Source organism: Platalea leucorodia, assembly GCF_965183815.1.
Source record: "Platalea leucorodia genome assembly, chromosome: 4".
Classification (NCBI taxonomy): domain Eukaryota; kingdom Metazoa; phylum Chordata; class Aves; order Pelecaniformes; family Threskiornithidae; genus Platalea; species Platalea leucorodia.
In genome coordinates, this window is record NC_138826.1 from 46,095,674 (window position 1) to 46,299,415 (window position 203,742).

Sequence of the window (203,742 nt, forward strand, 5' to 3'; positions counted from 1 at the left end):
TTTGAGTACCCTAGGTATGTGGCATTGTTTTCCTTCTGCTTTCTTGCTCCATCTACTGGAACCAGTTCTGCATGGCGTTTGAATGAACAAACCATATGATGAGTATATTTATTTATTCTTGTTAAAAACAAAAAAACCAACAACTCTTAATCCAGTATTTACAGTTGATTTATTTTAGTTTTATAATGAAGTACACATTTTGTAAACTCAATCTCCCTCTTTTTCAGGCGCTTAATCAGAGTCCTGACAGTAAGAATACTATTCTAGACCTAAATGTCCTCATAGGTTTGCGTTCTTACTGACCTTCAGTGTTCCCAAAGTCTTAGGAAAATATGTTGCTGTTTCTCAAAAGATTAGATGTAGCAAAACAACAAGTAAAAACCCTCTCCCAGCATCAACAGAAGGATGTTTCATGGAATTAGCTGAGATTTGAATTGTACCAGTCATATGTAACTGTCTTTTAAAAAGTAATAATAATAATAAAAAGCTTCAGAACAGGTGGAAAAGGAGCTAAAACACTAGATGCCAGAGGAAAGTTTAAACCACACCTGTAAGATTCAGGATAATTTTATTGTAATGTTTGTTTGTCCCTTATTTAAAGAAGTGGCTACTGGAAAATTTTTTGGAAAATAATTCTGTTAAGAACTGGCTTGTTAGGATAGGGCTAAATTTCTGTTTAAGTGCTGGGTAGGAAATGTTAGAAGTTCTCTCTGTATTTGTGCAGTTAAAACCTCCACAGTTTTTGTCTTGAATTTCTGCTGTCTTTTGTGCATAAAATTCAGCAGAGTAGTCAGGAATCAGTCAAGAAACAGACTTTACCTTGTGGGTCAGATTTAGGTAGGGCTGTGATTTCTTCCTGTTATTTCCCTTTAAGCAGAGAACAGTTTGTTCCCCTGTCTATGAATTTCAAGTGAAACTGTTAAGACTGGTGAAATATCAGTATTTTTGTCAAGGCTCATCTGGCTTTAGCATTAGTAGTCAATGAAAGAATAGCGATTTATACTGAATGAACTAAGACATTTTATGCAGTCAAATTTAGAAACAACGGCACTAGTGAATCTTTTCCTCTGATCCTGTTATGGTAGTTGGAGCTCCAGTAAAGGATGAGGCTATGGACTGGAATATGATATTGGTAAATTCTGAAAAGTGTGTGTCTACCAACAGACAGTGTGCAGAGACCTTTGTTCAAACAAGAATAGTGTTATTCTCACAGCTTTATGGTCCTATTCTCCTGCTCCCCTGATTCCACCTCCCTGGCTAGCTTCTTTCTAGCTTAAAAGGCACAACTTTCATTCTAAGAACAGTCTTTCCCAAAAATGCATAGTTCAGCTACAGGACTGCAATAGCCTTTCTAAGTTGATGGATCACATTGCTTCCCTGTTTATTCTCTTCCTGAACTTGGTGAAATCAAACACTATAGCATGGGATAACAGACAACCCATCCCCAGAAGCTGTCTATCTTACATAACCTACATAGATTTAACTAGACTATGGATCAGTATTCTTAAATTCTTACCTATCTTATATTATTTATAACAGTATCGTGTACTACCACCTTTTTCATCAGAATAACATCGATAAAATAATTATTCTTTTAATTCCTTATATATTTAAATTCAAGGATCATTGTTTTAAAAAGTCAATCATAGTTGTGTCTGCCTTAAATCCATGCCACTTGGAAGCACAGAGTGATAACTGTTCTGAAAATCAAGTTTACTAAAGCCAGCCCTAACAAGACATCAGTGTGAACATAGACAAAATTGCTAGTCAGTTTTGAAGAGTGATCCAACCTCAGGAAAAAGTAGGGTCAAATCCCAAACTGCTGACTGCCCATATTTTCCATAGCATAGACATAGTGGGACTCATTGAAGACCATAGCAATGGAAGGGTTTGCTGTGGATGTACATTTTATCACTGCTGTCGCATTTCTCTGTCTAACTTTCCTACACTTGACTGAAAGCTGCATGCAGAGTTGCATAGAAGAAACACTCTCTGTCCAAGGGCATACTGAAGCCAAAAGAAAGACTTCCAGTGATTCCAGTGAGGTTTGAATCCGGGGATCTTGTCTCAGGTGGCCACATTAGAGGCAGACATAATATAATCCCATGATAGTAATCATTTTGCTCATTAAAACTGTATCTGTAGGAGTAGGACATCAATGGGAATAGCTTAGAAAATGCTGTATGTGTGAAGAGAAGAGTCGTTGTTACTGACTTTTTTAAGAACCAGGAAAAGTAAAGCTGCAGCATTGTGCTGACAAGCAGACTGAAAATACACATAAAAATATTTCATTAGATTATTATGTATGAATAAAGTGTGTTATCGGTCTGTCTCTGGAGTTGTTAGGGAATCTGATTAATTTTAACAATTCCATTGGCGGTGTGAAAGAGGCAGTAAGGCAGCTGTTAATTAATGCAATGATTAATAATTTAATAATTAATTAATAATTGAGTACATTTGCAGATGATGGGTAAAGGATGGGAACTGCAGGGAATATTCAGAGTTTTGGTAGTACTGAGGGATTTAGGAAGGGTTGAAACACATTTAGAAAATAACCAAAGCAGAACCTTCCTCAAAAAGATTTCACATAGGGCATACAGAATCTATACTTATTTTCATGCTAGAAATATACCTCAACCTCCATTGCCTGTGGGCCTTTCAGATGAACCACGTACCAATGTCCTTTGCAAGATAACTGGGAGTTCAGGTGTACATCCTCCTCCTCTCTCCATACCTCTAAGTGCAATAAAGGCACTTTCTACTGGTATATCTGAAAATCTTGTGTTACTGGGCACGTGAGATGTCTTAACCAGTATATAGCGTGGAGGAATTTACCTACAAGAATAGGTCACAAACAAAACTGGTTTATACTTTCTTCTCAAAAACAAAAGACCAGACAGGGAATAGGAAGACCATCTGTGCCTAATTAAAGGGTGAGACTGCATAACAGCAACAGATGTTATATTACTGTAGTCAGAAGAGTTTATTGCTAACAGTGGTAAATATTGTGCATGTTGAGTTAGATATTTCCAAGCAATAATTTAACAGACAAACTTCCACATAGGCTACCCTTTTCTTCCTGGACTACATTTCATTAGTTTTTTGTGTCATGAAAGCTCAAATTGCAGCAGAGGTCTAGATAGCAATATTTTCTACATAATGCTGAGGACTGAAAAGCCAATGATACCCATCACAAAAAGGCATCTAGTGCTGATGATTAAACAAAACAGGCAAGTTGGCATGAAGAAGACATGACAGAAAGGGCTAACATTCCTGCAGCTTCACTCAGTTCCCAAAAGTCCTCTTTAAAACTAGAGATAACCACAGTGAGAGGGTTCATCTGCCTTCATGGATCGGATGGATTCTGTAACTGAAAGGCATTTAAGTTCATAGCATGACTTGGGAGCAGGGGCCCCCTTCAATCTGGGTCAATTTCTTCTCCTGAATAACTTCTGCAAGCTGTTTGAAACTACCCTGCACCAATAGTCCAAAGGACAAGTTGTGGTACATGGAGCAGCAAACTCTTTCAGTCGCCATGAGCTTCTGCTGGCCACAGAGGTGGACACACCTTAACGTTGCGTGATAATTACAAGGTTGCATCCATTATATCTGTGTTAAGGCTTTATACAAGCCTCATTCCTCCATTTTGTTACTTCCTATTCTCACTGTTCTGATTTGATGTGCAATTACGTACATTCCTATTAATGCGACTCCACATGAAGCCTAGAGTGTGGATTTGGTGTTTTGTGACTATGTGTCATACTTCAGTGTGGTATTAGCTGCTCACATACAAAGGAATGTGGGGTTTTGTTTGTTTGGGCTTTTTACTTCAGAGTTGGAGTAATCTGAAGGGCTATGAAATTCTGAACTAAATCTGCAGGAACATCTATGCAAATTTTTTTCTGTGCTTATTTTTTTCCTTTCTTTTGCAGAGATTTTAGCTCATTTTCATTGCTAAAGCAAGGAATGACAATAGCTCACAGGTTTTATTACCGCTTTGTGTTTCTTCTTGCATCTCTGTTCTCTTCTTCCCTAGAGAGAGCTTTCCATGCATGTCTCTTGAAACAGTCATTCTCTGCTTCTGAGACATAAGTTATGGTAAGGGGTTGCTTTGTGGGTAGACTTACAAGTATCATGCTGATAAAAAGGGATCAGATAAAGTTTTGCTTTGTCCGAAAGAGATAAATTAGAAACTGGGAATGAATGAATGCCCAATCAGTGATCTACAATTACAGGAGCTGACGGGAAGCGGTGTCAGGAGAATCCAGAGGTTGCCATAGAAATGTAACAATGGGTGCAATCCTCAGGGACTGCACCTGACTCAAGTACCAAACGTGCAGGAATTCTCAGTGAATGAAACTCTCAAGTTTAAGAGAAAAACAGAAACCATATCACAGATAAAGATAATTGAGCTGTCTGTCCTGTTTGTGATATCATGGTAGATCCCATCTGGATGTTAGCCATGATTGCTACTATGCCGCTTTCCCAGCCTTGTTTGGGTGAAATTTATAAACCTCAGGAGAACTTTCAGAGCATCAGTGTACGCCTGCTGGCTTCTCTAGTTCCTTTTGCTAAGAAATCCAGAAACACATTATCATTTTTTTGACCATAGCAAACATTCCAGTTGCTTGTTATGGGAATTCTGTGTAACAACAGCCTAATGCATTCATCTTTGGGATAGCATTTTTCTGACCATTTTTGAGTGACTCACAGTTTTAAAAAGACAAGAGGGTATTTTCTGGGTAGAGGGAAGGTCTACAAAAATGGTTCTATTTTAAGAAGAGGCTTACCTCTGAATATCCTTCATCCAACAAGCTACTGGAAGAGAGGGTGCCATGCAACCTGTAAGCCTCTTTCTAAATCCATTTCTGCATGTAGTCCCACATACCTGAAAAAAGAAATATGATAATTATGATAATCTAAAGGTCTGGCAAGATAGGTATTTCTACTGTTTGGAAACATAATGTTTCTCCCCATTAGAGGCATATTGAAGTGAAGAAAATTAACTGCATCTCAATCAACTCGAGTTGTAAACAACAAACGTAGACAGTTCCAAAACCCCAAATCCACCACCAGAATACCCTCTAGTCTAAATGAGGGAATAAATGTCATTAATATTGATTGCCTTGATATATTAGCCCTTGGAATCCCTGACAGGCCTTGTTGGTCTTTTGAAAGTAAAATGAGACAATTTGTTTTTGACAAGATACAGTGCCCTCATTTAAATGTTAATCTTAGAGGAGGGGAAACAAAGGCTTATGTCTTAGCCTTGTCACAGATTTCCAGCAGGGGGCCAAATTCTTACAAAAGAGATTCATTCAAGCACCTAGCAAAATTAAAACAGAACAAAACAAGCATAATCAACTGGGAATCTAGGAGTGACTAATTCTTTCAGTGATCTAAACATCTTAACCACTCTGACTCGGGAGGTTAGGTGCTGGACTTCGGCAACCTAAAGCCCAAGCGCACAATCTAAGACAGACATCGGGGCTCCTGCTGCAGTGCAGGGAAGGAAACGGGCATCCTCTGAGCTGATTCATCTGCCCATCTCAGACAGCAGTGTCGAGATGGCATGACTAGCTGGCTGGTGGTGCCTTTCTCTCCCTGGTGACTGCAGAGGGAACTTTTACTTACCTAAATTTTAATAGCTATGTTTTGGTCATACAAATCCCATCCTCTCAGCCTCCCCAAATGCAATAACATGACTTTTGGGCCTGACAAGGATGTTGTTCACATGACCACAGGTGACTATGATGTATTTATACCAAGAAAAAGCTTAAATTGTATTTAAGGAGAAGACTATTTTCCTATAATTTTCCCAGCTATATCTCAATCAATTAGAAACACCATATATATAGTTTATACCCAGTACTTTGTGTCAGGAGCTCTTCAAATAGCTTGTTTTAGATAATGTATATATTAAAAAAGGAGAAACCTCTTAAACACATTTTTGCACATTTACAAACTGTATTTGTAGTCTTGAGTGTATATAGTCAAATTGAGATCTGGGCAATATCCATAGCAAATTGTTATTAATTAAAAAATACAAGTTTCAGAAGGGGGCAGAACTCTCCCTGAATTAACTTAAAATTCAGCAAATAAGTTTTGACAGGGGAAAAAGAAGAAAGCATTTGGAGAGGTCAGACTTTTGGTTCAACAAAGTTAAACATTTGCAATTTTATTCAAGTTGACGTTATAATTTCAAAATTGATCTACTATATAGAAGGGATAAATAGCCTTAAATGAAACTTTAAAAATGAAACTCCAGAATGAAACTTGTCATTTCAGCCCACCCTGAAACAGTTCTCCCGTTTTCATTTTCTTAAGTTTAGGCACTGAATTAAAAAAAAACAAAACACAATTATTTTCAAATCTCTCAATAAATTACAAAAATTCTTATAGAAAAAGATCTTTCTATCTAAGGGAACAATTAAATTCTTAGGCTTTAGAAATATATAAAATATCATTATAATGTTAAAGAGCAATCATATTGTATACAACGCCTGAAATGGAAGTACTTCTTTTGGTTTGTGTTTTTAATGGTTTTGAAAGCATTGTTGAAAAGACAAAATGAGAAGAAAATCTTTTATACAGACTCCAAATTTCAAGTTGGATAAGAGACAGAATCTACAGTAAAAGAAATGGATTTTTTAAGAAAGTTTTATTTTCATTCATAACAGAATAAAGTTATTAATTAAATGCTTGTAGATGAAAGCTTGGTTAGTGAACATGTTTATCTTCCAACAAAATGCAGTTCTGCAAGACATTTTACTTTACAGTAAATGTACAACAGCAGCAACTTTTGTTACTTTACACGCAATGTACATGAAGATGCCACATGATTTACAGGGCTTGATTCCATTTTCCCTTGTCAGCTTCCCACTGGTGTTGGTTTAGTGGTGCAATTCCTCTTGATACTGGCTGAATTCCCAGTCTAAGTGAGAGGAGAATCAAACATGCAGGGTTTTGGTTTTTTTTTTTTTTGTTCAGGACAATGAATAACAATGAGCTTCCCTAGTTCTAGCACTTTACTTCATTCTGATGCATATGTTGTGGCCTCTCTGCTCATTAGCACGTACATTCAGGCTCCTGCTAAGCAAAACACGATATATCTGTAGATGAAAATGCCCAGTGATTTTCATTCCTTCTGCTCCCACAGCTCTGTGCCCTTAACAACAGCCCTGCATGCTCTACAAAGACAGCACCAAGTGGCAGTGTATGTTAGGAAGGCACAATGACTCCTTGAGACTCCACATGTTTATAAGCTATCTGCTGGCAGCTACAAGCTGTGAGACCATGCGTTGTGTGCCCTTTTCTGTGGTCGGTCAGATCTGCCAAAAGATAGATACTACAGCAGGAGTGTCCCTTCTACTCCCCGTGCCTCACAGGGCATCTGCAGAAAGAGGGACAGTTGGAGTCCTACCACTTAGACTGCACGAGCAAGGAGAATTCCTGCATGCCTACCCGACTCACATGCATCACCACAAGGACGAGCTACAGCCACAATATAACCCTTATCTCACACTGATAAAGTCTGAAAATGCTGCAGCCCAGATAAGGTATAAAATGTAATGTACACCTTTGCATATGGAGTTTCTAAGGAAGCAAAAGAAGCCTCCTTTTTGCTCTCTGTCTCTTCCTTGACTGTCTCTCCCTCCCTTGCTCCAGGTTCAGAATCATGTCACACAGTAAGCAGGTATTGCAGAGGTAAGCATAGTATGTTAACCTTCCTTAAGGAGTCACACTTCTGTGTGCTGTGAGCTAAAGGAGGCAAAGCTGCCTTTCTGACTTCGGTTAAACTGGCAGAAGCTGGCAGCCCGGATCCTTTCGCCTTTGGTCCCACTTTTGTGTTTCTGCTTGTCAGGTGCAATAAAGCTTTCAATGAGCTTCAGTTTTTCATGCTCTTCCTTCAGGAAGAAGTCAACAAGCACGCTCTTCTCCTTTTTAATCTGTTCACTGATGTCCTTGGGGATGTCAGGAATCATCCAGTCAACCAGAACACTGAGGAACATCACCAAGTTCTGCAAACACAACAACAGACATGAAGCAATTACGAAAAATCTAAAATACTCGCACTAGAGCAAAACCAAACCTTTGCTATAGCTATGAGGCAGGTGTCAAACACATTTTGCTGATGACATGTAGTATTAAGCAGTTGAGTAAGGCCTTAGATCAAGAAACAGCTCACTTTTGTGCACAACTTCCCCTCAGTGGAGCGGCTGAATTAAACACAGTTAGGTTTGAAATGGGAAAGGACTTCATCAAATGATTCATGGCCTAAGCAGCTAAAAGAGGATTATTCTTCACAGGCGTTCAAAGGTGCTCAGTTCTCAACATCAAATTCATTGAGACTGAGTTCAGAATCCATTACTGTAAGGGCAACATCAGTGAAAGCATCCTCCAACACAATCACACCCATGTGTTTCCAATATGGCCTGAGCAGACAGCAGACAACTTTCATGGTCGTTCTGTCCTCAAATCCTTCTGTCTGCTGACAAGCAGGATTTTTTTACACTACTGCAGCATGCAAGCCACAACCCTGAACCTCAAGTGTCAAGGTCATTACAGGTGATGCTCCTAACACAGAGGCAGGAAGCAGACTGGGCAAAAAGTTTTTCTTGTTTGTGAAATGTATAGATAAATTATGCTTTGGGGCTTATATTATCATGATAATGCTTTGAAAACTGCTATGTTGTGTAATACCTCAAAATGTGTGAGAATGTTTGCTGACAAGGCTACTAAGATGAACCCTCCATCCCCATCTGAGACAATGGAGCTAATTAACCAGGGAATGTACTCTGGCAGAACAACAGGCAGGCTATTTGAAGCCCAGCATAACCAGTTGGTTTTAAATGTTTTGCAGCCAGTGGTGGAAAATTACTGAAGACAGAGCAAAGAAGCAGAAGGCGGCAATATAAGCCAGGCAGGACTCACAGTCATGCTTAGGAATATTTGGCAGGTGAGGAGAAAAGACAGGCAGATTTCAATATGGTGGGCCCAGTTTCACTGTGGAGGGATCCCAGGTCACGGAGGAGAGCAGAAGGCCATTCGGAAGGCAAGCCATGATAGCAAATCCCTTGCCAATGAAATCTCCACGCTGGGGACAATTTACTCCATTTACTTGTAGAAAGTAGCAAAAGACCTTGGAGGATTTATTACCTCTGTTTATTTCTTGCTTTGGGTAAAGAACAGCATTTCACAAGCCTACATAGCATTTATGTGTTTTTTTCAAGTGGTGCCCCTGAGAGTATAAAAGCTGACAAGAGTCCACTTAACTGAAACGTTCAAGAGCCTGGAGTATTTTGGGGATCACTGCTAGTGCCAGGGGCTAATGTGGGCTGTGGGGCTTCCCTTTCATGAAGGGAGAGGAAATTTCCACTGCGGTGTGCCACAGTACTCCGAAGGGAGAACCTGAGCTGCAGCCCACTGACACCTCAGCAGGCTGGGTGCAAACACAGCAGGCTGGGTATTTGCAAACAGAAAAGCTCTATTGGACATGGGCTTCTTTGACACATGGATTTCAATCCATTTATTATAATATTTCTGTGAATGAAATTGCAGCAACTCAACAGACTTACCTGGAATAGAATAACAAAAGCCAAGCGAGCGGATAAGATCGCCCAGTACTGTTTAGAAAACTCATACTGATTTTGGGACCAAGGTGGTTCTCTGTAGTCTTTGAACCTGTCAATGGAGACAGCTCAGTTATCACACAGTTCCAGCAACTCCTCCTGCACCAATTGCTTTGATTAACATGATTTTCCAATAGCAAAACCTAAAGAGTCAAATCCTCCAGATGTTCCTACTTCAACCCTTATTACGAAATACAACTCCAGAATTAGAGCTGGACTATCTCCACTGAATTTGGCAAGCTTAGTCTGGTTTTTACAGTTGTAACCAAAATCAGAACATTGTTCTAACGTTGGAAATTTCCAGATTTTCCAGGATTTACAAATGCCTCCCTTTTTTTGTTAATGTTAAATTGATCTCAGCGTACAGGGAATAAAGTGTTGAAATTAAAGCACAGAGATAGTCCAAGGCATTTTCAGACTAAAGGAGACAGGCCTACATTCATCTCACCTAAACCTTGATTAATTTAGGGAATAATTCAGCCCACATAAAATCTGACTCACACTTTGGTGGTTCCTGTCTTTGCATTAACGACAGGGGGAGCCATGGGAAGGGCACTTCCTAAATTAACTGTCTAGCCTTAGACAGGATAAAACAGAGCCTTAGTGGTTTGGTGTAAAGACTAATGCTTTTAGTATTATCATCAATCATTTGGAAGTAAACAACAGGCTAATAAAAGTCACAGATGCTCCTAAATTGGAAAGTTTTGCAAATAGCAGGAAACACAGAAAGCAATAAGAAATACAGACAGGAAACACAATGAGAATAATCTGGGGAAATGGAAAATAATTAAAAATAAAACAATTGAAGGATCTTTAAAGGATAGAGTTTGAAAGAAAATGCAATGAAAATAGCCTGGAGCTTACAGTGGCCAGCAAGTTAGCACAAGTTTGAAATATGGCAGCAGGACAGTATGACTTGCGGATGTATAAACAAAAGGCATGATGGTGCGGGGGGGTATTAGCCCTTCTCCACCTTCCAGGTAAAGCCACACCTGGAATGCTGCATTCAGCCATTCAGCTGTGGGAATTTCAGAGGAAAAAAAGGAGAAAAAAAAAAGATAGCAACAAATTGAAGGCAGTTCAACAAAACAATCCAGGGGCTGAGGAGACTGACTCACCAGAAAAGATTAAAGAAGAGCACATGTATTGCTCCACTTCGGTAAGTAACAGCCACAATTGGACATGATAACCATGCACAAATTGTGCCCTTAGGACCGAAAAGGATAATTTAGTGCTGTTCACAGTGTTTGACTAGGAGTAATGGGATGAAATTAAGAAATGGAAAATCTGTTTTGAATACCACAAAACCCTTCCTGACAGTAAGATTCATTAGGCTGTGGAAAAGCCTCCATCGGGGGATAATGGAGAAGGTTCATATATAAAATCTGTCAGCTTCAGTTTGCAGGTGCGCTTACCAAAATTACCTTCGGGTTCTGTCCACATGGTTTTGCATGTTAAATTATACATTTACAACCCACACACCCCCTACATCCCATCCCGCCTCCCCCTCCTCCCCCCTGCAAGAAATTCAGTCTGAAATGCTGGATGTAATTCTATGCTGCACCTTCTGGAGACAAAAGACACAAGGTACAACCCATGATGGAGAGAGGGAGGAGGGAGAGGAGGAGAAAACAACTTTAAATTAGGGGCTGTATTAATTTATGGAAGCACTACCTGGGCTTATTAGACCCTGCATTATTTGTTTTTTTCAGCGGTGCATACACAGCAGCCGAGCTCTCCGTCCTGTCTTACATGGGATTCCTGTTTGGTCCTATGCTGTGCCTGCACTGTGAGATTCCCCCTCTAGTACCTTTCTGCACAATGTGGACTCCTATGTGTTTCTCAAATCTGTGTACGAGGGCTGCAGCAAGGGCCAGAATCAGTTCCCTTGAGTTTAATCTGCTTGAACATCAAAGCCAAGGAAAACCACTGAATGTGTTGTGGATTTTGCCTAGCACTATAAATCAATCCCAGTCTTGAAACGGAGCCCAGGTTCACCTGCAAGGGTCACCAACTGTGGTGGGTTTTCCATTTAATGTACTCTGAGCTTCACAAACTATGTAAGTGCTCCAGGACATCAGACCCCATGGAAATTTCTCCTGGCGCAGCTGGAAATCACACTGCTTATGATGCCTGAATCTACATTCAACGGAACACTAGAAAATGATTTATGGTGAAGGAAGATCCTGTCAGAGCTACAGACAAGGTAGCTGGGCCTCCTCCCCACCTCCCTTTTTAATTATTCTGTGGCCCATGGGATTTCAAGGTGCAATAACCCAGGCCTTTTCTAACCACTATATTCTACAGGTAGTCTCTTTTAAAAAAAGTCCATCTTTCCCCTCGCCTCTTCAATTCTTCATTCTTAAAAATTTGTTTCAGCAGGTATGCTAGGAAGAGCAAACAAATGTGGTCCTAAGACTATTGTGTTTAAAAAACAGTAAACACCTCTAATTCCACTGAAAAGGGACAAGAATATGAAGTAGTCAATGTGGTTTAAGAATACAGTGCAGAAAATTCTGAGGGGAAGAAAGAAAAATGCACACTGAGAGTAAAGATATGTTGGGGAAGTGAGGATGGATGGAGAGGACCAGGCCAGACTTAGCCAAAACTGAACTGCAGGCAGAGCTAAGAGAAATATGCAAGTATATTTAAAAAGTATATTGTGTGGTGAAAAAGAAAGACTGCTAGAAAAAAATCAAAATGTGTATGTAGGTGGAATTGTGAATCAGTCTCAATAAGCTGATCTGTTTAATTTCCTTTTCCAGCTGGTCTTTGACAAGAAACTGAAGAAAACATGACCAAATCACAAGAACTTTTCAGGGAAAAGCATTAGAATCCACCACTGATCATTGGGAATAGAGGAGAGGAATCCCAGGGCATTAAGAAAATTAATTCATTCAAAGGCACTTTATAAAGTTGCTGAATATTGGAGCAGACTTGTGTTAAGGGAAAAGTCCTTTTAATGACTCCCTATCTGCTGCTTTCTTCTTTTCAGTGTGATCAGCATGCTTTCATGTACTCCATTATCATACTAGATTATAAAGATTAAAAGGGCTAACCAAATAAAAATGTCACATAACTTAGCAAGGTTTGCTTTAATTTTCCTTCAGCAACACAAATGTCCTTTTGCTCTGAAAAAAATCATTACAACTAATGCTATGCATCAGAATGGCGTTACAGCAATGTTTATTTGGAAGCAGTGTCAAAGAGTTCACAACATTGCAGCAAATGCTGCTCAAAATATTTGAAGAATGTATCTGGATGTTTGGTGGGAGAGTTGTTTCTGGCTTGTTATGGTTATTTTTAAGATACCTTAATCTCTGGCAATGCCCGTAAGGAGCAAAATGCAGGCTTATTGTAACCACATTTATCTCCAGAGGTCAGAGAAATCTAAGAATAAGAGAGGTCAGCTTGTTCCCAACATATTTGCCAGAAACAGAAAAGCAGATTTTAGTTCCAGCTTAAGGGACAGTGTTTGTTGCTTGTCTCTTGGGACACAAGCTAGATACCCCATATTTTATCACAGTGATAGTTCTGTCCAAAGCTGTGATTTTGATAAGATTCAAATGAGGCGGGTGATAATGAGAAACAGTGAATGTGGATGCTGACATCTTTTCCTAATTGTTTCCTCATAACGGAACAGAAATGCTCTCGTAGTTTTTTCTCATTCAGACTAGTACATGGTCAAACATTTAGTATATGCTTCTTGTTTGCAATCAATTTTTTCTTTTTTTTTCTCAGTGGCACAGACTTGATATTATCAGGCAGGGACCACTTTTATACCTAGTGTGGATTGTTCGCTTCTCCCTGCATTTTGGTTCTGTTGAATCTATGCTCATCTGAGGAGTGCGTTTCATCACCGTTGTTAATGCACACGTTTCCAAATACACTGGCAGTCATAGACCATAAATAGAGGCCAGTGACTGAGACCAGGTAAAGAGTAACAACAAAGTGAAAATAGCAAAGTCACAGTGAAGCAGAAGATCCATATGGATCGAGATGGTTGTTGAAGGAAAACACAGGCTAATTTTAGGGTACAAATTAAAAAGTGCTAGGAACTGAGAGCAGGAAAGCATTTCACACACTTACAAGTCTATCAGAAAGTACGGAGATGCTGCGTACTCTCACACATAACATTATACTAAGAAATAACTCCTAGCAACATACTGAAACGGGGAATAGCAGAGCTCACATGGAACAACATTTTGAGAAAAGGAAGAGGACAGGCCCCACGACTGAGGTGCTGTACCCTGTCTGCCACAAACAAAGTAGCAGGTAGAGCACAGGATGCAGCTTTAAGCACTGAAGAGCTATTTTTTCCTTTCTCTCTAACCTCAACTCTCATCTGACTGCCTCCCAAGAGGCAGCAGAGATTCCTTTAACAAAGTTCCTGACACTGGGACATGGCTGTGCTGAGTTATATTCTCTCTCTTTACCTGCTTAAAAGTTAGGAGTCCTATCTGTGCACTCATCTAGCCTCTGTTGTAGTCAAGGTAAGAAGGTAGGTACATCCCAAAGGCAATCCCAAGAGCAGTGCCTGAGTTAGAGGGCCTGATTTCTCTCTGCATTTACTCTGCTTCCAGTGAAGGAACTGAGATGTATAATTTTTGTGGGTTATAGTTGGGTGAGATAAATACTCTGCTTAAAATCAGTGGGATCCTAAGTATGATTAAAGTTTGCTTGGACAGCAGCAGGAGATAAACATGCACAAACTACTTTGAATAATGCTAACTTTAAGACTTCTTTCTTGAAAATGATTACATTATGATATTTAATATATTCTCTAAGATAAGTATTTATTTTGTAGGCCTCATTGAAGAACTTCCATCTACCCCTTCTCAAGCTATTTGAGCAAAACGTCTTATTCCCTAATAAAATTAGAATGGAAAAAAAAAACCTGATTTCGTGGGAGATAGATAGGTATGTAGTCTACATTTAGAAATGTGCAGTCATTTAGAAGCAAGGGGAGGTTTTTGGCTACTTAAGGAACCTGAAGTGAAAAGAAGTGAATTGTTCTGAAGGGCAATATACAGCACCTGTTAGAAGCATAATTACAAAGTTAATTTCTGTCTTTGCTTTTAAGTGGCTGCTTGTTTCTAAATTAATTTGTTTTAGAGGGGTAAAATCAGGAAATATTTAAAATTAATTGAATTTTGTGGGTTTTTTTTTAAATCAAAATGTTTGATTTATTTGAAATATTTTCTCTCCTCAACTTTAATGTGAAGACAAAGATTTTGGTAGCACAAAAATGTGCATCCTAACTAGCTTTAGTTACAAGCCTTCTATGTCACACTGAGAGCTGCTCTTGCAGATGTATAGAAGAGACTAATGGTCATAACTTAAGGGTAACCCTATAAAAAATTTCCAGTTGCCTTAGCTATCTCTATCTACTCTGTAAATACAATTTCTTTAAGAAACTCTGAATGTCAGATATGCAGTAATGTAGGGATCATTGCAACTAATAATGAAGAAATCTATCTGTATTTTGAATAGAGATTTATCACGGACAACAAGAAGAAAGAATTCTGAAGGTCTAACCAAAAAACACTACATGATATTTACAATATCTGCAATACTAGCAGTATTTTCTGCCAGTAAAAGTACTAAATAAACCAGTATTGCAAGAAAAGGCCAATCTGATGCTAGATGGTATGTGAATGTCACCTATAAGATTTGTCTCATCATTCTGCTCTGCTTGATAACTGATTTTGTTCCCTTGCTTTGACACTGATGCTGAGAGAATATGGTGATATATTTCAAGAATCTCACCTTTGACACCTTAGCCAAAATTTGATCTCAGTGTAAAACCACACAACAAAAGCATGAGAGCGAAGACCTGAGTTTCTCCTGGAGAAATTGAGGCGTTATGGCCTAGACAAGTGGTCTGTGCAGTGGGTGAGGAATTGGCTGGCGGGCCGTACCCAAAGGGTGGTGGTGAATAGCTCTTTTTCAAACTGGCAACCCGTAACAAGTGGGGTCCCCCAGCGATCGATATTGGGCCCAACACTATTCAATATCTTCATAAGTGATCTCAGTAACGGGATCAAGTGTAGCCTGATGAAGTTTGCAGATGACACCAAACTGAGTGGGGAAGTAGACGCTCTGGAAGGGAGAGCCACCCTGCAGGAAGATCTGGGTCGGCTGAAAGAGTGGGCTAACATGAACCTTATGAAGTTTAACAAGGACAAGTGTAAGGTCTTGCACCTGGGAAAACATAATCCAGGAGTGCAGCTCAGACTGAGATCCACCTGGCTGGAGAGCAGCTCCGTGGAAAGGGGCCTGGGCGTCCTGGTGGACAGGAAGCTCAATATGAGCTAACAATGTGCTGCTGCGGCCAAGAAGGCCAATAGGATGCTGGGTTGCATCAAAAAGGGCATCACCAGCAGAGATAAAGAAGTCATTTTCCCTCTCTACTCTGCGCTCGTCAGGCCACACCTGGAATACTGTGCACAGTTCTCGTTCCCGTTATACAAAAAAGATGTGGACAGGCTGGAGGTGGTCCAGAGAAGGGCCACCAAGATGATCAAGGGTCTGGGAAGCCTGACAGATGAGGGTAGGCTGAGAGAGCTGGGTTTGTTCAGCCTTGAGAAAAGGAGGCTTAGAGGTGATCTCATCACCATGTACCAGTACTTAAAGGGGAGCTACAAAGAAGATGGAGACTCCCTTTTTACAAGGAGTCACATGGTGAGGACAAGGGTACAAGTTACTCCCAGGGAGATTCTGATTGGGCACGAGAGGTAAATTTTTCACAATGAGAACAGTCAATCATTGGAATAATCTCCCCAGGGAAGTGGTTGACTCCACTATGCTGAACATGTTTAAGACTCAGCTGGACATGGTGCTGGGCCATTCTTGCCTAAATTGTGCTAGAAAGGTTGGACCAGATGATCTTTGAGGTCCCTTCCAACCTGGTATTCTATGATTCTATGATTTTGTGATTCTATGAGTTTGAGAAAGGAGACTGAGAAAGACAGAGGTGAAACTAGTTTTAGAACCAGGACAGGTTCAGAAGGCAACTATCAGGAGTACTAGATTCAAAAACCTTGCCACGCATCAGAAAAAGACAGTGAACTTATGCAAATATATTATGCATCAAAACAAGACAGACCTGTGTGTAGTAAAAAACATATAGATGAAGGCTCTCCTTCCAAAGAAAATGGAAGAGCAAGTTTTGTGATGATTTCTTGCCGTTGCAGAGGCTAAGCACAGTGTGATTTCAAGGGAGTCCAAAAGGAAGTTGAGGCAGACTGTTGAATATAGCGCTGACCCGAGTAGCTCAGTTTTGAACAGCCTTGGGTGGTACTGCCTTAAAACAGCTCTTTGAATTTCTGCATATTTTTATAAAAAAGCAAGGTTACTTTGAGAGCCCTGGAACCATGTTAGTGATTTCTCAAGTAAACTGGAACTACTTTATAGGTATCTGCACTACAGAGCAGTGGACTAGACATTCTGGACATATTTTAAAGGAAGTTGAGCCTTGTTTCCCCAGTCTGAAAAGATGGATCTGAAATATAAGACATGTAGATGGGGAACAGTGCAGGTTTTAAAAATGGGCAGAATGTACTGAAAACTCAGATCTCATCAAGTAAACACTGAACTTAATAAAGGAAAAGAAAGCCTGGTTCTAATTAGTGAGTATCCATTTAAAAAACTCACAGTTTTTAATGAAAGTTGTGTTTTTCAATAAAGAAAGAATTTTTTTTTATTTGAGTAAGTCTGCCTAAATTGTTTATTTTGCCTTTTAATGCACTGGAAAAAACCCTTCTAAGAACCTTCTAACATAGTGAGAATACTGTAAAAGCTGTACTCTTAAAACCACCTTTTTAAAGGCACAAATATTATCAGTTCCCACTTGGAAAAATTTTGCCTGACAAAAGACCCAAAGAAATTACTTTGACTATGCAAACTGACATTAGAAGTATTTTACCTGCAGAATAAAACATCCTGTGCAAATGGGGAGTTTTCTGGCTGTGTTCCAGCCTTGAGATGACTGACATTGAAGTATGAGAGCGTGTGATTGATGAAGCCATGCATGGTTCCATTTTGACTGTATGCATATTGATACATAAGGCGTGGAATGAAATCAGATGTGACAGCAATTACAAAAGCCTGAGAGACAAAACAAAACCAACCAAACAGCAGCATCGTGAATCTATGTCTAACATGTTTCGAGTTAAGTTAATTCAGGTGATAATTTTCACATTCAAGTAAGTTTAGAGTGGTGATGAAGTGAGAGTTAAATGGCCAGACCTGGTACGGAACATATACCTATATAAATGCACAGCAACCTACTCTGTCTCTAGGGGAAGATTGTAGTTAGGGAAGTGGAGTATTTCTTAGAGCATAGAGTAGCAAAAGCAATTAACATACTGTACATTTCTCCAACTCTTTCCATCCATGGAGCCATTAGGAGATTTATCACTAGTTTTAAAAAACTACAACAAGATACAATAGGTAGCTGGTGTAATCTGGAGTATAATTTGGTGTAGTTACACAGTGTTATCTGAGATAAACCAGTTGAGTGTAAGGTAGTCATCGTCCATTTTCCCCTCTGCATCAGGATTTACACATCTGACACTGGTGGATCTCATGCTGGTATAAAACAGATATAATTGTGAAGTGAATCAGACACAGAAGTATCTAGATCATGTCAATAAGAATTCATTAGATTCATTTAAAACTACATTTTGCTAAATAGTTCTTCTGCATCAGTGTTATACAGATGGAGAAGTAGAACTGGACATTCAGGATTTTTTAAAATTGGGTATGCACATATTTCCATTTCTGTCAACAAAACGTAGCTAACATATTTTAATGGAATCCCCAGGAAATAAAAATGTTCAGAGTTTGCTTGACACAGAAAATAACCCAGCATCATAAATCTGCAAAGTGTATTCAGATAAAACTGAGAGGCTGCAGAGTTTTGCTCATCCAGCACAGATCGCTGCTGGAAATCTGAAATCTATGACAAACAGCAAAATTATAGGTATGTGCAGGGCTGCACAGATTTCGTACCTTAAATCCTGGAAACTGCCGAGCCATAAGTGAGCAGTGCTCCACCCAAGTCAAACAACACTGCTTCTCTGGAGGCATTATAGTTCTCCCAGTTGTAATGAGAGCTTACATACTACTACAGAGTGCTGTTGTGCTGGAAGCTATTGTACTAGATAAATTGCGTAACACCTCTGCACACGTTTCCCCTTCAGTATCGACAATCATCTGCCTTTCTATAGTGCTTTGATACGTTTGATGTTTTACGGTTGGACTCGATGATCTTAGAGGTCTTTGCCAATCTAAATGATTCTATGATTCTATGATCTGTGGGTCAAAACCCCACTAGATAGTATTATGATTAAACTCCTAGGGCATGAGTCTTTTATCTTAAAGCATATACAGGAAAATTTTACTTAAGGAATACATGTAGAACAATAAACATAATATATCTGTATACCAGACACACATTATGTTCATGCAGTCATTCTTGCTCATGAAAGAATGTATTTTTCCATTAGGATTTTGTAGCTTGGGTAGTGTGCAACCCAACTCTTTCTTTGGGAGAAATTATGTTTAGGGATATAAGTGTATAACCATAAGTGTATATATCAGAATAAATGCTAATGCTATCTAACTAAGGACGTTCTGCTCCTAGAATCTAGGATGTTATATTCACATCCTTTTCATTCATACCAACAGTTATACTAGCAGAGTAACAGAAAAAGGCATGGGTATGAATGAGAAGTAGATCTTTGTCAATTATTTGGGGTGTTGCCTGCTTACATCCCCTTCATTGTTTGTTCTTATACGAATTAGTCTTCCTGTCCTACATGACACAAAGACAGAGAGAATGAGACGAGTGAATAGTTATCTCATTTGTAATTAAATCATGTTCTACACTTCCGCAAGAATGAACTGGATAATTTAGATTTTATTGTATTTTATAACAATTGAGAAAATTAGACTTCACTTTTAAATTGTGTTGGAGGGACAATATAAGCTTCCAAGATCATGGTTAGAAACTGGTGTAACCAAATACTTACATTAATGATAACTGAAAGCTTTCCAATACCACTCAAAATGTTATACCAAATTCCTGTAAGTGAAAAACAGAATTTATTAATGAATTTACTATCATTTTTCTTCTTCTTTATTGAATTTTTGGTTATCTTCACTGTAATGTTTTTTCATTACTTACCTATGTCTTTTGCTCTTACTGTGTCTGGCCTCCTCAGTTCAGTAACAAACTTTTTTGCATCAAGCCGGACTTCTATAATGTTGTTCAGAAGAGCAAAGAGAGGTGCCAGAGGGAAGGAGGCAACAAAGAGAGTGACAAAGCCAAACTGGATAACTGGAAGAGAAATATGTAATGTTTTTTGATATCTTCTGAAGGGAGCTGGTAAATGCAGCTGACAGCAAATCGTTGATGAGCTTTGTGGGTTACAAAACCCATAAAACTCTGCTTCAAAATTTGGTCCCAGTAATAAATATCACTAAGCAAGGCTATGAAAGAGAGAAAGGTTTGTGAATGCTTTATGAATGTTTCTAATAATGCTTCTAGTCTCTAGCACAAGCACAAGCCAAAGTAAATAATAAATTTAATAAAGGACAAAGGGTTTGGGGTGTGTTCTTCTGCATTTATACATAATTAACTGATTAAGACCATGCTGTTCTTCCCTGTCCTTTTGCCTGAAAGAAAAATGATACACAAGCAAGCAAGAGGAGAAAATCTACAAGGTGTCACTGTTTCTTCCAAGCTTCCTTTGGAAAACTCAGTGGAAATCTGTCAAGAGCAGGAACAGAATAAGTATCTTTATGGATGCACGAGCCTGTGGTGTTTTATAGCATTTTCATCCCTCCTTATGTCATTGATACCCTCCAAAGTTAGAAATCCTTCTCTTCAAGTCCCAGCAAAGGAGAATGCTATTGTCAATTTTTTTTACTGGATTTGCAATTTGGGTAGTTTGGCAGAAAGAAAGCACAAGTCCACTGGTCCTAAAGAACAAGTAGTATTGCAATGAAGCACAGGCCTCCTGAGTTCTCCATGCTTGCTAGAACAGATACATGACTAATAAGCCTGGCTTTTCCCACAGGGAAAAAAAAAACAACCAACCAACCAACCAACCAAAGAAAGCCCTCTCACTTTGAAGTGGACAGCACATTTTGTATCACCTTTTTCCCAGTACTAGACTACTAGCACTGCAGAGTTCAGCTCAGCACCCATAGTATAATGATATAAACAAAAAGACCACATTGTTTTCTGAGTGAATTATGCCTCTTTTCTAGGGCATAGAATGACCTGTCTTCATGCAAACAAATTATCTTCTAAGCAGCTAAGGAACCAATGTCACCCTGCAAAAGCACAATGCTGACACAACTGTGTTCTTCTGACAACTCTCAGTGCTCTATAGATGCTTGGAATAATGTAGTAGAAAACCAGGTCTCTCCAAGCAGGTTTCTTCATTTTTTGGGTGGACAGAGTATTCTTAATTCCTGGTTCTTTCAGTGGCACTTCAGAATCTACGTCATCTGGGTAAATCTCATTTGGGTACAATTAGAGTCTGAAAAGGGCTGACTTTTTTGTTTTTTTTTTTTTTTTTTTTTTCTCCAAGGTGCTGAGGAATTAACAAATTGCCTAAAAGGCTGTGTCTTCCATGGAAAGCAGGAGGCATCAGTGGTGAATGTTACTTGTGAGACTGGTTCATTTCCTTCTAAAAATGCTACATTATTTTAAAGTAATACTTCAGGGAAGTGAGAGAGGTTTATTACCCCAGAAAACTAATGAGGAGTAGAAGAAGAGGAAAGAGACCAAAAAGCATGCTGCCCAAATGCAAAGGCAGTAATCCCAATAAGATTAAACTAATAAATCTAACTTTGACTTACACTTCAGAATTAAATAAATAGTAGTATAGAAAAAGGGTTGGTGTGTATGAGGCCCTATTTATTGTGGCTTCTTTTTTGGCAAATCCCTGTATAAGTTCTCTCTCCACTATGGGAGGAATCTGTTGCACTTTTTGTGAAAATCAGGGGTCTATATAGCACAACTGTTTACTTTAAAATCATTTCCTTAAGCACGGTTGTCACAGCTTACAACTAACTGATAAAACAGCTTTCTCCAGGATCTTCTCTTGCATGCATCTTTTTTTATGTGCAGATTGAAAGTCTGCTGACTGATATTCCTGCTTTTCTCTTCTCAGTGGCAATATATTTGCACACTAAAGCATTAGCTCTGCATTATATAAAAGGCCTTTTGATTTTCTTTCTCATTGTTTTGCTTTGAGATAAAGAGTATATCCTAACATGCACTAAGATGGAGCTTTCTCAAAGCATACACACATCCTATCCTTGAAATCATACTTTCCTGAATATTTTACATTCAGAGTCAGGAAAAGGAATTAACAAGGAAATAAAAACAGATGTTAGAGTGATGTCCCAAAAAACTGTGAAATGCTTGGAAAAATACATAGCGCAAAAATATGCCTTATTTGGTTTTAAGTTAATTTAGCAGGAATAGAGCTGGGAGGATTCTGTTAAAAAAAAAAAAATATATATATATATTTGCAATGCTTTAAGTATAAACCACACATGCATTTGCTTTGATGTTGTTTGCAGTTCCTTTTATTCATTGCCTGGCAAAATGCAGTTTAATTTTTTTTCAAGTTCATGAAAGAATGTTCAAGATATGCAAAGGACTTCTGAACAATTGTGTAAATATGTCTTCATAGAAAACTCTACGCCAGAAATGTTTGTGTGGCCATCTTGAAATCTCTTCAGTCTTCTAGCCTCTTTTTTATGAAAGCGTGAATGATGCAAAACGCAGGCAAAAAAAACCAAAACCAAGCACACCATAATTTAGATGGTCTTGTGTAGTAAACTAGCAAACAATCATTCAAAACAAGCAGTCTGTGAACAAACTCAGCAATTTAAAGGTACTTGTTTAGTTCAGTCAGTGTTTGTAGAAACATCTATGTCAGCATGTACTAAAAAGAGAAGAATCTCCGCAGTACAGTTCATGTCCCAGAAGCAATCTAGTCGCAGGATTCTGGCGTTCTGTGGATGCCTGTCCAGTCACAGTGGAAACATTAACGATACTTTTAGAGCACTCGCAAAGACTGTTCCATCAAGGACAGCTGATGCTGAGACATCCTATTTTTGGCTGGAGGACTTGATGGCAACCCTGGAATACCCTTTTTACATTCACACTTAGCCACAAGGTCTCCATATAAAGCTCTTCTAGCGTTCACGTACGACTCTATGATCCCACATAGGAGCCCTACCTGACTTGGGTGATTATTCTCCTGTGCTTTGAGGCAAAAGGCTAGAGACCTGTGCCAGGAGTTGGACCTCTGAACATCCAGCTTCTTTCATAGCTTTCCTACTTGCCTGGTAGGCCAGCCTGGAGACAACAGAGATGAACATCACCCAGCCTCATGGCACAAGCTAGTGAATAAAATGATTGAAGGTTGTGTATGAGGGAAAGTCAAGGACATGGGAAATAATGCCTTCTCCTGGGGCATCAAAGCAGGAGACTAGATGTGCTGTCAGTGACAGAAACTCTATTTCTGACAAGCGAAAAGACCCAAACCATATATGATTGGTGCCCAGGACAAGTCATCTTTACTGTCTGACTTACGCAGGAAAGAGGCAAAGGCCTCAGAGCCAGCCCATGAGGTTCTCAACACCTGATGCCACACCTGCAACATCTCATCCTGGTTTAGGCTGGCTGGGTCCTGACACAAAAACTATAAGAGACAAACAGCATCAAAAGAAGTCTCTCAGGCCACAGCACTTCTCAGAAGACAACTTTTCACAGAAGCAGTTCCTCTGTGCACAGGGCCTGAGCAGAACCCAACCCCAACAAAGAAAGACTGAGCACATGCTGTCCCTCTAACTCAGGCCTTCAAATTACGATTAAGAGCACAAATGAAGGCTTTTAAATTACGGATCTGGAGAGTGCTGGCTAGTATTCTTGTGTAAGTGATACAGAATCAGTCCACAGCATAAAACCTTCCACAGTGAATATCACTCAGGTTCTACCAGATTTACACATTAACTAGTGTGAGTAACCCTAGTATCTTTTACATCAAAATCTAACCTAAGAGAAGGTAATTGTTTATGATTCCATTGCTTTTTTTCTTACTTCTGTATCAATAATATCTGTCATAGGATCATGTGTTACTGGAAGTAAACAATGGAAGAGTCACTCCTGTGCTAAGCAACTTTCCAAGTCCTCTAAGAAGAAACTTTTCAATATACAGCCAAACCTGGCTGAGAAACAAGGGAAAAGGTATAACTTACTACTCTTTGGTAATAAATGTATGCAACAAGCCTACACAGAACAGGCTGAGTTGGTATTTTCAAATCTATCCTCATTATAGGGATTATAGAAAAATGCAGGTTTCTCTTCAATGATTCCTTTTTTTTTTTTCTTTTGTTGCCTCACACATTGCCTTTTTGATGGCTTTTCCTGCTTTAGGGGAAATTCTTCCAGACCTCTAAGATCAATCCTTACGGTAGTCGGTAGCTACAGACGTTGGATCTGATCATTTTCTTCTTTAAATTCAAAAGGGACTTTTGCCATTGATTTTTAACAGAAGTTGGATGATGAAACTCTTTATTATTATTTCTCTTTGAGAAAAAATGTTTTCAATTAATTGCCACATGAACTTTGGACTCTTAGAGGAACTAGACTGGAGAAGGGAAGACCGAATGAAATAAGAACCTGAAAGTCATTGCTGATGTCAGTTTCTTCTCAAGAAAACAGTAGTGGTATAAATTTCACACATTCACACACATCATTTAGCTGGTTTTGGAGCCGATTTCATGAAGTTTGTTTCATTAGCAATGTTTATTGCTACTTTAAATATCTATTTCTTGCCAACTCCTATCACTGCAGACTAGTTACACATGTTGCAAACTTGCTACCAGCTGGATGAGGAAATTGCTATACATGCTACCTACTATGGGATATGGGAATGGATGTGGTCTGGTATATTGGGCTGGGTCAAAAGTCATTGCACAGTTTTAGAAACAGAAAGTACAAATGACAAATTTGACACATGTTAACAATGACAATTTATATTTCAGGATTCCTTGAGCAACATTTTCTGACCACTCAGAAACATTAAGAGTGTGTCTGCTTAAGAGTGTCTGCTAAGAAATACAAATATATATCAGTTAATAAATACCAAAACAAAGAGTTATCAGAAATTTCACTGCTGCAAATCAAAACTATGTGCGGACATGCTATTGACTGACAAGGCCTGTTCAAGAAAGAAGTTTAGCACAGTCTGTTGACTGAAATCAGATTCAGTTCAGCTCACTGAAGAAGTAACCCACAAAAGCTTTCCCTGAAGGAAAACTTAGAGTTTATTTGCCATGGTGAAGTGTTGGCCTCCCCCTCCCACACTACTGGTATCTGTAAAATGCCACTGAAGTCAATGGAAGTCTGTCTGACTTGGGTTTTACCCTCTTATGTTTTCTTTTTTTTTTTTTTTTTTTTGATTTATACATGGCTTTTGCCTTAAGACTAAATGCCTTGGTCTTGATGCTTGCTCTATGTTACATCAAAGTCATGAACTAAATGCTTGCTCTATGTTACATCAAAGTCATGTACTTGATTTTGCTGGAGCTGCTCCTAGTTAGATGTTTCACTTTCATAACTAATAATGGTTGAAATACAACCTTGTGCAAGAGTCAGAATCCATGAAACCATCATTCCTACCACTGGCTGCCCTGAATTTGCTCCAGTGTCTTGCTTCCATGCTGCAGCTGCCAACTCTCTGTCAATCATTCAGAACTACTGTAGCACAATTATTCAAGAAATCTTGCATGACAGTTTATGAATAGGAGATTTTATCTAATAAAATTTTGCCTCATATTTCCCAGCTCTGTCCTAGCTACTTATTTCATTATCTTTTTAAAGCCTTGGTTGAGAAAATCCTTGAGTGTTTATTTAGGGCCAGGAAACATCCTAGTGTCACACATTGTTAGCTCAAAGCCTCAATGTATCATCTTCCCCATCTAAAAAGGCAAAACGGCAAGTACTTCTCTAGGTATGTCTTCCCGGGGCAGAGAGAGCTTTCAGCAAATTCATGGGTTTGTGAGTGGGCAGGAGGGATGTGAGGCCAACAGGCCAGCAGAGTGTATCATTTCCCCTTCCTGTGACATCTAGTCCAAATGTTGAGAAAGCTTCCTACAGCCTCTCATTTACAAGGCTTCAGGCTTCCTGGTATAATAAATCAGAATAAAAGGAAATCCCAGCAGCTTTAAAATGGGCATTCCAAAATCGAAGTGGGATAGTTATCACCAAAAACTCCTATATCTGTGGCATATCATACTGCAAAACGCATCCTTACATCACTCCGAACACTATCCCTCAGATAAGTGGTGCCTCACCAGGGCTAATCTGCTTCAGAAGGGAATGCAAAGAGAATATATGATTTGCCACAGGAGGAATGGGCCAGACTCCAGGTTTCCTTCAGGAAAGGCACATGCCAACCCTTTTGATAGAAATTAGTAGAAGAAACTCTATATGGGTAAAAAAGGCAAGGACAGCCTGTGATTAGGGTACAGCCTAGCAAATGGCAGACCTGGAGTTGAGAGTCTCAGCTTGGTCAGAGGCTTTCTGTGTAGTCTTAAAGGTGTCATCCACTCGTAAAAGTAGGAGCATCCTGGCAGAACAAACCTGAATGTAGTGAATATTCACACATGGGTACATAATCTCTCCATGCCTGTCTCTGCATGAAACCCCATCATCATCTGGATGGGAGAACCCAAAGGCTACAGTAAACCCAGTCTACAGTTTTTTATTCAGATGCTTCATTCCTGGTTGAGCCAATAGCCACTGATACCAGTGGGATCTTGCCTGAGTAAATCAGTGTGAAAATTAAGAACTAAGTTCTGAAACAGCGGTCAGATTTCTCTCTTCTCCTTAATATCATATCTCTTCTTACATCCCAGTCATTCTGCCTTTTTAAGAAATTCAGGAAAAAAAAATGCTTCCTCTGCACTTGTTGCATTGTTTCCCTTCCCTCCCCCTTTCAAATCAAATTTAGAAAAACAGGTAAATAAGCTGTGTCACTGCCTCTTGCCTCACCATTCCAGCTTGATGCCCTTCACAAAAATCCCAGCTGACAGGTTCAGTACTGAGCTGCACAAAGTGCTTCCTCTCGGTGTGGGTGGTCTGAGTCACTCTGCAGTGAATCTGACAGCTGAGTGCAGTGATATGGACCCGGGGCAACAAGCAGGCTGGGGAAGGGCAGCTTGGGTTTCACGTGCTGTGCATTTGTCTTGAATCCTACAGGCAGGGCATAGCTCGCTGTGGCACACTACAAGGCTCAGTGAACTATTTTCTTCACTTGAGAAACTAATTCTTCTGTTGTAAACAAATGTTTAGATTAGTAATTCATCCATTCATTTGCAGGGCATCTATCTAATTATCCCTGAATGACTGCAGGATGAGGCACTCGGCATTGTTTATCATCTAGGCACAAGGGACTAATCTAAAATATAGGCTTAGTGTCCAGTGATTTATAATATCAGTAGCTTAGACCCTGATACTACAAGTTATTCCAACAAGTCAGACCTTTGCATCTAAGTGGTAGCCTCACCAATGAATCAAGGGTGATCTCCTACACAGAAGTCTTGAATCAGGGTGATGGCATCATCACAGATGCTATGGGAGTTTGCCACAGGTAACAGAGAGTGGAAAGAGCTTCCTCCCACACCTGCATGCTTTGCATTAGGTCCAACTACAGTTAGGAGAAAGCACCAGCATATAATATTTGGAAAGTGGTAGATTCTAGTTTATAACACACTCATTATAACTGGAAAGAAGTCTGGCTCCTCCTTACCCTGCCAGTGGCTTTTACTGTAATTAGCCATGAATGCTGCAACTGATCGTGTGCTTTAGCCCCCAGAATGAATAAGATCAACTACCACAGATGTGCAAGGGAAAGAAATTAAATATTTATAAACAGTTGTATTTATTCTGTTTGTTTATTACCAATAACTAAAGGTCCTTGTCCTCAGAGAGAACTAGCTAACAAGGAAATTTTGGATGTTGAAGTGCAGACATTTCTGAGTTATGCCTGAGCATAAAAACATACAAAAATGTTTACAAGGGGAAATGTCTATATTTTTTCACCATTGTTTAACTCAAAAATTGCAAAGAAGTTTGCTTACAATTTCCAGGAGGAAAAACCATCTTGGGCTGAAGTAATGCATGGAAAAAATCAATCCTAAAGGAGAATTTTTCAATGAAGTATCATCATATGCAGAAGGGGATTAGGTAGTAGAGGCTGCAACACACAGCCAGATCCTAAGGTGAGTTGAAACAATTGGGAGGGAGATGATGGCAGGTGAGGGCTTCTTTTTACCAACTTAATGGCACTATAGAGGGCAAGGTTCAGATCCACAAACATATCCATAAAAGAGAACCCCAAATCTGCCATTATATAAAGTACCTCATCTACACTTACATATTTAAATATTTACATAAATCCACCACTATATAAAATCCCATATATGCATTTACAAATATATATTATAACTCAATATAGCTATTTATACATATTTATAGATAAACCATACACGGTATTGACTTTTTTATCACAAAATGCATTCTCTTTCAGATGTTTTGAGAATAGTGGCTTGTTAAAACAGGAGTTGTCACATACAGTATTTAACAGATGTCTGGTTTTAGATAACATGCCCATTGACAAGCTGTGGTTCTCACCTGAATACTTTTATGCCCTAGAGCTTGGGTTTACTTACATTATTTCTCTTCTTCCTCCTCCCTCACCCATACCATTCCCCCTTTCTCCTCCCCTGCCTCTCCTGGTCTACTCATGAGGCAGTTACAGGGCTGAGGGGTACGCTGCAATTTTGGTTTGCATCTGGTGTGAAGAGCCTGGCGTCTTACTTACTCCCTAGCATCCCTGTGTACTGCTTCCTCTCAGGTTCGTTTCCCTGAGGACAGCTGAACTTGGACTGTGTCCCAAGGCTGCAAGACTGAGTTATTTGGCAATTATTTGCACCTCTGTCCTCCTGGGTTCTGTTGAGTCATAGATACTCCTCAAAGTAACAAACACCCTTTAGAATGAAAAAGAAGGCATGTATGTATTTCGGTTTGGAATTCTCTGTCAGGTGCTTGATATTTGTCCTCGGCTAATTAATCTGTAGTGTACTCCTTTATCCCAGTGTTTGACCTGCTCCTGCTGGAGCAGTGGATGAGTGCTAGTGGATGCAGGGAGATGAATGTGATCAAATGATCTCAGTGAAAGCTGATAGGAGGCGACAGAGGATTCCTTACAAAGCAGAATCATACAAAAAATGACTAGTTGTTGGGTTTGCTCTCTATCCATTTATACACGCCAGATACTGTACTCAGAATTTCAAACATCATTTCATAAATACCAGTGCAACTTTGGACAATGGAGTTACATTTTCTCTTGCGTGAAATACAATCAAGATACTGAAGGGACCAGACTTCTGAATTATGACTACTGAGGACAATGGCACAGTGCCAATTGTTAAAATGAAAATAAATTATTAATGATATTTTATTTGAACAAACTCAGTGCTTTACAGTTTCTTTCTTGACTCGACTTCCAGATAGCAGAAAACTAATGCTATGTCTCAAATGACTTACAGTGGACCCATTGACCTCAGATCCTAAATCAGAGAGTCTTTTAATGATATGCAAATGATGGATCAAGTCACTAAGATGTCAGCAATCCACACTTGCAGTTAATAAAAAGTGCATACAGTTTCACTCTGATAGACATTGCATCTTGAGAGAGGTATTTCTGTGAAGCAGCAGATCCAGCTCCTTGGTCCCACCTCATGGAAATCAGGAACTGCTGTCTCCCTGACAGTGTAGTTACCAAATATATAACTGGTGGCATCTTGTCACTACAAGAAAGAATTGCTCCCAGTTCCATCTGGGTTTCCACCAACATACTTATCTCCTCTAATGTGGAAAAGCAAACTGTGGAGCAATCTTGAAAAAGTACTGATCTCTGCCATAGTTTAGCAGCAATTGTGAAAAACAGCAGGCACATATGTAACATAGATGATATACACAGGGCAGGTACCAGCTTTACAAAATTATAATACTATTGACTTTAATAGAGTTGCTCCTACTTTACATGGGTTTGAAAGACGACCAAATGTCCGGCAGTGCATACCACTAGTGACGTCAGTCACTAGTCACTAGTGACGTCAGCAGGGTGATGCATGCAGAGGAAGTATTCACATGCTATTTAAGAAACTAGAGAATGTGCTGGTTAAAGAACTGGTATTAAAGGTGGGAGACTGAGAAATAGTTCCCAAGTGCGCCCTAGATTTCCTTGGAAGTGTGGCTAACTCAATACCTGCATGCCGCAGCTCTCCATAAGTAAAATGGGAATAACAATTCTCCATTCCACTGTCTCTTTCAGCTGACTGAGAAGCTCTTATAGGCTGAGGGTTCTCTCCTGTTGTATATGTGTGTGGATTTTAATTTAAGCATAGCTGAGAATGCTGTGTACATGATTCACATCATGTAACATTCAGTCATGAACTAAGTCATCTAAAAAGATATTCCTACAGTCTTCTGTTGTAAAGGGTAATTTACTTCTACGAGAAAATACACATTTCTATTTTGGAATCTACATATTTTTACAACATTTGAAACATTAATGAGCAATTTCAGTTTTGGGAGGATTTACACCAGATGTTTGTGCTGCCATTGAGAAGGACCTCAAGAAGCTGGAGAAAGGGTACAAGAGGAATCTCACAAAGTTCAGCAAAGGAAAACACAAAGTCTTGCACCTGGGGCAGAATAACCCCAAGCACCAGTAGATGCTAGGAACCGACTAGCTGGGAAGCAGCTTTGCAAAAAAGGGCCTAGGCATGTTGATAGCGTGTTGAACATGGTGGATAGCATGTTGAACACGAACCAGAAATCTGCCATAGCTACAAAGAAGGCCAATAGCCTTCCAGGGCGCATTAGGAAGAGCGATGCCAGCAGGTCAAGAGAGGGGATCCTCCTACTCTACTCAGCACTACTGTGGCCACACATGGAGTGCTCTTTGCAGTTCTATGCTCCCCAGTACAAGAAAGACATACACATACTGCAGTGAATCCAGTGAAGAGCCACTAAGCTGATTAAGGGATTGGAGGACTTGACATACAAGGAGAAGCTGAGAGAGCTGGGATAGTTTTACCACAGGAAGAGAAGGCTCAGGGGGATCTTATCAATGTGTTCAAATACCTCTTGGGTGGATTAAAGAAGACAGAGCTAGACTCTTCTCAAGGGTGCCCAGTGAAAGGACAAGAGGCAATGGGCACAAATTGAAATAGAGGAAATGCAATTTAAACATAAGAAAAAACTTTTTTACAGTAGGGGGGATCAAATATCGGAACAGGTTGCACAGAGATGTTGTAGACTCTCCATCCCTGGAAATATTCAAAACCCAACTGGACAACCGGACAAGTCCCTGAGCAACCTGCTCTGGCTGACCCTGTTTTGAGCAGGGGGTTGGACTAGATGATCTCCAGAGGTCCCTTCCAACCTTAGCTATTTTGTGATTCTGTGGCTGTGTGGTTTCTATGCACTGTTCTCAGCTGGGAACACTGGACTCTCACAGTGTAAGTATTAACAGATACTAGGACTCATCATTGTTGCTATGCTGGTAATGTGGTAGTCTCATAGCCCTGCTGTCTTGTATGTAATTTCTGCAAAGCTACAAGTGTTTTGGTTTTTTTTCCCCCTTTATCATGCCAAGTTATGACATACAGTCATACGATATACAGTGATTGGTGCTATGTAAAACTATGGCTATTGCAGAAAGGGAAAGGGAATTCAGAAAACTTACTCATTTCCATGTATTCTGGAGTCAGCCCAGTGAAAGGTTCCAAGATGTAGTCAAGATCCCATTGCCGAGGGTCCTTTGATTGGTTGATGTCCACTTCCTTTGGCTCAGTTCTTTCATCCTTCAGCTTCCTGAAGAGCTTCTTTAGCTTCCTGAGGAACAAAAGTTTGGATTGAACTTTTTTTTTTCCCCTACAAGATTTGCACCAAGACCTTGTGCAGCAACACAAAATGTATATCACATTGCTTTGGTGCCCCATAGGCTTAGTTTATACCATCCTCTGAAGTTCTGGTGCTGTTTTTTGCCAAGTGACAGGCTGCTGGGGGCAGCAGTTCCTGCGTTCCTGTGTCAAGAGGAAAGTTACAACAGCATAACGCTGTTAAAATGGAGTTGAACCCAGTACTTTTTAATAATTGTTTCTCTCTAGATACATGTTGAATGGGCATCTTCCTAAAGCTCAAGCATCTTGGACCTAGATAATATTAGTAATAAGTAATATTCTCAAAAACAACACACTGGGCACCACTCCTGAAAGAAAGAAACAAAATATGAGAAGGTTATGTGATGCCTTCATACCACATATCTATCACAGGTACACTTTTCTCTCACCATGAAACTTGTGAACTTCTAATATAGTATACTTTTAAGGTCAAAATGACCATACATATTGCCAACCAAAGAGCAAGCAAGAATGTACTGATTCCTAAACCTGGTGGAGTTATGAACATTTTAGCAGAAAAACTGCCTGTTGTTCAAAGCAAAAGGAAATGAGCTCCTGTGTTAATAAATCTGCAGCACCACAAAAAGAAGTGTCTCCAAGATACTCATAGGTCCAAAGCCATTTAGGACTCTAAAAATTAATATTATTGACTTAAAGCCAGCCCTGTGACCACCAGAAAACACCTGCAGCTCTTCAGGTTCTCTTGTCAAAAGCACATATACCTGAGTTTATCTAAATAGACAAAAAAAGATGCTGCTTGTGGAACCTTAAAGGGGAAGCACTCTTCTTTAACCAGAATGATGCTACAACTAATAAAAATAGCAAAATATTTACCTATGAAATGTTAAGTATAAGCAATGTCTTAATTTTACTAATGGCCTTTCATCCTGGAGAAACGCAATTCCCTTGCTTCTACCTAACATGCAAACAGAGTTCAAACTAATGGAGAGAATCAGATTCATGAGAGAGTTTCAGCAAGGGTACTAGAATTTGGCCTCAGAGGCGTGTATCATTCCTGTCATGCACAAACAGAAATCCTACCTTAGTCACTTCAGATTCAGTAACAAATTATTGCTAGAAAACTGTCACTTGGGATATATGCAGTAACAGCCTCTTCAGCACTCCACAATGCCACCCATACTGGAACTCACTGGGGAAGAACTGGAACTCACTGGAACTTATCTGCAAGTTTATTCCTAAACCACTGGAAACTACAGAATTCTATAACTACTAACATAAAAATTAAAACATTTATTGAATGCTTATGTGAAAAATACATATTTCTGAAATATTTTTTTTTCCTGAGAGTTTACTGATCGTGTATAAGGCAAAGTATGAAAATCTATGTAGACCCTGAAAAACTTACTTCACCAGGAGTTAGATGCTCTATGTACTTGCACAACTGTATAATCTTCCTTCTGAGATTTCTCATAAGAGGTTTAGAGGTTCTGAATTTTCCTTCAGATATGCTGCAGTGCGTATAAAGGTGGACCGCTGAGCTAGCGCACAACCACTGTTGTGGTGCACTTGAAAATTCCCCATGTCAGTCAGGAAATATTACTGCTACCTGCAAGACCAACTATGCTGGTGAGTTTTCACTGCCTCTGAAGCGGGAAACCAAAACCGTTTCCTACCATTTCTTAAGTAAATACAGATCAGTTATGTCTCCCAGCTCCCGTAGATCAGAAGTGGTTGTATCAGAGGTTCTCATTTTGACCACGTTTTGCAATAACATTGTCCATTTTGGCCAGACTATAAATAACTCACATGGGCGGGCAATTATTTGTGTAAGTATTTCTTTGGAATAGTAGTATCAATCACTGTCCCACTGAGATGGGGATACAAATTTCATGACACTGACAAATGCATCAATTTCATAAGTAGTATAATCCCAGAGTAAGATGAATCCACCTCTAAAAGAAGAGTGAAGTATGCCCAGTGCCCCCACAGATGACATTTTAAATGCATAAGCATCAATAACTTCATGCTATTTTACACATTGAAAAATTCCCATGGAAAAATGCAACAGAATGAGATATTTCTTCAAAATCAAGGAAGTGAAATAATATGTTGAATTAACATAAAACATCAACATTTATACTTATGGTATACCTTCATTCTGCAGATGAAATTTGTCTTTCACAAATATGCACAATATTATTTTATAGCTCTTCACATATATGCCATCTAAGTGAAAATCCAGACTAATTCCAGTGATGTTTTGCCAGTATTGTAAGCAGGGCTCTCACACAAACTTTTCCCCCACAGCTTGCTATAAATCCTTTGAACTAGAGATGTGTGGCCTGGAGACAGGAATGTATGGGGAAATGGTAAGGGGTTTCATTTGTACCTCCAGTTAAGCAGAACCTCTTTCTCAGACCCTAACTTAAGTAGCAGGGCAAGGCTAGCTGGCAAACACACTAAAGACTTTGCTGGGCAGGTTTATTGCTTTGTTCCTGCACATACACTGAACCACAGAGTAACACCGTGTCACCACACAGTGCACCACACTCTATAGCAGCCTGGAAATGACCACAGTGACTGCAGAATTTCTACACCGACCAGTGTTTACAGAACCCATTCCATTTCATCACCAGTATGGAGGAAATGGGGATTGGCAGACACTCTTAAAACAGATCTAGATTGCATCAGGGCCTGTCAGTCCCAGGATCACAAAGCTGCAAAAATCAACAGATCAGCTCCAGCTTTTGTTCCAGGTGCAGCTAAGACGTAGCTCATAAGTCTGATGGCAACATCCTCAGTACTTTGGCAACAGCCAGATATATTGGGGCTAAGCAAATACTTTCAGTACCCAGAACATTCAGTTTACACAGTTTTAATAAAATGGTGGGGAGATTTAAAATACTTCACAAGAAAGAATTAGATGGATCCTTACAAAGACATTTACCTCCTACATCATGCACAGTCAGCCATTTCAAGACACTAACATTTCCTTTCCCCCCCCTTCTGCTTTTATGGCAATCAAGGGAACTTGTCTATGATAGAGGTGATGTAGTATTCAGAGGGTAGGAGACTGGGGGCAGGATTTAAAACAATCAAAGAATTCCCAGGATGCTCTTCCCGCATATCCCAATTAATTTCCTAATGTGAGGGACTCTCAGAGGACAGTGAACAATAAGTTCAAGACAGTGCTGATTTCTGTTCCAATAAAATGATATGAGCTATAAATGTCCCTCACATTTCCTTGGGCAGATGCGATTGAAGAGCATCTCACTGTCACTGTGCAGCAGATGAGATAAAATTTGGGTGTGTTTAGATGTGAAGTCTGTACATGTGTGATCTAATCCTCTGGTTATAGCACCACGGAGTCGAGTTATGGAGTTTAATGCATACACATAACTCCTCTGAGAACCCAGTAACTAAAACAATAGTTGTTGTTTTTAATGTTTATTTGGGAATACACTAAATCCAGGGCTCAGTTACTCAGAATAATTTTTAATTTTTCATCTGACTATCTATAAGCCAGGCATGTGGAGTGGCACCTTTAACCATTTTGAGTTAAGCTTTGAAGAGTTTTCTTATGTTTATTTTTGTGTATTTTTTTTTTAAGGATCAACTAACTGAAAGCAAGCCAAACTAATTCTTTCAAATTTTTCACCAAAATTGTACCTTTGTATCATATCCAAGCATGTGAAGTTTCAGACCAAACAGAAATGTGTCAGAAAGTTAAAGAAACAGAGAACAGGGATTTGCACAGTGTTATTCTCCAGCTATACAGCAGTAGGGCAATGAAAATGAGTTTTGCAGAACTCTGTAGCTGCACATATGATTGTGTTATTAAAACTGAGTAAGCTTTTCAAATGCACTTGTGTGAAACCTGTTTTTTAATTACTCAGATCAACATTTTTTAAAAAAGTTGACAGACAATGATAATCAAGAGCTATTTTAGCTTCTGATTTCTGCATGCCAGGCAGCCCTACCAGTGAGAAAGAGGTAGGTTTGCCCATTCAGGATGAATCTCCGAGAAGTTTTGTGCTGAAAAGGCACATGTAGCAAAGTTTCATGACCCCACTGGTAGCCATTTGAATCTGGACAAACAGAGAAAACTGTAGAACTGTAGAACAGCCATTATTTCTGGTCCTATTGCCAATGAATATAAAAAAGCGGAATCCATTCTTGAGAAGACTGAATATCATGAAAGAAAAATGAATGTAGGATCAGGGAGAAAGAAAATGAAGAACAGATTTTTGTGAGAAGGCTATGTTTAGAGCAGTTAAAAATGATGCTGCAGCTTCTTACAAGGGATTGGCACCAAACTCTTGTGTTAGATAAGAGTGAGAACAAGGTTTAACTATGCTATTTGTAATTCCTAATATAACCAATAAGCATCCCATCATGCAAGGTAACCAGCATCTGAAGAGAGCATAAAATCACTACAGGAAAATGCCCCACCCCTGAAGAACCCACAAGATTTTGAGAGAAGAGATGACGAAAAGAAGAGAGAAATCAAAATCAGGTAATCCTGGCTGGGCTGCAAGCACATGGTGCACTTACACGAAGCCTCCTTTTAAAGAAACAGACAGGTGATTCAATAGTTGCTCTATTTATACAGTAAAAAGTGGTAGCAGGGTTTGGGGGTTCTAGGAGAAGACATGAAGATGACTTGGGAAAAATAAGAAATTTGTGGAGTGAGACAGAGTAGAACATATAGAGGCTGGAGAGGCAGGGCAGCTGGGAGGCAGGTTGAAATAGGACAGATGCAGGAAAATTATTTTGTTGGTGCAAGTCTTCGTCTTCAGTGGCTGTGCAGTCCTCATGATGTATGTCCACCAGAGCTTGCAAGAAAGATTGGAACTGAGGATCAATTTACCAGTTTCTCAAGACTCCCAGTTAACAAATCCCTTGGGTACTGCAAAGGCAGATCACCTGTGACAGTTACCAAGAACTGAATTCTTGCTAGATACTTGCTAGATACAGAGCTGCAAATGGATACTCTACATGGAAAGACAGAAAAGCCCTAGGATCCAGCTCCCAGGGTGGTTTTTAAGGTTATCTTTCCAGTTGATGCTTTTTCCTTTGTAGCACGATGGAAAAGGGTACAGGTAGAAAGCACAGAAATACTATTAGGTTGAGTAGCCAGAGCACCTGTGTCTAGAGAAAAGGAAGTGCAGTGACTCAGATTCTTGTGTCCTTGCCTGTAATTTTGTTTGCTGCTTTGGGGAAGGAGCACTGAAGGTTCAGGCTTTTCTTCAGTCATATTCTTACAGTCTATTCATATAAGAACACAACTTCTCATATTCACAGGTAAGGGGTACAGGAAGGAGGCAGGGGGAGAATGAAAGGACTTTAACCTCTCATCCTGTTCCACAAACAACAACCAATCAAAAACAGGAAAGAAAAAAACAAGCAAAAAAATACCCCATTAATTAAGAATAATCTATTAAAGTGAAAAGCAACATAAAAGATAATAGTTATGAAAGGGTGTCTTTAAATTTATTTCATTATCTATTCGTATCCTCATCCAGCATAGTTAAGTACATTTTGAAGTAAGTAATGGAAACCGATGTCGGATAAAAAGGCCAAAATCATGGCCCCGCTAAAGTCAATGGGAGTTTTGCCATTGACTTCAATAGGGCCAGGATTTCACCCTAAGGGTTTATCACCAAGGTCAAAGGCAGAGGGTAATAAAATAACCGCATGGATTTTTTTCAATAAGTTCAGAAAAACAGAACTGAAGAAAAGTAGTCTTAAGGAACTCTAGGTTAAGGGTATCCAGCCCTGCAGCCTTTTAGGGTCAATTCTGTGGCAACAGTAAAAGAATTATGGTATGTTAGACATCTGAGTGAACTGTGGCATATTCACATCTGTTAAACTTGTGAATTCCAGCACCACAGAACACATATTTCAATTCAAGAAGGTTTAGTTTTCCATAATTCAACTGTTGTTGCATTTACCTAGCTGTTTTGATATTCTTGGGTGCAGAAATTGAAAAAGAAATCACAGAAAGGTTTAGAAGACCAGCAAGTCACATCTGTGGTAGCTGTGCAGCAGTTTCTCCAGAAACGTTGAAGGAAAAAGCAAGCATGTGTCCCAATGACCCCAAACAATGCAGGGCTGCCATCTGAAGTTTAACTCCATAACTCTTCAGCCAGCACTGACCATGGATAAGCCTGAAAAAAGACATTGAGTAATGGTTCCCAGTTGTGGCAACATTTGAGGTGATAGAGACATAATGGATAGCTGTTGCTTATAAACTCAGCCTGTCATCTACTTAGTAGTATTTTTTGAAGGAAAGAGACAGCATATGGGAGTAAGGCTTTGTGATCTTCCGCAAAGCAATAAAGATGCCTTGGGTTTTTATGGTGAATTAAATCAAAAGGTTTTCTGAAAATAATCCTGAAATCCTCAGATTTCAATAAGGAAGAAAACTTTTGATCTGGGACATCATATAACTTAGCAGAGAGGTATTTCCATGTTACAGACATATAGAGGACAGTTCCAGATTCTGAAGGACAAATCACCATTTTTGATAATCCTTTCTGCCTCTCCATATGGGTAAGGTTGATTGCAGCACTTGTACTCTGCCCTCAGTGAAAATACAGGGAGCCAATGGAATAATCTGTTATTCACCGACCCTCATTCCCTCCAAAGAGGCACAAAGCAAGGGGGAAAAAAAATGCAGCTGCTGAAAGTGGAGATAGAAAAGATTGATCTATCTTTCTGCCACAGGAGGACTGTTCATCACAGTGCGTAGCTGGTGCAAAAGTAGACACCGGAAAATAGAACAAGGGCCTGATGAAGACAGAGATATCCTGGGAAGGAAAATAAAAAACTTATTGGTAGAAAAGGGATGATCTAACAGAGGAGATGAGCTGACTGTGAGAGATTACCAAGGAAAACAGGTAGCAGAACAGACAGAATAGGATACAGCAGGAAGCCAGATGAGAAGGCTGGAGGGCAGAGAGCGAGGATATGTTTATCCATACCTTTGTCACATCTCCTAACAACAGCATGTATAGACATAATAGATTACATGTGAGACACAGATATGCCGAAACTACTACTTCTGCAATACATGCATGTTTGGAGTCCCTCTTGGTCTGGATTTATATGTGTCCAGCAGACCTATGCACAGCTCTCTGAAAATCTGATTGATCAATACTCAAAGTGTGTCTGTGTGCCTGTGTATGTGGGGCAGATGAGGTAGAACAGAGTACCATTACGGATCTAGTCCCAACCAATAGAGCAGTCCATGCAGAAACAGAAGGCTAACTCTGATTAAGTGTTCAGTAAAGCACCATGTTTCTCCTGGTGCAAACAGGCCCAGTGAGAAGGGCCAAGCCCTACAGATATACATGTGATTTTCTTGAGAATGCAGACAAGCAAAGGAAAACCAGATGTGCTTACTTCAGAATGATAAGATAGAATTGTGACTGAAATGAGGTATTTATCTGTGAAGGAGATGATGAAAGTATGGGGTTTCTTTAAACAGTTATTCTGTTTTAAAAATTGAGGCCACCAGAGGTTGTTGGCAGAAGGGTGGGGGAGCAGAAATGAGGGAGAAAAATGGGATGGAATTGTCACATTCCTGCACTAAGTGTTGTAGCGAGGGAATTGAGAAATAATTTGACAGGAATTTTCTGTTTGGACTGGATAAGCCTCTGCTCTTATGAGTCAAAAATAATAAATACAGTATTTCTAACGTCATAAAATCCCCATTAAAGAAGTCCAGTAGCAGTAAGTTTTTGGAAGACAGGAAAAAAATCACACTAGTTTTACACTGAGAAAGCTTTAAGCCTTCAACATGTCAGATATTTTGGGAATGATTTACCACCGTTTTCTCAAAATAAACTGTAAACTCAGTGAGATGTAGACAGAAAACAGTCCTCCCTATTGAACTTTGACAAAAGAGCAATGAAACCATCCATAACCCACATTTGATTTGTTTGGGAATTTTTTCTTCCTCTCTATTTAAATTACTTCCAAAAAAAAGGTCTTGCTAGAAAAAGGGATGAAAAGGGCTCATTTTAAAAATATTTCATAATCTTTTAATCATCACTCATCTTGGTTTCTAGTTAGCATCTTCAAGGCCTTCCTTAGGGATGTGATCCAGAAGCTACTGACACCAGAGCTGAAAGATTCTGACTAACTTCAGTGAAGTTGAGGCTTGTGTCTAAGCCTGACTCTTCATCTAATACAACATTTCATAGACCACTGCCACCAAGAATGATTCAGTTAACAGAAACAGGAGCAAACCTCCCAAGAGGCAGGAGCAGGACTCAGTGGATTCTCAATGCCTGAAGATCCCCTTGACACTGGAGACAGACCAAGAGAGATTTCTTGCTGTATTTGGAGCAGAGAACACTGTGTACTAAGCATCCTGTGGCAAACAGCCACTGAGCAGTGTCAGCATCTCTCCCACATTGTAGCTCCTGCATCATACTGACATACAAATGCCTTAGAAATATGTGGACTTCATCTGTAAACCCGTAAAATAGTCATAGATCAAGTGATACATTTTAACATCTTTTATGAGCTATTGCTTTTCTCCACACCATCTCTCCTCCACTTTATACTAATCTGTATTCAATACTGCTGCCCTGAAAGCTTCTCTAAAACTTCCCAAGAGATCTATCATACCTTGCCTGTTTTCTCAGGTTTCTAAGATTAATTTAGATCAATTATTTAATATATTCAATCACTTTCTTTAAGCCATTTACTGCAGATATAGCTAATTATTCAACATAAAATACAGCCAGATCATTTCATCACAACCAAAAATGTGATTTATCATCACATTCAATTAGAACCCACTGAAGGCAGTGGCAAAAGTCCCATTCAGCTGAATAAGGATCAAGCCTTTAATTTACTGTGTCATAGGAATAACACATGGTAATGGAGAAGGCTGAGATACATACGGGATTCCAATTTCAAACAGATTGTTTTGAATCAGTTGTTTTCCAAGCATAATGATGCTCAGCTGAATACAGAGTTCCATCAAACAGCCTCCTGGAGCACACTGTAATTAAACAAAACCATAGAGTGTGAAGGGAGTAAAAGAATTAATTTAAAAGTACCCACCTGGGAGAGCTACCGATGTCTATATGTGCCCATCACCCCTGCCACCAATTTACGCAGGAGCACGGAGCTCGTTGATCATTGCAATTCTATGCTTAACAAGGTATTTCATCTCCACTCATAAAACTGCATTATGGAAAATATGCAGAGCTCTGAAATAACTTACTGTGCCCTGGGGCTACTATATTTCCTTTTAAAATATTTACTACATAATCAATGTAATAAACATAATGCAGTATCACCAATTCTCTTCCAACCTGATGTTTCCCAAGGGGGAAGAAAGTCTTCAATCCTGCAAAGACTTATGCAAAGCTTTATTGTAAAACCTTGAGTACATCTATCAATTTTCAAGGGAATACCCACAGCAGTTAAAAGGAATTTTGAAAAAAAAAAATGTTTACAGGTTTAGCACAAAATGGCTATAGCTTTTTAGGCTATTAAAATTGCTAGACTTCTAGTGATCTACAGAATGACAAGCAAGATTCAAGTTCTGGTTCTGCCATAGTTTTCCCAAGGGTCTCAGTCAAATCATGTAATATTTGCGCCTTAGTGCCCAGTTGTAAAACAGAAATGGTGAAGCTTCACCAAAGAAAGACCATGAAGTACTCAAAACTGCAGAAAGAAAGAACGTAGAGGTGCCTCAGATGGAAAATTTGGAGTTTGTCCATTTATTTTAACATGTTTTCTATTTTTCCCTTATTGTCTAGACTCCACTGAAATACACTGTACACATATCTCTTTTTGTTAAGGATGTGTTTGTTTAAATTTCTTATGTACTTACCTCTTCCATTCGATAACCACCAAACACATATACATAATGACCAGGGCGGCCAACAAATCTGAAAGCAATAACAATATATGAAATAATATAAAAATAGGAAAAAAGTTAATTTTAACAACATAACTGTTCATTCATATTAGCTACAATATTTCAGAACTAGCTACTTCAACATGACTTGTAAAAGACTCGACACCTCTTCAACTTCGATTATTTAAAATTATTTCAAAGTAGTAGGCCTCTACAAATGTTTTTCTACTACATCTTGATGAAATAATTTTAATAAAATATTTTTCTGTGTTAAAAAAAAAAAAAAATCTTCCTCTCTTGATTAGAGATCACAAACCAAACTGGGAACACATATCCTAACTCACATTCTCTTGCATCTTAGTAATGCCCTGAATGGAGTTATTTACACAGCTATACGCAGTCAAGGTTCTTCTGACTACACAGGGAGAAACAGTGAAATTGACTTTATTATAACCATACAACACAAAAAAAATGGTTAAAAAAGAAAGAAATTGGTGATACTTTTCATTAATGTCTTACAATATTTAGAACTGCTGGTAAAATGCATCATTAATTCTTAAACCAATGATGCTGAATAGGATTAGTGAAGAGTATAGATTAACAAACTTTACAGCCCCCAAAAGGAACAGAAAAATGGTATGAAACAGAATCCAGAGGATGTTTTAAACATTTTTGCCAAAGTTTGAGCAAACAATCATTTTAAGTTTCCCATTGAAAAGTATGTGTTATACCGTGGATAACTGGGTCCCAAAAGACAATGATCCTGAGCCCATAGGAAGTCACACTTATTTAGCAGGACAGCTGAATTAGCTTTTTGGTCAATCAGTTCATTTGCCAAAACATGCAACTTTCAGTTGACTATAACTATTTCTTAATTTAACTTGATCTGGGCGAATAGTGCAAAACATTGAGAAAGTAATAGAGAAAGTAGTTCCACAATTTTAAATTAAACAAAAAAATCTTTCTTTGCTAAATGATACTTCAAGAAAAATTTGCCAAAATGTGGAAAGTGAAGACCTGTAAGCACTACCATTCACTCAGAAATGCAACACCCTTTTTTAACGGAAAGGAATTATTTTCTGAGGTGTGGATTATTCTTATTTTAGAAAGAAAACTAAAATGTTTGCATTTCAGAACAATGCTCTACTTAGAAGAGAGACAGGACAGTACTCAACATCATGCCCTGCCATTCAAAAACAAGATTTAGACAACCTTGTTTATGATACTTTTTCATAGCTGGTGAAGGCGGCCAGTCCCAGACTTAGTTAGGTAGCCCTTTGCACCCATTTTTAAACACAGAACCACTAATATAGACATATATATACACACACATAAATACTTATATCCATAAATATCTGTATGTACAGGACATTTATCCCACCTTCCTTTAAAAAAGGCAACATAAAAAATTGGTGCATAAGAATTCACAAACTTCAGTAGGAATGCCTTCAAAATCAGTCTCTCCTCAAAGGTTTTCTCTGTTTTTGGTACCTCTGAGGGGTGGGGGGAGGGAAGCAAACCAGAGAAATCAATTAGTAAATATGCAAACATCCCTGATATCCCCAAATACAAAACCAAACTGCAAACTTTCAGCTCATACTGTTTTTCTTTGTACTTTTAATTTGTACCAATGCACACTAGCTCTGTCACTGACTCCTGATTTCCAGAGAGTCTTTCTAAATTTCCAGATGGAAATTGAAGATTCTTTGATAGAAACATTAACAATGACAACATAATGAACTTGATTCTCTGATAGGCCTCTGACAGCTTATCCCAAGTTGCTCTTGGCTGTCTATCCAATATACTGGTGGCAAAAAACCCAACAGATCCTGACACCTGGCCTGGACCTGACAATACCTCACTTTTCCAGTCTCTTTCATTGCCTTGCTGAGAGACCTGGGCAGACTATATCACCTTCCTCTGCTTCAGGCAACATTTGTGAAATCTTAGCATGGACCTCCTGTCATTTACTCTGACATCTATTATTAAATATATACTATAATTAAATATACTTTATTAACATAATGTATATATAATAAAAATAACAGATAGAAATAACTATTATATATTTACATGGTTCTTCAACTAGCTATCTGGAGCTTGAAGAAAAAAAATAATTGGATCTTGATATTCAAATGCATAGAGCTAAAGCAGTATAAGCGGCTTTAATGTACATAAACATATGTATATTAACATACGTAAGTATATTGGTTACACAACTGAAATAACAAAGCATTAATATTCTCAATTCATGAATGATGAAAGCAAAGTACAAAGACTTTCATCCAGAAAAAACACCTTAAGAGCCTTCTCAATTTTGTGTTCACAAGCCTTTTTCTCTATAATGAGATTGCTAATGTGCTTAACGCTAAACACAAAACTAAGTACCTTTCTGATTAAGAGATTAAGTGAATTGTTAATTGCTGTGCAAAACAAATGCACTTTTTTGCTAATGCTTCTCCATCCACTATATATATTCTACATTTCTAGACTTCTTTAGATAACTTGTAAAAATGTGCCTTAAACATTTTCAGTATTGATTAGTCTGTTCCCCGATTTATTTCCAGTTTCCATGGAAATTTTCTAGCAAGAGAACACATAGGTATAAGACAGAGGCTTTTCAAATTGACAGTAGGATCCTCTTTTAAAGATTCTATATGGGTTAAATTCTTGTATTACCATGCTCATCCTGAGCTGTTAACGATTGTGAGAGCAGATAATTTTATTGTGGTATGGTCTTGACTGAATTTCTGTAGCACAATGGAAGTGTGAAATAATACAGTAGATCTTAAAGCTCTGGCTTTAAGGTCTTCATTAAAAATACTACTGTACTTTTACAATTTTGTTTTGGGGCACAGTTTGGGTGTTTTGGTTGCTTTAGGGTTTTTTCTTAGAAAAGAAGCATGGTGTTTATTTCAGCACTAAAGGAATAGCAAAACTAATGACTCCCAACTGCCCAGATTTATTTGTGAAACTTTCAACCATATTTTCATAAAAGGTCAACACACAATGTGATGAGCCCTAAGCCATCATTCGCCTATATGTATAGAAAAGCTTAATTAAACCTTCAAAGGATTTGAACAATTTGTAGATGACCCCATATGCTGGATAGAGCCTCAGGACAACAGCTCAGGGCAACAAGAATATCAAATAACAGCGGTGCAGCTTTTAATTTGAGGGAGAAAAATCCTAGCCTTTGCCTTATGGAGAACGCCCACAAAGATGAGCTTGGCCTCTGGATGAAAACTTGCACACCATATATGGTTCCAGAGGCTCACTCAGCACTTCACTCCCTCCCCACACGCAGATAACTGTACCATACCAATAGAGGCATGCATAGAATTTGTCCTCTAGCTAGTGGAGTCTGCTACACAAGAAATGCATCCAGCCAGAAGAGATGCATTAGTAAGAGAGAAAACTGTCCCCCCAAAAAAGGATACACTCATAATATATGGTTGGTCGTGCAGCATGTTACACCAAAATTGGGCAGCTGAAACTTTCCAGGTAGAGAATGAGCTGAGATATCTGTGGCATGGGCCTTAGCTCACTGAAGGAGTTGCTGCCTTTATAAGGCACAAACACAAGTAGTTTTGATTTTGTCCCCATTTGACTGGTTCTTCCTTGACCTGAGTGAAGTTACAAGTGAGTAAAGGAGCTGTAAGACAAGTCTGACACCACCTGATTACTGAAGATGACCTATTAAACCTGAGACTACCAGGATATAATCCGTACTTTTGCTGGTCTGATCTGTAATAAGATGTCCCACTTTGCTGGGTACACAAGAGGTGCGTGGAATCCTAGTGCATCCTGTATGATCTCTCTATTGATTACAACAAAACTACCTTTTTCCCCCCAAGCAGGTATTCAGCAGGTATTGAGACAGATCCATTACTTTGATCTTATGATGAATGCAATTGCTATCAGTGGTACTATTCTTGTGCTTACAGATGTAATTTTTCACTTGAACGAAGATTCAAGTACTTGGGGCTAGAATAGAAACCTATGCTGTCAAGAGCTGTTCCTCCAGCCCAACAAGTCTGTTCCTCAGCTTGTCGATTAACTGAAAAGAGAATTGAGTATGTTTTGCTCTGCTCAGCAAAATGAAACTTCACAAGATAAGGAGCATTTATCAGCATGAATGAATTGTAATTTTTTTTAACATTTTGATTATATTTGGCATCTGAGCCTAGCACTGGAGAAAGCTGCCTGAATTAACTCATGTAATTTGTAGCACTAGAGATTACTCAGACTGGATCCTTTTTAAACAAAACATCTGATGGTTAATTAGGAATGCTGCCTAAATAAAGATAGCAGAATTAGAATTAAATGCAAAGTGACAGGTGGACAATAATCTGCAAGTAAGAAATTCTTGTTTCTTTCACAATTCAGAGTGGTGCACATTTCAAAGGGAGAGATTGTCCTTCTGTGCTTCCCCCAGAGAGGCAATGGCAGTGGCTTGCACTTCCCAACTTTTGCCTAGAAACTGTCAGAGAGAGGAAGCCTCACCTTCATCTCTTCCCACTCTTTCCACACAGCAGTGTCGTGCCTTAACAGTTGTGCCCTTTCTTACCTGGGCAGGTGCAGTGGACAGAATTGATCAGGTCACACACAGTTAGCAGCTTGTCAGTTATATGAAAGCTGAAAATCTGGGTACAATTTTGGCCTGGACAGTAAGCCTGAGCTTTCTTGTGCCACTAGAACAGAGTTCATTTGTGTAACCCTGCTACATTCTGCCCAAAGCCTGATGCAAAACAGAAATAAACAAACAAATTAACCCCATATGGTGGCATTTTGTGAAAATGAATTGTTTTGTCTTCATTTCTTTCAAATACTTTACAAATTAATCTAAACTATCAGGCTATCCTTACTGGTAAAACCACAGGACCATATTTCAAAAATTCAGGATTGGACTTCTATTATGACAGCTACAAAACTTTAGTTTATGATGTTCTTCAAAAAAAAAGGACTAAAGGAGATGTTTTCACTTGTGACTTTGAAAGTGTCTTCAGAAAGTGAGAATAAGAAACACAAGTCTTTAGAGTTCCTAAGGTTTTAATCTGAAGTCTGTTAGTTCCAGCCAGCTTCATGTCACTGTACGTTTTACAGGGAGGGATCTGCAATTTCAAATGACTGAGTCAGGCTCCGATTGTCAAGAAGTTTCTAATTTGGATGCCTATGTTTAGATGCCCAAAATTGACAGGTAGAGAACTTGCTACAGTTAAAGACATCTGTGGTTGTTGATTGATTTTCAGTGTTTTGAATAATTGACACTATGTTCCTAAACTTCGAAGCATCTAGAATTACAAGTGATGTATAAAAATGCGGTAAACAATGCTTAATGACAGCTATAAGAATCTCATGTAGGGCCCTATCAGTAAACATCTTTGGTCTAATTTATGTAACAAAATAAAACCCCAGTCTAAACTCCTATTAGTAAACATCTTTGACCTAATGTATGTAACAAAACCAAACTCTAGCCTAAACCCCTATAGTAGTCAAAGGAATGACTCACCTTTAAAAGACTTAAATACATTGCCAGGCTTGTAACAATACAACTATATTAAAAAAAAATTCCAACCCCTAACTGAAATAGATATTATTATAAAAAATTCCAGCCCAGACATGCCCCTATAATGGCAAAAAAATCCGTTGAGTGGTAAGGACCTGGTAAAAATCACATCAGCAAAATAACATGGTAAGCATTTGCCAGCATAGCTTTGCCAGACCCAGCAACATCTGTGAAACAACCCAATGACTTTCAGTAAACCAAGCTCCTAGAGGTAAAGATATATATTAAAATACATACCAGGTCAAAAATTCTCAGCCAGCTCTAGATAAGTGGATCTTGGCACAGAGCCAGTGCAATGCAGAAATACCAGCTGAGATCCTGTAAATAGCACAGCTGCGTTAACATGGCATTACAGCCAGGCTAATTAGTCCTATTAGTGGCACACTGCATGTTGCGACTTAGACCCCTAGTTCACAGAGGCATGCCTGAGCATCTTACCCCATAGGCCTGAATATTTTCACTGGCACTCTTCAGTGGGAAATATTCCTATTAGAACCTCCTTGCATACTCTCATGTCAATACATGTAACGTACTAATGAGGAATGTGGTGAGATAGTTTTACCAATTTCTGTCAGCCATTTGGCAACAGCTCCATAAATTTCATCAAGTATAAGTATCACCACGAGGTTAATGATGACAGCAGTTGCGGTCACAGTCACTCGAACATTTGACCTGGTTGTCTCATTTGTGCTGAATGACAAAGCTGCTGCTGTTGTGATTCGGTACACAATCACACCAAACACTGCTGAAAACGTCAGCATAATCTGCAAAGAAATGTACAGATAGATTAGTTCAAGTTTGATACTAGCACTTAAAGAGAAGCTTTGAAGGATATGTTGGGTTTGTTCCATGAATTGGCGTTGTGTGGTTATCTCTTAGAGCAACGGCAATACGGGGATAATCAAATTAAAATGTGAGAATTCGAAACTCTCTACAGGGACATAATGAAGAAAATGGATGCAGAACTCTGAAACTGGCACAATTCCTGAAGATGTGTATGTTCTCTCTGATTAAAGCTGCACACATTATTCATGCAGTACTGGTGAAACTCAGGTAGTTTGGATTCAAATGCAGGTATTAAGCAAGGTCTTTTATCTGGCAATAGGTTCAGATGGCTTGGACTGAAGGGCCTACATGTATGTGCAGTCAAGTAAATAGGATTTACTGTCTGAAACAGGCTCACCTCTGAAGAGCAGAAGTGGCACCTTACTCTCCAGTTGTGTTTCCTCAACTCTCGCCACAAATTAAAAAAAAAAAAAATAAATGAAAAATTGATATTTCCCTTGTTATTATTCTTTTAAGACTGACCTAAACAGGGTTACTAGGGCTTCACTTTACATTTCTGCCCCAGAAATCAGTGGGTATCCTTGCATCCTTCATGGGCTGGCTTTGACATATGAGATGAAGAAAGTCAGCCCTGCTACTTAAGGTCAAGTTCCCACAAGAAGAATTTGAATTTCACAGGGCTGTGGTATTCTGGTTTCAAAAAAACCCACCCCACAATGAAAAAAATCAATAAAATAACAATAAAAAACCAGCAAATTTCCATGGCCATGGCAGGAAAGGGGGAGAGGGGACATTTTTCTCTTTCATTTTTGCCTTTGGCAAGAATTCCAATGTCCATTCATTATTTTAGGTTAAACATTTTGAGAACCTCAGATGAAAGAGACTACCTAAATGTGAAAGATTAGACTATTGCAATTATTTCAATGGGCCTAGGGGCCCAGATTGACAACACAGGTTTAAGGAAATTTAACAGTTCATTTTAATGAGCCAGCAATAGTTTATTGAATTCCTGTATACAGAGGAAGGTTATCTTATGAAAAAGTACTATTGCAAAAGAACAAGAACAAGAATCAGAACTATATTAAAGGTTGAAGATGAAAACTGGGCACATTTAGTTTTAATGGAGAACTAGTAAACGTACTAAAAAATAACAATTTGGAGACACTCCTGGAGATATCAGATGAAATTCACAAATATGTTTTGTGAGAAAATAGTAATAAAGTGTTAGATCTAGTAAAACATCTAATTTTGACTTTTTAAAGAAATGTTTCATTAATGTTAAATGAAATGTAAGTGAATGATGAGTTTTTGCTTCATGGTAATATTTTTAATTCAAATACTAGTCTAAAGAAAACAGTCTAAACATAAAACATTTTGAATGAAAACGTTTCAAATAGCATGAAATATTATTTCCTTTCCTTTCGTAGTTATCATTGTGTTGAGAAAACAGTTCTAATTTTTCTGCCTATTTTTATCTTTTTCTTTTGACTTACCTACCAAACATGCAGACAAAAATCTATTCATGTTGAACTATCTGCTCAGCTCTTGTTGTGACAGAAATGGTGCACGAACACAAAGATTAGAACTTTTAACTAATTTACCTGTTGCAGAAGCAATCACTACAGTAGAGAGTAATATCCCCAATAAACAGAGAGAACAAAAAAGGACCACTTGGCAGTAATCTAGTTCACCTTCCACATCTACAGTCACCTTAAGCTCTTTACTTTTTCTTAGTTTGGGTCACATATTCCTTCCTCTTAATCACCTTCCAAATACTCTTTTTCTGTTTCTTTCCCCTGTGGATTTCTTTGAAATTTTTACTATGATGGTGGACAAAGAAAATCAGCAAAGTACACTTGTATGTGTCATTCTGGAGATAATGAGCTCTCTGGGCCTCCGCAGACACCAATCTCCACCACAAGCTTCTGCTTAGAAATGATATCTTAACAGTACAGGAAAAAGAGTCATCAAGGACAGCCATCACTAAACAGAGAAAAAGGAAATTTCAGGTCATGGAAGTTGAATAGCAAACTCTTAAACCTGACCAAAGGATTTAAGGGATCCATAGCAATGAGAAGATTATTGGAGGGTGAGATACTATCAGAGGCTTGCACTATTGCAGCTTTTTCTATTCATGCCATGCCGTAGCAAGATATACAAAGTTATCTGAAAAATAAGTTTTATTTGTTCAAAGAACAAAGATATTGGTTTTTGCAAAAGCACCAGGGCTTCAGAAACTCCTTAGTTGCCCAGCTGTTTTTAAACATCTGCTTAGACACAGATGGAAAAACACTCTTTTAGGAGTCTTCATTATCTGTGCATCGAGCAACAAAAGAAAATTGAGGAGGGCTTGTAGGACTGCACAGTAACTGAGAGCATAGTTCCCACTCCCCAGACGGTCACTGAGAGGGAGTAGTTCCTGTATCTTCACAGCAGTTCTCCCATTCCTTACAATACATCTTTTGCCCAAATTCCAGATCAGATGGTCACCTTTCATTAAGGTGCTTACTTTGGGTTTTGTTGCCATTGTCAACTTTTCATCTGGCCAGTTCTATCCCCTACTATGGCAGACAGTTTCTTCACTGAATATCTAAACTAGTCTGTCAAGGACTGAATTTCTTAGAAACAGATGTGAAAATTGGCTGCAGAAAAGGTCACCTACTGAGCCTGGTATGAATGAAGGCAAACAGGAAAGCATACTAGATCTGAGAAGGAAGCTATAAAACCCCGTGGGCTAGACTGATACCTTCATCCAAGTAGGATAACAATTTAATGTCCAAATAGTTCTTTGGTTCCCCAGAGGGGCTATTCTAGAGTCAAGTATTATGCCGTGTGAGTAAGAATAGGGCAATAGGGTCCAAAAGAAGGAACAGGCTGAACTCTTGTGCCATGACACTAATTGGTTTTCTTCCTTCCTCTGACTGAGCCAAATGCAATGAACCCAAAGAAAGTCTCCAGTGATGGCATTGATTCATGCCATCCTGCTCTCTTCCAGCAGCTACTAATGTTTTCACCACATACTTGGAAATCTTTGCCACAACATGTTCCTTCTAAATGAGGAGTTTCTAAACTGTGACATATGTTATTACTAATCACACACAAGCTAAATTTGTATATGCCCAGCTGAGCCTAGACCTCCTGCTAACACTGGTCTTACTGGGCAAAAATAAGACTTGTGGACTTCTGTTCTAAAATCCCTGCAAAAGACATTGTGTAAATCAAGGTTGGGTCTTCTGCCTCCTCTGCAGTCAAGTGAGGCTTTGTGTACAACAAAAGAGCTGTAACCAGATTTTAAAGCACCCGTAAACAGGTAAAATAATCCTTGGAATTATTTGGTGGTGTAAAATACCAAGACCAATCGGGCAAGAGAACCAAACCCAACATTTTTTTCAACCCGCACTTTTAAAGAAACAAACAACATACATAGCTTAATAAAGACAGAAGAAAAGACAGAAAGAAAAAAATATAACACAGTTCTTGAAAGAGGATTCACAAAAGTGAAGTACACAAAAGAATTATGCAAATGAAAAATAAAGAGAGAAGGGTTTACAATAAGAAAACCATTAGCAGCTTCAAGAATCATCAGAGAAAGTATGGCATGTAAAGCTGGGGGAAGGAGGGACAGAACATAGCAGCATCTTTCTATAGCAATGCAGACATCTTCATGGAAAATACCGATGGGTTTGTGCCGCCAGACCCTTTGGGCCTGGAAAAGGTAGTATTAAGAATTCAACAATCACTTCTGCAGCACTAGAAATTGTAGCATGTGTATGTGCGTATCTGTGTCTGAGTCTTCTATGTCTGTGTGTTGTATAAGTGCACACGCACACGTAAATTCAAGATTTCATCACCTATTATGTATGTAGTGCTTGCAGCTAAAGAAATTAATCTGTGTGAATAATAATAATGGAGGTAGATGAGACCAATTTAGTTTCCTCAGTGCAATTCTTTTGCACAGGCTGACAGCAAACTTTAGTCTGGTGTTTCCAATTCCTGTTTAACTAATCTAGCAGAAAAAAAAAAAGAAACATTAAATACAGTAAAAAGTAGATTGTAATCTCCACATGGGAAAGCAGAGCTGGCTCTCCCTCATCAAGAGCTGACTTGAATTTCAGGCATGGTTTGTAAGTTGTCTCCTGTAGGTGCTTACATCTTACTAATGCTCAAAATATTATAAAAAAATCATTGTGGCCACTTCTCCAAATGGTGAAAGCCAGCATAGTTCCACTAGTCACTAATAGAAGTTGAAGAACTGGAGATCTACGTTTTGCTTTTATAAATCTCTCTGACATGTTACAGTAAGCAGGGAGTCTAATACATAGACTATGACTCAGGAAAGCACTTTAAGCTGATGCTTAGGGAAGATATAAATGTGGTTAAAGTCAAAGCACATGTAAGCACCTTGTCTGTAAAAGAATGGCTATATGCTTATTCACACTCAGCATACTCTGCTTTAAGCAAAGTCCCAACTGATGCCAGTTAGAGGTTGTGTCTAAAAAGCAAATGCTTAGTATGGCCTCAGGATGACAAACTCACTCAAAATGTTCTAAGCACATACATATATATATGAATGACACACCTACTATGTACAGAAAATATACTTAATACCTTAATCTACTTAATACCTATATCTTCATAAATATATACTCATGTACTTATAAAAATGCAGACATTAATTTGACTTCAATGTGAATATAAATTGTTTTTGTTTGTCAGACAAAGAAATTAAATCTTCACAGGACATCTGTTGCAGTATATGCAAATTCCTGTATATTAGAAATACACTTAGGTATTTTAAAATAATTTAGTTCCTAAGTAAATTTCCCATGCCAGATGCTCTTGTGGTGTAAATCAGCATATTTCATTGCCATTTTATATTGGCTCTAGATGTGAATACATGCTTTCAGTCAGTAATTTCTGTAACCAGAGGGATAATGGGATCCTTGACAATGTAATTTAAGGTTTATTAGCCAGGCTTTCCTATTGCTGTTGACAAAGTCTAGCAGTGTGATGATGTGTTTATGGTCTGTTGAAAATTTTGCTAGGACAGTGGTGTCCACACTTTACAGTTGACTGACTTGCACACCTTATTCTTGCTCGCAAGTGAGGACTGTATACCACAGTCTTCCTCAACTACAGTATAGTCCATCCCTGAATGTGTGTTGGACACATATTTCTCAGGAACAGATTTATTTCACCTGTTTGTCATCTATTCAATAGGCTCAACACTTCTAAATGTCATTCTGACAGAGCATATGCAATACTGTGTACACAAGCAAATACACAGTGGGCTTCCCTTGAGCAGATCATGGAGGATGGAGCAGAAACCCTGTGGGAAAGAGAGCATCTAGTAACAAGCTGCTGTCATTACAGGAAGTCATCCAGCCAACAGCCCTCTCATAAGCAGGAAGAAGAGAATACAGCTGGAAGTAGGCATTGAGCTCTATGAGTCTTCCTAGTAGAACACATATTTCTCACAAACTGTAGGATGTAACCCTAGCTTTCTTCAGGTTTTTAGCATCTTTGAGAACACTAATTCAGGATTCCACTCAAGATGTTCATTGCAAAGCTTCTCACATCTAATAAATGTGCAGGAATGACATTATATTACCATAAATAAAATCAATCCAAAGTTTGCTGCATATCCAGGCATACGGTCACCCCATGTCAGCTTCTCCTTTTCATCCTGTGACAAAATACAAAGATAAAATAACAGACATTACAGAACTCTACGATAGGAAATATTAGAGTTATTAAGATCTGTTCTTGAAAAACGTTCTCAATTCCCCTACTCCTATTGCAATTTTGAAGATTATTATAAGATTTAGAACACTGATATTTTAAAGCTGACTTTGAGAGAAAAGGGGGTAAGAGGGTAAATAAGACATATAGAAAAATGTTTGCAAAAATCAGAAAATATCATATATTAACTATGATTTTAATATTTGAAAAAATGTATTCAGCTCTTACTAAATTTCATAATATCAGGAGAAAGCCCTGAGATTCACCTTAATTTACATTTAGGCAAAGAAAGATTCAACTATTTATTTTTTAATTGCTTCTTGTAAAACTTCAGAAGAATAGTGCTTGAGACAGAAATCATGAAAAGAATGCTTACTACCATTGAACCCGGATTTTTTGTCTAATGGTTACCTTAGACAAATGTGGCCCCTAAGATAGTTCTTGCAAAGACACCCCAATCCTTCTCCTGGTACTTGGTCTATAGAAGAGAGAAACTACAAAGGCAAGCCCCCTCTGTGATCTCTGCTGCCAACCTTGTTTTCTTCATGTGCAAACAACATCTCTCTCTTCATTGCATAATTTAAAGCAACTGTGATCAGTGAAATCTAGTATGCTTTTACTCTCCCCGCACAAACCTAACTCCATCTCTAGCAACATGTACATCTAAAGAAGGTATTTGAAAGTGGATATATATAAGAAATATGATTCTCTCCTCTCAAAATAGGTTTCTTAAAATAATAATAAGGTCAGTACCTTGTTTAAGTTAAACTGAAATTATATAATCAAATTAACTAAGGACACAGAGCCAGCTGCTGTTTGCATTTCTGTGAACCACCATTGCTATTCCATGGACTAGTACTTCACTTATGTTAGAGTTAACCCAGAGTTATTCTGAATTTAAATGAATTTAAATCAGATTAGAATTCAGGTCAAAGGTTTCAAATAAACCATTTCTAAGGCACAATTGTCCGCGGATAAAAATAAAAACCTGAGAGTATTATGCCTTTGTAAAAGGCTTTCCCAAAGTAGCACTAGGAATACAGAAATGCAGCCTTGAACTTTCTCATGGATTTTACTGGGATGCAGAATTAGACCGAAGACATAATCCTGTCTACACATCCATTGCCATTGTGGTGGTGCTTCAAACACTGTGGGAAGTAGTATTACTCAGCATCCCCTCTTCTTAGCTCAGCTGTTCAAACAGACAAGTTAAGCCTGTCTCCTTTGGGAGAATACTGGCAGGACTGGGCCACAGCAAACTCAAGCAGAAGCACAAATAATTTGGCCCTGTGTATGCAGTACATAAATACTCCATACAGTACATAAATGGAGTCCATCATTTAGCTGGAAGGCTACTTTAAAAAGCATCTATGTGAAAGCACAGATGCATTTCATTTCATTTTGGCTTTTACCACTCAGCAATTATACAGGACATAAAGAAGGTCTAAGTGATTACACTCCAAGAAGGCCAGAAGGACACCATGTCTAACAATTTCACTAGGGGAAAAACACTAAGGAAGCAAAACAGCAGAATGAGTTAATGCTAGCCAAAGCAGTTAAAGGAAAGAAGAAAATCTTTTATAACCATACTGAGGTAGAAAGTGAAAATTGTGATTTATACAAAAGGGACAGGAAGAGGCAAATATGACCAAACAAATGACTTCAAAAATCTCTCTAGCAGTAAGAATTTAGGAATATAAGAAAACATAATATCAAGATCAAACTTTCACATATCATGAATCATGCTCACCAAATCCTGAATGACAAAGTGACTAAGGTTTTTCATGTTTTGGTTTTTTTTGTGTTCAATATTTCTGGTGATGTAAGACATTTAATGTATTTTGAAACATCAATCAGGATTCTGACATGATCTACTGGCTTTTCCAGTTCAAGAAAAAAAATCACATGCTGGAAGACTCCTGATAACACCTCAGCAACTTACAAAACTGAGAAATCAGGAAATATTTTAAGAAACAGGGTCCCAACTTCAGGAGAGTTTAAGGACTGCAGTTATTAGAGTGTTTGCCCTCTTTAATCTCAGCATGTGCATTAAGCACACAGAGGCATCTAGCATCATCAGTCATTTTGGAAGCACTAGGTTTAGTACCTGAATACTTGTTTTACATAAATTATTGCTTTTCAAAAGTACTTTGTGCCTGATGAGTTCAATAAAATAAGTTCCTGGAATAAAGATTTAAAAGCATAACTTATTCTTAAAATTTCAGTTTATTACTGGGAATAACTAAATGAAATATGGACTGCCTCCAAAAAAAATTACCTTGGTGAACGGGACAAAAATAGTCTTTTCTCTTGTGGTGGGGTGACCTTGGTTGGCTGCCAGATGCCCACCCAGCTGCTCTCTCACTCTCCCTCCTCAACAGGATGGGGTGAGAAATTAAGATGAAAAAGCTTGTGAGTTGAGGTAAAGACAGAAAGATAACTTACCAATTGCTATCATGGGCAAACCAGACTTGACTTCGGTAAAATTAATTTAATTTATCACTATTTAAAATAGATCTGGATGGTGAGAAATAAATAAAAAAAAAAAAAAAAGAAAAAACAACACCTAAAAAATCCTTCCACTTCACGTCCCTCCCAACTTCTTTCCAGAGCTAAATTCAGTCCTTCATTCCTGACTCCTTCCCTCCCGAAGTGGTGCAGGAGGATGGGGAATGGTGGGCTATGGGGTCAGTCCATAACAGCTCCTCTCTGCCGCTCCTTCCTCCTTACATTGTTCCCCTGCTCCACCGTGGGTCCTTCCATGGGCTGCAGTCCTTCAGGATAAACCTGCTCCACTGTGGGCTCTCCATGGGCTGCAGTTCCTTCAGGAAATTCCCACCCACTCTGGCATCGGGTCCTCCACAGGCTGCAGTGTGGATATCTGCTCCATGGGCTTCAGGGAAATATACGTTCTGCCATGGTCTCTCCAGGGGCTGCAGGGGAATCTCTGCTCAGGCACCTTGAGTACCTCCTCCCCTCCTCCTGCTCTCACCTTGGTGGTCGCAGGGCTGTTTCTCACACTTTTTCCCCTTTCTCCTCGCTGCCAGGCAGCTTTTTACCCTTTCTTACACATGACTTCCCAGAGGTGCCACCATCTTGCTGAGGGGCTCAGCTGTGCCCTGCAGTGGGTCCATTGGAGTTGCCCTGGCCTCTCCTCACAGAAGCCACCCCTGCAGCCACCACTGCCAGTGCCTGGGCACCAGCACCCGGTACAGCTATGGTGCTGGTGCAATGGCATAAAGAAAATCACATTTGCTTTTGAACACTGAACAAGGCAATGCGGGTTGAACAGAGCTCAGAGGAGTGACAGACACTTCGGCAGTGCTTTCCCAGTCTCTTCTTGCAATGAATGACACAAAGGGGGAAATTAGGAAGAGGAGAGAAAAGAAGGTGTGCAAGGGAAAGTACAAGTGGATAAAAGAAGGAAGAGAGGATCAGCATGCCATCTAGTCAGCTTTCTCTTTCATGCATGTGCTTCCTTTAACCTTAGGAGATTTTGCCATGAATTTGCCATTCTCTGTAGCCAAAGGGAGATACGAACAACGTGCCTGAGTTGCTATGCCATTATAAAAAGAAAGAAAAAGCTGGATGAAAATATTACTGAGTTACTTAGACATCATACATGGCACAAACCAAATTCTGAAACTTAAATCAAGATAGTAGACAGTTGAAATCTATTTTCTGTTATGGCTCTTGCTAAGAAAACCAAATCTGTAAATTCGCTTGGTATTTTCTATCACACCTGTTTCTACTCTCTGGCAATAGTGCCATCTAGCCGCTAAAAGACTGTACTGTGAGGTATCAAGAACACCTTGTCTGCGACCAAAATATTACACTTGCACACTGCAGCAAGTGTGATTTATTCTGTTAGTGGAATTCATTCATAGATTTCTCACAGGATATGGCACATGCCCCATTCTAATCAATAATGTGTGTTACAGAACATTGCCTAGATTTTAGACACGGGTAGGAAAGCTTTCCTGAAGGTTGATGAAAACTCAGCCAGCCAGGCAGGGAATCTATCTGGAGCAGTCCAAGAGGTGTATGCATTTATTGACATAACAATATGAAACTGATCATCTGAAGAACAATCCCAAAGACAGATATGGTACACTGTGGAATACTCCCCAAAAGAAACTGTATTGCAGGGAAATATTTATATGCAGACAGAAAACCTCACAATAGAGATTATATTTTTGTCATGAACAAGACAAACTAAAAGACATATTTTTAAACCTTTCTTTCAGTTTCTTTAAATATAGTGATGTATTTTCAATTGTATTGGAGGAAAAAAATAGTTGTTCTGAGTGTAGTGATGCATTCCTGTTTTAATGTTTAATGTGGTGTTGAATGTGTTCGATGCAGGAATAAAATTTTTTCCTACTAGGAAATAAAAAATAAAATTTAAAAAAATCTGAAAAGAAAAAAAAATAAAATTAGGCACCATCTAGGTTTTGCTGGATGGTTTATTTCCTTATTACCTAACATGGCAAAGATCCAACATGTGCAGCTCTGCATCCTCAGGTGGGCCTCTGAGCTGTGGAAACCTGGAAATATACTGCACTTGGACAGCACCAAGCAGCTTTGTGAAAACAGTTCTATGTTTCTCTGTGAATTAAACCACAGTCAGTTTGCTCAGATCACAAGTATTCCAGTTATTTATTTATATTTTCCCACAAGAGAACACCTCCTCAAAGCAGGTGTTTCTAACCATCAGTCATGCCAGCTCAACCTGCACTTGGGGAGTAAAGCAACATACTTCCTCTCTTCTGCATCCTGCTTTGTAACTCCAGTTCTGAAATTCAGGCTCTTCAGTGTGGTTGCACCTGGGCAACGCCAATGACTTCACTGGACTTGCACAGAGCTGCAATAATTGACTGGAACTTAGTAAAAGAGGCTCAGGGAAGAACAGAATCCAGGACCCCTCTCTCTTGGCTTCCTAAGGTCTTGCACAGCTAGTAACAGCAAAAAGCTGCAAAATTATATTTCCGATGACAAAATCCAGAAGCTTATCTCTAAGTATTCCCAGGAAGTATCAAACAAGTAAATGTCAGTTTTATAATTGCACTTTTCTAAGTAGAAACAAAGGCTTTAATTTGTGTAAAAACTGTGCTCTCCAAATGAGCATCTAGAAATAAGAACTGTGGTATAGAATACAGCTCTTCTGTATTTGAGTAACACCCAAAATATTGCATGTGTATTGCAGGCTCAAGACTGAATCGAGCTTCTGAAATAAAGTGTCCCGATAATTTTACTTCGGGCATGAAATAAGATAAAGGCAAGGAGAAAAGGACACTTCAGAGCTATTTGGAGGTTAAAAGAAGATAAGAGCTAGAAAAAGCCTGCAGCACAGGCAGTTTTGGAAGACAGTTGATTCCAGGGTGGCGACACAAAAGGAGGCACAATCAAGGCACATCAGCATTTCTGGGATCTTGCAGTGGCCCGCAGTGGTAATTACAGCTAAGAAACTCTTTGGACAAGTTCATGGGACTGTTCCAGCCTGTATTAGGGACCACTGGCACTCAAACTTCTAAGAGTAAAGACAAAACCACTGCCACCCTGGGCATCTGCCAATGCCTGTGTCTATCCCAGTCTGAATCTGTCCCTAGGAGTTCTACCTTCACACTCCCACAGAAGCTGAAAAAGCTTTTGGTTTAAGACCCATTAAAAGACAGAACAACATTTTCTATTCTTGTTGCTTAGAAAGCAGTAACGACATTTTAACAGTAAAGATGGCTCTGTTCTGTGAGCAATGTTCTGTTTCAGGCTTGCACATGGAAAACTAACTGCCAAGACTCATTTGGAGCCAGCTGAAGGACAGCAAAACCTTTAATTAAAAACTTTTTACTGTCTTTGAAACATGCAGAATAGCACAGACACTCCGATAGCTTTCAGGGGAGCTTAATGGACACACGCTAAATCATTTGCGGAAGCAATGCAGAATAGAGAGCTATGAGAAGCGTGTGCAAGGCTCATTACTAGGATCATGGAAATTAATGGAATTTAAGGCTAAGCAAGTTATTGTTAACCATCCACTCTTCATCTCCTTTGTGACCACAAAACTTCCTTGAGGTGATTTTTGCTATAAGGTTAATAAATGTGTTTTAACTAACATTCTTTTCAGAGAAATCTCTAATCACAGCTTGAGCATTTCTGTGATGAACAGTCACAAGCTTGATAATTATCCTAGCTATTGAAAATGCATGGCTTATTTCCAGGATGAATTTGCCTATATGCATCTTCCAGTCTTGGCATTTAGCTGCGACTTCGTCAGTTAAGAGCATCTACTGGCAGATTTTTGGTTTTGGTTGTAGGTTCTTACAGACTGTGATCAGGCCACCTCTTGGCTTTTCTGCTGGCTTAGACCACTCAGTCAAAATGGGAACAGTCAAGCCCACAGCTGTGTTTCTTCCCCTGCAATGTGATTTGAAACAAATCTCCCACGGGCTACAGCCCTGACATAAGCCACTTGGCCTTTCACATAACAAGGCTTATGAAAGCATACGTGAGTAGCCCAGTCCCTGTGCCTCAAGAAACACACATGCACATCCCTTCCACAGGAACAGACATATGATGTTATAATTGCTGTGTTAGGTGAGGGTCCTACTTCCAGTCACGGAGCACAAGGAAGCCTGGCGGAAAAGAAGACACCAGCCTTTTTCCTGTCAACAGAGGCGCTGGCAGAATGGAGGAAAGGATCTGCTAATCCAAGTACTTTCTAGTCTTTGTCAGTGTTAACACTATATTCTGAACTTTCTCAAAGTGTACATATATATGTGTATATGTGTGTATATATACCACTTGACATATATATATACACACACACACTCTTAAATGTGTGTGTATGTATATCACATGCATGCAATGAATACCTTGGTAAAAACTAGCTCTCGTTATTCAATTAGAACTGAGATGTGAGCTACAGTTCATAGATGAAATCTATTATCAAAGTTCTCCAAGGCAGGGTGGATGTAGCCATTTGCCCAACCATGCCAGTACTGCTGGAATAAGGGTAAGCTGCAACATGCCAACTAGATTTCTTACTGATTTTCCCTCTGCAGCAACAGCATGTACCTAGACTATATCAGGAGATAACTATTAGCTGTAGGGTATGTAGACATGTAGAGTTAGAAGATCTCAAAATCACATACACATATGACAATGTTACTGAAAATTCTACCTTCATGTCAAAGATAAAAAATTAATGCTTCTTGCAGTAGTCTCAGGGAAATATTTCACACTGCTTCATTCACTTAGAGGTAATGACAAAAGGCTGGAGGTCTGCTATCACTGTAATTTAAATTTGTAAAGCTGGACTTAGTTAATTTAATACACTATAGTTTGTTCAGAAATAAAAATTATTCCTTTCTCTGCTGTATTTAAAACTTATTTTGCCTTTGATACTCATCTTAATGCATCTAGTTCATTGTAGCATATTGCAATCTTTATTGTGTAAATGGCATTAAGGTGCTTAGTCTTTATATCACTGTTTAAAATCAACTTCTTGATGTTTACATATGGTTCAAGTGAAAACTGGCAGCACTTCTTTTTTTACAATGACAGTTTAACATATGGCTTTACAAGTATGAATTATTTATGTAAACTTGAAGCCATTCAGAACATTACTAGAAAAACACTATAATTTACACAAACAATAGTTACATCTGTAGTCATAAATATTCATTGTTTATCAATGCTTTTTGTAGGTGATTAATAAATCATAGTAAGTCTGATCCTGAGAAGGCAAAGGGCCAGATATACAAATACACTTAGACATCTGGTGGGATTTCCAAAGCAACTGACTGACAGTGGCACACAGGTCAGTCGTAGTAGGGAAGATGGTAGTGGAATGCCACAAATTAAGTTCATGGCATGAAGGGATATCCTGGCCCCTGCTCAATTTTTTTTTTTTAGTGAAACTCCTGAAATTTCTCAAAGAAGGTAATGAAATGACACACATGGCTTTAAAATATGCTTATATAAATAGAGCCATGCATAAGGAAGACAGATTCTGAGCCAGACATGTGCCTACTTTAATTTGTGTGATTAGATCAATTCAATATGCTTTGATATTGACTAGACATGGACCTATCGGGCACATTAAACAAAGGGAGAACAAGGTGAGTTTCAAAGACTGGCTTTAGAAAAAAATCAGTTATCAGCAATACTCACTACCTTACATCGTCCTGCAGTTACCTGGATTTGCAATCGCTTTGTACCCTGAAATCCAGAGCACCATTACGCTAATAGTCAATCTGATTTCACACTTTCTCATGTAAACTGTGAACATTTGATGGCAAAGTTAATGGAATAATAAACGCAGCACATTTTAAAACAATGTATCCAGTGTAATTTTTCAGCAAATAAATGACTTTTTACTAGTTCCCATAATTCAGTACCATTTTAATATTGGCAGTGATTTTAAAAGTTTTTTTCTGTAAATTATTTTAAGTACAAGACTATCTTTCCTGTGTAAGTCCTTTTAAAGGGTGTCAGTTACACAATCAAATACCCAACTACTTGCAGTATCTCTCCCCAGAATATAAAAAGGCCCAAAATTATGTTATCTTTTGTAACTTCAAGTATACTTGCCTCAGACAGATAACAGTTTATCTGAAATTTATCTGTAAAATCACTCATTTAGTCACCGTTATACACTTTAATATAAGCAACTTGGGCCCAATGGAACTAAGCCAGTTGGCAATTTTGCAATTTTCAAAACTCAAATTACAATTCTTTATGTGGGAGTCTCTTAGCAACATTTAATAGTCTTGTTACTTCTCTAAACTATGTGCATTAGTTCCCTTAATGTGAAGGGAACACAATTAAAAAATTTAACTGAGCATATGATTTCACTTCTGGATGAGATGCATTTAGTGCTAGACTTTGAGGAAATATGTCCTTTCTATGTTTCCTTGAAGCTTGTCTGGCCCAAATCTGGGTCAGTGTCCTAGCTTGAAGAATCCAGGCTGAAATTCTTGCTCCTGTGAAATCAATCACAAAAGTCCCAGTGACTTCAGTGAAGCAGAATCTCACCCCAAGGCTTTGGCATTGCATGCTTAAAATCAGATTCTCCATTGTCTTACACCGTGTGAAGTCACTTATCTCCACAGAAAGTGGGAGAAAAAGGCATGCAACACATTATCGGTTTCCTTTGTTTGCAATTTCACATTTAGCTTACGCAAACTGTGAATGATCACACCAACAGCAGAGGAGAGTGAAGTGGTGTAAATTTTAGTAACATTTTTAAGTTGGTAATGCAATGTTTGAGAAGCAGGGAAAGAATTAAAAGGGGATGTGGCTATGCTAGATTCTTTCCCTGACTCCAGAACATTTATTACCAGCTGTAAAATGTTAATTAAGTTTGTATTCTAACATTTGAATATGCTATAAAAATCGACACTCAATTGCAGAGCACAATCTACAAAGGCAAACTTTTGCCAATAATATAAAGATGACGTGCAGAGAAGAGTTCTGGGTAAGCAATCAACAAATGGAAGACTGGAAGGATGGGGAGGGGTACAAGAGCAAAGCAGCCTTCAGCTCTCTCCACGTCTGCTCCAAAAAAGACACATTTCAGAGGTGCAGCAGTCCTTCCCGTGCACTTTCTCCCGCTGAGCCATTCTAACTGACTGTTTAAAGCCAGACAGTGAAACTTATTGGTGTACCATTTCTGCTTTCTCTCTTTAACCAATACTAGATATGCATCAGCATACCATGAGCATACAAAATGAACAAGGACTGGGAGGTGGGAAACAGACACCAGATGTGTTACATGGACAGAAGCGGAATAAGGGAAGAAGGTAGTCACAAAGCCTTGCGTCAATATAGCGGGAGTAATTGTTACTGGCTTCCTCTGCAGTCAGTGCAGAAAGAGGCACTTCCAGACGGATGAGTCAGAGAGTCCAACCTGGCTCTTGGTCTGAGCCCGTGTCTAGGAAGAATATTTCTTTTGGCTGATTATGGAGAAAGTCTGTATTGAGTAGATATCCATAACAAACACTCCTCGTATCTTCACACACACATACACACAGCTTCCCCCCAAAACCCGATACAAGAGTAGAAGAGTATAAAATAGTAAGAAAGAGATGTCAATGAAACACTGGAAGGCAAAGACAGAAATCAGAGATTAATGGAGTTGGAAGAGTAATGAGAGACATACATTATGGTACTATTAGCATTATCTTTAGACTTTTGAGAGCTGTGATTTCAGGGAATTACAACCTTCAGTGTTTTTATCAATTTTCATTTTTCCAAAATGTAAATTATATGATTTTTTTTTTAAATTATATACATTTTTGGCATTATAAAATTGGCAGTCACTTCTCAAGAAGTACAATACTTCCCAGTGCTCCCAAAGCTGGAGTTTCAAACCACCAAATCACAATGCCTGGTCACTTGATTTTTCAGGTTTTGGTTGTTGTTTTTTTTTCAACAGAAGGGGTAGAGATATTAGACCAAAGCTGACAGACAAGCATATCTTAACTGCTTTCCACTAAGCCAACAATAACTTCATACAAAGTTGTTTAGATCTCCCAGATCTAAATATAAGATGGGGAGCAAAAGTTCCTAGCACTCTAATTCCAAATCCTTTCTGATTTCCAAACACGGAAATAATAACTACCCATACACTAGGCTGAATTAGGTAATATTTATTCAAGTTGTATATTTGTGCTAAAACTGTATAGAAAATACACACAGATCTCCAGGGAGCTCCTTCCCACCAGCATCCCAGATGATTTGCCTTTTTTTTTCCTGTAAGAAATAGTTGTGTTGGTGGTTGGCAGTAAGATGTAGATCTATTGAAAGTTGCCTTGAAATGCCCCAGTTGGATTTAATATTAAACAAGTTGTCAAAATTGGAAACAGTGGGAATCAATGATGTTTCACATTTCATTCTCTTGAAAATGCTTATCTGATTCTTTCCTATCATTAACAAAAATGGAGTAGGTATATCAACAAAATAAATTTCTGTAGTCCCATACCAGAAAAATGTTGGAAGTAGAGGCAATCTATACATGAAACTGTGATGTAGTATCTAGTCAGAGATCAGTATACTGTTTGTCCTATATTTAACATAGCAATGACTCTGAAAGTCATGTCAATTGAATTTGCAGATGATACTAAATTAGGAGAGGTTGTGAATAGTGAAGAAGACAGAGACTTAAATATTGGGCTGTTGAGAAGTCAGAAATACAGGCATGAAATAGAATGAGATTCAAGTAGGACAAATTAAGGCTAATACAACTAGGAAAATAATTAGAAACAGCAATAATGCTCAGCAAAGAAAAAAAGTTATATTAAGTAGATTCTGGGAGACAAACGAGTTACTACATGAAAATTAATCTGGAGAGAATAGAAATGGTGGTAATTTATACTTGGGTCATCCTCACAGGTAGTGAAGAGATGAATGTTTTAAAGCATGCACAATTTGCATGGGAGTAAATTCAACATACTTGAATTCCACAGAGTGAACTAAGCTCTCTAATTCATTGGGTTAAAAAAAAACCCTCTGGCATTCACATATAGCAAGGAATGAGGCTGCGTTTATGGCAGTTTTTTACACACAGGAGAGAGCAAGAATAGTATGGGTACATAAATACCATTGGGTGAGAACAGACCTGAGCTGACCCTACCTGTGCTATTTCTGGACCTAGAGAAAGATCCCCAAGATAACTGGATATGAGGCCACTGAGAGAACCTCTGGAAAGAGTCATGAGTGGAATACGGTGATTTGAGTTGCTCCGTTTCCCCTCAGAGACTTGCTCAAAGTCCCCATACCAAGCTGAAGATTTTCTGAACTTCTGGTGTTGTCACAGAAAGTGGACAAGATCCTATTGCTAAGATTATTCATAAACTAGGTCATTTAGCTAAGCTGTGGGAACAGGGACAGAAATACTTTGGAGAGACAGACACCTTCCAATCAGAGGCAAGGCTACAAGGGAGGCCTCTAATGCAGCATTTTATTGCCATGCATCTTCTGTGGTTTTGGACTACTGAAATGTCTTTTGCATCCTGGGGCATCACCACCCACTGCACTGGCCTGTGCAGAAGACTCAGAGCTCCTACTGCAGAGTGTAGAAGAACGTAACGTTGCCACATAAACAATGCTTATCTACACCTCTTCCTATTCTGACACTGTCCTGACTGCATCCCAAAGACCACAAAGCATTTATAGTGATATGGAATCTTGCATTTAAACTCTAAGTTATAACCAAATTTCAACAAAAGTTAAGAAATAGTTTCTTCTGGAAAACAGCTTTCATTGTGAAGTCATCGATGTAGTATTTCCTCAAAGTTCCCAGAAATATGCATACTGATCCTCTCATTTGCTGCAACTACTTTGCACAGGACTGTTGGAAGACTTTCAAGGTAGACTCTGTCCAAAGGAAAATTGCAGGGATTTGTTGGGAATCCTTTGTTGACACAAATCTGATATAAAGGCTTCTATTACATGTCCCATTCCTCTGACTAGCATATGATATGTGGCTGAAATGAAGGTGACAGACATGGCCTAGGCCACCTACATTGCTGGTTTGTCTTTGGACAAAGTTTCAGCTAAGTGGTCTGTGATTTGGGCAACCAGACCTGTGCCAGGCATCCGCTGAAATGTCAGAGCTTCATATTATCATTACATACTCACACACAAAACAGTTATGTTTCCCAATGAGACAAAATAGTATCAAAATAAAGCGTCTCCCCCAATTGTCTCACTGTGTAGTATAGTCAGCATCTGAACTTCCCATTCAAGCATGAGTTAATGGAAAAGGTATTACAGGGGTAGAGAGAGAACTTGTGTAGAGACCTCATACTTGTGTTTCATACCATGTGCCCAGCCTCTTTCAAAAGGCAAAGGGCATGTTTGTTTCTCACCCTTGATAAAACATGCCTTGTTCACTAGTACACCTGCAGAGACAAGGAAAGGAGGAAAAAATATCTTTGGAATCTAGAAATACCAAGGAATTCTCCATCATTTGCAGTTTTGAAATCAAGGCCATATGCTTCTATATAATTTTCTATTTGTTTTAGTTCGTTCAGTTGTTATGGATTTGTTGCAGGATTAATTTAGTGAAATTCTGTAACTTGGGTAATAGAGGAAATCAAATTATATCAAAATTAAAGCAAAAAAATATTTTAAAAGAAATTTATGTAAAGGAAATAGATGAACAGTCTTCATGTCTATTGCTGTTATGGGTAAAAAGTAAGTTAGGGCTTAAATTACTACCAGAAAGATTTAGATTTTACATGAAGAAAATCCTTGGAACTGTAAATCCTTCAATCCTTCAAACAGGCATAGGTAAGACCTGGGACAAGTTCCCTAAGGAGGCTGTGGCATCTTCATTACTGAAAATTTTTAAGAACAGGTTAAAGAAACATCTGGCAAACATGACACTGGGTATAGCTGGTCCTGCTTTGAAGCATAGTGGGGGAACTAGATGTCTTCATGGGTTGCCTTCTAAGCTTAATTCCTGCATTTATTTTTTCTGTGATGCCTATGACCTTTGTGGTCTTAAACTCATTTAAACTACTGAAAACTTTTTCTGTTTCTTTTTTTTGTTCTTCAGAAAAATATCAAATGCTGATAAATCTCATGTATTTTCCTCAAATTACCGGTAAGAGAAATTAAAAATGGAAGCCATTACCAGAGGTTACTCATAGGATGTAAGTAGAGGTACTATTACACATAAATAAGTGATTCTCTCACCATGTATCCACACACTAACTCATGTGAGCAAATACAACAATCTTAGCACCATTTCAAGGGAACATTGGCCACTGAAGTCATGGGCCTTATTAAACGAAAGAGATTCTCTCACCATGTATCCACACACTAACTCATGTGAGCAAATACAACAATCTTAGCACCATTTCAAGGGAACATTGGCTACTGAAGTCATGGTCCTTATTAAATGAAAGAGGGTATTTATTATATGATGATTACCTCACAGAAAACTAGTTTCACTTGTCCATAGCAGGGCAACCCAATAGAACTGCTAACCGACACATTCCCAGCAAGATCTATCTTCATACGACATAAGTAGCAAACCCAACAGTGCTTGTCTGTCCCTTGACCTCCAACTGGGAAGTGTGACTTCCTGACCCAACAGACATATAACATGTCCTTGCCAAGGACAGAGAAAGCAAGAAGAGCTGACCTGTAGACCTTACAGGCAATTAAATATGCCTTCCAATAAGCCAAGGTTTTGCATCAATGCTCTAAGGCATCCTGTCACTTGATATCAGACAAAAAAACAGAAGCGCTAAGTCTACAAAGTCTTGCAACCTAGACACCACTCTAATGAAATGGTTGCTCAGGGGCCTCAGAGCTTCATGTCCTAAACACAACCATGACTACCCAGGGGTTCAGACCTAGTAATATCGACCCAAGAAGCTACAGTCCATCCAAATCAGCAAGCTCACAAAACTCTGTTATCTGACGTTGGCTGAGGGAATAAAGGAAATGTCTGATGTCTCAGACATCAGCTCCTGCTTTAGGAGTTGTGTTTGCTGAGTAAACTTCCCCTCCTTCTTCTGAGGGAACTGAATTCTCCTTTCATCCCATAGTTTTTCACTAGTCCATGACTCCTTAGGAACTGTAGGACAGAGATGCTGAAAGAGATGATGCTCACCTAGAGGGTTTATGAGCACAAAGCCTTCCCATCAAGCCCCACAAACCAAATACACACACACACACACATGCAAGTCAGTGAGTTTAATTAGTGGACTGTGGTTTCAGGTTGGAAATATATTCTGTCCGACTTTTGGAGCTTGTTCTCTGGTCCTTTTATGCAAGATAGTGCAGTATCCTTGCCCCAGATACATCTGATAACTAAAGCTGAATCTACTACTACAACTAATTCAAGTTCCCGGAAGTCCTGAGGAGATGCATATTACATTCACTCTTGTTTTTCTTTTCTGTGAAATTGTGCTACTACCAGTTTACATAGCTCATGGGATTGGCACTGTGCAAAATTCACTAACTGCAAATAGATGGAGGTATTATAATTGCATCACCTATTGCTTAAAATGCATCACTGCCATTTTTCTCATGTTTGTAGAAATGCCTGACTGAACCTATAGGATTATAACAGAACTAAGACTATATTCCTGCGAATAATAAGATGGAATCATTCCTTCAGAAATAAAGCAATTTCATTTAAGTCCAAATAAGAATGAACAAATTAGCAACAGATTAAGCATCTGGAACCATTTAAATAATTTGACTAAATGTGCAGGATTATTAAGAAAAGATGTGTTTTCTTCTATTGGGATTTATGTCTAATATTTGTTTCACCACAGAAGAGCTTCATCAGGCAGCAGGAGAAACAGCCAAAAGAAAACAGTCTGCTTGTTTGCTCAATAAATGAACTATTTGTTCTGTATTTTAAAGAAGGTGAAAACTAACACTGTGCTAATCCTGCCAGGCAGGGACTGTGTGTGGTTGGTCAACTGAACCCTGAAATCTGATTTACAAAGGCCTGGAAGTGATACAACACTGACAGGTTCACAGGAGACTAGTGAGCTCAGTGAACTCAAACTTCCAAGTCCAAATTTCCAACATTGCACTTTGGGGCCTTCAGAGACTCAGCAAGGAATTTCAGCTCCCACTTTTCCTTCTACTATCCCAAAACATGGAACTTGACATATCTAAGGTAGGTGCTCTTCAGAGAAATTACATGACCACCACCCAGATCTACCCCTTTTTCTTTTTCTTTTGCTGAATTATCCTATTGTCAGTAACTCCAGGGATGCCAGGTGGCTATTCCTCATGCAAAACAAGTCATTCAGTATGGATTGCCAACCTTTGAATCCAGAACGTCCTCTAAGGACAATGAGTGAGTGGGATGTTTCCTCAGCAATTACAAAAGAAGCTCTGTCATAATTTCTAGCCCTATGGATTTCTGCTTCTCTAGAAATAACCCAGACACCATAAGACCCCTTTGCCACAGAACTTCTGGAGTGCATATTTTTCCATTCTTGCCTTATTCTTTAGCAAGACAGATATTTCCTCTGCCCTGCCTCCCATGAGAAGACTTCTCTGGAGTGAGGAGCAGGCATCTATACAGTGATGGCTCCCAGAAAACCTACCAATGACTTTGTCTACATCATTCCTTTCTTAGCATTCTTCTTCTGGTCCCATTTTCCATATATGCTATGTGGCCTCACCTTAAAAACCCTCTAGCACACACCTCACATTTCCTTATCAAATCTTACTTCATTTAGAGACATCAGCCTCTGCATCTCTTTGCAAAGGTCTCTGTCATTGCTCCCTGTTTTGCCCAGTCTTCCTACTCTATTCACAGAATCACAGAATCACTGGTTCCACTACAACACACAGGCATTCTACTCCTATTTTTTTCTCACTGCTCCTCTTCACATGTCCATGTCGTTCACCTGCTCTCTTCAAGCATTCGTCTTAGACTGGAATCTCTCATTGATAGGGATGGTATTTTGGCATAGAGTTCTGTAAAATATTCTGTTTGTTTCCAAAATGTCTGTTAAAATGAATCTTAATGATGGTAGCAAAACTATTCCTTTCCTTCTCCTGTAACCTGGGTGAGATCACAAGGATAAGAATAATTAAGAACATGGACCAGAGAATCAATCTCAATCTAAAACAGGAGTCAAAAGATCTGTTCTGAACAGGTGGCAATGAAAAGTTAGGCTTCATAGGCACTTAAGCATGCTAAAAAGGGCAATAAGTGATTTTTTTTTTTTTTTTTCCAAAGAAAGCTTTACAGCATTTCAGGAAAAGAAAAAAGGAGTAGAGAGATATGTCCCAAATTAGGATGAAAAGCTGAAGTGTTTGTTTTCAAAAGTGGTTTTAATTATTGTGAACAAAATGTTTTACGTCAACAACTTAAAATATTTTGTTTTGATTTATTCTATTTTTATAAACCCTCTAACATAAATTGCATTTTGAAAGAAAATGTCATTTAATAACAGCAGTTGGAAACTCCTTACTCTATAAAAGTTGAACTAAGATATTTCATTAAAATCAAAACATGTTTTACGAAAAAATAGCTTCAGTAAACAATATTTTCCAGTGGAGAGGGGTTTCAACTCTACAATTTTTATAACAGCTCTGCTTTCAATTTTCTTCCAACACAGTACCAACAGGTGTCTATAGAAGGAAAATATCACAGGGAGATTTCTGGAGTTTCATGCTCTGTGAATACCCTGCTGTTAATGCTTATCAGGCATGTCATGTGTTGTCATGTCAAATGACTCCTACTTGTCACGGTAAGGAGACCGGGATTGAAGACACAAAAAACTACTTCAGCTCACTTGACCCTGCAAAAAAGCCTTGACAGATCTGCAGACTGTGCTTGCTTTCATGCAGACGTACTGCATTCAACATACTCCACCCACTTCAACAGCTGCTGATGACCACTTCAAAAAGCACTGACGCACTGTGAGGACCACTGCATCTGAGGTGGTTCCTACCTGAACCCCAGGCCAAAACTCACTGGTGCAGCACTATGTCCTTTCATACCTTATAGCTTTGTGAAAGACTGTCTTGCCCTTGACTAGGTCTCCCAAATGTAGAAGTAGTATGGCCCTGAGCTGTATCAATTTTGATGTTTATATCTGGATAGAAAAGCAAAGAGACATTACGGAATGCTGTTCAGATGTGTCAATTGCTTCCTGATGCCTGTTTGCCTTGAAGACACTGTTTGCTAATCAGAGAATGGGTAAGAGGAAGAGAAGAAAAACCTGCAAAGATTTTCTCCCAAACCTGTGCATGTACGGTGGCAACATACTGAGCAAAAATTCAGCATTTGCAAATATAGACATGTTTTCTCAGGAAATCTTTTTCATTTTTTATCAGAATAGAAAATTAGTCTCTGCACCACCACAATATATGTCCATATTTGTATAGAGAAACTTGAGAGAAAAACAGCAAAAAGTCTACCTCATGCAACAGTAATGAAAGACCAAGTATTATGTTTTTATCATAACTATATTAAGAAGAAACATCTTGCCAAGTGCTTGTAATTACAGAGAGAGGGAACATACAGTGAGAAAGCTGATCTTTAAGTTCTGTGGATTCAAAATTCTATGTCATATAAAAAATGGTACTGGAAAGGCCCCACCGTGGCTGAAATTCATTATCGTGCTCTCGTATAGAGGAGTCCGGTCATTACATTTGAATTCCAAGCTGTAACACTGTTTTGAGAGAACTGGAACGTCTGTGTTTAACTTCAGTTGTTTTAAATCGGTAGCTGTTTCATATAACATGCACTATTTAATAATTCAGTCCTCTCATTCTGTTAATGCAAGTTCTAATTGAACTCAGAGAGTCCTGAATATTCAGTAGCTCACCCAAAATAAAGTTATGATCAATGACAAGCACTGATATAATTCAAAAGAAGTACATTGGGAGAAATCCTTTACCTGCAGAGACACATCATGCTATTCCATAAGCAGATATGCAGAAAACTCAGTTGTGTTGCAATCATATTCCTCCCCATGTGTTACAATCCAGAAAAGCAGAAAGACACGGCAATTCATTTGGCTGGTGTTTTCATTCTCTTGCATACTTGGTATCAGATCCTGTTCTGCTACTGTCTGTGGGATTTGGACTCCTACTGGATTCCCCACATACAGGAGGATCCATTCTTTGCCTAGTCCCTGTTCACCATTTGGCCATTATATAGACGGATAGCCACAGAGCAATACTAGTCACCTGAAAGCATCTCCTTAATTTTTTTTTTTTATGTTTTCATAGTTAGCAGAATCTGTAGCCTAAAGTAACAATTAACCCTCTGAAGAACCTCTGCTGCAGATCTCATACACATCACAATAATTGATACATTTCATGACCTTTTGGAAAGAGCACTGTGAACTATGATATCATACCTCATCTGAAGCAAATCTTTAGTCCATGCTTAATAGTTTGATAACACTTGTATTAATAAAGAAATGTACCCTATGCCTAATGCTTGACATAGGAAAAGTGTAGAGTCAGCAAAATGTTAATTGTAATAATAAGTCTCTTTTCACAGTATCAGCTAGTTGCTCATCAATCTGCCTAATCATTACACTTCTCAACTGTACTAGATTTGTTTCTGCTTCTTCCATATGGAACTATGTAAAAGCTGAGTGCTAGGGCACAAGTCAGAGACTTGAGATGTTTAACACCTATGCAGAAATATTTGCATTAGGCAAAGAAACACACAGAGTGCTTGAGTTCAGGAGCAGTCTCCACAGCAGCATCACATACCGGGGAAGGGGTGAGAAACTGATAAAAGGGGTAAGACGTGTCCTTATAAAGAAATGACCATGATACAGAAATTTAAGTATAACAAAGGAAGCGCCAGACAGCCACCTTTGAGGTGGTCATTCACAGCTCTTACCAGCTACAGGCAAGTGTTGTCTGAGACAGTTAAACATAGATTTAGAAGAACCTGATATGACGGCAGCAAGAAAGACCAGCAACTAGTACAGAAATGTAATATTAGAAAATCCAAATTTTCAAAACTTTCAAGTCAGTTTTACTAAACACTGCAACATTTTGGCTTTATCAGTTTTCTATTTTACTTTCCTTCTGGGTCTGGAGTCTTCACTATTTTTCCCATTTTCTTCCTCATTAGGATATCTAAAAGTAACAATTTAACAAAATAACATGATGCTTCTTAGATATTAACATGACTTGAGGAAACAGGGCTTTTAAAAAGTATTAGATATTCTGAGGTATATAATAAAACTTCAAGAGTTCATAAACCTAGAAATTTATTGGAGGATTTTGAAGATGCTGATCCTTCATAGACAGAAGATTAGAATATGTTTTCGGTCCAGTGTTGCTGCTGAGGCAGCAGCTCATTTCACCATACTGTCTTTAACAGCAGGATCGCATCAAAGCATAACTTATTCAGGAGGTCCAGGTGCCCTATGGAGATCTAAGCATCCAATCTAATGCTGCAGCCATATAAAGCCATTAGCAGTATAAAGGGATCAGAAATATGAGACTTTTTTATACATATAAGATCAGCCGAAATAAAGTTCCACATAAAACAGTGGATCCTCTCCTACAAAGAAGTGAAGGGCGTGATTTCACGAAACAAATAGTTACTGGTGGTGAAAATAAAAAAACCTATCACTGTCATCAATCACATTTTACTGCATTGTGTGGCATTAATTGATTTAGAGTGTATCATTATATTGCAGAAATGTGGACATATGCTAATATCTATCAAAGTATATACATACTCCTTGACTTCAATTAATGTGACCAAATAAAACAAAATCCACATTTATTTAAAAACAGGTCCTGGTACAAAAAAGACACAAGGGGCTACCACATAATCAGATAGACTGGGGACTGTGGTCTACTAGCTAAATGCACTATTTCTGGTACAAGTAACCAAACGTATTTACTCATTTTATAAGAACACCAGAAAAGCATACCAAACACACAAAATGAAGCATAGTAGTTAGCTAGAAAAATGCACTAAAGAATAAACTAGAGCTGACCCCTTCTGTCAGAACTGCTCATATGATTCAAAATTGATGGAATAATCTTGTATTGGAGGAATCACCTCTGCAAAACAGAGCTCTTTCTCTGAGAGAATATGTTTCAGAAAGCTGATTTAGGAAATCGTTAGCAATCTGATATATGCCTAAGTAAAACAGAAAAGTCTGTTTATAAGTGCAGTATTTCAATCTCATTCACCTCTCCTTCTGCCTTAATTTAATGCATTAAGAAACAATTATTAAAGTGACATAATTTTCTGACTTTCCAGGATTATGTATGACAACCTTGCTCCTGTTTCGTAGAGAATTAGACATATCTGTATTTGGCAAATGCCTGCTAATTGGAACCAAATATAAAAAGTATCATTAAAACATATCAGGTGAATTGGGAACATCCTTTATGGAGTTTTGTGTTGGTAACTGCATAACTTCCTAACTTGACTAGATTTTTATCAGTGAAAGAGCTAATATGGATAACGTCAGTTTAATTAAGAAATAAAAAAAATGTTTAATTCAAGCTATTAAAAAATTTTACTAACAAGAGATGAAAATTTTAAGTCTTCACACCCACATGTATAAACAATTCTGGAAATTCAGAATCATGGGGGCGTTTATTTGGTTTTGACTTTTTATAAAGAAAACTCTTCCCCTAGAACATGAAAACTGAAGAATGCAAGGCATAAAGTGTAAAGTTCATATGTGAAAGAAATCTTCATTATTTACTGACAATTTTGTTTGGTTTGGTTTGCTTTCTTATACTGCAACATATGCAGTGGGTCAGATTTTTATTTCAGTTCCGCATATGTAAATTAGAAGGACTTTCAATTAAGCCTTGTGAATTACTCCAGATTTTTAGTAGTTTAACAGAGATCAAGGCCTTGTTCAGAAATGGTGGCTTATATCAGTCAGGAACAGGCTGGGACAATTACAATCAATGAGACAATTACAGTTTGCATGCACATATATTACCTATGATGACACGAACCTGCAATTTCAGGAAAGCCAGTATATTCCTCACATAATTCTAACCTTCATTAGTACTGGAGTTTACATTCAGTGGAGAACTCTGCAGTGAAATGATCATGGTTTTGACAAGCAGAGTGAGGCTAATGGCATGCACAAAATGCTTAAGTAGAAACATAAGTATGTGCCTGAATATGTGTAAAATACAAACTCCATTTGCCAGAAGCAGGGATCTGGAGACAGCATCTAGATTCAGACCAGCACATGTAGGCCTGCTACAACAGCAGGGATGGTCTTAACCTCAAGGAAATGAATGAGTATTTAAAAAAAAAGAGGATCTTCTGCCAATTCTTCTTCTTAGGCAAGAACCATCTTAAAAGTGCATATCCTCCTCCTGCAAACACACACACATGCACAAACATGCTGACACATGAGCACATATGCACAAGCATGTATTTCTAAAGGTATCCCAATACTGTTTAGTTATGCTAGCAAGGGTGTTTTTAAATCAGGCTTTTCATGCAGAGTAAAAAAGCATTTCAATGATGGGGAATGTTTTTATACTCAGTTTCTCCAGTGATGACTTCCATACCATAGCATAGTAAGTGATTTTGCTTGCATCTTCTACTAGTGAAAGACAGGGTGTCTAAGACTGTAGGCAGTCGTGATCAGTCAGTTATCCGATATGTATTTCCAACAACAAGAAAAGGTCAAACAGCAGGCTAGCAGCAGGTTTCCAGAAAGGTGGAAGTTCTGTTCTTGCTGTTTGCAGAAGGCAATGTGAATAAACACTATTCCTACTCACAAGACAATCAAGGTTGTACAAATATGTCATTTTTATCTTCCCCTTACCTGTTAATGAAAATGCAGCTGCAAGCTTATTAGTAGCTATTTCTATGATAAATTACACTTTGCATGAAAGAGATTCAGGGTATTAAGATTATTTCTATAGTTGCAATTTGACACTAGACAATTTGTTATGGCTTTCATTGCAATAGACAGATCATACTTTTCCTAGATCTGAGCTCTGCCTCTCATATTTATATTTCACTCTATATTCCTTCTAAAATAAATAAGTTTACTCCAGCTACCAGGCATGATGTTGCGAAAAAAGTCATGAATACTTGTCACTTGAGGCTCAGCTCACATTGAAATTATCCATGGACTTTAAGGAGATTAAAAGGAAGTCCTTCCCTCAATGTTAAATGAAAACTTCCTTCTTATAGAAACTTATAGAAAGTAAAAGGCAGATTAAGTCATGAGTGGAATTCCTCCTATTTTCATGATCATTTCTCTGCTGTTAGATTCACAATAACACAAGTAAATTAGATCTGTATGAAAGCACACTCTTGTTTCTGAAAATGACATCTTGAAGTTGCACCTGACTACAAATTTCTCATTTTTTGGCTCATTTATACCTTGTCTTTCAATCTTCCTATCACCACCCCTAGCTATAAGCCAAATTCATCTTGTTCTTGCTTCTGCTACAATTATTATATACATCTCCACTTCTCATTCTAAGTTTTATGATTCCCATGGCTATAGCCTCCCCAAGTCCCTATACTTTAAATCACAAACAACTCGGAAAAGTTATTTTCGGACTTCTCTCCAAACAGAGAGAAACATATTAACAGGTGCAAATTTACCAAGCAAGGCATAACCATATGGCATATGGTTCCCCAATAATATTGCTCAGTGAAATTCCTGTGTTCACTGCTCATGGAGAACACAGGAACACCTATGTAGCTCCATGGATTCAAACAGCACCATACCATCTCCTACAGATCACTGTCTTTACCAGTAGCATCTTAGCCAGCTGGTCTTCCTTTCAGCCCCCAGTACCTCAAATTTTCCACAGGTTTACCCTTCTCTTCCAGCCCACAATACAAGTAACAGTCATCCATTAAAATGCAGAAAGGTCTTAACACCTTCCCGTAAGCACAGACTGATCACTTGTCATGTTATACAAGGTTCCCGTACTGTTCCATACAAGAAAAAGGATTTTATTTCTTTTTACCAACCAGTACTGGCTGCAGAATAACACAGAGAAAGTAATTACCTTTTTTTAAGGAGAGGTGCGCTAGCCAAATCTTAGCTGCAGAGTCACGGAGCAACTCCGTAAACCCTATTGCAGCTGACCATCAGAGACTACAAGCTCATGTACAGCTTCAGACTCACTAAGATGAACAGACTTTAGTAGTCAAAAAAAAGAATTATATGCAGCTAGAAGGAAATCAATATTTCTTCTCTGCCTCAAATAACAAGGGGAAGAACAACATCCCCCCATGTATCCATAATAGGTAAACTGGAAGCCAGCATGGTGCATGGGGAAAAGACAGAAACTTTTTTTAAGAAGATTTGCCTATCTGAGAAGCCTCTTAAGATACAGCAGCCCCAACTGCAACCTACATATGCCTGCCTGCTTATCAGAAACTTGCTATCCTCAGCTTGCCAGACATAGCAAAAATTAGACATAATGGATAGTGGTAAAAATCAGCTATACTTTTTCATACTCTCCATGTTGTTTTTAGAGAATGTTAATTTTTAGTTCACTTCAACCACAAATTGTTCAGTCTTCAGATGGAAAAACCCACTTCTGTACACAGACTCATTTCTCTGTTCATGTCCTCCACAGCAAAAGCAAAACAGGTTTGACACCTTTATTTTATTTAAATACATGAGAAGAGAAAAACCAACAAATCAGCGGATTACCATTCAACTACAAGAGTGATACCAGTTTGGTGGTTTTGGTACTCTAAATACTTAAACCTGTGCTCACCTCCACTGTTCTTATTTGTGCCACACCACTCAAAAGTACTGCCAGGATCTGTATCATAGAACGCTATTTTCCTCAGGATAATCTTTACTTGATTTACATATGTAAAGCTACATCTCCTAATACTCAGAGATTGTACTGTAGTCAGTGGGAGGCAGTAATACTCCCTTTTCAATATGAAGTAATTCCATGATGTAAAATAGATGAGTTGAACCTGAACACTAACATGTTACCCAATTTCTTTCATGGTCTTGGCAGGAATATCTGAAAAAAACCCCAACCTATATTGACTTAATATTAATACCATGTTAATGAATATGGTAGTTCTTGTTGATAAACTGGTAATTGTCTTCTCGGCTAACTGGCACATAAGAACTTAGGTAAGAAGCAAGGTCATTTTTGTAAATTCAGTAATAAAACCCTTTCCTAGCCAAAACATTTAGTTAACTTGTTTTAATGAGGCAAATAATTTGGGACCTTTTGGCAAACAGAATCATAGAATCATAGAATCGTTCAGGTTGGAAAAGACCTTTAAGATCATCGAGTCCAACTGTTCACCTAGCTCTGTTGCAATCTTCACCATAAGTCTACACAGAGTTTGAAGTATTTAACTAAATATAGGAAGAAAACATTCCAATTTTAACTTGTAGGGTTATTATGAGACAAAATAAACAAACTTTTGCAGCGTATAAATGTGCAAGCCAGTTTACTATAAGCCCATAAAGATACCTCATTTATTTTGCATTGAGATACAAAGAAGTTGTAGTGGGTGTTCCAGAAAAGAGTAAATATACACTAATAATGTTTTTATATTTTGTAAAGCCATATATTCAGCTTTACTGAATACTAAATATGAATTTAATTATTCATTAATTATTAATTAATCATTTTTAATTTAATTAATTATTAAGTATTAGAATACAGTATAAACCCAGATTACTTTAAATAAGTAATCAGGGGCTCTGACATAGTTTTTAAGCATGGATTGTGCAGCCATTCAGTGAGAGACTGTCCACGCTACAAACATTATCTGACATTAACACCGCCTAACCTTTCCAACGGTAGAATCATCTAAAGGAGATTTCAGTGCAGAAATGGAAAACGAGACTCATTATGACATTAGGCATTACTTGGCTTCTTTTTAGTGTTCACTTGTATGATCTAAACAGAATATGATCCTTACAAACTTGTTCATTAACGTTCACGTACAGAAAAAGGTAATTATGCACTTTAACTCCAAGACAATTCACTGCCAACACATTTTTCACATAAAATTTTTTAAAATATAGGTGTCAAATATTAATAAGAAGAACTATTCCTTCCCTTCTACTTCTTCTGAAAAATTCCACATTCTCAGAAACAGCCCTATAAAGGAGGGCTTACTTAACTAACTTTTAAAGGAAAATCTGAAATCAATACATTTGAAATCAAATGCATATTGATTTTGCCATTTTCCTCTTCAAAAATAAACTGGCTCAGTAAATTACATGAAGCTCTCAAGTCTTGACACAATCCTTAAGACTCACAGATCTAATTCCTTCTATATCTGGTTAATTTTACTGCTGCGACTGGTCCGCAATTAGCAAGGTTAGTTCTGGTGGTAAAATCAGGCACATGCAAAAGCCTTTTGAAAATCTTCAAGTTTTAATGTTCTTTGTTCATAAGCTGTTTTTGATGAAAATCTGTAACAGTGATAGCAGCTGTACAATCACCATCTCTGGCAACCTGACTCAAACTCAGGTGAAATGAAACAATACCACCTCACTTCGATGGATTTTGGCTACAGAGTAATTCTTACTGAACAATTAAGGTAAAGTCAGTAACTTCTAACGTATGGATAATGACGGGTTTAATACCATGAAAACTCTTTATAAACATCTAATTTTAATACTGTGATAAATACAGATGCTATGTGTCTGCTTTCTAGGATAAAGCTTTCCTTAATGCTCTCTCGTGCCAGGACCTTGTCTTGAAAGCTTTCCATTTGTAGCTCTCCCTTTGACTTCAGTAAGGACTCTGGAGAAAGGAATAGCATAATCAAGCCCTTAATCAAATTTATTAAAATCCTGATGATATACAACCCAATTAAGGAATACCTCTCCATTCCATAAGAGCTTTTTACAGTCCCTATAAAACATTTTCTTCCTCACCGCATAAAACTTACTGTATGCATTGCTGTCTGTCAGTATGAAGTACTAGCCTTAGAAATGAAAATGGGATAATTAAATCTACAAGCTATTGCTGATTTAATAATGAAAAGATAATGCTAATTGGCTGAAGAACTTACGAGCAACTTTCAATCATGCCATTAGCCACATTGTGAAAACTACAGCATTATTGTGATATGCCAGTTTCTAGGATCTTCTTTATCTCATTTGCTGGTACAGTACTTCCCTCAAGTGGCAAATGTATTTCTGCTTCTTTTGAAGTTTTCTTTATGATATCAAACAGTAAAAATGCATACCATGTTTCCTCACCGTCTCGCATTCTATATTATTATAGAGTCAACTTTTTTTTTTCCCTGTTGGTCTGCATTGCAACTGCTTTGTTTCAGATGCAAGACCTTTTAACTCATAGAATCATAGAATATCCTGAGTTGGAAGGGACCCACAAGGATCGAGTCCAGCTCCTGTCCCTGCATAGGACAACCCCAAAAATCACACCATATGTCTGAGGGTGTTGTCCAAAGCTTCTTGAATGTTGTCAGGCATGGTGCAGTGACTACCTCCTGGGTGAGCTTGTTCCAGTGCCCCAGTACCTCAAATTTTCAACAGATTTACCCTTCTCTTCCAGCCCACAGCAGAAGTAACAGTAATCCAATAAAATTGTGTCAACCACAGTCCTATGCAGTGAATATTATCAGCACATCTCTCTTTCAGATATATACGACACATTTCAGAGCACAACATCCCTGCTTCTGTTAAGCTGAACCCCGCAAGAGACAGCTCACCAGTTCTGACATGATCCCTAGTCCCGTATCTCAACCCACCTCCGTAACATCTTAATTCAAGACTGGATGATCTAGTGAAAATTCTGCAAGTTTGTCATAGAGTTCTGTTTCCAGAAAAAAAAAAAAAAAAAAAAAAAAAAAAAAAAAAAAAAAAGTTGCTTAACACTTAAGCTCCACATGGTTAGAAATTTGAGGTTTTCTGTATTGATATAGTCTACCCTCTTCCCCATAAGCACCTGTCTCACCTATGATCTTTTATTTTTCTATGTTTTCGGCCAGACCACCTCTGCACCTTTAAGTGCCAATCGGATATGACTCAAAATGTATTTTCTCTCATGAGGATTATCCTAGGTGAAAGCACACATAAATGTTTTCACAGCCCCATTTACGTATCTCTTAAACTTGTTTCCTTTTGTGGGACTGGGTTTTCTACTGCTTTGTATCCAGCTGGCGATGTGTCAGGAGAAAAATACTATGAAAATGGTAACAATGTGAACTTGCTCTATCTATGTATACTTGTAAAAATAGAGGTAAAAGGCAACAGAAAAGTGTGCTTCTAAGCCCTAGTCATCTAAGCCCTAGTCATCCATACAAAGTCTCTTTCAATAGTTCAGAGAGTTTTCTAGAGAAAGATATCTTCTTTTCTCATAGTGAATGTAAAATTCTACCAGTAACCTCCATTAGGAACTCCACCAGGAATTCTCTATCTGGAACTCCACCAGCAACTTCCATTCAATAAAACCTTCAATATACTCACATATGTTACAATTTCTCTATTTCTCTAGACCTGTTCAGTATTGTAATCTCCCACGCAGCATTATATCAAATTCAGGCAGGTGATTCCTCTCCAACCTTCTTTGTTTCTAAATGTTCTGTTTTCAACATCAGATACCAGATAAGTCAGACATAATCTACTTACGGTAAGTTAATGAATTATTTTATTCCATTTCTCTTTTAACCTCTGTATATTTAATTATTGATAGTTTTAAGCTTTTTCTGCATCTGGGAGTAACATTCAAATAGTGCTCAGATGATGATAGCAGCCTGGGTAACTCCTGACACTCTTAGGGTATGTATGTTTGTGCATTTGTGTCGGTGTGTGTGGTTAACAACTGTACAATATCACTTAGTTTTGACAGAGTTATTACAACTGTTTGTCATGGGATTTGTGACTAGGGGCCATGTCATAAAGCTCTTTGAGTTTAGCATCCTCCTCAGTTGTAGAATTTCCTCCATTAGAAGCCATCCTGTGTTTGCTCCCAATTCAAGTTTTTCACAACAAAGGCAAATCATCACAGAATCTGTATATATCCCACAGTATCTTTATAGTCAAAGTGGGCTTATAGGGACTGGGTTAGCAAACAATACAGTGGGTGAAAAATGGATTGAATTGCTGGCTCAAAGGGTTAGGATCAGTAGTACAAAGTACAACTGGCAGCACTGTCCTTCAAAGGCTGATACTCAGGCAAATACAGTTTAATACATCGATTAACAGCCTGGATGTTGGGACTCTTCACAAGTTTGCAAATTATGACAAATTGGATAAAGTGATTCACACCCTGAGGAGCGAGGTTGTTATTCAGGAAGACCTCAGCAGACTAGAGTAAAGAATTGATAGAAACTCATTAACTTCTGCAAACAAAAAAGCAAAATCCTACACTTGGATGGAAACCAATGGTACAGCCTGTGGTCCAGGTGGTAGAAAGCAGTTTTGCCAAAAAGGATCTGGTGGTCTCCCTGGACAACAGTTTGAACACAACTCAGCAGTGTACCCTTGCTGCAAAGAAGGCCAACCACACAGTGGGCTGTATTAGCAAAAGAATAGCCAGCAGGTGGAGAAAAGTAATTTTCTCACTCTATTTAGCTCTTCTGAGACTGCATCTAAAGATCTATGTCTGGTTTTGGACTCCTCAGTAGAAGAAAGACATTTATATACTGGGACAAATTCAGCATAAAGCCATCAAAATGGTTATGGGGATATAGCTCTTACATAGAAGGAAAGCCTGAATGAAATGGACTTGTTCAGTCTTAAGAAGCAGAGGCTAAAGATGCCATTGCTGTAGACAACTTGGACAACTTGTAGACAACTCTTGGAGGTGCAGAGTGATAAGTTGAGAAGCAACAGACACAAGTTGCAACAAGGGAAATTCCAATCAGATAATAGAAATCAGAGAAAAGCTCTTCACAATGAGATCAGTCAAACATTACAGCAGATTCTTCAGAAAGGCTGGAAAACTCCATCCTTGGAGATTTTTAAAAATTTGACTGAACAAGGCCTTAAGCAAAATGTTCTAAATTTTGTCTTGGTTTGAGCAGGGGAGTGGACTGGAAGATTTCCAGAGATCCTGTCTAACCTATACTATCTTAAGACTCTGTGATTAATCTTAATACCATAACTAGATTATCTTTAATACCAGCCCTACTGAACAGTGCTCACACTTCTTCATTCCTTTTTCTTCTCTGTTTAAGTGCACCTACAAAAGCTTTGGGGATTTTTTTGTTGTTGGTTTTTTTTTTCCTCTTTTATTTTTTTAAATTTCCTTTGCAAAATTTAGCTCAAGCTTGACTGTTGGTAATTCTTGTTTACTCCTGCTCTTTCTGTCTCCCAAGATACAATTTGCTGTGCTGAACAATCCATTTTCCTCCACTACTTTTCAGTGTACTGATTGCTTTTAAAATCCTCCTTAAAGGAAAATATTTGTTAACTTACCTCAGTGATCTTATTCATTAAATCATATGGAATGCTTCTGTACAAGTGCTTTCTGTATGTTTTTAAAAATTTAACTTCAAGAAAACTGAAGCCTTGCTCACATTTTTGTCCCTGATCACTTCAGATCAGTTAATGTTGAAAAAAAAATTCCCACATTTCTCAGTTTTGCTACTAAAATTAAAAACCTCAGCTACAGCCTGAGGAAAGTTTAGTCTACCATTTAATTTAAGCTAGAAAACCTCAGAATTATGTGATCCAACTTTATTAACTTGTTGCTTTAAAAGATTTGCTACAATTAACATAGGTAGATATTTTCAGTTGTGGATATGCGCCTCAGTGTATGAGATGCTTTTTTGTAAGATAGTGACTTAGAAAAGCAGAGGGATGCAAAAGAAGAACCAGAAGTGGGGAAGTGATACCTACCTAGCCAGGTAAGCAGTAAATGGCAGTTTTGCCAGGTGAACAACAATAGCAACAATCCAGTAAGTAAAGGTAAGTTAAAAAAAAAAAAATTAAAAAATCCTGTAACTTGAATAATTTTAGATTACAATTAGATTTACTAGCTACTGGTTTATTACAGACAGTAAGTGGTTGCTACAGGTCTTTTCCCACTTATTTTTTTCTTTCCCCAGAATCTGCCTTAGATAATACTGCCATGTTGTGACAAAGAAACCATTGTGCACTGGATGCCTGGAAAAGCATTATTACTTTTTTTTTTTCTGCATTTAGACAGCATCCTTTCCCTTTTCCAAAGCATCAGACGACGTTATCTCCTAGTCCTGTATATACTACTTCTGAAAGCATACACAATCCTTAGGCTGCATTTACCTTTTGCAAAGATGTGATACTTGGCATCAGGCTGTGGATCATACCAAACTTTTCATAGGGTTACCACAGTTCCTTGTAGAGAAAAATGTCTTATTGTGCTGTTGTTTCAAAAATCTGAGCTTACATATTTTCAGGAACAAAAAAGAATTCCAGAAACTTTCACTGATAAATCTTGCCAAACTACATTTTTCTAACCTTATCCAGCTAAAAAATAGTCTAAAGTGCATCATTTATATTTAAAGAAAGCTGAGAAGTAATCCTTAGGCCAGAATTGTCTTTTCCATATGCAAATCACTTCATAATTTAGAAAAAAACAGCACCATGTCTTTTTACTGGTTTATCTGATAATATTTCTAATGGCTATCAGTTGGACTCCATAGAAAAACTACATGAGTTCAAGAAAGAAAAAAAGAATAGCCTGCTCTGATGTTAGGATGATTGGGCTGTTTTGAACATGCTTATGGAATATCATATTTGGGGAGACTTTCTATGCAGATGACATATGAGATAAGGCAGAACATATGAGATAAGGCAGAGATAAGGCAGAACAGTAAGGAATTAAATAAAGGTCTTATCAAGCCATTGTGAAGCTGAGTGGCCTTGCTGTTATCATTAGGTTTTGCTATAAGTTCTAGTTAGTTTGATATACCTCTTTGTATAATGTTCCTTATTTGTTCACTAAAAGGCCAAAATGCAAGCAGGTTGGTTTTTTTTTTTTGCAAAATACCAAAAAATCCCTTTCATCCTAGAAGCATTAGCTCGCACCTGCTTGGCCTGTTTCTACTAGAGGTCAGCATATGATAAAATATAATAAACCAAAAGCAAAATCTAGCAACTCATAACCTCAAAAGAAAAACAAACAAACAAACAGGTTTATGGGTTTTCTTTCTTCAATGAAGTATTGCTTTCCTGCTGCTGTGGTGGTGCACTGCTTTGACTGTTCATTACTAGTTTGCCATCAGAAGGTGTTTCAGCAGCAGGCTCCAGGCTCAAACAAAACAGAACAAAAAAAGTAGAGTGCAGTAGCTGGGAGAGGGAATGAATATTCCTTACACTACTCACTTAAAAAACAAAGGACAATATAAATCCCACTCTCAGGAACTATCAATAAGGCAAATCCACACAGAAGACTGCATTTTAAATGTGACATATTCTTGCTGCAAACATACTCAAGATGTTCGAGACTAAAGAGCATAACTATTGAAGTATTTTTTTTTTTAATGTAGATTCTCTCTAGCTGAGTTAGTTACCTACAATAGTAGATTCTCAGCAGATCTGAGGGAAGATGCATAATCACAGACAGAAGAGCAGGGAGTAAGAAGCTTTGCAACATATAGCCTAGGTTTTTTTGATACTGCTGTTGCAGTAGATAGCATGTGCATCCAGACAGCATAATGTTTCCTGAATTCCTAATCCCCGCCTGGGACACAATCCCTAGTGCAAGTTCGAGAAGATAAGGGAATGTGTCAGACCCTAGGTGCTCCTCACTAGTAGCTTGCTGTTCCTTGCTGTAGCTGCCTCCTGCTTGATAATCCATTTTACCACTTCATCCCACCAGAGTTATGTACATGGGACCCAGCTGGCTTAGTCATACCTGCATTCTCTTCTTTAAACTCTCTTTTCAAACTGATAACTACTCCTTTTGAAAATAATAAGACATTTATCCTCAGGCAGTATTTATAAAAGCAGTTGTTCACTTTGGGCACTTGCAATTTCTGTCCATCAAACACTCAAAGCAAGAGGTGAAAACAAACAAACAAAAATTATAACATGGCTAGTAATGCTGGGCAGCATCTCACATTAGACCCCATAGATTTCTACAGGCTCAGGGGGAGTGTTAATACTTGCTGCTTGTTTCCTGTATTATCTACAGTCAAAGAATAGCTCTTCAGACAGTGCTCCCTAGCTTGCCTCTCAAAGGAAATAATTTTCTCTTCTTTTTATGAGGTATCTAAGGCAGAGAGACAACATAGCCTTCCCCCCTCTGCTTATTTCCACAGAAAGGAGCACTCAATCCCATAGTTTATCCTCCCCTGTATGGTCTCAGTGGAAATAACAGAACCCTGAAATAGGGCTGGAAGGCATACACTGAGGCTGTCCATGTGAGCTTTGAACATTACACTTACCTATGGGCACAGGAGAGCTGACACTTCATCCCTGGAAATATCCCAACCACCTCTCCCCAGTGACTGTGGAGCCTGTCAGTGATGTGGGTATGTCTTCACCTCATGGGGCCATAATCACTGGCCAGACAAAAGAAAGGCCAAAGCACCCTAAAAATGGTCCTGCTCCAGTTGCTGCCTCTCAGGTCCAAATTTTTGAGAAGAGCTCATTCTTTCAGTCCTTGCAAAAGAAAACTTTAGAGATGATTTTTGAAAAGGCACAGCTGGCCAGATTTTCAAAAGTGCTCAACTCCCAACAGCTTTTACTGTTCTCAGTGGGAGCTATCAGCTGTTAAGCCCTTTTGAAAACATAGCCTTATATAAAATTAAAATAAATTTAATTCAATTTATCCTCTGGCCTGCATTCCTGACAGCTGTGATTAGAGTGTTATACCTCAAGCTTGTGGATCAATGAGCAGCATCCCTGCCTGAGAAGAGCCCAAATGTAGACACTCTGAGACTGTAGGAGGAATGTGCCATCCTCCACAACAGCTCATCTCTTAGCAGCCACGTCTGCTGAATACCTTGGATCTGCCAGCATCAGCACAGTGCATCTGGTAGTGACTTGAGGTTTCTATTCCGTATAAAACTACAGCCAACACACTTGGCTGGCTTGGCAGTGAAATGCTTTGGCATGCTGTATGGACTCCAATTATTTTTCAGCTGAAATAGAGCATAATCCTTAGTGAGTTTCATTGCATACTGCTAAATTATTGCACTGGGCCACTCCAAAGGGCTGTTTCACATTTAGCTTGAGTGCATGCAGAACAGCACTGAACAAAGCTCCAGGAGCAAAATAGGAAACCTGGAGAAACTTGGGACTCTCCAGATTTTCAGGGTAGGCTTGCCAGGGTTCATTGTTTAAGTTTCATCTGGCTGGCTGGGTTTTATTTTGCTTGCCTGAAATTTCTACCTCCTATACTTTCACCAAAAGCCATCCAGGGATTTAAAGCAGCCTCCTAACCTCAATATGGTCATTTTCCCTACCAAACACTTCTGAATGCAGCTGGCTGACCCACTTCCCATTTGAAATGATCTTGCCATAAGGTATCATGTCAGATGATAGCTCTCCTTGCCAACAGCCAGCAGTTTCTCACAATCCTGATGGCTCTGTTGAACAGCTAGGAACCGTGAAATGAAGAGCTACGCTACTGCCTTGCACTCTTTTCGGCATACCTTTAAGTGAGTATCAGGTAGAATAGCTGTGTATCACTAACAATTTGACCACCTAAGGCTTTTCTGCCTTGGACTTCTTCTAGGATCCAAAGAAGGGCAACAAAGTTGGTGAAGGATCTAGAGAACAAGTCTTGTGAGAAGAAGCTGAGGGAACTGGAGTTGTTTAGTTTGGAGAAGAGGAGGCTGAGGGGAGACCTCATTGCTCTCTGCAACTACCTGAAAGGAGGCTGTAGCCAGGTGGGGGTCGGTCTCTTCTCCCTAGTAACAAGCGATAGGATGAGAGGAAATAGCCTCAAGCTGCACCAGGGGAAGTTTAGGTTGGATATTAGGAAAAATTTCTTCACTGAAAGGGTAGTCAGGCATTGAAACAGGCTGCCCAGGGAAGTGGTTGAGTCTCCATCCCTGGAGGTATTTAAAAGACAGGTAAAGGTGGTGCTTGAGGACATGGCTTAATGGTGGAGTTGGCAGTGATGGGTTAACGGTTGGACTCGATGATCTTAAGGGTCTTTTCCAACCTTAACGATTCTATGATTCTATGAAAATATTTAGACAAATATAAGTGACTTATCACATCAGTCCAGCTAACACTGTAGGCAATGCAGTTGCATGTGCAATTGAAATGCATTTAAACACCACATCCCACTACCTTTGTTTTCCTGCAATGATCGCCCCAAAACTCAGTCATAACTGACTCAAGAGAGGGGCAGCAGGATGTTCAGAATTACTGCAGAGCAAGGACTGCTTCTAAGCCCAACAGAAAACTTAAAACACTTCACTAATAGTTACACAATCTAGCCCTTAATTAAAGACAGTACCACACTGAAATTGTAACCTTCTGTGAGACACAGATTTTGAAAACAATATTTCAATGATGTGTTTATTTGTCCACTAGAAAGAAACAAGAATGTGAATTAGGTGTTTGTTTAAAACACTAATAATGAGCAGATAAAATCAGTGCTGTTAAAATTCTCCAGAGAATTAAAAGTTCAGTTCTAACAATTCAAGCCTACACAAACTGTTCTAAGACTCTTATTTGTACTGAATGGCCACACTAAGATCTAGCAGAGTAGAAAGAACCAATATGTCACTTAATATTCAGTAATGTCTTAGAGACAAAAAACTTTGGTCAAGTGTTAAAAATATTATTGAAATGTTTGGAACTGCAAATAGCTTCACTGGAATTGCAATGGTAGCTTCATTATTCATCAATGGACAAGCTAGAACTGCATTTTAGAAAAGTCTTATTTCTGTTTTCAAGTTTGCAGCCATTATAAAATCTATGAAACAAAAAAGTTGTGTCTCACAGTTTTAAAAGACACGTGGCGAACACAGTACCAGTCTGCACGGAAGCAATGGTGAAGAAAGATGAAGGTGAACTTATGCTTTATGAGAACTAGGGAGTAGGAGAAGACTCAGCATATGCATTTTTAAGACAGATTGTTCCACATAAGCAGCTTCTATGCTTCTGTCCAATGGATTACATCAAAAAGTATGTTAAAGTTGAAAATTTGGACATTCAGAAATTGAGTTGCGAATTCCAAAGTCTATTCAGAAATTCATGACACAAGATTCTGGCCTGAAGAGTTACTGTTTCATACAGCTGCAAGCTACTGAAAATAGATAAAACTTTACTAGACCCAACATTAGAAATCCCACCTATAACAAATGGCTAAAATGAAAATTGTGTAATACTGCAATGGAAAGAAATGAAATATCTAGAGGAAATGCACATACATTTACTATGAGCAGGTTAATTTTTTGTTGTTGTTGCTTACAGCTTATATTTGCTTGTTTGTCAATGTATAGGTTATGCAATTCCTAGATATAATTTAGTGTTTTTATTTTGAAGACAATAAGTGCTACTCTTAGCTTCAGTGGTTAATTAATTTTGACTCCACACAAAAGCAAAAGAAGGGGCAGAAACTGTAAACTCTGCTTAGCCAAACTAATACCAAAATCTATATTTCATATACAGAACCTCTTAGGTCCAAGGGGTGTTTCATCTTTGCAACCAGTGATGTGTATCCTCTCTATCAGCTGCACTGCTTCGTCAGCGTATCTCTGCAGGTAAGTTTTTTATTTAATTTGTATTTAATTAATTCTTACATTTCAATGAGCAGCATGTAAGCAGTCTTCATAACACATCTGTAATGACAGTCTTTCCACCAGATCCCAGAGAAACTGTAGTAAGTTTTAACACTGTTTCAGTGCTTTCTAAACCAAGACCAAGCATCTAGTTCTTTCTAAACCAGGTGCAGTAAATGTTTATGTACATGCATAAGATTTCAGGCATGCATAGCTACTTGTAAGGCAGAGATTTGTGGTGTAGAATGGGAAGGGATGAAGGAACACATGATGCACTCACCAATGAAAAAGTAAATCCAAGATGGAAAGAAAGTATTTATTCCTAGTGACTACATTAAAACCCCATGTTACCAAAAAACAAAAAAACAAGAAGTGTGTGGGAAGAGGTGGAGGAGGGAACAGGCAAGGAAAAAATTAACTACAATCTGTATAACATGAGAGTTACACAACAAAACAGCTCTTAGACAAAGCTCGGTTTTTACACTATAAGTCAAGACAAAATATATATATTGTTCTGCTGCTGTGACAATGCATCATGGCATAGTGATAAAATCAGCTAACAACAATTTTTTTTTTTTTTTTAAGCACAGGCTTCCCCTCTGCCTCATCACCTATGAGGATTTTTTCTTTTCTTCCTTACAAAAAAACTGGCACAAGGAGATGGGTGGGAGAATGCTATAGCAAGTTTTATTCGCTCTTCACTACTTAAAGAACTATGGGTTCTGAACAGTTCAGGCTACATTGCTTTTGGCCTTATGTTTCCTAAATGGCTAGCAATTAAATTCTGTAAGTTGTTCATAATTACTCTTTTTCCTCAAAAGCCTGTAATTATTTTTACTCTTTCATGATATCCTTTTCTGCCCTTAGATTTTAGTCCTGCTTCTAACTCTGCACCTTAATTTCTCACGATGGTAATGCTCCAGCTCCTATGCAAACCCATTTAGACCATCTCTTAACATGTAGTATAAACCTAGGAAAATACACTTTTATTTTACAAAAATCCAAATGTAATTTTTAAATTATGCTTAAACGTACACTTTCTTAGTTATTCAATCTTAGCCATTCTGGAATTTAGCCAAAATGGCAATTGTCTACTTTCTTTCTTCTACGATCTGTTAAAAAATCTAGTCAAATTTGTGCTTGACTTCATTTTTATGATTCAGTTTTGTCATGGTTTAACCCCAGCCAGCCACTAAGCACCACACATACAGCTGCTCGCTCACTCACTCCCCCCAAGTGGGATGGGGGAGAGAATCAGAAAGGTAAAAGGGAGAAAACTCATGGGTTGAGATAAGAACAGTTTAATAACTGAAGTAAAATAAAAATAGAACAGTTAAATAGGTAAAGCAAAAACTGCGCACACAAACAAAGCAAAACAAGGAATTCATTCACTGCTTCCCATGGGCAGGCAGGTGTTCAGCCATCTCCAGGAAAGCAGGGCTCCATCACGCGTAACGGGTACTCGGGAAGACAAACACCATCATACCCAATGTCCCCCCCTTCCTTCTTCTTCCCCCAGCTTATATACTGAGCATGACATCATATGGTATGGAATAGCCCTTGGGCCAGTCTGGGTCAGCTGTCCTGGCTGTGCCCCCTCCCAGCTTCTTGTGCACCTGGCAGAGCATGGGAAGCTGAAAAGTCCTTGGCCAGTGTAAGCACTACTTAGCACCTATTTAGCAAATGCTTAGCACTACTTAGCAAGAACCAAAACATCAGTGTATCAACATTATTCTCATCCCAAACCCAAAACACAGCACTATACCAGCTACTAAGAAGAAAATTAACTCTATCCCAGCTGAAACCAGGATAAGTTTTTGTCTCTCTGAATCTGCTCTAGATTTTCCATTTCATAAGGAGAAACTAACCAGCAAAAGTGGTCTTAAAAGTCTGTGATATTCCCTGGCTTGGCACCTAGGTGTAAAGGGGATTAATTTTCATCAACAGTAATTTTATACTGGAATAAATGAAAGCAGAAGAAAACTTGGCTTTTTAATATGGCAGCCTTCTAAACCCTGAAGAACAGAGTGGCAGAACCCAGCCATGCTGTGCTTGTTTCCATAACTGAACAAGCCTGGGGTAGGAATAATTAATGAAAAAATACTTCTGTTATATCCATTGGGAAAAAAAAAAACCTCTCAAGAACAAGACTTATCTGCATTCTAAAGCTTTAGATCCTCAGACATTTTTAAAATTATTAGATCACCTGCAAATTTTCCCACATTCTCTACATCAGCTTTCTTTAAGGAAGCTATTCCCAACTCTATAGCACCTTTAAGCCCCTTTAAAGACACAGAGGAGGGAAAATATGCATTGAAGTTCATACAGATCAATTCAGCATGACACCTTTTCCACTACATAGCCTGATACTTTATCTCATTTCACCTGGATGAATCAACCAGTATGCATTTAAACACATGGAAAGATGAAGCACAGAAAAAAAAAGAAGCCATGCCATACATTTAGAAAGAGTCAGCTGCAGGTTTGTGTGGAAAAGTAGGTTGAGGGGGGAAAAAGAAATATCAGGATCAGAAGGTACAATAACGATAAAGGGAAAAAAGCCCTATGGTACACCACCTGAAATACAAACAGTGAAAAAGCGATCACAGAAATAAATTAGAGAAGACCAAATGGACATGGCCCGAGTTCTAATCCCATCTCTTTCACAGGTAGTCCTGTAAACATTTAAAAAACAGTGAGATCATCTCCTCTAGCCCTGCAGTGATAATGATAAGCAATGAACCCCTTGCTGTTTGCCAGGAACAAGAGTAGGAAGGCTTACAGACCGTGCAGGACTCTCCCTCTTCAGGTACCTACAGAGAGATGCTCTTCTCTCTCCTTGAACTGAGTAAGCAGCTGCCCTCCTTACTTACAGCACAATGTCCTCTATGTTTGGTTCATTAAAAAATAGTAAAAAAGGATGATGAAAAATCATCACATGAAGGACAGCAGAGAAGAATGAGGCATGAAGCACCAAACAGCAGTGGCTGGAAGACACTATAGTTGCGTTGCCCAATTAACCATTTTAAAATAAGCTTTTCTTTTTTTTTATTTTTAATGAAAATTCTAATAACCATTTTTCCAGTCAGTTCCAGTGAAATATATTGATTTATAACCTATTAAATATGTGATATTCCCCTTGTGGCATAACACTATGCGAGTTTACTGAAGTACACTACATTTCCCTTCCTTAGGGAATCAATTATATCATTAAAAAAGACACCAGTTTAGAAGGCATGGTTTATTAATCTGCCTTTAGTAAACCCATGTTACATTTTGTCCCATTTCTCAAGTAACTTCTATTAAAGCTCAAATTACATTTTCTTTCAAAATGTGCCTATTGTGGTCAAACCAACTTGTCTGCACTTGCTTGGATCATTTCTTTCCTGCATTTCACAGAATTGCACAACAGCCGAAGTTGGAAGGGACCTCTGGAGATCATCTTAGTCCAATACCCTGCTTACAGCAGGGCCAGTTAGAGCAGGTTTTTCAGGCCTGTGTCCAATTAGGTTTTGATTATCTCCAGGGATGGAGACTCCACAAACTATCTGGACACCTTGTTCCAATGTTTGACCACCCACGGTAAGAGAGATTTTCCCTGTGTTTAAATGGAACTTCCTGTATTTCAGTTGGTGCCCATTCCTTCTTGTCCTGTCACTGGACACCCCTGAGATGAGGCTGGTTCCATCTTCATGAATCCCTTCCATTCAGGTATTTGAACACATTGATAAGATCCCCTTTAATCTTCTCTTCCTGAGGTTCAACAATCTCAGCTCTCAACCTCTCAAAGGCTCATACATAGACATGCCAGATGCTTCAATGCTTTAATCAACTTAGTGACCCTTCACTGGACTCACTCCAGCATGCCCATGTTTCCTTGTACAGGGAGGTGCAGAATTGGGAACAGCACTCCAGCTGCGGTATCACCAGGGCTGAGTAGAGCGGAAGGATGCCCTCTCAATCTGCTGGCAACACATTTCGTAATGCATCCCAGGAGGCTGTGGGCCTTTGCTGCAAGAGCACATTGCTGGCTCATGTTCAGCTTGTTCACCAGAGCACCCAAGTACTTTTTTAGCAAAGCTGTTTTCCAGCCAGTCATCCCCTGTCCTGTGCTGGTGCAAATTTAAATATAGATTATACAGCTGATATCCTCTCATTCCCCTTTTCCAGCTAGTTTTCCTGCCTTTGTCTCTTGTGTTAAAATTATCATCATACTGGAGGAAAAGTATTGTCTTTGGCAATTAGAATCTCACTTTTACTACATAGATGTGTCAGTTATTTGGGGTGGGGGGAGTTATCAGTACGTTTAAAGACCTTTCAACTGTTTTAACTTTCTTTTTAAAAGCCCAATTCAGAATTATTTTTTGCAACTTTTTATTTCAACTTGACAGCTATGAAAATACTTAATCATTGTGAGCTGTCTTCTAACGTCTGATGTCTTTTTTGAGGTGATCAAGACTAATTATGTCCAGAGTCCTTTCCTATTATTTTTTTCATGCATGATTTGGATGTAAACTCACAATAATTTTTAAAACTCTGAAATGTAAAGCCTCTTCCGTGTTCAACTCCCAAAGCTCTTCACTCCAGCACACTTCACTAATTGACACCCTTTGTTTCTCAAAGTTTACCTTATTGCAGTAAAAAACTTTATTTACAGACTATTTTTCATTTATTGGGTATGGCATATTTGCTGTCAGTATTGTTTCCATAATAGCAGACCATTTCAAGAAATATATCTGAAATAGTTTGTTATCTAGGGTTTTGCTCTTTTGTTTCATAATGCCTGGTGCTACGACTCAATCTTGCAAGGATACTTCCATAAACACAGTGCACTTTGCTCTGTATGTACCAATTAGTTGACAATGGATCTAGTGAAAAGAAAAATAAAATCAATAATGTCATTATGTTCAATGTTTATAGAAAGAATACTTCTTTGAAACTGTTTTAAGTGTTTGCTTTATCCGCAAATTAATAACATCCATTCCTCATGTCTGGATTTCATAATCTTTCCTCTTTATAATAATGCCCAAGAAGATCACATTAATTTTAATTTTCTCGTTATCCAGTGTCAATTTTGTCAAGAGAGACAGTCTCTTTCCATATAAAGAATGATGGTTTGCATAGTGTTAGAAAGATATCCTTCAGATAAGCATAAGTAAACACAATAAGCTATTTAAAATAATAATTTACAGTAAATAAAATGACAGTTTTTCTGTGTTAGCAATAATGTTGCAGGATTGATAAGGTAGTATACCTTATTGTCCCAACTCCACTATCCCAAAAGGCCTGGTAAAAGCTCATTGTCGATCTGCCTAGGTATGAGTTGCACACACAAGGACAACAAGGAAAATAATAGCAATGATGAGTATTTGTCTCACAACAAATTCAAGTAGAAAAAGGCTCTTTATTTACACAGTGTGTTTGGGAACATCTTCAGCCTGAAATTTCAACAGTATGCTGCATTATGAATCAGAGAAACTGCATTAAATTTTTTCTCACTGGCCTTGGTAAAACCCGAAACCAGTAGGAGTCAGTTAACTGAGCCCTTCTAGGGAACGCACAGATAGGCTGGATTTCCTCTATAAGAACTTTAGTTTAGTATAATTTTACCATTATCACCATCCTCAGCTTTGGGGAAGGCAACGGGCATACTAAGGCCCCTCTGTACACAGTCCACAGCTAGTCTTCAGGCTAGTGAGGAGTCAAACTAGATCCTATCAGAAGTGAAAGCAGTCATAGGACTGCCTCACCCATGCCATCCAAGAGCTATCACTCCTTTTCGTTGATTTACAATTACCAGCACACAGGGAAATCTGATCTTCCCTCTCTTGTGAAGATTATCTACTTTTGATTTTAGGATGCTTTAAGATTCACTTAATCAGAGCTGACAACTGAGTCTGCATATTTCAGCTTCAAAGTGTAAGCTTTCACCAAGCTGTCTCTGAACTTAGAACTGATAGTCAGTGATTGCCCCATAAGTAAAGGTGGGATCTCTTCCTCCTTCGCCAGTATAGCCACTGTACCTTGCTATATTGTCTGTCCTTACTAAGGAAAAATAGACAGCCAGAAAATATAGGTAGCGGTGTGAAACTATGAGATGCAAAATGAGGATGGAGAAACATTATTCAAAAGATAAATTATTGTCTTTTTAATTTAAATTTAATTTAATTTAAAACATTATTAAAAAAGACAAATATTTGGAGGTGGAGTGGAAGAAAAGAATCTGGGGAAGGAGGAGAGCAAGACTAGAAGAGGCCATGATAGGAGCTGCAGAAAACAGGAATTAGTATGAAGGAAGGAAGGAAGGAAAGGCTGAAACCAAGCAGTGAGGGAGTGACAGTAGAGGAGGAAACAGATGCAAGAACTGAATTCACTGGGTGGACCCAGAATTCTGGAAAAAAAAAAGAAAAAAAAAGTCACCTGACTAAAGGATGGCTTTTGTAATGCATTGACAAGAAGACAGAACTGAAGCCGTATTTTTGATACAGCATTTGTAAAACAAAGCAGTCTGACTGAGATATAGATATTTTCAAATATTAAAGTAGGTTAATTTTTAAAGATCTGTTTGCAATGGAAGAGACAAGTATCAACACTTTCAAATGGTATTTAAGTTGGTTCACGAAATGAGGTTTGACCTATTTTCCAAGCAATTAATCTCAATAAGAAAATCAAGAACAGAACAGGAAAGTCAGGTCCAAAATAAGCAAAACAGAGTGCAACACTTGGTCCACTAACTTGTCTATGCTTTCTCTAAGCTTCTGTAATTTCTTATGCAGAGAAAAAAGGCAACTGGTGTCTATGGGTTAGGAAAGATTCCAGACTGATGTTCAAAGGACCATCCCATCAGGATGATTTTCTCTGTTGTTTGGGAGGGAGGAGAGGGGGAGGGGATTACACAGACTGCCACACCAGTAAGGTGGCCATTTTAAACATGAGACTGATTTTAATTGTAAGATTTTAGCTAAATTTGGCAATTGGGCCAAAGATAGCAGTAAACTTTAAAACTGTTCTTGCACTCTGGCATCAGATAGTTGTAAATGCTTTGTAACATCTTCCTTTGATTTTCCGGTTTGACTTCATGGAACTTTAAGAACAGAAGAAAAACATGTGGAGGGTTTAATTTTGAAGAGTTATCCTTACCTACAAAGGAATAGCTAAAGGCACATACCTATCACTCCATCATCTTTCAGTGAACTCCTTAACGGAAGAAGAGATGCACTAGAGGTTTCTTTTCACTGTTTAAAAAGGTAATATTCCATCTTTATTTATATCATTAGTTATGCACCAGTTTCTGAGGCTAGAGTTGGAGTATGCCATTGGAAGCTGTTAAATTAGTCCATGCATCCAAACAAGCTTTATGTTTTCACTATATGAACAATAGAGATTGAAAGAAGCAGTGAATCTGGCATTGTGTATTAACAATTAAAAGTCTACTCTCACTAAATTCAGTTGTACAATACCCAGGTGACATCAATAGGAGAAAAAAGTTGACTTGGACAACCTGGGAAGAATTCAAGTTTATCTATTACACAAAGTACCATGGCGTGAAGGAGCTTCCAAACACAATGCCATCTTACTCCTAAATTAAGTGAATCATGAAAATCAGCAGATCAGCAGGCAAATGTTTTTCAATTAAGCATGGTAATACCTGCAAAAATTGAGCAGTTCAAACTGACTTCTTTAGCTCTTTAAGCTTGGAGTATGTGGAATTTCAATCTTCATGGGATGGATGCCCAAAGGAATTTAATGTAAATGCAGTTTATTTCTTTAAAATTGCAGACAGGATTGCAGTATGCATCAAATAAAAAATTCTTGGCAACTAGCTTAACTGACTGTTGTTTCCACAGCCAATTTGTGTAAATTTTGTCCGAAATCTGGGCTTCTGTTTTGACCTTGGAGATTAATAACATGAAATTTACCCTATAAATATGCTCAACAGAAGGTAAAAAATATACTCCAAGATACAGGAGTTTGTCACCAGCACACAGGAAAGGGAAAATACTCTAGTTTTCCTTAAGTTCAAGTATCTGCATTAAATTAAAACCCAGCAGACTTCTGGAGATTTATTTTTCAACTTGAGTCTTTGCTGTAACCCTCTAACCTGTTATTATAGTCTTTGACTGGGTACAATATGATAGTAAGTCATCTGCAGTAACTGCAGACTTAAGGACTAATACGTTATTACTCACTCAGGCAGAACTCCCATTAATTTCAAGTAGTGATGAATAGAACCTGTAGGAATGAGTCTTTCTATTCAGTTTAATGAAAAGAATGGAGAAATGAAAAGAGACCTGCACCATCTTTAAAGTTGTGAATAAGAAGCTCAGGCCTCAATTCAAGAAAGCACTTAATTTTATCCATATTCAGGACGCTGAGGCATGTGCTTAACTTTAATCGTATACTTAAGTCCCAGTTACATGATTAAACAACACAAGCTGTAGTACTGCCCTAGAAAGCATGTTTCCTTGAGCCAAAATCTTAATAAGTAACACAAATAAGACCAACAAAGAGCAGCCCTGCCTTGTCTTGTTTCTAAGTTTAAGGCTCTCTTCTGTAAAAGACCACTAATTTTTATTTTGGCAGAAAGAGTCTCATGAGCATTAGATACTCTTTTCTTAAAATCCTGGCTCTGATCTGCACTGTTCAGCCTCCAATAGTTGAATAAAAAAGCATCCAGTATTCCTAGTTAAACACCATTTTGATGTCTAGACAAAACAATGATGATTTATTCCTTTAGAAAAGATAAGCAGTGATTTCGTTTACCTATAACTTTGGAGAAGAGGAATGGAAGCTAGAGGAGCAGGCTGATGTTATTGTAAGGTTGATCTCTATCATCTCTGGAAGGACACTGAGATCAGGGAAGGGCCATGACAACCGGAGAAAGGACAATTTTGTATCCATCTTCAAAGAAAGGACAAAAAGATAATCAAGGAGTAAGCCTCACTTTGGTCTCTTGGAAAGAGGTTTTGAAGCCCATTTCTGAGCACATAAAGGAGAAGAAGATGATTGTGAGCAGTCATTATGGATTTACCAAAGGTGAATCATGCCGCACCAGCATGATTGCTTTCTGTGAGAAAATGACTAGATTTGTGGACAAGAGAAGACTTGTCAGTGTCATTTGCCTTGCCTTTAGCAAAATACAAGTTGGATGGTCTGGTTCAGAGGGTATTAGCTAATGAGTCATACTCTACTGGGAGACCTGTAACAGCTGCAGTACTGCCAGAGTCTATACTAGGACTTCCCTGTTTAACATCTTTAAAGAAGGACATGGAGGAGGTGATGGAATGCTTGCTCATCAAGTTTGCAGATGACATCAGATTGGGGAGAGATCAGTCAATATGCTCAACTACATGGCTGCCATCCAGAGGGACCTAGACAGGCTGAAGGAAGGGGTCTATACGAACTTCATGAAATTGGACAAGGACAAATGCAAAGACTTGCCTTTGAAACAGAAGACTCCTTGCAGTAGTACAGTCTCTGCTGAAAAGGCCCTTTGGTGTCTGTGTAGACAGCAAGCTGAAGATGAACCAGGAGTGTGCCTTGGCAGCAAAGGCCAACAGCACCTGGGCTGTATTAACTACTGCTTAACCAGTGGATCAAGGGAAGCGATTACCTCCACTTCTCAGCACTCGTTAGCCTGCATCTAAAATACTGTGTCCAGTTTGGGGTCCTCCAGTAGAAAAAATAGATTGCTCAACTTATGTGAGTCATGCATAGAGCCCTGGACCACTTGTCCCATGAAGAGAGGATGAGGAACAAGACTCAGAATCATTGAATCATCAAATCGTTTAGGTTGGAAAAGACCTTTAAGATCATCGAGTCCAACTGTTAACGTAGCACTGCCAAGTCCACCACTAAACCATGTCCCTAAGCATCACATCTGTCCGTCTTTTAAATACCTCCAGGTATTTAACAAGCTTGCTCAGCTTGTTTAAGGAGGTCATCAAGAAGACAGAGCCAGGCTCTTCACAGTGGTGCATGCTGGGAGGAGAGACAGCAGGCATAAGTTGAAACGAGAGGTTCAGGCTGGATATAATGAGAAGCTTTTATGCCATGAGGACAATCAGGCAGTTTCCAGAAAGCTTTTACCATTTCTACCCTTGGAGGATTTCAAGACCCAGCCGGATAATAGCCTGAGCAACCTGGTTTGATATCATAGCTGACACTCTTTTGGGCAGGAGTTTGGACTAGACAAAATCTTGAAGGCCTTTCCAACCTGAATTATTCTATGACAGTATATTTCTAAGCATTTTCTTTCATCATATCAAGAGTATTGGAAGAGCTACCTCCTTCTGAAGGCTGACTGGAATATAATTCTAAATTCTGGAGCACAGAACTGTCGCTATACATTGGGTTCATTTATTTGATACAAATGAGAAAATCCCATCTCAAATTTTCAGAGACATAGGGGGCAAGTGGACAGTTTTAGCTGCATTTTTTACACTACTCCATACAAAGATAACTAAATTCCAAGACCACAATAGGGAAGAGGTTTGAATACACATAATATACCCCATAGACAAAGAACCCACACATCTAAATTAGAATATACTGAAAGACCATGTCAACAGTCTTTTGAAGACACATATTCTGCTTGTGAATACTGTGGTATAAAATTGGTGTAATCCAGAACTCAAATAAACATCATAATAATCAGAATTATAACATTTACACTTCAAATGTGACTTGATACAACTAGCCAACCAAATATTGATACATTAAAGAGAATGAGATCTCTCTCTAAGATTATTGTCATAAGTGTCCTCATTCATCTTCAGTCATTCTCCATGTTTTATTTTCAAAAGTTAATGATACAAGGAATAAGTTAAAAAGAAAAAAAAGAAGATCAGTTATTACATATTCCTCTTACTATCCCATATGCTTGGAAAGTGAAGTTATTTGTCAAAGTAAAGCAATGAAAGAGGCTGGAAAGCCACTGGCCAATTTAAGAAATATTGGATCAAAATTGGTGTTTTTGTCACATTAACAATAAGGTCCAATAAATGCTAAAAAATTATTTTCTCATTATTAGTGATTAAGGAACTCTGGGTTTATTCACAGTTCATTAACAGTTCTGATTGTTTAAGTTAGTATTTATGACCAATTATCTCGGTTTCTTCTACAGAGTTACAGCTAATATATAAAAAAAGATACATCTTTTTTTTTTCTTTAGTTAATCTTATCAAGGACTTGTTTAATAAAAAGGTGGGCTCCAACATCTGAAGTGTTTCCTAGGCCTCGTGGGAGATTTGCTTATGCAAAATTGGGTAAGGAACCAACTGGTAGCAAGAATTACTATTTCATGTTTTGTAATGCTGAAGTTTTTAATATATATATATAAAACATTCATCAGCAATGTACAATTCTACTTTATATTTACCTGTATTATCCTTACACTGGAGACCTTCCTCTTCAAACCAGCTTGCTTTAATTCAGTTGTTAACTGAAACAATGGTTCAGAAAGAAATATATCTTTTTTTTGTTTCAATTACCAGCTGAATTAACAATTTAAATAACTTATTCTGCCAATTTCATATTTAAAATTAATTAAAGGCAAGATAGAATGCCAGATTCTATTATTCCCAGGGTTTGCTCCAAGTAAGGACATGAGCCAAGAGACAAGCCCTTTTTTTTCTATAAAGAAAATTTTCTTTGAGAAATATGTAGAATGAGTTATACAGTTTCCTGCCAAATAGGAAAGATAAGAATATATATGATGTTGCATCGTGTTTGCCAGATCAGCTGGACATTTAATGAAAAGGAGCCAGGGCCTGATCCATCTCTCTCAGAAGGCTTTCTTTCCATGAGCTCCAGTGAGAGCTGGATCTAGCCCCATCTGCATGCTTTCAGGCACCAGACCAATTTTCATTTCCTGACCTGCATGTATTTCCATTGAGAACACTACTATTGCTGAGAGAGAGGAACAACTTATCAGAAGATTACAAATATCCAACACCTTTTTTAGTTAACATTCTGCAGATACAGTAACTTTATCCTATCTGTTAAATATTTCTATCCACATCTTCAATGTTATAATGTATTAAACAAAAACAACAAAAAATAATATTAATTGCTTTATTACAAAAAATGCATCTGCCATATTTGCATGAATGTGTTATCAGACACATGCATTCATGTATGTACACGTAAGTCTTCATCTCTGCCGCAAGGACTAAGAAGCCTTTTAACATGCATGAATCAAGCAGCTCTACATTGCAAGCCTTTATTTATGTGACCACAAAGAATCAAATAGTGCTACTGATTATAAGCCAGATCATTGCAGGTTTCCAGAATCAGTCCCTTAGAACTTGTCATTTTTTTAAATTAATGTCATAATTCATAAGGACTGTCTGTTTATGCATTTGCTACCTAATCTGAGGCATTTCATGCAAATGTTTCAACTCCTTTAGCTTTAAATGAATTGTCTTCTGAAATAGTAGAACCTTAGGGTGCTATTGTAAGAGTAACTTCACACCAATCTTTTGTGAAATGCTCTGAGCCCTCACGGTTTCCTTCCCACTCTCAAAATAACCAATAAAATATTTATTAAAACAATCTGAAGCACACAGGGTGATGTAGGCTGAAATTTTGTTCTTTGCTTATTACAGTAGCGTAAACACCCTAAGTAGTATTTGTATGAAAGCTATATTCTATAACACAAACCCCACTGGGCAAGTAATACATTAGATCTGTAATACTTTCTATTGCCAGTCTCATCAAGCTGATTCGGAATTTGTTGCCTGGGTAGAGTGACTCATATGTTTACTGGTCCTGACAGGTGCTGGGCATCTTCCACACTCATTAAAGTTAATGACTTCAACAGCAGACACAGAAAACTGTATGCTGAAGTAGGTTTCCTCTTAAAAGGTATTCCCAAGTTATCATTTAAGAGAGTATGTCAGTGGTGTCAATTTTCTTCTGCAATCACAAAACCAGCCCATAATCAAACCCCTATCCCTTCATTGCAAAAATAACCCAATTAGCTTCACAGGGACTCCTTGTTGGAGTAAGGCAAGAAAAAAATTGCACTGTACACAGAGCTTTCCACATAAAAGCTCAGTTTCTTGCCATAAAAATAGTCACATCCTCACCGGAACAGAGGAATTAACATACTGGAAACAAGCCAGTAATTTTATAGAAATATATGCCTTTAAGTAAGCTCTAAATCAGTATTCTCACAATAGCCACAGCTTTGGCATCATTTCTATCCCAACAAGACACAGCTGCTGAACTGGAGACTTCTGACTTCATATTAGATAAGTAATGAGAAGTTTTAGGCAGTGGTGCCAGAGCCTGTCCTTTGATATCAACACAGCACGCTACAGTTGTCGATCAGGTACACCCAAAAGATACGCCTTTAAATTACACTGGTTAGCTAAAAATATTCAGGTGAGAACTTCACAGAGACTTATGCCATGACATTAGATTGTCAACCAAGATATGATGAGACCGAGACCTCACAGGCATCTGTGTATTCAAACAAAACCAAGAAATTAGGAGGACTGAATCTTTAACTACAGAGAGACCTTTGCTTTGATGCCTGTCCAGACACTAGATCTGCACTATTAATATGTCAAAGTCCTGTACCCTGGCTTCCACCCAACAAGACAGAAGTACTGAACCAGAGACCTCACAGAAACCTGTGCCTTAATGTTAACCTGCCATGCAGAAGTTCCTGAGCTAATGGTCTTGCAATGAGTATAACATACAGCCATCTGAAGGAGAAAAAAGAAAAGATTAAAACTGCTAAAAATTAGGCAGAAGAACTATTGCAGTCTTAGATACTCATCACTTTTAATGTCTAACTTTTCAGGATCTTCCAAAGCAAAATATAATGGTACATTTCCACAGTTACATTAAACATAACAGTTCAATTAAAAAACTGTCCATTTTCCTCTTTAGCGAGTCTCACACAAACATTTCTTGCCCTTATAATATCATAAGACACTGAGGTACAAACCACTGAGCAATACATCTTCCAAACCCAGACTAATGTGCTGTTTGCTGGAAAGAATTTGAGGGAAATCAAAAAAGTGATTGCAACAGAATTAGTAGGCAAAATGTTGACTGATGAAAAACTCAGAAGTTTGGAATATATTTCAGTGGTAGTAGTCAGTAGTAGTCAGAGGTAGTAGTCAGTAAGTTGCAGGATGAATTCATTTATTAGAAATTTACCTTAATCAACCCAAATGCAATGTTCTGCCATATGAATAACTGTTTGCTCCCTATAAGTAACTGTTTGATGGCAAATGCCAATGTATTTTATTTCTTAATGAAGTTTAAAAAAGAGATTGATATGATTCTGGGAAGCTTTTCCAGAAAATACTTAAATGACTCAATGAACAACTTTTTTTTTTTTTTTTAAATTACTTCTGAATTAAATATTACTAAAAATCAGGAGTTCTGCAGTTCAAAATGCCTACCTCAATTTCCAAAATAGGATTTTGAAAATAGAAAGTCTGCATACAGATGCCCCAAAAACTTGAAGCAAATATTTTCTTTCTGAGTGCTGTTTATCCATCCACATTGGCACAAAAAGTAATTGGAGAAAAAAATATTCCAGGAAAGCCTTTCCCTTCTTGATGTCTGAAAGGAGTTCTTCCCATTTTTATAGTGCTGGATCTTTACATTGTTCCTCATTTTCCACCTACACTCTTAGCATTTTTCATTGTTTTCTTTTACCTTAAATTAATTTCTAATTTATAATGCTGTGATTTCTGTGTCTCATTTAAGCAAGATAGTCATCTAACACTGCCCCATGACTACAAAAGCCTAATATTCTACAGAGTCAGTCACTGACTTCTTTTCAGATTTCACTTACTTTAAGTCAGAAAAAGCTGAACGGCAGCAGCTGCTTTATCCGTCTTTTACAGTCTTTGATCCCTCACTTGGAAAGGCCTAGACAACTGTTTAATGCGTAAGGGAAGACCTCCCCATACTGCTATGTGAGAGTCCCTGCTCATATTGGGCAAGATCCAAAGCCCATTAAAGTAATTGAGAATCTTTCCATTATCTTCAGTGGAGTTTGGTTGGGCCCAACAGGTGAAAGGCAGTCTCACTGAGATGAAAGATTCACTGGAAACACTTCACAGTCTTGATGGTGATCAGCAGAAGAAAGGGATAGTTAAGTTCTTTCATAAACTGCAAGGCTAAATTTGCTGGACCAAACCTGAAAACTGGAGTATTCTACACTTCAGATACTAGTTCTCAATGTTTAAACAAATGAAACTGTTTCCTTCTACCTGGAAACTGGACATGGTTTTGGAATGCTTTGGCTTTGCTGGCACGTATGGCATGCTGGGAATAAGCAATGGTTAACCAGGCTTAATGGACAAAGTCTACAGGGGCTTATGAGTGCTTAGGTAATAGACCTCAATCAGCATTTTACAAGAGGGGACCGGGAAAAAAGTGCTTGTTCTTAGATTTGAAATAGCCATAGAAAGCCTAAACACACTTCAATCTAAAAATGATATACCAATTATTATTTTTCCATTTATAATGGAAATACTATCAAAACTTCACATCTGTGTAACTGCAACATGACTAAAGATGCCAGTGTTACCTATGCAAATGAAATCACTGTAATAAAAGCTGTTTTCTTTATTGTCCACAAAGTACTGAAATTCTAGGTCATTGCTATAAGAATTCCTGTTGTGATTATCTTCCTAATCATTCCTCACTCTACAGATTAGATCCTGAACCACCTGTCAACCATATTCCTATGCAAATTGCTTTACTTTGCAGAGCTAGAAACATGATGATTTCAAAGCCTTTCAACAGCACTGCAGGGTTGCATAACAACAGATTCCTAGCAAGCAACTTACAAGGCCGATTAAGAGCACCAAAAAGTATCTTTTGCAAACTATCCATCAGAGACAGACAAAAAGACAATCAAAATATAATGAAACACAAATCCAATATAAGTGAAAAGATTAAGTTGCATCTTACTTCATTTGCATTTTCTGTTGGGATGTTTTTATTTTTCAGCTTTTTCTGCAGCAGTTTGGTTTCATACTCTGGTCTGGGATGCTCCTGAAAAAGGGAAAAAACAACCAAATGTGTGGCTATGGTTAAGAGAAAAGGAAAAAAAAAAAAAGTTCTGGTCACTTATTCGTAATCCAAGCCATCAAGGTGATTCAACACCACAGCACCTTTTGGACTAGGGGGATCACTGTCTAGAGGTATAGATACATTACGGGATGCTTAGGGGAGGAACCAAAGGTGAGGAAGGGAGGGATCTAGGTCACTTGGGAAGGAACAACTGTGGAAAAATAGGGGGATAAAAAGGGCCGGTCACATGTAAATAATTAGCTGGTCTGTATGGGGGTTTAACCACCAGTAACTGAAGCAAGTGCAGATGTGAGACTGAGTATGTAAGCACTAGTGGAGATCAACCTGAAGTAGGTGAAGTGTCTGGGAGCCAGGGAGGTGTGAGCCTCTAAGGGTGAGACCATGGTGGAGTTGACTATCCGAGGGACCAGGGGAGTCCCAGCTAAATGCCAGAGACACCACAGGGTCTGGGGGTGTCTAGGAGTGCGACCCACTGGAGTGTGTGTGTGTCTGTGTCTGTGTCCTCAAGGTCAAGACCAGGGTGGGTTGCTCTGCTGGGGGACTGAGGGAGTCCCAGCCAGCTCTGGGGGAGCAGGATGTATGTGTGAGTGCGCAACTGGAGAGGGCCTGTGGTGCTATGGGCTTGTACCTCTGGGTGCCAGCAACCAGGGAGACTGGGGTCCAGAGGCATCTACTGGGCACACTGAGTGAGCCCAGCTGCTGGGGGGATCCACATTGTACGTACATGCATATATATATTCTCACTAGCAGACCTCCAACCTGCTCACCCAGGGAAAGAAACAGGATGAAGCCATTGTGCCATCTGTGTTTGTGTGCCTTCTGTGTGCATCTGTCTGTGTGATCTGTCTGACTGGCCATGTACATGTATGCATATATGTGGTGTACATGTGTGCTCTGTGTACGTATGCCTACTGGGAATACATGCTTAGTCTCACTGCAGGTTGGACCTGGGGACATGGTGCTGTGGCTGCCTCGCCTTTCTTGGGCTGTCAGATCTAGCCCAGTTTCCCCTATCAAGAACCTTTCAAGGTTTGTTTGTAAACTATATTTTTCTTTTCCAAATTAAAGCATAAATTAAGCATGGTAGCACAAACTTACCAGGATTTTAAAGAGAGCAGCTCATGAAAAAGAAAAATGCCATGTATCTCCTCATTCCCGCCAAGTTCCAAATTCATTCAGAGCCTGGAACTTGAATTTGATGCTTCCCACAAAAAGGCTATTTCTACAGCATTGGTCATACCATCCATCCTTACTATAATTAGGACATATGCTTATCAGCCCAGTCACAAAATTGACTTACTAACACCATTTCTTTAAAAATTAATTAATCCTCATGGACAATAGAACAGGGGTTGCATGGAACTTCAGCAGTCTTCCTTGGGGGATATATGTGCTATTCATTTTCTATTTGTAACATTTTCGCTACATCAGACACCATCTTGAGCATTCTCTGTTGCACACCAATATATAGACACAGTGAGAGTTCCAACGTATTTTTTATCCTGATCATGAGATTTTCCTGATGCATTGACAGGTATGTTAGAACACTATCATTTAAATAACTGCCTTAAATGAATATTTCTGTATCTTTTTGACCTCTATGAACAAGTCATATGCATGTCTGCCCTAAAGACAGTCCCACAAATGGCACATGCATTCTACTGCTCCCATGGAGTCTGATACTAACATGGGAGGCTTGAGGGAACTTTTTGTCTCTAAAGCTCGAGTACAGCTATGCCTCCGAGACTCTAGCACTACGATGCTGTAACAAACAAATATAATGAAACTGCTAGCACAACAGCTTGTTTTACACTTGTAATTTCATGTACTATTCAAAATAATAAACCATGTTCCAAGGGTGCAAGCGTGACACTCTTGACATCACAGAGTTCTTTTACATTACTTATGCCTCACATAAAAATCAATACTACAATGAATGAAGTTCAGGAATCACTATAGCACTTCTTGTCACAAGGGTCACTGTTGTTATTACTTACAAAGTGCTATGAGTGTGTGTGGGACTCCAAGAAATAATGAGGCACAGGTAATCTCTGACATTACTAAAGTTGATTAGCAGCAAAAATGGTGGTGAGCAGGATGGGGAAAGGAAAGACAAAGATACAATGACAAGTGCTTAAAGATGCTGTGGTCAATGCATGTATCTTAATGTTCTGTAAATTTTCACTAGCTTGTGGATTTGCATTAGTTTGTATCATGCTTCCTTAGAAAAGATTCAAAGGTCACATGGAAGAAACATCTTTAGACTTAAATGAAGAAAGGATGAAGGCATCAGGCATGGATGGCTACATGAGAGGAGACAGCTTGATGAAAGTAGGGAAATGAGATAAATGAAGCTGTAAGGAACTGAGGAGATCTAATCACACTATGGGAGCACCTGAAGAGTTGAATTGGCTTTCTTCTTTTTTTCTTATTTTCTGCTAAGCAAAGCATTCTGGAACAGCAGGGGCAGCTGCCAGAGGCCAGAGCAACTTTCGAAAATTGGTGTGAAAGGAAACAGGGTGAGAAAATCAAATGCCAAGCAAAACATTGTACTGTAACTTACTTTTTTGCTATTGACAATTTTGCTTTGAATGCATATACTGTTCAAATTTGGTCAAGTTATATTTAGTTTTCCTAGTAAGACATTTCAATGTCCTTTTAACTGCATTTCATATACCTACATCTGGATTGGAAAATTAATTGATCTGTCTTCACTGAATCTGCCAAGTCATCTTACCCTTGACTGAACAGTCCACAACAGACCACAACAGACCACAGTGCCTCCTGGCATGCATGTATGTATATCTTCTTTTTATGAGTATATTGCATGAAACAATTCTTTACAAAATAGATTTAGAGATACTTGATTCTGATCATATATACATGGATTTAAAGGAACAACTCCACTCTGCTGTAAAAAGAGTGTGATTCAGAATCAATTCTTTGTCTGAAAATGGGAAGAGTTCTACACTTAGGACAATAAGCTAGAAATAGTTGTGATGACTTGAAGAAGGCCAAGTGTCCATGTACGGATAAATATGAATCCCACGGTGCTGGAAGTTTGCCAGTACAGCTGCCAGACACTTATTGAAAACCATGTGAGCCAAGGTACTGTGAGGCCAAATGAGTGCTCAGAGTTGAAAACGATAATTCCCATCCTGAGAACAAAGAGCCAAATCATGAAATTTTTACTCAGACAAAACTCATATTGACGTCAGTGGGAATTTTCCCTGAGAATGGTCTCCAGGATTTGCCTCAAACATACAACATGTGTATCCACAATACGTTGCAAATTAAGGCTGTGCAGGTAATGATCCCGTTTGATAAGAATGTATAGAGAACTGATCTCTCCTTAACTTCTCTTTGATTTAGGAAGAAAGTGATAATGGAATTTTACAAAGCATGCATGACAAATACAGCTGGGTTGCTAAGAAAAACCAGAACCTTAGAAACTATCCCAGATTAACAGCCCAAAGCAGTTATCAGCAAAAAATAAGCCAACCCACTGCTTCATTTTTACACTTAAAGGAAAGTCAAAGAAACACTGAGAATTCATTGAACAGCCTTATCCTAATATGCTGAACACAAACAGAGCAGCAAAGCAGTGCACACTGGTAGGAAGGAAGGTCTCCACAGATGAGAACTGGAATGTTCCATCTGCTGCCCTACACCAAGATGGAAACTTGGAACGAACAGAACAGAGAGCCCAGCTGTTCTTTGCTGCAAGAGAGTTAATTATTACAAACCAAGGACTAAAAGCCTCTATTTCTTATGATGATGACACAGTGTGGGGAGAAGGCTAAGGAAGAGATTGTCATTCACACCAATGATCTGTTTAGACTGGCCTAGTAATGGGACGCTCATCCAAGGAAAAGTACTTTTATATCTCAGCACATATGAAGAGATCACTGGATGTTCACAATCTTTTTAGTCCAGATCACTTGCACAATAAATTTGATTTATGTAAAATTAAAACAAAAGCTTGAATAAGTCATCTAACATTATTACAAATTTAGGGATGTTAAAAAACAAAAGTCGCTATATGAGTACATAGGACCTCAGCTATCAAAGGTATTGTAAAGCAACATAAAACTGAAGTAGTGAAAACTAAAGAACCCATAAAGTATATTATGGAAATATATTTGCCAGATAAATAGATAGATATAATGCCTTTGTTTGCTCCCATAGAGCAAGACCAGTAGTAGTGCTTCGGAGGATTACCTTCAAAACTAAATTTTGAAATATGACCTCAGATTTTTAAGTGCCCTTGAAACCAAACAACCAAGTGCTGCCATTGCAATGTCAAGATATCACATTTTGTGGGTAGCTGTAGCAGAATATAGCATCATTTATTTTTGTTCATTATTCAGTTCAAATTCAACCCATTTAAATATACCTACATCAGTAAGCCAGATGTCCCTTGAACTTTGGTATTGAAAACTTGGCTTAACATTATTTATTCTACTGCATGATAAGTCATTGCTGAAACAAATGAGCTGACAAACATAAAGAAGAAACCCAGCTGTAAAGTTGGATGCCAGCCCATTTAAATGGGGCATCACCCAGCTTGTCAGTGGAACAACTTCCAGCTTACCTTATTGCTCTAACTTTGATAAAATATTACCTGTTCTCTAGAAAATGTAAAATGTCTGTGCATATCACTGTCATGTTTATTGGTTTTAGTTGTCCTATGCCAGTATCAAGTAGTCACAGTCATGGACTAGGACTCTATCACTTTTGCCACTATATAAACATAGAACCCCTTCTCCAAAGGAATGTTCCTAAAGAATGGATTGTTTCTCCTTTGGGCACTGTTCTCTTTTTTTGTCTGATAATGTGCAACTGTGGGAACACTTGGCTGTGGAAGCACTCTTTAGGGGAGTGTGTTTATGGAAATTTTTCGCTGTCAATATTTAAGATTGAGTGTACTTTGGATGGATTACAGATTTTTAGGTCTCGCAAAAAGAAATACAAAAACACTGCAAAATCCTTTAACTTTGATCTAAAATAGTTGCTTCGCAAATCGTAATATTATGGTCTCAAGATAAAATATCCTACAAATTAGCAAGGTTAGAAACCAACTGTTTCCTCCAACCAGGAAAAGGTGTTTTTCTTCTAAGCAAGATCAAAATCATGAGACACTGGGCCTTGAACTTGTCATTGGTCCGAGGCTACATATTGCACATTATACACCACAGTGCTCCCAAGAAATTTAGAGAGAGGGTTAAAAGAGAAGGTCACTGATGCATGAAAGAGGCAAACATTTTGTAGATTCATCCTATTACAGCTTGTCAAAGGTCATAGATTTTAGATCTATGATTGAGTGGGCAAGTAGCTGTCAAAGTTGAATGCTAAATCAAACTTACAGCATAGTGCTTATATCAATCCCATGGATAGAACTACTGCAAATGTCATTAATTTCCCTGTCTTGCCCTTGTCAGAGATAGATAAGTGAATGTAAGGTAAAAATGTTTCTAGCATGCCAGATCTCAAAGGCTATCAGTCTCTCCCATTTTAATAAGAATGCCTCACAAGTAGCCCAGTTTTTCTGCCACACATGAAACTCTCTTCCAGGTAATATCAGAATGGATTTTTGTTTATTAAGTAGTATTTTTTCAGTACTGGCTACTTATGATATTTCTGGAATTTTCATTTCCCTGGAGTTTTCTTCCTTTCAGCCTCTGTGCACCTGGAACCCAAGGCTTACAATAAACCTGGCTTAGGTAAAAGTAATGTGACTCTATATATGATTTTAAGGCATACTTCCTAGAACGTCTTAAAGCATATACATCAGACACAAGCTAACAAAACTGTATAACAGCCAGAATTTTCTGGTTCCAGAAGGTGTATAGTCTGACCAACCGTTGTCTTTCCAAACCTTTGTGAACTTTTCAAGTTGAACCATGATCCAGATTAGAGCATTGGCTCCTCTCTAATGTGGAGAAATGCAGATACTTTAGCTAATCTGAACTAAAAATCTATCTCAGACCACAAATATTTGTTCAGTCTTTATTAATTCGTTTCAGCCGTACCAGTGTCTCTTTTAATTGTTTCCCATAAATATCCCAGTGACTGGATTTACAGCCAGGAATGTTCATGAAAACAACTTATTTGAAGCAAACACAAATGTTGAATTTGTAGTCAAAAGCTTTTATACTTGAGGCTTGAGTTTAATGGCTTGAGTTTCACAGCAGCATAAGCCAATCTAAGCCTGGCCTCCCATACTCGCAAACTCAGTTTCACCTTGCACTAGCCACACATTTCCGTTTCTGTCCTTACACTGACACCAGTACACATGCAGCTGCATGGTATGGTCAGGCTAAAAACTCCTACCCCTCATACCCCCAGCTACCCTTCAGCTGTATCAGCTGTCTAAACTGTTCACCACTCAGTTGTATGACTGCCAGCATGCATGTAAGAGGAAGAACAAGATTGCGTGGCTGGGATAGTAGCACTATGGTAGTGTGGAGTTAGATTGGCTTAAGCTGCTACACAGCTGCAATCTACAGATGAAGCTGCATGCTACAGATGAGCTGATTTAATGGCTCATCATTGCTAAAAGGATCCTCATAACCCACACATTCTTCTTTTCCCCTGGCCAATGCCCTGATTATATTATGTGAAAACTTATCTAATTAATTGGTCCCCTCTACCACAAACACTGTCCACTTTATTTCTGGAATTACTTCTCCACAGCTTTAGTCAGTAGGTCCAGGTGATGGGTGAGACACCAAAATTAGTAGCATGAAAGTAAGGATAGGATCTCTGCCTAGTGGTAGCAGTGAACTATTGAGGCATTTTATGCATCTTCACCCTGGGAATCTAGATCTTCCAAAGACTTAGGAGAATAACATGGCCAATACATTAAAAATAAAGAAAAACAAAACCTACACTCTTAATTTTACAAACTGAGGTAAATAAATCCATAGATAATCACCTCAGCAAAAAAACCCCAAATTTTAGAAAAGAATGAATCGCGTTCCCCATTAAAGTGAGAGGAAGGGCTTTGATTTTTATCTAGAAACTGTGCCACATAGTTCAGGTGCCTGAATTTACACTTTGGATGCATTTGTTCTGTTACGTCTAAGGAGGCTGGTCACCCACCTTCTATGGAAGAGCCAATGGGATCTGGATGTCTAACTTTCAGACTGCTTTGAAAATCTCAGCTCAAGATGCCTACCTTAATGCACTCATATTTGAAAATGCTGTGATAGGCATATATTCAGAGACAGTGAGAATTTCATTATTGTGTAATGAATTCTTAATGGACAAGCTACAGGTCAGCGTTTCACACAAACCTACACACAAAAATGGCAAAAACTTTCTACACTGCCTAGAAGAAATTTAATTTTGCTGCAGAAGTAGCAGAGTAGGATGGAAGCAGGAAGATGAGATCTAAAAAGAGTCAGTGGTGAATCAAAGAAAGTGTTTACATTTTCCAAGGGTTAGAATTATTTCTATACATGTGACGCAGAGAGGTGTGGATGAATCTAGGAAAAAACACACACTTAGTACTTCCATTACTTCTATTGCTTGTAAAGTAATGAATAAAGCAAGGCATTTTGAAACTCGTATCAATAAAACAGTGTCTCACACCACATAATTACATATTTGATATAGGTGTAATGTGGGAGAGGTTTTTATAGGCATGAGTTTGCAACAATGTTGCACTACTCATAAGTGTCCATATGCATGTGAAAATGAAGAAAATTAGACAAAAATAAAAAAGCCTAAAGCAAAAGTAAAGAATAGGAAACAATTCTGACTGCTGAAATATGATGAGTTCTGAAACTCTGCATTCATTTTAAACAATTAGCAATTTTGGCTGTCATTAAACAATATCACAAAGTATTATTCTTAAATTTTAAAAGCCTTTCCCAAGTTCAAAAGTCCTTTTAGAAATAACTTCCACTGGGTTTAGTACTTTGAGCAGATTGAGAGAAAAGCTACTTATCCTTCCATCTTATTTTAGTCTTGATTAACCTTCCTGTGTCAATGACACTTCATGGGAAAAATCACAAAATAAATAAAAATGACCTAACAATAAAAGACTTTACAAAATAATAAATGACATTTAGGCCCCTTTATTCTAGTTCATTAAAATAAGAGTTTCTTAACAAATTTCCACATTATTTACATATGCAGTTGGGGTTAAAAAAATGGCAGCCTCCATTCATACACACGAGTAAATGTAAAATGCATCTTAAATTTAAAAAAAAAAGCTCATTTCCTTAAAAAGAAAGCTCTTCCCCCACACAAGAGAATACATAGTGATGTGCTGAGGTACCTGGAGCAATCGCCGAACTAGGACCGGATTCTGATCTCCTTGTTAACACCAATAGCAGGTTAATCTTGGAGGCTGTCAGCATGTCTAATTTACCGATACTGAATCAGCCCAAGACATCTTCAGTGCACAGGAAAACTGATTTTTTTTAGGTGCAACAGAGGAGGACAGAGGGGAGGAAAAATGGGGCTGAGAAAAAACAATGGTGCCTAAGAGACCTTTGCATGAGAGAGCTTGGAGAGGGAGTACTGTGACTTTGGGGGGACCTGAAAAAGGCAGACAGGGTTTTCGAGACTCTGGGAGAGGAGAAGGTCCCTCTCCACCACTTCATACCTGTCTCCCTCAGAACAGACACTCCCTTGCAGTTAAAGATCCCTTACCCTCGCTCCATATCTTTCCTGTCCTGCAAGAAGCACATCACTGGCAAACTCTGCTTACCCACCTGGATCTCCTGGGTCGCTGGGAAGTAGGAGAGGAAGAAGGAAGGGCCTAGAGATGGTCTCTGTTCCTAGAGCGGCAGTGCTGGATACGGGATGCAGTAGGTCAAGACAGAGAACTATTGGAAAGCAGGACTTTCCTCCCTGTTGTTCCTTTCCTCTTCCAGTAGCTCCTATTTTCCATCGTCCATGCTATGACCATGCCCTGGGCAACAACAACTGCAGCAGAGATCTGTGCTGCACAGGCTGGAAGAGCCCATTCCAGCTCCTCCTCCATAGCTTCACACTCCAAGTAACTGCCCACCTGGTTCCCTGCTTACACCAGGGAACATGAAGATGTGAGCCTCCTCTCTGAATTCAGGTAACTGTAGGAAGAAAGACCTCATGCCACCCCAGGTGGCCCAGCCTTTAAGTGGCCCATCACAACATCCTGAGGACTTAAGACTACCTATGAGGAATCAAACAGCTTTGAGGCTTGTAGAAAATTCAGTCCTGGAAAGGACACAGGATGTCATTATAATGGAAATGGAATAAAGGAAAGGAAATGAAAGCATGTTGATATGTCTGGTAGAAAAGAAATAAAAGAGGAAAATTAACTAGAGCCCCAGCATATTGCAGCACATCTCTGGATCAACAGTGTCAGAATGAAAAATATGTAATCATTTAGATTTACCAATTTCTTGGCAAGCAAAGGAATTATCACCTGCTTTGGTTCTTATAGTTTACAAATTAAAACATGTTTAAAGTGTGCCTTCATGTGTAATTTTTTAATGGAGCAACAGCTGGTACTAAATAGTTTCCCCTAAGGCCTCAGGGGTAACACCCATTTTTCAACATTCCTTCCCTAACTATCCTAATAAAACTCAAAACTCTCATCCTCCTGAATATAGCACTTAAATGTGATTTTGAAAGGACTTGTTCAGAAGATCAGGGCTATCCTAGGATCATTAAATAATTAGTGTTAACAGAAATTCAATGAAGGTAACAGAAGATTCACCGGAAGGAGTGATGAAACCCAAGAAAATGTAGTAAAAAAAACATATAAAGAGATGAAAAATAATTGGAAACATGAGCCCAACAGCAAAATCAGAATAGGCATGGGAAAAATGTGAGATAATGCTTCTGGGGAAAATAATCCAAAATGAAGATCTTATTGGCACAAGAAACCTGAGAAGTAGTGACGATGAAAGGAGAGATTTGAGACAACACAAAATATTGTAGCTACACATTCTCCTTTTACCATTACTGACTGTTTTTTCCCAAGAGGTCTAAGCTGTGAATACACACTTATTTTATTAAAGTCTGCTTTTCACTCCTCCATTTTTTAAGCAAACAAAAATGTCTTATACTGCCTGTTTTAGTAGACATTATTAGAACTTTAGAAAAGGAGTCTGCTCCTATAATTTGCAAGGTGGAAGACAAGCTGAAACCATCAACTTAATTACATCACAAAAAATTTTGAAAATGTGGTAGAGAAGATCGAGTGAAACCATGATTGAGTTAAGAGAGAATGGAATACACTGTATTCAGCATTGCTGTGACCTCACCTTGAGTACTGTGTGCAGTTCTGGGCCCCACAATTTGAGAAGGATGTGAAGGTCCTTGAATGTGTTCAAAGGAGGGCAACAAAGCTGGTGAAAGGGCTGGAAGGCATGTCCTATGACGAGTGGCCAAGGACTTTGGACTTGCCTAGTTTGGAAAAAAGGAGGCTGAGGGGCGACCGCATTGCTCTCTAGAGCTTCCTGAGGAAGGGAAGTGAAGAGGAAGGTGCTGATCTGTTCTCCCTGGGATCCAGTGATAGGACACATGGGAATGGCTCAAAGCAGCACCAGGGAACGTTTAGACTGGACATTAGGAAGCATTTGTTTACTAAGAGGGGGGTTAAACACTGGAACAGGCTTCCTAGAGAGCTGGTCGATGTCCCAAGCCTGTCAGTGTTTAAGAGGCATTTGGACAATGCCCTTAACAACATGTTTTAACTTTTGGTCAGCCCTCAATTGGTCAGGCAGTTGGACTGGATGATTGTTGTAGGTCCCTTCCAACTGAAATAGTCTATTCTATCTGTAAACATATTTAATGTCACCAAGTTTGCTTGCTATTTAATTCTGTCTTACCCAATCTACTTTATTCTTCCTTGTCCCTTTCCTTCTTACTACGTTAAGTGATCCTGTGCATTCCACTGTTAGTTCCTTCTGGTCTAACCTGATCAGACACAATTTTTCGTTTTCCAGCATAATTTTCAACAGTTGTAAAGACTTCACCACTGATGAAACATGGTGGCAGTATCTGTCTTACAGACAAATTTATCCTCATCTTTATGAATCTAATGAATAAAAAGTGAACAAAACCTAGACTCACAGAATCATCAAATTGTTTAGGTTGGAAAAGACCCTTAAGATCATCAAGTCCAACCATCAACCTATCACTGCCAAGTCCACCACTAAACCATGTCCTCAAGCACCACGTCTACACATCTTTTAAATACTTCCAGGGATGGGGACTCAACCACTTCCCTGGGCAGCCTGTTTCAATGCCTGACTACCCTTTCAGTGAAGAAATTTTTCCTAATATCTAACCTAAACTTCCCTTGATGCAACTTGAGGCTGTTTCCCCTTGTCCTATCACTTGTTACTAGGAAGAAGAGACTGACCCCCTCCTTGCTACAACTTCCTTTCAGGTAGTTGCAGAGAGCAGTGAGGTCTCCCCTCAGCCTCCTCTTTTCCAGACTAAACAGCCCCAGTTCCTTCAGCTCCTCCTCATAAGACTTGTTCTCTAGACCCTTCACCAGCTTTGTTGCCCTTCTTTGGACACACTCCAGCACCTCAACGTCTTTTTCCTGTAGTGAGGGGCCCAAAACTGAACACAGTATTCAAGGTGTGTCCTCACCAGTGCCGAGCACAGGGGCACTATCACCTCCCTGGTCCTGCTGGCCATACTATTTCTGATACAAGCCAGGATGCCGTTGGCCTTCTTGGCCACCTGGGCACACTGCTGGCTCATGTTCAGCTGGCTGTCAATCAACACCCCCAGGTCTTTTTCCACCAGGCAGCTCTCCATCCACTCTTCCCCAGGCCCGTAGCATTGCATGGGGTTGTTGTGACCCAAGTGCAGGACCCAGCACTGAGCCTTGTTGAACCTCATACAGTTGGCCTCAGCCCATCGATCCAGCCTGTCCAGATCCCTCTGTAGGGCCTTCCTACCCTCCAGCAGATCAACACTTCCACCCAACTTGGTGTCATCTGCAAACTTACTGAGGGTGCACTCGATCCCTCATCCAGATCATTGATAAAGATATTAAACAGGACCGGCCTCAACACTGAGCCCTGGAGAACACCACTTGCAACTGGCTGCCAACTGGATTTAACTCCATTCACCACAGCTCTTTGGGCCCAGCCATCCAGCCCGTTTTTTACCCAGCAAAGGGTACGCCCATCCAAGCCATGAGCAGCCAGTTTCTGCAGGAGAATACTGGGAGAAAATGGTGTCAAAGGCTTTACTAAAGTCTAGGAAGACAACATCCACAGCCTTTCCCTCATCTGCTAAGCAGGTTACCTTGTCATAGAAGGAGATCAGGTTGGTCAAGCAGGACCTGCTTTTCATAAACCCATGCTGACTGGGCCTGATCCCCTGGTTGTCCTGTATGTGCTGCATGATGGCACTCAAGATGATCTGCTCCATGACCTTCCCCAGCACTGAGGTCAGGCTGACAGGCCTGTAGTTCCCCGGATCCTCCTTCTGGCCCTTCTTGTAGATGGGCGTCACATTTGCTAACCTCCAGTCCACTGGGACCTCCCCGGTTAGCCAGGACTCCTGATAGACAATGGAAAGTGGCTTTGTGAGCACTTCTGCAGCTCCCTCAGTACCCTTGGGTGGATTGCATCCAGCCCCATAGACTTGTGTGTGTCTAAGTGATGTAGCAGGTCGCTAACCATTTCCTCTTGGATTATGGGTGCTTCATTCTGCTCTCTGTCCCTGTCTTTCAGCTCAGGGGGCTGGGTACCTGGAGAACAACTGGTCTGACTATTAAAGACTGAGGCAAAGAAGGCATTAATTACCTCAGCCTTTTCCTCATCCTTTGTCACTATGTTTTCCCCCCACATCCAATAAAGGATGGAGATTCCCCTTAGCTCTCCTTTTGTTGTTAGTGTATTTATAGAAACACTTTTTATTGTCTTTTATGGCAGTAGCCAGATTAAGTTCTAGTTGGTCTTTGGCCCTTCTAATTTTATCTCTGCATAATCGCACAACATCTTTGTAGTCCTCCTGAGTTGCCTGCCTCTTCTTCCAAAGGTTATAAACTCTTCTTTTTTTCCTGAGTTGCAGCCAAAGTTCTCTGTTCAGCCAGGCCAGTCGTCTTCCCCGCCAGCTTGTCTTTTGGCACATGGGGACAGCCTGCTCCTGAGCCTTTAAGATTTCCTTCTTGAAGAATGTCCAGCCTTCCTGGACTTCTTTGCCCCTCAGGACTACCTCCCAAGGGTCAACCAGTTTCCTAAACAGGACAAAGTCTTCCCTCCAGAAGTCCAAAGTAGCAGTTCTGCTGGCCCCTCTCCTTACTTCTTCAAGAATTGAAAAAGCCATAATTTCGTGATCACTACACTCAAGATGGCCTCCAGCCATCACTTCACCCGATCTAACTTTTGCATTTTTGCTGAAGTACCAAAAGCTGATAGAAGATGACACAGTGCTTGGCTTTTTTCTTAAGATGTCAGGTCAAGACACATGTCCATTTTGAGCATTATTCTTCAAGAAGGAGCTGGATCAACTAGAAAATGTCCAGAAGGGAACAAGAATAAATAGGCATCTAGAAAATTAGTTCATCTTAAAAAAAAAAAAAAAAGTGACAGACAGATATGGTATTATGTTGAATTTTGCTGAAAAGAGGACAGAGATTATCTCTTCTCTTTATCTTTGAAAGAAAGAAGAAGAAAAAAAAAAGGAACATTTAGTAAGGGGATTTAAGTTAGACACTAGGAAAAGCTTATTAGCAGTATGGATAGATAAGTATTAGAATAGATTGCCTAGGGAGGAAGTGAAATCTCCACTGCTGGATTTATTTAAGAACAAATTAGACAAACATCTTTTCATAATTATTTAAGCAGAGTTGATCCTACCATGCACAAGGGATGGCCCCTCAAGGTCCATTCCAGCCTTATTTTTATGATTCTATGTTCCTAATTCTTCAACTAGTGCTGAGATGTGTCTGGCACTCCTTCACTTGTCATAAGCAAAGGATTCTTGCTGATCCCACAGTTCCTGTCCACAAAGTTTTACCACTTCAGAACTCTTCATCACAGGACCTCACAAATCTATAGATTCTTTCACAGCATTTTGCAAATATTGAGCTAAACCTTAGGATTTTATCCTACAAATAATGAACTTGAAATTCAGTAAAATCTGGTGGTTCATCAAGTATGCTGCAGAGCCAAGAGTTTGCTCTCCAGCTTCTCACTTTGTACTGTAATTAGTAATTATGTAATTAGTAAATATGTAATTATGACATCATAGATGCAGCACAGGCCTGGATGCAAATATTATTTATGTTACCCTGACATGTTAAAATCAACGTCACAGAGAATTTTTGTTATACATAATGAAGTAGCATCTATATGACAAAGTATTTATTCTGTATCATTCTGTTATTACACTCTGTACAATGGCATATGGGCATTCTCAGCAAAGGATGATCTGCTGTTATTTTATAATCCTTTTCAACATTAATTATTAAATTTAGAGTGCTGACCAGTAAGATATAGGTGATTATTTTTTTAATGGTACATTGGAACTCAAAACTGTATGGGTTATAACCATTTAGAAAAACATAGCTATGAACTGCATTGGGCTGGAGAACACTCATGAGAAATCTAAATATCAATGCATATCTTCAGATACAGAATAATTTATATAATAAATTAGCACAGGGAGAGGAAACTTACTTCTTCTTCCTCCAGTCCAGTTAGATCCCAGAAGTAACTCAATCTCATCTGCAAACGTTTCCATTGTTCAAGGAACATAGTAGCTTTAAAAAAAAAATAAAAATTATAAATCCAATGCACTAAAGTGAATGTTTGTGTTACTTATAAGCCCCAGCTGATATTTGAATCCCATTATGCTAGGCCCTTTATAAATAAGAACAAAAAACCAGCCCCAGACTCAATTTTAAAGAAGGAACACAAGCAAAGCATGGAAACAATAATTACTGTCTTTTTACAAATAAAATACAGAAAGATACAACATGGATTGTCCAAAGGCACTAGTACGTTCTCGACAGAGACTGAAACTGAACCCATATCTGCTAATATCCACCCCAAGAACATCATCTCTCTTAAAGCATATAATGAAACAAAACCTAGGTCTAAATATTAATCTGTAACACTCTAACTGGCCAAACAGATTTTGCTGTTTCAGTCTTTTTAATCAGTCAGAAACACGTGAAGAAGTTAGGTGTAGCCTGCTACTGAAATAAATCATTGATACCTATATGTAAACTAAGACCCTCAGTATTATGTAGAAAATAATGTTCTTTTGCATTATATTATAGTGGTACAGTTGAATGTTTTTGTCCTGCATAGACATGGTGATTTTGTCCTAAAGGACTGGCCCGTAGTTCAGTCTCCTGCTTTTCCTTTTTCATTAATATGAAGGAACAGATGTTGTACTGTTGTCTCATGTTTGTAGTCTCCTGACCTTCCTCTCATAATTGCTTTCCTCTAGACAGCCCTTTGCCTAGCTGCTCATGATTTATGGACTTATGGATTTTTTAGAAATAGCATTTCTTACTGGTGACTTGTGGACACCTATTTTCAGATGACTATATCAATGCTAAACCAGTATATACAAACTAAAAAAACCCACTATACCATTAGAAGCTATACCTATAAACAACTGTGGGCACTGTTTTCCATTTTCTTATGCTTCATTTCACCTTTTCAGTTGGTGAAAAGGGGACTGTAAAAACATTGTTAGATCACAGCAGTATTTACATCTCTTTGAACATCTTGTAGATAGCTCCACAAGACACACAACAGTGGAGAATTAGACCAGAATCTATTTCAACAGTTAGCTGCAAATATTTTCTGCACAGGTACCTTCCCATATTGTGAGAAACAAATATCATTTAAACACCAGACAGGCAGTACACTGAAAGTAAATCCAGACATTAAATAATTAAGTTGCTATCTCTGCTGTTTCCTTACAGAGGATAGGAAATAAAAAAGCTATATTTAGCATGTTTTGAAAACTCAGGAGTTTTTAGATATCCTAAATACAAAAACATTTGGTTTTTTATAGGGTGCTATTAGTCATTCCATTTTTTCCTGTTCAAAAAGTCAGTTCCACATTTAGCTCTGTAAGAACTTATTTGGCTAGATGCAGTAGCTGTTCTGAAATCAGCAAGTTTGCACTGAGTTACACTAGCAGAAAAACAGTCTCATTATATAAACACATTGGACAGATGAAATTCTGCATCCCAGAACACCAGTGACATTAAGCACAATTAGTGAGGCATTACTCTGTATTTTGTGAATATGGCCATTTGCAAACAGAGTTGCTGGAATCACAAAGATACTTTATAAGGCATCAAGATTGGCTAGTAAAAGCATGATTCCTTTCAAGATATTAGCCATAGTAAGTCATCTGCTTTTTACAGAATGGGAGAAGGCAAGCAGGATGAAAAACTTCTTGTGCCCAACACCATCATTAAATTAAGCCAGCTCAAATTACCATACTTTGCTCTTTTAAGTGTACAATTGTAAGTCATAAGATGCCAGTTTCCACATCACTATCCTGTACCCTACAAAAAAGCATTCAGGCAAGATTTACGCAAAATGCTGTGAGGCAAGCTGATTAGGTGTGTGAAGGAGATCTGTCATTCAGCAGAATGAGCGCTAGATATAACCAGTACAGTCTCCCAGTAGTAAGGCAACAAAATTTGATGTAATCTAATACTTAATAGGCAAGCTGTGCAGAGTTAGTAAAGGATACTTTATTTCACTTTGTTGTTCTTTGTATATAACGGCTGTATTTTCTTGCACTGACAAGCTCAGTTATCATGGTCCCAAGAACAGATTTTTCCAATCTGTGGGAAATATTTTTTGGAGGGGGGCAACAACTCAGAAAGAATTTTGTTATTCTTACATGCCTTTTTTTTAAAAGCAATGCATAGGGAACTTTCTGTTCTTTTCTGTTCCTTTGCAGATTCTACTAGTTTATCTTAATGCAAGGATATATCAACATTTCGCTTTGCACATTGTATTGCTGATACTAAAATATATTTATTTTGGATGAGGCTGCATGGAAATGATCATTTACATGGATGCAAATTTACAGTACAGATTCTCTGTCAGGAAAATACTATTTACCTATGAAAGAGGTATGAAATTGTCATTCATACACATGCTGTCCAAAGAGCTAAACTAAAACTTGGACCAGGCAGTGTATTGCATGCTTCATGGCAGCAGGTAAACTGTGACACCTTATCTGCCAGTCCACTCTGTAATTGGCAGCAATCTGAAGCAGGAAAATAAGTCATTGTGAGACTCTACAAATTCATCATCTTTTGCCATTTCTCTTAGTCATAGTGCTTACATATTCTCTAACTTCTGCTGAAGGGTTTCCAGGAACTGGTAAACAAAAACTTCTTACTTCCATGATTTGTTCTGTCTGCAAGTTCCTTAAAAACCCTACGCTATCCATACCCAACATCAAGCTACCAATCAGTCATTTCTAAAACAAGCTATAAATTTTAATAGGGTTGCAAAGTATAACACACTGATTGCTGAGGGATGGCTATAGTACAATAATATATTTGCTCAATTTCATATTAAGAATGAAAATTTCATTTTGTGAACAGTGAATAGGGAAATAAAAAATCATTTTACAGTAGCAATAACACCTTTAACTTTCACAATAAACAAGATCTAGAGTGAATGAAGGCATAATACCAGCAATAATACACACAAGCACAGTATACACACTTTTCAGGGCAGAGGTGAGGCCAGAAACAATAAGAATAATATTATAATGCATTCATTAGTGTTTATGAAGTGGTTTGATATCCTCAGTGAGACAGTGTATATTTGCCATTAAAGAAAACCAAGCTTGTTTAAATGGAATACTTTAGAACATATTATAATTAAAACAATAATAGTCCCATTGTTCTTGGAATCCCATAAAGTTTTGATAAAATTATGTGACTAAGTTGTCCCACATGGAAGTGCACTCTGTGCTTAAATTAAACCCTTTCAGCTGCCTGCACCATACCAATCCCCAAATACATTCCTGCCTCAAATGCAGAAGGTGTTAAAGGGACTGGCCATGTCGATAGAAAATGAGGAAAAACATGGAAAAGCTTAGAACTGCCATTAAACAAGGCAGTAGAGGGAGAAAGGACACATTTTTCTTCCCTGAACTACCCAACTCCTCTCCATTTATTCCAAAGCTTGCTGCTGACAGCAGAAAGCCTTGTAATATTGCTTTCTCCAGCCTCAGCACAGACAGCCCCTGACTGGCCCTCTGAGGCTTGCCAGCTTCATAAAGCCATATGTATCACATTCAATCTAATAGCACTTTGTTATATGTAAGGCTACTACTGTGCATCACAGCTTTCATTTCTGTCAGTAGTCCGAAGATCAAACAATACTGTTAACATGCAAAACAATACTCACCCCAGAGAGCCATAAAGATGGAGAATAAGACTGTGGCGGGGTTGTCAAATAAGTGGCTAGCTCGAGCGGTAGCACATGCAGAGCTGAGGTTCCAGTAATCACAGAACTTGTCACACAGGGGGCACATGGTGAAGGTATTGCGTTGATCGCACATTTCTTTACTATGAATGACAAGTGCACAAGTTCTTAGGGTATCACTACTCAGAAAAGGGGGATGTACAGTAGTGATATTAAGCAACACGTCATAGCTATTACAAGGTATTTGCAATGTACGTGGCTTGAAGTTTCAGATAACAGACGCTGTGTGCCTTTTCAAGGCACATGGCCATGGGCTGGGATATTAAAATACTTATAGGCACCTTACCAACAGAAAAACAATGCAACAACCAATCTAATCTAATATCTATACTGTGTTAGTGATTAGTGAAGACTGCATCACTGAAGACTGAGGTTAACCACACTAAAAGAAAATAATTAAAACACAGTCCGAGTGGAATTTGCCATCTCTACACTCAGTTACAAGATTTGATACAGATCAGATTTAAATTCATGAAAAAGAATTCTGAAGTGGACGTAAAGGAAATTCTATGCCCTTGACGAAACACACATTTTTAACATGGTGGCACAAAAGTCCATGTCAAATACCATGCTACTTTCTGTTTCGGGACTGGCCACATAAATCTGCATAAAAGCCACCCAGGCATGTTGGTTGGCCTGTGACAAAGACAGAATAAATCTGCAACACCATTTGCAAGATATACACTAGGTTTTGCTATAAGCTGACATACATGTACTGAATTTAAAAGACTTACACTAGCCAAGAGTCTTGTTCTTAGCAAGGATGTTCTATTTCACAACATTTACTTTGAGGTTCACCTCTACCCTGCATTTTATTTGTGAGGTATTTATAAAAGCAATGGTTGTTTTCCCAGCATAGGACTTTAACACCAATTCTCATCTGTACCACCATCTGCTATAAGGTTTTGGCTAAGTTATTCAAGTGTGAGCAGTTATTTTAGGCACCCATACTAATATGTTTTAAGGGTGTTCAGCTATTGTGTGCACAGGTTTCAGCAAATCCGATACCTTTACATTTCAGGGTTCTCAAGTTTGAATGCTGAATATGGATGTGGTATTCTTGGTCTCCATAGCTCCTTGTTTTTCTACTACAGAGTGCTAACTTAATTTTCAAAAATAAAATTAAAAAAAGGAAAAAAGCCCCCCCCCCCCCCCCCCCCAGCAGCAAAACTTATAAAAACTTGAAAGCTTCCACTTCTGCCTTATATAGTCAGATGTTAAGTTGTATTTCCTTTCCCTCCGTTTACAGGATTTGTTCAATTGTCCTCTGGAAAATGTGAGATAAGAGACTTTCTTACAGATTTTAAAATCTTTGTTTTAAAGTTGCTATTTTTATTCTTAACCTTATTTGCTATGTATTTACTCAGTTTCTGAAAATCTTTGAAAAATCATTATCACTATCTCTTTAACAAGCCAAACCCTACTGACACTGCTGAGTGTGCTTTCAGTTTTTTTCATAAGGTTTGTATGTGAAAGACCTTCATACCTGCACATTCTTACTCAGGTGAACTGAGTAGTGCAAAGCTCAAGTGTCCTTGCCAGGACTGTGAGCTAAAGACAGACTTGCAACATTGCTTCATTGATAGCTGGCATATTGTGATGATGATTGTTCCTATATTGGCCTTCATTAAATAGCATTTTTTCTATGACTTCAAATGAAAAAAGAACTATTCAAGCTGTAGTACCAATATGTTTAATATTATATCATTTGAAAGGCATACAGCTGTTTCCAGATGACATATCGTTAAAGTAATGCTCTCTTCTATTTCAAAAGGCAGTAGAGGGTGCTGCAGATACATCTTAGCCATAAATCTCACTTAAGTTTAAATGTTAGCACAAGCTTTCCCACAGACAAGCACAGCCCATCAAGATTCATTCAGATCAAGCTAAAAAAACAAACCCTGACTCAGATGTGTTGTTATTCGTCATTTACCTATCAGTAATAATGTCCTACTGCAGTGATCCACTTTAAAATTTGCGAGTTCATTTGAGAGAATGCAGGAACTGCCACAACGAGTGTGACCAGCAGTACTAGTAATCCAGTATCCTGTCTCCACCGTAAGTCAGACACAGATAACACAGAGGAAGAGTCCTTTTTTCACTGAGAAGCAAACATTAACATCACTCTGACAATTTGGTAGGTTTTGTTTAGTATAACACCCTGAGGACACACAGCACAAAACTCAAAATTTTTTTGTAAATGTCAAGAAGGAGAATACTGTGTATACCAAACATGCTAAATCGGCTAACTATTGTTCATCTTACTTGTGCAAATAGCCTGATTTTACGAAGAACAACAAAGTAATTCAAGAGTACTGGACAGTGTATTTGCATTAAGTTCAGTGAGTTCTGTACAATGTCTTTCTGGGTGAGCGTGGAGATATGTGCATTCATAAAAAGCAAATGGATGTCATAAAAAAGAACTTAAAATAATGCAGTAGAATCACTGAACATTTCTGTTTCAGGAGCCGAACAGCCAAATAAATGTGTGTCATTCAAATGTCTTATCTGCTCAATACATGTGTATTTCTAATGCTCACAGGGTTGTTAATGATACATCACTGCTCTTCAGACATGTTAAAAGCAATTATTCTCACTAAGGATTATGAACAAAAAGCACAGTCTTATAATTTTCAAGTAACAAATTATTAATCACAGAGAAGCTTACCTAGGAATGTCACTCTCAATCGTTATACATCCATAAAGAAATACAATAATCCCAACTACTGAAGATGGAATGAGGAATTCTGTATATAAACCTAGCCACGCAAAATAAAGTCCTATCTTTTCTCCAAAATACTTTCTGAAAAAGAAGAGAGGAAAAAAAAAACCAACATATGTCAAGGGTATAATTTTCAAATGTATTTTACAGCTTCTTAGCAATCCCCAAAAGTTAAAATACTAATTGTCAAAGACATGGATGAAAACCCTAGGTATCTTGAAGTCAGTATCACCGAATGATTTGGGCAGTTTGGGGTTCTCAGTTCTGAGAAGTTAAAGACAGTCCTGTATCGTTATAATACATACTTAATATCTGCTCAGGGAAGACTGCGTCTTTTGCATCTCTTAAATGAAGTCAGTGAAATATCCCTCACTTCCATCAAGAGTAGCAGAATTTCAACCAAATGTTTAGCAGAAAACATTAGAAAGGATTCAGCTCCTCAGAAAAGTATCTAGATATGCCATCATTCTTTGCCTCTGTAGTCCTCCTGGATTCAATTGGTGAGAGTCATGGAAATGACATCTATGGGAACAAACTGACAACATCCTCTGATATCTTAAAAGACTAGTAATCTTGAATTGCTGTTAAAGAAGGAAGGTTTACTTGCACACTTAGCACTGACTTTTCAGAAAGAATAAATATTTTTGACAAATTAACAGTTTCTGGACAGCTAGCACTGACTTTTCAGAAAGAATAAATATTTTTGACAAATTAACAGTTTCTGGACAGCTGGTTTGAAAAAACTGTTTCTGCTCCGAGGAACAGTTCACTGTAGATGTTGATAAATATGTGCTAGTACTCAGCCCAACATCTTCATGAATCACACTGCAAGAAGTAAACTAAACGTAGATGAAACTCACTGATCATTCCAAAGTACCATTAGGAGTGATTACAAATATTGCAAAACACCAAGAGCTTCAGAGAGCTCAAGAACTCACCATCACTAAAATAAGACTAAATTTAGATAAAAAGCAACACAGAAACATTTCACAAGGCAGAGAATAAGATGGAGGAATGCTGGACGGAAAGCAGCTATACCGAGAGCACTCAGGGCATGACACTGCATTTGAATCGTTGAGACATACATTCACACTGTTGTGGCAGAAAGAACAAAAAGAATTTAAAGATAAGATGGCTAATAAAAGAAAGACAAGACTTGCTCCTCATACAGGCTGAGCACAGTCCCACTTTGAGATTGATTCTGAACTCAGTCACACTAGGAAACTTTTACCCAAGCTTAGCACCCCAGATCTAAATTATTCCTAATAAAAATAGTTAAGTGAGATTTTTGGAGGCCCAGGATTTCCTTCAACAGATATAATTTTATTCTGACAGAATTTAACAACACACTTCCATGTCTGTAGACTTGAGCTCAAGTCCTTTCAGCAGCACAAGCAAAACTGAATTTTTCTACTCCAGAAGTTAGGTCTCAGGGCCAAGCTGCTCCTGCCACAAGGGCAGGAGTACAACCAAGGCAGAGAGTCATGGGACAATGAGACAAGCCTCCAAAGTCATTTCCAGCTCAGATGAAAGGAGCAAAGGTAGTAACAGTGAGGGGGGGAGGTTATTACTACAGTTCCTGTTGCTGTTCCCACACCATCACAGCTGCAGCTAACTTCATGTTCCTAGGCTGTCACATAGGAAAGCAGACAGTACAGTCATACCTATTTCAGTGTTGCCTTACATGACTGCCGATATTTGCTTATGTCTAACCAATCTCACTTATCCTTTAGGAAGGGCATATACAATCATAAAAGGGAAAATAGAACAAAAGCACTTTAAGGTGATACACAGACAACATTATCTTCAGTATACGGTGATGCCATAACTTGGAGAACCGGCACAAAAGCAAGGAAAATTTCAGGAATCTTCTGGGAAAGGGGTACAGCCCCTACACCTGACATTTGCAAGGCTATCATAAGCAACAGACTGTGTTAAGTATCAAACAACACAAGTGGAATCATGACAGAGTGACTTGAATGGCAATAACTTAATTAGCTGTGTAATTCTCTTTTGTTTCAGAAAGCCAACTTGCACAAGTCAGAATAGGACTACTATTTACCGTAATCAGTCTTTAAACAAATACATCAGTTTAGTAACTCTACATTCACACCACAGCATAGTTTTTAAGCACCTTGGGACAACGGATTACCACATTTGCACAGAATAGAAGGAAACATGATATTATATGATACAGTATAGTTGATAAAATGATAAATGTAAATATTTATGTTGCAAATATAATCCAAATACTGTGGGACTACCCTGTAACCTGGCACATGCCAGCTAAATTTGGAGGTAATTTTTAGGAGGCAGTTTTTCTTTATTCTCATACTTGTTTTTTAATATTTTTTAATATGAAGTGAGGGAGGAAATACTTGATTAAAATACATAAATCATCAGACGGCCTATAGCTTCCCTCAAGCCTCCTGTGTGAGTCAACATACAGCAGCAATGGCCTTGGAACAGCACAGGACAGAGGGAGACTCACTTTGTTCTGAAGTTTCCTCCTGATTGGGAAGTGACACACCTTGCATTTGACAGTAAGGCAAACATCACTGTTCAGTTGTCATCCTGACAACATGGAACAAGAAGGAGGAGAGGGGGATTATTCTGATTATCTGTTTTCTTACTCCTTCCTTATTTGTAGAGCTGGGCAACATTCATAGCTAGTACAGTTCTCCAAATAGGTCAAAGCAGAAATGAAAAATAGTCCACAATCTGAGCTGTTCTAAATTGTCTATTGCTTTGACAAAAGGCCACAAATTAGCACAGAAACTCTTCAAATCCCAGAAGCATTAAAGAGCAGCTGACCAGGGTCAGTGAAGTTGAAGCTTATGGCTCATGAGGCTTCCTCTCATTTTTAAGCCTTCCAGTGATAAATGCAATATGTAACCTATAAAGCAAAGGGTTGCTGTTTGCACCCATGCCAAGAGAAAGTGAGAAGAGCTGAACAATGTCCTGGCAGTACAGAAAAAAGCAGTTGCCAAGAAGAAAACTGCACAATGTTCTGTGGCTTAACTGTTTTGAAAAAGAAAAATAATTAAGACTGCTGTGCCCAAGCTCAGTCCACCAACGTGCCAGAAAGTGAAATAATCTAAGGAGAAGCAATGACAGTGCTTGGAAGCATGATGATAAAGATAAATCTGAGTTTATCAAGCTAGAAAAACACAGAACGTGGACATATTCCTTCCTTTTTTGACATTCCCCAAGAATTGTTCTCCCATTGCTGTGAATAGGAGACAAGCCTCTGCAAACACCTGTGACCACCTGCGACATCTACTGCAGCCACAGCTGGATTCAGCGATTTTTGGATCAGACCTTAGAAATACCATGAGGTAGGTTTCTTTCTAGCACCCCTCTAAAAATCTCTTAAGAAAGGCACACTGGCCTAGTTTTACAAGGTTTGAAAGCATTCCACCCCTACTCAAGTCAATAGTTTCATGTTAGCAAATTGCAATGCTATTTCACTTTGAAAGCAGGATAAGTTTTCTCAAATGTGGACGTACTAGCCCCTCTATATTTTCACACTAACAGGAAAGAAATTAGAATGATTGTAGTGAATGAAGAGAAAAAAAGTATGTTCTTCAAGGGTAGAGTAAGATGTATGTCAAGAAAATGAGTTTTTGCAAGTTTTTGTATATTTACACCAAGAACTTGGCATCTTCTCTAATTTACATTGGGATAAAACCAGTCTTACTTTATTATACTCTAGGAATTACTCATGATTTATGAGTACTGCTCATAAAAACTGCTCAAAAAAGAACTGAGATGAGGTTTTTGCCCTGCCTCAGTAGCTAACTCACATCCGGTTCACATATATCCATACAAAGCTAAGGACTAATCCTTTCCAAAGTATGCTCATGGATGGCCCACTGCAGACTGCCATAAAAAAGGTATGCCCTCTGCATTGCATGAACTTTCTTTCCACATTACCTATATTCTAATGTAGAGAAATGTCCCATACACATATGCGATGAGGACAGCAGTTCTCATCCAAAGCAAGGGGCAAATGGCTTTGATAATGAATGTGTACTGCCCCTATCAGAAGCAGCAGCCAAGCATTTTGTTCTGTGTGTTTTTACAGTATAAGGTGAAATTTTGTGCCTTTCATTTTGGAAGGCTTTTTGAATGCTGCTAAAATGGCCACCTACCAAGCACTAAGTTCTCTTGAGCAAGAATCATGTCTTTAAGGAAAGATTTGGCCAAATCATCCATAACTTCTTCAGAAGCTGAACAAAAGTTGCACTTCAAGCAAATGATCGGAAACAGCATTAAAAAACTACAGCAACAACCATCATCTGTAGAAAGTGTATTCCCTCTCATGGTAGAGTTAGAATAAGAAGTCTTGAGAAGGACTCAGTGAAAATATTTACTCAGTTCCCTGTGCTTGCCCATATAACACTTGAATCAGACATCTGCAATGCACTTCTGTCTGTCTGGTTGCCAAACCAACATCAAAAAGAATAACTGATAATTAAACTCTATGCTTGCATCTTGGTCACAGTGCTTCCATGCCAAGTTGTGCAATTTATAAATAGACTAAGATTTGGGGAAGGGGGGAGAAGAGAAAAGGAAAAAAAAACAGTTTTTGACTCTGTGAAAACAAGTGTGGGATACCTGGAATGTGAATAAAGCATGTGGTGCGTGACACATGCTGGAAAGAACTCTGGAGTTGTTCAGGAACAAAGTTAAAAAAGTGAGGAAAAGACGCTGTGGACACTGAGTCACCTAACTGGAAAATCTGTTCAAAACTCTTCAATTTTTAAATTTCCAAACCTCATTCTAGGCCAGCTGTTATTTTGTGTTTGCCACAATTCATTCCACTACCCCTACGGTGGTGGAGTAGTTTCTATGCAAAACTAAACTGATTTACAGCTTCTATTAGGTAAACTTTCCCCTGTGCAAATGGTCAAACAAGTCACATGTATTACTTATGTCTTCAAAATAAAACTATTTGCACAGATTATGGACAAAATTTTGATATTTCTACTGTCAGGAGAAAGGACAAGCAGTCCCCTCAAAGTGTAGTTTCATGTCAGAACATCTCTGCTACCAGAGCCAGTTTAAAAACTTTCTTTCCCTCCCCAGCTTCCAGCCCAGGTGCATATTCCCTTTCTGACCCACAGCAAGCCAGTTCACAGTGTCAGCCTGTAAACAGCTGTGACAGACCAGTGGAGAAAATGGCAATCTGTGGCAGAGGGTCAGGAACAGAATTAATTCCTTCAGGGGGCTTTGTCACCAGAAGAAAATCTACCATTAAAGCAAAGGTACAACAATGACCACCCTTACAAACATTGAACTAATTTCGAGCACATATTAAGTTCAGAACACAGGAGATTTTTCCTTGTTTCTGAGGTAATAGTTCTCACCAAATTGAAGTTTCCGTCTCAAAACTCTAGATTTATTTCAGAAAGTGCTGAAGTATAGCGAAAACCTCAGTCGCTATAACAGAATCAGGATCAGGACATAACATTTCTGTATATCCCACCATTTCACTCCAGGTAGAGTTGTCTAAGTTCAAACTTTTCTGGATATGTCATTTTTTCTCCACTTGAAAATTTTCTCAGGGCAGGATTCAAGCATTTATTACAACCATCTGGGACACCTGGGTGGAATTACCGCTCAGCAGCAGCACTGAGGCTGCTGTGCATCCAGAGATCTTAGAGATTTCTACCATGTTTGTGCCTGACAGCATATGCACACATATTCTGTCCAGACAGTCCCAAGAAGAAACATATCAGTGCTAAATCCAGATATACAGAGAGTGCACCAAAATGGAGCAATATGGAAGCCAAAAAAGGCTCCTGGCAGAAGACAATCCCCCTTGGAAGAACTTGCCAAGAAACTGAAAAACAATTTTTATTAAAATTTTAAGAGGAGAAAAAAAATAACTACAGAACCTCAGCTAAATTACAATGCAGCTGAGTCTGAGTCAGGAAAGAAAATGTCCATTAGAAAGGCCAACTTGTTCTGCATACAGAAAACAAGGAAAGGAGCCTCTGTCCAAGGTAAGAGCACATGGCTTTGCCTAAACTGTAGAAGAAGATCAAGACTGTCCAGTAGAGAGTGATTATGAGGGTATTTGTGAAAATAGCTGATAAGCCAGTGCAAGAAGCCTAAATGAAACCCTAAATGCTGAAAGCTAGCTCTAACATTCATGTTTGTGTCCACATCTGCAAATGTCCCTCATTCACTTTGGAACACTTGGTACCAGACCAGTAAGACCTGGAAACAAGTTCAGAGCCACAGCCCAGGTTTTGATTTTGATAAAAGACTTAATACCCTGTGTATTTTCTCTAGCAAGTAATGCACTGAGTCACCTGTTGTGCTTCTGACTGAGAGCATTCACCAAAGACCAACAGAGAAACTACAAATCTGACTCTTCTTCTCTGAAAGTAGAATGAAGCAAGATGCCACAAGAGCCATTTAATCAAGCCCTTTTACTTAAAGTTCTTGTTTGAAATCATTAGTTAACAAATTTTTGCCATCTCCTCCAATGGTACCTGAAGTCTGGAGCCAAATCTGCCTAAAATAGATTATACCAGACACGGATATATTTTCTTCCAAGGCACTGTGAAATATTACTTGTGATTCATTATAGGACAAAAACCCACTATCAAAATGTTGCAACTCCTTAGAGAACAGAAATTTTGAAATTCACTTAGAACTGTGTTTTCCCTTAATCTCTTGGCTCTTAAGAAATAAGTACTATTCAAGACAGTAATAGGGTACTGTTTAGGGAGAAGGGAATATGTGTGGAGAAAGGGAATATTCAAGTTCTCAAATTCTAATGTATTCAGAAAACTGGGAAAAATATCTAGAATAAAAACCACAGAATTTGTGTATTAACTGCAATTTAAAATAGCAAAAAATCAAACCTTACCCTGTAAAGAAATAAAACTAGGACAAGACACTCACTGGGCTTCATAGATTCACAAACCCTATTGCTTCCATTCCAAGAAATTGTCAGAATACAAATGAAAGGGCATAGTTTGTGGTGATGGATTATAAACTGAAAAAAAGCCTTTGTTTACTGACTGTAATACAAAGAACAATAGAAGCATAATAAGTAGACATGTAATGTGACTGAGACAGAAAATAAGGCTGGCTACCTACCAATTGTATAAGAAAGCAACATGATGCTGCTTAGTCAGAAGCACTGTAACTGCATTCTCCCCTCTGTTATGGGAGAATACAAAGCCTCAGGGCTTCTACAAAGCATTTTTGGGTTTGTGCATGGCCTTTGTAAAGTGTCCAGATCCCCACAGTTAAAGAGAGCTTTTATCAGAGAGCTAGACAAAAAGAGAATGTGATTTGCAGGAACATAAAAATAATAATGTACTCATACATAGCACTTTAGGTGCAGTAATAGCAGTCCTTAGCCTTATGTAGTGTTTGAAAATATTAAGTGCCTGATTACATATTCTGTTGACATCTGGATTTGCCTGTCATGTTCTTTGCCTACAAAAGTTCTACGTGTCTCTGAGAATGCAGTAGCCACAGTACACCTTACTAAAGAGAGACATTTTCAGCAAAAGTAATAATGAAGTGTTTGTCCCGTCACTTCTAAGAACTTATGCATAAGACAACCTACATACACTCGGTGTCTCTCTTTAGCTTTCTTTACTTTATTCTTTAGCATACTTTAGCATTCAAAAATGCCAGTAACCCTCCAAACCTCGCAAATTAAAAATCCATAGCAGGTAGCCTGGCTACCTTAGGCTGAGTCAATACCAATGTGAGTCAATAGAGGTTACCTATGAGGAAAGGAGTACAGGTTCACTTCATAAACATCTCAGCACACAAAGTGACACTCTACATAAGAAACAAATAGTTCATTCAGTTATACATATAACATTTTCTCTCATAATAATCTCTACAAGCTCCTACGAATAAGGAGTAACCTATTTAATATCATACAGTGAATCAGCCTTTCTTTTAGACTGGCAGGGAGGTTACCTAGTCTTTTTTCTTCCTATTTTTTTAACACCTATTATTACTTGCTTTTCTGGCTTCCCTTTACTTGCAAATGAGATGTTTGCCCAAGTTTTTACCTTGAACAAATGTGAGGTCATTGATATTTTATCACTTCAGTTTTCACAAAACACTTTGCACGATTTTCATCATCTAGGTTAACAGAGTTTGAAGCTCAAATGCTGACTTCTTTTCATAAATAACTTTGGTTTATAATAACTAATATTTCATGAAAGCTTTCTTGCTTTTCTAATTAATACAGCTAAGCCTTACTACAGAGTCTGAATTAATTTCATATATTTGCTTTAGTAAGTACTTGCAAGTACTTGCACTGTAAGTATTACTACTGTCAGATAGACACCATCTAGTGGCTAATTTCCAGTAAAAGACAAGTATAATAAATTCTTTTTTAGTCACAGTATTACTGCACACCTTGAGATAGCAAGGCTTGCCTCTTGGCATTTTGAGACAATAAGAGAGTTACAGAACTTTCTTGTTTAACTAAAATTTAAACTGCTAGTTCTCAAGACTTCTGAGACTGTGACAAATGGAAAGGCAAACAAAACACATTCAAATGCATTGTGCAAGCTAAATGCATGCAAGAGTTTCTCGTTCATTATCTTTCAGGCCTTCAGGAATCCCAGGTCCCAGAGATCAGGGGAAAATGTTGGAGCAAGGAAGATGTAGCCTTGGTGGAAGAGGATCAGGTCAGGGAATACTTAAGCAAACTGGACATACATAAGTCCATGGGCCCTGATGGGATGTACCCACGAGTGCTGAGGGAGCTGGCAGATGTCATTGCAAGGCCACTCTCAATAATCTTGCATTGATGATGGCAAAGGGGAGAAGTACCCAAAGACTGGAGGAAAACAAATATTATCCCCATCTTCAAGAAGGGCAAGAAGGAGGACCTAGGGAACTACAGGTCGATCTGCCTCACCTCAATCCAAGGGAAGGTGATGGGGCAGGTAATCCTGGAAACCATTTCCAGGCACATTAAAGATGAGAAAATCATCAGGAATAGTTAGCATGGCTTCACCAAGGGGAAGTCATGCTTGACCAACTTCATAAACTTCTATGATGAAGTGACTGGCCTGGTAGATGAGGGGAGAGCAGTGAATATTGTCTACCTGGACTCAGTAAGGCCTTTGACACTGTCTCCCATAAGATCCTCATAAAGCAGTTGTTGATGTATGGGCTGGATGAGCAGACAGTGAGGTGCATTGAAAACTGCCTGAATGGCTGCGCCCAGAGGGTGGCGGTCAGTGGCACAAAGTCTAGTCGGAGGCCAGTGACTAGCAGTGTACCCCAGGAGTCAGTACTGGGTCTGATCCTGTTTAACATCTCCGTTAATGATCTGGATGATGGGGCAGAGTGTACCCTCAGCAAGTTTGCAGATGACACAAAACTGGGAGGAGTGGCTGGTATGCCAGAGGGTCATGCTGCCATCCAGAGGGACCTCGACACGCTGGAGAAACAAGCTGACAGGAACATTGTGAAATTCAAGACAAGTGCAAAGTCCTGCACCTGGGGAAGGACAACCCCATGTATCAGTACTTGCTGGGGGGCACCCAGCTGGAAAGCAGCTTGGCAGAAAAGAACCTGGGGGTCCTGGTGCACACCAGGTTGAATGTGAGCCAACAATGTGCCCTGGCTGTAAAGAAGGCAAATGGTGTCCTTGGCCACTTTAGACAAAGTATTACCAGCAGGTCAAGGGAAGTGATCCTTCCCCTCTGCTCAGCACTGGTGAGGCCACAGTGGGAGTACTGTGTCCAGTTCTGTGCTCCTCAGTACAAGAGAGACATGGACATACTGGAGAGAGTCCAGTGAAGGGCCACAAGGATGATTAAAGGACTGGAGCACCTCACATATGAGGAAAAGCTGAGAGAGCTGAGACTTTTTGCCTGAAGAGAAGGCTCAAGGGGAATCTTATTAATGTATGTAAATACCTGAAGGGTGGGTGGAAAGACAACAGAGCCAGGCTCTTTTCAGTTGTGTCCAGTGACAGGACAAGAGGAAATGGGCACAAACTGAAACACAGGAGGTTCCCTCTGAACATCAGGAAACATTATTTTACTGTGAGGGTGACTGAGCACTGGAATAGGTTGCCCATGGAGGTTGTGGAGTCTCCCTCCTTAGAAATATTCAAAAAGCATCTAGTCCTGGGAAACTGGCTTTAGATGGCCCTGTTTGTTTGAGCAGGGGTTTGGACCAGATGACCTCCAGAGCTCCTCACCAACCTCAGCCATTCTGTGATTCTGTGATTCACAGAAGACAGTAATACACAACAGCAGTAAGCACCTGCTCAATATTGCATTAAAATGTTCATTTTTTTGCTCTCTGTACTGACTGTGGAAGTTCAGAGATTTCTCGTGCTGGAAACCTTCTTTATGCAGGTGTTTTCTGGGGATAATTGTTACATGGTGCCCAGTTCTTAATCTCTTCCCTTGCCATCTTGGTTTTGTCCACTGTTGGAGACAGGTTAATGGATCAGACAAAGCTATGGTCTGTTCTAATGTAAATTTTGTACAGCAAGAGATAAGATCCTCGTACAAAGCATCTTAATATTGGGGTATACCTTTAAACCAAATTACAAGGGTTGGTCTTAACCCCTGGTCAGTGCTCAAGGAGTCAGAAAAGGACCTCCTCTCACCCCAGCATGCCATGGCCAGAACTTTCTACTGATCAAGATATCAAGACCAGTTTTACAAGAAAGATAAGCAGAACTGTAACCATCCAAATGCAGCAACTGTTTTTTACTCCCTGCAGTTCTCATGCAGTACATACCTCTAGATGCCTACAAATATTCGTATACATGTACATAAAAACGTGCAGGACTTTCTCTTTTGTTTCAATGTGGCTTCCCATCTCTGGCTTTTGCTTCTCCACTTTAAAACAGCAAACTTTCATTTTCTATCAAAATACACTGATATCACCTCCAAAGATACCTGTTGGATTTGGACCTATCCCTCAAATCCATTAAGAAATATAAGTTTCTGGCTGTGAAGTTCAGGCATCATACAGGCACTACAGAACATAGCCTGAGACAGCTCTGCACACAGATAAAATCCAACTCTAGCTGCCTACAAAACTACACAATCCAAGGGGGAGGCACCAGGAAGCTGCGCAGCACCAACTTCAGTCTTCAGAGCCTTGGCTTTGCATAAGTCCTGATGTAGATGTGCACATCCTGTGCTGGAGCTAGCTTTTGAAAATCCCACTGAAGGAGTGAGGAATCTGGATGGTAATGAGGATCTTAGTGCTCAGACAGTGACCTGAAGCCTGGGAATTATGTTTATCAGAAAGCAGGGATCTGGTTTTCCTCAGCAGTGCAATACAAGCCTACTGGTTTAAAATTCCATCTCTCATGCAAGCACCAATAAATAAGACCAAGCTCTTGCCAAAACAGAAAGAGAGAGAACCACTTCCTACAGGACTGGCAAAGTCTATGAAATGCAGAGCTGTAAGTAAATCATCTCACTCCAGTCACAGGCCTGCACCCAGCAGAATAATTCAATACAAATTCTTCAGTGATTTATGCATCATGAGCAAAAACCCTCTGCTTTGCAATAAACACAGGCTGGAGCACTTGTGTGAGCCCTGTGATGAGAAGTTCCAGGGGTGGAAGGGAAACTCCCTGCAACTGCAGACGAAAAGTCCTGTCTTAGCATCAAGTATCTAATATGCAATCCAGTTAATGGACGTATGACATGATACAAAAGTCCATTCATAAATAAACTGGGGTTGTGAGGGGTAATGAAATCACACAGACACTGGAAAGGGGAAAGAATTATAATGATGGAGAAAGCGTTCCTTTCTCAAAAGCTATGACGCCGCTCCAGGGTCCCACCTGCTTCTCTCTCTCTCCAGGAAGCTCTCTACTTTAAAAACTGGCCCAAAGGACAACATCAAGGCTGAGTGGATGCTGGCATAGCACTTCCCACTGTACCTAGTGCTTTAATGATGATGAACTGTAAGTGGAACGTACCCCATGTTGGGAATGAATCTTTGTTGTAAAGTTCCTTGGAACTATAAAAAGATGTTGGACTCAAAGTGCAAAGGGTTACAGTGAGAAGATATGTTCAGATTATTGTCTCAGTCACGTTCTCAGCAGAGGTTTGGAAAGGAGCTAGATGGACTACTGCCAGAATTACTGGTAGAGCTCATGGGCATTTTTCTACTTAATGCTATGTTTGTTTGATTACTGCACTTTCCCAGGCTTAAAGCTGTTTTCTCTTCCTAATAAAGAATTCCTTGCATATAGCCTCAGCATCTTTGTGAATATTGAAGATATGCCTGCTAAAGACAGACAGGGAAGAATTGCATGGTGTTCCCATATTTCTGTGTGGGAACTCAGTCATTTAGTTGTTTACCAAGAAGAACTGGTTTTTACTGTAACTACCCACCTGGCATAAGGGGACCCTCTCCAGGATCCCATGAATCAAGTGTTGTCTCAGAAGAATGTTACAGTAATTCACCAGACTAAAGGGGAAAGCACAACACACTAAACACACTGATCCCTAGTCCCCAAAAAGAAAGCAAGCTCCTTCCTCCCTCAAAGGGAAAGGGAATCCCGAAAAATGAGGAGCACCCCACTGGCACACAGTGAAGAAAAGGGCCTATAAAAGAAAAGAATCAACGGGTAAGCCTGAAACATGCTTGGTTTCCACTGAAAAGGCATTTCTGTTAAATAAGGAGTCAAACTGTCAGGTAGAGAAAAGCTCCTCATTGTAACAGTGTACAGACCTGATGTTTCAAGTGATGTCTTACTCAGAAGGTAGTAAATAACCACCTGACCTAGCAGTTGCTTCAGCAGAGAGAAAATTTCATAACATAACTATTCTCCAGGCATTAGGAAGTGGATATTACCCTGCACATCTACCATGGTGGAGTTTCTTTTCTCTCTACAGCCTTATGGAAGCTAGTGATAATCATGTGAGCCTTGCAAAGGGAGGGCATGAAGGGAGCTCACTGCTCTCAGACTTCTGGCTGGGTATGGGAGACAGGCCTCACTGTTCCCTGCTTTGAAACCTGGCTTTCAGAAAAGACACAGATATTTGTTGCAAATCTGGGACATGTAAGACTGACCTGCTGGGTCAGCCAGCCCACCACAGAGTGGGGTGCTGTATATATCTCTCTCCCAAAATATTAGTCTGGACTGATAAGGTTTAGCTCTGTGGCAAGAATTAGAAGGTGTTGTTCAATCCCTGTGAAATAACCACAAATCACAAGGTTCCTTTCTGCCAAAGTGGTTACATTGCATAAAAATAAAGATGGGATATTTGGTTAGGTTAATTCACAATAATAACAGAAGAGTCACAGGGAAGCAGAGGAATTAAAACATACAGGAGAATCTGCACTTTGAGGATCAATAACCCCAAGTTAGCATAACCAATGATTGAACAACATTTGAGTGTACCTCTGGAATTAGGGAGGGTACCGCAGGCCTTTATTTTCAAGTTCTTGCAGTTCTAGACAGTATGTGAAGACAAATGTTCTCTCTCCAGAGATGAAGATGTGGCTACAAAGAATGGTGGTGAAAGAAGCAGTGATTTGCTAGTGTATTGAGCAGGATAGATGGCCACAGTTCGAGGAATGCTGTACCAGAAATTGATCTTAACTACACTTTTGCCAAGGAAGCAACACTTATCTCTAAAGATAATAAAAACACCATCTCAGCAGAACTCCCACTTTCTTATGTTATCACTCCTTTAAAACTACCCTATCCTAAGCAGGGCAAGCAGATATACCCATTTTGGTTTTTGTGGTGAAGACTGATGAAAGAAGAAAAAAGAAAAAAAGGCAAACCAGTAAGAACACTTTTGAAGCTTGATTGCTTACATTGAATACTGCACTGCATAGGCGCCAAGACATTGAAAGTGAAGGTAACAGTATCCAGAGCTGACAGAGTCAAACTTCAGAACATCATAGGTCTGTTATCACTTTAAAAACTGCCAGGAAAAGAAACCTATAGGCTCCTCTGCTTTAGGAAGACAGAATTCAAATGCAGGAACAGGGGGGAACTGGTGATTGTTTGGTCAAGAGCAGGTTCAACATGGGCACACTGCAGTGGAGGGCCAGAATTCATTATAGACGAAGTTGAAACAATTTTCCATGCAAAAGTAAAACATAGCTAAAAATAGGAAGGAAGAAATATATTAGGCAGACAGTTTGAGTAACAGAAACTCCCAAGTTTTGATTTACATGCTATAAACTATAAAAAATATTTTTTGTTAATGCACTTTTCCACCTACTCCTGCAAAAAGAGTTATTGTATACATAACCTTAATCTTTACAATGACCCTGTCTTCCCACTTTTAGGCTTTACAGCAAGATAAGCATACACAGGCACTTGGAGCTTTGAAAGTAATCATGCTATAGATAATGTAGTCTTTTAGTTATTAAGATGTTAGATGAAGTCCTAGCAATAGGAAATAGAAATGAAAACATGAAAAAGGAGATAGACTAGAAGGAGCTGATGAGCTCCTTTATTTTAATATTTATTTTAATATTTATAAATGTATATTTTAATATTTATTTTAATATTAGTGTTTTAGAAACACTAATATTAAAATAATTAAAATAAGCTCCACCACAAATAAAAAAGCACCTAGCTCTGCTTGACTTCCTTAGGGCGAGACAATTATATATTAATAACAAGATAACTAAAGGAGACCTCCCCTCTGTGATGATGGTCCTCTATCTGGAATTTCAGTTCATACATGGGTTCCCATCTGCAGGTGCTTCAAGATGTCCATTAAGAAGATAACTTGCCAATTTTCCAGGAGTCAAGTAAGCTTTTGTCTCAGAAGGATAACCACCTCTCTGTGATATCAGTAACCTTAGCAGAGTCATTTCCTCCGTCATTTAGAGCTCCTAAGTGATAAAGGTTGCATTCAACCAGAAATATAATTCATTATAAATTCTGTTGCACTTCTTATACTTGCTGTATGTTTTTTTGACCTGCTATAACTCATTAGAGGTACACTGCTAAAAGACAAGAGACAATGGCTATAAGTTGTACCAAGGAAAATTTGGTATGGACAGAAGGAAAAAATTCTTCCCCCTGAGTGTGGGGCAGCACTGGAAAAAGTGCCCAGAGGGGCTGTGTGATCTCCATCTTGCAGATTTCAAAACTCATGAGCAACTTGATCTGGCTTTCAAGCCAGCCCTGCTTTGAGCACATGGTAGGTCTAGGGACCTCCAGAGGTCCCTCTTCACAACCTATTCATTCTAGAATCAAATAGTTAAAACTTGGATTAACATACTATAACATTTATAAAAAAACTCATGAAACCTGTTTTCTTTACACATGTTCATAAAACTCCTAGGGACTGTTGTCCCTGTCTCTGGATCAACATTAGTATTATCCCTTAGGAAACTAACAAATACATTAGCTGCAAAAATTCCTAAGAACTGGGTTTGAACTCATCTTCATTTGAGGAAAGAGCATCATCAAAATAGAAAAAAATCAATGAACCACAGATATGTTTTTATAGCACCTTTTAAATTACATTACAAGGATTGAGAGGAACTACTGTTGATAAGTGCATTCCTACAAGAAAGCTACACTAGAGAAACTCCTCTCTAGTAGAAATCAATACTTAAATTAGGATGAGAAAATAAGTATATTATAACAGGCAAACCTGTAGAGCCCTACACGTCCTAGAACTGCAACTTTCACCCTCTACTGGTTAATATATCACTCATGCCTTCCAAGTCTAATGGTGACTGAAATAGGAGACAAACTGTTTTCAGTACTTCTAGCCTAAGATACCTGTTAGCAAAAAATTTGCGGTTTCCCGCTCAGAAAATGTTTATCATCCTCTTCATCTGAGTTGAAAATAGACATCTATGAAAGGCAAAAATTTAATTCATATGGCTATATCTAGACATTCATATGCTTTTGAAAATAAAACACTGCATTAGCCAGGCTTTGTTTTAAGCAATGTTATTTAATATCTGGATGCGCACTGAGAGACTGGGTGTTATAAACGTTTTACAAATCAGCCCTCAATTCACACTGTACTATCTGTATGATCTGCACTGTATATTCCCTTAAAGTTTTCAACTGGAATTGTTTTGCTGTAGAACAGAAATATGTAACACCCACCGTGTTCTCATTTGGTGAAACCCTCCTCACTCCACAACTGTATTTCTTAATTTACAAAAAAAATAGATTTTCCCTATAGGCCAAAGAGGTGCATAAAGCCAGAGCAGAATACTTTTACAGATTAAGACACAGGGGTGAATTGAACTGCTGGTGAATATCGTAATGATCCTTTATTTGGTTTTACATTTTTAAGAACTTGAAAATATTCTAAGACTGACTATGCAGTTAGCATTCCCTCAGAATATCAGACCTTAGAAGGGACCTCAGAGAATCCCTGGTCTGTGCCAAGAGTGAGAATAACAAATACCTGGTTCCTAGCTTTGGTGTACAATCACTTGGAAACTGGCAACAACTGTATGGCCAGAAGCAAGGAACTGAGGCTCTGGGAATGATTTAGGATAATTCTACAGTGCCATATCTAGTCTCCCAGCATAGGCACTTCGGTTAAAGAATGACTTTCAGTTTGCATTCTCACTGTATAAAGGTGAAAAAGGAATAGTTAAAAAGATTTTCACTGTTGCAAGTTGTATTAAAAAATAGACTAAAAAGTCTAATTAATTTGGGGATGTGAACATTATTTAAGCTACATATTGCAACACAGTTAATGTATTTGAAAACTTCAGTCAGGAAAGTCTTTGAATATTAGGCAAAATAAATGCTGTTTCTTCTGTCCATCAAAGCCTGAATATAAACTTAAGTTACACAGTGCTCCCATAACCAGAAAAAAGCTGAGTATAATCTAATCAATCTAAGAAAGAAGGATCACAGTAAATTATCAAAATCCACAAAGTGTGGTTGATGTTTGCCAAGGGAATAAGCAACTACATTGAGACTGATCTCAAATCCCCCTCATGGTACAGAGATGCAAAACCCTAGCTCAGTTGCAGAAAGAAAAGGATAGTAATTTTTCAGGTATATGTACTCTAAAGCTCTAACATTACCCAGAAAATAAAAACCACATTTATTTTAGTGGTAACAGTCAAACTTGAAGTCAAGTAAAGTATGGAAGATAAAAGCAAGAAAAATAATCTCTGAGAACAGAGAATCAATTTCACATGTCTGGTCCTTTTTTTCTTTCTCACAGAAGTTTAAACCACAGAATTTCTATGAAATCATATCAGTATAATGAAGCATTATAATGGAGACAGCAAGATACAAATGAAGATGGAGCGTTAGCAGATGTACCTCTATTTTTAATTCATCTGAGTTGTCAGGTCTGGTAAAACTTGAGAATTCCTCTAGCCAGTCACAGTTTAACTTAACATTTGTAATATTTACTAACAACATACCAGGTGTTGTAATCTTGTTCTGAGTTTGTCTATTCCATACAGTAGCCTGGCCTGGAATAACTGGTATTCAAAAAGTACATAAATCCTGCACAAAAACATTGAGGCAAAGAAGTGGAAATTTCAAAGCCTTGTAGAACCTCAATAAGATTTTATGGTCTCGCTACCATTTGCCAATTTGAAACATTTCTCTCCCAATAAAGAGCAATTCTGCTCACACTATAAATTAATGGTTAAAAGTCTTTGAAAAACTATATGCAGTATTTCAATGTTAACTCAAAGTATAATAAATACATTTTACAAAGATTATTGATTATCTGTATTACTAACACCAGCTTTTGCAGGTAGTCACGTAGGCACAGATTGTATAAGAAAGCCTGGTTGGAGTCTGATTATTCAAAAGATAAATGCTAATGAATGTCATCTTTCTTATGTAGACAAATTATCCAGAAACAGATTTTGGGGGTTTTTTTTGGATTGTTTGTTTGTTAATATCACAGTTCATTTATTCCTAGACAGATATCTTATGTAAGAATATTTCAAGTCAGCAGTTTTCACAAACATTTCCTTTTCTTTACTCAGTATTTATAGTATACAACAAAAATTGTTTTGGTTTGGTTTGGCTTTCTTGTACAGATATTGTGGAAATTCCTTAAAAAGCATGGTTGTTTTCTTTTGTTTTATTTTAAGCCCAACTTCTATGTTTGTAAAGTCAAAATTCAAAATATACAAAAAACACTGGGAACACATATGGATATGTTCAGGTGAATAAAACTTGTAAAACCAGGAGTAAAAAAATCAAATCAATTTCAAAACTGTCAAATACTTTCACACTGATTCATGATGTGAACACCAGCTTCTGATTATTCACCAGACTTTGTGACCATAGTCTCCAATAAAAATTCACCAATGTAAATGGAAATTCCTCTTTTTTGAAATAATTAATGTTTTTTTTTTAAAAAAAAAAAGTGAAGTATGACATTCTTCCAGGAATAAGCACTATACAAAACCAAAGGTACATTATTGCTTAGTGTATTTTTGTTACTGTAAACTATTATCAGAGCTACAGAAAAGCAGTGAGAGCATTATTTTTAATGCTCTGATCAATCCAAGATTCCATTTGCTGAAGTAATTGGAAGGAACTTAATTAATCTGCATCAGCTAAGAACCAGGTCCCTTAGTGTTTTATACAAGTCCATATTACCTTATGAGGTCAATAGGCTGAAACTTGTAAAATACTCCGTATCTTGCCCATTCTCGATACAGCAACTAAATAAAAATTAAAAAAAAAAACAACAAACAGCAGAAAATTAACATGAAACAAGTGCTCCCATCTGTTTTTACAAACATCTTATAAGAGTTAAAAATATATGTACCAAAAAAGAGTTTCCCATACTTCAAAACAAACTTCCAAGTACATTTTTCAGACAGTTACGGAAGACTCCAACCAAGCCAGCAATGCGAGGATGCGGTACACACATCTTTCTCCACATACCTAACCCCCTCCTCAATTTATTAGATAGTAATGTTAAATAGAAGGGCTCAAAAGGAAAAAAAAAAGATGCTGTAGTCTTGTGGAAATCTTTGGAAAGATGCTAGAAATAATCCTACTTACAGAGTGAAATTCTACTATGATGTAATTTTTTAATGTCTGGAACCATGCCATAGATAAGTACTGACCAGTATTTCCAGGTTCAAGGTGAAGTGAACTGAGGTAAGAGTTCAAAACTGGTAAACTGGTATGTAAAAACATACCGAGAGGTAACAAATGTGGCAAAATCAGCCTGTTCTCCTCCTCAGCTCCCAAGGCTACTATACCCAGTAAAGCCCATAAAAAACCCCCTTCTCTCCCCATACTGCACATGAACACACGAGTTCACATGTTTACTGTTGGAAATGCAAATTCACCCACAGCTTACAGACAGCACAAGGAAGGCGCAGATCCTACAGAAACTGCTTACAATGGGAGGAATCCAGTGGCAACAGAGTCAATGATAAAAGGAAACATTTCAGGACCTGTGGTACATTAACCACAATACACTCAACTGCAATAGGCAAGGGACTTGGGATAGTCTCCCTCATTCCCTCTTTCATTGCTGTGATCTATGTGACACAACTTTGTCAAACTTTCAAAGAGAGAAAAGAAAACTTTGACACTGTCTTAGAAGAGGCTGTAAAGGAAACTGCTAATTTTGGTGTGAAAGACATCAAACTGTTCTGAAGCAAAAGCCAACTGCTGGATAGAAATTACCATGCAATTAACAATTTGGTAAAAAAGAGTTTAATTTGATAGTGGGATATTTTATAACTGTGTATGCATTTATTAATAATCCAGAAAGGACATTCAAAAATGAAGCTTTCCAGAATTACATGAAGACCAAAGGAAGCTCAGAGGAAATATCAGCAGGATCTAAAAAAGTTAGATGACTGTTCACATATTTTATCTTCAGAGGAAAATAAAAATCAGGGCAGTCCCATGCAAAAGAGTAAAATTTTCTGTGGAATCACCTGAAATTGTTTGTATTCTTTTCATAGTTTTATACTGTGACAAGACTGTAGACAGTCTAAGACAACATGCTCATTGAAAACTATTTCTTGAAGTACAGAGTGCATCAAAAAATAATAAACAAATAACCAGAATATGATGATAAATGAAACTAAATTAACCACATCACTATTTATAGATTATAAATCTGTACCACCCAAAAAGACAGGTGTCAAGCCTTTTATCCCTGTTTTCAAAAAAAGAAGTGGAGGGAGTCCAGAAAAAGAGTAGCATATGAGAGGTGCAGTCAGCTCCTTTAAAATAAGGTACCATGTCATTCCTAGTAAAATTTGAGTAGTGATAAAACTGTGTTTTAAGAACGAGCTTCTGTGTGGAATATCTGCTGGCTCCAAGAGATGACCTCATACTTCAGTTCCTTCCTTGCTGTGAGCACTAACTGACAGTCCCTTGCCTGTCTCATGGAAATTGTAGTTAATGTGAAGCAATGTAATTACTGTGTTAACACCTTGGAGACTTCTACTCTTCTGTAAACTTTGTCTGGCATTGGGCAATAAGTTTTAAAGCTGCTGAGGAAGAAGATACAAACCAAGAAGCACATGCACACAAATACACAACCAGGTACATACAGAGGATGTTCTGCAGAGAAGTTAAATGTTTGTTTACTTTTTTTTTTCTTTAACAGAAAAAAAGAAACTCCAAAGACAGTCAAAATCAGTAATTTTAAAACAGTAAGATATAGATTTTTTCAAAATGTGTAGTATGTGGAACTCATCAGTTTAGTTGCAGACTGGATTGCAAACTGTTTAGTTCTATCTGCAAAATAGATGTTCATTAAGCATGATGCTTTTTTTCCAGTAAATAATAGATTATTGCACAATGGAGTTATACAAGTGTGCAAGAGCTGGAGAGCATGTTAGTAACAAAGTACACACAGTTTTTGCAATTATCAGTAGTTGCATCTGTCAGATGATCCATTTTGAAAGCTAGCAGCATGCTACAGCATCTTATGAATTTAACAGAACAGTTAAAATAAGTGTGGAGAAATTTCAGATACTGTAACTGCAGAGTTATCCTGACATATTTTGAGGTTTTCCAGTCACATATTTCTACTGTTTATAATGCCTCTCCTCCTGCAGATGCTATGTGAAAGAACTAAATAAATATTAAGTGAGCAATTAAGACCTGGATCCTGCAAACATGCGCCTGAGAAAGTATTATTCTTCAGAATATGGAAACTGGCTTGCAACCATTTAAGTGAACAGAGCTATGCCATTGCATACTCATTAAAGATACAGCATAAAGTATTTTCTATTCATAGATCAGGGAGTAAATCCTACACTGCTGAAGCAAGTGGAAATTCAGCAATGAGATTCAGGGAGTGTGGAGTCTCGGTTTGTAGAATATTGCTCTTACAGAGCGCAGTCTTACAAAATGCTTTGCACTTGTGGAAAGAAATTATGAGACTAGGTTTGATATTCTTTGGCTTCAATGGGAGTTGAAGAGGATTGTCCTAGCTGCCATATTGATATTTTCATATGAATACTTGTGGTTACCTACTCAAAATCACACCTTGCCATTACCCCACAGCATTACCTACAGTTTTATTTATTTCCATAAATAATCATACTAATAAATGCATTCACTGAAATATACAAAACAAGAAAGTTAAAGCTATTAAATTATTAGAACTACTTAAAAGCTGTTTTGAACATAGCTACAGCATGGAATGTGAGGAGCAAAAAGAAAGGTCTTTCTAAAGTTGCAGTCAGTTCAAGAACAAGTTGCTGTGGCATTATGTCAGACTACAGAACCATACTGGTTATTGTGATTGCAAAGCCCTGAAGGTGAGTTTATGACGTGAATATTTTCTGTTCACCTGTGTTGCCCACACTAAACCTCAGTCTCAACACTGCAATTTTACAAGATTAAGCTTAATCTGGAAACTGGAATGTGCTTCCTTTCATGATATTTATTAAATTGAAAGGAATTCTAGGAAGAGTTTTGTAATATAATTTATTGTATTTTATCATCTTCACTTAAAAGCGGTACTTTGTGTAACTTTAGAATAATACTTTCCAATCTGCTTCTAATATTCTTGGGATGTTGTCGTAGTATATGACAACAGTGTATTTCCCAGATAGGTAACAGAGCCCTTACGTATTTCTCAATGTCAAACATATTGCTAGCAATGAAAAGTTACAAGTTGCCAGTGGGCTAGAAGCTTAAAAAAGGCCCAAGTCAGTGTTTATACTCATGGCAAGTTATTACCTTGCTGCTGTGCAATAGCTTTCTTAAAAATATTTTTTCTAGAGCAGAAATCACACTAAAACAGGGAAATTCCTTTACTCCAATCAACAGTCTTAGGAAAGGAATGAGTTTCATTGACTGCAGATTTCTAATTCTCGTAGGATGTGACAAAAGTATTGTTTCACGGTGCATTTTCTCCAAGGAAATCCTGAAGAGGGTTAATAAGGATTAACCTTTTATATTATGAACTGGTACATAAGCCTTAATTACTTGTGCTGCCTTATTGGCATAAGTACCCCAGACAGCTCAGTTCATCATTCTTTGGGCTTATACAACAAACAATTGAAATGGAAGATACAGATAAGTTAAAACGGAGAAAATAAAAAGGGGCAGAGAAAAATAAAACTGAAAAATGCCCCCCTTTCCTTTAAACCTGATCGGGGCTTTTCAGGAAATTAAACACTGAGACTATTAGATTCAGATAGAAAACAGATGATGTCATGCATAGAAATACTACAGCAAATTCAATGGCGAGGCAGCAGAGACATATGTGAATAATCAATGAAGTATTTCTGGAAAGAACCTTTTATGTTTTTAATACTTAACACTTCATAACTGAGCCTAATAGGCAGAATAAAAAGAAGGCAGCACAAAATACAACTAGTAGGGTGAATATTTTTCCAGACACTAGTCCTTTTAGGCCCTTTTCCCCCCTTTTCCGCAGTACCCAATCTTCCTCCATTAACTAATGTTCATTTACCTTTCTTCTCTAAAAATTTTGCTAGCCTTATAAGTCAGTAAACTATGTAGCTGACTTCCAGAGTCCATTACTGTATCACTATTATCACTTACTCAGAGAAAATTCTTCAAGTGCAGAGTAGACAATTTCTTCATGAACAAAAAGTTCAAAATAACAGACATAAATATACAAGCTTCTTTATAGTTTGTTTTCCAACTTTGTCTCTTTTGCTTACGAAGGTTCATATACTAAATTAAATTGTATCCAGTACATGAAGACATCTAGTGGCTGAATGTTAACACTATTTACCAAAAACTACAAAGAAGATTATGTTTTCGAACTTTTACTAACCCAGCATTAGAGAAATCAAATTTTTTTGTATGACCTACGAACTCAGTCTTCATTTCAAATGCTCAAATAATCATAATTTGTGGCAATTACACTCTTGAGAACTACACTGTGCTTTGCCAAATTAATGGCATTTTCTTACCTCTTCTTCAAGCAACAGATGGCATATACCAACATGTAATACCACAGAGTTAAAAACATTTATGAAATGATTTATAAGTCACCAAGAATATATGCAATTTAATTTCTAGTATAGCAAATATCTTAGGCATCTAAACATTCTCTTTTTCTTCATTCTTCCCTCCCCCCCTTTCTCTCCCCACAATTTTCCCTCTTCATTTCCTGTCCTATTGTTTGTATATCAAGGGAAAAAAAAAAGAGCAAACATTAGAGAACAATATGGAATGGATCTTAATGGATTACAGTAATTAAATGTTTTTGCTCATTTCTAATAGTAAGCATACGTATTAAAAACTGTATCAATTCACATAGTCTTTGACTATGCATCGACTTCTCTTGTGCAGACAGTTGGTGGGTGATATATTTTCAAAAGTCATTTGATAGCTAGAAACTTTTTATTCACAAAATAATTGGAAGCAGATTTTTAGAAATTGCATGTAATTTAATTGAATGCACAATCAAATGAAAAACACAACTATGTTTTATTCTAGTAACCATTGTTCTATAGTACCATCTGGTTATGGAAAGAAAATAATCATATAAGTTATTTAACAACTTTTTCTTGAAAAATCTTGTCTATGCATGCAGAGGGAAAATTGAAGCATTTCAAGATGTAAATATCAAATTAAATTCACTGAAATACTTCATAAGAAGACTTTATAAAAAGTCTTGTGAAAAAAATTTTATATGCAGAAATAAAGGAAAATAAGTAATGCAAAAAATATATGCATTTGTAAAAACATTTACTTGATTGAACACTGGCTAATGCTTTATGATAGCATTTAGGACACTAATTCACATTTATCACATTAGATCTAATATGAAATTAATTTTGCAATGTATTTTACCTTTCTTTCATTCATGTCATCATTTTGGCCTTCATATTCACCCTAGAGAAAGAAAATAATTTAATAACTGATGTAAAAACAGATAAAAGTCAATAAAAGATTGCTCAGTTGTTCCTACATTGTTGGTTTTACTTTTAGGTTACAACTTGACATGTACTTATGTAAGAGTTTTTATACTAGAATCACACACTTAGAATATTTCACTGTCACAGGCAATAAACATATGCATTATTGAGTGATACCATCACAGAACTACATTTTTAATAGCATATACATACATCATGAAGTGGGTATGCTGCATCATAAACATTGTTTGCTATTAATGTGCCAATACCTAAAAGAAAAAAAAATAAGATGGTCAACAGCTAGGCACAGTTAAACAGAAAAGATTATTACAGATTTCATTTCATGACATTACAAAGGGGACTGAGCTGTATTACTGAAAATATTCAAAATCATGTCAAGATGGGTATATACCAACCTAGAATTGCCTAGCTATGGAAAACATGTTTTCACAGAAAGGCTCATTTCCATATAGTGCTTTTTCTTGAGTGAATTAGTATGGTACAAAGACTCCTTTGACCACTTTCTCATCCTGATAGCAAAGAGGTATGTGACTGAGGAGGAAAGCATCTGGGAAGTCCTTCTTGAAGCTTGAAAATGATCAGAACTGCAGACCCCCACTGACGCACCCAAACAATAAAAAAAACACTTTCACAGAAGTTTGTGATTGAAGAAACCCTTACTCTCTATTGACTAATATTGGATCAGGTCTCATTTTCGCTGAACCAAGTACTGGGTTTTCTACCCTTCCTCATACCAATACATACACCCTTCTGAGTTTGAAACAACACTTCTTTGTTTGCAGGAGTTAAATCAGTTTGTGCTCACCAAATCCACAGTTATGCTGGAAAGCTGGATGCACCAGGACAAAAACTACTAAGTCCTAAAGATTGCAAACAGGATGTCTGGTGAAAGGTACAGGAACATACAGGGACATGGCATTATCACAGTGATTACATGCCACAAAGGCTTTAGCAACTGAATTCCCAGCTAATGACTACAGCACCTATAGATATACACAAGACTACTACTGACTCTCAAGACCTATGACTCTTACAGCCATTCTGGCTTCAGTCTGCATGTGAAAACAATTGTTCCATAAGATGACAATTAAAGTTAAGATTAGTAGTTTATTCCAGACCTCTTTGCTTTCAATGTCCAGTAAAAAGTAACCGGCTAGCTTGTCTTTAGGGATGAAAAGAATTCCATAGTCAAATTACACAACAATCATTCTGAAATGTTTGGGGAAAACCTTCTGGTCAGAGATGCTAGATAGGTATTTCCAACAAATTTCTTCTTTGGTACAAAGAAAAATACACTTACCACTACACACATTAATGGAATCGGGAAATCTTCATGTTTGGATCATGCCAAGTCCTCTACTGAAAACATTCCATGTTTGGAAAATTCACAATGGTTCAGAGTTATGCTAGATGAAAATACGCCTTCCTTGTATAATGTCATAGAAGTAGAACCAGATTCAGCCTTACACAGATGTAAAAATCAAGAAGCAAATGTGTTTGAAGTATTATTTGCCTCTTATTATATTATGAGGCATATGTTTATGAAAACCTAAGACTGTTATAAGTACTTCCAACATCACTGCCCTACGTCTTGTGCAAAATAAGCAATGGAATCTAAAAAAACCCCAAACAAACAAACAAACAAACCCAATAGAATAAAACAAATTAAACAAGGATGCTCAAAGGAATCTTTTAAACCACTCATGATGAGTGGTCTTAAGTCTTAAGATCAGTGAGAAGGGAAAACCTTAGTGACATATGAAGCATAGGACTCTTGGGGGAGGATCTCAGAAAACCAAAACATTTAGTGAATTTAGGTCAAACGTGATGCATATTCATGTTTTGGCTATGGGCCAGAAAGATGGGATGGACAGGAGGGTTAAAATATTTGCTTCATGTCAAATGAGATCTTGAGCTGACATGAGCTTGACATAGATCAGCCTGTATTTTCACCTTAGAGTTAAAAAAAAAAAAAACCTGAAAAATCACTATTAGTGTTTTAATCTCTAATGATGGCTTTTATTATGCTATAAACCAGAACAAGCTGTTGAAATATAGAAAACTTTAAGTAAGAGGCAAGCCCCCTCCCCCCCATTGGTAAAGTATTCTTTCCCTTCCTACTGTGTCCTTGTAGGACAAATTGCTTCTTTCAGGCTTTCTCTCAGCCCAACAACTTAAAAAGTCTTAAGAGTTTTAACAGGTTCTACACAGTCTCTCTGGATCCCTTGGGAAAGCATCAGATCTGGGAGCTGGCTTTTATGTCAACAGGCTTAGTGTCCCTGCTGGACTTGAGGCTTCTTGTTTTATATACCTTACACTGCCTTGTCTCTAAAATCCTGCACTCTAGAGACATCTACTTGGACGGGCTCCACAGCTCCCAGGGAAAGCAGGGTCTCCCCAGTCACCAGGAGGGTTCCCTGGATACCAGCTGGAGCAATCCAGCAAAATAAGGTAGCATTCCTCTATGCTGCCCCACCAAAACCTTTGAGCAGATCAAAACATAGAACAACACAGAGCAAACAGTGAACAAAACAGACACCAGCTGAACAATGTTTTAGAAATTAAGAATGCCTGACATTTTCTTAACCATCTTTTCATTTTTTTAAAGGAAACAGTGTAATAATAATAAATTTAAATGTTTGTTCTGGGTAAAGCCAAGTATTTTAGGTTGAAAAAGAAGAGGTATTTTAGTTTGGGTTTTTTTTCATATAACTTGTAAAAAAAATATATCTCTATTTCAGGGAAACCTAAATTAATCTATTTTCCACTCCAGCTACTCTACCAAAAAGAAATCTGTTACTGCAGCTTCACCGCACAAAGTTACACCAAGACTGTGCAAGAATCTGTTGCTAGAGCACATTTATTCTTTGCAAGTACATTACTCTAGGACATTGTGATCTGCACATAAGTGGTCAAGCTTACAGAAGGACTTTCAGAAAACATGCCAGACAAGTACTACCACTTCTTCGCCACCAGGGAGATATGTGTCATGTTATTACAATGAATGAAAGAAAAGAGTAGAGAAAAGAAAATAAGTACACTTGTACATGTTCTGAACCTCAGGAAAACAAAAGCTCCAAATATTTCAGGGATACCCCAAAAGTATCACACAATGTCTTCAAAATAGTCATAGTTAAGCCATATATTTCACTATGCAGTTCATGGACATAATTTTTAAAGCTGCAGTGATAAAAATAACTGGGAAAGATGTATTATTCTATTGAAATGGCAAGAAAAATCTGCTCCTAGAAGAAATAATACAACATATTGTAGTTGACATCTGAATTTTCATATGCAAATCCTGTAATAATCAAATCCAATTTTATAACAATTCATGAAATGCAAGTTATGTGCCAGATCCTGCACCTGTAGAAATGAAAAGCAAGCTCCCATTACCATGTCCTATACAAACCATGGACCAGAAAGTCTGATTTTATTCCTCAGAAAAAAAACACTTGTTTCAATCTCTGGTTTTTGTGGAAATGTGCCAGCATACTTCTGTGTGCTGCTAGAAAAATAAATATTTTGTGAGATACCTAAACGATTCCTTTTAAAACAACATATATTACTATCTTCCCTCCTTCTTACCCATGCTGTTTCTGGCCTTTGTAGGTGTGCGCTTCAAAATTTCACGTACCTGTGGAAAAGAACAATGATATAACACACAATTCTTCTTGGAGCATTATTTTCATGATGGAGCTAGCAATAAAACAAAACTTTAAAATAAGAGTCTTCTGTAGAGTTCATTTGCACATACATTTAAATCATATGTTTCACCCGTATATAAATGCATAACTTGGGGCCACTAGTGAACACTTAACAATGCAATGGCAACTCTTACTAGTGGATTAGCTGCCCTAACATTTGTAGGCTAAGTCCTGCTGTGTTGCATCCATATAAAACTGTATGAAGTAGAAGGACTTCAGGTAGAATGAGAATTTTACATTAAAGTAAATGACAACAAAATCTGACTTTGTAAAAAAACATTTAGCTTTCACATTTGGAAGTATAACATCAAGACACACGTAAAGTGACCAGTAACTATGCTGTATCTATGAAACTCAAGTGTGTATGGATGAACACAGCATGTTAGGGAGGAGTTGGCATTGCATATGTAAAGAGAAATCTTGCCTCATCAAACTGCTGGAGGCCTAGGGGGATCTCAGGAACATTATACAAGGTTTCTCACCAAAGACTGCTGGAGCTAGGAAGTTACTATAGGATTGCAGAGGAGGTCCTTCTATGAAATAAATCTAGTTAAAGATTAGGAAGCAGGGCTTAATAACAACTTCGAACAATGGAGAGGAGTCAGTAGCAGTGTTTCCCTACATAGCATCTCCTAATCCTGGACCACTGAGCGGCTCCAGAAGGGTTTCTTTTACGTACTTATAACCGCTTAGTGTTTTGCAGGAACAGAGAAATGCATAAACTCATGAAATTAGCAAAGTAGTCACTGACACTCACTATTAAAGCAAATCCCATTCAGCACAAGAAGTCAATGATATGTTACTTTTGTTTACTTACTATTCGGCTGCGGGTAGCATTGTCAAAAAAGGTGTCTTTGTCTTTAATGTTATACCTAAAACATTGAGAGAAAAAAAAATCAGCTATGTTTTCAAACATGGTAGTAATGAGCAAGATGACGTATAAGATTCTGATTTAGAATTCATTTAGAAACCACAGCAAGTAAAAATAGATGTTTAAAGGAAATATAGATGAAATAATCATCATAATAGACCGTGCTATTTAAGACCTAGTCATTCAGAGTTCTACCTGGATTGCAATGATGGTGAGCATAAAAATGCAAAAATATTAACTAACATAAAATGCCTTTTGGATAAAGAGAGATTGTCTATTGTTTACACAAGATGACCTTTTAATCTTTTCCTTATAACATAGCCTCAACACTATAACATTCTGAGGTTATGCTATTATGTTTCAACGAGCCTAATGCAGGTGTCCCTTACTCTTTTTCAGGCGACTAACCCATCAATATTTCACTTGCTTTCAAATAATCACTGGAATTATGCATTCCCTTAAACCTTGAAGTCATCACATGTGAAATTAGCCTTCCCAGTTTATTTCTGTCAATCAATTTGACTTGTATTCAGTATTAATTAAAATTGTCAGAGAGGACAATAAATGATATGGTGGGTCATTATATTTATTGCTGAATTTTATTTATCAGACATAAATACAAGGAGACACCCATGAGGAAAAAAGGAGTGTTTAATATCAAACTGGGCCCAGAAGTAGTATTCTGAGTGAAAGGGCAGGTGTCAAGAGTTCCTTATCTGCATATTATTAGTCAAGTTTTAATTACTATAATAAATCTATCAAGAGGAAAAATATTATCTGATCTCCATTAGTTCATTCTGTTTTCAAGACAGTAATATTCCTAAACAAATAATCAGGAATTTGGTGCTAGTATTTCACAATTCAAACTAAAAACAGATATTTCATTTCTTGCATTCTTTCCAGTGCCTTAATCAGCAGAAGGAAGTAGAACACTGGCAGAAAGTCTCTGCAACATAGATTTCTGTTAATCCACTGAAACTGAACTCAGTGCCAATGCATGTTCATTTACTTTAGATCTATTCACTTGGCCTTCAATAAATTTAGTTTTATGCAGAGATAAGCTTTTATCACTTGGAAATCTTATTCAGGAATAATGTGACAACTTGGATATTTCCTCAGAATTTCCAGAAATACTCAATGAATTTCTGAATTTTGATTGAAATGCTGGTAGAAAAAATGACAACACTAAAATGATGTTATAGCTTTCTTCTTTGCTCATCACAATTTAAAGTACTCACAAATATATTTTCTCTCTGGAAAATGGGTAAGACAGGCTTTTCATGTTGGTATTTTCTTGTTGTGGCACCTGGGGTTGCAGAGGTTCAGTCAATTTGCACCATATTTCATTTAACGTTTTGAGTATTCCCCCTTCTTCTGTGATTTCATACACCTGAGTAAATAAAATGTTGTGTATTAGCATGTCACTTCCAAAAATCCACTAAAATGAAAAAAAAAAAGATAGAATTTGCTATACGCATGTGTTTAAATCTGTAATTAAAATAAGCGCCTTCTCTGAAATATATATTCCCATATAACAACAAGCACCTGAATCCATAAGGGTTTCAGTTCCAAAAAGAAGTTCTTGTCCTTCACAAGCTACATTCAGAAGAAAACTCAGTGCAGAATTGTTAATACAAGAAACAACCTTACTAAATAAACTAGGAGCTGAAGGGAGATGACAGAAAGGCAGAGTAATTATTTTAACTTTACAAGTGGGAATAGAGAGAGCAGACAAAGCAGGGAGGGCCTTTACCTGCTGCCAATTATACTGCCCCAGCAGAACAAATTATTCCTGGGTAATAATTGCTAGTATGGTCTGACAGCACATGTACACTTGCCATTAGAAGCAAGGATGCCAGGCTCATGGCTGCATGGCAGTTTTAAGAGCAAGGACCTAGCTTTTGCTGATTCAGATTGTTGTGAAATGCTAGGGAGCTTCCCAGAGATATGAAGGTATTTTTTCCTAAAACACAGACAACCTTAAAAAACATGAGTTTTTGTCCTCCTCACATGACATTCCTTCCAGCCCTTTCACCAGCTTTGTTGCCCTCCTCTGGATGCATTCAAGTACCTGAACATCATCCTTAAATGGTGGGGCCAAGAACTGCACACAGTACTCAAGGTGAGGCCGCACCAACGCTGAATACAGGGGGATAATCACCTCTTTTAACCGGCTGGTTACGCTGTGTTTGATGCACCCCGGGATGCGGTTTGCCCTCTTGGCTGCCAGGGCACACTGCTGGCTCATGTTGAGCCTGCTGTCAACCAGCACCCCCAGATTTCTGCAAGGCTGCTCTCCAGCCACTCCTCTCCCAGTTTATACTTGTGCCCGGCATTACTCTGTCCCAGGTGCAGAATCTGGCATTTGTTCTTGTTAAATTTCATCCCATTAATCATAATCCAATGCTCCAATCTATCTAGATCCCTCTGCAAGGCCTCTTGTCCCTCAAGAGTCAACGGCACCTCCCAGTTCAGTATCATCAGCAAACTTGCTAATGGTGAATTAAACTCCTGCATCTAGATCATTGATAAATATTTTGAATAGAACTGGCCATAGAATTGAACCCTGAGGAACACTGCTGGTGACTAGTCGCCAGTCAGATGTAGCCCCATTCACTACAACCCTTTGAGCCCTGCCATTCAACCAGTTCTTCACCCAGCACTCTGTGCACCTGCTCATCTCACAGCTGGACAACTTGTCCAGAAGGATACTGTGAGGGACACTATCAAAAGCTTTACTAAAGTCCAGAAAAAATTACTTCCACCACCTTCCCATCATCCACTAGATAGGTAACCGTATCGTAGAAGGATATAAAATTAGTTAGACAGGACTTTCTCTTTGTGACACCGTGTTGACTGTGCCTGATGATTGCATTGTCCTTTAAATGCCTTTCAGTTGCACCCGATATGATCATCTCCATAATTTTTTCCAGTTACTGAGGTTAGACTAACAGGTCTGTAGTTTCCTGGGTCTTCTCTCTCACCCTTCTTATAAATTGTAATAATGCTGGCTAGCTTCCAGTCAGCGGGGATGTCCCCAGACTCCCAAGAGCTTTGGTAGATGATTGAAAGGGGTCCTGCTGTAACATCTGCTAACTCCATCAGTACTCTGGGATGAATCCCATAAGACCCCATAGATTTATGAACATTCAGCTGCTACAGATAGTCCCTTACAAATTCAGTGTCCACAAATGGAAAGTCACTCTTGCAGCTGTGGTCCTCTGACTCAGAGGACCAGGCAGCCCAAGGTCTATCATTAGTACTAAAGATTGAGGCAAAAAAAGCATTGAAGGCCTACACTTTTTCTTCATCCCTATTTGTCAGGTGACCAACAAGTATCGGTCCAATATTTTCCTTAGACCTCCTCTTGCTATTAACATACTTTAAAAAGCCTTTTTGTTGTCTGACATGACACTGTCCAGTTTTAATCTAGCTGAGCTTTGTCTTTTCATGTTTTCTCCCTAAATATGCAAACCACAACTCTGTAATCTTCCTGCAAAGCCTGACCTTGCTTCCAGAGATGGTACAATTTCTTTTTCTTCTTGAGCTCCATGAGGAGTTCCCTGTTCAACCAACTGGTCTTCTGTCCCATTTCGTTGACTTATGACACGCTGGAATTGCCTGCTCCTGTGCTTTTAAAAGGTGGCTCTCAAAAACTGACCAGCGCTTATGGACCCCAAAGCCCTCAAAAGCAGGTTCCCAGAGGACACTGCTAACTAGCTCCCTGAGTAGCTTAACGTTTGCTCTCTTGAAATCTAGAGCAACACCTTTGCTGACCTTTTTTCTCATTATGACTGAAAACTTTAAACTCAACCATTTTTTATATATATATTATATATATATATATTTATATTCTATAGGCATCAATTGCCTATAGAATAATTCATCAGTGCTATCATCCTGGCTGGGCAGCCAATAGTAGATACCCACAACAACATCTGCTTTGTTTTCCATCCTCCTAATCCTCATGCGGAGGCTCTCAACTATATCATCCCTAACTGCAAGGGCTGTACAGTCAAACTTCTCCCTTATATACAGTACAACTCCTCCACCTTGCCTGCCCTGCCTATCCCTCTTGAACAGCCAATAGCCCTCCATCCCAGCACTCCAGCCATGGGACTCATTCCACCAAGTCTCACTAATACCAGAGACATCATAGCTCTGGGAATGGACCAATGCTTCCAATTGGTCCTGTTTGTTTCTCATACTCATATTTGAGTGTGGCCCATTCTCACTCATCAAAAATAACTATAATGTCATATCCAGAATTATACATATAGTTAAAATAGCTCAAAAAGTACCTTCTCCCAGCATGTCATTTGTCCTGAAAAATGATTTAAAACTGGACACTTGAAAAAAAAAAAAAAATTTGCAACCAATTCATCATGTTTAGAGGTGGATAAATACTTTCCACTGAAAATGCTTTGTTTATGGTTTCATTGGATGAATAAAAATAGCATCACAGAAAATGCCTTGAAAATAACCTTTTGTCTCTCTGAACAGAAATAGAATTTTCTTTTCAGTGGTTACTGGCTGTATTTTTCAGTTTGTATTGCCAAATCCCCAAAATACAAGATTTCAGTTTTTCAAAGTGGATTTTTGTTTTCTTCACAGGAAATTCATCTTCCAACTCTCTTTAATTGCAAAAACCTTAAGACCTGAACGTAATTTTCCGGTCATGCTTGCTTTCTGGTAATGCACTGGTAGTGCTCCATTTCTGCTGTTGAGATAATAGAAAAACAATGTAGTCAACAAGCGTTGTTAGTAATCTTCTCCTTAAAAATGCCATATCACTTTTAAGTTACACAAAACAACTTATTACCCTAGGGTGAATTTCCAGGAAAATTGAGATCTGGTTTCCTTGTTGGTAGACGTATTTCATTTCATCTTCTTCTACACACCAAAACAAATTACACGTACAAACCTGAATATTGTTTTCATAACTGCCTAATCAATGACTGCAGGTCCATTTGCTCTTTGAATATTTGTCATATTTTTCAATAAATGTCAGTTATACAGGAATCTCATTCAACATGAAGAGGGCACAGACCTGATTGGTTCATCGAAATCTGTTGCTTTAAAGAAAGGAATGCTATAAATGATGTATAATATATAGCAGCTAAATGAAGTAATTGGTCAATATTTTTAGATATCTTTACCCCAGATGATTCTGTGTCTTTAGGGCTTTATGATTTACTGTGCATTCTTTCTCCTATTCAGAGGAGAAAAGGGGATGCGGGACTGTTCGTGAGTGACTAGGGTGACCAATGGAGACTATCAGCTCCTGGAGACATTAACTCAGAACAATATGATGGCAACATTGCTTTGGTGTATCTGCAAAAAGCTAGGATGGAAAAATTCCCATTAAGGAAGAAAGAGGGTGAAATGAGAAGGCACTAAAAATGCACAAAAGAAACGAAGCTGGGAAGGTATCAAAGAGAGGAGTTGAATATGTAGGTCCATTTCTAGAAAGGGCCTACACATCCATCAATATGCCAGAAAGGACAGAGGTACTGTAGCTGTCCAAAACCTACTCATTTTCAAAGACTGATTACAAGTAACCAGAAGTTTGGTTTTTGTTTTTTTTTTCCTGGTATGCAAACACAATAAAGGAAGAGCATACAAGACTGGCTTGGCCAAGCCCCTGACAATGACAGATTGTAACACCACATGATGTGAACAACACTGAAGCTTTTGCTGGGTGCAAACAATCAATATGAAGATGAAGGGGAAAAAACAAAACAAAACAAAACAAAAAAAAAACAAGAACAACCCTGTGGAAGAAAAGAAAATCAGTCTGTCATTTAATTCTAATGACAATGCAATGAAATAAGTATTCAGTAGTGCAATTGATGAATACCACTAACTGAAAGCACAAGGCAGTTCCACTAACTTCAGTGGAGTTGTTAGCCAGCCTGCTAAATCATTGCGGGACCACAAATTTTGGGTTCCGCTCCTCAGAATTTACAATGGTTGCCAGCAACTCTGCTGAAAGTTCTAGGTATTCTCAGCTACTACTACTGTAAAGAAGATAGTGAGCCAAAGTTTTAATGACAATGGGCAAGTCTGAACGCACTAAGTCAGTGATACCACCAAAACAGACTTTCTCAGCATCTCCAGGCTTTAGAGAAATCTTAAGGCAATGACCAGCTATCATACTATCTCCCATACTGCATCTCACCTTTGAGGACAGTTCCTTGACAAAAGTCCAAATAGCTACTGCCTTCTCAGGTTTCAAAGCCCTCCTTAAAACGCACCTCTGTCATCACTCTTCTGAATGCAGTCTGTCAGCTAGCTGCCTCTGTGGCCTTTGAAATCCCCTTTGAAAATCCCATCTTAAATCTAACTCTGAATACTAAATCATCTCAAAATAATTAGTAACGTGAAAGAATAAGCCTGGCAGTTCATTTGCTCTGATTTTGAAATAAAGTATCTCTGTGGGCTTCTATACATTTAACTACAATTCTGATCCACCCTTCTCCAGTCATACAACTGGTTCATAGAAGATGGAAGATACTTACCTTTTTAGTGGGCATTTTTATTTTGAGGAGTTCCGCTTCTCGACTAAGTACTTGCCAAGGTGCATGTATACGGACAAAACTCAATCCTTGGCTCTTATTCTGAAACATAAAATAGTGAAAACAACATATTTCAATATTATTGAACCGAATACAGTAATAAGGTTTCAAAGTGTCAACTACAACTAAATCATGCAACAGGAGGCAATCACAGCGAATAACCAAATTCTGTTACGACTGGAATCTTCCAATGCTCTAAAATCCATTAATCTGCTGCCCACAGTGTAGCTGTGTGTGCACCATGAAGACTGAAGTCTACAGTTCCAGATGTTGGAGTCATGTGGACCAGAAACCCCCAAGCTACAGCTTCCATACCCAGATATTGTATAAGTCATCTGACTTCATTAGTGGGCTTTTGCACCCATCTGAGCCAACAAAGAAAAAACATTTCTCCTACTCTGGGTGGGCTTTGATTTAGATTCCCATTTTCAGTTTTGCCCAATTGTTTCCTGGACACTTCACCAGATTAGTAGTTCCTTACAGGGGATCAGGCCCAACATTTACTGCCCTAAATATCTCCAGTTGGAGTAGCAACCCTAACCAAAACATTCAAATTTAACTTCTGAAGAGATACATGAGCCTAATGTTTATGTAAATAACTGGTTATGCTGCACAGGGGCAGAAGACGACCCAAGAGGGCCTCTGCACAGCCAGCTTGCTGTGATCCGGGCTGTTGAGAGGGTGCTGTGTGGTAGCACATGTGAGCTACAAAAAGGCACTCTAAGATGAGAAAGCAGCACGCCTGGCAAAAGCATGAAAATGAAATGTAGGCATGTTGATACAGACTTTTCCTCAATGCACACAAATAAATTATAGCAGCAAGTTACACAGATGAATGCTTACTGTGGAAATGAAGGGAATAAAAGTTGGGAGGGAGATTAGAAAGAGGATATGAGGACATATTTTGGGAAGGACATGGAAGTGGACAGGGGGAGTGGACTTTAAAGTGGACTTTAAAGGCTTGATTAATGCTAAGATTAGTGATATTTGTGTAGCTGCGTGCACTCTGGAGCTTTGGTGCCAGGGCATGCTGTAACTTTGCATTTTCCCACCCGTATGTGTGTAAGGATCAGGACAGTCCCCTCCCTTCAGGGGAGCATGAACCTCTATTTGCACTCCCTCATATATACAGCAATTTAGAAGTGAGACAAGAAAACTGAAGCAGGGTGTTCAACTTGATGAGAAGCATAGCTGGGTTACATGTTGGGCTTAAATGCAAAACTTGGGTGCCACACCTGTGAGTAGCTGCCTGTTATGTGTACAAACAGTTGCACATGAGAAAGAATGTTAACGGACACAGCTTAATGTCGCTATAATCAACAAGCAGCATAACTCTACAAAGCTGGGAACATAGGCCATATCCATGGAAACTTAGGATCTTCTGTTGGAAATTGATTCCAAGAAAGTTCTCTTTCTCAAAAGCTTTGAGTTAAGAAAAGTTTTAAAGAGAAACAGTCTAAACATATGTCTAAATCTAAAAGACAGTTGAGGCACATTTACCTCAGAAAAGCCTCTCCTCTCAGCCACAGTGATATTTTTTTTTTGTTTTGTGTACAATTTATATCAATTTTCAAATAAAGCTGTATCATATCACATTGGCATCAGCATTTTAGAACCAGTATTTAATCTTTCCAAAGTGTATAAATGCTTACAACTTCATTTAAACACCAAACATGCATTTGCTGAATGTTTCATAATGCTTCCTGATTTAAAAAAAAAAAAAAAAAAAAACAAAACACCTTAGATGGAAATCCTACTATTCTTATTGCAATCATTTTGCTCTTGTTTCCCTTATAGCTGCACCACAAACTACAAAGATCACTACATCACTTTCAGCTAACATTTCTTCAGTGGACCGATGTTATTTTAAAGAGCAGAATGAGCTGCAGAATGTCTCTTTCATCAGTCCACTGGGGAAGTCAGCTTTAGGAGAAGGAAGTAAGAATTTACTGGGCATGAGCAGATGTTCTGGTAATCATTTGCTAAAAAATATATTAATAACAGATGAGAGTTTAAATTTCAGTGGGTGAGGATCAGGAGGCTTCTTCTCAGTTTTTGGCTAAAATCAAGTGTGTGTCCTCTATCTGGGGGACTATATTCCACATTGGCAAGAGCAGGGACAGTCTGATCTAATTGGTTGTTTCCAGCTCAGGTTCATATGACTACACAGATTGCAAATAAAATCAGTTAGATAATTTGAGAGAAAAGACCAGATGAAGAATATGACCTTTGTATATTTGAAAAAAAATATGTTGGAAAGTTGTGCTATTCATGAAGTGATATCAGATGCTGAGGAGTCAGAGCCTTAAAAATCTTTAAAAGCCTTCAAAATCACCCCACAATAGCAAACTGAGATAATTTTTTTAGACTTATGCAAAGTAAATAAAGTAGGGAAAGCAGGACAAGGCGATTCCTGTTGCATGGTAAACAAAAAGTGCAGAACAATAGACTGCTGAATATTTAGCTTGGGATCACTAGAACCATGTTTCCCACATTGTCCTATATTTTCCTAACATTCAAATTAATCAAAGAAATTTAAAATAAATTTTAAATCATCAGTCTCATATCATATCTCAAGGGATAAACCATCTACCTAGTTTTCTACTGAGCCACCAAAATAAAAACCTATACCAGCTACTCCTCTGGTAAGGCTGCTTTCCCCACTTTTCAAGCCTTCACCTGCACTAGTCTGTTTGCATGCCCTTTTTGTCATTATTGTTGTGATGACTGGCAAAGATCTGTTCAGCTAACTCATTCCCAGAGTGCTTATTGCATTGCAAACATTACCAAAAGTTAAAACTTGGTTTTCTCATTGCCAGAGTGGATTTATAACTGTGTCCTGGAGACATCCACTAAGTGGTGTCATTTAGTTAATCCCCTGAAATGATCAAGGTACCTGTGTTCGTGAATACAATTTAATATTTGCTCTAATGAAATGCTGTCAGTCCTCTATTTTGAATACTCACAATCACCATTGCTTATTCATTGTACTCTAGATGTATCACTGAAGCTAACATGTTGTGCTGGCTGACGTTATTTTTGTCTGACCATTCACTTGTTATTTAATACAGCCATCCTTAATCAAGTCCTTTTTCACTTACAGCTGATGTCCCACAGGACTTTATTCTTGGCCCTGCATTGTTCTATGTCTATATCATTGCACTCCCTGATTATATTACTCAAATGACTAAGTATTGCAATGCAGATGACAAACAGATTTGTTGCTCTCATGATCCTTTTTTCGTCAAATCTATATTCCATATTACAGCGTTCTTCCAATAAGTTTCAAGAGTGGAAGTTTTTCAATAAGTTGGTTCTGAATTATTCAAGATATATTTATATCTTGGCTTCTTTTCTATATCGTAGAGCTAAATTGGGCCCTCCCACTTCAATGGGAAAACTCAGCATTAATGTCAAATGGAAGAAAATCTGGAAGGTCTGGTTTGCTCTTCAGTCAGCACATGAAGAAAAACATATCAGATATTTCTTTCAGTCTATCAGGTATTCCTAGTAGTTTAAGACAGGACTTTAACAGCAGTCTATATTGCATTTTTTTCTGTCTTCTAGTGGAAGTGTATAAGCTGAATAAAATTCAAATTTCTCCAAGGAGACTTTTTCTGTCTTTCATGCCTTAACAGTAAAATACATTAGCACCTGCATCAAGTCTAAGATTTATTGCAAACTTATCAAGTTGTTGCATCAAGACCATAGCAGAAAAAAATGTATGATAACTATGAAAGCTCGTATATAGAGATATATAAAGAATATACTCCTATCGATTATAATTTGACTAGTGAAAATTCAAAGTGATTATTCTTTTTAACTAAAAGCTGAATGTTCTGAAACATGGCTAGGCAAGTATAATAGCTAGACTAAGTAGAAAATATCTCTCTGCCTGAAAATTTAGATTTGTCATTGAATTTAGGTTTCCACAAAAGTCAGATATCGAGTGAGAATTTTGTCATTCTAAAGTTAGTGGCATATCTGTATTTCTCACCCACTTTTTACAGTTACAGTTGTCCAACAGTAACATGGAAAATTTTTGAATCATTATAACACAATTACCATGCTTTTATTCGTCTCTTCCAGTTCACAGTTTCTCAATTCCAGCCCTTGCAGGGACAGGCCACAGATTGAGAAGATGCACTGTGAAGCATTCTCTATTGCAACAGGAGTTTGTGGAGAAGTCCTGTTGCTCCATAAGAACACGACATGTAGAAGGTGGAGTACTGCATTTCCAGCTCAAGGATTTCTCATAGTGCCGTTATTTTGCCAGGCCAATTTAAATCCTACCTTACTTCATTCAGACAACCCATTTGTCATGTGTCAGCCACATCACCTCAAGATGAATTGTTCTGAACAGTTTATTTAGACACCTCTAATATGAGCTAAAGCATATGATGCTAAAGGCATCATATTTGTCGGTCACAGTCAAGAAAACAAAAAGGGCAAAAAGCAATAATTATACTCTGGAAGAGCCTCAGACTTTCCTGTGGTTAGCATATTGCTTCTAGCAACTCTGCAAATACAAAATTCATTGCTGAGTGCTACATTTTGCTAAGCCTTTCTCATTATTGTCTCATCATGAAATCAGTCGTCACTCATCCTATACTGAAGGAATGTAGTTATATATAATGTATATATTAAAGGAAATAAATTATTTTAAAATACTTGTCCAAAGAAATAGATTTCTGCTGTGTATCTTAATAGGAAGAAAAGAGAAACACTGAAGGGTAGAAAGAAGCTGAACAGAAGTGATTAACTACCGTCTAAAGGAGTCCAAGGGAACTGCTAATCTTTCTCATGATTTAAAAAAAATATACATAGGAAATGGAAAGGCATAAATTATAAAACCTGAAGCATGTAAACTTCCATCTTAAAAAGGCAAACTATCTGGGCTTTAAACATTTTATCCTTCTGTGATTATTAAATAGACAGAAAAATACCAGACACATACAGACAGCAAGTTTCTAATGGCTTCAGTTAATATAATCAGACATCTTTTGCTGACATTGGTAATACCAACCACACTAGGAAAGCAACAATGAGACAGTTTGTAGAGAGGGAAAAAAAAAGACAGGTCCTAGTAGCTCAGTATAAGGAATCGTCTTCCCATTTATTCCGTCACCAAATGGATCAGTCACGTCTGCAAATGCAATTGTTCAAAATTAATCTCTACTCTCTTGATACCAGCCCTGGAAATTGAGGCAAATAACAATGTGATGTGATAACACAAATAAAAAGCAATTTCTTGTTACTATCACAGAACTCTGGTCACATACGTTTTACAAAAGCTGAGCCAAATACTGAGCTGTTGGCCCCCCCGAACGTGATGGAATGCCACGGCATTGCCAGATTCAGACAGCAACTGTGAAAGAGTCTATGTTTTGTGCCAAAGGTATTGAATCTCTATCTGTACAAGGACTGGCATTTTGCTGATCTTAATGTTTTGTATCCAAGATACAAAATCAGTTTATGACAAAGCATGCATATCAAAGTGTATATGTCAGTTATGTTATAAAAAGTAAGGGCAGTGCCCTAGTCCAGGCAAGATGTCAAGATCCAGAATGTCTTGATGTGGAGATGTCAGTCCAGAGCAATTCCCTATATAATTGTAGGCAAGTAATTTAATTATTTCTGTCACTGATTACATGAAGATAATGGAACTTCCCTCTATCAAAAGACATTTGTGAAGATAAATACGTTACAGATTGGGACGTGCTGAAATAATACAGTAAACAAACAAGAGTGTATGGCTACAGATAGCAGCCATACTACACATCTTATAATTTTCACATTTTCCTTCAAAAACTGTAGTCCTGTCACCTTTTTCCAAAATTCCCATTTTCTGTTTTCATTATTTCTCTGGGGAACAGATTTACCTTAATATATGGCTGTACAGTGCCTAGCACAATGAGATCCTCATTAATGACTGCAGATTCTCTTGCAACAGTATTATAAATAATTAGCAGCAATCCCCAACAGCTCGAAGTTGTCCCACTTCTGACAGACAACCAGTCACACATAGCACAAGTGTAAAGATGTAAAGCACAGGCTTGTTCACTGATGGCAAAGGTAAAGTCCATCTAGTTCACAGATTTAGGTTTATTTTTAGCTGCTCAACAATATACAAAGCAGACATGCTCAAGTGCAAATTTCAGACCTTAAGAAAAGCTGCAATAATTTACACATTTTGACAGTTTGCCTTTCTCTTTCTTCATTTCTACCAACAGTGACGGTGTTAATGTCCTGTTTATTTTACTCTCTTACTCCCACCTCTGAGCATAAACAGTTAAAGAATATACTAGTATGTATAAGCAAAGAACAGAACACCTTGGAATGAAAGATCTGGCCAAAACACTTTAAAAGAAACTATATAACCTTAATTCCTTAGATGAAGCACTGTGGAATGAAACAGTTGACTTTGCACATCCTTTGCAATGTTTCTTCATGGCATTGCTACCTTTCTAACCAAAATCTTCCCACTCGTCTATAGTCAGAAAGTATCTCTGAATGGAAGATGACACAGGAAGCCTAAAAACACGGGCATGCTTCCCCCAAAGAAAATCGAAATATTTAATGGCACACAACAGAATGAAAATGAGCTGTTAGAAACTCAAGCACAAATGCAGAATAGGTTGTTAAGTCTGCCAAATACAAAAAAGGCACAGACCTCTGCATTACTGCAGTACTCAATGCAGAACCTATTTGGAGGTGAGTAACAAATATGTCAGGATTGTCATTCATTTTTAATTCCTTCTGAATGCACATTTTGGATTTAAAAATCAGTGCATTTTCCTGGTTATTTTCCAAATATTTATCTATGGCCACTAATTACTACAGCATGAAAAATGTGGCTTTCAAATGCAAAGCAAAATCTTCCCTATTTGTTTAGAATAAATTTATCAGCAAATTTCTCCGATGTCAGTGACACAAATTTCTTGCTGCAAAAGCATATCACAATTTCAGTACATCTTCCAACACTGAAGAATACCAGAAATAATAATAAAATGCAAAACTGAAAAAAACCCACCCAAATCTGACTTCCTTGCAGAGGAAGGGAGGAGTGTGTCTACTCTACTACCTCCTGTATTTTGGCAGTGTCAATGGAAAAACATGTAATCAGCTGTCCTGGCTACATTCAGTGCCAAATTAGCTAGCAAATAAGCCAATATTCTGTAAGATACATCATATGAAACTTGATTATCAATAATAAAATCAACAAACTTCTTGAGACCAAAGAGTTAACATTAAAAAGGGCAAAATGTAATTCCTCTTGAGGGAATGAGACACACTAATCTGCACAGAGATATATACCCTAAACAATTTTCCAGATGAAGCAGCAAGATCATCAAGCAGAAGTCAATCTTTAGACCAGATAACAGGCATGTTACCAGTAGGGGGATTAATGAAATAGAGACTGAACCCCCACTCTAGCAGACTCGATCTCAAGAAAAAAAATTTGGAGGGAAAAAAAAGAAGAGTGGTTAGGATACCAAACTTAAAAGCAGAGTAATGATACCTTAAAATATTGCTTCATCACTCAATACTTGATCTGGGATATTAACAAACAAGCATATAAAGGGATGATTCAATTTTGTCTTGAAAGATTTAAAATTTCAATTCATTCTTAGGAAAAATATTTTTGAGAGTTTACTTTAATTTAGAAGTGTGAACAGGTGGTACAAATGTATTTCATTTACTAGGTATGTTCTCCTATTGTTATGCTACAAGCCTTTTCAGGATGGTGCCTCCCTTTGAGGTCTCTCACCAAAGATCACTAGCAGTAAAAGGAAGGTTGGCTGTATTTGCAAGCCTTGATTGGGAGGGTATCAAGATGAAGATAATCAAAGCGTTGTGGTTGGCTTGTTTGCTGGTGGGGAATTCAAAACCTCCCTGGACAGTCAGAGCCTCAGTATAAACAGGGAGAGAAGGAGAAGCAGCACTGGCAGTCACACAGTAACACCATGTGACACGTTTTGGATAAGGCAAGAGGTCCTGGGGTGGATAAATAATTGGTTAAACAACAGGAAACTGGGTAGGAGGAGATCCTGCACTGATGAAAAAAAAAGTCACTGAGGGGGTTTTGCAGAGTCAGCACTGTACAGCATCATCATAAGTGGCCTGGAAAAAGAGATAAACAGTGCAAAGCCAAACTGCTCTGATGAAGTTTTTCAGGGCAGCAAGGACAAGGACAGACTGTAAAAAATTGTAGAAAAGCTTTATAAGAGTAAGAGCCTGAACAATGGCAAATGGTTTTCAATGTAAATAAACATAAAGCGATATCCATGGGTTAAAACCAGTTTCACATATAACATGCTGGGCTCTGAATTGACTTATACCAGTCAATAATGACATCCTGGGGTTGCAACAGAAAGTTCCTTGAAAATATCGGCTCAGTATTTTGTAAAAGCCAAGAAGTAAAGCAAACATTACAATCCATTAGGAAAGCAATAGAGACTAAGAAAAAGACATTATTTAAACATAGCAATCCATGCTGTATCCGCATCTTGAACTCAATGTGCCATCCCTGTCTCCTCACCTCCAAAGAGATAAATTAGACCACAAATGGGTTCAGAGGAGGGAAACAATCACCGTAAAAGCCTTGCTATTACAGCTGTATAGGAAACACTGAGTAGACTGAGACCCTTCGTTCTGGAAAAGAGCAATCTTAAGGAAAACATTGTAGAAGTCTATAAAATCATGCATGATAAGGAGAGGGGGTGTGGATGGTCTGCCTACCATTTCTTTCACAGCAAGAACTAAAGGACCTCAGACAAAGCCAAACTAAGCTATTGGGAGCCAGACTCAAGATAAACAAAAGGACACAGATATTAATGCAGTAGGTAGTACCTCTGTCTTGCCAAAAGTCTTTGTGGGTGCAAAAACTGTATGATGTTTCAAGAAGAAACAATACCAGACCTTGGAATAGAGATCCACAGTTACTAGGCAGACAAACTACATCAAGTGGGGGAAATTACCTGAACTGAAAGTAGCTGTCATCAGGAGAATATTAGAGTAAAAGTGTCATAAAACCTTGTACTGTTCCTATTTTTTCCTAAACATTTTACCATTGCAACTGTTAGATACACAGCACTGCATTGATGGACTGTCTCAAATGATAGGATCATTTTATGGGAACTATGCCAAATCTAACAAGAGGGACTTCAGGCCTTTCTTTCTCCCCACTATCTGACCTCCTACTTCCTACTGTCATCTCGTCTTCAATTAACTGCATAGACAAAAAACACACAGCACGCAATCTAACTGCCTCACCCTTGGACAGATTACAGGCTGCTATTGTCATGGGGGTCACCTCCATGCCACTCAAAAAAGGGTCTGGTTAACAGCTCTCTGTTCAGTGGTGGAGCGGAGCTTGACTGATGATGGTGTCTTGGTAGGTGCTCACATCATGCCTGGGTTCCCTACTGTATCACACTCTGCAGCGCCTCAAGTCTAGAGAGTAATGGGGACTCGAGAGCTGTCATTAGTTCATAATCTCACCACTGAGCAGTTCCTCTGTCTTCAGGTTATGCTGCAATCTGGTGATTAGTTTATAATAAATAATACAGATTATGATACAATTGCTTTCCTTCTCATGTTTTAATGAGACTATCAGGCTAGGCTGTCAGATGATGTAATTTGGCACAGCTACACCAAGTTAACAGAGCTATTTAGATGGGCATCATTAAAAGGTTATGACCTGAAAATTGAACAGACTCAAGTCTGGACTCATGCAAGTTTATCACCAAGGGGAAAAGATCAAAGTTAATTTGGGATCTGCAAGCACTGACTGAAGGAAGAACAAATCCAGACAAAACTTAACACAAGGAAAAGAATTTAAATTAATTTTATTGTTGAGACTCAAGGGCCAGAAATACTTTCATCTTCAGCAGTTAACCAAAGGAAAGCTAATGATGCTGTTTTGTTATGTGTCCCAATACTCTGGTTACTTGAGAAAAAAACACTTCTCTTCTTGCATAGTACAAAGGAAATTGTTCTGTTCTCAGTAGCTGTCAACAGGAATAAGCAGGAGCAAGACTGACGTACAGCATATTCCATTCCTGTTTTGGAAAGTCATTTCTCTTTTGAACCAAAAGTTCTCAGACTGGGTGAGTCAAAATACATCAATGCTCAAAAACTGATTTGAAGGCTACAAAGACTACTGAGCTATTGTCTGTTAGGTGTGATTAGAAAACATGGGATTTAAGTTTAGATGGTGTTGTGGTTTAACTCAGCAGACAGCTAAACACCACACAGCCGTTCACTCACTCTCTGCAGTGGGATGGGGGAGAAAATCGGAAAAAAAAGGTAAAATTCATGTGTTGAGATAAAGACAATTTAATAGGACAGAAAAGACAGAGGAAATAATAATAATGATAAAAGAATATACAAAGCAAGTGATGCACAATGCAATTGCTCACCACCCGCTGACCGATGCCCAGCCAGTTGCTGAGCAGCAGACCCCCAGCCAGCTTTTCCCCCAGTTTATATACTGAGCATGACGTCATATGGTATGGAATATCCCTTTGGTCAGTTGGGATCAGCTGTCTCATCTGTGTCCCCTCCCAGCTTCTTGTGCACTCCCAGGCTACTTGCTGGTGGGGTGGGGTGAGAAGCAGGAAAAGGCTTTGACGCTGTGTAAGCACTGCTCAGCAATAACTAAAACATCAGTGTGTTATCAACATTATTCTCATCCTAAATCCAAAACACAGCACTATACCAGCTACTAGCAAGAAAATTAACTCTATCCCAGCCAAAACCAGGACAGATGGGGAAAGTGAGTGCTGGAAAAGGTCACTGTCAGTATGTCTCCCTTTTCTACCTTTTGGCACTAAAAATCACAACACTGAATATAAAAAATAACATTTCTTATGTTGACAATGTTACAATTTAAACTTATTCAAATCATGTGTTCTTTAAGGGAGTTCATCCCATCTCCAGACTACAGTACTTCATTGCAGTTAGTTGCAACAATGATACTTTTTTGATTATTGTTAGGTTGTATTTACAGTCCTGGTGCTATTCATTTTAGGTTGTATAGCCAGGTGTGGGGAAGAGCAAAGACAGATTGCAAAAGAGTACAATGGCATTTCTTGTACTTCTTCAGCAAACGAGACAACTAAATTCAGGTAGGAACGTCTCTTTTTCTTCTACTAAACACACATAACACAAGCAACCAGACTGCATTTCCAACTGCCCAGCATCAGCAGGAGTATAAAAGAGCTACACTGACTCTGGGACTAGTTCCTTGTATCCAAGGACTTCCTAGAGAAGCAGTTCCCAGCCAGTGAGGCACAAGCATGCTTCAGATGAAGTGTGGAGGCCAAGCTGATACGCTCTGCTGGATGCTTCCAGGCTCTGCAGATGATTAGAAGGCAGCAATAGCAGCAGCAGCCCTGCAATCTTAGCAAATCATCAAGCAAAGCAAAATAGTTGCTTGAAACATTGCAGCTGAGCCTAACATGAGAAGCTGAGCAAACAGGCTGGGAATCAGTGTCCAAGAAATACCTCGTTCATAGATGGAAAGTGCAGTGTTATGCTATTTCTGGCACTCTAAGAGACCCAGCTCTCTCAGCTAATGTGGTACTGAGGCTGGAAATAATATCTTCCCACAGGGGCATGACAATCACTACTGAAATCAGCCAGCAAATGGACAATATTAGATTTTCAGAAATGTTATTAGCCAGCACTTTCTAGTGATCTCTGTAGAACGTGCTGAATTATCAACAGTTTTGAAAACCAGCCCTCAGTACACTCTATCATCATATCAGGTATCTCTCCCATCTATATTGCTAGTCTCAGCTCCCCCAAAATTATGGTCCAAAAGACAATCACTCAGTAGATATCAGGAGAACACCTATTACAACACATACTGCATGCACCCATCCTAGCAGTACTGCTTTGTACATGCCATAACCTATGTTGGTCAGATTTAGCCCTCATCTCCATCACCATAAGTCTGGAGTCACTCTGCATAAAAAAAGAAAAAGGCAGCCAGTCAGGATTTACAAGTGCCAATTTGCTCCTTTGTAACACAAAAATTAAAGAGGGATTAGCCATTAGGTATATTGCTTATTTGACCAGCCATCTGTCAGGTAAAAACAAAAAAAAACCCCACCCAACAGTTGCCAAATCACTGGAATTAAAATTATTAAAATTTCAATTTTTTCAATTGAATTTACAATTCTAAGAATAAACTGTCAGCAAATGTTGTTACTATAACAATGTTTGGTAAAGTTTGACACATTATAAAGTTGTAGGTTCTCCAATACTTTTCACAACAGCATTCAACAAAAACATATTTTAGTAAGATTTTATTTTGGGGTTGACATTGAAATATGAAGATTTATGTAGAAAGCTGAATAAATCACTTCTAGAGATGTAAGGGTCAGGTGGGCCATTAACTTTCAGCTATGAAAAAGATGCTTAGCAGATAGAATGTAGAATATCAATATTAACCTGATACAATGACAAATTTTTTTGTGCCTTGTGGGAAATGAATTAGTAGAGCAAAAATGTAAGATTTGTTATTCCAAACCTGGTGGTATCACACAAATTGAAATTTACAGGAAATCACTACTAAATTTTTATAACAAATATGGTGCTATACACTGGTAGCAGTAAGTACCTTCATCCACATCTTAAAACCCATTTTATGCCTCATCAGAAGTACTCCTCATTTTGTCATTTTCATAAATCTTTTTGCTTGTTTTACGTCATCACACTCAAAGAAAATCACATAGTACCTCTGTCTAGACAGCCGTTTTAAAATATATAAATTGCATCAAAGTGAACATTTTTGTACCTTTGTTTTGGCATATTTCTGCCATATTTTTCCTATATTTCTGCCTTGCTGAATAGTATTGGCAATTACTATTATTTTCTGACAAACATTAAAAGTTCAGAAAAGGGAGGCTATGTAACAAAACCACATACACATTATGCTAGGCTGTGACTTAAAAATGGGAAGACAGGTTCAGCAACAGAATGCCCAAATCTTGTATAGCAAAGCCAGCTACTCTCTGAAGAGTTCTGTGAGGTCTGCCTGTTGCTCAGAGGCTAAGGATGCTCAAGCCAAATCTTTCCTGTAGGTTAGGCACTGCAGTCCTTAGACATGCCCTGTAATGCATTTACTCTCCAATGTATTTCCTTCTATACATCATGATAGCTACTCATGACCACTAAATCAACGCTTTCTGAAATCAATGGGGAAAAAAAATCTCTTTATACTAGTGTTATTGAGGCCTGCAGAATCTAGCCATCATTTTTAAAGCCTTGATAGAGTCACACACTTAAGCTTCTTAAGTGGGTATTTTAAGAGCATTCACAAACTGAACATACAGGAAGTCATTCCTGTAGCAAAAACTCATATTATGCTAAGTTTTGAGTGCATCAGTAGGGTGTGCTCCTAAGGACTTCAGTGACTGCTTTCTTGAGAAAGAACCTCAGGTCATGGTCTCATAACAGAAACTGCTACAGCATTCACTGTCCTCACATGTCTGACATCACTGGATAAGCGGTGACATACATAAACAATTAAGAGATGATCACACGTCAAGTGATATTATTAACTCTAAGTTTATCTTCTGATAGGGATCTATCAGGATTGAGATCATAAGAAAAAAGTGGGGGGTTTGTTTTGCCTTTTTTTTGTTGTTGTTACTTGTTTTGGCAGTCTTCAGTAAACGTCTCAAGAAAAACTGGTCCATTTGCAGGAGGCATCACTGAATCTGTCTGTTTAATACTGATCACAGGATGCTTTTTGTTCTTGGCATGCAGTAGGGAGAGCATTCTGAGATGAGAGACTAAGAGTTATTCTGAAAAACTGGGAGCAAGAAAAACAAACAAGTATAAACAAATATCAGATTTAAGAAGTAATTGGCAAACAGTAAGAAATGAGCAGACTAAGGCATGGCAATAAATTAACTTCATATTTTGGCTTACTAAAGAAACAATACAGAAAATTGTGTCTTTGCCTTCCTTACTACATATCCTTACTGGCATTTATATTACACAAATATTGCATTTGTCGTCAAGGATAATTTAAATGCATTGTAATATCTTTAACCATAAAGTTCTTTGGTCAGATCGAGATCTCATTTACACAAGTTTGAGAGGAGAGCACATATTATTAATTCTTTGTACTCCCACTGCAATTTATCTTGGCTACTCTGTTCTATTTCCTTATACTCAAATGATAATCTTGGTGATATAGGATCCATCTTTTTCTTCTGTGTTTATTCAGAACACACTGGATTCTCATCTGTTACACACCCCAACAGTAGTATAAATAGCAGTAACCACATAGATCCAGATCTGGTTATATAACTTTTGCACATGATGTTAAAACATTAAAAATATAATTTTATCATTCACTATTAAAAATATTGAGTGGGCCTTTTGCCAAAAAAAATCACACATCAATCACAGATAACCGAACAGATGTTTTGGCTGAAATAGGCTTCAACTGGAACATTCACACATACAAAAAATGGCCTCTTAATACTGGTAGGATATTATGATTTTATAGCTTTCTTAAATTTCGTTTCAACAAAGACCGTTAACTAAATATTTGCAACATGTGTTAGCTCTTTTCAAATATTTATAGAGATGGTTTACAAAAAAAATACAACTAATTGCAATGCTTCCTTTTGACTAAAAGCACAAACACACATACACAAGTTTATATAACTCTGAAAGTCTAAAAAGTGCCTTGATTCTCCTTAAGTCCACTCATTAGTATAGATATGTATATACACATGCACAGTATATATACACAGTTTTATAGATATACCCAAATTAGAAACCCCTGCTTGAACGTTGACCCTCCTTGGTGTTCAAACCTTTCCCCCTTACCCCCACCAAAGGAAAAAGCAGCATTTGGGCTTCCCACAGAGCAGCAGGCGAATACAGAGAGTAGCACTGAGAGTGAGTCCTGAGCAGGAGCATCCCCAGATCATGCTTTGCTATTCTCGAAGGCAACCTCCCAGGGAATTTAACTGTCTGAAATATCACTGATCCCCTCTCTCTGATCCATCCAAGCACCTCACCTTGCAGGCTCACAACTCATGCAGGCAGTTGGTAGGCTGCCATTCCACATCATTAATTCACGCTGGTGTAAGTTACGGAGGTTGTGGTCCCAAATTCCTCCCTGCCCCTCACCATGCGGCGACACACCCACACCTCCACCCCCTTCAGCCAGTAATCACATTTATATAACTGGATAGTGAGTTTCTTTAGCCAGATCAGTTCGCTGAAAACTAAATCCCAGTTTTAAAGAGTGATTAATTTTCAACTGGACCCACACCTTGAGCGATCAGCTCCTGGCAGCACTGCAAGACAGAGGAACGTGCAAGACACATTGCTGAGGGCAGGAAAGAAGAAGGCAGATTCAAAGAATCCTTAAGTCAGATCAGCCTGCCCTGTGCCTTCAGGATGCTTGCAAAAATGAAAACAACTGCAAGAAGAAAAACTTTTTATATGACTCAAATTTAATGTCCAATTTTTAATTTTTTTCTGTTTTGCCTTTTAATTTTTAGATATCTGGTTTTGAATAACATTTAGGCAAATCTCCTTTTGAAACAGCACTTTGAAACAACGAGATATGCAGCCTATTAAAAAGGATAAAGCAAACTGTGTGCTTTTCCAAAACTTTGGGGTTTTCTCCCTCAAATTAATCATTGAATTGGTATGAATTCCCAAATATTTTTGATCATTCATAAATGTATTTTCCACTATAATCTCGCTGCAGTAGACTTTACCTGCCTGTAGTTAATAGGCATACGTCAATGCCTAATCAGAATATATTTGCCAAACCCAGTTTTATAGAAAAAAGTAACATTAAACTTACAGAAGTAGTGCACCTTTTGCCAGCAACTGAAAAGAACAGATTGGTAAGCAACATTTAATAACTATAAAATTACAAGTAATTTAATTGGTATTTATTTTATGATTAACAGCTGAAGTTTTATAATTTATAAAAAGCAGTCTATGATGCATAGAGCTGTTACTGTTACAGGCAAGTGGCAGAATAAAGACACAAACTTGTTGAGAGGAAGAAAAGCTGAACAAGTACAGAGGGTGTGTGCAGGTAAAAAAATACTATGTGAAGAACAGAAGTCGTGGGAAGCACACCTGCACAGAGGGTTTTCACTTGTGAGAATTAACATTAAAGATTAATACAGACATGCTGCTAAGAGACAACTTCCCATTTTTCATTCTCATTCCCCTTCACATGAATGCGTTTATATGTTTGAAAACCCGTTTGCCAGTGAAAAGAGTTAGCATCACCTAATTCTCACCTGCAATTTTCTGTTGTTTTGAAGAATACATTTCAGCAATAAAGGACATGAAAACTGGAAACCAGAACTATTAGGATCTCAGACAGCATGCCAGGGAAGACAGGGACAGGAGGTCCTGTCCCCTCCGACACCTTCAGACCCATGATAGCTTTTGGCTAGTTATGTTTTATTCCTGTCTCTACCCTCACATGTTTAACGACATGGGAGTAGTATTTATTTTAAGTTCTGCTCCTTCTAAAAGTCTGACATTTGACAGCAGTTTTGGCATTGACATGGAGAAAGACACAGGTATGAATCTTGCCAGATTTGGGCCTAGCAGTCAGTTTTCATGTCCCCACAAGCCATTCACTTGGTAGGAGCAAGCGCCAGAAGACAAGTACTGCTACTTTAGGGAACCAAAAGGAGGGAAGCTGCCGGAGCAGTTCACATGCAGGAGGTAACAGCAACTCCTCAAGCCCCTGCCATTCCTCTGTATGAGGTGATGGGGCAGGGCAGGCAGCTGAGAGCCAGGAGGAGCTTTGTTCTTCAAAGGTACCTACCCATTTATACGACTACATACGCTAATATGGGCACTCACCTCAGATATGGAGAGTATTAGGCAATATGAATTTACCCTGTCCCGTTTCTACTTAAAAGAGCACTTAGATTTGTAGCAAGGACATGGCCTTCTAGCTCTTGCATTTCTTCCACCTTCCCATCTGTTTACAAGGGTCTAGGTATCAGGAAGAGATCCACTGCCTCACTTCCTGGATTTGGCTTTCAGATTTTGATGTATAGTTCCTTGGCTACCCTTCATATTGGGATTTTAATTACACTGGAGTGCTCTGTAATTATGTGCCTATTATTTTCTTTTATAATTACCACTGACACATACAAGTGAAGGAATACATTTTAGAGCTATCTATTAGTCTTTTGTGGTACTTAAAATTCTACAACATTAACAAAATTGGTTTTACATTATAATTACATTTACATCCTTTATGAAATAATGGAAATCGAGAATTAATTGCAAGCAGCACTGTGCATTACTACAGAACAGATATAGTGATATCGGGAGGGTTACCAATCACTATATTATAAACTACACTTACTTTTTAATACTAAGATGAGCTGTCTTTAATAATATAATCCAGCAGGTCTCCTGATATGTGGGTTTTGTCTCACCAGGGAGTGAGTCTGATAATGCTACTAGAACATTATGAAGCTCTGGAAATTAACAACAATTTGTAGCTGCATCTTGAAGCATTTAAAAACATTCTTCATACTGACTTTTCTGTGAAGAGACTTGCCAGTTGGTGACCAGATGTGACACAATGCCCTTAAACCAACAAATACTTTCCAGGAGAGTCACTTGTGAACCATGGCTCACAGGTGAAAAACGAACTGGGATCCCTTGTGGTGCAAGCTGTGACTTATGCCGTTACCATGGTGCTCTCAAATGCCTCCTGCAACAGATCAGTTTAAAAGTAATGCAAGTCCTCTAATGAGCAAACTTTGGTGCCTAGCTTTGAAGCTGAGCTTTGCCAGCTTTGGGTGAGCAGTTTCTTAAGGACAGTATCACTTTAAGACAGGAGAGAATAAGGGAGAAACAAAACTTTGCATCGAAGTCTTCGAGAGGCAAGTAGTCATGAAGTACAAAGCCCTTGTGAAAAGAAGACTTTCACAGACAAGCAGATGTCTTGGACGTTATGAATTCATGGAGGCCTGTGACTGATCATAACTGATGGACAGCAGGGAAGGATGAAGGACTGACTTCACATAGACCAAAGAAAGATACACAGTCATACTGAGGAGTGGCGGGATTGCTACAGGGATAGGATATGAAGATGAAAGAGCATCATGGACAGAAATGGAGAATCCTGGGCAGGGCAGTGGCCTGTGGTAGATAGAAGAGCAGTCCTGCTGAAGAGTGGTGTGAAGGTACAGTGGTAAATACACAGAGGCCAGAGATAAGTGACCAGGTCAAGCACTGGTGAGGTGAAGCAGTTACTGTGCATTGACCTGTGAAAGCTGAGCAGTGCCTTTGGAGGTAGTGTAAACATTGTCCAGTGACCTTGCAGAGACCTGTGACAAGCAAGCAGGTTTGCCAGAGGTACAGAGCACCGCACCTGTCCTGCAAAAGCCTAAAAGTATGCCTACGTAACAAAGTATATCATATGAAATTTCCTAGGTCCCACTATCCAATGTGGACAATGAAAGGGTGTGGTAGCCTTCCAGTGACCTTCCATAGGTACACGATCTTTAGGACACTACTTGGTCTTGATTACCTAGCAGGGTTCAGTGGCAATTGAACGTGTAAATGTTGAAGAGACAAGCCTACAGAAAGTAATGGCCACCTCCACATTTTCAAGAGAATGCTTCTAAGTGGTGTCTTTGTGTTCCCCCTAAAAGACTGCTCTTTCCAAATATAAGAAGGAATATCAGTCTACACAGCTTCATTTTTTCCCCTGTCTACCAGTAGCTCATTCTCTCTCAAATACACTTTGCTCATTTGCTTCATCACTACACCTTTTACGAAATTCCAAGGTCATCTACCTAACTCCACCTGAAGGATTTCCTTAAAAGTATAGGTCTCAATCCTTTTAGTGAATGCAATAATGCTCTAAAATGATTACAAAGATCAAGGAATTGAAGAGAGAAGCCAGCAGTGACTGATGAATTAATTCCTAGATGATAGAGCTTGAATATGGAGCTAAAGCAAACATATCTACCATTTCTATTAAAAAAAAAAAAAAAGAAAAGAAAAGAAGCCCCACAAAAACAACAAATAAAAGTCCGTACACCTGTTAAAAATATTCTGTCCAACTGTTTTGTTTGAGGTCATTAAATCTTTGTTACATTGATGCTAACCTGGAATAACTGCACAGAAATCAAAATCTACCTGTTACATAAATAGTTCTTTGGCCAATCACCATAAGCACATACCTGTACACATAAGGGAGACTTACTAGTGTGCACAGAGTTATCAGCCCTGTGTATGAAGAAGAGAATTCACCCCAAAGGGTAAATTTTCCGTGCTGTGCATGGGGATTTAGTCACCTAACTCCCATTAACATTAATGGGAATTGTGCAGCCTGATGCCACTCTGCTAATTTTTTTTTCCTAGTTGCTCTATTCAGGCAAAAGTAATTGCTGATCTAGAACAACAGAAACAAATATGTGATACAGTTTGGAATGATTTGCCTTGTCCTATGATTTAAAAGACCTTACGATTTAAAAGACCTTACGATGAATGGCAAAGCAACTTCCAGCTGAAACCAATCTGATTACAACCTCCTGTATGGCTTATGCATCACAGTTTCCTTTTTTTCAGGACATAGGCATTGGCAGAACCCTGGTTAATACACAGAACCAGTCTCAGTTTGACTAAGCTGTAGCTAAAGGTCTTTTCTCTTCCAGAAGTCCCAACCTATGGCATGTTAAATGCTTATCACGCTAAGAACTGCATGGGCCCTACCTTCACCTACACAGAGCTGCCATGTCATTGTGGAAGGGAGAGAGGAACTTCTATGAGCAGTTGCCTGAACGCATCATAACATTGTAACAATGCAGATGCCATCATGGTGGCTATGAATTATGACAGTATATTGAGCTTTTTCTATTTGTTCTTAAAAATGGAAAACACAAATGCAACTCCTGCCAGATTGAAAAGGCAGCCTCTTGAAACTATTTTTAAAAACATGAAGTGCTGCAGTATTCCCAAGTACTATACATCCAACAGTTCCCACTGCTAAGAGCAACTAGGTACTCAACATTTTTGAAATTAGGAACAACATTCAGAAGTTATTGCTTAGGTATCATCAAACATATTCATCCTTACATTAAAGTAAAATATATCAGGCCTTCAAAAACCTTTCATGGTTTCAGGTTTCTCCTGTTTCCCCTTGTATGATGTTATCACTCTGCAAATCCATTCATTAAAATAGGATCACGCAAATCAACTCTCGTTCCTTTTCACTGAAAAAAGTGAGATAGCATTTGGTTCCATAGTGCTGCCTCTGGTGATACAAATAGGTGGAGTTCTCAGGTAGCATGGAATTTGTGCAGTAACTTTGTGCCATACTTGAAATAAACAGGAAAACTGAAGAAGAGTTTGACTGCAGAAGAGTTGTATTTCTGATGTTTCCAGTGGCCAAAACAGATCCTTTGACAGCTGGAAAATAATAGACCATCCCCAAGCTACAGAAGCTATAGATGACCCTAATCACCGTCAGCACAGTCCAAATGTAAATAAAAACTGGACTCATTGTCAACTCCTGTACAGACCCAGCACATAGGGGTCCCCATCCTCTGGGATTTCAGGCCCCTGAGCTGGGAGATGGAGATAGGATGCAGAATGAAGCCCCAGTTGTCGAAGAGGTGGCAGTCACCGACCTGCTCCTCCACCTGGATGCTCACAAGTCCATGGGGCCAGACGGGATCCACCCAAGGATATTGAGGGAGCTGGAGAGGAGCTTGCCAAGCCACTCTCCATCGTTTATCAGCAGTCCTGGTCAACCGGGGAGGACCCAGATGACTGGAAGCTAGCAAATGTGATGCTCCACTACAAGAACAGTCGGAAGGAGGATCCAGGGAACTACAGGCCTATCAGCCTGACCTCGGTGCTGGGGAAGGTCATGGAACAAATCATCTTGAGTGCCATTACGCAGCACGTGTGGGACAATCGGGAGATCAGGCTCAGCCAGCATGGGTTTATGAAAGGGAGGTCCTGTTTCACTAACCTGGTCTCCTTCTATGACAAGGTAACCTGCTTAGCGGATGAGGGGAAGGCTGTGGATGTTGTCTACTTGGACTTTAGTAAGGCCTTTAACACTGTCTCCCACAACATTCTCCTGGAGAAGCTGGCTGCTCACGGCTTGGATGGTTGCACTCTGCGCTGGGTTAAAAACTGGCTGGACGGCCAAGCCCAGAGAGTGGTGGTGAATGGAGTCAAATCCAGTTGGCAGCCGGTCATGAGTGGTGTTCCCCAGGGCTCAGTACTGGGGCCGGTCCCGTTCAACATCTTCATTGATGATCTGGATGAGGGGATCGCGTGCACCCTCAGTAAGTTTGCAGATGACACCAAGCTGGGTGGAAGTGTTGATCTGCTGGAGGGCAGGAAGGCCCTACAGAGGGACCTGGACAGGCTGGATCATTGGGCTGGGGCCAACTGTATGAGATTCAACAAGGCTAAGTGCTGGGTCCTGCACTTGGGTCACAACAACCCCATGCAACACTACAGGCTGGGGGAGGAGTGGCTGGAGAGCTGCCCGGTGGAAAAGGACAGCTTTTGGGGGTGTTGGTTGACAGCCACCTGAATATGAGCCAGCAGTGTGCTCAGGTGGCCAAGAAGGCCAATGGCATTCTGGCTTGTATCAGGAATAATGTGGCCAGCAGGACCAGGGAGGTGATAGTGCCCCTGTACTCGACACTGGTGAGGCCACACCTCGAGTACTGTGTTCAGTTTTAGGCCCCTCACTACAAGAAGGACATCGAGGTGCTGGAATGTGTCCAAAGAAAGGCAACGAAGTTGGTGAAGGGTCTAGGGCACAAGTCTTATGAGGAGTGGCTGAGGGAGCTGGGGTTGTTTAGCCTGGAGAAGAGGAGGCTGAGGGGAGACCTTATTGCTCTCTGCAACTCCCTGAAAGGAGGCTGTAGCCAGGTGGGGGTCAGTCTCTTCTCCCTAGTAACAAGCGATAGGATGAGAGGAAATGGCTTCAAGCTGCACCAGGGGAGGTTTAGGTTGGATATTACGAAAAACTTCTTCACTGAAAGGGTGAAAGGCATTGGAACAGGCTGCCCAGGGAAGTGGTTGAGTCTCCATCCCTGGAGGTATTTAAAAGAAGGGTAGACGTGGTGCTTGAGGACATGGTTTAGTGATGGACTTGGCAGTGATAGGTTAACGGTTGGACTTGATGATCTTAAGGGTCTTTTCCAACCTTAACGATTCTATGATTCTATGAATACTCTTGAATGGCTTAGCTGGGGGTGAGGATAGATAAGGAGTTAGAAATTAAAACTGGAACATCAGAGAGAGAAAGAGAAGAAGAATTAAAAAACCCTGCAAGAACATGAAAAGGAAAGAAAAATCCTCTGAATCAACCAGTCAATACAGTGCCACCTGTGCCAAGGGAATGCCATAATGTGGTATTCAGCAGCTTCTGCCATCTCAGATTCAGGAACGAATTCCAGCAGAGAAAAGGCTGGGGGGTATCTGACTACAGAAATTAGTCTTTGAAGAAGGATAGGACTGTCTTATGGGGAAAAAACAACTGTTTGTCTATGTGTGGAGTGAGGGGGTGGAATTTGTTATCCTTTAGCAGATCCAGGGAAAGGTAATGTAAATAATGACTCAACCTTGTGGGATTCTTTTTATATGTTTTGGACTCCTTTAAGGTTTTCTTGCTTTACTGATGAGTCTAATGGTTTTGTGTGTCATTCTGCCCAAATTTAAGTTAGAATGTCCATTGCTCGTCACATTATGACTAGACCATCAACCATATTTCTCCAGGAACAGAGCCACTATAGGGAAGGAATTATTCCCTTCCAGATGCACAGCTGAACCTTTTTATGGTGTATACATTTTTAAATGTTATGTTGTATATGAAAGGGAGGCATTTTAGAATGAAAACTGGATTCATGTTCAAGCTGTTAAGTATGGATAGTGAAAGTGTCTTTTAAAGGAAAAAAAAAGTCATTTTCCCTTAGAGATCAGAGTGTCCTCTTCAATACAAACTGTTTCTTAAATCCTTTCTAGACCTAAGTTCTAGGTAGGTGCTGAGCTCCAACAGCTCAGTAGTAGTTTGTGTGGATGAGCACAGATTTAGCGCTGGGAAGATGTCATAGAGGGAAAGACTAGTTAACTCTCCCACTTCCACTGCAAGACGCCAAGAATCTGAAGATATAGAGAGATATATATGTATATATATATGGAGGGAGAAGTGAAGAGTGTGGTTCACTGACTATTAAAGACTGAGGCAAAGAAGGCATTAAGTACCTCTGCCTTCTCCTCATCCTTCGTGGCAATGTTTCCCTCCACATTCATCAAAGGAGAGATTCTCCCTGGCCCTCCTTTTGTCACTGATATATTTGTAAAAACATTTTTTGTTATCTTTAATGGTGGTAGCCAGTTTAAGTTCTAGCTGGGCCTTTGCCTTTCTAATCTTCTCCCTGCATAACCTCACAACATCCTTGTAGTCCTCCTGAGTCACCTGCCCCTTCTTCCAAAGGTGGTAGGCTCTCCTTTTTTTTCCTGAGTTCCAGCTAAAGCTCTCTGTTCAGCCAGGCTGGTCTCCTCCCCTGCCTGCTCGACTTATGGCACATGGGGACTGCCTGCTCCTGTGCCTTTAAGACTTCCTTCTTGAATAACATCCAGCCTTCCTGGACTCCTTTGCCCTTCAGGACTGCCTCCCAAGGGACTCTGTTAACCAGACTCCTAAACAATCCAAAGTCTGCCCTTCTAAAGTTCAGGGTAGCGGTCTTGCTGACCCCCTTCCTTACTTCTCCAAGAATTGAAAACTCTATCATTTCATGATCACTGAGCCCAAGACAGCCTCCGACCACCACATCACCCACCAGGCCCTCTCTGTTCATAAACAGCAGGTCCAGCGGGGCACCTCCCCTGGTTGGCTCACTTACCAGCTGTGTGAGGCAGTTATCTCCCACACACACTCCACGAGCCTCCGAGACTGCTTTCTCTCTGCTGTGTTGTATTTCCAGCAGATATCTGCTAAGTTGAAGTCTCCCACGAGAACAAGGTCTAGAGATTGTGAAACTTCAGCCAACCGCTTGTAGAATACTTCATCTGTTTCCTCATCCTGGTTGGGTGGTCTATAACAGATTCCCACCAGGATATCTGCCTTACTAGCCTTCCCTCTGATCTTTACCCCTAAGCACTCAACCTTATCATTACCGTTGTTGAGTTCTAGACAATCAAAACAGTCTCTAACGTACAAGACTACCCCACCACCTCTCCTTCCTTGCCTGTCCCTTCTAAAGAGCTTGTAGCCATCCATTGCAGCACTCCAGTTATGTGAGTCATCCCACCATGTTTCTGTGATGGCGACCACATAATAGTTTTCCTGCCGTGCAATGGCTTCCAACTCCTCCTCCATGTTTATTGCCCATGCTGCGTGCATTGGTGTAAATGCACTTCAGTTGGGCTATTGATCTCATTCATTCATTCTCATTCATTGTCACTTCCATAAAAATGGACTGGATTTTGCTCTGATTTGTTAGCTGAGAAAAAAATAACACTGGACTGATGCTTACTATGACAATCCAGAAGCTCTGGACAGTCAAGGCTTTTCCATAGCCACTTGCATCAGAGATCAAAACAGAAGTAGCAGAGATGGAAGATCCCTTTCTTAGAAACCGCTTACTGCTTCACTTGAAACTGTTCTTTTGGCCTGCAGTAAGAAGGCATGGCACCTCTGGTTTGCTCTGCCTGGCTCTGGAGAAGAATGCTATTTCTGCTCACTGGAAGATGTGTCACACTCTCTTCTTCCATAGAGTAAGAAGTCACTCAAGAACAAATCCTATTCCCTATTTTTTCCATCAACATAAGCAAAATGAATTTGTTTCTCATTGTTGTCCTTATTTCTCAGTTTCTGTATGTCAGATGGAGTTTTCAGACAGAAACTGCTCTTTAATCTGCTTTCATACAGGCCAAAAAGCACAAGAGAAGAACAGTGAGGCACCATCTTAGCTCGTGTCTTTTAAAACATAGAACAGTATATAAATGAATGTTTATGTTTATAAAAGTAACATATTAAAAACAGGAAGCACTTATCGACAGTGTTGCATCCTCTCCCAGGTAGAATTCTCAGCGTCTTTCACTTACAGAAAGCAGTTTCAGACAGACCTCCCTGCTTTCTTTTGCATGAGATGTGAAATCATGACTAAGAAGCAATTCCTCCCAAAAATAACAAATCATACAGCAGCCACTCAATCAGCAGGAACGCAGAAGCGATCACTCCCTTGGTATCAGAGATACCTGTAGGGCTGTTTGCTGCTATAGACAAAGTAGGCAATTGCCTGGGGAGAGCAAAGCAAAGAAAGTCGCATTTCCTCTACAACAGAATCTCTGAAATTCAGGATTTCTTCTGCCAAAGAACGGGTTGAGATGCATCAGGCAGCAGTACTGCTGTTGGAGCAGTCCTCACCCAGCACCTGTAGATGCTGCTTCCTCACCCCAATCAACAGCAGCATGTTTTCTGCCCTTTAAAATGTCAGAAAAGCAACAAATCACAGGACCATAATCTTTCCAACCGTAACAATTCTATGATTCTATGATTTTACTACTTTATTTTCAAGAAACTACTATTCAAGACACAGTGGCCTAAACAGCTTACAGAAATTATCACTACTTCAGCCTCCAAGTCTTCTCTGCAGGCACTCTAGCTACTGCAGCGTCATCAGTGTGGTGCAGCATCCCTCAGGGCTTCATGTATTGCTCTTCAAATTGTCTCCGTGGATTTAATTTGCAGATTAAAATTTCTGCTGCAAACAAGACCACTGATAATTAAAAAATGTTTTCATGGATTCATCTGTGAATAAGCCAAGCAGCTGATTTCATTACTTTTAGTCCTCTATCCTACAAGTATCCAGTTATCTCCATGCTATGCCCTAGCAGAGATGTATAAGGCATTTCTGTGGGCTTCTCATCTATCTAGCAGTTTGTAGAAATGGAAGTAGCTCCTCCAGTAGGTGACAGAACTCAACACACGACACAGTGAAATGGGGACACAAATTCGAGAGGCTATTTGCCATTTCTACCAGGCAAGTCTGATAGAAACAGCACTGTGTAAAAGTAGTATATGTAAAAATAGGATGCTTCTTGCCTATCTCCCATTGTAAATATCACCAGAATGCACACCCCAAATCTACCACCATCTGAAATTCAAGATATTGATGCTTCCATTTCCCTACTTGCAGACAATTGATGAAATTTATCATTGCTGGTTCAAGAGCTCTATAAATATTATTGATAACGCACAGGCTCCTTTTTGTACATCTCCTCGATTTTCTCTTGGAGAAGAAAAATCCCTTGGAAGCCATTTTGACTAAGATACCTAATAGCTGAGCATTAAGTGTCTGGATGTTGATTAAAATACAAAGAGTGAGTCTGTCTGCCCATTCATCTCTTCAAGTCACAACACAATCATTAAAAACAGAATTCATAGTACGGACTTTTCAACTTTGACAGCACAGCCATTCTACCTAGCCACCTGTATCATCAATCATTATTTTAATATTGATTGAACCACACTTAACTATTGTGGGGCTACTCTAAAATCCTCTCTAAAATGGTTCCTCTTAAATAGTTAATCAACTTGCCAACATTTTCATCATGTTCTCTTCACTACCACTGAAAACCTTGCCTTGCCTGTTCAACTTTAATTTTATAAAAGCTGTGTATTACATTTCAGCCCCATATAAGTAACATACAGGAGCAGAACATGTTTTAGCTAATTAATGCTTCTGTAACTAGAGTCGTTGAAAAATAACCATCAAATATTTATATAATGGGTACACTAAAAGGCCCCCAAAGAAGTATTGTTCCAAGTGCTGTACTAAGAGAGAGTGAAATATAAATTCCCAAGACCTAGAGCACAAAAGCCCCCAACCTGCTTCCAATACTACATTACTCTGCATGCATTCTCATTGGCTTCAGGAGGTGTTCATTAACATGGATAAAGGTCTTGGACTCATACTAAATTTCCCTATCCTTTTAAAATTAATGTTAGTTATTATTAAGCTTTCCTCTGCACTTCAGATGAATGAACATTTTGAGACAACTATAACATTCCCACTGAGTACCTGCAAGATGTCTCACATGTACTAAGGACATGAGATGTTTTTCTTGGAATTATCCGCAAATCACATATTGACAGATTTTGGAAAAAGACATAATTTTTTCAGGCTCTTAATTACTACTAAATTAAGCAATATCCATAACCTTTTAACAAGAAGTGGAAATATTTTATAAAAAAAAAAAATGTTTTGTCAAGGAAAAAAAAGGTCTATCCAAATAAATTAAAGCCCTGATCATTGGAATTCCACTTTTTCACACTGAAAAGTATTAACATTAAAATAAGCTACATATGACATAAATGTGATGTTAGGGAATATAGCAGACCCAAGAAAACAACTCATATAGCAAGAACGTTGATGGCACTGCTCAACAGAAATGTCCTCAGCTAGAGGTGGGGATAGGAGGAGACAGAGAAAGTAAAAGCCCCTCTGCATTGAATAATTTACCATGATATTATTTTGGTTCCTCTTGTCCTTTACAGCTGACAGAAGATAAAAGATAAAGCTTTGTCCCCCTGGCAAATGGGTAGCACCTTAGTATGATGAAACAGTGCACTTTAATCCCATAGATAAAAACCTACCTGCAGCACCATAAGCTTTTCTTTCATTCAGGTTGGCAGGGTTGGTTGGTTGGTTTAGCAGTGGAGGTTGTTTGGATTTAGGGGTTTTTGGAGGAGGTAGGTTTGTTTGTTTGTTTGTTTTTTGTTTTTTAGGGTGGGTTTTGTTTTGTTTTATTTTTACATGAAAATTCAAAAACATGCCTTGGAATATCAAACAGAAAAATCTAGTCACAACCACCATCATCAGTAGAGTTGTTATCAACAGTACTGCGTAAACTGATACTTTGAGGACCTTAAGGACTTCCTTGCCTCAAAGTGTAATGTAGCCAACAGAGTTTAATGAGACATCCTTAAAACTATGCTATCTCTAAAATTCAAGTTAGATGAGCTTATTGGAGGGTAATTTACACTTGGTTTTAAAATTGTCACATTTTCTCATTAAAAGATATTTTCATCTCCTAAATGCTATTTAGCACAGTACATTTCATTTCCAGTGTGCTCAAAAATGATCCTATTTTGTCAGAATGCCAGGGTGCATCTCCAATGTCTTATTATCCTATTCCTATTATGCTTTGCCATACATAATACTGATTGAATACAGTACATGTTGCATTTGCAGTCATTAAAACAGCAGTACAACTCAAAGTTAAGTGAAATACTGATGTTCCACATTAGGTGAAACACAGCAATCAGTTTCCCTAGAAAAAAAAAAAAAGAAAAAAAATCAACCCCAAGAACTGCCTGCAATGTCAATGGTATTTATTGCCCTTCCTGGGAATCAAGGTGGAATATTTGAGGGTACTTTTAAGGTGGCCATATCTCAGGCAATTCTTTGTGTATCCAATGCAAAATTTGACTTGTGCCACTAGTGTTAAATAGGGTTTATTTGGAGATGACTGTCATGGTTTTGGCAGCTAGCTCACAAGGGTAAATGTGACCTGCTGCCATTCCTTTGCAGTTTACAAAGACATGCCAAGGAATCTGGGTTCTGGCATGGGCATCTTGGAAAAAGAGTTTTAGTGTAATTTTAACTGTGTTACTTTGAAGCAGAGGAAGCAAATCCTGCAAATGCTTAACACTATGCCGATTAGCATAAGTGTTTACAGGATCTGCATTAGTGGGGTCTATATTAGTCACTATGTAAAATTGTAAAATACAAGGTAGTTAATTCTACATACACGTGCAAGAGTCAACACCAGGCTTATTTTATCTAACTTCATAGACTGGTCAAACAGAGCAGTCACAGATGCAAATATTATTTTTATTCATAGCAAACTATGCAAAACAGTAGTTCTGTGTTGCTATGCTGCTGTCATCAGATGTGAATAGGGAGTTTCCTCTTCTATCTTATTCGTTCCACCAAACACAACGTCCACATAATGCTAAATTATGCTACTTCAGTTGTTTTCATGGGCACAGTCTACACTGGACCACCCAAATGTTTTGATTTGTTTTGAAGAGAAGATAACCAGCCAAAGAGCTGCTTAAACCTGATCTGCCACTTGTGGTCTCTGACACACGGAACATCAAGACTGAAAGTTGATGGTGGCAGTATTTGTTATAACACGTGAATATATGCTATAGATCAGGTATGACTTTACCAGGGAGTGTGGTAAGAAGGTTGTCGAATCTCATTACGACCGCCCATCATTATGGTTACTTAATGTCACATTAGAGAGGAATAAGCTGTAACATTCAACTTCATGCGCATTGCCTTCATTCTGTACTTTCTCTTGGACATGTGAAATAATATCTCAGTTTAAAAACAGGAAAACAAAAAACCCCCAAGTTTATATTAAGGGAGAACAAAGTTTCTCTGAAGGACAGCAATAACAAATGATAGAAAGTTATAAGGAAGTTGAAAACTAGTCAAAAATTCCATAATTGACAAATAATAACTGGGTGGATATGGAGAGAGACCATAATCTTGCCTATTTTCTACATACTCAAAGAAGAGTAATAGTCACCTCTCCACATACAAATTACATATCTTCATTTATTTTCTTGTGTCTATTCCTTTACACAGTGTATTGGTAATACAAATGAGAGAGGTGTTTGTCCCTAGTTATTCAGCATATAACAACCATATTAACATCATATGTTAAGAAACATATTAACATAATGGAAAATCACACTGTTTCAAAAAGATAGTTGTAAAAATAAAGATTTTTAAGTTGTCATAATGCTATCCTGTGTTCCTAGAGATGAACTTCCTGATGTCTAAATAGTTTTAGCCTACAAAACCAGCTTCTAGAAGAACTCCAATACCCTGCGATGTTAGTAGACTGAGTAGCCTGATACAAAAGATGCTGTGCTTAGTTCATTTAGGTTAATCAAGCTTACAGTCTTTACAAAGTAGGGTTAACTGAGATCATAGACTAAGCAACTTTCCAGCCATGAGAAGACAGATGCCCTTAGAAGTCATTAAGTGCTGAACCAGCTATATTACTCAGTGAATATATCCTTCATGACTCCCACAATATCAGTAAAAAAAGGACAATGGCTTGTTCCCTTTTTTGTTTGTTGTTTGGTGGTTTTTTTGTTCAAGCAATGAAGTTAACAAGAACCAGAACTACATGGGCCCTATCAAAGATAAATTTTAGCTGTATAGCTACTATAGGCCACCTAGAAAGGGCAGCACAGAGATGTTCATTGAAGACCACAGACATAGCAGATACTCTTTTGCTCTCTTCCTTTCTATTGCTACTGCTTCAAATAAAAACTGATGCTGTTTCAGGAAAAAGATTGTGTTCAGGATATCCTATTGTTTTGAATGAGTATTTTTCTTTGCAAGACCATATGCAGGTGACATAAGGTAGAGAAACCAAGGCCTGCTCTAACCCAAGGGTCCAAAAGTGGAATCCCTCATACAGGAGCTGCAGCACAGAGGATTGTTTTGAGTTACCTTTGCAGTCAGCCCTCTGAGCGGGAGATGAGACTCACCTTAGGACCTGGTTCAGATCATATGGCAAGAGTGAGATACGTATTAGAGAATATGTCTCAACTTCCAATAATACTATATGAAAAAGATCCAATTGTTATACTAGCACTGAAACAAAAAAACCCAAACATGCATGTTCAGCATAAACCACTAGAAATGACTAGTTGAAAGTCCACTGTGTTACATACAAAAAATACAGCATGCTATGACTAAGACTATTCTGAATTTAATGAACCTATAGACACATATTTTTCACAGGACTAAAATCAGAAGTTGTTCTCATAACAGCTCAACACACTATTTTAATCAACGTACAAGGCCGGCTGTACCCTTCACATGTGCCTGATCAGCATGCTCTATGAAATTCACAGCAAGATAACAAAGACAGCAGCTTCAGCATGTTTTAATAGGAGTTAACTAACAGGAGAAAAAAAAAAGCGAAGTGAGAAAAAGAAAAGGAAGTAAAAGCTGCATGTCTTGGGCAGGGAAGAAAAAGGATAATGGTGAGTCCCTTCCAGTTTCTCAGGAGATTCTGGAGGGAAAAAACACTTCCCCCTTTCGATTAGACAGCTTGCGTGTTTGGCATTGCAGGGAGGGGCAGCAGGAGTGACTATGTACATACACATATACAGATAGAGAAGTGATGGGATTGCATTTTTTTGTAATTTTCAAAATCAATTAATTTTTCTCATAAAAGAACTGATCACCAAATAATTTCCTCAGAACTTCCCAGTTCATTTACAAAAAGATTTTTGCCTCTTCAGAAGGAAAACCACGACAAAAAGTTTTTTCTTGATCAGCTCTCTATGACATCATTTATTACTTTGTATATTATTTAAGAGCGCACGTCATCACTTGGAAGGGATCTGAACCAGAATTTGAATCCAGCTGGACTTCGGGTAAGTAATGAGTTGAATAATAAAATCCAAATCTCCTGCTAGACTTTTCAGGTTCTGATGAAATTCAGAACTGAAAGAAGCTTCCAAAAACAGCTGTTCTCATGGGGTTTATGCAATTTGGTTATAAAAATCATAGCAGTAAGATGGCTATGTGTTAGCAGTCTTGAACCTTAACCCCAATGCTTAGCATAAAATAATCAGGATCTGAGATCACTTTTTTCTGTTCAGTGCAAGGATGGCTCAGCCAGGCTGTGCAGTGAAATACAACCCATAGCCACCTGCAAACTGAGCAAGGAAAATGTTAAGAGTCAAAAGGCCTTTCTATTTCTTTCTATCCTTGCCAGTGATTTAACATGCGTACACTATGCCAAGTCAGCTAGACTCAGATTTTCAGATGCAATCTGCAATTTGGTCCACATTTTGGAAGTGTTGACTGGTTGCACTGAAAGCAATATGAGCTGTAAGTTCTCAGCACCTCTGAAAAGAAGCCCTAAGTTTCTTAAATTTGGTGTCAAAAACAATAGAGCACCTAAAACTAGAACCCAGCAGGGACTTCCTTTCAACGGATATCAATATCCATGGCTTTCAAAGAGGTCCAAAGGGATAGCACAGAGCTCAGTGCATCAACATGGGTTTTGGAAGACCCATGCTCAATTGACCGACTGGCTGCAGTCAAGTAACCTAACCACAGCTCCCAGCTGATACGACCGTAGCACTTTCCAACATCACGCACATGTGGTGAGAATAAATACATTAAAGCCTGGGACGTTCTCCTGTTGCAGCATAGGAGCTGTTCATTTTGTAGGTGGAATGAAGAAAATGACACAAAGCTTGCTTGTGGCTGGGTGTGCTGGTTTTGGCTGGGGTAGGCTTAAATTTCTTCATAGGAGCTAGTGTGGGGCTATGTTTTGGATTTGTGCTGAAAACAGTGTTGATAATACAGAGATGTTTTTGTCATTGCTGAGCAGTGCTTACACAGAATCAAGGCTTTCTCTGCTTCTCACACCACCCCACCACCCCACCTACGCTGGGGGTGCACAAGAAGCTGGGAGGGGACACAGCTGCGACAGCTGATCCCAACTGACCAAAGGGATATTCCGCACCATATGACGTCATGCTCAGCATGTAAAGCTGGGGGAAGAAGAAGGAAGGGGGGGACATTTGGAGTGATGGTGTTTGTCTTCCTAGGTAACCGTTATGTATCATGGAGCCCTGCTTTCCTGGAGATGGCTGAACACCTGCCTGCCGCTGGGAAGTAGTGAATGAATTCCTTGTTTTGCTTTGCTTGCGTGCATGGCTTTTGCTTTACCTATGAAGCTGTCTTTATCTCAACCCACGAGTTTTCTCACTTTTACGCTTCCGATTCTCTCCCCCACCCTGCTGCAGGGGGAGTGAGCGGCTGTGTGGTGCTTAGTTGCCAGCTGGGGTTAAACCACATCACTAGGAAGAAAGCTAAGAGTCACACTGAAAATCACTGAGTTATTCTGAGGAAATATGAAATGTCTTAACAGCACTTTATATTCCAGCAAATTACTTGAGAGCCTTTCTCATTTTAACAATATTAAAATGTAAACACATTTTTTTGTAAGAAAAATATGTTCACTGCAAGCCATAAAAACATTTAGATAAAGAAATAAGTTTTCTACAGAAGTAAGATTGAAATTGCTACTCAATACTGCATTAAACAATAACAACCATGTATTTCCCAGGCAGTAAGACCCAAGCAATACAGAAACACACCTTACCATCTTCTTCTTGGCTTCATGCCATATTTTAGGCATGTATGAAAATAGCTTGTACAACATATTTCTGCAGATCCCTAATTGGGTGTTGCCACAGCAGCAGCATCTCACCAGCAGGGAGAGCAGGCAGCCATGCTCTGGGCACCCGGTCACCGCCGGGCTGCCCTGCCAGCACAGCCCAGCCATGGTTACTTCCTGCATGTAGCCACCTCCGACACCAAAGGCACCATTACTCGTCAGGGCACCTGGCACCGTGCATGAGGAGCAAGTCTCCCCCTCTTACCTCAGGGTCTTTCTCTATCTCCAGCCCTGCTTCCACCAGGTTGCGTTCATACTCCTCCCGCTGCAGCCGCTTCTCCTCCTCCAGGGTGTCCAGCGGGCCGAGCTCAATCACCTCAGCCCCCGGTGGTCCCAGACACTCCTGGGGGGCATGCTGGCCACCATCCTGCTGCTGTGGCTCAGCACGGGCCTTCCCGGTCCCTCCGTTCAAAACCAGGGCCAAGGAGGCAAATCTGCGCATCCGCTCCGGTGAGCCCGCACCAGGCGGGTGCCGAGTGAGGTGTTTTCGGTAGTGGTAGGCTAACACGTAGTCGACCTTTCTCTTGCTATCCCTGAAATGCATGCCACTCGGGGATGCCTTGTCCATGGCCCCTCCTTGTGTCCCGTCCAGGTAGTTGTTTATAACCTGGGAGAGAAACACACAAATGTCACAGACAAGAAAGCCAAAAAGTCCAAGAAGAAGCCAGGCCTGGGGTCTATCTCCACAAAAGCACGTAAAGCTGTGCAGAGTCAAAATTGGAGGTCAGCCAGGGGTAGGTATGACCGACAAACGCGCACTCTGCAGACCAGATTAGGTCACGCTGACCTCCTCCGACCGTAAACAAATGAGAGTGGCTAAAGATAGCGATCTTATCCCAACGCATGGGATACCTACCTGATGGGCGGGTACAGTGGCACGCACCAATGCTGTCTGTCTGTCCTGCACATACACAGACCGTACAGGAGAAGACACCCATAGTTTGAAAAGGGATTGAGGAGTGGGAATAAGGATCACATTACAGACTGGTATATAAGAAAGGATGTGCTGTGGAGGAAAGCTGGGCAGGGGAGGGAAGCAAAAAACTATGTGTGGGAAGAAAGGGAAGAAACTGATCTGAGCCAGAACAGGAGAAGGATCCTCAGTGTAGTACAAAGGCAAGAAGGGTAGGGCTGGACAGAAATGCTTTGGAAAATACCAGGGATTAGAGAGGATATGCCCCATGGATGGCTAACAATGCTAGCTAACCAGTATTTTAACATATTATGAAAAGACTATGTAACTGACCAGTAATGCTGCAAAAGGAAATCAATGACTAAAATTATTCAAATCTCCTATGTTGCTTTCAGTCATCCCCTCAGACCATCCTTGCCTCCTTGTCTCCAGTCTCTGAAACCCTCTGGGGTGAAGGTGCCCCAGTACTAACCCCCGCCATTGCACTCCAGCCTGGATGGCAATTCTGTAGTGCCCGTGTTGAACTCTGATACCAGAGTAAGGCATTCACTTTCACTTCTCATTCACTAAGATAGCCCATATGTTTTCCAAAACTGTTAATAACCACCATTTTCAGCTCAATGCTGTAGCTTAAAACCCTTCACAGAGCTCTCTACAGTGTTATTCGTTAGACTGACACCAGCCCTCCAGTGACTGGGGAATGACATACAAGTAAACAAATAGGGTCAACCTGATTCAAAGCAGTCAGCCCATAACCTAATTCCAGACATTTATGGTTCCCATAGGTGGCTATACAAGCAAAATCTTGACAGGTAGCAGTTACAGATTTCTTTCTCTCCCTACCTCCCCTTCCATTACATGCACTGGTAGTCCTGAATGCAAAGTTAACCAAGCATGCTGTATGGCATTTTTTTTTTGTTTGTTAACAAAACACAAATTTTTGAAGGTATTATATAAATGTGCATATTATTATACACCCCAACATCTCCCAAATTCTTGTTTTTCATTTCTTTGCTTCACTTAGTTTCCCACAAAGTAGCTTTCACTCACCTTATCACTAAATAAATCTTGGTTTTATATGCATACTACATCCTTCATTCTTTCACGAAATTATCACCAAATAATCTGTTCTGCACATTTCACTTATCACACACTTTATGTGTAAAGTGCATATATAGTCCCTTTAGGCGTATCTAAAGCACTACATTCTGGCACAATATAAAACTGCTTGGGAGACAGCATTTTATTGCAATTCCCCATTTCCTAGTTAGATAATTTTCATGTAGTACTCACAGGCAGTCCATGCAAACCTCCTGGATCCATCTCTGCCACAGTGAAGAAAAACCCGTTGCCGATTTCTAGTCTCCCTTCCAGAGAGTTTCACACTATACAGCGCAGAAGTAATGATGTCACCACCGCCAGGTCACTGGCACAATGCAAATGCATTAGCTGACTCTAGAGAAGATGAGCTCTAAGCATCCTCTCCTCCCTTACTGGCAAGTGTGGGCAGAAATGAGAAGCACAAACAAAATGCGGGAGAGGGAACAAAGAGGTTGAAGAACATGAAAAGTCACTAAGAGGTTTTCCTGTTTATTACCTGTGTGTAGCCAGCTGCCACATCCCAGCCACCTGAGACAGCACCATAGCAACATTTGATGTTGCTGGAGTTACACAGAATAAAAGGATGTGGAGATAAAACAATGTCTCTCTCTCCCTTCCTCTCTGTTGACTCTTTTCCTCGCTCTTGGCAGCAAAGTCGCAACCCCATTATTATGGGTGTCTACTGCACAGAAAACAAATCAGAATTCCCACAGATTTCAGTAAGGACATTTTCTGGCCCTAAATCTGCACTGCTTTCCTCACCATGTGACATTTGGGCACAGGAAGACCTTATTAGGAACATATTTGTGTTGCAAATTTGCAAAACATCACTGAGGGAACTATCAAGATCTTTCTCTCCTCCTTTCTCACAAGCATTATAAAAGTCGGAATTAGTGATTTAAATTATCATCTTCAGTCCCACATTCATTGCTTCTTGACATTTCCAAGACAAGTAGCCAGTGCACCAAGCAATAAGAAAATGAGAAGCTAGGATCGGCATTTCATGACAATTTTATTCTAGTCCTCTAATAGCCAATATATCCCTACAAACATATCCCAAGAGGTCTCTCCACTAACAACAGCTCTGCTCTGAAGACCACACTACACTTCCACCTTCCAATCCAGCCCACACTAACACCTGGGTACCCAGGGTTTGCACAGGGATAGCCATTTTAGTCATCAACCTGCAGATGTTTTCCTACACTAGGGGTAATAGCAACACCCCTATTCCTACTCTGAAGGATTTTGGCTAAAGTAAATAATTAAGAAAAGCTTGGTGAGACTACTAGAGTAGCAATAAGTTCTTGATGTACACTAAGAGAGCCTACTGAACTACCTAAGGCTGTAGTATCAGTTTACTTGCATCGTCACTTTTCACAGTACAGCACAGATTTGCCTAACACACAGGAGGAGTGCACCATGCTCTGCTCACCCTGTTTCAAGCCTCTTCCTCATCTCAAAGGCATTAGAGGTAAGCCAATGAACATAAAATCCTACTTACAGAACTGCTGAAGGACTCCATACAGCTCGGTGCTTCAAAAGCTCCATTGATACTGCTGCTGTGCAAGGAAGTCCGGTTTTGAGGAACTGTGAGGTATTTGCTGTTGTATGCTGAAAAATAATCCCTTGCTGATTTTCCTGTCTTCTGTCTGTTCAGAGTTGGGTGTGAGGAGGCTAGAGGAAAGTCTGAGAATGAGAGATAATTATTGTTATATAAAGCAGGTCTTGTGCAGATAGTTTCCTAAAGGAATGGGAATACTGTAGTTAATAGGAACTATTCAACTTCAGATGCTGCACTTCAGTAAATGGAGAGGGGTGCATAGAACTGCAGAGGAACAGCAGGTACTTTCCTGTGTGAACTGCTGGGGAAGGTGGAACAATGATACGATACTGCACTTAGCTCACATTACCCTGGTTAGTCAGTAGCATTTGTACTCCTGCACTTCAGTCACAAGGTTAGGAGCTGCACAGTCTGTGCTTCGCAGCTAGCTAAGCACCCCCCAGGACATGATCATGCTGTGTGTCTTAAGTGACTGCACCATGGTTCTCTGGGTGCAGCGTTCGTGCCAGATGGAAGCCAAATCACCACAAACAAACTGAGTCACATTTGCTTATGGCTTACAACTAGGCCTGAACTGGACTGTGTTTCAGTTTCAGTGTGATGTGACCAAATCTAGTGGGACCAGGTAGAGATAGAAACTTCTGGCTAGTGGTCATTCTCCACTAAGAACTCTTAACTTTTGGACATGTAATGGTGTGAAATTCTCATAAAGTACATCTAAGTTTGTGCCTACATGTTTTGGCTTGAGGAACTAATGTCTTGAACCCTTTAGTTTTAGATGTGTTCCCCATCTTGTATTGAAACATTACATGGTCACAATGCAGCATAATGGAGGGAATGAAGGGGTGGGGACTTACATGCCAACCCCTGTTCACCACCACCACCATTAGTTAGCTAGATACCTGCCACAGCGCAGTGCACAGCAGTAGCAGACTATGAGAAGAATGCTTGGTCACAGGTAAGAAATGCAGAAAGCTAATCCCATACAGGCAGTAACACAGTGAAAAAAGAGATGATAAAAAGTAATGGGTACAGAAACTCTTTTGACATACAAATGTTTCATGCTCTTCCCCCCTTTAGTGGTGCCATAACTGAAATGGGGCTGATTGATCTTCACCCATAATTTCTTTGGGAAGCTTATTGGGGTGAAAAACCATGGCTTGGTCCTTCAAGAACTAGTGTTTTCTACCAGAGAGAAGACATAGGTGTAGCAGGCCCATCTGCCCACGTAGTTACCATTAAAGAGACAAAAAGCACCATGCCTCTCCCGTCAGGACTTTTCTCTTCCCCAGGAAGAAGAAATAACTGGAACATTCATCAGCTCCCATATATCCAGGGAGACACTACATCCATACCATTTCTTCTTGCCTTCTTACTCAGCAATCCTGCAGTTCTTTTTCCCCACCTTCACCTTCAGTCTAAGGAAACAAGAAGCTTCAACAGCACAGCATAGTTACTTTCCAGTCTGGGAGACACTGCCTTATGAGATTTGCTGCACTGTGTTATGAGAAAGCAATTTCACCCTTCTCTGTCGTAAGAAAGCTCTGGAAAATTTGAACAGTTTCCTCCACAACTTCCTCATGGTGATGGAGACAGGGGAAGAGGGAAGGCAGGAACAGCTGTGTCTCTGGCTTAGTGTTCACGTGATTGAAGAGTGTTTCTCCCGCATTGCTGAAACAGCCAACCGGTGGCAGAAATACCTTACATTGCATCTCAGAAGACAGAGCATTGAAAGAGGTGCTTGTATGCAGGAAACCTGTCAAGTTGTACATCTTCAAATAATTCAAGGCAAATCTAAAAGGATCCGTTCTTACAGATGGTGATAGCAAAACTTTGTCTCTCTCTTCTTTTCTTTTTTTTTTTTTTTTTTTTTTTGGGGGGGGGGCGTGTATTGCTAAAATCTGGAAGTCATATTTCCCCCTTATTTAATTGAATCCCTTCTTTTTTTCTTTTTTTTCAAGAGTCTAAGGCAGGCATTGTGTCCTACTGCTAATCTTCTATGCCCTCTACACAGGTTGAATCTACTTACGCACAATCGTGCTAAGAGAGGAGCCAGTAAAATGCTAAAGAAAGAAATGTGCAGACCTTACCCCTAAATGTTATGATTATTCTTATGTTTCCTATCAATAATAAATTAGGGTTCTGCAGCACTTCAACAGTACAGTAGATTGACTCACTAAGCTTCCTTTTCTGATCTCTCAAGGAGACTCGCCCTTGGTTTACTTTAATGAAGCACATAATGATGCCACAAGGGAAACTCCAAGGAAAATAATTAATAAGTGAAGGTTTCATTCCCAAAGGCTACACACAGTGTTTCTCCAGTATTTTCAGACTAAGCCTGGGATATCTCAAAGACCTTTGCACAGTCAATTAAAGACCTTTTTTTCTTCCCTGTCTTTTTAACTGGGCCTAGGAAAAAAATCTGAAGTTCATTTATAATAAAACTATTTCATTTCCATTATGCTTCCCAGCCTTCAGAAACTGTGTCATGAACCTGAGGTTAACACTGGTAAGCAGGTGAGGCAGTCAGGGACTTCCAGTCAGAATAAGTTTTTTGATGGAAATGCAATTTCCATGTCTGAATTTGGAAGACTTCTGTTCTCCCAAAAGCTTTTCATCTTCCAAAATCAAACTGACAACTAAAACGTTTTGTTCTGAATGAGTTCCACATTTGACAGTGCTTGCCTGTGGTACTGCAGCGCCTCAGGGGCTTCTGCTTCAGATGCTGCCTGACCTCATTCTACCCTGTAAGCCTTTACGACATCTGGCCTTACATGTTCTCATTCTGTAAATATTCTAGAGGAATTAGTATCGATAGAAACAAGCTGAGTGTGTGTGTGTATGTATGTATGTGCATATATATATAAATTTTTATACGTGCACACATGCATAGCTTTGGTACATATATATATATCCCCAGAGAACAGCAATAGAATGAATCTTGAATTCAACTTGAAAAGCAAATGTTCAAGAACTACACTCATTCTAGAAAAATAGCCTGGGAGCCATCCCTCCAGTCAAACTTCCTTAAGTTGTAAATGGCTTCCAAGGACAAGGTACCTCCAGGACAGAGATCAGTGACCAGCTCTAGTTCCAGCGTCGATTCACAGCCAGTAATCATCTACTTGCTTGCTCAGTCTCTCTGCACTCCTTTGCTTCATCTTCTTGTAAACTTACGGGTTGCCTGCATGTGCACCAATTGACCTCACCATTTCAGTTTCCAATTCCTTGTCTAAAGTGCAATCATGAAGAAGCTGCACATACTGCCAAAAGTGCAAGGACTGAGAGGGTGTATTAAAGGACCATACTGCTTGTGAAATATGCATTAAGGGAGTCTACGTAATTAGGAGCTCTGTATTAAATCCTAAGTAACAGCCAATTATCCAATCTGAGTGGTCCAGATAGTCAGATTATCATAGGCACAACCACTTGCAGAATACGTTGTAAATATTTTGGCCACCCAGGGCACAGACGTTGGCCTCCTTTCATTTATCTTCCTCTTTTTCCAGTTAAGTATCAGAAATGGGTTGCATTTCTGAAAGACACCATCGTCAGAAGTATACCTGTAATTGCACAGGCTCCTCTGCAAGGCTGTTCAAAACATCTGTAATTTAGGAGCATTGTTTGGCAAACTTGTTATTCCTTTCACCCTCCAAGTAGGTATGAAAAAGAACTACTTGAATTTACTGTTTCTATATAGTTTCACTTAAATATATCTTCTTTAAAGTAGATATGTATGAATAAAAAGATGTACCATGGTTATACATGTATTCTTTAGGTTCCCACTAAGCTAATGACTTCTCAGTTCTGAACATGAACATCTAGAGTTGCTGATTCAATACAGCCAGTACACCTGTATAAGTATGCAAGTATATTCATCACACTGCAGTTTTCTTTTTTAAGCTGTCACCCCTTATCTCTTCAAAATACTGCTTATTATTAGCATTTCAATTAAAAGAGTTTTAGGAAATGCATGTTAATTAAATAAGTCTTGGTCAAGCTTAAAGGAAACAGGCCACCAAAGGAAATGTCTAGGAATAATTTTTTTACATAGGGAATCCATTCTTTATTCAATATTACTTGAAGAAAAAGGTCCAGTAGGTTTCATTAAAGATAATTTAGATTAGTGCAGTGTTCTCAAACTCCTTATTTGAATAAAAGAAGGACAGAGTTTGACCGTTACATTTCCAATATCTGGTATTTCTTTCTTCAGGATGGTTTAAGAACTATTTAGATGTTTAGTCCCCTACTACTTAACTGCTTCTACGAAAATCAGTCCCATAACTAAACTCAGCATTAGACTGTTCTCTCTCTAAAGAGTATTTCTTCTCC

At 38.8% G+C, this 203,742-nt stretch overlaps 1 protein-coding gene across 1 annotated transcript; it reads right to left on the minus strand.

Moving 5' to 3' along the window:
• Window positions 1–7,739: 7,739 nt before the first annotated feature.
• Window positions 7,740–196,436, minus strand: ANO2 (anoctamin 2; the record flags this gene model as incomplete). Its single annotated transcript, XM_082309248.1, has 23 exons — window positions 196,041–196,436; window positions 162,461–162,559; window positions 157,178–157,329; window positions 155,886–155,940; window positions 154,950–154,998; window positions 151,554–151,609; window positions 151,276–151,317; window positions 145,612–145,676; window positions 126,978–127,112; window positions 124,232–124,392; window positions 120,503–120,585; window positions 105,726–105,809; window positions 53,520–53,594; window positions 47,685–47,886; window positions 42,935–43,046; window positions 41,527–41,584; window positions 40,586–40,686; window positions 31,490–31,638; window positions 19,825–19,977; window positions 19,670–19,722; window positions 17,560–17,741; window positions 9,579–9,684; window positions 7,740–8,021 (listed from the first exon to the last, which is right to left on the minus strand). Exons 1-23 carry the CDS (start codon window positions 196,401–196,403, stop codon window positions 7,740–7,742), a joined length of 2,817 nt encoding a protein of 938 aa, XP_082165374.1. The 5' UTR covers window positions 196,404–196,436.
• Window positions 196,437–203,742: the final 7,306 nt, after the last annotated feature.